This window comes from Zonotrichia leucophrys, chromosome 10, assembly GCF_028769735.1.
Source record: "Zonotrichia leucophrys gambelii isolate GWCS_2022_RI chromosome 10, RI_Zleu_2.0, whole genome shotgun sequence".
In the NCBI taxonomy this organism is placed as follows: domain Eukaryota; kingdom Metazoa; phylum Chordata; class Aves; order Passeriformes; family Passerellidae; genus Zonotrichia; species Zonotrichia leucophrys.
Window position 1 is genome coordinate 3,798,190 of NC_088180.1, and position 284,480 is coordinate 4,082,669.

Below are 284,480 nucleotides of genomic sequence, written 5' to 3' on the forward strand. Positions count from 1 at the left end.
TCATAGGCAACAGGTGGGCTGAGCACATCTGTTCCTCTCCCACATACCAGAACCACCTCCAACTCAGCAGGACAATCCCCAAACCAGCAGGACAATCCCCAAAGCACCAGGACAATCCCCAAAGCACCAGGACTACCTCCAGCCCACCAACAGGCATCCCTGGCTCTACTTCAGGCTCTCTGTCCTCAGGTTTGCTTTGCTCACTGGGCCACTGGGAATGAACCACCCTTTGCCAGGGGAGCATCAGGCTTGGATGAGGGCAGCAAGTACAGCTTGAGCAGGGAAATGGTTCCAAGCAACCTGAGTATCCTCCCCCTCAAGGATGCTCAGGGTCCACTCCACAGGCAGGAAAATATCCATGACAAACCTGTCCACAGCAAGGACAGAGTACAACTTCCACTGCTTTTTCAATGTTTTATATTCAAAATATTAAAATGTTAAAATATTTACATTTAAAATATTTAAATTTTTATATCTCCTCCCAACCCCCCAACAAGGAAATCACAAGTTCTGCTGGAAACTTCCTGGAACATCCCCAGTGAGCCCTGCCCCAGGCAGCTCCTGCCACCCCCTCGGCGAGCCCCGAGCCCAGCCCCGTGCCCCACATCTGGCCAGCACATTTCCGTCCCTCAGCCGGGCCCGCCGGCAGCAGCGGGGGATTTGTTTTTCCCTTTCCCAGCCAACATCTGGCTGCGAGCAGAGGGGCAGGGCCAGCGCTGAGCGGTGTCTTTGCCCTCCGGGCAGGGCTGGCAGCCTGGTTCTGCACAGGGACCCTGGTCCTTCCCCCCAAGGCAGCTCCAACCAGTGCCAGCTCCAGTGCCAGCTCCATTTGTAGGCATGGGGGCTGCCCTTCCCTTTGTTGAGTGCCCACCGTGGGGGGCTGGAGGCTTGGGGGGACTTGGAGGATGGAAAAAAATAAGAAAAATGAAATTCTTTCCTTCTCCTGCAGTCCTGGGGCCGGTGTTTGAGGCAGCCACTGCTCCCATCCCCTCCTCCTTCTCCTGCTGCCGGTGCTGGCTGACCCGCCGGCCTCCGGACGCAGTTATTTATCCCAGCCCAGCTTTATTTGGGATGTGTTTCCAGGGCAGCCGGTACAGAGGGAGGTGGGGAGGGCTGCCCAGGGGGTCCACAGCTGCAGCCCCCCACCCAGAGCCCTGCCATGCCTGCGGGCACCCTGCTCACATGGGCACCTCTTGGGCACCCCATCTGTCACAGGAACCCCACCTCAGCCACTGCATCTGAGCCCTGTGTGGGCTGGTGAGCTGGGAGCCCTTTCCATGGGAGAGCCCTTTCCATGGGACAGCTGTGTGGCCTCTGTGTTTGCTTGGCATGGGCAAAGCCACCCCTGGCAACTATTTCCCTGGAATGCCAACATTCACCTGCAGGGCAGAGGCTCCCTTCAATACAGCAGAGCTCAGCTCCTCCACTTGCCTTTCCCCCCCAAAGCTACACCCTGCACCCTGGCTGGGCCTTGTGCCAGGGCCTGGCTCCCCTGTGCCACCCACCAGCAGCATCTGGGGAAGCAGAGGGAGGAGAGCAGCGAGCTCCTGGAAGGAATATCCCATTCCTGTCCTGGAAGGAATAGCCCATTCCTCTCCTCCCCTGGAAGGAATATCCCATCCGGCGCTGGCAGCAGAGAGCACATTCATGAATGCTGCTGGGATTTGGCTTCTCAGCATCTGCCTTCCCATGTGCTGCAGGGATTAGAAGAGGAAAGGAAACAAAGCCCTGGGATGTGACCTGGCTGGAGCAGTGCCCTGGCTGGAGGTGGAGGGTGGGGCTGGCCCGAGGTGGCAGGACTGCAGCCCTGGCCAGGCACCCCTTCCCTCAGGAGCACGGGGGCTCAGGGCAAAAGTGATGTGAACCTGGTGTCTGTGGTTGGGAACAGCTGGGCAGATGTGCTGGGCTCACCCAGGGGAGTAGAGTGGGATGTCACAGGGGTTGTTTGGTGCTTCTGACGTGCTTGGGATGGAGTCAAGGAGGAAGAGGATGCTGCAGGGAGCTGGGGATGCTGCGGGGAAGTTGGGAATGCTGCCTGCCTCTGCATTAGGTGGGAGAAGCACAGTCCAGAGCCTGTTTCATGTCTGCAACCACCCACAAACCCGACTTTGTCCTTGTGGTGCTGTTAATTTAAGGAGACATCCAGCTGAGCAGGGGGTGCTGATTGTCCTGACAAGCTGCACCTGGGCTCTCACCACACCCTCCACCCTGGCTGCCCTTAAATTCCGGTGCTTTGAGCCTTTGCTCCTTCTCCCCACAACTGTGCTGTGGTCCTGGGTAGATACTGGGCCTGGATAGAGGGTCTGCACCCCTTCCCCAGTTTTGGGGAGTCCATTCCCCTCAGAGGATGAGGATGTGTCACCAGCAGGGTGAGTAAACCTCTCCTGTCCCTTCACTTGCTGCTACTTTGCAGTGTTACCACCTGGGTAGCTCACACACAGCCTCTGACCAGGAATGGGGTTTTAAATCCCTGAAAAGTCACCTGCTGGGGCTTTGGGGCTGTGCTGGATCATGGGCCAAGCCCTCTGGACCAGCCCCACAGCTCTGCTGCTGCTCCCCCACACCCTGTGACGGGTTTGATGTGAGGTGAGTTTTATTTACACCTGTGGGGGGTTTGGAGGGCTGTGACTGTGTGACTAATGCCTTTTGCTCTTCCTTGAGCACAGAACACATCACTCCCCAGCATTAGTTTTAAAAAGGAAATCAATACAGCCCATTTATTTTTAGCCGGGATTTAGGATGCCTTGGAAGAGGAACTGAGCTGTGATTTGGAGGCAGCAGGCTCACCATCTTCTCCAGGGCTTGTCAGACAGAGGAGCCAGCTTTTAACACTAGGTAGATATTGACTGATGTGTTCTCAAGGAACTAATGCCCCACTGTGAGAGTGAGGAATTCTGTAAGGGCTTGAGAAGGGGTTGGAGAGAGCAGTGGTGAGCTGTGCTGGCTGCTCGGGCTGATTTTGTGTATCCAGTGAGCTCTTGGGATCTAACTGGGCTTGGCCTTGGGGACCTTGTGACAGTGGAATTGTAGAGGGGTTTGGGCTGGAAGGGACTTTAAAAAGGTCATCTAGCAATGGGGGGGGGGGACTTTGTTTTTAAAGGGACTTTAAAAAGACAATCTAGCAAATTTAAAGCTCATCCAACTCCTGCCATGGGCAGGGACACGTTCCACTATCCCAGGTTGCTCCAACCTGATTTTGAACTTTTTCATGAGGCAGCCACAACTTCTCTGGACAGGTCTGGCCACCCTCACAGGGAGGAATTTCTCCCTAATGTCCCATCTAACCCTGCCCCTTGTCCCATCACTCCCTGTGACAAGGACAGTGTCTGAAGAAATGCTCTTCCTCACTGAGCTGAAGCCCACAAAAGCCAGGGCTGGCACTGGGACCCTGAGGAAGATGCGGGTGCTGCCTGCGGGAGGAAGGCTGGGGCGGCCCTGCTCGGCCGGGTGTGACAGCCAGGGTGTGCTCAGGGTGCCTCGGTGTCCCGGGGAATGCGGATGCGGTGGGTGCGGGACCCTCCGGCAGCGGGCAGGGCAGCCCAGGAGATGGCACCAGCGCTCCGCGCTCGCCCGGCCGGCGGGAAGGAGGAAGGGATGCAGTGATGGATGGAGGAAGGGATGGATGGGTGGGAGGATGGAGGGATGGATGCTCCCAGAGTGCAGGCTAGGATGCTCCGGCGGGTTGGGACCCCAGGGGCCGTGCGGACCCCACTGCCAGCTCGGACCGTGGTCTCACTCAGGTGGGGACACGCTGGGGACTGATCCCCCTGCTCCTGGTCTGGCACTGGTGCTAATTTGTGAGGGTCTCACCTTGCTGCTATTTGGCCCCTTGTTGTCCATCTCTGCTGTCCTAAACCAGCCCGGAAAGGTGTGCAGGTGCTCCCTTCCCAAACACACCAGAACAGCAGCAGCTCCAAGCCCTGACCCTGGAAAGCCCTGGCTGCTGCTTCACCTGCTGCTCAGAGGAAGATGAAGGTGTTCCCTTACCTGGGAAGGTGGTGGTTGCTCCAGGTGCACTGACCTGGCCAGGAAAGATGCTCATACTCCCTCTGTCCATCCCCAGCAAATCTCATGGTGCCTAAAGCCGCCAGAGCTCTTATTCCTCCCCCTCTAATGTGAGGATAAATAAGCAGAGAAAGCTGCCATGGCCTCACCCCAGCATTCCCCCCCTTCACACTGCTCCAGCTTCCAGTGCTGTGGTTTCCCTCCCAGCCAGGTTTAGCCGTGGGATTTCTCTCCCAGCAGAGGAACCCATCTGTCTTGGAGCAGATTAGAAAGATGTCACTGTGCAGGCACAGCCATTTATCACGGCAGCTGGGGAAATTAGCAGGGCCCGGGCAGGGAGGAGGGAAATTGGGCTTGTCCTGGAGCTCTAAGTAGAGGTTGTGGGGAATTCTAGCTGGACTGTTTCTAGCTTGGCATTAGTTTGTCCTGAGAACAAAACCAGAGCCTTGGATTTCCACCTTCAGGTCCTGATGCAGCAGAGAGCAATAAATTCTATCAGAATTTACAGGGCAGAAGAGCTGGGATCTCTCAAGCGTTGGGGTTTTATCCAAAGGCTAATATCCTCCTTCCAGTTGTTAATTCCAGGAGCCAGGGTATAAATGAAGCCATAATAACAACAAGGCTGGGACAAACAGCATCACCCTGCTGTGGTCTGCAGGGTTACCTGCACCTCTCTCTGGGTGGGAGCAGCCTGGGGGACAGCAGTGGGACAAGGGGCCTCAGTCACTATTTGTCAGCTGGAAACACGACAAAAAGCTCAGTAAAGGCAATAAAAAATTTTAAAAAATGCGATTTTGCAGCCACAGTGCTGCAAACAAACGACGAGTAAAATGCAAATTAAAACAGATAAAAATTCCTTGGCAGTGTCCCCTTTAAGCGCCATATATTTTTATCCTGCCCTGGTTTTATTTGCTGGAAAGAGAAACATAAAGAGAGAAACATTCAATTAAACCTGCTCGTCAGCTGGAACCCCCAGGCTGTGTCCCGGGGGGCTCTGCCTGGGTTCTGCTCTGCCTGTGCCCAGCAGGGAGGGCTGGGCTGCCTGGAGCATCCCTCGCTGTCTGCTCGCCCACCAAGCCAGCTGGTGGCTCAGGGCTGTGTTTGAAGGCAGCACCATCACCATAGTAACGAGGGCTGGTTGCTGCCAGGATTTGTCCCCCTGGCTGTGTCCTCCAGGGAGCAAAGAGTGTCCCCAAGGACATCCCTGTGTTGTGCCCCCCTGCTCTGTGTGACAGCAGCCTCCGCTTGCCCATCTCCTGCTGCCTCCTGCCTGACTCCTCTCTGTTCCCTTCCCTTCTCTCCCCCAGAGCACCTTTGCTGCTCCAAGGATCCACCAAATCCACTGAGGAGGCCCCAGAAATCCAGGGGTCAAAGCTGGGGCTTTTGGGGCAGAAACTGCCTTTTTGGGGCAGAAACTGCCTCTTCCAGCTGCATGTGGGCACTCTCTGGTGTCCCCCCTCACTGACATGAGAGGGAGGTGCTTACAGGGTGGTTTCTGCTTGGGTCATTGCCTGTTCCTCCTGGAGGGTGAAATGTTGGAGTTCCCATGAGCTCTTTCAGTCCACCAAGGTGAGCAGCAGTTTGTAGATGGCAGGAAGGAGGATGAGGGCCAACTGTGACATTATCCTGTGAATGCAGTACCTGTGGAAAGAGTCAGAGAGAAGGTCCTGGGGGAAAATTTCTCCCCTAACCAGGCAGGTTTTCTGTCAACATTCCCTGCCTGGCCAGGCAGATCTGATTCCCAATAAAAACTGGCAATGTGGAGGATCCAGGCCATGTGCTGGTAGGAAGGAACCAGCCACTGGTTTTTGCTGTGAAGGCACAAGGCAGTGGAGAAGATTCCTCCAGAAATAATCCCCTTGTGGGTATTTGACTTTTCTTGGTGGGAAGGGAATTTTCTGGCCCGGTTAGCAGTGGTGTGACAGAAGCAGCTGCAATGTGGGCACCTGTCTCCCCATAACTAGAGTGAGAGCAATGCCTTATTGCCTTGCATGAATTCATCAGCTGGCAATGACTTTCTGTCTCCATTGACCCTGGGCTGGAGCTGAGCCAGTGACACGGAGGGAAAAGGGTCTATTTACCCATGAAAAATATCCTGAGGTGTCTGGAGCCTCTTTGAGCCTCAAATAGTGCTGGGCCATGGATGTGCTGTGTGTGGGGAGGAGCTGGTGGGACTGGAGCACCCAGTGAGGTGCATGGAGCCTCGCTGAGCCCTCAGGTGGTGCCCATGGGATGTGGGAGAGCTGCTCTCCAGGCATACCAAAAATGTCAGGGAGACTGGCAGCTCAGCTCCTGCAGCCCACCAGCAGCTTCACTGAGCCCCTGGAAAGCTGTCATCCACTGACATGGCACAAATAGAGCTGTTTCACTGGGAAAAACCACACAAAACATCCTCTGTGGTGTTTCCACTTGATGTGCTCTTGGTGAACCCCCGGCTGTGTGCACTGGAGTGCGCCCAGGTCACACTGCAGATGGAGACAGGGAAGTCAAAATGACAGAAATGGGACAGGAGCCACCAAAGACCGACTAGTTGGAGAAGGAAATGGGGTAAAAATACTTTAGGTGAGAGAAGAACCCCATCCCTGAAGCATGGGTGTGATTTAGCCATTCCATCACCTCCTCAGCCATTCCTCACCTCCAGTCAATGTCCCTCTTCCCCCCTACTCCTACATCCTCTGACCCTTTCCAGCTGACCCCATGCACGTTCCCAGCCTTTCCTACCCCATCAGAACCCCCAGTTAAGGAGCTGTACCTGCTTCCCCAAAATCATGCACTCCTCTCCTCACCCCATCTCTTTAAATGGATGAAAATTCTCCCTTGTTGCTGACTTTGCTCATCCCACAGACTCTCAGGAAGGCATACCAAATTTAATTCCTGTACAGGTAACCATTATTTTTATTTTCTAGCTTGTTGAAATGGCCAGGGACATACCAGAAGACTTTCCTGTGAAAGCCAAGGCTGCCAGGATAGGTGTGGAGAAAGGATCAAGAAATCTCCATGTGGATGCAGATGATCCCCAGAGAACCCAGACCCTGGGGGAATGAACCACAAGAGGAAGCACTCAAGTTGGAGGAGGAAGAAAGGCTGAGGCAGCTGTAAAGAAAGGAGGAGAGAGCTGGGAGGATGGATTTTTGGAGTAGCTTTGGGATGTGATTGTTGGAACGGCTCCTTTGTCAAACAGAGTGTGTGGGGAAGGTCAGGGTCTATAAATCTCCCCAGTTTGAAAGCAGGCATCCAGAAAAGCTCCAAAATGTCCATTCCTGTGATTTGTAAGCATCCAAAACACCGAAGAGTTGGTTCAAAAGACTTTTTGCCTAGGAAATGTGAGTTTGCTGTGCTGCATCTAAAGTGAAGCAAAGCCTGATGACTGAATCCAGTCAGGATTTCTGCTGGGGTGAGTTTGGCTCCCATTCTTTCCTTGCAGCCCTTCCTGGCCACCTCTGTCTCTGCAGTGAGGACAGAGCAGCCCTTTTGGGTGACAAAGCCTTTTCCTATCATTTCTAGAAGAAAGTGACTGAAATCCAGGACTTTGAAATGACAATTCAGGAAAGTGGAAATTCAGTCCTATTGAAAACTCAGTCTTGCCCAAATTCTGTTTTTGGGAGTGCTGTCACTGACTCCCAACCCTGATTTTCCAGCATGGTTCCAGCCCTGGGATGTAGGGAACATCCTCAGCCTGGCACTGAGACAAGGTAAGTCACTGAATTTGGGCAATCTTTAAGTATCCTGCACTGGAGTGATTTTTGACTGTTATGGGGGCTAATGGAAATTAGATGAGAATGGCTGAGAAGCCTGAGAGGACCAAACTGCATTGGGAATATGTAAAAGGGAAGGGTTACCTGGAAAGTGCCTGGGGATGGAGCTGGGGATGATTTGAGAGAACATCCTGCAGGATGCTCTGGGGGCAGGCAGGGATGCAGGAGCAGCCCCACACCTCCTTCCCTCAGTGCCTGCCTTCCCAGGGGGGCTCAGACCTCCAAGTGTGGCTTGTGGGGTTTTGTGTTTGTGCTTTTTTCATCTGGAGAAGTCTCATGGGGGCAGCTGTTGAGAGGCAAAGAAGCTGAATTGGATTTTTGTGCCCGCACGAAGCAGGCTCTGGTTACACAGTCTGAGAGAATAGGATCCTAAATTGGATTTCACTGCTCACTTGGAATGGGCTCCAGTCGTGTGGGATTATTGGGGATTTAAAGCTAACATATAGGAAATGATAATGAAACCATCACCCAGCCAAGAAGCTGGGGAGCTGCTGCATTCACAAATGAGGAGGAATCTCCCAATTAACACCTGAGCCACGAACAGAGCGTTGCTTGGGATGCTGGAGTGTAAATCAAAATTTACAGGATCACAGGTGGTTATTATCTCCTCCTGTGATGTGAAACAAAGGCACAAGTGCCAGCATGGCCAGCTCCATCCCACTCATTTCCTTTCCATGCCTTTGCCAGTCAGGCCCTCATGGGGGGCTTGAGGGTTTGCAGATCCATGGATGGGTCCTGCCAGCACTCGAACATGGATCTGCAAAATCCCTGTGTTCTCTGGCAAAATCAATAATAGATTTCCTTTTGGTTTTTCGAAGAGTGAAATCTGGGATGCTCTACTGGCTTTGCTGGTGCTGAGATTTAAGGTCAGATTTGTTTCCACTCCTGTGCCTCCCCTTGTTTTGGCCCCAGTGTTATTTCTCCTCTTGTTTCAGCATCACCCTCCCAGAGCACTGGGACCTGGGGTGGAATGTTCCAGAATTACCTGGTGCTGGTGTGGGCAGCCCCTGCCCCAGTTTGGGGAGTGCTCCCACAAGATGCTGCCCAGAGACCCCAGCCCCGGGTTTTGGGGCTCGGGTTTGGAAAGGGGAGCAGCACAGGGAGCAGAATCCTGCAGAGGCAGTTTGTTTTCTGTCCCTTGGGTGGTAGGCTCTCACCTCTGCCTCAAATTACAAGTCATGTCACATCTTGGGAGGCTTGAAATTGTGTTTCTCAGCAATGTTCCCGAAGAGATTAGAAGCACTGAGATGGCTGAAATACCCTCTGAGCCCGGAGCAGAACAAGCCACTAAACAAGGAGTGGGATGAGGAAAGAGCTGCAGCATCCTCAGCTACAGGGTGGAGGGAGGGCTGGGGGCGGCTCAGTCCCGGCCCCTCCCCAAATCCCTCCTGGATGGGCGTTGTTTTTTCAGTGCTGGTTCATCCTGGTGCTCATGGGATGTGGGGAGAGCCAGGGTAGCCTCTGGCACGGCATGGAGAGCCCCAACCAGCGTCCCAAACAGTTCATGGTGTGTTTTAACCCGTGGAGCACAAGGTGCTGCTCCCCAGATTTACAGGTGGAAAGTGAGGAGCTGTGATTTATGGGAATGAAGAGCATGGAAGGGATTGGTTTCCAGCACTGAGAGAAGGCAGAGATTTGCACTGGGACACCACTAAATGCTGGTTCTCTTTTTGTTTGTTTTGCTTTTGTTAAGGTTGGGATTGAAGTGTTCGAGATGTTGATGTTTTGTGTTTAGATTTAGGTGTTTATTATTTTTTATTTATATCACAGACTTGTAAGCTGTGAGTTTTGTAGTATTTTGCTAGTAAGGTATAAAATGATCAATTATTTTTATAATTTTTAAGGTTAAACTATTAAGAAATTAAATTATTTTCACTTTTAACTCAATAACTAACCTTTCATGTTTTGTAATGTGGACTTTTGTTTAATTATAAAACACTACTTAAACTCATGAAGAAGAACCAGTCACCACCTTAAAACTTCCTAGTTTTATATATATATATTACTATATTCTAAAACTTCAAACTCTAAGTTTTCTACTATGTGATATTACACACTTTTATTTAAACTACATACTCATAATCTCAGTTTTAAGAGAGAAGGTTTTAAGCTTGATAATGAGTATTGTGTATTGTTCATAGAAAGAAGACCAGCAAGTCTCATTGTGTGAGGCAGGTGTGTATGTGTACTTTTAATAATTGGTTAAAACAACTGTCTGTAAGCTTTAGCAATATGCTATGGGCTAAAAAGTTTTTAAGATGCTCTGTAACATAGAAATCTTTGGCTGCTGCTGGTTTTATGTGAGCTTTGCCATCCTCCTGCTGTCTCAAGCCTGTGATGAGGCTGATTCTGTGAATGAAGCTCAAGGAACAAACCCCAGCAGCCCTGTCCCGTTGGTGAAAGGGAATAAACATCAACACAAAGGTGCCGCTGTGCTGTGCCCCTCCCTGCCATCCTCATCCTCATTCCTGACGCTGTGCTTGGGATGTCACCGCAGCCAGTCGGTCCCAAGGTGGCGCTTGGAGGGCCCGGCTGTGACACAGTGATTTGGGATCCCGGCTGAACCCACTCCTCACACAGCACCTGGAGACCTCCTGGAACGGGAGAGAGGCAGCCAGGCAGGGATGGAGCCAGGTACAAACATTGGAGGAGCTGTTAGAAATGCAAACTTGTCCTCTCCTCCCAGAGATATCAGTGCCAGAGCAGCACACAGGGGGTGATGGATGCATCCACAGGAGCAGGACTTGTGTTTTGGAGGGGATGGAAAGATGAGCTGGAGGACAGACACGTCTGCAAATCATCCCAGTTATGGCCTGGGAAGAGCTGCAGGGTGTGAGGAATGGGAATGGATGGAAGGGGTGTCAGCAGAGTGGGACAAACCAGGGTTTCAAAATCCAGAGGCTCAGTGAAGGAGGAGCTCGAGTGGCTGGGTTTATTGGGGGAAGATCTGCCTCCCACTGGGATTCACTGCTCTGGACTTCCGTGGCTAATTGTGCTGCCCTGTTCCTGTGACCTGTGAGACCGAGCTGCAGCCCTGGCTCTGAGGCCAGCAGAGCTAATTGAGCTGAATGTCCTGAGAGAGCTTTTACGTGGCTCTCTTCAGAGGGGGCTTTTTCCACACCTCTGGACAAATGCAAGCTGGAAGAGAATTGCCCTCTGCTCTGAGCCTGCTGGGACCTGCTGCTCCAGGCCTGGCTGAGCTGTGCCTGGGGGAAGATGTTCCTTCAGCACATGAGGAGGGAGAGCTGCAGGGCACTGCAATCCTGGGGGACCTAAAATGGTCCTGCCCTGGTGAGAGACCCCCAAACCTGTTTTTATCTGGTTGTGCAGCTTTCTGTCTGCAATACCAATGTGCTCAGTGTGCAGAGTGAAGTTAATACAGAGCCACATTTACCTAGGGAATATTTGAGCAAGTTTTGAAATGAATATTCATTGGAATTTTCGTGCTCTTACATCTTGCTTGGCCCATCATGGCTGTAACTGGGCAGCTGGGTCAGCGCTTTCCAGGGCACTGCTTGCCCTGTCAGAAAGGCTGGAAATGTCCCAAAAGGCAGCATCCACCTCTGATTTTCTCTGCAGCCTTTGAGGCTGTGGATATGATGTGAAGCCTGATGTTGACACCTGTAGTGTGAGAAGAGAGGAGCTGTGCCCAGTGGTGCTGGCTGGCTGGAGGAGAGGGAGTTTGCAGCCCTCACAGGGAAGGTGTCCAACACCCAGAGCTGCAGGATGTGCTTGGACTCTGCAATTGTAATAAAAGTATGTGAGCTGACCTGTGGCCAGCTCCATAGAGAGCTCTCAGTGCTGCAGCTAAATGAGCTGGTGGCAGATTTGGGCAAGACTAAAATTAAACCAGGTCAGGTACAGGCAGTATCGTGGAGCCAGAGTTTCAAAGCACGCTCGCTCTGAGAGAGGGAGAGAAGGAAAAAATCTTCCTGTGTATGCAGAGGACATTGCCAGAGCTCTAATCTTTTGATTATAACAGATCTTAGGAGAAACTGTGCTGCTCCTTGAAGATGGGAAGGGAAAAAAAACCCATAACTATTCTGAACTGATGGAAGTGGAGCTGCTAATCAGAGGAGAATAATGATCTATTTATTGGATGTGAGACATTTAATAATGAAATACCAACTGTCTCCCCTGATTCCTGTGACTAATGGAGAAGGACATGGTAAAAAGCGCTGGAAGACAGACTGAGGTGGGGCAGGGGGTGTTTAGACAAGGACAAAGAGAAAACAGGAACCAAGGGAGGGTTCAGGAGGGAATGGGAGTTTCCAGGCTGTATTTCAGGAGAGGGGTGTGACCGTGTTCACAGGGGTTTTCGGACTGGGGAAGAGACGAGGATCTGACTCCATGTTTCAGAAGGCTTGATTTATTATTTTATGATATATATTACATTAAAACTATACTAAAAGAATAGAAGGAAAGGTTTCATCAGAAGGCTAGCTAAGAATAGAATGGCAAAGAATGATAAGAAAGGTTTGTGTCTCGGCTCCTGTCCAAGCCAGCTGGGCTGTGATTGGCCATTAATTACAAACATCTAACATGGGCCAATCACTGATGCACCTGTTGCATTCCACACCAGCAGATAATCAGCGTTTACACTTTGTTCCTGAGGTCTCTCAGCTTCTCAGGAGGAAAAATCCTAAGGAAGGGATTTTTCATAAAAGATGTCTGCAACAGGGGGGAATAAAAATGCACCCATGGACACTTCCAGGGGAGCTGGGGCTGTTGGAGAGAGCTGGTGCAGAGGCTGCAGCAGCTCAGGGGGCTGGTGGAGTGATCCTGCCCTGTACTCTGGGTGGGGAGTGTGTTGAAGATTGCAATGCAAGATGTTTTCCATTCCCACCTGTATGGCAGATTACCTTTGTCAAGGGGGCAGTTTGCCGTATCTCTCTCTTTGAGTGACCACAATCACACCTCCCTGGGAGGGGACATTGCTGATAACAGCTATTGAATGTCACTGCATGGCTGATAAGAACTACAGCATCCCATTGGGAGATGTGAGCCCAGAGGGAGGAGCCAAGCATTGCTACCCAGATATAATCCAGAGGTTGTGAGACACCAGCACGGCTTCTCCAAGGGATTCCCCAGAGGAACAGCAGCTGCCTCTCCTTCCACTGGATCTTCAGAGGAAGAATACATCCTTCTCTACAGATCCCCTTGCTCCAACAGAACCACCCCTGACACTGCAGGAGGGCTGAGCCACATTCCCAATGGGACTGCCACCAACACCCTGACCCACAGGGTGTCAGGTTGTGTTCTGACTCTGTCAGTGTTGTTCTAGTGCACTGCATTGTTTATTTTATCCTTTTATTTGTTTTCTTTCCCTCTTAAAGAACTGTTATTTCCTGCTCCCATATTTTTGCCTGAGAGCCCCTTAATTTAAAATTTATAACAATTCAGAGGGGTGGGGAGGGTTCACATTCTCCATTTCAGGGGAGGCTCCTGCCTTCCTTAGCAGACTCCAGTCTTTCCAAACCAAGGCAGAGTGTGACTTGGGAATGGCTCGGGTGGCTCAGGGAGGTGTGAGCAGAGAGTTGTGCTCCATCCCTGGAGCTGCACGTGCCTCCCCAGTGCAGTAGCAAAGCCTGTAGCTAGGTGCCACTCAGCACCAAGGCGTTATTTTTTATGAGCTCAGAGAACATTCCCTAATGCGCCTTGGAACATTATCGTAAATAATTAAATCTGAGCTGCAGTTGTCACAGTAAATGAACAAAAGATTGTTCCGCTCCCCATGTGCAAAGTACAAATCACAGACTTTTAGTCTCCCTCAATTTTTACTGCCAATTTAAGGAAAATGGCAAAGAACTGATATAAAGTTCCCAGGTTGGGAGAGGATCCAAAATCCCTCCTAAAAAGCCAGCATTTGGGCAGATCAAATCTGTTTTTCTCTCTGCAGGGGCTGAGGAGACTGGGAAGCTCGTTGTGATGGCTCACATCATAGAATTTCAGATTGCCTTGGGTTGGCAGGGGCTTTAAAGATCACCCAGCTCCAATCCCCCTGCAGGGACACCTTCCACTAGAGCAGGGTGCTCAGGTTTCCTGGGATTTGCAAGTCCTACCTTCAAAGTAAAGCTCAAATCCTCCTCTGGCTAAGGAAACACTTCCCTTAAGTTCAAGGGATATAACAGGGCACAATTAGGGGGCTATTTAGTGACAAAGGTTTAGTTTAGCTCTTGGGTCATCACACTGGTCTGCTCCTAAACCAGCCAAGCAGAAAAGTGATGTTCCCAAAAGCTGGGATCAACAGCCTGGCACGGCCAGGAGCTAGGGAGAACAGAATACAGCCTGTGTCTGGAAAGATTGCTCCTGTGTACCACAGGGACCCCTGTGGCCACCAGGCTGTGCTTTGGGGGGTGTCTCCTGCCCCCTTCCCATGCCTTGATTTAAGGCTGTTGGTGTTGAGAGCACAAGGATTTGATGATCTGTGGCACATCTCACCTCCCTAATTCTCCCTATATGGGTCTTAATGACCCTGCAGGTGTCACCAGGGCTGGGTGCTGGCCCAGATGGCATCCCCAGGCTGTGCCCCCAGCACAGAGCCCTGGCCTGCAGCAGGGGAGAGCGAGCGGCACAGCAATCACCTTCCCCTGCTCCATCCCAGGTTTATGATGCAAAACGTTTTAAAAGGGTGAATAATTAAGTGCTGCTCATAAAAAGGGTTGCTTGGCACTGCTGCCAGACTCCTCTGGCTCCAGGATCCGTGATCCAGATGGGGCTGTGCCGAGCTGAGACCCATCCTCTGCAGGACACTGGGCTCATCCTGTGGGCAGAGGGGGGACTAAACACCCCAGATTCATCTGGAAGGGGGACAGGAACTTCCCACCTGCTGAGCAGGCCCCATGGCTGAATCCACCCCCAGGCTGTCCAGCCCAGGGGGTGTTTCCCTTGGCAAGATCCAGCAGTGGTAAATAACCCAGAATTCGTGCTTGATGGATGTTCGTTCCACACCAGCCTGTCTCCTGAGAGTTATATAATTCCCTTTCCTGCAGCTCAGCTGTAAATCCAGAGTGATTCATGGCAGGCCCCTCCACCAGAAGCATTTACAGCCCTGCCACCCTTGGGCAGGCAAGGACAGGGCTGAGGGCAGGGGTGGCCTGTGCTGGGCTGGGGGATGCTGCTTGCCCAGGCATGGTGGGTCTCCATGGGCTGGAGCCCTCAGGTGGCTCTGAGTGGCATCAGCTGTCCCAAGGGGATGGCACAGTCTGCTCCTCTTCCTCTGGCTGGCAGCAGCAGCCTCTCTTTCTTTTTGCTGGTGCTGTGGTGTGGGTGAACCAACCTCTGTGGCTCTGGAAGGGTCCCATGAGCTCTGAAAGTCCCAGAGAGCAGGAGAAGCCAAATTACTGGTGGGTTTTTGGAGGGAACCATCCCTTCTTCTGCTGTGCAAGCTCCTGCAGGCTCCAGGCCTGAGGGATTTATGATCAGCTGGGCCCTGCCCACTCCAGGGCTGCTGGAGGGGACTGTGGCACCCCAGGGACTGGGGAATGGAGAAGCAGCTCTGCAAATATTCCTGTGGCAGTGTGTTTGGTGCTCAGGGGTGATATCCCATCCGCAATATTAGCACATGTGAAACTGAGTATAGCCCTCTTTCCCCCTTAAATCAGGTGGACCCCGTGGTGGAAGGAGCTGAAAAATTCCCCAGGCAGTCACAAAGGCAGGGAAATGAAATTAATTCTTATCTCTGACAGAGGCAGCAAGCAGCAGGCAGGAAAAGGGATCTTTCTGGCCTCTTCTCCATGCTGAGGAGCTGGAGAGCAAGGGAGGCTGCAGGACTTTGGCCAGCAGAGGGGCTCCCCAATCCTACCCTGCTGCCTGAGCACAGGAATATGCTGGGAGGAAGGGAAACAGACCTGCCTGCCTGCTGCTCATGGTTTGATCCATCAAAACCCAGGCACCTAACCATGTCAAAACACTGGGACATATAAATAGCTATTTCCAGGTACTGGAAGAATGTCTAAATAAAACCAGCTCAGCTCAAGTGCTCGTCCCAGACAATAAACACCTGTAAATTGTGAGGTGTCTGTGACGCACTCCTGGAGCACACCCATTCCTCCTTGGAAAAATATTTTGGAGTGGTGTTTATCTCTGGTGGTTGGGAAATCATGGTGCAGTGAGGGGCAGCCAAGAGCAGGGTGGTTCTGGGGAAAGGGGGAATGTGTCTGGTGGTGGGATGGATGCCCACTGACAGGGTCACCTTCTGCAGCTGGGCCAGGAGCTCCAAAGGAGCCTGGAGCATCAGGCTTTGAGCAGATCCAGGGGCAGGGGTGCTGTGCTGCAAGAGGAGAGCTGTTCCAAGCAGCCCACTGCTCCCCTGCCCCTGGAAAATGCCCTTGACCTCGGGGCTGGGGTGGGGATGGTGGGACCAGGTCTCCAGACAAACCCCAGTCAGGGTGTGGAGCTCTGCTCTGGGCAGGAGGAAAAGCTCCCTGCCCTGCACAGGGTGTTCGAGCTCCATCCAACTTCACCAATGCTGATCAATTCCTCAGCTTTTAATGTTCCTGTCCTCCCAAGAAGCCTGGCTTTCTTTTTTCTCCTCTTTTTCTCCCTGTCACTGGCCATTGCGTTTTCATCTCATTCTGCCGATAGTTCATTTTCATTTGACGTATTAATCTATGCTTCTTTCTGTAAAATAACTCATCCCTGCCTGATGGCAGGAGTGCATAACCAGCACCACGCCAGGAATATTTTACTCCCTTTGAAAAGACGATGGAATAACAAGTAACCAGAGTTGAGCTGGCATCACCCATCCATTTTAAGAAGCCAGAGGTGCCTGGCAAGAGGCCTGGTGTGAGAGCAGTGCAGGGGGGTGAGGTTTGGAGCAGGAGCTGGGGGTCAGGATGCCAAGGTGGTGCTGGATGCTGGGCTCCCCCCTTCCCCACACACGCTGGAACGTTGGGCTGTTGGCACTGGCTTCGTTTATTTGCTGCTGTTAATCAGGCTTGTGGCTGGCTGGCAGCTTTAATGCTGTTTATTTAAGGAACGGTAGCAGTGTACAAGAGCAATTATTCCCACCAATCTGCCCGGGGGTGGGAGCTGTGCTGATTCCACCACCCCATCCCCGACAGCAGGGGCATGGGAGGTGCCACACAGGGTGGCAGATGTCACTCAGAGGAAGGTTTGACAGCAAAAGCTGCCCAGCTTCCCCTGCACCCATCTGCCAAAACCATACAGCTCCGGGGATGCTCCTGGTGCTGCTCCCTTAAATGCTTAAAAGGACTCCATCTGGTTTTAATTATTCAAATGAGCTGACAGGGTAATCAATATAAATGGTTAAATGTGGCCAGGACTAGTGTCAGCTCTGCTGCAGCACCCATAAAAGCTCTGGAGAGAGGGGATGAGCTGCTGGGGGGTGCTGGGTTCCCCTGCTCTGTGGGGATGGATGGCATGGCAGCCCGGGCTGGGGTCACAGGAAGGGTTTGTGTCCACAGCCACCCCATCAGAGGCAGGATTTGCAGCCATAACCTGCAGTACTTCTGGCTCTGGCTGCTTTTTTATTGCTAATATACTGCTAATTGCACTCTGCTGTGTGGTGATACTAATAAAGAGAGATTTAGAAAGCAGGAGGCTGGAGAGAGTAAATCAAGGGCACGCTACAGCCTCAGCTCTCTGCATCACAATTACCCCCAGCTCCCTGGCACCAGGACCTGCAGCTGGGGTCCCCAGAGCACCCCGAGGTGCTGGTGGGTGACACATGCCGGGGTGGGAACCTCAGCTCATCCCTGGTGTCCCTGTGCCCTCCATGGCAACAAAGTTTCTCCTGACCCCTTTCTCCTCTCGGAGCTGTGGCCCTGCTGCTTTTTTGTTGTGTTGCCATGGAAATGCTGCCTGCATCCATCCCTGGTCCTGGCTGTGTCCTGCCTGCATCCCAGCCTGGCCCTGCAGCCCGTGAGTGCCAACCAGGCTCCTCCCTCGGGGCTCCAAAGGGGTTCCCCCATCTCTGCCAACTGCACAAAGCATTGCTAAGAGATGGAAAGGGAGAGAGGGAGAAGAGGTGGCACCCCCAGGTCATTCACTCTGTCCCTGCCTTGGTGCAGGTGAGGTTGATCACGGCAGTCCCACCCCAGTTGTACAAGGGCAACCCCAAAAGCAGAACAGCTGAAATTCTGCATGTGGCAGGAGGGGAACATGGCAAAAGCTGGGGTGGAGGGGACAGTGACATCCCTGTCACCACCTCCAGCCAGCTGTGAGCCCTCCAGGTTTGTCCAGCCCTGGGTGAGGGCAGAGCTGAGGTTGGGCTGTTCCTTCTGTTCCCAAACCCTCATTTTTCCCTTGTTGGGCTGTTCCTGCTCCTTCTGCTCCCAAACCCTCATTTTTCCCTTGTTGGGCTGTTCCTGCTCCTTCTGCTCCCAAACCCTCATTTTTCCCTTGTTGGACTGTTCCTGCTCCTTCTGTTCCCAAACCCTCGTTTTTACCTTGTGTTATGGCATGGAAATGTTTGACTTTACAGCCTTAGTTTATATTGCCAGGAAGTAACTTAACCGTGCTCTCTAAGTGTTGAAGCTGCATTTCTTTTTGATGATTTCAAAGATTTATTAAGTTCTCCCAGGGAGAAAGAAGGAAAGGAAAGAAAGAAAGAAAAAAAAACACCCAAACCACGCCAGCAAATAAGATTCAGTGGTAAGCCCAGCAAATAAACCCAAAATATATGTGCAGTGTTTAGAGATTTTGCTGGAGCATTCACTTGCTGCCAGCTCCTGTCTACAACAGGATGTAGATGTTCAGTGTTATCCTAGGCTGTAGGAGCTTTGGGGATGCTCTTTTAGGGTTCCCCCTTTATTTTGGGGGGTGAGATGCAGGAGCTGAGCAGGGGGTAATTTAAGGTTTGCTCTTTACTAACAGCTGGAACACGGGGAAGTGATCATCCAAAGCACTCAGCTGAAATTAAAACACAGTAAGTGCTTCCTGAGCTGGAATCTGGAGCAGCTCCTGGGCAGCCTGGGAACATGAGAGATGGGTCCAGTTCACCGCACAAGTTAGTTGCAATTAATTAATGAACTGGTTCTATTAATTTACTCCAAAATCCAATCACTGGGGGATGAGGTCACAGCTGGCAGAGAACGTACCAGCAGGTTGCAGAGTTTTCTGCAAAATAAATTAGCAGCATTTAATTTCAAGAATCCAGAGGAAAAAAAAAATGTGTTGAGAAGTGATGGAGGCCTGGAATTCAGCTGGGGCTGCAGCCAGGAGAGGCATGGCCAGCTGTGAGGTGGGTGAGACCCAGGGCCAGACTGTTCTCCAGGGGTGTTTATGAACCTGCTCCATCCACCTGCTGCTCCCAGGACTGAGCCATGCGCCTCCAGAGGAGAAATTCCTGGGGGAAGCCGGTCTAAATTACTGTCTCCCCCAAATAGATGTGATTTGAAGCAATTTTCTGAAGTGTGGGATTATTACAGGTAAGTTATGTATTGATTTTGAAGGCTTTCAGGTGAGCAGAAACATTCTTGCCTCATCACAGAAAAGCTGAAGGGTTGGGGTGGGTTTTTTTGTCGTTTTTGAGGGAAAAAGAGGAAAATGCACCATAATAAGGCAGAAGTGAGACATAGGAAGGCGGAGATGGGTTTGAGATCTCCAAAAGAGCTCTAGCCACTGAATTATCCTCAGTGAGAGGCGAAAAGCAGTGATTTGTGGTTCTCAAGGTCCCACAGGTGTTTGCCTTCCTCCCTTTTCCCGTGCACCCAGCATCTCTGCAGCCCAGAGAGGGGGCTGCTTACCAGGGGCAGTGCTGAGATAAATCCCTGTTAATCTCTGCTCGCTGTACGTGAGGGGCAGTGGCTCTGCAGGTTATTTTCTCACCTGCTTGGTGAGCTGATGGAAAATCAAGTCCTATTCCTCTTCCACATTCCTTGCTCTGACAGAGGCCAAGCTGCTGTGTTGGGCTGGGGGATGCTGTGGGAAGATGTACTGGTGTAATTACCCACAGCACACCAGCGTTCCACCTGCCTTGGGAACTGCAAAAATTGCAGCTTTCCTCCATAAAAACTACCCTTGGCTGGGACCTGGGCTGCCCAGATCCTCCCCAGTGCTGCTGGGAAGAGGATTGCTAACATCTAACCCGTCCCTTCCTCTCCTCCTCACACTGGAGGCAGGGAACAGCTTTCTCTCTCCCACCTTGCAGCCATCACCAGCTGCATTTGCAGACTCAGTTTTGCCCTTGACACTCTCTTCTCTGGGTTAAGCAACTCAAATTCATTCAACCTTTTGTGTTCCCCGGATCTCCTGCACTGATTTCATTGAATTCATTAGTGGGTTCTTGGGCCAGGAGGAGGGAAGGTCCTGCCTGAGCCCCAGGCTCATCACTGGAGGTGAGTATTCTCCCCCTGCCATGATGCCTTGGGAAGGTGCAGGGGATATTTTAAGCAGTTTTGGGCACTTTTTGGCCCTTACTTTTGCAGAAATCTGGCAGCACCACTTGCAGCTCTCAGCATCTTTATCTAAGCGCATCAATTTGGCTTTTCCTGAACCCAGTCCTGCAGGAGCACCTCGCTGCTTCTCCCTCCATGTATATATTTAGGTATTTTCCCTTATCCAATTAATCCAGCCCCTGCCTGGATCCATCCTGCCTTTCATCCTGCTGCAATAAAGCCTCTTTTGTTAGCGGCGCGCTGCTCCGCCAGGCTGGTGTGAGCCAGCCCCAGCCCCTGCAGGACAGGGATGTTCATTACCCTCACTGCAAACCTTGGTGCTGGGAAGGGCAAGGGAAGAGGTTCATTATAGTCTGAGCTTCACCCCCTGGATGAGAGGCAGCCAGAGGGAAGGAGAGCTCAAGCGTTGCTGTGGTTAGTCGGAAAAATTCGGGGCTGTAGCCCCAGGAATTGGGATGGATCTTGTCAGAGCATCATCCCAGGGTTTTTTTTAGCACTGTATTACTGTGGTGCATCTCAGTTTGGCTTCCCAAACTGAACCTTTTTCTCCCCATCAAAAACCCTTTGAAGTAATGGAGGTTTTTTCCATGGATGATATGTTTTATTTCCATTCTCTCCTCTCCTTTCCTCTCCCAGCCCAGGGATAATGAATCCAGCCTGGCTGGAGTGTTCAGGTGCCTTCAGGGAAGGAGATGGTTCTGTAGGGTTCTTCCTGTACCTGGTGAGGCTGAGGGTGTCCTGCCAGTGGGATGTCATTCCCAGAGGTTTGGGAAGATGATACTTGGAAATGCAGCTCTTTCCTGGCTCCTCCTGCCAGCAGCACAGAGGTGTTTTCTGGGAAAGGTGCAACACCGAGCTGGGCATCATCTTAACTCTACCCCATTTGAGATGCGTTCTACACTGCAGGGACATTACAGGGCATTTGGAGATGGGATATCTTCTCCAAAGCCCTGAGGGATGCAACTCTTCTCCCTTGCCCTTTCCCAGCAGAGGCTTGTGAGCAGGTCATTGCCATCCCTCTCCTTTCCCTCCTGATGGATGCTGTGCTGTTCCAAGTTTAGCGTCAGTGGGTCTGTCAGAAAAATTAATTTTTTAATTAAAAACATTTTTTTTTGGTGGTGCTTTAATGTCTGGATCTGGAGTAATTATTAGTAGCTCCAGGGAGACTGTGCTTTAGAAAAATTGTTGGTGCTCCTGCAAAGGAATTTATCTGATTAACGTCAGGCTTCACACGTGGCTGTCGGGGGGGATGGATGAGGGTGGGAGTCCTGCTGCTCTCAAGCAAACTGATTAATCATGGAAAATGAGGCAGGGCTCTGCAGGTGCTGATTTCCCACCTCAGAGGTGGGCTGGGAGCATCAGCAAGGGAGATCCCCTTGCCACCCCCTCCCCTGCCCACAGGCCCTGGGATGTGGCTGGAACAATGGGAGAGGTGGGTGATGGGTTTGTCCCCAGCTGGAATAAAGAGGCAAGAAAACACCGAAAGAGAGCAGGAGCAAACCCTGGATATTCTTGCTCCCATCCTGGGTGGGAATGGAGGGGCTGCTGCCACCCCAGGGCTGGGGGTGCTTGGTGATGTCCCCATCCAGCCCTGCTGTGGCTGCTTGCACCATTTTCCATGGCCAAATCATTCTCCGAGCCTAAGATTCCCTGAGGGAAACAGCTTTTCTCCCAGCTTTTCTTCCCAACTCCTTATTACACTTCTGTGCTGGAGTGTAAGCATTTAGATTCTTCCCAGAACTCCTGGCTCTGGAGGTTTGTGCTGGTTTAATCCCTTAGCCCTGGCTGTGCTGGTTGGTCCAGCTTTGGATTCTCTTGGCTGGGGGAGATTAACTGGGCAAAGTGGTGTGAAGGCACCTGTTTGCTCATCCATCCTCCTTCTGCAAGCAGTTCCTGGTGGGATGGATGGATGGATGGATGGATGGATGGATGGATGGATGGATGGATGGATGGGATGCAACAGGAGATCCTGGGCTCTCCAGAAGCAGGAGGGACCAACCCCTGCCCTGCTCAGGACCCTCTTCCCCTTGCAGAACCTGTTTACCCAATTCCATCAGAACATTACCGGCTGCTTCCCTAATGGGTTCTGCAGGCTCCAGGCAGATCCTACCCTTTGTGCCCAATTAACAGGCTGTACCCTGGAGAGTGGGAGGCAATACAAATATTTTCCATGTAGTAATAGGACTTTTTAAAAAAATTCCTTTTTTACAAATGTTTTTTGGCTATGGTGCTGTCATTATAATATTGATTTGACATCCAGGTGTCAGAAACAGCTGGATGGCAGAAAAAATGGCAACCTTAATTCATTTTGCAGGCAGGGGAGTGGGGGGAAGATTTTCCTCGAGGCTTTTCCTCCCCTCACCACCTTCCCTCTGCGATGCTCCATGTTCCACCCTGACAGGAACATTTATAAACTGCCACTGTGGGGAGTATTATTAACAGCTCGATTCCTTAAAGATGCAATTAATTATTCACCTGCTTCCAAATCAGTTTAAGCAGCTTCTAAGCTGCAGTGTAAATAAAACCTTCCCAACTCTCCTCTCCTCTTTCGCACACGTATTCCTGGTATTCATAAAGTGGAGCTATTTAAATTGAGCCAAACTAGCAGTTATTGTAAATTACTGCAGCTCCATTGGCTTCCCGGGCTCTCTGCTGAGTTACTCCAGCCAGGATTTTAACTCATCCTTGTGGGGATGGCAACTGTCACTATTTCCTCATTTGCCGTATTTTTAGGCTATTTTTACCTTGTTGCTAAATCCCTCCTGTTTTGTTGTGCCTGTCCCCCCTTAGCCCAATCTCCTTTTTACCTGTTTGCTATTCAATAAATCATCCCCTAAATGATCCCCTGACTTGAGCATCAGCTACAACGCCTTGGTGCAGGGTTTATTTATATTTTTTTCTTCCCTCTTTGGAAAGACGTTGATTAGGTCTCAGCTGACTGCTGCCTTCAAAGGAGGAAACGCCGACTGTGCTCCAGGGGGGTCTGCAAGCAAAAGGCTCATTTATTGTGGTTAAGTTTCTGGGCTGAAATTTAGGTTTGGCAAATGGTAGATACTTGGGAAGAAAACATTTTAAAAAGAGGTTTGGAGGTTTTTTTTTTTTTCTTCTCTCAGGGAAAGCTGAGACCTGCGGTGGATTTTAATGGGAGTGGATGGGGCAGAGCTCCTGAAATACCTTGTCATCAGCACCCAGAAATGTTGAGCCCCCAGGGCTGAAGGGACAAGGGAGAGAGCAGGAATGCCTGGGGGATGCTCACCTCTATAAATAGACTCCGAAAAGAAAAAAAAAAAATTAAATGGATAAAAATCCCCTTTCCTCCTGCAGGGTCCATCTCCAGCATGAGCGCAGCAGCCGCCTCCTGTGTTTCAAAGAGGCCAGGCCAAATCTTTGCACAGATTAGTCGTTAACAATGGAGTTAATAATGATAATGGCACAAACGTCCTGTAGCTGCGTGAGCTACACTTAGGAAAATCTGCCAGCACCAGGTAATCACCATGTTTCACACTGTCAATGAGATCAATCATGTCGAGAGCCCATTCATCAATCAGCTGCGCCTGGGGCTTAGCAGGCAAGGGGGGAGCACAGGCAGCTCTCGATGCCTCAGACCCCAGCTCCTGGGGGAAAAGGTGGGGTATCCTGGGATTAGGGTGGGGTGGAGAGGTGTCAGAGTCCTGCTGGGCTCCAAACCCAGCTGGGTGCCAGGGTGCTGCCCTCTCCTCAGGGGCGCTCCCCTCTCTGTGCTGGCTGGGGCTGTCGGACCCCTCTGCCGGAGACAGATTGTTTGTTGCTGTTTCTCCATCTGGCTGGAATCACGGCTGTCTTCCGCCGTGTTATTTGTTGCCCGATTGCCACCTGTAAGCCATCCTTTCTGCTCGGCTTCCTGGCAGGGAGATGGCCTCAGCTGCGCGGCCTCAGCGCCGCCCTCGGGTCCCTTCTTCCAGTCCACCAGTGATGGAAATCCTGCCCCGAAGAGCTTTCTGCTCTGAAAAATAGGACCTTGCCTCAAAAATCCTCCCTAAAGGTGTAGTCCTGGCAGAAGGGAGGCAGCAGGCAGGGAATGGGCAGCTGACCCGCGGCAGCTTCGCTCCAGCAGGCAGCGGGAGGTGATGGTGGAGAGCCTGTCCCCATCTGCCCCAGGGCGCTCTGCCAGCATGGACCTGCTGCTCTCCAGCCTCTGTGCTAGATGGAGATGCAGCCTGGGCATCCCCTGGGCCAAGGGGGCCTCAGACTCACTGCCAGAGTAGCATTTTGGGCAGAGGATTGTACCCCTTATTCTGCAACTTAGTGACAAGGGAGCTAACTGTCCTACCTGTCTCACCAGGTGAGTAGGAGTGGTAAACCCAGCACAGGCACTGGTGATGCCACCTCCAGGCAGCCAAGAGGGTGTCCTGAAGGACCTGGCACACAGTTTGAGCTCTATTACCTGCATGGAGCCCTTGCTTGTACACACTTCTGTAATTCCTGGGGCAAATATTATTGCAGAGCACAGCCTGTGAGCCCAGGTTCAGCACTGTACACTCCAGAGGTTGAGCTGAACTTCCCAGAAGCAGTAAACTTTCCTTGCAGTGCTGTGGCCAGCATCCTCATCTTCCTCAGTGTGCCTCTGCTGAGGATGCTGCAGTTGTTGCCCAACAGGTAACAGCATCTCTCTCCTCACAGCTGTACCTTGGAAGGGATGCAGGGCTGGTGGTAGGGCAGAGTGAACCCCATTCGGTTCTCTTCTCCCTGCCTTGCCTGGCCCATTCCCCTCTTTTTTCAGCGGCAGCAACCCTTTCTCTCTTCCTCCTTCTTTTCCCCACTTCTGGGAGGCTGCTTGATTGCCTGGCTCCCTTCATTAGCATGATACCTCCCGGAAAATTGGTAAACAGAGGCGTATGAATGAGGTGTTGATTGCAATCAGCGGGGAAGAAGGGGGACTGAGAGCGCTGGAGAGGCCAATGATGCTTCTGAATCCGCCGGTGGTCCGGGGGGCTGCTGGAGAGGATCCGCTCCCCGGCACGACCCACGCGGGGCTGGGGACGGATCCGGGATGCTCCTTCCACCCGAGCACCCCTCGGCAGGATGGCGCTGTGTGATCCCGCTCTTTGTGTGATCCTTCTTTGTGTGATCCCTCTCTTTGTGTGATCCCGCTCTGGGGAGTGCGGGATGTGCTCTGCAGAACCCCGCCTCGCTGTGGGATGCGGGACACGCTGTCCCGGGCAGGCACAGCAGGGAAGAGCTCCCGGGATAAACCCATCACCCACCCTGGCTCTGTCTGATTCACCGCGGGCCTGGGCTGCTGCCAACAGCTCACCCACAAGTGTCTGTCATTAAGCATCTATTTAGGCGTGCAGAAGTTGCCTAATTTTTCAAGGGTGCTGCAAACCCCCGATGTCCTTGAAGTCGGTTGTTGCTGAAAGTACCTGACACCTCCAAAAATGAGTCACGGGGCACGTGCATCTGGTGCCCAGCAGAAATAGGTGGGTAAAGGGCCGGGCTGCGTGCGCAATGGATGTTGTTCTATTAGCAAAGGGGGTGTCAGTGTGTATCAGAACCCTCCTGGGTGTTGGGGAGTGATTCCCTGACTGATGGCAAGGCAGACTGGAGCCCTTCATTGCTGGAGAAACCCCAAGAGTGATGGGAAACTGTGGGAACCCAGGGCATACCTCTGGCTGTCCAGGATGGCCAAGACAGGGGGCTCAGAAGCTCTGACACAGAGCCCAAAACACCTGTGGGTTTGATTATGACCCGTGGAGCAAGTTACTAACCTTATATGAAGATCAGCAAGCCACAACAGTTTAGGTAGAATAGATAGTAGATAGTGAAGTTATCATGGGGTGGAAAAGTAGATTTTGGGGTTTTTGGTATGAGGGTTCAGGAGGCAAGATGGAGGGAACTGGGTGTGTCCAGCCTTTCTCCTTCTTCTTCTTGGCCTCCATCTTCTGCTGTGATGTTGGCACTTTTAGATTGGTTTAGAATAGAAGCTCACTGTCTAACATAGGCGATAGGTATTGGAAAGCAATTGTAAATATTGTATACATAGTTTTTAGTATAAAGACATGATACCAGCCCAGGGGCAGGCAAAGTGCCCGGATCTGTCCTGCTGGATGGACCTTGGCAGTACAGGAGAAAGAATTTTATAGATAAGATACAATAAACAACCTTGAGACTGAGAAATGAAGAGTTCTGACTCCATCTTCAAGTGCCAGACTAGGAAAAGAGACTTTCCAACTTTTCTTGGGGTCACTCTGACAAGCTGGAGATCCTGACAGGAAACCCTGTGGGAAAGTGCCTTTCCCTCTGGAGCATCCCATTGTCGCCCAGGCCATCTCTGCTGCCTGTCCCCAGCCCTGCTGCTCCCCAAAGGTGGCCTTGGCTCATGGGAGCCAAACTACTTGTAAAGCCCTGCCTAGAAAAGGCAGCCAAAAGAGGATGCCAGAGGATTACTCCCCAGCCATCCTCAGCAGGAAATGCAACCACTGAAAGAATAAACACAGGAATTAGAGGAGGATACCTGAAGACAGGGGCTCAGGCTGGGAGAAGGATCCCTGCAGAAGGAGGTAAAACACTGGCAGTGGTTTTTACTCCCCTGCATCTATTATTTGACCTTATAAAACTCTGTTTGTGGAGGTGGTTGTTATTTTTTTGTTAAAACTTTTAATCTAAAATCCCATTAGGCTCAGTGGTGTGTTCATTTGTGAGCAGAAGCAAAACAGTTCAGTGTTTGCTCATTCCTGTATCTTCCTCACTTCAAACAGATGTAATAAAGTATTTTCTCTTTCCTTCTTGTTTTCCTTTGTGGTTTGGCTTTCTCTACGAGCCTTCGAGGCAGTTCAGCCTGGTTTTCCCCATTCCCTGCACCGCACGTCTCTTCCAGCTCTTCTGCTTTCAGGTCTGTTGAAATCAAATAAATTCACAGGATGTCCTCTGAAGCAGGGACTTTTCTTTGCCTGGCTCTCCTGCCAGTGGGGTTAAACCGGCCCATGCAGACTAAATTGTCTGACTTTAGGATAAAAGAGCAGTAAAAGATACATCCAGGGTGTATTTTTGTGTGTGTGCCCATCTCTACCAGGCAGCAGCACCCTGTGGAGGGGACGGCCTGGTCCCCACACCGAGGGAGGCATCACAGTGGCCCTTTACAGTGCTTTTTTCCTTCACCCCCATTTCTCTGTCATCTTTATTTCAGGAATTGCTTTAAAACCAGGCTTTGAATAATTCACTGGGAGCATACGGCAGTCCACCCTGATTGCTTCGTCACAGCTTCCCTTGGCTTCAATAATTCACTTTCCCACCAGGAGCTGATGTGCTTTCCTTGTACGTGGGTTTGCAGCTGAGCACACCCGACTCCCAGAGCAAAGCTGGTCTCGAGGAGGAGTAAAAGGGGATTTAAGGCCAAATGCCTTTGTTTTAAGAAGTGCTACATTTCAGGCAAGGCAGAGAGTTGGCCAGGCAGCTTCTCCAGCTGTAGAAAAGGAAACACCAGGTTCCCCTGGGAGCACAGGCTGTTGGTCATGCAGTCCCTTCCTTGATGGGTGATGCACATCCAGTGGGTCAGTACCCACTCCCCAAGAGCATCCCAGACCCCCCAGCCCCACTGCTCCAACTATCTGAAAACTGCATTACATGCCAGTCTTCTTATGAGGGCTCTAGGCTTGTTTTTTCCCCCAGAAAATCAAGCCAAAGGGGCCAGTTAGTTGGTGATGGCCAGGAGCAGCAAATGAGAGTGGGAATGGGAACAAGCCATGGGAATTCAGCAGCCTCAAATAAGTCCTGCTTATTTGGGTAAATTAGAGTTTAAGTTAAAGGAAGCACAAAGGCTTCCATTGCAGAGTATTGATGGAAGAAGGTATGATACACATGGGGAGTAAATATAAAATATATAATGTACAAGTGTCTTGGTTTGAAAGACAGGCAGGAACCTCCCTTGGAATGGAGAGTATGACCCCCTTCCTTCAGAATTACTGTAACTTTGGGGCTTTGGGGCAGAGCTGGCTTTAAGAATGGGGAAGACGGGAACGCAAAGCTGGAGCAGCAGTGCCGGCCCTTTCCCTTTCCTTTCCTGGCCAGCCCTGCCCGCGCTGCAGTTCCCGGCCCGGCCGCAGGGGGCGCTGCGGGCTCCCGGCCGGGCAGGCGGGCGGGGCTCCCCGCGCCGGCAGGGGGCGCTGTGCGCGTCTCCCTCACGGGGCGATGGCGGCGCGGCCGGGCTGGGGCAGGAACGGCGGCTGCAGGAACGGCGGGGCGGCTCAGCCGGCAGCGAGCAAGAGGCGGCAGAAACTGAGCAGTTGTGCCGGGAGGCATGGGGTGCACGGGGTGTGCGGCTACAGTGTAGCAAAAACCCGGAGCAGTGACAGAGAAATGACAGGGCCCGGCTCCCGAACACGGCCGGGAGAGGCTCCCCTGAGGGGAAAGGGCCCCGGGGTTCTGGGGTGTGCCCTGAGGCACCCGAGCAGATGGTGAAGGGCCCTTTTTTCCTGGGGTTGTCTGTTGGTAAGGCCCCAGTGCAACAGCCGCTTCCACAAGCACAGCTTGGCTCCCGGTGGTAAAGGCAGCAGGAGACGGAGCCTCACAGCGCTGCCCAATCTCCCCTCAGGGAGCACAGCGGCTTCTGTGAGGGACAGGAGAGAGAGCGAGGAGCTGCACCCAGTGCACTTCCCCAGACAGATCTCAGGGATCTGCACCCAGTGCACTTCCCCAGACAGATCTCGAAGTTTCTCTGCCCCTCCAAGAGAAACCCCTCAGATAAGAGAGTAGCCAGCCGCACTCTTCCCTTGGCAACTTCTTTGGTCTCTCCTAAGTACTGGTCGTTTTGGTTTCTTAGCGACAGACTGGATGAAATTCCATGAGAGAAAGAAACACAAGGAAAAATCCCAAATCCCAACACCAAGCTCTATGCAGTAGTGTTTCTGCTGTGGGTCTCTTTTCTTGCCATCTCGGGAGCAAGCCTGGCGAATGACGTGAAGCCAGGAGCCATAACCTGCAAATTCCTGGGAGGAGAGCTGTGTACCTGATCCAGCAGATGCTGTGGGACGTGTTTGCAGTGATGCAGGCTGAGGTAGGTGATGGTAAAGATACTCTGGTGCCTGTGTAAGAGTGTGGCATGGAGGAAAGAGCTTACACTGGTGCTAAGTGCAGTGGATTTAATTTCCTCGCAGTAGCACTTTGATATTACAAGGCGCTCCAGAAAAATCAGAGAGGGCCTGGAGCGAAATGCAGCCGAGTCAATTGAAGTTAACTTCCCTGGGCACGGGGCCAGGCCCCTCTTTAAAGGCTATTTTTCCAGAAAGGCTGCAAAAATGTATTTCGAGTTGCTTTTGATTCAGCTGCCTTGAGCCTGCTTGAGTGAACTGTATGCAGAAAGAACCCTGAAAGCCTGGGCTTGAAGGAGGGGGTGCAGACTGAGAGGAGCTGGCATTACATCCCCCTGGATCCCTCAAGGAGCCCCATGAGTGTTATAAGGGCTCTGTAAGGGACCTTAGCATCACTGAGGAAGGCTGGAGGGAGGTGGGCGATGCCTTGCAGCCCACAGGGCATGGAGAAGGGTTTGCCATCAGGCAAGGCAAATCTCCCTCCGTGCCTAATGCTGACTGAGGGCAGATGCATCCCCAGCACCAAGAGATGCCCCTGGGGGGGAAGGGAGGCACCAGGAGAGATGAGATTTAGGGACAGAGAGTCTGGACATATGTGCTGCAGGTCGGGGCTGAGGTGATTTTGTCCTCAGGTTGTTTGTGGGGTTTGATGCTCCATGTCGTTGGGGGCCTGGTGAGACAGACCATCCTCTAGCTGGGCTTGCAGTTTCTCTTCCTTTTCAGGCTGTGCTTCCCACACCATGGCGTGGAGCAGGAGGGGTTTCCACAGCTTTTCTCCCCCTCCTCGCTCCCCCACATCTGCTGCTGCCGATCCCAATAGCTGCTGCCTCTCTAATTGCATTATAGCCAATGGGGGGAAAGAAAACACTGCTTTGGCTTCAAATAACGACGCCCTAACCCAGCTCATTAGGCACCTGACTGGCTCCCCAACCTCCTGTGACACTCCCGTATTTGTCACGCTATTTTAGCACCACTAACGAGCACAGTGGCCGAGGGCTGCCCCAGCACTGGACCTGGGCTCTGGCAATAAGCTTGTGCCCAGAACCCCAAGGGGATGCTCTGCCTCTGCCGCGCTCATCCTTCTCTTTGCCGTCATCCTTTTTATCCACAGGCGCTTCTTCTGGCCTACTTGCATTCAGTTCATTCTCCTTTTGTTAAATAAAACCTGACTCTAGGCCTTATTTGGCAAATAGAGCTGGGAGAAGCTGGGCTTGCTCTTTCTTCTCCTGACAAGCCTTTCAGGATGGGGGAGATGAGATGGAAAGAAAGGCAGATGAATAGGATGCAAAAGCAGTAAAGAAAAATAAACAGGAGATAAAGGGGATGTGGGAGAGAGAGAAAAATGAGGCAGATCTGTAGCTGGAATGGGAAGCAGAGTGAAGGCAAGAGGGAACCTGCTAAACCCTGTGCACGAAGCCAGGGACCAGGGGGTCCCTCACACTGGTACAATATGTCCCTTCCCAGCTCCTCCTGGCCATGCTCACCTGGGGAATTTGGGGAGGGGAACCTGCTGTGCTAGAGGAATGTCCATGTGTCCATCCGGGAGCTGCCCTCCCCTCCCCTCCAGTATCCCCTAACAATTTTCCCCTGAGGTACAAGGCCGTTCATGAAAGCAGATGAGCATTTAGCCTGACTGTGTCTCCAGCTGTCAAATGCTGTAAATATCTGGGAGGTGGTTAAAGCTGGGAAAACACAGAGATGCTTTAAACACAGCCCAGAGCTGAGCCCACTGCTGGTAGGGCTCATAAATATCCCCTCTGTGCTCCTGCTCTGTCAGGAGGCTGCAATAACAGGGAACAAAAGCCAAAGCCATTGTGGGGTGGCTTTAGCATTTCTGATGCCTCCTTACTCCTTCCAGGGCATGTTGAATAGCAATGAGGAGTAAAACTCAGTTAGCAGGGGGGAGATGGTGGCACTAGGGTGTCCTCTGGGCATGAGATGGTGAGGTTGGGAGCCAGTACAAGCAGCTCAGCATGGAAGTCATTGTTTTTCCTATTATTTCCCCATTTTCAGCTGGCTGAGTAACACTGAACATCTGCCTTAAGGCAAGTCACCTGGCCCAGCTCTTGAAACCATCAGCTTCATTGGCAGCGAATGAAGTCCTTGGCTGAAGAGAGAAATTGAGGACTTAAAACTGTCTGTGCAGGAAACAGGTGAGAGTGAATGCTGTTAAACAGGGCATGAGACAGGAAACAGGTATTTGCCAGTGCAGAGCAAACCCTGGGCATGCTGGGGAAGCCAGGGAAATGTCTCTCCTTTATCAACAGGCCACATCACCCCATCAGCCCTACAGGCACAGAGCCTGCAGGGCAGCAGGACCCACTCTCAGGGAAGGTGGAAGCCTCATCTAGAGGCAGCACCGGCTACATTGCTCTGCCCCAGTTGTGATTTTTATAATAAGCTGAATTCTCAGTTGGACCCAGCAGAAAATCAATAGTGGGACTTGAGAAAGCAGTCAAAATCCATGGAGCTAAATTGGCCACCCCGCAGGCAGCCGGGCCTTCTCGGGCATTGTGATGTGCAGCCACACTGAAAGGGGAAAAAATAGGACAATTTCAAAAATCCTTTGAAATAATTGCCTAAGATTATTGAATTCTCTTGAAATACCAGGGCAAGATGCAGAAGTGCTTTTTAAAAAGTTGGCAGTGGGAGCTGGAGGAGCAAGGGAAGCCACCTTCCTGCTGCCAAAGGCATCTGGGGACAGTTGAGGTGGGTTTTTCCCTTTCCCAATTAGATCCAAAGAGTGCCTGCCACTCCACCTGTGGAGCCTTATCTGCAGAGCAGCACATCAGCTTTAGCAGAAAGCCTCTCTTTCTCCAAAGTCCCTTTAATTCCATCCTTTCAGATCTGCCTTTTCAAGCGCAGCCCCAGCGCCTTCCATCTGCCCTTACAATAGAGCCGGTGTCCTGAATCGTTTTATTTTTGGCAGCTCTGCCTTCCGCTCCTCGTTGGCAGGGGAGCAGGGAGCAGATATCCCCCTCACTGCAGCCTCTGAGGATGCTCTTGGATTTAGGGATGGCTATTTTGGTCCTCAGCTCCTCTCCCAGCGGTGCATGCAGGACAGACGGACACTGTTGGGCAGCATGCCGAGGCTGTGTGAGCCTGTCCGTGAATGACTCACAGCACATGGCTCTTGCTGGTTTATAGCCAGGTGACTCTAGGGACACCTGGCTGTGCCATGTGCACCCTATATCCCACCCCACATCCACCCCATGGGAACCCAGAGCTGGGCTGGCCTTTGAACATTCCCCCTTTGGGGCTGGGGAGGGGAATGGGAAGCCTCAACCAGAGTTCTCCATGCCTATCAACCTCTTCCAAGCTATAGGAAAAAAGACAGGGCAGGAAATTGAGGAAAAACATAAAGAAACAATTTTCCTCTGACATTTTTCTTTTCTTTTTCAATGTGAGCCCTTACAGGAGGAGGTCTTTAAAATTAATAATGTTCTTTCTTTTTCTCTCTCTATTCCCTAGACTCCTGGTTTAAATTAATGAGATGTCAAATACTATTAAGTTCCAATGATGTGTTTGTGATAACGAAGGGACTGATTTTCAGCCAGTTTACAACTCTGATCCATTCTCTCACCCCCTTCTCTTGGCTCTGATTAAAACTCCCTTTATTAGATTTGCTCTTTCATGGGCTCTCTCTGATTTCTAACCTTTGTGGTCCAAGGCTGGGGAAAGCCTTTTCATTGAGTAGATTTGAAGGCTTTTAAACATTCTAGTATTTTCTTGCCATGTCTGCTCAGGAGCCGGTGGGTACTGCCAGGGATGTCACCTAGGGTGCTGCAGGGCACATCAGGACTGGACCCTGCCACTGGCATGTGGCTTTCAAGGCAGCAGGGATGCCAAGCTGGGTTTTCCCTTATGGTGACTTTACTGGGACATTGTGAAAAGGAAAAAAAAACCTCTGATGGCCACGAACTGCCTTGGGGAAGGCCAGACAGGGATCTCCAGAGATCCATGTGCCTGAACAGCCTCTCTAGGAACTGAGGCAGTCCTTGCTTCACTTGCTTCCCTGCCAAGGTCATATGGCAAGGGTTGTACAGCTGATAGCATGTCTGGAGGGATGAATTAGGGAAGGACAAATGGATGGACTCACAGCTAGATGGGCCCATCCTCTAATGGATGGGCCAGCAAGGTGACAAGGTGCTCTTGCCGAGGGCTTCATTAGTCACCTGTCTGGCTGTGCTCCCTGGCAAACTGGAAGAGATTAAAGGGTTAATCTGTAATTTAGGACTCAACACCAAAGATACAGTTGTTGGGAGAGAAGAAAGCCTTGTCGAAGGCTTTGGGAAATAATTTGCCTTGGCACTTTCTTATAAGAGTGAATTGATTTTTGCTGGGCTGTGTCAGGCTGAATTATGAAAGGGGGAAAGTAGGACTGGTGCTCCTGGAGCTGAAGGTGTGATAATTAGAAGCACGTGCAGAGGGGGCTTGGGGGCTGCCTCCTTCCAGGATTTCCCATGTGAATCCAGGACTCAAAAACCCTCAGAGTGCTTGGAGAGATGGGTTTACTTCAGCTTGGACACAGAGGTGGCCCCCCAGACTGGACCAGGAGAAGCCTTTTCTGGGTCATCTGGGACCATCTCCTCTCCCTGTCCAGGCAGTAGAGCAGCCGATCCTTCTTGCTGGAGGGTGAAACAGAGCATCACCCTCATCCTGGGAGGAGGTGGGAGTGTGCAAGGGGTGATACTGTCACCCTGCCCTCAGTCCTGCCCTGCCCACTGCAGTGCTGCTGGGGAATAGCTGTGTCCCCAAGCCCTGTTCCTGCCCTCAGAAACCCCTGGTGCTGTGTCACAGCCCGCATCCACCTCCATCAGTCAGAGCTGAGCCTGCTGCCCCTCAAGTGCATTATCCTGACCTGCTCAGATGCTGCTTTCCAAGGCAAAGGCGTACAATTCCTGCAGGCTGCTGGGAACTGTAGTGCAGCAAAGCCAGCAGGCAGGAGTGGGGACAAAGCCAGGCTGCCAGCTGGCTGCTGGCCTGGCCCCTGCTGCTCCCCGTGGCAGAGCCAGCACCAGACCTGGCCCGCAGAGACCCCAGGAAACCTGCATTTGCCTCCAGCACCAGCCACCTCTCCTGAGCTCCCAGCATCCTGCCATGCAGCTTGGCTTTTGTTTGCCAGCTCAAGAGGAGTCACTGGGAAGAGAATGAGGTCTGGGCTTTTTCTTTTTTCCCCTTGCCCTTTTATTTATTCTCCTCTATTAAGAGGCAGCTCCGGCTCATCAGTAAGACCTGGGAACAGCAATTCCTGAATAAGAGAGACGCTGTAGAAAAGCTTTGCCTGATCGCAGCCACTTCCCAAACAAAGAGGCTCAGACTATTCACTTCCTTCCCTGCCCCTTTTCCCAGAAAATCCACCCCAAAGAACAGCTTGTTCAATAAGCTGTCTGCTCCATAATCAGACTAACCCAGTAATAAGCACCGGGCTCATCCAGCTCGGCACAGCATCCCCCGGTTCTTGGGAGGATGGAAGTGCCCTGCTCCCCAGGGAAACAGGCAGCACCGAGAGGAGGTGGCTCTGGGAGGGGGAGAAAGGGGGGACCTATCTCTGTTGCCTCCTGGAGCCGTGGTTTAGCTTTCCCCAGGTAATTGTGCATGGAAATGGATTCCCATTTCTCTGCTCAATTGTCCTGTTTGCTGTCACAGCCGAACGTTTTGCATGTGCAATTACCCGTCCCCGCACATCGCTGTGGGCACGCTCAGGTGTCGCCTGCCAGCCTCGGGCAGCGCTGCGCAGCCACATCGTGCTGCGCTCGGGCTCTGATAGCACTCAAGCAGAAGCCATTTTCCATATGAAGCTGCAGGACCTATGGGATAAATAAATGGGTTGGAAAACCAGGCTGTATAATGAGTTAATTTAAAACCTGCCTTCCCTTCTTGTATATTAATTTACTTGGCATTATGTTTAATCTTTCACTTACTGGGTTGCATTGGTTTCTTTGTCTCCTTCCCCCTCCGGCAGATCCCTGGGGTGCTCTGCCTTTGGCTGGGGCAGGAGGAGCTAAGCCAGGGCTGGAGACTGTGAAGCAGACATGGACCAAGAGGAGCTGCTGTGTCCCACAGGAGCTCAGATTGCCACCTTGAAGGCTTTTGTTCTTGTGGATGCCCAGCAGATGTGGACGAGTTCCCTGCAATGGAGGGGAGATCACTGCTGGGTATCCCTGGTGTGTTCCCAGGGTGCTAATTCCTTTAACCAACTGGGAGAGCGGCACAGGGAATTAATCAGCTGTAATAAGGACAATTGGAGCTGACAAGGCAAGAGGAAGTGGAAGCAGAGGACTGGGTGCAGGAGCTGAAATTTGGCTGAGGATGATCCTGCCCAAGCATCCATCACACTGCTCCCATCCTCCAGCAACCGCGAAGCCTCGGGTGTGAGTGGATGGCACTTCACATGAGCACCTCTCTGAAGGGCATGGGAGGCCAGCACAATGAATAAAAGGCTGCTGCAGCCAGGGAAGGCAGGGAAGAGCCGACAGCAGCAGCTCTGTGGTGAGGATGAGCAAGTGAACGCTGGTCCGGGGCTTTGTGTCACTGTAATGAGGCTGTGATGCTGCTCTGTGCCCATGGCTGGCTGGATCCCCACTGGATCACTCACTGGTCCACTCAAAGACAAACTTGAGGGTGAATATTGCAGGCAGGGAAAAAAAAAAGGAGGGAAGGAGGGAGCAGCAGGCAGGGCTTGTAAGGACTCACCAGCAACCCAGTGATGCTGAGTGCCAGAAAGTGTGGCAGGCATCAGGACTCCTCAGTGAGAGTGTCCCCAGCCATTCCCATCATCTGTCTCTGCTGAGACAGCTTAAACTGTCTTTTAGAAGGACTGACCAACCATCTGAAAGAAAAAGAGACTATTGTGGAACCTGTTTAAGATAGGCTGACCAGAGAAACTGTCCCTGAGACCATGCCAGAGGAGGAAGACTGATGCAGGCCCTGGGGCTGCATCCAGCCCCGGGAGCACAGGGTCACAGGCATGTTTGATCTATGCCCGCTGCCTCCTCCGTGCTGGGGGAGCATGGGGAGCATCACAGCAGCTGCTGCTGGGAACATCCCCTTCCCTCCCCTCCAGATAACGAACGTAGGTGAAACTTGCTGTGCCATGACTTTAATCAGCAAAGAAAACTGCAAAGCCTTTTTTTTTTCCCTTTCCCCACCTGCTGAATTCAGCACCGAATGCGAATTAGGCGGCGTTTGGGCTTGGCTGCGCGCCCGCTTCCCGTGCTAATGCAGGGAGCCAGACTCCCGCACTCGGAGCCTCCCAGGCTAATCCGAGGCAGGCGTGCCTGGATCAGCCTCTGGCATTTCACACTGTGCACGTAACCCCTGGAGCTTAAAGGCTGCTTGCTGCCTGCTCAGCCCATGCAGGGCAGTGGGACTGGCCCTCAGCACCCACGGGTGGCTGGGCAGGGTGACTGCAGCAAGACCATGCCTTACCAGTCTTGGGAGCCAGGTGCAGCTCTGGGGAGTGTGTTATCCCATTATCCCACAGCTGGTGTGCTCAGCAGCAATGGGCTGCCTGCCCCAGGAAGGGATGCAGGAGTGAGCATTCTGGAGCTCTGCATGTGTGTGGAGTGCTGTACCCCTAGGCTCACACCTATGGGTCCATGAGCGTGGCAGGAGTAATTTGTGGCTCCATTAGCACTAGGAGTCAGCATAGCAGCCCTGCAGTGTGTCCATTTGATAAGAGGCAAGTTCCACTGAATAATGAGCAGTAATTGGATTTCAGGGTTAACCAGCTTGCAGCAAAAATAGAAAAGAACAGAAAGCCATTGGATATTTCTGTTCTGGCTCATCAGACACTGGAAGTTTATCTCTGCTGAGAATAGCACAGGAGAGGTAAAGTTATTAGTGACCATCAGAGCATGGTGATACCATCTCTCTCTTGCGTTTAGTGGGATGAGTCTGCGCGTCCTCTGTGAGTTCCCTTTAAGGCTATGGAAGTTTATAAGCCCCTGTGGGAGAGCTCCACCTGTGCACCAATGCAGTGTGGCAGAGAGGGGAGAAACCAGCTCTCCTCAGTGTGCAGGAACACCTGGCATTTCTGCTGCCAGCCTGAGGCAGAAGGCAGTGCCTCCTGCCAGTGTCACCTCATCCAGGTGACAGTCTGGTGGGGGGAAGGCCAGCAGCTGTGCAGCACCACCATGCCTGGAGCTGCTTTGGGGTGGCATCAGTGTAGGCAGAATGGGCACTGGTGCCAAGCCCTGGGAGGTGCACACAGCCATGACGGCCCGTCTTGCAGCAGGATGAATTCATGCTGGGAGTGGTGCAGAGAAGGGCTATTAACATGGGGTGGAATGGAGAGCCTGTCTTGTAAGATGAAGCTGAAAGCACTTGGCTTGTTTAGCCCAGCAAAGAAAGGCAAAACAGGAATATGATTACCCTCCATAAATATATCAAGCCAGTAAACACCAGGTACAGAAAGGAACCATTTAAGCTAAAAGACTGTTGTGGCACAAGAACAAAAAGGCTTAAACTGGCTAATGTAGGCTGGAAATTATGAGACAGTTTTTAACCATGGGAAGCAGAGGAGGAAAAATACCTCATTGCTTTTCCAAATGGAGCTGGACCACCATGTGAAGAGAGCAGAAAGCCAGCTGCCTGCAACTGCAGGGATCTATGGGGGGCAGCCAGCAGGGTCCTGGCATGCCAGGCTCTCTCCAGGGTGGCTGGGTGCATGGTGCACAGCCAGCAACTTCAGAGGTCCCAGTGTCCCAAGGCAGGGAACACTGGTCCTGCAGGCAGGGCCTGCTGACACCAGTCTGTCTCTGTTCAGGGGCTGGCAGGCACCTGGCACTTGGAACAGCCCCCCAAAGTGCTTGGGGTGGAAGGGGTAATGAACCAGAGGCAGCAAACCTTCTATCAGTTTGGAAGATGGCACAGGAGCAAAACCTTCACTGATTAGAGCAGGGCAGCTCAGAGCACCTGGATTAGGGCTGGGAATCTGCTGCCATCACTGCTTGGTCTGGATTTTCACTGGGAATGGCACACAGCTGAGCCGCCAACTCCAGATTTTACCTCCTGCATGAAATTATTCTCAATTCCCTGTATATTCTAGGGCCTGCCTAAAGGATGGGTGAAGAATCTGTTGATGAGGACTCTAATCAGTTTTGAGAGCAGGTAATTTCTCAGCTAGAGATCATCTCCAAACAGGAAATCAGATTCAGGAGATATCTGCTTTATGCAGCACATCATGGTGGACTCAAGCAAAGCTTGTGGTAATAAGCAGAGCTGGAATAAGAAGATCATTATTAACATTATGCATTAATTATTTTACAATCCTCCTACCAGGTGTGCTTTCCTATCTCACTCATCTCTTGTATTAATGGAACAGGAATAATTCTAGACCCAATCCTGGCATCTGGGCAGGTTTTTTGGTGATGTTTCTCCTTTGTGAAACTGAAGGAAAGATGCTCCCTGCCTTCATTGTGCGTTTAGAGTTTGGCAGCGTGCCTGGGATCGTAGTAAGACACAAAAGCATCTGAAGGAAGTGGCCACTGGATGGAGCCTTAAAGGTCATAACAATTGCCGGCTCTGGTACAGATGGTGCTCGCTGATGAAAAACACCAAGCGGGAAAGCAGCGAGCATCAGGGCTGTGGGATGCTGCAGAGCCCAAATCCACCGCCCTGATCCCAGCTCTAGACACCTGAGCCGGCTGCCAGCACGGCTGCCTGCTCCTGCCCCCGGCTCCTGCCCTCACTGTGGCAGCTGGAGATTGCTCGGGGCAGGGATGCACTCACAGCCCAAAATGCTCTAAAACACCTTGCTTCATTCCGGCAAGACAAATAGAGATAAGTGACTGTGTGAAGAGAATTCCAGTTTTGATTAAAACCCACAGACCTGCAAGCCTCGGCTCCCGCTTGAATAAGGATGAGGATAATATTGACAGGAGAAAATGAAAACATCCGATGATATCTGAAGCAGAAGTGTGGCAGGGTGGCAGCTTTGGGAAAGGGGTTCACAGCTTTCTCCTGGACAGGGTCTGCTGTGCCGAGCCCTTGGTGGCTCCACTCCCTGCAGCCCTGGGAAGGAGTAAGGCAAACTCAGCCCGTGGGATAAGAATTTTCTGGATGAGTGGACGAACGCGCTCCCTAAAACGGGCTCTACAGGGGGGACGAGGGCCATCACTGGGTCCGTCTGTCGGGACTCAGCCTCATGGCACACGAGCCGCCCGGGGAGCGATGGAGAGCTACGGGGGTGCGGTGCATCTTGGAGGGGATGTCAGACAGCGCTCCCTCAATGCAGGCGCTCTCCCTTTAAAGCAGTCGCGGGGCCGAGAGCGGGGAGGAGGCGGGGGCGGGCGGGGGGCGCGGCGCCTCGCTTCGGCGGCGGCTGCTGCGGGAGGTGGCGGCGCCGCGGCGGCGAGCGGAGCCCGGCAGTAGCCGCCAGCCCCGGGGTATGCGGGTGAGCGGGAGAGGAACGCGGAGGAAGGCGGAGAGCGGCGGGGAGCGGGGCGAGGGAGCCCGGCCGAGCCCTCCCGAGCGGCGGAGGATGCGCCGAGCCCCGGGGAGTCGAGCCCAGCTGCAGCGCGGCGCGTCCCGCCCGGCCGCCGCCCCAGCCCGCGCAGGTAACGGCGGCGGAGGGGATCGGGGGTGCCGGCATGGGGTTTGGTGGGGGGAGAGCATCCATCCATCCTCCCGGAGGCGGGGGGGACACCCATAGTCCCCGGGGACCTGCGGCTCTGCAGCGCATCACTCGGCAAGTGGGACTGGATCCCCTCGCAGCGGGGCTGGGATGAGGGAAGGGTCCCCCCGCGGAGTGAAGAGCTCTCCCGGCGCGAAGGGCTCTGTGGGGCAGGCAGAGACAGGGTGGCCGTGCTCTGGGCCGCCCAATGCCCCGAGGGGCTCCTGGAGGCCCAGCTCGGAGCAATGGCAGATGCTCAGTGCCAACCTCAAAACCACCCCGATCGAAGCTCGGCTTTGAGGTTGGATGCATCCAGCAACCTCAGGCAGCTGGCGCAGGAGATAGGCACAGTGTGGTGTGAGGTGACAGGTTCCCATCTTGCCTCTAGCTCCCAAACCAGCCAACTTCGGGCTGATGCTGTGGGGCACTTAGCTTCCAGTGGTGCTGGTGGGGGCAATGGGAGCCAGTCCTTGCTCGGACTAAAGCTAGAGGAGATGCCAAGGGTGCCTGGAACATCACAGCTGGGTTCACACCCTAGGGACTACTGGCTGCATGACGGATGATACCCCAGGTTTAGCAACAGTAGTGGTTTGATTTGATCCCAGCCAGACACTTTGTTTTCAGCTCTCTGTTCATCAGAGGATCTGCCCGGCTAGGGGAGCTGCCTGTGTGCTTCTGAAATCTTGCTCCCCTGCTAAATTAGGGCAAATTGCCAAGCTGGCCCCCTGCTCCCTTGCCCATGTCTCTATTGAGAAACTGAGTCTCATCTCACGTTCCTCGACTTGTACAGGAGCAACCCACCACAACAGCGACTCGAGGGCCCCAGGGCTCTCCTTTTATCTGCTGCGCTGCCAATGGAGGAGAGAGAGGTTTAATTATCCTCAAGTGTCAGTTCAAGATAGATCTGCTGGGACACAGCTCTTGGCAGGTGCAAAATAACAGGACGTTTTCATGCATGGGAGGCTGAGCTGGGAACAGTTCAGTGGTTTAATTGGAAGGGTTCATATCAGGGTACAGAAAATGGGACGGTGCAGGCTCCAGCAGTGATCCTGCTGCTGCAGCTGTGGGAAGGGAAGATGGATGCTGAAGGCTAAGAACTTTCTCTGGTGCATTGTTGTGTGGGCTTGGAGCAGAGAGGGTGCTCCAGGCTGGTAGCACAGCCTCAAGTCCTGTGACCTGCGAGGTGCTGATGTGTTTTCAGTCTCACTTTGGTTCTCAGCTTTTCAGTGAGCTCCCATGAGAGTCCTTGCAGGGCCACTGGGAGATGTGCCCTGTTTTATGGGGCATCCAAGAGCTGAGAATGAGTGAATTGCTCCTGAACCAGGGCGCTCTGGGGCTGTCTCCTGGGCTGTAGCTGTTGTCGCATAACCTCCTCCAGCTGTGGCATCCCACAATGGCCATATTGCTACCACAAAATGGGACCTCTTTATATCCAGACCCTGTGATCAGCCTGGTGTGGGACACTCCAGCACAAGGAAGAAGGATGCCTTATTTTATTTAATTTTATTTTTTATCAAGATGTGCTGAGCTTTTCTCTGTGCTCATTCCCTGGGGACCACAGGACAGATGTTGTAAAGAAACCATGCTCCCATCTCTTCTGCCTCCTTGGAGGGAACATGGTATCCTGATTTTTCTGGTGAAGTCACGGTGTTGTGCTCTTGTAGTTATGTTCTTTGTTTTAGGGTCCAACATAATGAATTAGCTGTATTTCATTTCAGGGCTGGGTGCAACAAGCCAGTCCTCATTCAGTTCCTAAAGCACAAAACCGAAGCTGGCGTTAGAAGTCTGGGGTTGGTCCTCTCTCATCTATAGCAATCATGTTCTAGCCCCCCTTCCTAATTGCTGGCGTCCTTTTCTGACACTGTGAGAGGACATTCAGTAAACTTGGTGAGTTTTGTAGTTGTGCTGAGATGCTGTTTTCAGGAAGACTCAGTTATTAAATGTCATTTTGGCATCATTCCCTTCACACTTGTGCTTGGTGAACGCTGCCATTTGCTTGTAGCCATGCTCCAGTTCAGCCAGTCACATCCCTCCTTTGCAAATCTGCACTAGTGAAACTTGTTGGCTGTTGCTTGGGTGAAAACCTTGTGGATGCTCCTGGTGCTGTGACCTGTGGGGTGCTGGCCCTGATGCAGGAGTGCTGGGTATCTGCCTAGCTGTGGCTCGAGGGAGGGCAGCTCTGAGAGGAGGCTTTCTGTCCTTTGTCCTAGTTAACTGTGCCTGAGTCTCTGACAAAGGCGTTTAGCAGGTGAGACTCGGGAGCAGAGGCTCCTCCTTGCTTCTCCTTGGAGGTCAAGCATTTGGGAGATGGGCTGGACCAAGTAAGAGCAGGACCCTCACTCATCGAAACTCCAACAATCTTTTGGTGCTGCCTGTGACAGGAACATATCTAGACTTGATATATATCCCCTGCCTTGACTTTGGGCTTTGGATCAAGGCATAAGAGCTTTTGAAGCTTGCATACACAATAAGGGGAAAAAAAAATTAAAACCACAATCCTCAAAATGTTTGCAAATCCAAGAGCTTATCCTCACTCTGGGTAGGAAAAACTAACCAAGGGTAGGATCAGTAAATCACAGAATCAGCCACTTTCATCATCAGACATCAGGGCTGGGACACAGCTGGCGTGGAGCAGCATAACCACACTGAGTCCTTGGGAGTATGATCAGGACCTGGCACCATGGGTTTTTCCTTTAATACGTCTTCAATGAGCAGCTTGGCAATCAGCAGGGTTCCCAGCCATATGTGGATGGGGTTGGGCTTCACCTGGGTGTGATGGAGAAACAAAAGCTGCTTGTGGAACAGAGGACACCCACTGAATGAACCTCTTACTGGGGCTCTGCAAAGGACAGTGGTTCATTCAGGGCCAAATGGGCTGAGCTAATGCAAGCCCCCACCTTTGTCAAAGGGGTCTGATAACTTCAACCAGTAACTGAAGTGCTGAGCAAGGGAACACCCACACTTTTAGCCCAGGGAGGAAATTTAGGCCGTCCCTGCAAAGCTGGGAACATCTTATCTACAGATCAGCATGTCAGAGCCAACTGTAAGAACAGTAAAGGGGCTGGTAGTACATCTCATCCTTTAGCCACTCTCCTACATCCACTTGCCACCAAAGCCCCTCTCCAGTCCCTGCTGTTGGTGAGCAGGGGCCATCCCCTCTGTATTGGTGTGGTGGGGAGGTAGATGGTGCATGGTGAGATGTGATGGGATCAGGCTGTCCTGGCACATCAGTGGTGCATGATACCCTGAGGCAGCCACTCTGAAGCTGATTATGTGGCGTGTGTGTAGCAGCAGTGGGGGCATCTAGCCTTCAGATCTGTCCTTCTGCCACACTGAAAGCAAACTCTGAGCCAGAAGTAGGGCAGGTGGCATCTCTGTCACTGGTGCTTGTGTTGAGCCAGGCTGGTGTGTGCTCCATGGGCAGCAGCGAGCCCAGGTTGCCCTGGGGCAATGTGCCAGTGGAGCAGGACAGCACATCTTTGGTAAAGTCAGCAGGGATTCACAAACCCAGCCCACAGGGAGCACTGCAAGGCTGAAGGTTTTTTACCGGGGTGTTTGGATCTGGGACATCAGCTGGAGCAACAGCACTGCCCAAGCCCCCAGTGGTGTCAGAGTCTGGGGTCAGGCCAGTCCAGCTGGAGTTTCATGGCATTATCTCTTAAATGCCTTTAACTGCAATAGGATGGCCTGACTGATTGGATTGTGCTCTGTAATTAATTAGCTGGGTGTGCTGTATGGGAAGCAGCATCAGTGGGATGAGAGGGGGGAATCTGCTGGTAAGAGCTGTTAAGCTTCAAATGTCTATTTCTTGTTAAACCAGCCTTGTGCAGCATTAGTCTCTGGGCACAGGGGGTTAGGTTCAGGGTCGTGGCCCTTTTCCATAAGGGGAAGTGTTGTTTTGCTGCCTGTATCCTGAGAGCCCCAACCAACCTGCCTGGCCTTGGGGACCACTAGGAGGGAGGAGCTTGTTTGGGCTGGGATGTTTTGGGGTGGTGAGGGGATGCCCCCTCCTGCCAGCGTGACAGACCCTGCAGGATGGCTCCAGGGGTTAGGGTCTGCTGGGCATGGCTGGCAGAATTCCCGTTGCTCTTCCTTCCCACACCAGAGCCCATGGGCTTCTCCCCACTCCCTTCCTGCTCCCAAACTTGCCATGCCTCTGCTCAGCTTCTTTGTCTGCTTTTACCATCCATTTGTGCCTTTAAACAGACAGCATCCCCCTTAGGGTGGTTCTCTTCCTTTGTGTTTACTGTGGGGATTAATCTGGACCTGCAGCGTAAGGGAAACCTGCAAGGAACGGCTCCTTGTTTATTGTTTGATTTGGGAAATGCTGCTGGCCTGAGCTCATGTTTCAGGTCTGTGCTGTTTTTAAGGGGTACATTTTGGGAGTGCTGTGGGAAGAGTGGGTGTCCCTGTCTGCCCTGAGCTGGGGTCTCTCCTGGGCGTGGCATCCTTCAGGGTTACTCCCTCCCTCGCTGGGTCCTGTATGGGTGGAGGAGAGAGGGCTCTTCTCAGGCTGCCTCCCCTGTTTTCTGCTCAGGTGCCCCCACCAATCCATCCAACACCCATGTGTCTGTCTGCAGCCCTCAGGTTCCTCCAGCACCCATTTGGAATGTGGTGAGCTGGGATGTTTGCTGTCAACAGGCACCTCTGTGCTCTTGTAAAATTTCAGTCTGGCTGATGATGGGGAAACTGAACTTTGCCCTGTAGTGCCTGCTCAAAATGGTCCCTTCACCTCTTTTTGGGGGTCTGGGATGGGCTCTCCCCCTCCTCGATGCTGCAGGGAGGTGTGGAGAAGGGCAGTGTGAGACTCCAGAGGGTTGTTGTTGCCGTCAAGCTGGAGAAGAGTTGTAATGCCCTCTCCTCCAATGGCTGATAAATCTTGGAGGAAAAAACCAAAGAAAAAACAACAAAAAAAATCATGTGCCTGCTCAGCTTAACCCTCAAAGGAAAACCACGTCATTTAAAAAAGAAAAGCTGTTAAAAATAGAAATTTTTAGCAGAGAATGACACTCAGAGGAGTCAATGAGATCCGTTTCAAGAGCTGGGAAACAAAATGCTCCAGGGGCTGTGAAAGGAAGTCTTTCCTTTTCCAACTCCCTGAGTGTCAGGTGTGGCTCCTCAAGCTTGTTGTTTTCCATCTGGCTGTGCCAGATCCAGCAAGGCTGTGGTGGTCACTGGCTGCTCCCAGCTGCTTGCTGGAAGTGGGGAATTCACCATCTTGGAAGGGGACAAAGCTGTGACTCTGACTTGTGCCTTGGGTTTCCCACTCACCAGCAGGGCCAAAGGGGAGGTGGAGAGCCCCACGGAGCATCCCTTCCTTATTTATTTAATTTTTAATTGGCTGAGGAGCCCTCTCATTTGCTTTGGTTCTGACTAATGAGATGCGCCTCGCTTTGACAGCGTGTCACAAGCAATAAATTTCTCAGCAGCTTCTGGGCTGTGTGGATGCCCTCATGCTCTTGCCTGGCTCACCCTCCTCCACATCACCCTGTGCTGCTGCCCCAGCCCAGCCCTTGAGCAAAGGAGAGGAGGGTCGGGATGAAGAGTGTGAAATTGGTGATCTCTTTGGGCTAGCCTCAATTGGTGATCTCAAAGCTGGGGATTTGGGGGCTTCCTATATTGTTTGTCTGGGCTGGAAATTGGAAAGTAGAAATCTGTCAAAGACCCAGACAAGCTGTTGTTTAGCAGCCATGATCTCTGTTGCGTTTTCCGAAAGATCTCAGCTGTGCCTCAGGGTGTGAATGTTGTGCCAGGCTCCAGCTAATCTCACCAAGGGCTTGGGGTGCCTGGCAGTGAACCAACATGCCAGTGAAGATCCTATGGAAGACTTTCATTCCCATTAAAAATGCTTTTTTTTTTTTTTGGAAGATTTTGCAGGAGCACGTCTCCTTTGGCGAGGAAAGAAGGGGATGGTCTCCAACAGGAAAATCTGGATGGACCCATGATTTTCAAAGCGTTTCCCAGGAGGATTTACCAAAAGGGGCCTGGTTGCTGCAGGGGTGTGCAGAGATGGAATTCTCCTTCCTTGCCATCCTGCTGAGGTCAGGATGTGGGGGGCTGTAGATGTTATGTGATGCTGATACAGGTGAAGAGAAGGGTCATGGACAAGCTGAGGGCTGCCACCCTGGGGGCAGAGATGCTCAGCCACATCTGACCAGAGCAGAAGGGGCTGGATGCTGCTTTGTTTGAGGGCGTGGATGCCTTGGTGCTGTTTGTCACCTCTTGCTGGGTGACACTAACCTTCACTCTCCTGGAGTCGTTAAAGGACTGCTTGAGGTTTCAAATCATTGATGGGAAGCACTAACTATTAGCACTTCTTCTCTTTGTATTCGTGATGGATTCTCTTTAGGCGTTGCTCTTAGTGGCTCTCCACTGTTAGCTTTTGTTTTCTCCTCAATAGCTTGTCTAATAAACGCCATTATCTTGGGCACAAATCTACTTCATGTCTCAATTCCACTTGGCGAGAGTTGGTAATAACAGCTGAACAACATCCTTTGAAAAGGGACTCTGTCACCAGCAGCCCTGGATGCCACTTCTCCGCTTCCCACACTTGTCCCCAGAGCAGATAAAGACAAGGGGAAGGCGCGTGGCCAGAAAGCAAAAGGGACAGCCTCCTGATAAATTGGATGTCTGAGCAGTGCCGGCAGCAGTCAGTGCAGCAGCTCTGGGGTTCAGGGCAGCTCGGGCCCTGCCACCTTGGTCATTAGAGGAGATGTGCTTATGGCCTGGGATCCTTCCTAATTCCAGCAGATTAGAGGAGAAGGATGGTAGTGAAAGGTGATGGCTTGCAGGGAAGATCAGCAGTATTTTGTACAGCTTGAAGGAGCTTCTTATCTGTGGCCAAATCAAGCTGTTGCCTCTGGTTCTGAAAAGGCTTTAACCGGTAGCTGCTGGGTGCTTGCTGGGTTTTGGATCAGCCTGCAGGTCCGTGAGGGGAAGTATTAAGGCAGCTCCATGTTTTGGCTGAGGGCAGCACATTCCCAGCCCATGGAGACCTGACCCTGATGTCACTGCAGTGACTTTTGTGACTGTCCCTACTGCATGGGTAGATGAAGCGGAGGGTGAGCAGTGCTTCAATTAAAACAAATTTTATTTATTTCTACTGGACCAGGCTGCACTCAGCTGCTGTGTTTTCAGAGGAAATCCTTCCCGAGGAAGATTTCTCATTCTCATGAGGAAGGGGACCACAGATAGGAGCAAGCTGCCCCACCTCCTCTCAGTTGTCCCATTGCTGGGATGTGTGGCTGCTTCCAGTATTTGTCCCCTCCCTGAGTTATAAATACTTTATCTTCTCAGTGCCTACTGCATCAAATATTTTTTTTTAAATGGCATTTTCTTTTTCTATTTTTTCCTGACTTGGTTCTTGTATTTCAAAACACGCCCGCCACGCGCGGAGCGCTCAGACATGCTCTCGGCTTCCCCCCAAATGTAATTGCTTTAAAACTGCAGATAGTTGGCGAAAGCAATTTTCTCTCCATTACAGAAGACTCCAGCTCCTCACATCCTTCATGCAAGTCACTCTCCCCCAGCCCTGCCTTCTCTCTGCCACTGTGCAATGCTCAGCACTGGGGCTGGTGGTACCTCTGCTTTCCCAAATGAAGCTCTTGCTTTTCTGGGCTCAAGTGGTGCATGGTGGGGATCTCTCTGCGGGGAAAAAGTGGCTTCTACCACAGCTTCTGCTGAGCAAGGGCAATGCTCTCTGGCAGCAAAGCCTTTCCTTGGCTGTGCTGATCTCCCTGGTGGGATGGGTACCTGTGCCAGGCACGTGTTCACCGCAGTTTTGCAGCTCCACCACGTGCACATTTAACATGCTCTTTCTGTCTGCAGGACGTGTTGGGCTTTCAAAGACATTAATGATGGAAAATAAATTGGAATCCGAGAGAAATAATCTTTAGGCATTCTCTGTAGGCCTTGTCTTGCCTTGCCTTCCTCAGCCATGTTGAAGGCTGTGGCTGGAGGAGAATATAAATGAGGAGGAGCCCCAGGTCTCTCTGATCTGCTGTGATGCCTTGTGCTCAGTGGATCTTGCTGCAGGGAGCCTGTCCACTCACTGGTGCTGATAAACCCAAGGAGGACTGGAGATGGTGGAAGTCATGAGAAGTTGCTGGACCTTCCTGGAGGATTTGGGGTCCAGAGTTAAAGGAGGTTGAGGCACACCAGGTTTTCCAAGGGTCTGTGCCCTGCTTGGGGGGTTTTAGTGTCACTCTGGCGTGGGGCAGCAGTTGCCTTTGGTTCTGCACCAACCTGTCCTGGGGAACCAGGCCCTTGTGTCAGCTGCCCACACTGCAGATGGAGTTAGGTCACAGGTAACCAAACCTGAACATGCTCCATACACACTATGGCTGCAGTGTTCCCTGCCCTGTGCTCAGACCCCCTAAGATGCTGTTCTCCTGCTTGGAGGAGAAGATGTGATCCCCCAGGACCACCACCCACAGCAGGCAGGGATCATGCTGGTGGTTGTCATGTCACTACAGAGGCCAGCAGCATCTCCAGATGCACCCAGAAATATCTGGGCACCCTCACAGCAGGAGAGGATGCAGTGGCTTTGTCAGCATCAAAGCTTTTGGTCCCTGGAGGAGAGCCAATGTGCCATAAAACCTGCTCATTCCTCCTGCCCTGCTCCTGCAGAGTGAGTGCAGAGCTGGCATGGACTGGGAGCCCACAGGGAGCCATAGCTCACACTGGCCTCTGGTGAGAGGCTGTTAAAGCACCACTGCCTATCTTAGCTGGCCCGTGGGCTGCTCTTGGACATGAACCAGCCTTGTAATGAAAGCTTTCTCTAGGTCTGTTTGCTTTCTGAGCATCAGTTTAATGTCTGAAAAATCCTGTTGCAGCAGAGCCTGGAGCACTTCAAAGACACTGCAGGAGAGGAGGGGGCTCTGTAGGGACCCTGCCTATGCCAGGTGTGCTGAGAAACCTGGCCAGCCACCACAGCCAGCTTCCTACTTCCAAGGGATTTGGCTTGGTGTGTTGAGGGAGACACTGAGCTTTGCTCCCACAGCACAGATCCATTGCTGTGAGAGACTTGTACATACCATGTCCTCCCAGCCTTGGATATTTGGAGATGCCTATATGAAGACCTGAGGGTTTGTGTGGGGAGGATTCATGGTCTGAAACCTGCTTTAGTTGTCACATTAGCATATTGGGTGCTGCTTGTGCATCCCTCTCTTAGGGGATGATGATGCTGGTGGCTTCCAGTTCTCACTAGGATGGAGTCAAGACTGTCTGGCTGCTCCAAGGTGCTCCACAGCTCCCCAGAGTGGCACTTCTTGCAGTGGTATCCTCCCAGTCATGTATTTCTGTGTTGTCTGAATGGTGTCAAGCTCTGAATGAGCTCGGGCAATTTGTTTTATAAAGCAACGCGCTAAATATGTCAACACTCAGCGCATGTTTTTAATATAATATTTCAGATTGTTTTGAAAGAAGCCAAGATCCTGCTTTCCCTCTTCATTAGGAACATTTTATGTGAAAGAGATGAACAATAGAGAGAGTTTGCCAGAGAGAAAGCTTTCCCAAGTATTTGTTGCTGCTGAGAAATCAGCTGCTTTTTACAAAAAAACCCCTCAATGCATAACTATCAGGGCAATTAAGCAGCTTGTAAGCTGCCAAGGAAGGTTGTAGAATTGGCTTTGCTGGAGATGTTGGAGGCCAGGCTTGACCGTAGCCATTGGGTGTGCTTTAGGCACAGTAAATCCCAGTTTCCAAAGGGGGAATGGATAAATAACCCACTAGTAGCCCCTGGGCTCCTGGGAGTTCCACACAGACAGTCTGAGCTGCTCTGGCATGAGCAATTCCAGGCTGATGGAGTGAGTGGGTTTGGGAATCTCATGCTGTTCAAGCCAGAATTGATGACTTTGGCTTTTAATTCACTTCCCAGCAGGACCAGGGTTGGTTTCTGTCCTGGTCTCCAGCTGGGAGATTTGGGCTCCTGCCATGGAAAGGGCAGGACCTTCTGCCTGCCTGGTTGCAAAGCTCTGTTCTGGCTGATGCTACTCAAAAGAAAAGAAACCCAAAAAATCCCACTGCAGTGCTTTCATCAGGGAAACTAGGTTCCTGTCTGTTCTCCAAAGAGTTTCTCTTTTATCACAAGTTAGAGGAAACTTAGAGGGAACTGAAAACTTCCCTCTTCAATGAGTACACACCTGGAGAGATGATGGGAGGAAGCTGTTTCCAAAGCCCCTGCCAGTCCTAGCTCTCTTTCCATCAGGCCTCCTCAGCTGAGGTCCCAAGAGGTGTTCTGGGATCACTTCCTTATGGAAGGAAGGGCAGCCAAGAGCCTGGAGCCTTCCTGTCATGGAAAAGCCTGTCTGAAAGGCAGGGAGCCTCAGCCTCATTAGCTGGGGTGGTTGGCACTGGGGAAGGGGACCCTGGAGAGGGATTTGAGTGAAGAGGGCAATCCTACAGCCAGAATCAGCCCAGGAGAAATGCTCCAGAGGCAAGACCATGCAGATGTTGGCATGACAGCTGGAATGTGGGCTGTGCTGGGATGCTCTGACCCAGGGCAGGAGAGAACTGGCTGGGTGGCCCTGAGGTGAGACCTGGTGTTTTGTGTGTGTGCTCACTGCAAGATGCTGCTGGGCCTGGGCAGAGGGGCCCTGGGGATGCTGCTGCCCTGCTGCACCCAGGACAGGCAGGATCTGGTTTTCCTTCACCTCCTGGTAATCCTGTACTCAAATATTCTTCCTGCAGATCTGGTTTTTATCTTTCTTTTATTTTTTTTTTTACCACTCCTAAATGGAGTGTTTAAGCCTATTCTTTTGTTTTCTGTGAAAGGAGCAGTAAATCCTTTATCCTGCCTTGCTATTTCTGTGTGCATATTTTCTCATTGTGCTCTAGCTTGTCAGCTGTGTCAAAGCCCAGAAACCTTGGCCTCTGTTGGACTTCAGACTTGGATTTCTCTGTGTTTAACAACACAGATTCCCTTGGACTAAAGTTCTTTTTTTCCCCTCCTTGTTTTTTTTTGGGTTTTTTTTTTTTTGCAAAGAATACCTGGTTAAAAATTCCCTGACAAGAGGGAGCGAGCAAAGTGGTTGTTGGGTTCATTCCCAGCACAGCATGCCAGCTCTGGCAAGGAGTCACAGCCAGCCTGTCCTCCTGTCCCCCCGTGCCTCTGGGGTGCCAGGGCTGCCTAGGGAAGGGAAGGGGAACCCCCCTGGGTGAGGGAGCTTTCTGGAGATTAGCTCGGGCTCGGCGGGTGCCTAATGCTCAGGCAGTGGATGTGATGAGCACAAAGGCAGGATTTCGGTGGGATTAGCTGGGCAGAGGATGGATGGCTGCCTCTGTGCTGGGGCTGTGTGCCAGCTCTGCCTGCCGTGCCCACTCCTGGGAGCAAGTGTGGGGTGTCTCCTGGGGGGATCTGATGGAGTGGCAGCCAGGCAGCCATCCCCATGGCTGCGGAGAGGAGGAATGGGCTGTGGCACTGATGGCTGCAGGAGAGATCAAGGATGGTGGCAAGTGAACTGCAGCCCCCACTGTGTCCTGACAGTGGTGGCAGCAGCCTCAGGAAGCCAAGGGAAGCTGTGGAATTGGCTTTGCTGGAGATGTTGGAGGCCAGGCTTGATGACTGGGCATGCTTTAGGCACAGTAAATCCCAGTTCCCAAAGGAGGAATGGACTAAATGACCCACCAGCAGCTCCTGGGCTCCTGGAAGTTTCAGAAATGTGGTGTGAGCTGTGCTGGCATGAGGAATTCCAGGCTGGAAGAGTGAGAGGGGTTGTGAATCTTGTACTGTGTCAGGCCAGAATTGATGGCTTTGGCTTTTCACTCACTTTCCAGCAGGACCAGGGATGGGCTCTGTTCTGGTCTCCAGCAGTGAGCCCAGCAGCCAGTGACCCACATTGGCTGGGGTCAGCCCCACCAGCTGTGCTGGTGCTCCATGAATGCCATGGCAGCTCACCAAACTGGGCAGCATGGGCCTTTGTGCAAGAACAAAAGAATAAACAATGGAAACTATGATTAATTAGTGCAGCTAATTAGCAGTGTGCTTGGCCTGGGCTGGAACTTGGTGAGGTGCCAAAATCAGAGGCGAAGCCACAGGAGAAGCTCTGATTGGAACCGTTCTGGGGAGGGAGCAGGGAAGGGGAGAGGATGCTTTCCCAGCACCTCTTTGCAACTTGCCACACAGACAGGTCAGACTGGGGCTAGCACTGGTCTTACAGCCTGCAGGTGCTGCTGTTGCCATCCCCAGCAGCATCCTCCCATTCCCTGGTGCTGCCTGGTGATGCTGAGACATCACTTCCCTGGCCACAATCAGCATCAGGAGCTGGGCGTTGCACCAGTGCTGCAGGTGTTAATTAATGAGCCCTCGTTAGGGTCGGTGGGGTTGCCTTCCCCATGGAATAGGATCCTGCTTGTTCATCTTCCCCTGCACAGTACAGCTGCATTTTCTTTGCTCTCCATTTGCAAATTAGTCCAAGGACCATGATCAGCAAACAAATTTGCAGCGAGCTCATGGTGGGCTTGGAGATTTGGAAGAATCCTTGGCAAATATTTGCCAGCCTCCACCGCAAACCTCGTGAATCCTTTTCATGACAGAGAGATGCTGAGCTTAGCTGCCAACTTGGGGTAGGATGGCAGACCTTGGGTAGGGGATGACTGCTAAAAAATACCTGAGCTAAGAGGTGTTTTTAACTTGCTTCCACCCCTCCTGTCCCCTGCCCTCATGCTGTGCAGTGTGGAGATGGGTGGAGGTGGGATACACCTGTCCCCCATGCTGGATGGTGCATGTGGGTGTGAGGGCCAGCCCGTGGGCACGGGGACACGGTGACACTGCACCCACAGGTCAGTGTGGCTCCCACAGTCTGTGGGACGGGGGAATGGGCCAGCACCCCTGTGATGGTGTTCACAGGGGTTTTTGGATGAGGGAAGAGACGAGGATCTGACTCCATGTTTCAGAAGGCTTGATTTATTATTATATTATATATATTACATTAAAACCATACTAAAGGAATAGAAGAAAGGATTTCATCAGAAGGCTAGCTAAGAATAGAATAGCAAAGAATGATAACAAAGGTTTGTGGCTCGGCTCTCTGTCGGAGCCAGCTGGGCTTTGATTGGCCATTACAAACATCTAACATGGGCCAATCAAACATCCACCTGTTGCATTCCACAGCAGCAGATAATCAGCGTTTACATTTTGTTCCTGAGGTCTCTCAGCTTCTCAGGAGGAAAAATCCTAAGGAAAGGATTTTCCATAAAAGATGCCTGCGACCTCCACAGCTGTTTTTCCCTCCATGGGGCATGGGGTGAGTGTGGGAAGGGTCCCTGTGGTGACCTTTGATGTCACCAGTTGATGGGTGGGCAGGAGGTGGCAGGGATGGGTTTGTCCCTGTGGCCCACAGTTTGGTCCTGGGTCCCAATGGGCCCCCAGTGCTGTGGGGACAGCGGGGCCTGCGGGCTCAGGGGGCTCTGCTCTGCTGTGCCCACCCACCCTGGCATTGTTCACCTTCCTCTGGCAGGGTGGGGATTATTCCGTTGTGTTTTCAGTAATACTGTCATTTGGGAGATGTGTAATAGTGCTTTTAATAATTTTTAAGGGTCTATTTTAATTAGGGGGCTTGGACTAGGTGACCTCCAGGGGTCCCTTTCAACCCTAGCAGTTGTGTGATTGCAGCCGTAGCAGGATCACATCATTGCCATTAAAAGGTGGCTGCACTGAAATGCCGTTTGCTCAGTGAGGTCTGAAGCAGTGCCCTTTGGAGTAATTGGGAAATGTGGCCCCTTTTCTGAGGACAGGACAGTCTATTTTTCAAGATGCCATCACATTATTATTAATTTGTTAAACACTGACTGCTCAAAACTGTTTGAGACGCAAAAAGAGGATGTGAGTTCTGCCTTGGGGACTTCACCACTAAATAAATGTATTAAATGAAACTCTTGCTGGAGAGGAGAGTGCTGCATGTGAAGCTGAAGCTGGTTAGAGGATGGCTGGATGTACCACTCCATCAGCAAAGGGTCTTGCTTCCCTTTCAGTTTTGAATTTGGGAGGAGTGGTCACAGATTGGTGGGTCAAGGACCTGCTTTCTCTTAGCTTTTCCTAGGTGCCAGTGGAACCCCTTGACTTGTGAGGAATGGAAAGAGCTCCCCTTGTCTTGTGAGACTCTTTGGCTGGGCCTATTGAGCTGGGGGGTGCTTCCCTTGCATGTTCATGGTTGTGTGCATCAGCACAGGCCAGGGCTGCTTGCCCAGGTGAGCTTGTGCCTCCTCTCCTTCCCCACTAGTGGTGCTGGAAGCATACAACACCCTCTGGGAAAGTGCTCCCAAGAATCCCTCTGTGCCTGGCAGGAGCCCCTTGGGCCGTGCTGGACCTCTTCAGGTATCCACATCTGCTCAGTGTCCAGATCCAAGCAGATCCCACTGGTTTCCTCTCCTTGATGATGGGGAGGTGGGGAAATAAGAGCAATACAGAAAAATATCAATATATTAAGTTCTTCACCTTCCTAACTTCCAAGTCAGCCTTTCTGTGGGGTTGGGTTTGCTTGGTGTGTGTTTCCTGACTGACACCTTCTGTGCCTTGCCACCCACAGCTCCCTGTGCCCTGGAGCCATGAGCTGCCCTCAGTGCCCGCAGAGCCACCGGAGCAGCCTCCCAGCCACAGCCCCCCGGCACTCTTAGGCTTCCCTGCCCCCTGGAAGGTGCTCATCTCTGGCCAGGAGAACCAGCTGCACCTGCACCCTGCCTCTGCATCCCTCCCAGGTAAGGATGTTTGTGAAAAGCAAAGGCAACCCAATTTCACTTGGCAAATTCAAGTGCAATCAGGTTGTTGCTGTGTTGTTGCATCCCCTACTTACTCTTCTCCCCCTTGTTTTGCTGGGAGGAAAGGTGCTGGCCTGGGGATAGGAACTTCTCTTGCAATTAAAAGTTGATTTTGAAGATGAGGTAGCTTCTGGTGAAGCCTGTTCCTTGCAGACTGTATCCCATTGGAATTTGCTCATAGTTTTAAAAACTACTCTGCTGCTGCAAGGAGCCAGGCTTGGGTGGGACTGGTGCCTTGTGACTGCCTCTGCTTCCCTGATGTACCTCCTGAGGATAATTGTGTATAATTTTCCTTTTAACGATGCTCTGGAGGCTTCCCAGGCACGGGCCACCTTTCCTCCCAGCTGTAAAAGGCCTTTGGGGTATTGGAGGCTTCCTGTGATGAGAGAGTAAGGAATGGCTGGGGCAGGGCATTTGGGTGGGGGCCAAGTCCCTCTCCCAGGGAAACACCCTTGTCTGTTCCTTGTATTTGGCAGTAGGGTTTTTTTAAAGTTAAAAAAGTAAAGCTCAGCTTGTGGGGAGTGAGCAGGGGCTGAGGCTGATGTGGCCCAGCTGCCCTCCTAATGGGTACAAAATCAGTATTCATGGAAGAGGAGTGGAAATTGGGATTAGAAACCAAAAACATGATTTCTGGGGTGGTTTTGGAGTTGGAGATTTTTGGGACCTCTTGTTTTCAAGCTTCTACATGCAAACAGAAATGTCAGCTGTGTGCAGTAGCATATGAGAATAGCAGCTTCTCCATCTGTGATCCCACACATGGGCAGAGGAGCTGGGGCCTGGAGGAAGATGAGGATGCTACCAGCTTGTCACAGGATGGACATGGGCATGACACTCCTGTCTGTGAGAAAGTCACAGTGGACCCAGACAGCTAAAAGTACGAGTCAGAACTGTGACCTGCCTTGTTCTGGTTCACTTTGGGAGCTCCCTACCTTGAGCTGGGATCAGCTGGGATGCTCCAGCTGGGAAGCAGAGGCAAATTAGCACTGTGGAGACTGACATCCTCAGGCTGTAAATATCCAGCCAGCTCTAATCCTCCCAGTAGCTCCATCACTGCTGTTTTCCTAAGAGTTATTTGACTCTTTGTGTTGGACTTCTCAGACAAATGGTTTTTAAATAAAACCTCTGCTAACTCGTTAGGCCTCCTGTCCAGGTCACTTCCTGCATGGGTGATTTATAGGGCTGCTTTTAACATTTTATTAACTTTCAATCACTGGGGCCAGTCAATCAGAGCCTATCCCATTAGCTGTGGTGAGTGGCTGCCTGGGGCATCAGGCTCTCCTGCTGCCTCCTCGCTTCTGGAGAGACCAACCATGGTGAGAGATGGGAATGAGCAGGAGGAGAATTTAGATAAGGAGGAATAGATCTGGGATGGATAAGTGAATGCATAAGGGTTAAGGAGATAATGGGGCCTGTGATCATATCTGGGAAGGTGGCTTATCTCCTGCTGTTTCTATGTGATTTCTTGGCTGCATCTCCTGCAGCATGTGCTGAACCTGTGGTGATGGGAGAGGAGTGCCAGGGCTTGGTAAGGAGGCGGCTGCTCCACACTGACGGCAGCAAGGCATCACAGCTGGAGCATCCCTGCGTTAAACCCCTCCTGTAACAGTGCCAGAGAGAGCCTTCCTCCTTGCTGGTGAATTTGTTAAGTCCCTTTAGCTCCTGGCAGCCCATCTGATCCAGTGGGCTGCCTTGAGCCCAGTTCCCTGCTACCTCAAACTCTGCTCTGCATCTTCTTCCCCCTTGGAGCCGAGCAGAGCCAAGCCCTGCAGCCCTGGCACAATGGTGAGTGGGGCTGGGCAAGCAGAGACCAGTCCAGCTGGGAAATCCAAAGGAGATGGAGATTGTAAGTGATGTGAGGCTGCAGCAATAGCTTTGATTATCTCTGGTTTAGTTGCTCCTCTCCCCGCCATGCCCTGCCTTTGTTCCACCCGTGCTCAGAGATGTTATTCAGTGGAGTTTTCCAGCTCTTAGTAACAGGGAGAAAAAAACCCTGAACTCCTGCACAACCAGAACTAATGAGCTCTCTCTGGAAATAAAAGCATCCTAAGGACAGCCTTGTGATACAGAACATCCCGTTCTCTGTGGCTGCTCTGGCCACTGCCTCTGAGCGATGGCCCAGCACAGGGCTGCTGGGAGCTGAGCAGAGCTGTCACCTCCCATCCTTCCCCCAGCCATTGCTCATGTGAGGAACTGAGAAAGCTGAACGATGGTTTGCTCCTCTGGCAGAGCTCTGCTGTGGGGACAGGGATTTGGGAACATTTGTCCAACACTGTGATGCAGAGCCCATCACCTTGTGCATCCTCACAGGACAGGGCAAGGAGGGTCACATGTCCCCACAGGTCAGGACCAGCTCTTAGTGGCTTGGAAAGGGATTCGGGGAACAGCCTGGCTCTCATCCCTGGCTGGAGTGGGGAGGTATAAGAAGGTGGGCTCACTGCAGCCCCCGTGTGTGAGGGAACACAGACCTGCAGTCCCTGAGGGCTGTCGGGGTTGTCAGGCATCTGGCTGGGAGAGAATTTGTCTTGCAGCAAAGCTGGCATCTGAAAGCCATCGCTTCTGATGTGCCCATGATTTGATGAAACCTGTGTCTCCTTTGTCATTCTTCTGTCTCTGTCTCAAATCCCAGAGCAAAGACAGAGAACTTGCTCACAGAGACAAGCAGGTTTTTTTCCCCTCTACCTTTAAATATTTATTCTGGGCTCTCAAGATACACACGCTGTGATCTTGGGGGCCTGCCTGTGTGTTGGTAGCATCTTCTGCCTGGCAGAACAGGGCTGGCTGTCCTTCCCTCTGGGGAGCACAGGCAGAGCTTACTACCCCTCCTACTGCCTTGTACTGGGTCCCAGAGGAGTGACATGAGGTGTTCACCTCTTCCTACACATGTGCTCCCATGGGAACAAACCCAAGAGCCACAAAATGCTGTCCAAAGAAGGTGTGGGTTGTGAGCTGCCTTTCTGGGGCTGAGACAGAGGTAAAAGCAGTCTGGTCCATCTGGTGTGCTCCTTCCTGGGGTGGCACATCCCAAATGGCACCCACCCCTCTGTCCGCTGCCTGACTTCCCCATCCCTGTTAGCACACAGAGCTGCCACTGGAGCCTTTCCTCTTCCTCCCTGCAGCTTGTCAAGGTCGTGCAGGCAACTGGAGCAACACTGCCAGCCTTGGCTTTACAGCCTGAGCTGTGCTCAGCTGTGGTTTTCTTTCCCATCCCTCCTTTTCTCCCCTCTTACTGTACTTCTCCAAGCCTTCCTGGTGCTGCTGCTTGGGTACACAGATTGCAGGAAGAGCAGCCCCATGCCACTGGGAGGCATGTGCCTGGCATGCCAATGAGGAGCAAGGCTGGTGCTGGCAGCTCAGCCTGGCATGTGCCAAAGCAGAGCCACACTGCAGGCACTGTCCATGGTTCCCTTCACAACAAGAGATGCAATCCCATCTGGCTGCAACTGCCACCTTCCAAGCATTTTTCCTGGAAGCTGGCTGTCCTGCAGAGCTATCTCACCTCTGCTCCTGCTGTGGGGTTTTCTGCACTCAGGGGAGAGGGGATTTTGCATCTGCTCGTAGTAGCTGGAGTATGGTGATGTTAAACTCCTAGGAAAAAAGCCAGGAGCTGGTTTCTCAGCAGCTCTGCAAGGGATGAGAGGATGTCTGCCTTTCCAGGTGAGTACACAAATCGCTACCTCTGCCTCCAGCTGCTGCAGCCCAGGCATCCTGCGCAGCAGCTGGCACTCATCAACACAGAGACTTGTCCCCAGGTGCCCCTGGCAGTGCCAGCCACAGCCTCCCCGGGACCTGCACGGGTGTGGGCACCGATGCAGAAAGAAAATCCTTTGCAGAGGCCTAGGATTGGATGGCAGGTGCAGCTCTGCCAGGAGATGCCTTGAAACCAGCATGTAGCCAGAGGCAAGAGGAGACAGAGCAGACAATAGCTGATGTAGTGAGATTTTTTGTTGTTTTTGAAGAGAAATAAATTAAAGCCAGGTCAGGAAAAGTGAGCTCCAGTAAGCTGCAAAGTGATGAGGTTGGGACCATGGTGGTGGTTGCCTGGGCTGCTTTTCTCACCCCTGCCTGCCCTCTGCCTGCACCCACGATGGGCTGGCAGCAGCAGCAGCCCTCTCAAATCTTGCTGAATGTCTGAACAGAATGGCCTCATTAGCAGGGAAAGTTTCCCCAAGTTAGTGCTGCTGTAAGAAGTGCAATTATCTCTTTTCTGCTCTCACAACTGTGGGCATTGAAGTTTCCTGCTCTTACACCATGTCATGGCCGAGCTCTTGTGCACAGGAGGGTGCCACCAGGAGAAAGAAATTATAACAAGGACATTTTTTGGAAAGAAAAAGTGATTTTTTTTTTCATTAAGGATTTGTTACTGCTTGGTTATCTTGTTGGCTCAGAGCTGCTGTGCCATGCAGAGTGATGCCAGCCCCTGCCTCCCCATCCTGGTACCTGCCTGCATGTGGCTTGGTTGGGATGGTGGCAGAGAGTGTTTTTTATGGAAGGCAGAGAACCTGTGCCCTGTGTATGTGTCAGCTCCTGCTCTGCCTGTGCCCTGTCCTCCTCGTGGTGGACAACACTCCAGGGCTCTTCAGCTCCAGTGGGACTTTTCACTGAGCAGTGCATTCACAGGACCAGCCAGTGCCAGCAGTGTATCTCCAGAGGGAAAATCTGGGGCCTGGGACTTGTAGGAAATATTCCTTCAGGATTCAAGCTTTTTCAGTCATTGGTCATTTGACCATGAGCCATGGGGAAGGCTGCCAGAGCACACACAGAGGATGTTTGCAGCTGGATATTGTTACAACTTAGTAGTGAATGCTTGGGATAAGTCATATTTCATAAAACCGGCCAAGAAAAAGATTGGTGATTAATTCTTTTTAATAAACAATGGTGAGTAGTGTGGCTTGATTTGAGCCTGACTGACTTTTACAGTGATTCATGGATTTTTCCACAGGAAAAACCACCTTTATGGTGATTGCTGCTGTGTGGGGTGCCTGCTTGCCTTCATGAGTAATTCCCCCCAGCTCCAAAAGCACCAGGGCGTGGAAAAATGATGAACTTCTCTGCAGGAGCTGAGAGGGAGGAAGGGTGTGCGTGGCTCCACCACCACAGCCAATGACTGTGTCCCTTCAAAGAGCATTGGAGGACGTGGGAGAGGGGGAATTTCACTGCCAGAAGTGCTGAAGGAGGCGAATCTTACGGAAAAACGAGTGGAGCTGAGATGTCCATGTGCGCTGTTCTGGGCTGGCCAAGTGAGGCCAGCTGGGACCGGTAATGGTCCTCTTTGCACTGTGCTGCCCCAAACACCTGAGCAGGAGTGTCCCAGCATCCCATCCCTATTAAACTGGTTTTCCGTTCTTTGCAGCCCCGCAGGCTGGAAGCCGGCCAGGCTCCGTGGTGTCGTGCGGCTGCGATTCAGCTCTGGGGCGGGAGCGTGCGGCCGGGGGCGCAGTGCGCGTCTGTGTGATGCTGCTTTTTAAAACCCGCCGCGGTGGGATGGGGAAATGCCGGCCGAGGCACAGTCAGAGGTGTGAGCAGAGCCTGCGCCTCGCAGGCGGGAGCCGGGGGCGGCGGCAGCCCTTGCTGCGGTGTCGGGTTTGTTTTCTGGTTTGGAGATGAAGGCAAAAAAAAGCTGTAGTTCTGCTGAGATGAAAATTGAAACATAATTTGGTTCCTTGGTGAGGGTTTTTTTGACTCTTGATGACAAATATAGGTATTTGGCTAAAAGTTTGAGTTTCAGAGCAACGGAAAGGAAAGGTGGCACAATAGTGGGAGAGGATTGTGTAGAGATGCAGCTGTGAAGGAGGAAGAAGGAGCCTCGAGGTTGGTCCAGCAGCAGACAGGCTGACACCTCCCTTGGTGCAATAGCACCCTATGGCAGTGTGACTCAGGCCACCAAATGCCCAGCCTAGTCCACTGTCCCTTCAGTCACTCTTGAGCATTACAGGGGCTGCATTCTCTGGCCATCATCCCACTCCCTCCTCATCCTCCTTCAGCCCTCCCTCCACCGCAGTGCCCATCCCGCATTCATTACGGTGCCCATGTACTTCTCTAAGCCCAATATACTTTGAGTTACTGCTCATCTATTCCTCTTGACATCCTCATGCTCATAACTAGGGAGCCTGCATTACCCGTTTGCACATCTGTCAAGCTGCGTGTTCCTTGGCCATTTCCAGAGATACATAAAATTGCCCGTGGTTATGACATTATTGACAACCCACCCCGTCTCCTTCCCCCTCCCCAAGCCCAAATGGCTGCCTGGCTTTATGAGGATTGATATTTGGGCAGTAAATATTTTAGAGCCTCATCTGATGAGTGTGTCTGTGCGGGTGAATACATTTGTGGCTGAGGACAGATGTTGGAGCTATCTTCATTGGAAATGCAGGGCCTTGTCTTTTTCCCTCCTGCCTTTGCAGCATCTCTGTCATCTCTCTGCAGCCTCTCAGTGCTGCCTGTTCCCAGTGGGAACAAGGGAAAATTTAGGGAAAAACCAAGCAGAGGTTGACAGGAAGCACAGGAGCTGGCAGAGCTCTGTGAACGTTGCATTGCTGCTGGGTTCCCATGCTCTATGTACAATTTCTGTGGCAAAGCGTTTTCCTTCCTTGAACCCAGGGAATCTACCAGTTCCTGCTGTGCTGGACAAGTGGCTTCAGCCCTTTTGAAAAGAAGACTACAAGTATCAGACTGTCTGTGGTTTCCAAAGGATATATTCTAGCTCCTATTCTGAAAAGCTGCTTCATCACCCAAAGTTTCAAAATGTACTTCAGTAAATGCCACTAATGAGGAAACAACTCAGGAGCAGCACAGGCTGGGTGATCTGAACCATTTTCTTATCTTGCTGAGAAAAGCAAAAGAGCCCATTTTCAGTTCCTCAGAATGATTTGCTCTCTTTGCTTTCAATCAGCAAAACAGAGTGATGCCTGAGTGATGCCTAGGGAAGAGAAGGACACTCAGCTTCTGCAGAGTGAACTGGGGCTGGGCTGAGGTTTTGAGAGTCACAGCTCTCCTTGGGCTGGATCTAAGCTGTGTGCATCAGGATCCAGGGAGCTTTCAAAAATAAGTCTGCACTCCAACTCTCTGGGAGTTTTGCTTAAACTACCAAGCAGAGTTGTCCTTGTACTGGGATCCCAGCCTGGGATGGACTCTGATCTCTTCCCTTCGGGGAGGATAGTGGCATGGGGATCTGGGATGAGCCCTCTCTGTACACAGACTGGTTGGAGCACATGCAAGGCAAGTCAGCCCTGCTCCTTGATTTCTTCTTGCCATTTTGCTGCTTTTTTCCCTCTCCAAGCCTGGAGCAAGTGCATCCAAATGTGTAAAAAATCAGCTGCCTGGGGGCAGCTTTGCAACCCTTCAGTCCTTGCAATCCCTCGGAGTCTTTGTCAGGAGAGCAGGAGGTTCCTGGCTTGGTTCAATCCCTTTGTCAGGAGAGCAGGAGCTTCCTGTCTCGGTTCAATCCCTTGGAATCAGGAGAGCAGGAGCTTCCTGGCTTGGTTCAATCCCTTGGAGTCAGGAGAGCAGGAGCTTCCTGGCTCGGTCCAATCCCTTTGTCAGGAGAAGGGGATTTCCTGGCTCTGCAGTGGGTGCTGTGCTGGGCTGGTCCCTGCCACCCAGGATGAGGGCTGTGGAGGCTGCTGGGCTGGCAGTCACCCCCTGCAGCACGTCACCCAGTGCCAGCTGTGCCCAGCGTGTGGGTGTCCCTTTCCTGACGGGAGCAATGTGTTTTGGGGCAGGGAGTAGGAGGGAGTGTTTCTGGTTGCTGCAGCTTGAGCTCTGAAGCTGTTGTGTAGGCAGTGGGGGTCCCCAAGAGGGCACATGGATTTCCAGGGGTGGCCCATGTGCCAGGGAATGTCACCTGCCTTCTTGGTGGCCGCTGTGCTGTTGAGTGTGGGCGGTTGAGTGGACCGTGGAGTCCGCTGTAGCTCTTATATCCAGTTTGCTCATTGAAGGAGATATCTGTGTCATCAAGGAGCTGTACAGGACAGCTTTGTGGAGGTGCTGGGAGAGTAGGAGGTGCCCAGCTCCCTTTGCAAGGGCTCGGTGTCTCCACCTCCACAAAGCCTGGCTGCAGGAGCCACGTGCCGAGGGGAGGGCTTCAGTGGCCTCATTGAACTCCCGATGAAGGATGCTGCCCTGGCCCTGGCCAGTCTGCTCTTTTACAACACTATAGTATCTATTTATTTATGATTTCCGTGGGTGGTGTTTTGGATGATCTATTGAGCCAGAGTGAGATATTTTGAGGCACAGTGAGATATTTTAAAAACATCTCATCACTCTGGAAATATCCATGGTGCGATAGCTGTGTATTAGTCATTCGGAAAGGGAGTGATTTCAATGAAAGAAAAAACATTTCATCTTGTCAGAGCATTTTCACTCACTGTCTGCCAGGCAGCTCCTGTCAGTCTTCAGTCTCTGTGGCTGGTTTTACTCTTCTTAGGCTCTGCCTTTTTTATTTTCTAACAAGAAATAAAATAAACCCTCTAATGGATATTGGTACCTATGAACTCGTCAATTGTTGGTGAGAAAGACTCTGTGAAAAGATACAATAAACCCTCTTTGTACTGGATTATTTCCCATGGGATTATTTCTCTCAGGGACTATCTGCATTTGGAAGGAGAAACTCCTTCTCTGGGTATTGAACCTTGAAAAAAAAACCCCTGCCCTCCAAGATTATTTATCCCCCTGAAATGTGAGAGTAACTCCAAAACCCTTGAATGTCAGCTGGAGATGCAGAATTAGGCTCACAGAGAGCAGGAAGAGAGATGGTTTTCTCCTAGGCAAAAAAAAAAAAAAACCTGTTAGAAAACACAAATGATGAGGCCTTGTCCTGCAAGGGAGAACAGCTCAAAGCCGTTCAGCAAATGAAAAGCCAAATGAGCTGTGAAAACCTTACCACCATGGTAGGAAAGATTTTCTCTTGGAGGAAATCTGCCACAAATCACCTAATATTCAGCTTTGCACTGCCATTTGGGAAAATGCTCATCATATTCCCCTGGTCCCTGCTGCAGCTGATGTGTGTCTGTGCCTGGGTTTCTCTTGCACAGCCTGCACGCCCAGGGGGAGGTGATTGGGCCGAGGGGCTCCTGTTCTTGGATCATTCTCTGTAATCAGGCAAAGAGAAGTTGCACTGTAGTTACACCCTGAGTGCTGTTCACTGTTGCTTTGAGGGGCACAATTGCTATTGCTTCATGCAACAAGTAGATAACTGCTTCAATGACTCAAAATGATCCCTTTGTGGATAAATCACAGTGTTGATATTCCAAGTTTTTCCAGGGTACACAATAGTAGAATCGTAAAATCAGTTTTAGTTGGAAGGAACCTCGAAGCTCATTCAGTGCCACCCCCTGTCATGGGCAGGGACACCTTTCACTGTCCCAGGTGCTCCAAGCCCTGTCCTGTGTGGCCTGGGACACTTCCAGGGATGCAGGGGCAGCCACAGCTGCTCTGGGCACCCTGAGCCAGGGCCTCACTACCCTCAAGCGCATCTAAGGGCACCTCCCTGGTGGAAATGGGGTTTTAGGGGATGTTCCTCTGCTGCTGTGGCTGCCCCTTGGCCATCTCCTTTGGTACTGGGAGTCTTGGCTGGGTTTTCTCTGCACCAGTGCTGAGCTCTGGCTGCATCCCTGTGCAGGCCCATCCACTTCCACTGTGGCCATAGAAACTCCAGCCAGAGCTGTAAAATTGAAACTCTTAGCTACAGAGCAGGAGAGGGCAGGAGAGAAGCAGCCCTGGATCCCCTTGATGCCTTGGAGTCTTTTCCCCAGCTCTGCCAGGACAAAAGGGGCATCACTCCCCGTGAAAGCAGGAACTGGGGGGATCAGGGTGCTGACTGCCCTGGAGCAAGTGCCCATAAACCCCATCTTGCTAAAATTTGGGCTTGGCAGCACTGACCTGTAACCTTTACAACTGTTGCCCATTTTTTCTTGGCCAAATGAAATTAAAATGGCCAACCAGTGCCATTTCTTTCCTTTAAGCTTTTCCCTTTCATGTCTACACTTGACCCAAAATAATATTCTTTCTTGGTGCTCCCTTGCTGGACACTAATTCAATTAATTCAGTTAATTAATTAACACAAGCTGACCTCTTGCTTTTCTTGGCCAGGGGCAGCAGGACTTACCACCCACGTGGTGAATCCTCTGCTCTCCTGCCCTTGTGGCATGGCATCTCCTGCATCCCTTTGGTGATGAGCATGTCCTTGTCCCGTGCCCCTGAGTCAGCACTCTGCTGCTGGCGTGCTATTTCAGCTCAGGGGAAAAAAAAAAAGAAGAAAGTTTCAGTATTTAAAGTATTTAAGCAGATGGAAAGCCACAAACTACAGTCGGTGGAAGGAGCGTGTTTCATGACTAACAAAATATGCCAGGTAGGCCGTTCCACTTGAGATATTTTCAGGAATATATAATCACTTTCACACATCCTCATAAATTTGCCAAAGTGTTAGTTTTCCCCCATATGGATGGGGAGGATGCAGCATGTCATGACTGTTGCACGGCATCTTGAATGCTGTGTCTTCGTGGTGTAGGTTTTTTTTTTCCTTTATTCCCCCCACCCTGGCTGTAATTGCAATTTTAAGTTTGATTCACCCTTGCTCATAATGAGTGTAGGCAGAAGGTCACCCTTGAACATTGTGGTGAGAGAACTCCTTGGACAAGGTTGGGCAGAGGAAGCAGCAATTAAATCTCTAATAATACCCCCAAAAATGGACTGGAGCAGTTCCAGGGATGCTGTCCCAGTGGGGTACCAGCAAGTGATAAAGGGATGCTCTAGGGGATCACCAAAGGCTGCATTCTTCCCGCTGAGTTCGTCTGAATAGATGCTCCAGCGTGGCACTGGGGTAAACAAATGCAAAATATTTTGAAATCATTCAGTCTCAGCATTGGATTCTTTCTTTTCTTTCTAGTATCATGGCAAAATTAAATAAAAGGACCCGTTTTCTGCATGTTATTGATCTTTCACTCAAAATCTGGGCCCTTTTCCAGGAAAAATGAGCCCTTTTGTGAACAAAGAGACAGGCACCTTCCCAACAAAAGTCAGCTTTCAAATCCAATGTTCTGTGTGTTTGAAAATTCATGTTTCTGATAGGAAAATATCAATTTCACTCAAATTTGCAGAGCAGTGATGTGGTGGGGGGAGACGGCCCTGAATGGATTGATGAGCACTTGAAGGCCAGATTGCCAGAGGGATTTAAAAGCAAAAGAAAAAGCAACCTTGTCACTGATTTTGAGCAGCTTGTGTTGGAATCCAGAGCCAGGCTATTGGGCTGGAGCTATCCCTGCTGTCCTTTTCTCTTGGGGACCTAGAGCCTTCACTGTACACTGTGCATGTGGCAGGAGGGCTCAGCCCATCTCTCCTGACCAAATCCCAGCCTCAGTGGTTTATACACCCTTTTTTTAAAACATGCTGGTGGCTGGAGCCAGGCTCTGAGTTGGCGTGTGCTGGCCTTGCTCCGTTACCCTGGTTGGGTGCCCCACTGAGAGCTGCCTGCTGGTGTCTCAGACAAGCTGGGCTTTGCCAGCAATGTTTTACAGGTTAATTTGTCAAATCTCTGTAGCTCGATTATTTGTTGGTGGAGCCCTTGAGGATTGCTGGGGAGGAGATGCGTTACGCTCCCTTGGACCGTGCTGGCACACACATGCTCAGCTGTCAGGCAGGGCTGCTGAGCTGGGTGTCCTGAATGTTCTCATAGCAGCCCATGACACTGCCCCCATGGTAATGAGGGTGCCTGTGTTCCCCTGCCACTGCATCCTTCAACAGCAAGTAAATTGGTTTTTGTCATTGTTCTCCCTGTGCCAGCAGTGGTGCTCCATCCTCAGTGTGACGTGGGGGGATGGAGGTAGTGCTGGCTCAAGGGCATCATTCCCAGGGCTGTCCATCATAGAATCATGGAGTGCTTTGTGTTGGAAGAGACCTTAAAGATCTCATTTCACCCCCCCTAGCGTGTGCAAGGACACCTGCTCCTTGTCCACTGCTACATGGAAGGTTTGCCTGGTGCCTGAGCAGAAAATTTCCCCCCTGCCCCATGGGATTGCTCCCGGGGCTTTGCTCCCGGGCTGCGTGTGTAAACTTGCTTATCTTGGGAAAGGCACGGCGGTGCTGACAAGCGGTGCAGGAGATGGGGGCAGTAGGTGGATCGTTTTTAGCAGCGTGCACGCACGGAGCAGACAGCTTGGGCATGTTCCAAAACACTTCCCACGCCCCCAGGCTGAATTTTAAGAAGCTGGGGCATCTGCACGTTCAAAACGCTACGGGGTGGAAGGGAAAAAAGGAAAAAAATCCCCAAGGCAGGCAGAGCAGCCAGCGCGTGGAAGGGGCAGGCAGCACCCAAAGGCTGATGTCTTGCTGCGGAAGGGAGTTTGTTGCAAAGGCTGAGCAGCTCCAAGCCGCTCTCCAGAGGGGCAGAGCACAGGTGAGCGTGGAGCAGCGGGCGCTGGCTTGCAAGCTGGTCTCGCTCTTGGTTGAGTGGGGGGAATGGGAAGAGGAGCTTGAATTACCCAGGAATGGCGCCCGGGTGAGTGCCTGTTCCTCCTGTCCAGCTGGGGTGGTGCAGCTTTTGAGGAGCCCCACACATTTGGGGGCCCCAGAGTCTTGCAGTAAAAGGGGGGTTAGTGGGGGGGGGTAGTCCTGTCTTCCTTATGGTGATGGGAATGAGTCCTGTGCTCAATCCACTTTTGGTGCTTTAAGGGACTGCCTGCGATCCTGCCCATTAACAGCAGGAGATGCCCCACTGATTTCTTTCTGTGGGGAAGCCCCGATATGCAGGACCAGCCTCATCCCCTTCTGCATCTCCTGGGGAAGCTGAAACAAGCAGGCAGTGGGCAGGGATTGACGTTGGGAACACACAAGCTCTGGGCTTGCACTGGCTAGCTAAAGGCTATTTTAGCCCTACCCAGGGCTCCCTGGGCAGGGTGGGATATCCAGCCCAAGCAGGGAACTCTGAGGGATGGGGAACAACCTGTGTGTATGGTCCAGCAGAGTCTTGGATCCCCTGGAGTGATGATCAGGAGTTCCTTTCTGAGTCCTGGTATAGCTTTGGATAAGTTGCTTCAGCTGTGAAGGTTGGGAGCTTTCAGTGCTGGTTCTCAGCTTACATGCTGAGAACAGCCCCATTTCTTGCTGTTGCTGCTCCCTTGGGATCCAAGGTCCCTGCTCCTGGTGGTGTGGGGCCTCGGACATCTTGCACTGAAGCATCAGGAAGGGATGGGTGTAAATCTGGAGAGCCCAAGGTGCCGTCCGCGTTCCTCAGATCAGGATCCGGTGTGCGCTCTGTGATCCAAGGGTGGGGAACACGCCTTTCTGCACGTTCCATCAAGCTCCCATTGGTGCTGCTGGCGAGGAGGATGATGGTGTAGCATCCTGGCAGCCTGGAGCCATCCTGCTAGGGTGGCTGGGCTCTGACTGCTCCCTCCCATCTCGCTGGGCCAGGCACTGGGGGATGCTCCTCCCGACGCATCACGTGCACGAGGGGCATCTTCCCAGCGCTGCCCGTGGCTGCCTCCTGTGCTGCTCCTGCCTCCCGTGCTGCTCCTGCCTCCCGTGCTGCTCCTGCCTCCTGTGCCCTCCTGTGCTGCTCCTGCCTCCCGTGCTGCTTCTGTCTCCTGTGCCCTCCTGTGCCATTCCTGCCTCCTGTGCCACTTCTGCCTCCCATGCCATTCCTGCCTCCTGTGCCACTCCTGCCTCCCAGCGCTCACTCTGGCAGTGTGCAGCTCTGCCCTTCTCCTGGCAAAGCCAATGGCTTATTGCAATGTGGCTTTTGCCTGGTGAGGAGACAGGGAAACTAGTGAGAAGTGAATACTAGAGAAGTCCTGGGGGGAGATTTAAATGCCTCCAAAATCAGAGCTTTTTTCCTTTCATTTTGGGAAGAGAAGACTTCTTGGGAAGCCTCCAGTTCCTAGGTATCCCTCCAGAAGAGGCTAAAACAGATTTTAAGTTATGCACTTTGTAAGTCTCTTGGTACCAGCAGAAGTTGTGCTCTCCATGGTGTCCTCACGTGCCTGGTAGCCTCATGGCAAGAGCATCTTCTTGGCAATAGGTGTTCCTGGGTCCTTCTGTCCCTTGTCCCTCAGGTGGGCAGTACATTTGTACCTCTGGCACCCAGGGGAGGAGTACAAGGCCCTCCTGGTGCTAAACACAAGATGCTGTTCTATGCCCTCCAGGGTGAGGAGGAGGCAGAAGGCAGAGAGGGATGGGGATGGACCTGGTGTGCCCCAGGGGACTGGCTTGTTTCTGCTAATTAGCAGTGTAACTAGCCGTGGCAAAGCCCAGGGCTCCTGGCAGATAATTACCTTGCTGGGTGCTGGGAAGGGAGCAGAAAGACTTGCTGTCCATGGGGACTTGAAAACCTCCCCATTCTTGAACAGATTTGGGAAAGGCAGCTCAAAAAGAATAATATGGATATATATTTTAACAGAGCAATTTCTGCCAGGCAGGCAGGCCAATTTGTTACTGAGGTGACACATTTGGTTTTAGCTATAAGAATCAAGATTTTTCGGCTTTTCTCCTTTTTCAGTCCCTAGGGCAGGGGTTGGCTAAGTCACAGGGAAGCTGGGGGTCTGCATGGGAACAGGCTTGGGGTTCTGGCTTCCTCCTGACTGAGCTTTTGTGGGTGTTTCATAGAGCAGGGGGAGAAAAATAAATCTGGGGGTGCCCCCAGTCTGCTCACTGCAGCTCAGTGAGGTTTCCATTGGGCCAGGGTATCCTGCCATCCCTGTGCTGTGTGTGACTGTGCAGGTCCTGTGCTGTGTGTGGCTGTGCAGATCCTGTGCCCTCCCTGTGCTGTGTGTGGCTGTGCAGACACTGCCCTAGGGCTGCCGGGGGTCCTGCCCCAGGGCTGGCTGCTCTGCCAGCCTGGGGATGGCTCCCTGGATCTGCCCAGGGGTCCCTGCTGGCGCTGCCAGGGCTGTGCCAGGCAGGGCTGTCCCTGGAGTGCTCCTTATGCCCGACGGGTGGGATTGCTGCCGGCCAAGGAGCATCTGTGCTCTCCTTGCACCTCTTGTCGGGGCCAGGGACCTCATTAGCTGCTTCCATCTCCTCTCTCCTCTGTTTATCTCCAGTTTTTCAAACGTTTGTCTGATTTTTTTTTATTATGTCTTTTTTTTTTCCTGGCTTGAAGGCAGAAATGATTGTGTGAGTCATGATAGGGCCTGACAGCTCCCTGTGTGCCCTGCCAGGCTCTACTGAAATTGGGGCTGGGGGGCAGGGCTGCAGTGACTGCTGCCCATCCAGGTCCTGTTGCAGGGGGACACGGGGTGGGGAGTGGGGAACAGGCATCACAGCCTTTCCCCCTCATCACCCATTAACCCTTTGGGCTGTGGTGCTTGCCAGAGGGTCTGGCAAAACTCAGGCCTCCAAGGAGGGATTGCAGGCAGATTTGTGATTCTCCTTGGAAGAGCAGTGGGAATGCCATGACACTGGGTGGCAGGAGAGCAGCAGGGCCGGAACAGCTTGAGCTGAAAGCCCAGTGTAGCCAGCCCTGCTTCTGTCCACTGTCTGTAGGAGATCTGGGGCCATGCTGAGCTAGAGGAAAGCTCTTGGCCACATGCATGTGCCTTGTCCAGGAACAGGCTGAGATGACAGGCTTGTCTGGTCAGTGGATTTGTCCCCATTCCAGTGTACCCAGGATGTCTGCTTCCATACAGAATGGGGTCCCAGGCTGGTGCTTCCACACAGAACGGGGTCCCAGGCTGGTACTTCCATACAGAACGGGGTCCCAGGCTGGTACTTCCATACAGAATGGGGTCCCAGGCTGGTGCTTCCATACAGAACGGGGTCCCAGGCTGGTGATCCCATACAGAATGGGGTCCCAGGCTGGTGCTCCCCATGGCATCTCCCTGCTGAAGGAGCACAACCACTGAGTACCAGGCATAGAAGGATGCAGGGGATGGCAATTCCACCTCCACCTCCTCGGTCAGGGCTGGGGATGCCAAACTGCATCTCTCCATCTGCCAGCCCTGCCTTGTTGGCCTCCTCAGTCCCCCTTCCTCCACACCCCATCTCCCTCTGGAGAGCAGCAGTAACTCTTAGTCAGTGCTGTCTCATGGACCATTGCTCTGGAAATCCCAGGGAGAAGGGTGCTTGCCCATGGTCCTGTGTGGCCAATGCCATCCTCTGCAGCCCACTGCCACCCTGGCACTGCTGCCTTGGAGGGCAGGGCCATCCTCACTTCTTCCTCGCTGCTCTGGGATGATCCCAGCATCTTGCCTGTGCTTTTTATAGCCCGTGCTTCCCAGCAGGCTCACCGGCTGACCTGGATACAGCCACACTGCATTTGGGCTGAGCTCCCCTGCTCCCTCTTTGTGCTGGGGTGGGCTGCTTTGTCAGTGCTCATTGGCACCCCAGGTTGCTCTTACAAAGACAGAAGCATCCGTCATCCTGCTCTTGCGTCAAGCGTTCCCAGTCCAGGCTGGGTAACAGGGATTGCTGCGAGCACGCGCCTCCGGATCTCTGCTCCGTGGGGATCCCTTCTCTTTAGCAGGTGCTTTTTCTCCCAGATGCTGTTCTGCAGAGAGGAAACAGGGACAAATTAGCATCCCTGGCATTTCTGGCTTTCCCCACTCCTTGCCTGCCAGCTTTCCCTCCCTTCTCTTTTTAAAGAGATTCAGGTCACGCCTGGAATTAGGGCTCCCTGAACTGCTGTGAAAGAGCATTTAAACTGCTTACCATCGATTAGATGGAGTAGTTGGGGTTTGGTTTGTGCCCCACCCCTGTTCTCAGCTTTGGATGGGCGTTCACAGCACATTACTCCTTCTTTCAAGGCCTTTGCCATCATGGGCACAGGTGGGTCTGGGGGCCCTGGGGGCTGCTCCCCACTTTGCACCCTGCCAGCAGCCAGCTGCTCTCGACACAGAGACCTTGCAGGAAAGCGTTTTATTTAGCCGGCTTCGTTTATCGCAGCGCTCCGGCTGGGATTAGACACAGATAAGACGATCAATAAATCCTCCTCTTGGCTGAGATGTGCCGTGAATTTTTTGGGAAAGCGTAGGGCACCAATTCAAAGGCAGCAGGACTGGCTGGAGGTGAGGGAGGGGACAGGCAATGCTGCGAGGTGGTGGCACGGAGGGGACCCTGCCGTGATGCCACTGGCAGTTTTGAAGAAGCCGTGTGTACGTGGTAGAGAGAAAAGAAACCCCGCGCTGCCGCTGCGGCTGGTGTGGCTGTACCGCCAGGGAAAGTAGGTCAGGCTGTGCTGCAGAGCCCGGCCGAGCCCCCAGCACAGCAGGACAGCCACCCTGCCCAGCTCCCCTCAGCTCTGCTCACAGCCAGCCCTGCCCAAAGGCAGCCGCTCTGGGGCCGGGCTGCCATCAGCTCCTCACCCCGGTGTCTGGGCGGCTCTTGGGTCCTGCTGTGGTGGCTCCGGGTGAGGGTGGCAGTGTGGGAGCTCTGCAGGAGGAGAGGCAGAGATAGAGGGAGGGGAGACAGTGCTGCCTCTCCCCTGCTGCATCCCTCAGCTGCTATCCTGCATTCAGTGAGGATTTGGCTGCAGGAGGGATGTAGGATGACAGCCCAGCATCAGAAAGGAGCAGCTGTTTATCCATCTCCCCAGAATTTTGAGGTCTCCCACTAGCTGGGGGTGGGAAAAGCTCAGGGACATCACCCTCCCTCCCCGCACCCCTTTCTGGGACTGTTTTCTGCATTGTCAGGGAGATCTGGGGAGGAAGAAAAAATGGTTAAAGGCAGAGGCTAACACCTCAGTCTGCAGGGATTTTGGTGTCTCACATGGATTTCAAAGCCTCCTCAGAGGGGAAGGGGGAGCAGGACAGGACAAATGATGGGATTCCTGTGGATAGGACTCAGGCAGGACTGGAGGATGCCCTAACTTGGCTCAGGAGGATGGCTTGTTCCATCATCACTTTCAGGAAGGTTTCTTGGCTGCTGGGGAGAGGGGAAAATTAAGATGTGTTTTCATGACAGAGGTGTTCCAAGTGCTAATCCAGAGTGTGTGCTGTAGCTGTAGGAACCCGTTGGGAGATGGAAGGAAACTCTGGAATTGCTTTTGCCACTGGACATGGCTGGGCTGTCACTCCTGGACATTTTGTGGGGAGGGATGCTGTGGGGCTGGATCACAGCCACAGGAGCATGGCCTGTGACTGCCAGGCTCAGGGAGGTGACAGCCCCATGCTAACACAGCTCTGGTGACACCAGAGCCATGACCCAGAGGTGGGCAGGGACACTGTGTCCTGCAGCAAGGACCTGACTGATGTGAGAGGGCTGGTGGTGAAGATGCAATGAGCTGAGTGAGGAATAAATTGAGTGTGTACATCACAGGCAGGTCTGGGCTTTATTGATTTTCAATGAAAGGCTGTGTCATGAATTTTTCTTTCCCACTGTATTTGCTGGAAAGTTGCATCTGGTCTCCAAGCATTAACCACTAACTGGAGAGCTCATTTTTCGCCCCCCAGGAGCTGCCCCAGGGGGAGGCAGGTTTGCACATGATCTTTTTAAGTGTGTGATGGATGCAGCAGCTTTACTAATCCAGCATCAGAAGAGAAGGCCGGTATTAGCAGTGGAAAATGTTCTGTCCAGCAGTTCAAGTGCTTCATTGCCAAGGGGATGCATGTGTGATGTGTCTTGTTTGATGGGCTGCTCCAGGATCCATTGGGAATGGTGTCCTGCTGTCCCCAAGAGGGACAGGGCATCATCTGGGTGTTGTCACTGCTTTTGCTGGTTTGCCTTTCCTCTCAATGACAGGAGGACTCTCGAAGAGAGGGAACATATTCCCTATGGTAAAACCCTTTTGGAAGCTCCTGTTGCATCCTGCTTTTAAACTAGTGTTCAGAATTTGGAGCATCTCTTTAATCTTGAAGTCATTGTTTTTAAACATTAAAGAACATTTGGGAATGAGTGTAGCATAAAATATTTTAGGAGACATTTCTCCCTCTCTTCAGAAACTCTTACAGATCTTCTTTGCTTCCTTATGAATGTGTTGAGAACTTAGGGGAAAACGTTGAAACCAGTTGAGGGATTTAAAAAGAGATAACCAATGGAGAAAGTTGGAGAGGTTTAGGATGGGTTTGTTGGAAAAGAGATAATAGGGAGGAGGTGTTTGGCTAGAAAAGAGGTGATGGAGAGATGTTTTACCAGGCTTTGGGTAGCACTGTGCAGTGAGATGTGCAGTGACAGCAGCTTGTGTCCTCACAGGGAGAGGCTGGGAAGACTTGCAGGGTTGGGAACTTGGTTGGAAATGCCCTGGAAGGGTTAATTCTGGTGCCTGGATATAACTGGATGCACTGAAGCTGAAGTGGAGCAGTATGCAAATCTATCCACTTTCATAAACTGCTTAATTAGGCGAATGTTAATGAGACGTTAATTACTGTTGTGCCGGCGAATCCCACGGAACGGAGATTATGTTTCTCTTCAAACATCCAGTCTTAATTATAACTTGTGCTTAATTCCACTGTCTTGCTTGGGACGGAGCTGGCTAGGGAGGATGAGTGCCAGCTCCCATGGCTGCCCGCCTGCAGAGCATCTCCCATCCCTGCCCATGCCATGGTGCTGCCTCTGGGACATTGGGGATGGAGCTGTGGGGGCAGCAGGGGCTGCTCGAGGGCAGTGGCTGTGAATGCTTTGCTTGCAGCCATCTCCTTGTGCTCAGGTCCAGCCCAGCAGCAAACCCTTCTGTGGTGAGCTGGCCAGGGTGGAAAATCTCATGCCATGTGTAAGAGCTCCCACACTTTTCCTTTGTGGGCTTGAGAAGTCCCTGTTGGTGTCTGAGGGATGCCACATTGCTCCGCTCTGGAGGTGCCTGCCCCAGGCTGGTCAGACTGGGGTAGGAAAATTGAGCACGTGCCTTGTCCTTCCTTCCTCACTTTCTGTTTCTACCTGCCTTGGTCTTCCCAGTAGGACTGCAAATGCATTCTGTTGCCTGTGATTTCTAGTTCCTGTATGGGTTTTTGTGGTAAATTGCCATAGGTCTTGTTTCCAGAGTGCCTGGCATACATGAATATTTGTAAAGTATGGCTTCCACTTGGAGATTAGCAAGAGATCACAGCAGAGATGAGCAGAGAAATGGCATCCCATTTTCAATTTGAACTCTTACTATTATTATTATTATTATTATTATTATTATTATTATTATTATTATTATTTTACATGGCTTTCATTAAAGTTCAGGATAATATAATGCCTTGAAATGAGGTATAGTGAGCCATGGAATCTGCATCCTCAGGGGCTTTTGGCTGGTTTTCCTCTGTGCTTTGCTGGTTCGCTGGAACCTCTGAGCAGGGTTCTCTGGCTCGTTGCTCATTGCTGCCAGCTGGGTAGCAGAGAGAACAGCACCTTAAGGCTGAAACACGAGATTTGGGCTCCATCAGAGCTTTGGGTACCCCTGAGGAGGATTTCTTCCAGTGGCCAGGCTCTTGTCCCCAGGGAGGTGTTTGCCTTGCCACTGCTGGTGGAGGGAGAGCCCACGGGCTGCCTGCTCCGCTCCTCCTGGCACGAGCTTCACAGGATTTTAGTCACACACACAGTGGCATCTGCATGCTCAGAGCTTGTGGCCAGAAACCTGAGCTGAGAGCAGTGACAGTCCTCATGCCAGGCCCTCTCTGATGGCCCGGGGCCGGAGTCACTTTGGATTTCCTCTGCAGGAGCCATGTTGTCCCCGGAGCGCTGATTCTCCGCATTGGGTGTTTTCATTTACAAAGGGTGTCAGTTTAGGTTTCGTTTCCTGTGTTTTCCTCTTTTCTTCCCTCTGTTCTTGCTCTGCTGTTTGATTTCCAGGCAGGTTTGATATTTCCTCTCCCAGCAAGCCACAAGCCCTGGGGACTTTGGTGGGCGGCTCCTTTGATCGCAGGCACTGTCCCTGTGAGAGGGATGGGATGGGATGGGATGGGATGGGCTGGAGGACCAGGAGCCAGCAGGATGGGGGCAGCACCCATGGCAGCACCCATGGGGGTGGCACCACTAGGGCTTGCAGCTCTGCCTGCCTCCTCCAAAATCATCTGAACGTGAAGTTTTTAATCTCCTAAAAATCTTTTCTACCAGAAGAAATGTGTCCAGCAGCCAAGGAATTTTTCCTTTTTTTCTTCTCTGCATTCTGCATCTCTCAGTGTTGAAACCTTTGTTAATTAATTAAGAATTAATTAATGGCAATTTCTTTAATTTTTGAAAATGGCAGGATCTAGCCATGGATCCACTTGCAGAGCTGCCTGCTGCTCCCTCCTCCCCTCTCAAATCTCGAACAAACAGAGCCCAGCACAATCAACAGCTGCGTGGGAGGCAGAGCCAGCACTCTGCATATGATTCCAACCAAATACAGCGTGTTTGGGAAACATGGGGACACCAAAGCCAGCTCAAGGGAGAGCAGAGAGGTCACTGCAGTGTTGAGCCCCACTGCTAAGATGCCATGTGTGTTGGTGGTTCCTGTGCTGCTTTTCAGAGCCCAGACAATACCACAAGCAGGACCAGGTGCTCCAGTGCAGCCCCCTAGGGTGCCAGTACCTGGGGTGGGTGCCCAAGGGGACATCACAGGCAGAGAAGCAGGCAGGAGAGGAGAAGCTTTCACTCTGTGTTCTGCCTGCACAGAATTGTCACTTCCAATTGCTGAGCCCAGCACCTGGTGGCTTTAAAACAAAATAAAAACAGGACAGAGGAGAAAGGAGGATTTGGCTAAACATCTAAATTAGCCTTATTGTGCTGGGAGCTGAACTGGGCGTGGGGTAAATCCACTCGCACAGCACAGTGTGTCTGTACTGAGTGAGATGTTGAGGGATAAATGACTGCTTTTCATACATTATCATGGCCTGACAGCCATGAGGCAGACAGAGGCAGTGCAAAGGTGATAAATGAGAAAGTTTGAGTTAACAAAGTCTAGATGTCTCTCATTAGTGGGAAAGGATTTCCCTTTACCACCAGTCCTTGGGCTTGTGCAGTTGGGATTGCTCCTGTCCTTCATTTTGCTTTTTTAAAAATGCCTGATAATTTGTTTCTAATTTACCTTTGCTTGCCAGGTTAATGCTATGATACATGGGATGTGTGCTGGATGTGGGGCTCTCTTGCAGTGCTGGGTGTGTGCTTGGGGATGCTGGTGGGGGATAGAGATGCTCCTGGGGATGTGAGGGCAAGGAGATGTGCAAAAGGGACTGCTCAGGGCTGTGGGAGGAAATCCCTGCTCCTCCAGGCAAGGGAGGGGAAGAAGTGTCTCCCTGGCAATCAGCCAGAAACAAGAAAGCAGGTCTTCAGCAGGAACCTGCAATATTAAATAGTCTTTTAATGAAAAATACATCTGCTGTTGAGCTGCCTCGCAGCCCGAGATGTGAGCGTGCTTTTTGGTTCCACAATAGCTGCTGCACGACCTTTTATTTTACAATATTTGAAACAAAACTGGAATCTATTTTTAATCCTTTCCCTTTCCCCCTTTCAGTGTTCTCCTGTCACTCAGCCATCACACTAATCCTGCAAAAGCTCAGTCAGGGTTTGGGAGAGGCCAAGGGCCAGGTTGTGTGCCCAGCTTAGAGCAGGAAGTCAACCCATCCCTGCATGGTCCTCTGCCCGGTGACCCTGGCTCAGCCTGTCCTGCTCAGGGCTGCTTTGCACAGACACAGCTTTGCCTGCTGCCCTTTAGTAGCTCTACCTTTACAAGGAGGGGGATATTTTGTTTTTACTGCCAGATGTGGGGCAGAGCAGGCAGGATCTCCTCAGCCTGGATTTCAGATTGTCTTACGGCAATCCTGCCCGGAGGCAGAGGTAAAGGCTGGGTCACAACATTTTGCACTTTGCTAATGCTTTTCATGGTGGGATTTCTAAGCACTTCCCAGAGAAACCAGCCATTGCAAAGCCCATCCTGCTGGTGAGGAGCAGAAGGAGCTGGGGAGGTGAACTGAGGTCCTGTGCAGGGTATACCTGCTGATGGCACATTTTAACATCCCTAGCAGTGATGTTGGTGTGTTTCAGCCATGGGCAGCCTTGCCTTTCCTGCCACCCACTGCCTGCAGCCACAGAGGCCCCATTTATCTAGAGCAATGACTAACTATAGAAAAATAACAGTAAAGAAAAGGTATGTGAGAAACATCTGTGAAATAATAACAAGATCCTGGGGATGGAGCTGCTTTCATCTGGGAGCTCTTTGAGAGCTGCGGGTTGTTCCTGTCCCTTGTTAGAGAGGGAGCCGGGCAGCGATGCCCGCTCAGATCTTTCTTTCCTTTCAAGATCTCCCATGGCATCCCACAGGCTGGTGAGCCTGGGCCTTGCCAGCACATCCCTCCTGCTGCCCGCTGCTGAATTGGTTTTTAATCCTTCTAATCAGCCCCACATCCAAGGCCAGTGGCGATGGCAGAGCTGGGTTCATCCGAGGCTTTCGTGCCCTTTTACATGCAGAGTGAAGAACCTGGCAGGTCTGGGAGCTGTGGAGTATGGAAACCCCATGTCTGGCCTAGCTTTGTAAGGCTGAGCTGCCAGCTTTGCAGCCAGTCTCCTCCCAGCCAGTATTTGCTCCTTTATGCTTGTGCCAGGTCTGCTGCAGACCCTTGGGGAACACCCAAGCAGTGTTGCTGCTGGCAGGCACTAGCTGGCTGGCTGGAAAATGTCCATCAAAACTTCATTTCCTGGGAAAAATCTGGTTTGGCCAAGCTAAAACACTTGTGGGACTCTGTGTTGAAACCTGTGGAGGCTTTTGATGCTCCCACATTGGTGCAGAGGGGTGTGGGCTCTCAGGGCTGGACTAGAGAGAGCTGCCCCCATGAACAGTGCTATGAGCAGCCCCAGAGCAGAATAAAATGTAAAGGGACCAAAGGACCCTTTCTATCACACTGGCAGGTGCTGGGGAGCAGGAAGGAGGATGGGGGGCTCAGGATTGCACATGGAAAGCCAAGTGCTGGCCATGCCTTGGGCAGAGATGGTGTTTCCACATGAAGCCTACATTGCTCTGCCCTTCTCCAGTGCCTGCCTGGCTGTTAATGTGTGGTTATTTGCACATGGCTTTTGAGGACTTTCAGTGTGGTCCCTGGTTGGACTTTTTCTATAATAAAATAATTTGCTGCTCTGGAAGGAGGCGTTTCTGTGAGTAAGGATTAAGGTGTATTTCAGTGTTTGCTTCTTGGTCTGTGGCATGCAGGGATGTGTGGGTAAAATGTGCTGTGTCTGATTTTGAGGCTCAGTAGTTGAAATGCCTCATGTTGAGCTCAGGAGAGGAGGGATTTCTGCAGATTGCTGGAGGTAAAAGGTGGGGCTGTGCAGGAGGAACTGTGTTACCTCCACAAGGTGAGCTGGGGGTCCTTGTGGGCTTGTCACCTTGGAAGTGAAAGGAGTGGTGGCCTTGTGAGCCTCGAAGAGCCTGTTTGGACAGCAGTGAAATATCCATCATGTGATTTCAGGTGTGGATCCACACATTGACACTGCAGTACACGAGAACAGGACATGGCCCAGGGCCTCCAGTGGGGATGCAGGAGGCCAGAAGCAGAGTGCTCAAAGGCTAGTGAAGATGCCCTAGAAGATGATTAGCTTTGCAAGCAGCATTCCTGTGTGCTGGAAACAGGGATTATGGAGGTCACACTAAGCCCTTGGAGACCTCTGGAGCAGGAGTGATCTGTGTGTCACAGTGCTGTTATTGGAAAGGGTGGCTTCACTGCCTATCATCTGGCTTTGCTGACTTAGCTCTGTGGACCATTGCCAAACACAAAGCATCTTCTCCTTGGCCGTGGCCAGCCCACCTACTTGGAGTGGGTGATGATTTGTTTGTTCTTCAGCTCAGCTGGAAAAAATTAGTGTCCTTGTGGGAGGGTGGGAAGAGAGAGCGGCACAGGGTGGCATCTCCTGAGGAAAGAAGTGGATTTCTGGGCTCAGGAGTTCAGCTGGAGCAATGTTCAGTGTCCCACTGCCATCTCAGGGTGGTTCTGTTGGGCTCCTGCAGTCTGTGTTGGGCTGGGGCAGCACTGCCTGTTGTGTTCGGTCAACTCATCCCCTCCAAGGTCCTGAGGGAGCTGCACACAATGGCAGAGCCCCCCATCTTCACTCCTGGGGGTGTGGGGGTGCTCTTGCCTGGCCTGAAGCCCCCTAGAGCAGCAAGGCTCTCCTCAGTGTGCTGCCACTTCCCCAGGGCTCAGCCCAAGGCTTTCCCAGTGCTGGTGTGTGTGGCACAGAATGAGGCGCAGTTCCCTGCTTGGCTTCTGACGCTGTCAAGGCGAGAAGTGCTTGTCATGCTCCTGACTGGGATGGGAAGCATCCTCTGGGCTTGGCAGTGCATCCCTGCAGAGCTGTGCTGCTCATGGCATGACTCCCAGGGCTCCAACAGCAGCTATGCTGGCAATGCCCGTGGCTGCCAGCCTTCCTGCTGCTGCTGATCCAGCTGCAGATTCCCCTGGTGCCACCACTAACATTGCACAGAATCACAGAATGATGAGGTGGGAAGAGACCTCTAAGATCATCAAGTCCAGCCCATGCCCTCACACCTCACCTAGACTGTAGCACCAAGTGCCATGTCCAGTCTTTTTTTAAACACATCCAGAGATGGTGATTCTACCACCTCCCTGGGAAGAGCATTCCAGTACTTTATTATTCTTTCTTTGAAAATTTTTTTCCTGAATTCCTAAACATAAATCCTCTAGTCCCTTCTAGATATGCAGTGGTTTAGGGACATGCAGGTTTTAGGGGCTTTTTAAAGAAAAAAGCTGGAAAGCATGCCTTTGGCCCCAGAGAACAGGAGCAGGAAGGAGGGGGAAGGTGCTGTGCAGGGAGAGAAGAAATATCAAATGGAGATGTGGGATGTGGGAGGGAAAGACTGCCCTGGCTGCCTCCCCTACCAGTCAGCATCCCTCCCCCTGTGCTGGCGGCCCAACCACTGCCAAGGCTGAGAGGAGATTTGCAGTGCTGCTGCCCTGCTCTCCTGGCAGGAAAGCTGTGGAGCAACTGGAATTCTGATTCCCTGGGAACCTGTAAGAGCAGCATCACTCCAGGTCAAGGACTAAATCCATTACAGAGAAGCACTTGGGGGAAAGCCCTGGATGTGATGCACATGGATGCTGATGCATTAAAACCATTTCCCGTGGAGATCTTCCACAAGGCAAGCAGGGAGAGGGGTCAGGCACAAACCTGTCCCTGGAACTGCTCCAGCACTAATGGCTTGCCCAGCTAGCCAAGGGCATCCTGGTCATCAGCCTGATGCTGGCTGGAGAAAAAAAGCCCTCCAGCCCTCAGCCTGCAGCCCCTCTGAGGCCAGAGGTGGCTGAGACCCTTCCCCTCACCATGCCTCTGGGTCCTGTGGGGCCAAGCTGCTGCTCCACCAGCAGGGTATCAAACCTGAGGAGGATTTCCCAGCCATTTCTGTTCCAGCCACCAGTGTTGCACAGGTCAGAAAAAATCCATTCAGAGTGATCCTGGTCAGCTCTGAGCACAGATGGTATCTGGGTCCCTGGAAGGTCACTTTTCCTTGCTGGGATGGCTGCCTGCACATGAGGTACAGGCAGGTGCAGGCAGCTGTGCTGTGCCACTTTCTTCCTAGGTGTTGCCTAACAACTGAGAGGATGCAGAGAGCCTTAGAAAACTCCCTAGATTATCAGCCCTTTCCCAGAATGGGTTCTGGAGTTGAAGCAATCAGCCATTCTGATTTGCTTTGAAAAACATGTATTTTCAGTATTCATGTATTTTTCCCTTCTCTTCCCTTCCATCTTGCATCCCCACACACTTCCTTTCATTCCCCTCCTTCCTCCTCCTTTTCATGAGCTATTTTCAAATGCCAGGAAAGGCGAGATCTGAGGGGAGGAGGAGTAACTGAAAGAAAAAAAATGGTGGTGAAATTATTTCACACATTTATGGGAAAAAGAAAAAAAAAAAAAAGAAGGTGTGGGTGTGGGGAAAGAGAACAGCTCCAGTTTCCAGAAGACAAAAAGGAACTTCATTCATTTCCCAACATAATTTCGTCAGGTAGGAAGGCTTGGTTACATTTCTGCAGCCCTGCAGTTCCCTGAGATGGTCCAAGTTGTCCCTCCTTCTGTGTTGCCCTGACTTGGAACAGGTTTGGTACTGGGGCTTTGGTACTGGGAAACTGGGGTAGGAGGGTGCCAAATGGGAGGAAAAGGGAGGAAGAGCTTCTGGAAAATGTGGCTTTGATTAAGCCAAATGTGGCCCTGAGAAGGGTAGGGGAGATATTACAAATATCACCAGCCTAATTGGAAGCATTTTTTCACACAAGGACAGTATGTTGGATGATTTCCCGTGTTTAATAAATAGGATTAAACCCAGCAACAACAGCTTTTGCTGGGAACTAGGAGTCTGGGTTGTGATAAACTTTTTAGATGACAAAATCTCCTTATGCTCAATTGTTTTTTCATCTCACTGGTAATACTGGAAATAACTGCTTTGGCTTGTCCCACCATTCCTGAAAGGTGATTTGTTTGTCCTACTGGCCCTCTGACTCACAGCCACTGGAAAAGGGAAATAACCCAAATCCTCAAGGAAGCTTTTCTGAGTAGTGAGATGCTCACTGCTGAGATGCTGGAGGTAATTCTGGAGGACTCATGCTCTGGCTGTCCCGCACTGAAGTTCTGTCCCCTTCATGCCATGGGGCTTTGGAGAAGGCTCTGGACAGGAGGAATTTGGAGATCCAGCAGCATTAGCCTGCCCATCTCCCGATGGCTGAGCTGGGGATCTTGGAGCAGGCTGGCATTTCACACCTTGGCAAGGGTGACATTTTCTTTGCAGCTTTTCCATGCTTGGAAGATGGCATTTCACCCCAAGAGGAAGCTGGTATTTATAAGGCAGGGCACTGGCATTTCATTCATTGTTACCATCCAGTGATTCAGACAAGGTCTCTTAGCTGGAAAGGTCAGCTGGGTCTCTGCTGTTCTTTGCTGCTTTTCTTTCTTTCTCCTTTTTTTTTTTTCCCTGATGGAAAGAGGGAAATACAAAACCAAGTCACATGCAAAACTGCTGATTGTCATTTTTCTTGCCTTGAAAATTAAGGTGTGCTAAGCTACATAAACGCTAGGAGTTTCCAAGTTTGCAAGGGTGTCTTTGGAAAGGTCCTTATTTTGCTTTGAGTTCCAAAGGTACAGCCCAGAGCTTGGTGCTGGGGAGATGTGGGGGGGTGGCAGCAGTGTTTGCCCCAGTGCTGTGCCAGTGCTCACCATCCTCCCAGCTGTCCTGCATCATCATCCTCTTTCTTGAAGCTGAAAAAGAGCCTAAAACTCCCATCTTTTCTGGCCAAACACCAGGTTTTGTCCCCAGGCTTGAGGAGCAGGAAGGGAAAATCAAGTGCAAGTCACCTCTGTGACTATGGGGATCTTGTTGGACTGGGGCAATCTAAACACTGCCAAGGCCTGGGAAACATAAATAAAATCAATAAGAAGCTGTTAAATTGTGCCTGAACCTCGGCAGGAACAGCGTGGGGAATGCTGGCTGCAGAGATGTATCTGCTGCCACTCCGCGGGCTGTGGCACATTCATTAAGCATCTTTAAGATGGATACACCCCCCAGTTCACCTCCTGCAAAAGCCTGGGAATTTATTTCCTCCTGAACCATGCCATCAATCACCGGTGACAGCACCGCCTCGGCACCGCGTGGTTCAGCGCGCAACAGCCGGAGAGGCACGGGGCTGGCTGCCCCCCGGCCTGGGAGGGGGCTGCCTCGGACCCCCACACCCTGCCTGGAGGAGAGGGATCCCACTCCCTCACTCTCTGCTGGGGGAAAGGCTATCTCACACCACAAACGCATCCGTGCTGTTCAGGACCCTGATACCTCGTGCCGGCCTGCAGCCTGTCCCTGCTTCTCTTGGGCATCCAGCACTGCCTGCATCAGTCTCTAATCCCCACAGGCCAATGCCTCAGAGAGGAGTTCATGGTCCCACCTCTTCTCTCCCCTCTGTGCATCTCCCTATGATCCTCTCCCCTTCCTTGGCACCCTGGCTCCGCTCCCAGCTCCCAGTCCAGCATTCAGTGCTTGCTGGGCGGATGCTGGGAGCTCCCAGGGTCCTGCCTTGTGTGTGTAAATATGAGAGCCTGAAGTCTGGGCAGAAAATTTTTCCTTGTGCTGACTTGATGCTTGTAGATTTTATTGGAGCAGCCAGACAGGAGCAGGACAAATCCAGCGATCCAGGGCAGCATGGGGGATGCCGACTGATGGCTGAGCTGCTTTGCTTCCCCTCCCTTCCCCGCCTGCTCTGTTAGTGATGCTCTGGACTGGAAAGATGTGACAGGCCCACTTAGCATGAGGAAAGACCAGCTGGAGGGGGCTGAGTGACCCTCCTGCCCTGCACCCAGCACCCTCTGTCTGCACCCTGTGGCCGCCCCTTTCCTTCCTGGCACTGACATTTCACCCTCCAGTGCTTTCAGCTGTCAGCCAAGCTGCACATTACTTCAATTTATGCAGAGGCCTCAGTTTTACTTCTTCTTGCAATTTCTTCTGATGCTTTTAATTTTTTCCCCCCTATCAGCTGGGAACCTACAGATTATCCCATAAGAGCAGAATAAAGACTTGTCAACCTTTCTTACCTGCTCCTTGAGATGAAAATAACTTCCTGAACCCCTTATAATGCTTTATTTTCTGCCACTTCTGCTACTCTGAGTGTAATTTGACTGACTAAAGGATCTTGAAGCTAAAGGTGAAAAAAAAGATAAAGTAGACTAATAATAATAATGGTAAAAACTGCTCCTGAGAGGCTGATAAGGGCCTGGAGATTCACACACTGGCCTCGCCTGCCGGGGCAGGTGTGAGCCCGGCTTTTGTTCCCCAGCTCCATAAGTCAGTTCTGGGGGTGGGGACAGCCGGGCTCTGCAAAAATGGTATGTTTTTCAGGAGAAGAAAGGTATTGTGTCCCCTGTGATATGGAAATGAGCAGGGAGGTGAGGGCAGGGAGAGAGGATTTCTGATGGTAATGAGGTTTTACACTGGCTTTCTTGCCTTGCCTCCATCCCTCCCTTTCAACTGCAGGATGGGGTTTCAAAGGCTGTTGTATTCTTTTCCTTGGATTATTTGTCATGTTTTTCTTTTTTTTTAACCTTGCCTGTTGTGGTTTTTAAAGATAAAAGGTGGGAGCTGCAATGGAGGAGAATTTTCCTTGCCCTTCACTGGAAGAGCTGGGAGATCCTGCAGAGTTTGGGTTACTGATGTAAGGATGCCATGAGCTCTCATGGATAATGAAATGGGCTTGGAAATGCATTTCCTCTCCCATCCTGTCCCACAGCCTCAGCATGGCTGGAGAGGGATGTGACCTGCTGGCTGGAGCAAGGGCTCGTGCCAAACCTGAGCCCATGGTGGCTGTGCCAACCCGAAGCACCATGTCACAACTCTGGAGCACTGGTGGAAACCAGCCCCTCCACAGCTGTATTCCACTTGTAACTCTGGGGTGTTGCTTTTGGCACCTCCTTTGGAGAAACAGCCTTGCTTTTCCTTGACATCGCTGAAGGCTGAGTATTCCTCTTGTTCCTAACTCAGCTGCTGCAATATTCCTTGTGACTGTCCAGCAGTCAGGCCTTATTTTAGTCCCAGCTTGCCTAGATTCCAGCCTCCAGCATTAACTCTGGTCCAGCATTTATCTGCTGCCTTGAGGAATGCTCTGTGTTCCAAAGCCCTTCCTCATGTAGGAAGCTGGACACAAACTTCCTGTGCAAACAGTTTCTGGTGGAATACTAAGGCTTGAGCTGAGTTCAATTTGTTGTGTAAAACATGGGCTCTTTGCTGAAAAGGTGAACTTTCTCCTCTGCAAAACCAGTGCTGTGAGCCCATGGATGCAGCTCCCAGGGGAAAAAGGTGGGGAGCTGTTCCTGGGCTGTTCCTGGGCAGTGGCAGTGCTGCTGTTGGCTCTGTGCTGCCACTGAATTCCTGCAAGGCCAGCGGTGCAGTGAGAGCCTTGGCTGCCAGGGCAGCTGGGCTGAGCTCCACTCTCAGTGCTTTCCATCTGTTGTTGATCTGAGGAACTTCACTGGGCCTGCCAGGGGAGCTTCCTGCCCCTCCTGTCCCTCCTGCCCTGCAGTGAAGGAGCGCTGAAACGTGGCTGCTTCCACAAAGTGCTGATTCAAAATTGCTCTGCCAGGCTGCCATGGGTGAGGAGAGCTCCCAGGTCAAATCCACTCTTTGGGCAGGAGCTGCAAGCAAAGATGCCTCATGGTGAGCTGTGCTGGTGTTAATTCTGGGGCTCCCTGTCTAGCCAAAGCCCTTGAGCTGTGCTGCTGTTGCTCCTCCCCCTGCCCAGCAGACATTGCTGCTCAGCTGTTTGGTTTTATCCCTTCCTAATTTTACAAGAAGTGACAGTAAATCCATTCTGTATGCACAGGACTGTGTGGGGTGTTTAAACAACCATTTGCATCCAGATCAGGTGATGGCTTTGGGGTATCTCCTGGCAGTGTGGGTTGGTGTGGGATACATCATGCTGTAAAAGTAAATGTTCAGAGCCTGATATTCAGTCTGCAAGAGCAGGAGAGCATTTGGCCATGAGCTGTGCTGTGTGGGGCCATCCCATGGCCTGTGGGTGCCTGGGGTGTCACCAAGGGGTGTCAGGGATGTCTCCTATCAGACCTTCCTGCAGATACTGCCCCTGAAAGGCTCCCAGGCACAGGCAAGAGTACCTGCACAGCTTGTCTGCACATCCACAAGGACCATTAGCTTGGGAGGAGGAGGAGGAGGGGGAGCAAGGGGATGTGGCAGAGGAAGATAAGGGCATGGAAGGGAGGATTTGTGGGAAGTTAATGGGCGTTGAATTGGCATTATGCCCCAGCAGGTTCTCATTTCTCTGGCTCTGTGCTGGCCCATCCCCAGCCCAGAGCAGAGAGGGAGCAGGATGCACCCACAGCTGAGGGCTGTGCCCCAGAACATCATGGCCAGGGAGTGCAGGGAGCCAGAGTTTGTGGCCCTGGGACCTTGGGCACACAGCAGGTGGCAAAAGGGATAAAGCAGAGGAAAATGAGGTTGCTGCACTGTTGCCCCGTGGGTGATGCTGAGGGAGATGCTCCATTTTAAATCAAACTCAGATCAAAGTGGAGATGGCTCCTCTGCTGCTTGGGGATGCACAAGGCTGTGTCTGAGCTCATAACATAAGGGCAGCTTTTACTACTCAAAGCTCTCTCCTTGCTCTGCTTCACTCCTCAGTGTCCTCACAACAACCCAGTATTTGCTCTGCTTCATATTCCATTGGCTTAGAAGAACTGGGGGGAAATTGCCATGGCTTCCCCTCTGGGCAGCAGTGGAGGCAGGGCCTGGGCAGGATGCTGGCTCTGTAGGAGAGTTATTTTTGAGGCTTCCTTTTTTCTAGCACCAGGGTAGGGTATTCCCCCCATTAGCTCAGCCTGCACCCCCAGGGTAAGTCCCTGATGAGGAACCAAGGTGCAGCAGGGCTGGGGACTGGCAGCACAGTCCAGCACAGTCCAGCCCCATGGGAAACACTGCAACTTCCCTCTCCATGGGGCAGGGCCAAAGCAGAAATGCTCCAGTGTTGTTATCAGGTCTCTGGCTCAGGGATAACAGCTCTTCTGTGCCTCCTGAGCACTCTCAGAAGCAGCACCATGGCTGCTTAAGTCCTTTGCTCTTCCCCTGTGTCCTTGACGTGCCACCCAGGGGAGGGCTCAGCCATCCAGGAACATGACAGCAGTGCTTGGCATAGGCTCAGGAGTGTCCTTGATGGGGTTTGCTGGGTTTGGTAGCCACTGGTGAGGGGCCAGCCCTGGGATGTGCCTGCAGGTGCTTTGGCCCTGGCATCTGCATTCACCCTCCTTCAGAGCCCAGAGCTGCCTGGGACAGGTCTGAGAGCAGCAAGGGCATGTGGGGGGATGGAACTTGCAGGCCAGACCCTGCTTGGTCCAGTGGTTTCTGCAAGACTTTTTCCCTGCCCTCATTGCCTTGCTCAGGCCTGGATGGATGAAATGGACTTTACAGCCCCAAATCCCTTAATCTCCAGTATACTTAGCAGTATTAGCCAGCCTACAGAAGTTACATACACAGTAATTGCACTCAGTGGAGGACACTCTCACAATTTCATGCTGAAAGAAAACCTGTTATTCATTTTCCCCCATCTCCGACCCATCTATGCAGAAGTACATTGGAACCATGATAGGGATACGTTAAACATGCAGAGAAATGTCATAGCTGAAACACAACCTGCTCTCCTGGCAATTAACCCAGGCAGCCTTGCAGAAGCTGTGCAGGGTGAAATCTGCTCAAAGTGGGGCCTAAAGCTTCAGCACATCTTAGCTACTAATGCTAAGCAAGTTATGCTAAGCAATTAATATCCTTTACTTCTTTACAGCCCTCCCTTTGTTTTTATTAAGCATCCCTGCTAATACATTTAGCAAAGCTTGCAAAGCCTTTCAAAAAGCATGATCAGCTTCCATAATCTTATATACAGAATGATCACAAGCACCAGACCTAATAGACTCAAAGCTAGTACAATTACCACTGGGTGGAGCAGGAGGTTATGAATTCCTGTGGCTGTAGGTGACCACCCTGGGAGAGTTTCCCACCAGTGTGTTCTCCATCTCTTTTTCCTCTTTTGAGCACAGAACACATTTCATCTCCATTATGGTGGACAGTGATGATAGTTTCTTTTTATCAATTCATACTTGTTTTAATACTTGATGTAAGTCATCATGTTGTGATAATTTTCTTACCAGCATTAAGATTAATTCCAGTTGAAGTAGGTAACAAGTCTTTAACTAGTGTATAATTAGACTGTAACAACTGGCAGGACGTAACAGGAGCTGTATAATTAAAATCATACCCTATAATTCCACTAAAGTTACGAATGCAAACATTCAAATGATTACTTGTATCTGCAATAGTATCACCTCCTAATATCAAACCACAAAGGGCCCTTAAGAAAACATATCCTTTTCCAATATATATAAGTGCAGTTGCAGGGATTTCATCAGCCTGTGTTTCAAAATGACAAACATTTTACTCAGTGTCAAGATGTGTTTTGGGCTTTGAGGCTGTTACAGTTGAATCCTTCTTGTTCCCATGTACTGTTTGCCCCTTGTGTCCACTCTGTGGTGTCCATACTCTAATGTTCTATGGGAAAGAGGATGATTGTATTGTGATTTAGTGCAGCAATTGGCTATGTGCTGTATATTGAAGCATATTATTATTAAGACAGAATCTGTGACCTTGTTGTTAGTGGGGTCATAATTGGCCAAATACCACCAGGATTGAAATTCTCTTCCAGTTGTTCTCTCCCAAGGTACTTTTCAAACCTCTGTGGGTAAGGTGCTGTGTTTGCCTACTCTTGTAATTTCTGTCAGTGTGGAGTGCATCCACAGTTGAGTGTGGGTACATTTAAGAGCTAGTGAAAGATTGCCCTGGACTATTCCAAGTGCCTCTCCAATCAGCTGGTGGTCTTTCTCATTAATTTTCTCCCACAGAGGCAATATATCAGACAAGAGCCATTGATTAGTCCCCAGTGCTAATAGAGAGGATTGCAATGGGTGCTCTAATATGCTTAAATCACTTGTTGTTGCACTTAGTTTACTTAGGAGCACTTCAACATCTATACCATTTAGGGCTCCCAATCCTGTCCCTGTAATACTGGCTGCTTCCCTCCCTGTTTGCTTTGAAGGGGGATGAGCAGGGAAAGGGTAATCACTCCTGGGTCAACATTTCACAAGTGATGTTAATTGTATACTATTACTTCTTAAACTATTATCTGTCATCACACAACAACTGGCATTAAGTCTTGAGCAGCAGCTGGTATTATCAAGGCAATGAGACCTGTCCTTCTGCTTACGTCTGCCCAGTTGAATTATAACCTTATCTGATGGACACCAGAAAGCAAGAGCCTTCCTGTCAGGTGTTTCAGGAATTGGGAACCTTGCTCCTATATAATCTAGGAAAACTATCTTCCCTTTGGATTTGTTAACTTTCCACTAATCCGGATCATCCATCATTTTTATCCTTAGCTATGCTGTAGCAGTAACAGAGTCAATAATACCAAGAGCAGTGAGATGCCCCATTCATTCTTAGCTGATGTGAGAGTTTTTCCAGGAGTCAGTCATTTGTCAGCTGGCTGGCTAGTTACCACCTGCTTGATGGGAGAATGGTGTATCCATCTTTCTTTTCCTAAACTTTTAACAGCAAAATAGGAACATAGTAAGATGGTATATGGTACTTCCCACTTGGGTTCCACTTTGTATTTTCATGAGAACATGTTAATTAAAATGTCATCTCCAGGTTGTATATAATGGACCTGTATTTCTAGATGTGTGGGCTGATACCATTCAGCTTATTCTGTTATTTTCAAACCCCTCCTGCATATATATGATGTATTGTGTCAACCATTCATCAGATGAGATCAGTAGGTGTCTTAACTGGGTATTACCTTCTTTAATAAAGCCCTGTGTCAGCCTTTCTTGTGGGAAAGGCTTCTACCCAGCCTGGTAACTGATGTGTTATCACTAACAAATGTATTCATTGCTGCTATATCAGGCAAGGCACTTCCTTCCTTAATTTCTGTAGTGGCCTTGGTTTGTGGCTGGACAATATATTACAGCAATTTCTCTGAGTAGCTGGAGCTGATTCCAGCACTTGTGTATTTCTTCTCCCCTTGATGCTTTCCCCCACAATGATGTGAAAAATCCTTGTTCTTTCCATAGCTTTGCCATTGTGTGGCACACCCTGAGAGCATACAGAGAGTTTTTTGGCTCATTTCCCTTTTCTCAGTTGTTCTGTACATGTCAGGGCTGCCAGTTCACCCTGTCCTTGCTGGGAGTGTGTTGTGGTTGCACTAAGCAATTAATACCCTTTATTTCTTCACAAGGTGAGGAGCCAGTCCCTCATCTTTACAGCTGGGTGTTTGTGAGTCCCACGCCTGGTGCTGCTCCTGTTTGCAGAGCTGATAACTGATGGCAGAGAAGACTTTACTGTCTGAGGAATACTTATGCAAACAAGCACAATGGCTTAATAGGGAACACCCAGAGAAATCTCCAAAGAAAGCACCATAAATTCCTCTTCCTGTGGATTTATGGGGAGATTTTTCACAGATATTTATGGTTTCCCAGGTGCGTTGTTGTGACTCCTTTGCACAGATTTGCATGGCATGCTCCAGGAGCTGATGAGAGGGGAACACTGATGGGGCAGCCCAGTGTTCATACCACAATGGTAATGATGGGAATGGCTCCTTAATCCCTTGGTGAATTCCTCTTTGCCAGCACCAGCTGAGCACCTGGAGAGGCTGGCAAGCAGGGCTGAGTGGATTTAGGTGGCCCTGATCTATTAGGATGGTCCTGGTGCAATGCCAGGGTAGGTGACTGCCACAGCCCTGTCTGAACGTGCTGCCCCATCCACCCCTTCAGGGCTGGGCCACACCAGCACTCCCCTGCTGCTGACCACAGCCACTGAACCACACCTCTTCTTCTCTTCCTTTCCAGGTTCCTTGCCTCACCAGCAGGTCCTTGTAGGGCTTCAGCTCTGGTAAGTGCAGTTGTGCTTTCTCCTCACTGAGTCTGTTGTGAAAGTGTCACCTGGGGTTGGAAGGGCACTGGGCTGGGCACCCTCACTGGTATTTTTGCTCCACAGGCCTGAATGTGCTCCTGTTAAGGAGCCAGTTCCTGCTGCACTTCACCCCAGAATTATTTCCCCTGTGTGTAAAAATACACTGAGATTGTCTATCAGTGCCCTCCCATAGTCCATGAAGGGAAACTGTGTGGGCATCTTTAATCCTTCCTGGGTAATCTTTGTTGGATGGGAATTAAAAACTTTGGTGATTGGCATGGTGATTGTAATAAAAGCTGGGAGGTATTTCCACTGGGTGTGACTTCAGGGGACCTCAGGGGACCAATAAGAAGGTGAACTGATGGGTGGAAGGAGAGCACACCCTGCCTGGGGACCTTTGCACAGGAGCCAGGCTTCAGGAGCATTTAGGCCCTGGAAAAAATGTGAATGTGAGAAGCTGCAGTCCTGGCTGCAAGCTAGTGTTGTCACCTGTAACCTTTCGAGGAATGTGCTCCTCTCAGGCCACCCTCTCTGCCACCCAGCTGACTCTGCTGAGGGACCAGTGGGTGGCAGGATAACATTTCTGGGCTTTCACAGGCTCAAGTCCCTGTGCCATTCAGTGTTTGATGTTTTCACACTTCTAAAGTCCCCAGGGGTTTTCTAACCTTACCTTTAACCCAGCAGAAAGGGTCCTGGTTCTGTGCTGAGGTAAATTAGCAGAGGTGTATTGCAGTCAGTGTGGCTACCATGTATTGTGTCATCTTCACCTTTGTCCTCTTGATGTGTTTTTTTTTTTAATTTATCAAAAAAGCAGCCTCTTTGCTTGATGCTATCTGCTGGTTTGGTAATTAGGTCCTGTGGAAGGCACTGATGTCAGCCATGTGCTCAAGGATTTGCCACCAATGTCCCAAGTTGCATGGCCTCATTGAACTTGAAGGGTTTTCTTTTCTTTAGCTGCAAATAGTTCACTACTTCTGGCCTAAATTTATTGAAGGGAGGACTGTTACAGTGATCTCAGGGTTTTGGGGTGCTGCTGGCGTAACCTTGCTCTGAGACAGAGCTGTTCTACAACAGGGACACCACTGTCTGGGCATATCTAACTATGGCAAGGTTAGATATGAGGCAAGGGAAGGTTGTGGATCCTGGTGCCTAGGGAGCTGCCCTGATGTCCTCTCCTTGTGCATCCATCTCACTGGAGGGCATCAGGCATGGTGTGAGCTTACCCCAAAAGCTGTTCCTCACTCCTAAACTGTGCAGAGACTCCTCATCCGTGATGCTTTGCTTGTGACCTTGGCAGCCCCATCTGGGAGCAGCTCAGGCCCTTGGGAGAGCTGTGCTGTGTTGAGGAAGCAGCACTGCCATATTCCAGCATGTGGAGAAACTCCAGCCAAGAAGGTGATGAACCAATCAAGAGATTTTTCTGTGGCAGGGCTGTGTTCCATTGGGAAGTGAACATATAGCTTTGTCTTCCCAGACAATTCCTGCAGGAACAGCTCTGGCCACACTCCCTCCGGCAACAAAAAGCAAGTGTCTATAGCTTCAGAGTGGGGACAGGCAAGACAGGACCCACTGGTCCTCCAAAAGGGGGAGAAAGTGGAGGGGGCAGTGGGGGAGAAGTGGCCATGGTGGTAGAGCTGCCTCTCCTGACACAACGTAATCAGCTCATGGCTTCTTCTCCCCAATCCTCTTACACCCCTCCCGTTGCACATCTCTCCCCAGACGTGTGGCCATGTGTGTTAGCAGAGATAAAAGCTCTCTTCCCACACGGGCTCCTCTTCCCCAGCATGCTTAATCATGAGCCAATGTGGCAAACAGCCTTCCTGAGAGGAGAGCCCCGGGCTTGGCTCTTCCTTCTCCCTCCCTGCCTGCTGCCTTTTGCCTGGGCTCCCACTCTCCTGCACCCCGGGGCTCCCCGCACGCCCCTGCAGCCTGCACAGCCATCACGTGCCTCTGACAAATGAGCTTCATCTGCACCCAAAATTAATCACATTGTCATGCTGGCACAGGATGAGGCAGCTGTGCTGAAATGCCTGAATCCCTGGCTAATTTATCACAGAGGCTGGATGCAGAGCTGCTCTGCAGCTCCTGCTGCATGGGGACATGCTCCGGAGAGGCAGATGGGGACAAGGAGCTGTGAGGCCTGGGAGTGAGTGCTCAGGAGGACACATTCTCCTCCTCCCCAGAGCTCAGCCACTGATTTTCAACCAGGAGAACCTGGTGGGAGGTTGCTGGTGCCCAGGGCTGATGCTGCTGGCACAGCCTGGCTCCTCTGAGCCACCTCAGACCTGGAAGATGATGAGTCCTCCTCCACTGGAGCATGCTCAGGAACCCAGAGCAGAAGACTAGTGAAGGAAATGGATATGAGGGAATTATTCCAGGATTTCTAAGGCTATGGTCTTTGTGGATGGTGGAAGGAGGAGGCAGGCAGCCAGGCTGATGCGTCTTGTTCACTTCATTGCTCCAGTTTTGCTCATCAGAAGCAGTGTTCACTGGCTGTGCCTGTGGTGCCTGTGATGGGCTGGGATCAGCATGGAGAACCAGGGCCAAGGGCTTCCAGCTGGACCAGTTCCTGTACAGGATGTCAAGGATGGGGGCCAGTTGTGATGTTTGCTCCTTCTGGGATCCACATCATCCTGCTTGCCAGCTGCTCCTCTCCACTTCACTTCAGTGTGGGTTTGCTGGGCAAACTCTCTTCTCTAAGTCCATCCCTAAGACAGACGTGGGTTTCTCCAGTATCGACACCCTTGCTTGTCTTGTGGTAATTAATTACTAATTCCAGACCAGACTCAGCTCTGGAGTGCTCGTTAACTAATTGGATGCCTTCCAGCAAATCCCAGCAGTCCCTGCATGATGGGAAAGTCACACATTCCTTGTCTGCTTCCTCACTGCTTTGTCCCCCCATGGTCGATGGGAGCACCTTGGAAGAGATCCACTGGGGCTGCTCTCCTGGAGCTGCTGGCAGCACAGCACAGCAGGTGCTTCCTTGGGGTGCATAATAATGGGCAGCAAAGCAAAGCAATACACAGATGCCCTGTACAGTGACTGGTGGAATCCTTTGCTGTGCTCCCAACTGCTGGAAGGGGCTGGAAACCTGCTCTGCCCACTGGTCTCTAGGGGTTTCACACCAACTCTCTTTGCAGATGTTGTTGGATGTGGTTTTTTTTCCTCATAGCCTGGCAGAAATGCTGGAAAACTGTTATCCTGTGCAGTCTGAAGCTTTGTGCTGCTCACTTTGCTGTCATGGGGAGAACAGGTCCCATGTTTTTAAAGAAAAGAGGCTTTTATCCATAAAATTGAGCTGGTGGTGCTCCCAGCAGTTTGCCCAGACAAAACAGTGAGTGGCTTTTGCTAAAACTTTAAATCTTAACTCACAAGGGCATGGACTCCCTTAGATCAGCCATAAGCTGGTGCACAGATAAACATGGTGTTTTGAGGAGGGAGAAGAGATGTTTTGGTTTCTTGTGCCTCTGAGGGCCCCGTGGGGTCTCTGGCCACGGGGTACAGCAGTCATGGGCAGCTGAGCAAGAGACAGTGGAAAGCTCAGTCTGAGCATCTCTGAGCCTCATCCTCAGACCCTGCAGCCTGCTGTGCTGGCCCAGGAGCTCTCCTGCCTCCTCACCTGCATGATTCAGAGCGGATTTTGGGGCTGGGCTGTGCTTGTGACTGCTTCCAGGCTCTTTGGAAAGGCAGATGTGTGCATGCCTGTGAGCCGGAGACATGTCTGACTTGATGTTCATCCTTATTTCAACTCCCCCAGGGCCTCTGCGGGATGATGCAGCCTTCAGACAGCACAAAGGAAAGAGTTACATTTCTCTTGGCTCAGTTGCATGTTCAGAGTGAGCTGCTGCTAAGGCAGGGGCTCCCATGGGTGCCACCCCTAACTCTGGTGGCATGGGGATCGGTCCCGGTGCTCAGCCTTGTTGAGGCTGCCTTATTTTTTTCCTATGCTCCTATTTTTTAAGTCAGGGCTGCAGCTGAGGTTTTATAGGCATGCCCATGTCAAAACATGACAGGCTTGTGCCCCCTGTTGAGTGGAGAGGCCAGGGAGGAGCTGGGAAGCAGCTGAGATGTGACATGGGGAATTGGAGATGTGTGGTGACACCAGAGCAAGAATTGGTCACACAGCTTAGGAAATTACAGCTTGAGTTTCCAGAGAGTGTTGAGAGGGTGGAAGGCAGAGCCTGGAGCAGAGGACATCCATGCTGGGAGACTCCAGGAGATGCCTTTGCTGGGGCTGTGTGAGGAGGAGTGCTGAGGGTCAGTCCCAGGTCTCCCAGAGGTGGCTGAGACAGGACAGGACCTCCTGCCAGAGTCAGGCCTGGGCAGGCACTGCTGGCTCTGCTCAACATTACCATCCCCTGGGCTGGGAGGGAGCCCCAACACCCTCCAGGAATGGCTGAGAGAGGCATCCCCAGGAGCACAGGGGATGCTCCAAGCATGCTGAGCCACCTCAGCAGAGGGAAACACTTGTGTGCCCAGAGAAAAGGCTTTTCTAGACTCTGCGAGAGCGTGGGGAGAGCTTGTTGTGGCTGTTTAGAAGCACTTTGCAGTTGGAGGTGCCCAAGTCTTTAGGACTCAGAGTGCAGTTTCTGAAAGGCCCTGTTCCCTAGAGATCCAGAATAACTGACCCTGCAGATCCCTGTGTACCAGCAGGCAGGGCAACACTCAAGGACTTGTCATGGCAGGGCTGACACCAGCCTGCTTTTTCCTAGTGCAAATAACTGTGCCACAAATTACATCAGACTTTGCTATCCATTAACAACTGCTCCTTTGATCTTTTCTCAGTATGAAGGAACTGGAAGAGTTTCTTTGGGTCTAGTAAATTGGACATCTTCTGGCCCTCTGTCTCTTGTAGAATCCATATGGATGTAATGGATTTAGTGGGATCTTCCATTTCCCTCTGTCAAGGCACAAATAATGGTATTTCACCCTGGCACCCAGGGGTGCAAAACCACACACCCACATTTTGGAGAGGGCTGTGCTGTGAATCCCCCACCTGTGCTCCTCTGAGCTCAGCCTTTGGGTGTTGGGCATGGTTTGAGAAGGGTTGGGCATGGTTTGTGTGGGGTTTGGAATGGTTTGTGTGGGATTTGGAATGGTTTGTGTGGGATTTGGAATGGTTTGAACCTACTGCACTTTTGGACAGAGCTGGAAGCACCAGCCTCCCTGGCACACCCCAAAGCCAGCTCCAAGGAGGTGCAATAACCTGGTGTGACTCTGCAGGGCCTGATTTCTAGTCCTGTCATTAAACACCCAGCTGTTGAGATCTTTTATCTGTATTCAAACTGAGTCTTGGCAGGCTTAGGTAGCAGGGAGCTCATCTCGGTGACCAGGAAGATCTGATGAGCTCTTAAAGCAAACTCATCATCCCTCAAGAGGATGGGCAGGGATCTGAGCTCACCAGAGATGCTTTCATGGGCTGAGCTGGTGAGACTGGGTGGGAAACTCTGGGCTATCCAGCCCATGGGAGCTTCCTTAGAGACAGGGTCTCCAGACACCCAAAGAAGCACCCAGAGCCCCCTAAGGCACACAGGGGCTACATTTTGTACTGAGATGTTGAAAGGAGAAGAGGGCTCAGCATCTGGAGATTTTCCAGGCAATGGAGATTTTCCAGCTGAGCCTAAGGATAACCACCTCATCTCACTGGAGCTGGCAGGAGAAGATGGCTGCTCCCCTAAATTCCAGATTTGTCCATCACTAGCGATAATGCACCGAGAAATAAATGTCACTTACAAAATTTATGGCAGAGCAGCTTTGCTAGTCTCCTTTTTTTAAGGTTATACTAAAAATTAAACCACATTTCGCCCCAAGGGGGAGCGGCAGGCTGTCACCGTAACAAATGTGCCGGTGTGTCACGGAGCAGCGCACATGTGTGTGCACACAGCGTTCGGGAGGCAGGGCCAAGCCGAGCCGCTCACGTGGCTGCTTAGCTGAGGAAAATCGTTATTTTTGTACTTACACTTTAGATGGCACTTGCTTGGCCCCGTAAAAAAGAAAAGAAAAAAAAAAGAAAAAAAATCCAAACAAACATAAAAACATGGGAGAGTTACACAAGCTCCAACCCGAGTTCCCACTATAAAACCTGCCGCAAGCAGCGGAAGCCCGGGGCTCCTCCCGCTCATGGAGAGCATCCCGTGCCGGCAGCATGGGCGGGACGGGATCCCGCAGCCCCATGCCGTAGGCAGCATCAGCTCGCAGAAGGTGTTCTTCTAAGGTTAAGCAGGGATCATCAGTGTGCCTTTGAGGGCTGTTTTCCCTCCTTGCCCCGCCGTGTGTCTGGACGGGGCGCTCCGGCTGGGGATGTTCATCAGCTCTGGCAGCGGAGCTAACACGATTGAGGGCTTTTCTCACCCTGCGCTCTGCGCTCATTAACATTCCCCTGCTAAGGAGCTCAGAAGCGTCGCCTCATCTCGCCCAGCTTTGGTTTGTAATGGGCGGTGCAGGGGGACTCCCCCCGGCCCTGTGGGTTCTGTCCGGGCAGAGCAGGGCCAGAGGGAGGGGACGTGGCTGAGAGAGCCGCTGCAATGCAGTGCGGTGCCACCGACAGCACTCTGCCCACAAAGAGTCCTATTTCTGCCGGGCACTGGGAGCTGGGCAAGGCAGATGCCCTGGTTGAGGGAGGGTGAGGCTGCCTGCCTGCAAACGGAGACCTACAAACAGCTCCTCGGTGGTGTCACAACCCCGTCCTCTGCGCAGGCAGGGAGAGAACCCAATTTTGGAAGCCTCCTTCCCAGATCTCACAATCGAGAATCGGGAGAGATATTTTTATTTGGTCTTACAAGTAGGTCTCGAAACGTCTCTAAGTGGGTGCTTCATAGTCAGCGTAGAAATGAAACCCTCCCCTGCGCCACCCAAAGCCCTTCGCAGCAGCCAGCCCGAGGCTTTGCCCTGCTGCCTTTACTCTGTGCTCTCCTTTTGCTCCATGTCCCTGGCCAGCTCTCCTGGGGGCACCCAGAGCAGGCTGACACGAGTTCTGACCCCTGCCCAGCAAAATTTGATGCTTCTAGACTTTCTGTGGTGGGTCCCAGATGTCTTTTTAGTCACCTGAAATGTGTCAGTCTGTGTTGAACCAAAGAAGAAAAGTGTCCTTGATGATTTTCTTTTTCCCCTGAATATTTTAATTCTTCCATCCAGAAAACCTGATTCTCCCATGGAAATTGTGTTTCCTGTTTGAAAACAGGTTGTTAACACGCCACTCAGCACTACAGAAGGCTGCTTTTCCAGGGGCTAATACTTGAAGATTGACTGATTTCAATATCTAGCACGCTACATCCTCTGATTCAGCCTTTTCCTTGCATCATCAGGGCTTTTGTGCTTTTCCTTTCTCCGATTTGGATCCTCTGGTGCCTTGCAAGACCCAGGCTCCTGCTGCAGCCTGGCTCAGCTGAGCTGAGGAAGACCTTTCCACTCTGTCTGCCTGGCTATTTCCATGAAACCTCCAGGAATTTAATAACTTGGAGATTTTCAGCTGTCACTCACAAGCTGTTGAATTTGACTGCTGAGTCGGAGAGTAATTAGGGTAGACAGACAACACGTGGAGCACGTGATGGCACAAGACTTGTTTTCTTAAGGAAACCACACCAACAAAAAAAGGAAAAAAGATCTAAAAATACCTCTTTTCAAATTTTTTGCCTTGTTCTACCTGCAGATAGCTCTTGACTGGCAGTAAGGGAACGTGGGCTGCCTTTGGGTGGTGACACCCAGCACTGGGTGCTGTGTGGGCAGGATGGGTGTCCTTGTCCCTGCAGTCCTTGGGGACACGGGGCTGAGAGCTCAGCATGGTGACTTTGGTCCCTTTGAGGTGACATTGGGTGTGAATGAAGAACATGACATGAGCATCTCCAGCAGTGCTGTGCTATTTCAGGGCAAACACATCAACTCAGAGCCATTTTTTATAAATAAAGGAGGTTTTAATTAAAACCACAAATTGTTAACAGTCTAGTACACTGCACATTCTGCCAAGTAGCAGAGCATTCTTGAAAGTACCTGTTAAAATACTGAATGGTGCTACCATTAAGGGATTTTGGCTGGCTGGCCAGAGGTCTGTGTCCTGCTGCAGGACACTGGAGGCGTGCAGGAGGTGCAGGATGTCTCGGCTGAAGCAGCCAACATGGGGTTTGGAGGTGATGCCTGATTGCTTTGTGTACCCTATCTTGCCCTTTGGAAGGGGGGCACCAGCATTGGGAGCAAAAGGTGGGCAGGGTTGTGCCAAGGGAGCTACTGAGCCTCTTACTGTGTAGGGAGGAATGGAAGATGCTGCCTAAGGCTTGTAGTGGAGCCTCATGCTGCAGGCAGAAACAGGCAGGAGGAGAAGGAAGGGGGCTGCTGCTGAAGGCTGCAGTTCCTGGTGGAAGCTCTGCCCTCCAGGGGCCAGCTTTGTGTCTGGGATGCTCAGAGAAACCCAGCCCCACACAGCTGCCTGCCCGTGCCAGCGTTTATTCCCTTTACCCGCTCCTCTCTCTCGGTGCTGGCGGGCAGCCCAGTGCCAGGCTTTTTATGGTTTTCTTTTTGTCTTTTTCAATGAGAATAAATCTTTTATCTGTTGACTGTGAGGTTGTGCTGCAAACAGAGTCGTACAGATCTTGTGGGTTTTTATAGCCACCTCCATCTTCCAGGTTGATGGTTTGCAGCTTGGTCAGTGCCCAGAGTTGGCACTGCTGGCTCTGGTGGAGATTAACCCCATCTGCTCCATGCTGGAGACTGAGATGCAGGGATGGAGACCTGCCCTGCCACCCCCATGATGTTGTCTCTGCTTGCCTTGTACTGGGTGTAAGAGGAAGGGGGAAGCATGTGGCTGGAAAGAGGCAGACATAGAGCAAGGAAAAGCAGCTCATTTTGCTTAATTATGACTGACTGTGACAGCCTGCATCTTTAGTTTGAAAAGTATCTGTGAGGTATGGGCTGCTTCTCTCAAACAGGATAATTATGTTAATTAAAATGCTTTCTTTATGGCAGTTCTGATTAATAAAAACAGTTCCAGTGCTCTCTTTAAACGCGCTAACCTTCTGTTGTGCGGGAAAACTGGCTTTTCTCAGCAATTTATGACTTTTAAAACAGATTAGAGTGGGACAGCCTGCTGCTTTCACACAGTAACGCTTCCTCCCCGGGGGAGAGCAAGGCAGCCCACCAGCACAGTGCCCTGCTCGTGGGGAACAGACGGAGCAGAGCACTCGGGCAGCGACGCCGGAGCAGGCAGCAACATGTGCCCGTGTGGGAGCGAGGGATGGGAGGCGTCACAGAGCTCTGCCAGAGTGCCAGGGAATAAAAATACCACTTATTTCTCTAATTGCTGTTTATTTCCTCTGCAAAGTATTGCGATAATTAACAAGCTCCCAATTAAGAAAAAATTGTGTGTAGAGGAAAAGCAGGTATGGGTGCCAAGAGAGCTGGGTTTGTGCCAGAGCGTGGTGAGGGGTGGTGGTGGGTCCCTCTTGCTGACCACACGTGGGATGGGGTCCTTTGGGGACTCCAGCACTCTGGAGGATGTGGTGAGTTCCCAGTTCCTCACTGGAGACCTTTCCCAAGATGATGGTTGTGCTTCCAGAGATTTGAAAGCTTAGGAGCTCATCTGACTCCTGGTGTGGCTGCCTCATGTTTCATCCTTTGGCTGGTTTGCTGGTCCTTGAAGGGGTTTCTTTCCTGCTCATGGAGGTTCAAGGCCCTTGAGCACAGTGGGTTTGGAGAGGGGCTGAGCATCCAGCACCCTCCTGAAAAGCAGTGACAAACTGGGAGAGCTTGGTATCTCTGCAAATAGCTCTGAAAATATAATCAGCAGACTGGTTGTTCACAAGGAGGCACCACTTGGTGTTCATAGGGAGGGTGGGTTTGCCACACACTTGTCCACAGATGTCAGTCCCCAGCCAGATGCATGTTCCTGCTGTGGCAAGGAGGTTTTGTGTCCCCACCCTCCCTTTTCTTTTTTCCACATCTTTCCCCTGCTGGCAGCTGGTGCCTTAGGCTGGGCCAGATGCTGGAGCAACACGTGGAGCATTTCTTAGCTCCCACTTCCCAGGCCCAGCAAGGGACTCTCACAAGGGGTAGTGACTTACTTTGGGTCCCTTCCCTTCCTCTATGCCCAGGAAGGGACCAGCACCTCCAGCATTCCACCCTCAGGTTTGGGGGGTGCTGCTGAGCCCTCTGCTTTGGCAGGTGCTTTGGGAAGGGTGACACCATCCAGCCAGCCAGAGAAGTTTGGGTCTGTTCTGCCCTGCTCCTCCAGGAGAGAGGGAAAGGGAGTGCTTATCCCTGACCCTGTGAAATGCTGCATGTGACCAACAGCCCATGCCTAAAGCATTAGTTTGCCATCAAGCTGTGACTCCTGATGTAGAGCTGATTGACTTCACTGGGTTTGCTTGACCTGGTGAACTGTTGGCAGGCAGCCCCACTCCCCCCAGTTTGAAGTATTTTGGGAAGGACTGGTGTGGGAGATGGAGAATAAAAACACCTGGAGGTATGGAGTATAGGCCAGGGGAGGGTGGTGAGGGACTGTGGGCTGAGGTTCCTCCACACATCCAGCAAGGCAGCTTTGCCCTTTGGTGTTTGCAACCCGCAGATCCTGGTGAGCAGTGCAGTCACTCAGAGAAGGTATCCAGAGCTTCCCTGCAGGTTACGCCCCCAGCCTGGGGGGCTGCAGCCAGCCCATCATGGCTCCATCCCCCTGGCACAGCCCTTTCCTTGCCCTGCAGGCTCAGCTGGGGCTGGCTCTGCTCTGCTCCTCGCTGCCCCGTTTACCTCTGCTATATTTACATGTCTATTTTATGATTTCAATTTTTAATGCTTCTGCTCTTTGAAGATGCTTAATGCTTTGGAGTGGAACATTTTCTTCTGAGTCCTGAGTGCCAACTGAGGACAGACCAATAAATCAACTAATAACTGGAACCTCATTTTCTGCTCCCATGGCTGTGAGTTAACCCTCCTGGTGCCTCCCATCTCCCTGGGCAGGAGAGCTGCCTGTGCCAGCTGGGAACACCCTTTGGCTGGGCAATGTCAGGCCTTTGGGATTCCCATGCTAGGCTGTATCTTAAGTGGTGGTTTCTGGGTGTATCTTAAGTCGTGGTTTCCAGCTGCCACCTTCTTTACCTTTCTGTCACCACTGCTCCCAACGCCTCATTGGGTCAGCAGAGCCAGAGATTAGGAAGGCAGCCTCTAGAGAGTGGGGAGCATGGTGCCTGGGTCTGCAAGTCACCCAGTGAGACCCAGGCTGTTCCAAAACTACTCAGGATGGGACAGCCAAATGCCATCTTTGTGATGCTACAAATTCCAGGACCTCTAACTGTGCTCTTCAGGAATGATGTCCAGAGAAAGCCACTTCCTTGCTGCTTGCACAGGGAACTCTTGCTCTGCTGACAACTTGTGGCAGAACTGGAGGAGCACCTCAGGAAGGCATCCTGTGTCCCTTTTACTGACAGCTGGAACTGATGAATCCCCAGCACAGGAAAACATGCTCTGCACTGCAGGTCTAACAGAAAGTGGCAGATCTCAGGTAAATCTTCTTTCCAGCTATTCAGCCTAACCCCCAGGGGCTGAGGACTTTCCACACTGCTGCCTTCATTAGCCCAACTCTATTTCCTGTTCTCATTCATCTCAATAACATCTAATCCTTTAAAGAAGCATCTGCTTTTACCTGTGTCTCGCTTTGAAAAGGCAGGTGTCTGCTAAAAAAAGCAGAAGCCTCTCTTGAAATGGAAAATGTAAACCCCCTCCCTCTGAATTATTGTAATTTTGAAATTAAGGGGCTCTCAGGCAAAAATATGAGAATAGGAATAACAGTTCTTTTAATAGAAAAAATTAAAAATGCAGTGATACAAACCAACACTGCCAGAGTCAGAATTGGAGCTGACACCCCCTGTGTGTCAGGTTGGTGCCACAGCCCCATCCCATGGGGGCTCAGCCCTCCTGCAGTGCCAGCTGTGGCTCTGCTGGAGCAGGGATCCTGCAGCTCTGAAGGTCCAGGAGTGGTGTAGAAGGGTCTGGTCTTCCTCTGGGAATGCAGTGGGCAAAGGCTGCTGTGGTGTCCCAAAGCTCAGATTGGATCCAGGTAGGAATGCAGAGCATCTCCACATGGGATGATGGAATTTTATCAGCCATGCAGGGACACTCACTGGGCCATGAACAGAAGAGATCTCCTGGAGGGAGGATTGGTTGTAGAAAAGATACAGAAAACTGCCCAGTGAACAGAAGAGAACTGCCCCACCTGTAACAGATGGGAGGTAGAATACACACCCCAGCCACATCTTGCATTTGCAACATAAGACGACCTGATCCTACAGCAAGAATCCTTGCAGGGCACTGTGTTTCCCCTCTGCATGTCCACACCTGCAGGCTTGAGGATTCAGGCGCTAGCCCTGCTCTCAAGATACCTTCTCTGAGACAGGCTGCTGGCCTTGCCTTGCTCTAACACTTTATTGCCTGTTGAATTATGAAAGCACTGCTTGTATCACCTGGCAGATGGCCACAGAGCTGCCTCTCAGCTGCTCTTTAACTCCTGACTCCCAGGTGTTGCATGCATTAGCCTGGTCTGCTCTGCAGCTGGAGCCAGGCTGTGCCCGTGGGCTGTGCCAACATGGGGTGCCAGGGCCCTGGGGAAGCCCTGGCCTTGCAGAAAGCAGCCATGCCTGGGCTCTGCTCTACTCTCAGGGGGCTCTGGTGCTGTACAGTGGGCAGGGGGGGCCCCTGGGCCAGCAGCACGTGGGGCTGGACACACCAGTGTCCTGTGGGGAGTCCTGCCAGGCAGGACAGCCTGGCATCCCCATGTCCTTGGCCCTCGAGGTCTCTTCATTCCCTGGCACCAGCTGGGTGCCCTTGGCACTGCTGATCCAGAGCAGAAATGGGCTTCACAGGGCTCCATGGCTGCCCAATTAAGTGCTGCATTCTGTGAGCCAGGCACATCCCCTGGTACCCTTCCTCTGCCACAGAAGCACAGGGCTGCAGGGCAGTAAACCAAAGCCATGCCCACCTTTGTTTTTTGTCTCTGTTGTTGTGGGTTTGCTCCTGGCGGCTAGAACCCCACAGATACATCTGCAGGAGCTGGGGCTGCACTGCAGGAGCCCAGTGACAACCAGGAGTGGGCTCTGCCAGGGTGTGATTCCCTCTTTTGCTGTCAGAAGTGATTTGTCCCTAGGGAGCTCTCACAGTCCTTGCCTTGGCACAGCCTGGTCCCCAGCCAGCGTGGTTTTGGCAAGCCAGGAGTGCCCAGGGCTGGTTGGCAGAGCTGCTCTGGTGCAGAGCTGATGGCTCAGGCTGCCCAGTGCCATCTCCTTCATTCCCAGTGAGCGCTGGGAGAGGGTGGGGAAGGGAGCAGGGCCCTTCTTCCAGCCTAGTGCTCAGTTGCTCTCTGATGGCCCATCTTGTGTTTATCCATAATTACATTGTGGTGACAGGGCTGCAGTTTCCAAACCCATACACAAATGCTTAATAACCCATGGGAATGCTTTCCCATTCGTTAAGGGGCGCAGGCTGGGTCCATTTCCCCTAGTCTTGGACAAGCCAAGCGTGGGGCAGCATCTCAAGGCTGGTCCCCTCTCTGCTGGGGACTTGCCCTGGAGTGACACCACCTCTTTCCCCTGAATCATCCATCAGGCACTCTGGAAATGGAGGCAGACGGTACTGGGGTAAAATTTTCCATTGGAAAATGTATTTTTTATCAAACTACATTATCAGAATCAGCATGTAGCTATGGAGCCAACATTCAGGTGGGAGAATATTGAAGCAAATAATTCTGGCTTCTGTCTGTTGACAGTGTCCAGGAAATTCAAATGTGTCTCTTTGATTTGATGTGTTTTGACTTTTATGTTTTAATTTAATATCCAGGTTGTATTTAACATTTTATTATGGTTCGTGCTTGAGAAATTAAATACTTTTTTCCTTACTGCGGCAAAATTCCTGAATGTTTCCCAGCGAAATGCCAGGGCTTGGGTTTTTCCTAAGTCCTGTCCTGCAGGTGATTTTGATTCACTTGAATTCCATGCTAGACAAAACTTTTCATTTAGGAACCTTGCACAAACCAGATAATGGTTTCTATTAGGCAGTTTCTGAAAATTCATGGCTTTTTGGTTTCATGTGCCTTGGCAGTACCCTGGAGGTTTGGGGATCTGGGGAAGCAGCATGTGGCTTTGTCTGGTATTTGGAGGTGCTACAGAGGCAATGTAGAGGTAGATTTATTTATGGCTTTGACCAGACCACTGTCAGAATCAAGGGTGACCCCCGTGGCAGGGAGAAATACAAGGAGGACTCCACTGACATCAGAAGGCTAATTAATTACTTTATTATACTGTATTATTCTATACTATATTACACTACATCTAAACTCAAACTGCACAAGCACTTAACCAAATCTCCTGACTGTCTCCTGACTGACTGTCAGGACACACTTTGCAGAGATTGGTCAAGACAACAAAACACTCACGCCAGAATCCAATCAAGCAAATTCCTTCAGGTAAATAATCTTCCAGCACATTCCACATGCTCCAAAACACAGGAGCAGTAAATGAGATAAGAATTGTTTTGATTTCTGTGCTTCTCCAGGAAAAACCTGAGAGAGAGAATTATGTCTCTCTCTGTTCAGAGAATGTGAATGCCACAGAGCACTGAGGGGTGGCGGTGTCTGGGCAGCTGTTGTGGGTCCAGTGCTGGGAGGTGGCACATCCCTCTGGTGGGATGCCGGGGGTGCATCCCTCTCCCCTGCTGTGGGACACACGCACCACTCTGCTCTCACTGACGCCATAACAGGGCAGGGGTGCCACAGAGCACTAAAGCCTGCTCTGCACCCCCAGTGACCCCTGAGGGAAGGGGAGCTGTAGGCAGAGCTCAGAGAGCAGAAGAGCTGCTGCTGCTGTCGGTGCCTGCCGGCTGCTTCCATGCACGTGAGCACGTGCGCGGGTGTTTGTGCATGCATGTGGGGATAAAGCCACTTTCCAGGCAGCTCTTTTAACAACCAAATGACAGCTTGTTTGCTGCTAGGATTGCAGGCCTGCCTGGCAGAGGTTCCACAGAAGAACTTTGGAAGCTGCCACCAGCGAATAGCCAAACACATTTGTACGGGCTCAGTCGACAGCGTGTTCCAGCCTCCAGCTCTGGCAGGGGGGGAAAAATCATCTCCCTGATATATGTGTTTCAGCACCAATTATCCAAGCCTCATTTGCTCTAGACTCACAAGACCATGTCCCATGACATCTATTAATTGCATTAAAGATCTCTCATTATCCTAAATCTCCAGGATGCCAGGTTGGAGTGGCTCAGGCCCAGGTTTTCAGGAGGGCACACGTGTGTGTGAGCACACGGGCCGGAGGATGCTGCTCATTCAGCGCAGGCAGGGCAGTGGTGTGTTCCTCCCAAGCCCCTGTCCCTGGTTATTCACAGCTGGCTTGTGGCTGATCCTGGGGCTGGATGTCACACTTGGCTCAGAGCAGCCTGGCAGAGCCTCCCCTGTGGTCCCTGAGGTGTCGGTTCTGTGGGGGAAGGATGGGGGGACGCTGCCAGCACTCCGCACCACACGCCGCCAAGCATGAGCCCACTGCCCCTTCTTTGCCAAATACTTATTGTTCCTGCTTTGAACTTCTGCAGAGTGAGGTTTGCCAAGGATCCAACATGAATCATTAATTAATTCCTGGAGGGCTTTTTTTTTTAATGTTGTTTGTTTGTTTTGAGTTTTTTTTGTTTTGCTTTTTTTTTGGTGTGCATTGTTTTGCTTTCATAATTGAAAAGCAGGGAGAGGAAGGCAGTATAGGTGCAGGATAGCAGATGTACAGTCAGAACCATTTCACCATCCATGGAAAGGAGGGTGCCATGGGGGTGCTGCTTGTCCTTGCTCCTTGGGCTGGGCTGTAGTTGCTGGCTGTGTGCACCCAGATTCCTGCCCCTCATCCTGCCTGCCAGGCTCTGTGTGGGCAAACTGGCTATGAGCACCCTCTCCCCCTGTTACCCTCCTCCTTCATCCCATGTCATGGCTATTCATAGTTCTGGGGGTGCCCTTTGCCAAGAGCCTTGTTGGATGCAGGGACCCTGAGGTTCAGTATGGAATTGCTTTGCTTCCTTTGGAAAGATCATTCCTTGATGAGGCCTCTGGAGGGGCTGGTGGAGGCAGAAAGCTCAGCAGGGCACCTTGGAAAGGAAAAGGCAAAAGTGAAAAGGACAGAAAGGTCTCATTAAAAGAGAAAAATGCATTTTTATTTACTGGGGCAGCCTCAGGGTTGTGGAGATCAGGGGAGGGCAGTAAGGCCTGCTTGGAGGCTGACAATCCAACTCCATGTGCACTGTGTGCTCCAGTCGCTGACCATCCCAGTGCTGCCTTGGACTGGGGAGCAGCAGCTGGGTCAGTCTCACGGTGCTGCAGGGAGGGACAGGCCTGATCCCAGAGCTCAGGGAACACAGCAGGAATGGGCAGCATTTGCAGTAATGCCCAGGCCCTCGAGCCTGCAAGAGCTCTTGCCATTTCCACCCTCTTTCTGGTGTAATAACTTGTTCCTTATTGACATTTTTATTCTGAACACAGGGAAAATGCCAGAATGGTAATTGCTGTACATGTAAAGCAAGGCACTGTGCCATATCCTCCAGATCATTTCCTTCCCCTTTCTCCCAGCTTGTGAGGCCTAGGTGGAAGTGACAGTGGCTTGGCTGGAGGGTGGGATACAGGGACCCACATGTGCCACGGAGCTGCCACCAGGTGGGTGGGGATGAAGGCACTGTCCCTCCTCCACAGTGACTCACAGGGCAGTGAATAACACCAGGTCTAATTGCTCTGCTAACAGCTAGACCTGCTGCCTCCAGGAGCACTTACATCTGCAGGTATCTTGTGGTTTCTAATACCATCAGAAATCCCTCTTGCTCTCATGTTTACCAGCATGCAATTGCAACCCCTTGATGTCTGCATAACAGCTTTCCATCTCCCAGTTCCCCACAAACAGTGACAGAGCTATGACAATCAGGAAGGAGGCAGACAAGAAGTAAAAACCCACTGGGATCCAGGGAAAATGCTGTGTCCTGCAGGATGTAAATTGAAAATAGAAATGCTCTTCCCTCCCTCCGCCCTGAAAGCATTTGATAAAAAGATAATGTAGAAAATGTAGAATTTTGCAAAGCTGTGGTAGCCACATTTTTTCATGCAATAAGCCAGAAAATGTTTACTGCATGAGCAGAGCAGAAGCTGTAATGTTGTAAAATGATAGTGCTGGGGAGCCATCTGCTTATTGCCTGAAGTCTGGAGCATGGGCTTTCTGCTCCTGTGTCTTGCAGAGCTGGGTGTGCACCCGTGTGCCAGGGATGCACAATGAATGTGTGCTGCCAGCATGATTCCTCATGCCCAGGGGCTGGTCCTTCACACCTGGAGAGACCCTGGGCTGTTGTTGGGTTACAGCAGGATGGGTGATGGCTGGAGATGGCAGGCTCTGGGGATGCAGCAGGAGGACCTGGTTCTCCAAGCAGGTAGAAAAGCAAACCTGGGGCAAACAAGCAGCCCCATGAGCTAAGGAGCTCTCAGGATGGCTTTGGAGGGGGATTTCGCTGCCACAGCACCGACAAGGGGCACATCAGAGGGCTCAGAGGGCACATCAGAGGGCTCAGCACAGCCTTCCCATGGATCTGCATCCGATGAGAGCCGGGTGCATCCCAGGCTCCTCCCGCCAAGGCCTCTGGGCCACACCAGCACGTGGTTGCCCGTAGTTAAGTGGGGGATTATGCATGTCTGAGCAGTTGGCATTGAACTCCTAAACTCTGGAAATCAAATTGTGCCCTGCAGAAGGGCTGCCCTGCTGCTGCCGAGGTCAGGGGGATTTGTGGCTGCCTGTAAGAGAGCCAAATCTGTCTTTTCTTCCCCCGCTGAAGGTCGTGCCACAATGCCCTCAGCATCTGGCTAATCCAGCTGGTGCCCTTCACCCACACAGAGCTGCCCATCTCCAGTGCCCACCAAGGCCATGCTGACTCCACCCTGGCACCCCAGCTCACACAGGGCAGCAGCAGGGACCCCCAGACACCCCTAAGTGTGACAGCCTGGCTGGGAGAATCAGTCTGCAAGTCTCCAGTGCTGTGAATTTGGTCTGTAGCATTGTTTTGATGACAGGAGTGGTGAAATAACACCCAGGGGACAGAAGGGATACCAAAATTATGATATTGCCCTTTGGAATTATTTCACGGTCAATGTAGCTTTCCTGTCCTCACGGTGATATTTTACCCAGCCATTGCTCAGAGGATCCCTGTCTTATATTAATTCATTTCTGTTGATGCTCAGAATGAAATGCTATATTCCCCCCAGCCCTCCTGCTGCCCGTTTTGTTTCCAAGCAGCAGCTCGGGCAGTGGTGCTTGCCTGCTGCTGGGAATTCTGATGGGCTGTGGCAGAGCAGGGCTGGGCTATGGATTCATTCATCCTGCTGCTCTCTCACAAGCTGCTCGTGTATTATTGATAACCCAGGGCTGAGTGATTATTACATATATAAATTTATTTTAATTCCTTACGATTGCTGCTGTGATTAAAGGCTGTGCCAGGTTGTACGTAGCCTGGTAGTGATTAGGCACTACAAGCCATGGCAGAGATAATGTGCAGGGCCTGGCTCAGTGAGGCTGACAGATGAGACAGGACTGGTTTTCCCATGCAGGGCTTTGTCCCAGACCTGCAGAGGGGTTTCAGTGCCTACAGTTCCTTGGTTTCAGTTCTGGTGTGTCTGAGTGCTGGTGTTGAGCTCAATGCTGGGATGCCCCCATGCCCTGGGATTGTCTGCTCCAAGTCATGCAGGAGCAAGTGGCTTTTCCTGGGCATCCAGAAACAAAACCAAACTTTACTGTCACTTATTTCTTTCCAACCTCTCCAATTTTTCTTAGAATGGTGAACTTTGGGCTAGAATTATAAAGGTATCATACAACACCACAGAGTATCCTGAGTTGGAAAGGACCCCTGGGTATTGAGTTCAGTGATCTTAGGTACTTAGGCAGTTAAAGATCGAGAGAAAAGCTGAGGAAGATGAGGTGGCTATGCCCTCCTCACTTGCCCTACAGACACTGACCTGCAGTTTAAATGTCTCAATATCTGGCCATTAGGGCCAAGCAAAGCTAATTGTGTGAGCAATTTTGTTGACTTAGTTATTCTTGTAAACATTGATAGAATCAGCTCTCCTATTCCTCAACAGGAAACACTTCCCAGCAGAAAATATAAACAAATTGCTCTTCATATCAGAGCATTTTAAAATAAAAATATCAATAAGGACCTAAGTCAAAACTGCATTTTAGATTCAACAGATTATTCAGCAGAAAACACGAAAACAATGAAGCTCCTCTGAGGATGGCAATCAGCACATGCAGACATATTGCTTTTTCAGATCACAAAATCTCAATACCCAGGATCAGTAGAAAACTAAGCAGAAAATGCTTTTTATAGGATTCAAGTTTCAATTAAATTAGAGCAGATTATTCAACAAGAAAGCCTACAAAATGAAGTCTCGGTTTATGTATTGGAAAGCAAAATGCAAATATGTTGCTTTCCGGCTCACAGGGTTTCAAACCAAAAGACAAACTTACTTTAAGTAAAAAATATTTCATTCAAATTCTGGGGGAATCGACTCAAGTAACTGATCCTCAACTGAATTATTCAGCTTTTTTATCAACAGACTTATTTCTTCCCTCTTTATTCTTAATTTGCCTATTCATAAATCCCACTGCTTTGTCAGTCATAAGAAATACTTTCCAGTGGCTTTGACAAAGCAGAAATTAGCAGGGAAGGGAGCTGGCACATTACTGCCTCACTGCAGAACGCTTCCTTGCAGCATAAGGTATTTTTCTCTTCCTGGAGCTTTAATGCCAGCAGAAATCAATGTGAGATCTCAGCTCACCTCCTGCCTGATGCTCACTGCAGGGCTTCAGCCAGGCTTTGGGTCCCCTGTGGTGGCTGTGTGGTCCCCAGAACGTGTGTTGGGGGGTCCCTGGGGCGTGCTCAGGGGAAGAACTTGGCTTTTAGCAATGCTGAGTTGGGCCCAGAGGTCCTGCAGGGCAGGAGATTTTGCTCTTCAGCCAACAGCTCTGCTGCTCCATTTCCTTTGCTCTTAACCACTGACATCTTCTTCCCACCTGGAATTGCCTGGCTTTGACTTGGAGTCATTGGATCTCATTCCGTGAGCCTGTGAGGGTCGTGGGTGTTTCTAAAGGAAACACCAGTGATCATAAATATTTCTTTTTGATCTGCAGGCATCAACCTCTGGTGATCTGAAGAAGATTACAGCAAGAGTTTGAGTCAGAGCGGTAGAGCTAGATGAAAATCTTAGTTCTGTAATTTTACGAGGAAATGGGAAATATTTTAACAGGAAGATTAAATGTATCTTTAAATACAGAACTTAAAAAGAAGAAAGGGATTTGTTCAATTGACACACAGGAGGAGTTGTAGGAACCTTAGAAACAATTTGTAAAATCTCATTAAATAGGAGAATGTTCTGCAAATCCATCCAGTTTTCCTGAAGAACTTTGGACCTTCCTGCTCCCTCTGCCTGCAGTGATTTATTGCTATGTCCACAGATCAGTGACCAGCTGCAGGCCCCACGGGCTGCATCCTGGCACCCTGGGGGTGTGATGTGGATGTAAAAGCAGTCAGGGTCCCTCTGATTATCCCAGTTTCTCCAGTTTCCCCATGAGGCTCATGTTAGTGGAAGGGATGAAAAGAGCAGTGGATGCCTTAGGACAGAGGTGTGACTTTGAGGGTGATCTTCTTTCTGCTCTGGAAACATCACCTCGTGTCTCTGCTGCAAAATGGCTTCTTTTCTTCACCTCCTTGTTTTGAGGTGCCCCAGAAAGGCCAGGAGGATGGTTTTGCCATTCTCCCCTCTCTCAGGAGCAGGCTGGGAGGGCACAGTGGGAGCTGCAGGGTTGGGAGTGGTTGCCAGAGAAGCAGTGCCAGGGGTGACAGCTGGGATGGGGCACCCTGTGAGTGGGAATGCACCCCCAGCCTGTCCAGCCCTGCTGGGGGTGCTCAGTGTGCTGCAGCCTCCTGGGGTGTCAGGGGAACACTGCAGGTTTTGGGAGCAGCCCAGAGAGCAGCTGGGGTTTCTGGCACCTGGGAAGCTCTTGAAGATGGTTTACATGCTTGACAGGCACTTGGATGTGCTGCTGCTGGAACAGGGATGTCCCTCCACTTTCCTCTCCTTTCTTTCTTGTGTGGGGGTGAGGGTTCCCCACCCTTTGGTGCTCCAGCTGTGAGGGAGACTCCCTGCACAAGGAGTCTGGGGAATGGCACAGCTCCAGGCTTTTCCTGGCAGCGTCCCAGCCTTCCCCAGCAGGCTGGCAAGGCGACCTTGACTTGTTTCATGGAGCAGTCAGACCCTGTACCTGCTGCTGCTGCTTAGCACTGGCTTCATGCTTCTCAAGCCTCCTTCTCTCTGGTGGCTGAGGATATAGATTTGGGGGAGAAGGTTTCTTATCAACCTCCTTAAGAGATTGCAATGTCCATCTGAGAGTGGCAGCAGAATGGAACCCCAGCCCAAATCCTCTTCTTCCTGTGACCTCTGCCTTGTGCTCACAAGGGAAGGGCTGTAGAAGGTACCACACAGCAGAGGGGCTGGGATTCTCTCAGGATGGAGCTTTATCAAATCCTCAGCACTGCTGAACTGGTGGCTTTTAGGTCCTGTTTTGGAGCTAGGGGACAGCTCAGCTTTTGCTGGAAGGAAGGGTCAAAGCAGAGTACAGGGGCTGCCCATGGTCTGGGGGAGCTGGGGAGGGAGAGGGAGACAGAAGGGAAGGAAGGGGAGATAAAAGGGCTGCTTCTCCATCTCATTCCCCACGAGGGTGGCTGGAACAGCCCACAGTGTCCCCTCCCTGCAGAGGGTTTTCTGCAGAGCTCCCTACTCCACCAGGAGGGAATGAGAAAGCAATGTCAAATATATGTTTGAAATGTCAACAGAAGGGCCCTGCAAGATTGACTGTAGTCGCGTGATATATTTCATTCTTTCTCTCCTTATGAAGAGAGACGTTGTTCTGGATGACAGATAAATTCAGGGGGAACAGGGCAAGGGAGGAGGGGGAATAAATGTGCAGGGAGAGGGAGGCACCGGCTGTCTCCCCCTCTCACTGTACCCCTCACAGGGCCCCTCTTACTCATCATGGCAAATATGGGCTCTAGCTTCATTATCTCAGCCTCCTTTATTTCTATCAGCTTATTTTCTCTTTCTGCTGCTTTTTATCTCTGCATAGGTGCCTGTTGCAAAGCCCACCTGCACTCTGCCCCCCCAGCACCAAACTACACAGCCCATCCCAAAGCATGGGGACACCAGTGGTGGCACAGAGCCCTTGGTGGGACAGCCACGAGGGAACCAAATGTGACACTGTCTTGGTTTGAAAAGACAGGAGTCTGCTAAGGAAGGCAGGATCTCTCCTTGAAATGGAAAATGTAAACCCTCTCCCTCCAAATTATTGTAATTTTGAAATTAAGGTGCTCTCAGGCAAAGATATGGGAATAGGAATAAAAGTCCTTTATTAGGAAAATTAAAAAATACAAATGCAGTAGTACAAACAAACAAAAAATACCCAAACCACTGCCAGAGTCAGAATTGGAGCTGACCCCCTGTGTGTCAGGGGGTGTCCCACCCCATCCCATGGGGGCTCAGCCCTCCTGCAGTGCCAGCTGTGGCTCTGCTGCAGCAGGATCCTGCACAAGGGGGGAGTTTTCCTCTGCAGCTCCAGGGCTGCTGCAGATGGGCCTGGGCTCCCTCTGGCCATGCAGGGCAGCAGAAAGCTGCTCCTCTGGCAATGCAGGGGGCAAAGGCTGCTGGGGTGTCCCAAAGCTCAGATTGGATCCAGGTAGGAATGCTTGGCTCCTCCCCTGGGCAGAGCATCTCCCCATGGGATGATGGAATTTTATCAGCCATGCAGGGACACTCACTGGCCATGAACAGGAGATAATTAATAATTAATGGCCCAATAACAGAAAATATCTCCTGGAGGGAGTATGGGTCATGGAAGAGATAAAGAAAACTGCCCAATGTTCAGAAGAGAACTGCCCACCTCTAACAGATGGGAAATAGAATACACACCCCCAAACAATATCTTACAACCCAGCACAGACACAGGGGTAGTGACCAGGACAGCATTTTCCTAGACCTGAAGGTTTTATGCTACCCAAGAGTTTGGTCTTTCTTTCCAACATGGGGCCTGATGCTGGAGATCCAGGGAGACAACCAGAGAGGGCAAGGAAAGCATTCCCCTTATCTGCCCCCTACTCAGCACCATCACCTGCTCTGCTTCCAGAGGCTCTCTGCCTCTCCCTCTGCCTGCTGAGGGGAGCAGGGGGACAGCCAGGGCTCCATGGCACCCTGCCCTGCCATCAGCACATGGTGACAGTGACAGCTGATCTGGTGGCTCTCCCTCACTCCCACCAGGGCTGGCACTCCGAGTGGGACAGGGCTGGATGTCTGCAGATATGCTCACCTGGAGCCTCCAGCATCTGGTAATGGCAGTAACAGCCACAATCCTACTGAGGCCATGTGAGTGAGGCCAGAAGTAGCTCAGGAAGCATCTCCTCACCCCTGCAGCTCCTGAGATAGAAAAGAAGTGAGTTCCCACCAGCATCAGAGATGAAAAATTCCAATATCAATAAAAGAAGAAAAAATCTTGAAAGCCCTCCTTTTGATTCCACTGAATAAGGGTTTTTAAATATGCTTTCAAAACATTTTGATAGTTGCTTTTCGTTTCTAGTTCTTTTTTGCAAACTATAAATTATCTGAGATTTATTAACCTAAAAATTGATTCTTTCTTATTTCAAATGTGTCAAAAATGGGACATTTTGACTTTTTGAGCCTTTTCCCAGGATTTTTGTGAAGCGGATAATTTGTCACAATTGATCCTTCTTTGAGAGGCTTTGAATTTCAACAAACTGGTATTTACTGCTGAAAACACAGTGAGCTGACAAATTCCCAATCCAGCCACTGTGATTTCAGGTTTTCAGAGCAGAGTGGAGGAAGGTTTAGGTACATGACAAGGAGCTTTAGAGCCTGGGTGGGGATGCATTCTGAGAATGGGCACTTCCTGGACTTTTTCAGCTCTCTGTGCAGAGACCTGGAGCACTCACTCCAGTGTCCCCTCCTGGGACACAGGTGTCCCTGCCATGGAGCAGAACAGCTCCATGACTCCACTTGCAGCTCCCCACAGAAACCACAAGCACTGGCATCACTGGCACCCGTGCTGCTGGACTCACTGCAGCGTTAAACTTGATAAATGCTTTTAATATTTAATTGGTCTTTAAAAAACATAAATAGGCAGGATATTAAATGCAACTCCTCAGGCAGAGTAAGATGAGTAGTGAATGTTACCCACGACTGGTGGCATCTGCAAAATGCACTTTTAGTGTGGTTTGAAACCAGGGAAACATGGGACTTTCACTTTGGAAATGGAATGTGGGATTCCTTACACACCCTCCACAGTGTCTGCTGATGAGGCCACCAGAGGTTCTCCTGCTCTAACCTCTGTCTGTGGCCTCAGCCAAGCATGAGTTCCAGCCATTAAAAACTGTTTCCTAAGGGTCCAGCAGTTTTTGTGCCATTTGCAGTAGTAGGTGGGGGCAAAAAGCACTGGGAAGTTCAGACTGCAGTAAGGCCACAGAGCCAAATTAGGGCTCTGAGTCCCAGACCACAGTGAATACTGCAAGTTGCATCTGCTCAGAATGTTGCAGGATTTGCCCTCAAATTCCCACCTGTGACAGGTTTTCAGAGGGCTTCAGCTGCAGTACCACATGTCCTGGAGTCAGTCCATGCCTTGGGAAGCCAGGTCCACTGCCCCACTGTGACATGAGGTCACAGTCCTGAGCTTCAGCCTGGCTATGGGCAAGTTATGGTCTCTGCAGTGGGTGTACAAGCAGGTAACCCTTGGGAAAACAAAACCAAAGCCCTACTCAAATCCCTTTTGAAGTTCACTGGAGGTTCAGCTATGCAGGAACAGCACATTTAGGTTTCAGGGGAAGCTGGGGTTCAGTCACGATCCCCTCAGCAGCAGTCCTCCCAGGGAAGGCGGCAGTGATGCAAAGAGCATCCTCCCCTGCCATCTCCAGCACATGTGTGCAACCACTCCAGTGTCACCAGCAGAGTGGTGGGTGAACCTCTGCACATCTGCAGGCCGATTTTTCAATCAGAGGAGCACTCAAGCTGCCCAGAGTTCAGGTACTTGTCTCTCTGATGCCACTCCAGTGAATTCAAGTGGCCTTAGGATCCCAAGGGAAGAAGCTTTGCTGTGGAGTTGCTATTGCCTGGAGCTCTTGGGCTGGGGGTGGCACCAAAATAGCCACTCTTCCAGCTCATCTCCCTGTTGTTCACCCACAGCAGTGTCTGAGCCACCATCAGCTGCTTCTAAATATGGAGAAATGCTGCAGGCCTTCAGCAGCTACGCTGGGGAGCTGCTGCTAAACGCCCTGGAATAATGATCCTGCTGCTGGGAGGCCCTGGAAGAACAGAGGAGACAGGAGGGAGCGGAAGCAGCAGCCACAGCAGTAATAACTGAGGAGCAATCCAGCAGGGAAAGGCTTTGATCTCAGGGCTGGCAGACAGGTCTGCTGTCTGCAGGGGATTTTTCCTGCACAGGTTGTGGAAGGATCAGGGTTTGTTGGAGGGAAGTAAGAGGCAGGAGCTACACCCCACCCACATGGTATTGTGCCTACCTCAGCCATGTTCTGTGTGCAGCAGGGACATCCCTGCATGGTCACATCCTCCAGGTGGAGTGGATGGCTGCAGGTCTGCATCAGCCAGATCTCACAGCCCTGCCCTGTCCCACTGCCACCCAGTGCCAGCCAGCAGGGCAGCAATTCCCAGCCAGGAAACACACACACTGCACCCTCTCCTCTCATGGAGCTCCTCAGAACCCACCCAGAGCAAGATGGAAGCAGCCACTGCAGTCCTGCAGGAACTGGAAGCATCTCTCCGCCTTTTCCTTTCTCTCTTTCCTCCTTCTTTCATTTCTGTTCTCCCTCCTCTGCAGAACCAAAACATTTTGGAGACTCTGCACTCCGTGCTAGCCTATTATTCACAGAACCTCCTATCTCCCTGCTTCAGGATGCTGCCTGGATCCGACCAATTACCAGCTCCCTTGATGTATAACACCATAAAACCCTTAACCTCATTATAGAAAATTTCTTTTGAATGGCCTTTAAAAACCATCTCATTACACAGGAAGAACTGTAATTACCTTTAACGAGACTGAGATATTGTGCGAGCAAGTGCGTTTGGGCTGTCAAAACAGGAGCAGTGGGAGATCATCTCCAGCCGTTTTTGCCACAAGGGCAAACACTTTGTAATTCCCTCCCGTGCGTGCTCCTCATCCTGGCCCTCCCCCTGCCCCTCTCTCCTCCTTTCCCCACGCCTTCCCTGGGCAAACACAGCTGCTCATGGGGCTCTGCTTCCCAAGGCAAAGCCCATCTTCCCCAGGTTTTCTCTGAATCTCTGGGTGTGTGCAGTGTCAGCAATGCTCTCGCTGTGGATGCTCTCAGAGAGCCTCTGTTGCTGTGAATGGCACGTGAGCAGCTTTGTGATTCCAACTTTATTGGAAACACTCGAGGCAGGTGATCCATGGGGGTGTGCACTCACCACTGCTGCTCCCAACATGGCATGGAGGGTCTGGCCTGGTGGAGCTGGGTCTTCTGGCCTGTTGGTTTCGGATCCCAGTCCTTATACTGCTCCTGGCCTGCTCTGGTTAGGGTTGTTAGGAAAATTAATCCACAAACACCAGAGGTTTATGTCCAAAAAGGAGACAGAGGAGTCCTTTTTGGCTTCATTCGAATAAAGGAAGAGGCCATGGGGCATTCCCCTGGGATCTCTCAGATTTTTGGAGGACACAGCCTCCTTTTCATCCTAATTTTCCATATTTCCCTTCTCTCTTTCCCCATTGGCTGAGGCACTTGAGAGGTACAGACTTCCCAGAACACCTGATACCAAAGATTTCCCTCTAATGTATAACCCTCCCTTTTAATTTTTAATTCTTATGGAATTTAGGGGTTTTTTCCCCCCTTGGCTGAGGTACTTGAAAGGTACACACTTCCCAGAACACCTGATACCAAAGATTCCCCTCTAACGTATAACCCTCCCTTTTAATTTTTAACTCTTACGGATTTTGGAGTTTTTCTTCCTCATTGTTTCTTTCATCTTTCAATGTCTAATTTCATTTATCAGCAAACCTAAAGTTTATTTGTAAAGGCAAATTTCTTTTTGCATTCATCAATCAGAGTCTTTCCCATTGTTTCTTTTATCTCCCAGTGCTGGTTTTATCTACCAGCAGACCCTCAGCTTGTTTGGAAAGACAAATCCACTGTTCCTCTCAGGGTGAGGAGGTGAAAAGTTCTGACTAGGGTCTTTGATGTTGTCTTATGTTCTCTCTGGTTACAGGTGTTGTTTCAATTCTTTATTTGCGTGGTGGTTTGTTGTTGTAGGGGTTTTCTCTAGGTAATCCTTTTCTGCTAAGTCTTATGGGAGCTTCATATTTGTTTATTAGGTGATGTAATCTCCTCCATGGTCTCGGGTGGTTTGCCATCCTAGATGAGAGTGGGAGCCGTGGGGATTCACATAACTACAAACATCTAACAAGTAACGGGGATCTTATACAAGTACAGAAGATTGAACAATCACCTAAGAGGGATTGACATAACTATAGAACATTCAACTAACATTGGAACTTTATATTAACTTCTTCAACAATGAACTATATATTTATATTGGGTCTGCTGGTAGATAAAAGCAGCATTGGGAGACAGAAGAAACAATCGGAAGGAGTACACTGATTGGTGAATGGAAAAAGATATTTGCTTTTACAAATAAAATTTAGGTTTGCTGATAAATGAAATTAGACTTTGAAAGATGAAAGAAACAATGGGAAAGAGAACCCCTTAAATTCCATAAGATTTAAAAATTAAAAGGGAGGGTTATACATTAGAGAGAAATCTTTGGTATCAGGCATATGAGGGAGTCTGTACCTCTCAAGTACCTCAGCCAATGGGGAAAGAGAGAAATGAAATGAGGCCAGGAAATTGGGATAAAAAGGAGGCTGCATCCTCCAAAATTGGAGAGATCCCAGGGGAATGCCCCATGGCCTCTCCCCCTCTCCCTTTATTTGAATACAGCCAGAAAGGACTCCTCTGTGTCCTTTTTGGACATAAACCTCTGGTGTTTGTGGGTTAATTTTCCTAACAATATCAATTCCTTCAACAATGTATTCTCTACATCTGTGGTCCCTGCACTCAGGGCTGGGCTTGGCCAAGTGCAGCCAAGAAGGTGATGATGTGGCTCCTGGGACATGCCACCGTCACAGCTGAGGGATGACAGCTTTCCCAAGCAAAACCATCTGGTGTGACAGGCAGGGCTGAGGGTTGGCCTTCACCATCTTCCAGTGAGCAGAAAAACACCTTTTTGTCGGGCAGACCAATCTCTGCTCCTTCCAGCTGTGGTCTCTAGTGATCTGAAGGGCAGGGATATGTCCCTGAAGTCTGTTGGGATTTGGTTCTTTGCTGACATGATACAGCTAATCTCTGGAGGGGTTAAGTTTTTTTCCCTTTCTACATATGTGTGACTCAAATGAAGATTTTTTTTTTTTCCCAAACAAAAATTTTTCATTGCCATCTGTCACTAATGTGAAGGCACTCCTTTGCCCAGATCCACTTTTTTAAAAAGAAAAAATAAAAATGTAACATTATTTTAGAAAATTCTGAGTACATGTTGCCAGAGATATGTTCCTTTCTTGAGGAGATGTTGTGGTGTTAACCCCTGGTGTTCATCCTCAGGGCTTCCCCCACTGGGTAGCTCTGCCTCCTTCTCCTGTTCTCTCCTGGGCTGTTTCTGGCTGTTGCTTCTTTATTTCTGTCTTTTATTATTTCTACCTCTGGGTCGGGGTCTTTTTTGGGGTATGTGTTGGTATTTACAGAGAAGCTCAGGACACAGAGCTCAGCTGGCACGAGTCAAGCTAATTGTTCACAGCTGCTGTTGCCCTAATTGCCCTAATTGCCCTAATCACCCACACCTGCTCAGAGCCCTATTTAACCTCAGGACTGGCCCCTTCACTCTCTTCCAGAGCTCCATGGTAGGTGGATGTGTGTTCTGGGGCTCCAGCCTGTGCATTTTGGGACCTCATTTTTTTGCTGTTGGGGGACCTGGCTGCAGCTCCCACCTCCTCCTGTTGTTTTTGGAGCCATGGGCATGTGCCCCATCACAGAGGGCACCTCTGTTCCTGGGCTGCCCTCCCTGACAGGACAGCCAGCACTGCACCCTGCTGCTCTGGGGACACCTTTCTGCTGCCAGCTGGTGAGTTTTGGCCCCACAATACACGAACTTCTGCTGTTGGAGCCTCTGTCTGTGAGAAGGGTTAACTTGTGGGGCTCCCCATTGCCTGGGGAACAGGCAGAGGGAGTGCCAGTGTTACACAGAGGGGGAATCCTGCTTTAATTTTGTGTAAGGTAGTTTTGCTGGGTAGGGGTTGAGAAAAGGCTGGGAGGAGGCAGGTGTTCTCTCCTTACTGCTGCATGCTGCCAGCAGGGCTGGTTTTTCCTTTTGTTCCCCTGAATGCCTTAAGGGAGGCCTGGACTCACTGTCTCCTCTTACATATACTGTGAAAAATGCCAATCACTTATTTTTAAAATTTTCAAAGTTTAATAGCAATAAAATGGTTATAAAAATAATAATATAATTAGAGTAATAATAATTTGGACAATTTGGATTAGGACAATATGAGACAATAGAAACAAAGAGTTACAGATGTCTGGGTACCTCTTTCTGGGCAGCACAAGCCTGAAAAAGGACACACATTAACAGAGGATTAACCCTTTAAAACAACAGCCTGTTGCATATTCGTACACCTCATATATGATGCATAAATTCCATTCAAACACAGGATTTTGTCTGGTCAGTGTCAGCTTCTTCCTATTAATCCTAATTGCATCTTCAGGGCTGAGCAAGGTGGGAAGAAGTTGATTTCTTCTGATAATGGAGCAATAAATTCTCTTTCTCTGAAAGATTTAGGTGTCCTGTGGCTGCTATCTGGTGCAAGTACCTCATTCCTTTCTTAAAAAACATCATACATATATAGTTTTTATTTTAACACTATGTTATAAAACTATATTTAACATACTACTTAAGAAAATTAATACAGCATAACTTTCTAACATAACACATAGGATATTCATTTGAATATTTGCAAAAAGCCAATTGTAAAATATGCATTTTTCACATCTACCAAACATGGCTAATAATCACCTTGGGCAGCTGCCTTCTCTGTCCTGTGTGTGTGCCAGAGGCTCTGGAAAATGATCTCTGTGCTTCCCCTACCTAAGCAGCAGCCTCAGGGCTGTGGCAGCAGTCAGGGCATTTCTGCAGCCTTCCTGCTGCTCTCTGTGCTGTAGGAACACAGCCCTGCCTTGTGCTTTTGTGACAGGAGGCTTTACTGGAGGCTCTGTGCCAGGGTGGCCAGGTCCCCTTGCAGCAGCACTGGGGTGTTTGGGAGCAGGGATGGCTGTGGTGCATCCCCAGCAGCAGCAGCACTGGGGTGTTTGGGAGCAGGGATGGTGTGGTGCATCCCCAGGGCCCCTGCAGCAGGAGCTGTGCCTCGGAGAGTCCCTGGGCAGCAGGTGCTGGTGGGTGTGCAGCTTGTGTTGGCTGAGGAGTGTCCTGTCCTGCTCCAAGCACCCTCTGGAGAGGGCTCTCTCAGCCTCCATGTCTCTGACCTTTTCAGTGTCGTGCAATAGCATTGGCTGTGGAGCTGCTCGCTGTCTAATGAGCCTGTGGGGATTGGGGGGAAATGGGCAGCCAATAAAAATATGGAATATTGAAAAGGTCAGAGCTATTTGGTGGGGACACAATAACTCACCAAACTTCTCAGGCGTTGCATCTCTGGCTGCCAGCCCCTGGTGTGTGCCTGAGTGCAGGGGCTGGGGGCTGCATTGCATGTGCTCCTGGGGCAGGGCTGAGCTTTCCAGCTGTGCCAGGGCCTCTGTGGGTTGGCACATTGGCTGCACCTCTGCAGGAAGGGCTGGAGAAACCCTTGTACAGAAGGAGCCTTCAGAACTTGGGCTTTGCTTGCATCTCTATGAAGAGAGAGGTGAGCCTGTGGTCAGGGTGTTCTCTGGCATTGCTGGCAGGCCCCTGCCATGATCCCTGCAGCAGGGAGCTGGGTGCCAGGGGCCTGTTTGAGATTGTTTCAGTGTTGTGCTCTGGATCTGTGCCCCAGGTGTCACAGGCAGGGAGCACCGACCTTGTGAGAGCACTTGCTGGGGCTCAGGGTGCATCCCTAATTGCCAGCAGCTGAGAGTGCATTCCGAGTCAGCTGTGGCTTTCCTGTGCCCCTCCTACTTGCTAACAAGGGCAAAGCTCTCATGCAAAGCTGTGCTGATTTAGCAAACCTGTGCCTTGTGGGGGGGTGGGGAACATACATCCAAAAGTTCCCAAACTGACTCCATTTCTCCAGTGTTAGCACCAAGGGGAGTCTCCCCTCCCTGTCTCTGACCCCTTTTAGTCCTCAGCTCTGTCCCAACACATCTGTCAGCTTGTCCTCTGCCACAGGCTGCTGGCTGGGGAGACCTCACCTCTCCAGCCAAGGTGCCTCTGATGGCCTCTGTGGTGGTAGAGCAAGGTCTGTGATCTTGCCATATGCCAGGTGCCAGGAGCAGAGGGAGAAAAAGGTCTTTTAAAAGCCATCACACCATTTCACTGTACCAAAGTTGTCATGACAATGCAACACTGAGGGCTTTGTGACAGCCCTGTGCCCCAGTGCTGGCTACTGGGAAATCCCAAAGAGCACTTTGTGCAGCCCCCTTTCCTGTAGGCAGGAGGCATTTGGAAATGACAACTCATTGAGCTTAACAGTAAAAATTTAAGTTCTGGGAGTGAAACCAGAGCAGCAGGGGGAAAGTGCATGTTGGTGCCAGGACTGAGCACTGGCACAGCAGCAGGTCTCACCCTGGATACTGATTCTTCTGCAGACTCTGTGCTCAGCAGTTGTGACTTGGGCAAGCTTCTGGCAGAGGAGACAGTGCTTTGTGCTGCTTTCTTTGGTTAGATGTGATGGTTGGATTATTCTGTGGGCTCCCCACAGCTGTGTGCCCAGCTCCTGTGTGTGCCCTGACCCCAGCTGTGGGCACTGGGGCTGTCTGCCCAGCCTGGTGCTTTTTACAGCCAGCCCTTTGCTTTGTTATTCCAAGTGCTGGTGTGGTGTCCTGGGGACAGTCTGTGTGATGTGTAGTTCAGTAAATATGTAATGGGGTGTTTTAGGGCTTTATTGCTTCTCTGCAGCACTAATGTAATGCCATTTAGAGAGCTCTGGCACACCCATCAGCAGCTCAAGTGGAGCAAAGGAAGGATGTTCTTCCTCTCCAAGGCCATCATCTTCCCCACTTGATGCTCTCAGCCTTGATATAGTGGTCTAAAGGTGACAACTTGTCTCTGTGAGCACTCTGAAAAGCAGGCAGTGGGATCATTAGAAATGGCTGTGGATTGGCCCTGTTTTAAAAGGGAGCAAAATATTTGGCCAAAGTCCCACTGGAGCATTTTCAGCTATTGTGAAAACCTTCTGCTAGACAACTTGTTTCTAGAGTTCCTACCAGAATTGGGCTCTTGGGTTTCAGATCACCTCTGTGAGGAGCTGCAGGTGCTCTGTGGGGCTTTAGCCAGCCTAGGAGGTGTCACCAGGCCTTAGCTGAGTGTTGGATGGGGTTGGAAACACTGCCTTGCCTGGCATTCCCCTGCTGCAGGGCAGGATTTGGCTCTTGTTCCTCCCTGTGCCCATTTTGGCAGGACTGCTGCCAAGAGCAAAGCCTGTTCTGTGCCCTTGTGCCCCTGTCCCACACTCAGCACTGGGGGCTGGGGCTCCCCTGTGGGTGGGTGCTCCCTCTGGGTTGTAGGGGTGCTGTTGTTCTGGATTGGCACCTCAACACTTTGGGCCCCTGGCACTTAATAACTGCAGTACCTAATTTTAGTGTAATGGCACTCATTCAATCTGCTGTTCCCAGAATGTGCAAGTGACATAAATTAATGTTACACAGAAAAAGTCAAGTTTCTAGTGTGAGATCAATAGATCATAATGTGGTGATATTTGAAAATACATCTTATTAGCAGTTCATATTTTGGCACTTTCCATGGATTCCCACGAGCTCCCTTCCCTGCTGCCCCAGGGAGCTGCTGTGCATGTGGCTGCTGACAGCAGCAGCAGTCCTGTGAGATGATCCTGCCTGTGCTGGATGTCACTTAGTGGCTTTTATCCCTTGGGAAGTGAATGGAAAGAGGTTGGAGTGCTGTTGGTTGCTGCAGGGCAGAACCACGAGCCTTTGGCATCTTGCAGCAGTTATGAGAGGAGCTTTTTTTCTGAGCTGGCTCAGGCTGCCCAGGCAGGCAGAATTTGCATGGTGCTGTTGTGAACCAGCCTGAAGAGAAAAGTGAGGCAGGGTGGGAGCCCATGGCTGCTCTCCTGTCCTGGATGAAGGCAGAGCTGCACTGGGAGGATGCTGAGCACACTGTGTGAGCTGGGCTGTGCCTCTGGGTAGGTGAGCTGGAGTTTTGAGCATTCAGAGCCCAAACAGCACCATTTACCTGCACTGAGAAGGAAAAGTAATGTAGGGGCTCCCCATGGCAGGGCATGGCTTTGCCTCAGCACAATCCTTCTCAGCTCCAGCTTCTGGGAGCTCTGCAGAGGTGTTTGACAGCTCAAAGTGACTTCCTTGGGGCCAGGGCTCAGGGTAAAGGCTGGCTGGGTTCTGTCTGGGGTCTCCAGTTACTCCTGTGCTTGTCTCCTCCTCCCCACATGCAGGAGATGGGGCTGGGTTGATTTGTCTGCAAGAGTCAGGCTCTTTGGCAAGGGGCTCAAAGCTGAGTTTTGCAGCCAGCTGTAAAAATATCCCTCGAGGGCATGTGCACTGCACCTCTCCCCTCCCAGCCTTGTGCTGTTTTCTCCTCCTCCTCGGGAGGAAGCTCATCTCCTCTGCAGAGCTCACCATCAGAGCAGATTAGAGCAGCTCCCAGCTCCTCTGGTGCTGCAGAGGGATTGCCAGGATCAGAGGTTTGGGCTGAAGCTGTGGGGGATGATCCCTCTTTCTGTGAGCCTGGGTGGGAAAGGTGCTGTGCAGTCATTCTGCTGGAGAAGATGCACTTCCCTCTGGTCCCCAGAGCCAGCAGAGCTGTGCTGGGCTTTGCTCAAATGGAAGATACTTGTGTACACTTCTGTAAGCAATGAAGTGACTCAGGTTGCCCACTCAGTCTTCTCTTTCCACAGACTGTTCCCAGAGTCCCTCCGGATGTGTCTGAAGCATCCTAAATAAGACCTGAGCGCTGTGCTCCGAGGTGGAGCTGCTCACAGGAAAATAGGCCACTGCTTTCCTCACACAGGCAGGCATTTAAAGAGCCTGTGAGGGAGGAGTGTGGGCTTGTGGCTAAATCAGAAGTGAGGAGCTGTCCCCTCCTTTGGCACCTCACCTGCCTTCCATGAAATGGGGCCACTGGGAAGCCAGGCTGCAGGTTGGCTGGCTTTTTTTGGTAGCTTGCTTGGTGGCATTGGCTTTGTGGGTCGCTCCCAGCACCCAGCAGAAATCACTAGGGAGGAGCAGCTCGCTTTTTGCCTTGCCTTTCCAACCAGAGTTTCCAAAATGGCTCAGGTTTTTCCCTTTTCTCCTAGAAAAGTCAACAGCAAAACCTGCTTGTCTGAAGTGGGATTAGGCAATTGCCCTTGCAGGAATCTCAGCCTCATTCCCCTGATCCTTTCTTCAGCCAGTTGCCCTGGCAAAGCATCTATCTCTGTCTTCCAACCTGAGAGGCTGTCTCTTCACTAATTAAATGAGGAATATTACCTCTTTATAATTGTCAGTTGATTTCAAATTAAAAAGGGACCTGTTGGACCAAGAAGAACCTTATCCTCCCTCTGGGGACTGCCTTGCTTTTTATTTAAGTTTTTTTTTCAGGCTGATAATTCCATCTGAAAGTCTCCTGTGATACTGTGGTAACCCTTGGATGCTATTCAAGTGCATCCTGGCCCCTGGCGTGTGCTCATTGCCTCCTAATTGCTCTAAATAAGTTGGGAATGATGAAATTAAAGTGCCATTGATATGAGGCAACCCTGGCATGCTGCAGTTACAGGCATGTGAGGGATGTGGACAGATGGGGAGATGTTAGGATAATAGGTATTAAATGCAGATTTTACCCTGTTTGGGATCCCCATCTAGGCACAGTTCAACCTCTTGGTGCAGCAGGTTTGGCAGCTCCTGTGCTGGAGCCCCAGCTGAGCATTTGGCATGGCTGGGGATGTGCAGGACATAAACCTGTGTGACCTCCCTGAGTTTCTGAAGGGCTCCTGGGTAGTGGAATCTCCAGGAACAAGGACATGCAAGATAACCCTAAGTCCACACAATGTCCCCAGTCTGTAAATCCCAGGCTGCTCATCCTTTGGGTGATGTGGGATACTGGATCTGCTCTGATTCATTGAACAGGGCTTGTTCTCTTCATTCCCTTCATCTGTAATTTTGGAGTTGGGATCAGGTTTCAAACCTGAACCAGCTGAGTTTGGGGTTCTGGTGTTGAAGCAGAATGGGCAGCCCCCTGCCCTGGCATGCAGGAAAGCTGGGCTGACACCCCAGTGAGCCTGGGATCAGCATTCCCTGCTCTGACCCTGCCCTGGAGTGGGGACAGCATAGCAGGGGATGTGTGCCCTGGGAGGAGCTGCTGGCTGTCATTCAGTGGCTGCTTTTGTGCTCTGCTCACCTGGAAATGTTGCTGCTTTTAGTGTCCTTGGCTCTGAGAGAAAACAGGCTATTTTTGGCATGTGTAGTCAAAGGGGGAGAAGAGCACCTTGCTGGCTGGTGGTGCTGCAGTGTCCCATTGCAGCAGAGGGGCCTGGGTGAGACCTGGCTCCAGATCTTCAGCAAAGGCAGTTTGGTGACAATCTGTTCCCAGCCAGAATAGACTCAACACATCACCCACAGGGTGAAAGTCATCCCAGTCCAGCAATTCCACACTCATCCCCATGACTCAGTGTCCCATCCCTGATCCTGCAGCCCATTTTTGGGGCATACAAGGGGGGCTGGTCCCAGAGCTGCAGGTGAGGAGGAGCCTCATCAGTCTGCAGGCACTTTCATAGCCTTACAGGTGTGCTTGGTTTGGTGATTGTGCAGTTAATAGTTTTCTGAAGATAGATGGCAGGTACAGCACAGCAGTTTGCATTCCAAAAAAATGCCAATCATTCTAATCACTTGCCTAAGATTTGGGTCAGGTCCAGGCACCTGGCTTTGGATAATAACTCTCCCAAGTCTTCTTGAGCTAGTCTTGTGTAGCATTGGCATTCTTAGGACAGTTGAAATGGATGGGAGGTGCTCTGACATGGCAGCCAGCTGGCCTCCAGGATGGATGGCTGATTGCAAAGTGATGGAAAGTTACATTTGCTCAGTCTGAGCCAATTCTATTCCTGTCACTGGCCTTGGCTGTGACTTTGGCTTCCCCGTGGCTCATTGGATGCTCACCCTGCAACGTGCTCACCTGGAGGCTTTGGGTTGAGATGGCAGGATCCCTTGCTCTGGGCAGCCCTCCAGGCTCAGGGCTCATCTATCAGAGGAGGTCAAGACCTCTGAATTCTACCTGTTGCACATTTAAAGGCCAGAGGAGCAGATTTATGGCTGTGGTCTGACCTGCTCTGGAACAGAAGCCAGAACTTGTTCCTGGCTGATTGCTTTGTCAAGTGTAGCAGCTCTGGGCACGTGGTTCCCGAAGACAGGGGAGCTGCAGGGTCTTGGCTCTGCTGGCAGGCAGCAGAGGTCTCCAGGAGGCTCCCATCTGTTCCTAGCTGGGCTCTTTGGGGTAATCCCTTTGAGTAAGGGATGCTCCCAGAGTGCCTGGGCGGGGTGGCACAGAGGCTCATGGGCACTGCCTGGGCTGCTCCTGGTGCCTGAAAGTTCAAATCTCCCCAACACACGGCACCTCCAAGCAAACAGGAGTGGTTATAGTGGCTGTAAATCCCTACAGGCAGGAAACCCCAGTGTTTGGAGGGATTTAGGTGTAAATATTCAGTCAGTTAACTTTCTCAAAAGGAGCTGCAGGGTTGTCAGCATGATGCCACTTGTGCTTTCTGGATGGCCAGTCTCCCTGGGGCCCAGCACCCTGAAGTGCTGTGCTTGTGTTCGGGGGTGTGATCCCACCCTTTGCTGCTGCTCCCTCTGCTCCCAATTGCAGCCCCAATGCAGCAGGTGGAATCCTCAGCAGAAGCCAAGGTATGTGCTGTGACCTTGAGATCCATTCCCAGTGAATCCTTTTCTCCTCATCTTTTTGCATGTCTGTCAGATCATCTCTGCTCTTCCTTGCTTCCCCTGGCCCCTTCCAGGAGGTGCTGCCTTGGGCAGGAACAGGTCTGTGCCAGCTCCCACCAAGAGCCATCCCCTTGCCTGCATGGCTGAGCACAGTACAGGATGTCCCTGGACCTGCAAGGAAAAGCTCCTGGTGACTTCCATCAGGAAACAAGCTGGGTACTTCCACAGGGCCATGGAAGAGGAGGAGCACAAGGCAGGGCTGGCTTATCTCTGCCAGCACACTGGGTTTTGGCCTGGGCTGAAATTGAAAGGAGGAGGAAGGAGCAGTGCTGAGTGGAAAGCCCTGGTGAGCTGGGCTTGGCATGGGTGTGGGAGGAGGGAAGGAGCAGAGCTGACTGCTCCCAGGAGGAGCCACAGGAGCTGTAACCATGTGTCACCCCCTTTTTGGTAGCCCCAGCCTGCTTGGCCATCAAGTGCAGTTAAAAAGGCTGAGCAGGCACCAGGACTTGTTTTGCCACCAGAAAATGCTTGATGCTGTAAGCAGCTCTGCCTTGTTGGTCTGTGCCATGCACACTCTGGGCAGGGATTGGTCTGGGAGTTTATTTGGGGAGCAGATCCCTTGGAGTGCTGCCCTGGTGGTGATGGTGCATTTGTTGCATGAGAACTCTGCTAGCTGGGCCAAGCTTCAGTGTTTTGTGGGCTCTGCATCCCCTCCAAACAGGGCAGTCTCACCCCCCTGGCTGGCACTGGGCACAGCAGGCTGCTCCTGTTCCCTGCTTGCCCCAGGTGCCCAGAGATGTGCTGGCATTGCTGGCCAGGGCACTGAGGGGATAGAAGGACTCAATTCCCATCTCAGTTCCTCGTGGCTGGGATTTTTGTCAAAGAGCCTTTCACCCAGAGGTGAAGTCACTCACCATGGCCACCTTCAGCAGCTGCTTCTGCATTGTGGGTTGTAAATGTCCCCTTAATTTAGTGCCTGCAGTGCACTAAAGCAGCAACCTTAGCACAGCCTCTGCATAATAACCAGAGAGGCTCTAGATCCTGAGCTCTGACACACAGAGCTCTCCTTGACTGCTGTAGTCCCAGGGGCTGCTGTCTCCTTTACCCTGGGTGCCTCAGCCTCCCCACCACATGCTTTTGAAAGATAACTCCCTGTAAAATAGAGATTTAGTCTAGTCCAGCTGGACAGTTCAGGCAGTAATGCACTCACATCCCAAATGTTTCAATTCTTTTGGCTAAACTTCCCAGTGAAAGGTGTTTTTTTTCTCCTTCATGAAAGAGGATAACAGCTCTGACCTTGAGGAGAGAAATGAGGGTCCAGAGTTCTCTTTCTTTTTATTTTTGTTGCTATTTTTCTTGCAAAATATTCCAGTTGAGAGGGATTTTTTGCTTAACCAATTTATACCCAGTGGATAGATTTATTCTGTTCAGCTACCAACCACAAGAAAGCCTTGTTATTCCCTGTGGCATGTGGGGTTTTTTTTCCCCTCAATACTCATAAATACTCTTTGCTAAATATGAATTTTTACTACTTGAAGCAGGGGGGACCAGGTACTCCTGCCCTGTTCTGATGCTGGAGGAATCAGCCTGTGCTGCCCTGACCCTGGGTAACCTGAGTGCTGCTTGGGATTGCTTGTTAAACATCCTTCTGTCTCCCCATGCCTGATCCAATTCTGCTCCCTTGTTATTTCCATCTCTCAGGGATAAAGGATCTGCACAAAATTACTTTTGTGAACATCCTGGAACCAAGAGGTGATTTTGGAGGCAACGCTTCCGAGTCCCACCTGGCTGCTACTTCCCATGCCTCTGCTCCCAGCCAACACCCTGCTGGCCTGGCTTTTAGCAGGAACTGGGCAGAAAAATGGTTTAGCATCATTGTTTCAAGGGAGAAGAGGAAAACGTGGAGGTTTGGTTTGAAATTGAGTGAACGGGACGGAAATGCAAGGACTTGACAGCAGAGTTGGTTTAGATTGGGGTAGAAAAGAAATGAGGGGACTTAAAATTAAAAGTGGGCTCAGAGGGAGGGAAAAAAGGCAATGTTTCCTTTCAAACACACAAAACCTGGCTGCTTTGATGCTGATGGTGTACCTGATACTCTTTGTGAAACCATTCCATATGACAAAGCAAATTTTCCAGGCCAGAATTGTTGCTGATGGGTTTGGCTGTGGTAGCTCCTCGAACCCTGGTGCCTGCCTCAGTTTCCCTTCATAGAATCAGAGTGTTTTGGGTTGGAAGGGACCTTCAAGGAAAACCCCTGTCATGGGCAAGGACACCTTGCACTAGACCAGGGCACTCCAAGCCCTGTGCAGGCTGGCCTTGGGCACTTCAGGGATGGAGCAGCCACAGCTGCTCTGGGCAGCCTGTGCCAGGGCCTCCCCACCCTCACAGGGAAGGATTCCTCCCTAATATCTAATCTCTTTCCCCTTGTCTGTAGTTTTTCCATGAGGTTTGGGGCACTTCAGCTGCCTCATCTCTCCCTTCACCAGGGTGGGCTGGTGCATGGGACCCACATGGTGCTGGCAGCACCTCCCTTGCTCCCTAAACTAAAGAGATTTAGTTGAGATCTCCAAACTCATTGCAGTGGTGAGCCTGAGGCAGCATCCTTCCCCTGAGAGGCAGCTCTGTCTCTCTGTTTTTAGTTTCTTTGGAGCTCAGATTCTCAGCCTCCTTACCTCTCCACTAGTGCAATGTTTTAGGAACAGATGGGCTTAATTTCCGATTGCCACCCCCTGAACTTGGGAGGAGGCTTGGTTTTGGAGCCAGTCTGCCTCTTGTTCCATGTGAGTCCATCCAGCAGGCTCCTGCCTGCCCTGCCCCTGTGGCCATGGAGCCAAGGACCTGGCAAATTGCCCTCTCTGGGATGAGAGAGGCTCTCGGAAGATTTTCCCTCTCAGTGGATAAATCCGTCTCCATGTTACCTTAGCAGTGGCAGTGGCTGAGCATCTTCTTATGGGTTGATACTGCTGAGATGCTTAGTCTAAGCTCCATCTAATCCTCTTTCAGGGAGCTATCAGGCTGGTGATCTCCTACAAACAGGTTTTCCAACACCAGCCTTGGCATTTTGTGGTTTGTGATCGTGCTGGAAGGGTGAGGGTCCTGCTGCACCTCTGCTGCTGCTCCTGAGGTGCAGCAGGGGAAAAGGAAACGAACCTACAAGTTTCTAACCTGAGCTCTGGTGGAGTTGGGATTTAGGTGTCTACTCCTGCTTTTATACGGTTTTGTGGCGTGTGATCTCCTTATCCAGCTTCTTGTGGAGCATAAATCAGGTTTTTATAACTGATTTTGTGTTGGATTAAAGCTTTGGGGCATTTTTTTTGAGAGCACCCCTATGAATCTGGCCTGTTGTGCTCCTGCCAGTGTACCCTGGGAATCTTGTCACTCTTTGGGACTCAATAGCAGATTTAAGGTGTTTCCAATGCCCTTCTGTGTGTCAAGGCCCAAAATTCAAGGCAGAATTTAGAGGTGCTGCAATGTGCTTGAAAACTCTTGGACTGTTGAACTTGGCAATCAAAGCCTGATTCCTGAGTGGGAGCCTTGTGTGTGGTTGCCCTCCATTGTCACACTGTCACTCAGACATCTGCATGGGGACAGAGTCACCTGGCAGCAGTGCTGGCACAAGGCACTTGTGGGGACCCAGGGCATGGAGAGAGGCTGTGGGATCTGCTGTTGGTAAGATCTGATCAGCACCAACCTGCTTGTTAGACCTCATCCCTGGGATGTGCTTTGGAGCAGTTGAGGGATGGACATTGTCCCTCCTGGAGCAAGATGGGCGAAGGCCCTTGTGCCATGGGCTGAGCTCCCTGAGGGAGCACTGGCTGGGGGTGGGAGTGAGCAGTCCCTGGTGGAGAGGGCAGATCCCTGGGCACTGCTGCTGATGCCCTGAGGAGCTGGAGCAGAGGCTGGATGGAGTTAAGGGGAATAAAGTGGAGATTTACTGAAGTGCCCTCAAAGGGCACACCCTGGCAGTGCCCCAATGGCTCCAAGATAGAAGCAAAACAGAGCTTGGTCATGAGATCTCACATTTTTATAAGTTTCAATCCATTTGCATCTAGGAGTTAACTGTCCAATTACCAGCTTCAAATGATGAAGTTTCATCCTTCTTGCTTGCTTGCCTGCTCTCCTCTTCTCACATTGTTCATGCTTTGGGCCTGAAGTTTGAAGAGTCTCCAGTCCTGGAGTCTCCAGCTGGAACAGGATTGTTTTGTCTCCACCACCCTTTGAAAAGCTCCCAGTAACACTTAAAATAAAGCTAAAGCTGCACACCAAAACAGAACAGAGAAAACAGAAGAGAGGTATCACTGACGCTGTCCCTCCCTCCTGTCTTGCAGGGCTGTGTGTCTGGGGCTGAGCCAGGTGCCCCCTGCTCGGTGCTGGGTCCCATGAGCCGGGCAGGACCCCCCTGTCCCTCGTGCCCGGGGCTGCAGCGCCCGGCTGTGCCCCCCCAGAGGAGCTGCAGAGAGCTGCTGCCACGGTGAGTGCTGGCCTCTGGCTTCCCTTTGTGAGTGCTGGCCTCTGGTTTCCCTTCCCAGGACAGCCCCTGCAGAAGGGCTGCTCCAGGGCACTGTTCCTGCTGACTCCATGTGCGTCCCTGGCTGCAGCGGGGTCACAGCGTGGGGCACCTGTGCCAGCCTGCAGAAAACTGCTCAGAGGGAACAGCTTATGCACCAAAAAAATTCAGGTTTCAGTCAACAGACTCAGCTCACGAATTCAGGTTGTATTTAGCAAGTGGCTTTGGCTGGGAAAAAAAAAAAAAGTGAAACACTGAAAAGTTTGATTTTGACATTTTCAAAATGAAACCTTTCAGCCATCTGTTTCAAGATGACATTTCATTTTGATTTTTTTCTAGTTTTTTTTTTTTTCCCCAGGGTGGAGGGGAAGCCACCTACAAACAAAATGAAAGCTTCACTTCAGCCCAAACAAAATGTTTCATTCAGCCTCAAATTATTACTGCAGCTTTAAAATTTGGCAAAGAAATAACAATTACTTTGGTCATCCTGAATGACTTTCTTTTCTCTGTTTAATCACCAGGACAAAAGAGAAGCGTGTGAGGGAGTGGGAGCTGCGGGGCCTGTGGCAGGCAGCGTTGGGGGTTTGTGAGTGGGAGCTTGGGAAGAGCCTGTGGTGGCAGAACATGCTGTACCAATGACTTTGGTGATGGCAGAAGCCTGTGGGAGCCAATTTTAGCTACAGCAGAGAGCTCGTGCTGGAGAGGAGAGTGTGCTGTGCTGAGCCCACCTGGAGCCAGCACCTCCCAGGCTCTGGGGGTGGCCCCAGGGTCCAGAGCTGTGCTGGGTGCCAGAGGTGAGTGGTGGGTCTCACCCAGTGCCATTCCTTCCCTGATAGCTGCTTTCCCATCTGCTCTTTGGGAAAGCCCACCTTGGGGACATAAATGGGAAGCAGAAGGGACCTTCTGGTCTGCCCAGAACATTTTGTGGCTCTCTCTGAACAGGAGAAATCACTCTGGGGATGGAGGAGAGCAGGAAGGGACTGGGGTGGGGGATCAAGCCCCTGTGGGGCTGCATGGACTCCTCTCAGCTCCCTGATGGCAGGGAGGTAATCTGACCCCTATCCTAAATCCCATCATGGCTGGCACCTGGAGAGCACTTCCACCACCCAGCTGGAGAAAACAGCTGTGCTTTTCATTTACCACACCCTCTCCACCCCAGTCTACCCCAAATGTGACCCTTCCCAGCCCCACAGAACTGCTGGGTGTGGAGGAAAGTGCTGGAAGGGGGCTGTGCTTGGTGGGGGCTGCTGGATTCCTTGGGATGGGGCTGTGCTGGTTCATGCCCTGGGTCAGGAAGGAGCAATGGAGGCTGAATCATAGAAGGAGAATAGGAAAACCCCAAAATCATGCCATAAACAAAACGTGTGCAGCAACACGAGGGGCTGCAGGAAGGCTTCTGGGCTGATTTCCTGGGAAGAGTGTGCTGCTGGCACATCCTGGCTGCCCACAGCCTGGCTGTGCAGGACTCCCACTCCTGCAGGAAGGCTCAAACACTGCAGGCAGGTGTCTGGGAGCATGGTGGGACAGCAGGTGTTCAGGATCTGCTCACACGTGCTCCCATGCTTCTGTCAGCACTGGCTCCCTGCTGAAGTGCTGGGGGGGTGCTACCTTTGTTGCTGAGGAAAAAACCTGGCTGTTCAGAGGTGGGTGAGATCAGAAGGGATCATGGTTGCTGCAGGTCTGAAATCAATGTCTGCCCTTGTTTGGAGGGGAGCTGGTTGTGCCCAAACCTCTGTTGGCTGTTTTGCAGGTGGCTGTGACCCCAGGGTGTGGGTGGCAGGACCTTGCCCCTGTGGGTTTATCCCAGAGGGAATCCTTCTACCCTACTTTGGGAGAGTCTTTCCCCAGGCCCTTACTGGAAGCCCCTGAAACTCCACAACTGTGTCCCTCTGGGTTTCCCACCTTCCATTCTCCTTCTCTGTTTTCATTTCTCCCTCTTTCCCCCCCCTCCCTCCATCTTTATCAGTGGCTAATGAAACAGGCAGGGAGAAACCCAATTCGTACAGTAATTAAATTTACTTAGAGGGTATTCAGCTGGAGTAATGAGAAGTTTAATTCAATGATTAGTTTTTTCTTTCATTAATTAAAAATGGAACAACGGTGCAGTTACAGTGGGCTGCATTGATCCTCCTTGTGGAAAGCTGCTGATGGAGGAGGAGGAGGAAGGAAGGAAAGCTTCTCATTTTATCTTCTCTGGATGCTGTCCCCACACACAGATGCCTCTATTGTCCCCTGTTCCCAGCTGATCCCTTGCCCAGGTGTCCCTGAGTGACTTTAGGTGAGGGGTGCTCAGGGTGGTGAGAAGAGCAGTGGCACAGTTCCCCACACGGGTCCTCTCCCCAATCTGTCCCCAGCCTTTCAGTTTAAAATTGGATCTGAAATATTTGCTGTGGGTGGAAGATTGAAAAGCAGGTCCCAGCCCACAAGAAGTTTGGGGTGGGAGAGTTGTTTTCCATCCTTGCTGAACAGATTTTGATCCATTTAAATATGTTAAACTCATAAACATGTTTTTAGTCTTTTAAAATAAGTGATGTGTGAAAGCAAAAAATAAACCAAATATAAGTAATTTCCCATTTTTCCAATGCCTTCTGCAGGATCTTGAGCAGTGTTAGGACCTCAGATGTCCTTTGAAGCATGATTGGGCAGGTTCTGTTCCTCTAAAGTAGAGGCATTTGTGCTCCACGTTTTGACACAGATGGACTTTTTTTGGTAGCAGTGGGGATTTTTGTAAGATCTGCTTATGTATGAGATCCTGAGGAGGAGTAGACAGAAATAACCCCCAAAAAACCAAGGCACCATTAACTGGTGTCACACATCCTGTCTGTGCAGGAGCTGTGCACAGAAGGGGCTGGGCAGGTGAGCAAGCTCTGCCTCCTCCTCCTCACCTGTGCCCTCCCTGCCCACCTGTCTGCCAGGTCCTCTGCTGCTCTGGGGGCTGAGATGGTGAGAATTCACCAAGGGTTTGGGCAGCAGCACCTGGGTTTGAAGCCAGTGAGAGCCAAGAGCACTCAGCACCTCTGGAAATGGATGCTTTAGCTTTTCCTGGGTTATCTTGGGGGGGTGATAACTGCTCCAGGAAAGCTGGTGGGCAAGGGAGAGGCTCCTGGCCAGCCCAGCACTGTGTCCCTGTGCTGGGAGGACAGACAGACAGACTCCGTGTGGGACTGGAGCCCCTCCAGCAGTGCTCACACCTCCTGGAGGCTCCTCTACGCCCTGTGTCTGTGAGTGGCTCAGGACTCAGAGAAATGGCTTTTTATGGCAAGAAAGGAGGAATGCATCCCCTTGCTTTGACCTCATCTCCTGAAGCAGCAAAAAGTCTGCTGGGAGAGGGTGAATGTGGGGCACTTCTTCCCCCACCTGCAGGAGGGCTGCAGCTGAGCTCTCCTACCTCCAGCACGTCTCAGCTGTGGTGGCAGTGGGAGGGAGCCCCAGCTGGGTAAACTGGGGTGCCCCAGTGCTGCCAGCCTGTGCCAGCTCAGCTGCACCGAGCTCCTGGCATCTCTCAGGGCCCAGCCTGCTGTCCCCAGGACTTGTGGCAGTGTTCTGGCTGTAACACAGCACCTCCAAATGCCAGCACATCTGTGGTAGAGGCCCCCTGGATCTATGGGGTGCAGTGTCCCCAGTTTGAGCCTCATTGCTGGGGTCCTGAGCTGTGAGAGCCTTTTGCAGCCCAGCCCTTTGGTGATGTTTTGCAGTTCCTGGGCTCTGTGAAGGATTTGGCTGGGATGCAGCCAGGGGCTGAGCTGCCTGGGGAGGCTTTTGGAAGGAAGCATCAGCTTGTGCTGACCAGTGAGTGACATCTAGACTCGTAATCAGCTGCAGCAATGCCTTACAACAGTGTTTTTCCAAGGGGTTTTGCATGCATGTGCTTCTTCAGAGATCACTGCAAATGATTCCCAAGTGCTCTGGCCCAAATCTGTCCTGGTAGCTGTCAGCAGATCAATGCTCTACTAAGTACAGACCTGCTCTATTTCCGTGGGAAAATGGCTCTCTTAAGCAGTTCATTTTGGGCCTTCCAGCAGCAGGGCCACTAAATTTTGGTAGTTGTGTTTTTCTGTCTGTTAAAGCCTGATTTATCACTTTTAAATATCAGCTTGGATGAAGATTGAGCTTCCCTGAGCTTGGTTTTGAGAGGGAAAAGCATTCACAGCTTTTTAATTTCTCTCCTGCTCGCCTCTCAAATGCCAGGTTTAAAGCCCTAATTTTGGTTTCCTTTTTGCTCACAGTGCATGAGTGGAAAGCAGAGGAGAGGCCAAAGCCCAGTGCACACCTGGCATCTGATCCCCCAGCATCCTGCCTTCATCTGACCCAGGTAGGCACATGTGATGCTCACGTGCATTTGTGGTGCTGAGTCCAGGGCTGGACTGGTTTCCATTGCCAAAACTGTGGTAAAAATGCTTTTTCCTTCCCTTTAATCTGGGGTGGCTTCCCATGCCTCCTGGTGGGGTGAGGCAGATGAGTGCCTGTCTCCCATCCCTGCTGGTGGGGATGGCTTCCAGCTGGGACCTGGGGCAGGTGGGAGGTGTTCAATCCATCGTGCCTGCTCAGGGGAGTGTTTTACCAGGGGGGGAGGCCTCTAAAACGAGTATTTGGATGGTGGTGCTTTTGAGAAAGGGCTTTGTAAAGGGATTGTGTGGGTTTGCTCCAGCTCGTGTTTCATCAGGGAGGGACAAACGCTGCCCACGTGGAGTGATTCAGGTGGACAGCTCGGGAATGCCAGGCAGGAGCAGTTTTATCCTCCAGGAGAGGGCGGGCGAGAGGGTCCTCCAAAAGCAGCAGCGCCTCTGTTCTCCTTGCGCGGCTCCCCCGGCTCAGCTCCTCCCCGCGCTCTTGCCGGGACAGTTAAAAGAGACAGGAGCAGCTTTGGGCTTGTTCTGCACATCCCCATCCTCAGCCGGCTCTGGGAGCTGTCAGCCTGATGCAGGAGATGCGTGAGACAGCAAACATCAGAGCTGACTGGGCTGAGGCAATTTCCCAGCATGTCAGTCCTCGAGAGAGAATAAAAAGGATCTCTCGGTGAAGAGCAGAGTTTGGTTTCCTAATGAAAAAAAAAAAAAAAAAAAAGAAATTAGGATGATTCAAGCGTCTTTCATCTGCCACAGCTGGGGGAGGGTTTGTTGAAGCTGGATGTTGTCCAAGGTAGTAGGAGATGGAGTGTGCTGGGATCTCTGACAGGAGTAGGGGCACTCCTACCTGGGCAGAGCACAGGGGCTCACTGGGGGCTCCCAGGGGTGCTGCTCCATGCCTGGCTCAGGAAAAGAGAATCAGAACCGTGAGGCAGAACTCTTTCACACTCAGATATGTCATTTCTCTCTTATGTTGCTCTTTGCTCAAAGCAAAGAGCAGGCTGCATAGGCTCAACCTGGTGCATGCAAAAAAGGGACCTGTCCTTACCTTGCCTCACATTCCTGTGTGAGAGGAGCCTGTGGAAGGCATTTCCAGCTTTGCAGGAGGTGTTTGTAGCTTCTTGTTGCTGTTTTCCATTTTATGGTAATCAGGAATGAGCCCAGACGTCCCTCCCTGCTCCCACAGGTGCTCTGAGTGCATTGGACCCTGGGAGAAGCTGTGTGTGAAAGATGCTCCAAGGAGGAGCTCCCACTGTGTCAGGGCTGGCAGAGCAGCTACAGGGACCATGGAAATAGCAGTTTTCTGTGAAAATACCTTTTCAACAGCAGGCTCTGAAGTGCATTTATTTTTAGTGATTGTCTCTTAAAACAAAATTCTGCTGGGAAATGATCCTGCTGGTTAAAGTCCTCCTGAAAATATAAGCACCAAGAACCATCTGCTCTGTGTTTGGATTTGGGTGTTTTTCTTTCAGAGTGCTCTTTGCAAAAACTGAAGGTTTTTCCTAAGAACAGTATATAGAAAAGGAGGTGGTTTTGGTTTTCCTTCTGCTTTTTCCTTTGAGAAAAGGAGAAAAGTTATTTCCTAGGGAATTTGGGATAATGAGGGAGATGGGTCAGTTTCTCAGGCTGCTCTGTCCACCAAGATGTGCAAGAAGAGAGCAGCCGGGCACAGCTGGGGTCCCAAACACCCCACAGAGCCTTGCCCTGCCCAGAAGCTTGGAGGGAAGCAGGATGTGATGCTGGGAGCAGGGATCTCAGCCTGAGCATCCAGCGGGCACAGGAGCTCTCTCCTGAAGGAGCCTGCAAACCTTGGGCTGGGTGATGTGGTCAGAGGCTTTATTTAGTTCTGAGCCTGAGTGGGTTTTTAATGCATGAATTTTTAGTGTTCAAACTGAGTAGATCTTTGAACTGCTGTGGTTTCTGAGGGATGTTTCTCTTCCTCTCTGACTGCATGTGTCATAAATGCTCCCAAAAATCCCCCATGTCCTCTCTGGTGTTTCTAGCTCTGGTGATGTGGCCATGGACTTGTAGCAGGGTTTCCACCAAGCCCCTGTGGAATGTTTTGGATTCTATTGAAAGCAAGTTTTTTGTTCCAAGGTTACATCAAAAGCCCCATGAGCTGGGGGGACATATAGGGGTGGCAGCAATGTTGTCCCCAGGGACAGTGGGGACACCAGGACCACTGTTGTCTTCAGCTGCCCCAAATGCTGTGGTTAAACAGTGGGACTGGGAGAGCTGAGAGAGCGAGCTGGGCTGGAGGAAGGAGTGTCACACAGGGAGAGCTGTCTGTGGAATCTTCTGGAAGGTTGGTTTCTTCTCCCCAGTAGGGTGAAGGCAAACCCTGCATTTCTGTTCTGTGCCTTACCTGGTTCCCACCTGGCTCTCTGGATTAAAACAGATTTCTTCTCAAACATCTCCTTCTGACAGCTGACAAAGCTATTAAGATATTTTTTGGTTGTTAAAAATAATTCTTAATTAAATTAATTAAAAATAATTCTTAATTTTCCAAAAATCCACCAAGCCAGGCAGAGAGCCCTGCCCAAGGGTGGCACTTGGAGTTCATTTGCTGGATGTCACCATCAGGAAATTTGCTGTCACCATTTGCTGGATGTCCAGCAGCTCTGCAGAGCCCACTGGTAGGATCTTACACAGTGTCTGATGCTCAGGGTTTGGTGGGGACCATCAGGGACTCTTTGTGGCAACAATCTGGACGCTGTGTTTGTGACTCTGGGAGGTTTTCTAGCAGTTGACGCAGCTCTCCCTTGTCTTGGGCTGGGAGATGATATCGTGTGCACACACAGCTTTGGGATGTCACATCAATGTTAACCACAGGGAAGAAGTGAGAGTGGAGGTGGGTGTGCATGGCAGTTTGTTTCTTTGGGTTTATGCCTTGATACTTTCTGCTTAATTGCACCCTGACATGCTCCAAGGGGCAAGGAGGGGTTTTAAAGCAGCTTTAAAAAAAAATAAAATTACCTTCCATGAAATATTTAGGATAGCCTGACTGCTTTTTAAAGACTGTTCTAATTACTCCTGCAAGGCTTCCACTTCTCCTGCTCTCACTGCACATGGAGAGAGGCAGCAGGAATGTTTGTCCTGGTTAGCACTGAGGGGCTGGCATGGTTTGTATTCACTGCAGGGAGGTGATCACTGCATTGACCTTGGAGATGGTGAGCTGGGAGTCAGAGGGCTGCTTTGTTCCTGTGGATGTTTGCTGGTGATGGACTCAGGGCTTGGAAGGGAGTGGAGGCAGTTTAGTGACACATTAGGGTGTACTAGGAACAAGAATAATGTCCCTGCACCCCATGGCTCCCTCCTGGCTGTGTCCTGCCCCCCAAGGCTGTGGGGAGCACGTGGCTTGCCTGTGGAGACAGGCTGCTCTAGGAAGTGCTCTCCCAGTGCTGTGAGGTGTGATCCAAAATTAGTATCCCATTCACTTGCTCTTAGCTCTGTTAGCTCTGCAAGGCTAATAGGGCTTAAAAAAAAAAAAAAGTCTCTTGTCACCAAAATCAGCAGCTCTGAGTCAGAACATGCAGAGGGAGCAGACTTGCTGATTAAGGCAATGTTGATGTTGTGAGTGCTCACCCGGCCACAGCAGGGCCCTGGGACTTGCCTGAGAATCTCTCTCAGAGCCTGGGAGGGGTCCTTGGTTCCCATCTTGGTGCCTAAACCACCAAGTGAGGAGGATGAAGGCGTGAGCATCAAAGCCAGCCAAGCCATGGAGCGTTCCCAGTGCCGTGCCATGTTCCACAATTAATCACTGCCACCCACGCTCCACCTTCTCCCTTCCTTGAATCCTCCCTTGCCTGGCTCTGGAGCAGGGAATGGAAGCAGCTCCAGTTTTATGAATCAATCAAAGACAATGGCTGCGTTTGAGGGCTGCTGATTTAGAGAGCCCTTTGCAAGCATGTGTGCAGTGTGATTTCTTATCAGAGCACAGCTCTGGAGGAGCTTGCCAAGAGGAGCTGTTCCAGCTCCAGGCCACATCCTGGGGAGACGGCCTGAGTGGTCCTTTCATCTACAAATAAAACAAACAGGAACAAAGGAGGCAATAATATTGACTTTCATCATTGATATTTCCATTTATCTCATACAGTTACTAATAATTAGTATTTCTCTAGCTGGATGGGTATAGCTCATAATCTCACTGTTTCAGGGGAGCCTGTTAATGTCACTGCCAAACCCAGGCTTGCATAAAGCACTGGGCAAGTGCCAGTGCACTGCACTGGGGTGGAGGGATGGGAATGGAGCAGGGCTGGACCTGCAGGGGGGAAGGTGAGAGGCTGTGGAGCAGGGAACAGTGGGGCAGCAGCTCTGGGAAGGGACACAATGGGCAGGGCTTGAGTCAGCACTGCTGTGCCTGTCGTGGGCTGAGAGAGCTGTGGGAGCTGGGCCTCATGGGGCCACCATCATCCAGCCCGCTGCATCCTCTGGCACAGCTGGAACACAGCTGGGCTGTGCTGGGAGGGAAGGGCCAGACTGGCACTTGGAGCCTGTGGTGCTGGGGTGGAGGATGTGCTGAGCTCCAACCCCAGAGCCCTCCCCAGGGTGGGATGTGCCCCCAGACTGTATCAGCAACCCCCTCCATGTCTCCAGCACCCTGGGATATGTGGGGAACCAGGGCAGATTCCTGCTGGATCTGTCCCACCTGCCCCAGGGCACCTGTGTGGTTCATGCACACGCTCCCCACAGCACCTGCAGCCTTGTTTGTTTCCTGGTGCTTCATTAGTTATTCCCTGTTCTCCTTTAAACCCAGTTGTGGTGCAGTCTGTGGGTGCCTTGTGCCTGTGTGTGCACAGAGCTGGCCTGGATCTCCTCTGGGATTCCAGAGGAGGTGGGACACTGAGGTTTCCATGCTGCTGCTGCTGCTCTCCCGTGTTACTGTGGAAGCTTTGACACACAACTGCTCTGCCAATCATCCTGGGTCAGTCTGGAGGCCCATTTCTTGCATCTGTGTATTTAATTGTCCTGTTGAGTGTGCATCCTGACCCCTCCTGTGAGGGATGGCATCCAGCATTCCCAATTCCACAGGAGCTGCTGTCAGGGCAGCCGCAGGGACCTGCAGGCAGCGAATGCAAATGCAGGGCGGTGCTTTTATTAGGATTTAAATGAGTTTAAGACTGTTCAGAATTACAATGTGATTTGAGCCAGGAGGGGCTTATAAAACTGCTATGAGTTCATATATTACACAGTAAACATGCCCAAGCCCATGGCTCCTGCTCAGCACTGTTCTCACTGAGGTGGGGAGGGCAGTGGGCAGCTCAGCCCTGTTGCCCCAGGGTATTCCCATGGGGAAGGGATCTGTGGGATGGGAGATGAGCTGCAGTCATGGAGCTGCTGTGCAGGGAAGCTGGTCCCTGTTCATAAACCTGAGCCTGTGGTGCAGTACAGGTGTGTACAGTCTTTGGGTGAAAGGTAGGGGTGCAGGAGGGGCTTGTGGGTGTGTTTTGGGTCAGAATTACACTACTTTATCCATTCCTCCCTTTATAGTTCTCCTGTATGAAGTGGCAGGGATGCCTCAGTGCTGGCTGTGCTGGAGGATGCTGTGCAGTGAGTTGTGCCTTCCCTGGGTGACCCTTCCCTGGGCCAGACCCCACTCCAGGTATCTGGGAGAGTGAGCTTTCTCCAGCTGCTCCAGCCTGTGCCAGCCCCAGCTTGCACCTCCCTGGTCACCTGCTGGTTGTACAGGCAGCGCCCATGAAGGCTTTAATGGCCTTTAATATAATCACTGTCAGCTCTGTGCAGAGATGGGTGCAGTGAGAGCTGTACCTGCATGCCCAGGAGTCCTGGGCCTGTGACACCTGGGAGCCACCACAGTGATGGAATTCTCATCTGCTTCCTCAGCCAGAGCAGGAATGAAAGGGAAGCTTGAGCTATTGGCTTGGGATGTTCGTGCTTCGCCTCGTTTCAGTGCTGTGCTTTTGATCTCTGAAGGATACAGCTGAATATTTGAATGAGAAATACGTGGTAGTGTTGAAATCCTAGACAAAATGCCTTTTGTGCCTCCCTGCATGTTTATTTGCGTAAGAAAGTGTTTTGCTGGAGAAACACAGGAAGGAGCTGGAGGGAGGGGAAGGCGGGGGGGCAGTGAGAGCTTTGGGGAGCTCACAGTGCAATTCCAGGACACTTAAGAGCCTCTCATTGTCGGTGGCAGACAGCTCAGGCAATTGGCTGAGACAAATCGCTTTGTTTGATGTCTTTGTTGGTACCTCACTGGTTAAGTTCCTGCGTTATATATTTATTATTATACACAAAGCACACGAGAATTACAGATCTACACACATATGTACATCTCGGGATGCACAGTTATCTCCCGTGAATGACCTTGCAGGCAGCAAATAATGTCCCCAAATAATAACCACCCCTGCGTGGTGCTGCTGAGCAGCGGGGATGTTTGTTCTGTAGGTCCGGGGGGCGAGGGAGCCAGGCCCCTTTTGGGCTCTCACACCAGGGAATAGGGCTGCCGCTGTGTTTGCCACAGGAGGGAGCATTCCCCTCGTTCCCAACAAGAAAGGTTTCACTGGCTTCAGGAGGCACCGAGGGAAGCGCCTTTGAAAGGCAACATGCTGTTAAGGAAAGCTGCTTTCCCCAGAGAGGGAAAATTGCTGCTGGTGCCTGCGGGAGAGGGGAAGGTGGAGGTGACAGGAGCAGCGCTGCAGGGTGTGAGGGCACCCTGGTGACCAGACCCGCTGGGGGCACTGGGATGGCACTGGAGAGGCTCAGCTGCCCTGTTCCATGGAGCCCTGGCTCTGGCCAGCCCCGCAGCGCTGTCCTCGGCGGGGATGGGAGGAGGGGTTGTGTTCAGGGCTACGCTGGCTGGGAGATGTGAGCTGCATCCAGCAGCCCAGATCAAAGGCACCTCAGCCAGCAACATCCACCAGAAAGCCTTTAATGCCCAGCCCTGGAGCAGGGAGATTTGCTCAAGGGACTCATTTCCTTGCCTGAATGTAAAAAACTGTGTCAACTTGACATTCAGGAAATTTTATTTAATACCTTTTTATTCATTTAACAGTTTAGTTAATTGCAATGCTCTTTTTTTGTTATTTTTATATACTTCTTTTTAATTCATTTCAGCTTTGTCCTTCTCTACACTTTGTTCTTTAAAGCCATTTATTGTCTGTGCTGGTTCTCTGGGCGCATGGGGAAGGAGGGGGGTACCCCAACTGCACCCACGTGCCAAAGCCATCAGTAGCTCTGGTGACACAAGCCTGTCTTAGCACATCGGGACAAGATTTCACAGAATTGTTTAGGCTGGAAAATACCTCTGAAGATCGAGTCCAACCACTAACCCACCACTGCCGAGCCCACTGCTGAACCATGTCCCCAGAGACCTGCTTCTGTTTTGCTGAATTGTTTGTTTGGGACAGAAAAGCAGGAAAAGGATAATGTCCTGGGGTTTCATTGTGCTATTTTCTCTATTAATTAATTGCTGCTTTGCTTTTGTAAGAAAACTTTAGTTGGGAAGTTCCTTGACTTTTATTTTAGAGAGCTGGGTAAATCCTTGGAAATGTCCAGATGTAAAGTGAAACGTCATTTTATTTCTCTGTTTTAGATTCACCAGCACTTAGCAGAAAATGTTTTCTTCTGTTAAGCTAATTCTTACTGAATTGTCAAAAATATGAAAAGATAATAATTGCAATAATTACTCTAGTGGTAATGGGCTTTTACAGCCTTGGCTTTTACCACAGCTAATTGTGCTTATCCATTCCTCCTGCCTCCTCCTCCTCCTCTCTCAGACTTTTCCCCAGGCACTGTGGGTCCCTACACAACACCCCATTTGTGACCTCCTTGCATCCAAACCTGCAGCACCCTGTGTGTATTGAACTCACCAAGTGTTGCTGGAGCTGCCTGTGCCTGGTGTTATCCAGGTGGATGAGCTGGAGTTTCAGCTGGCTCTGCTTCCAGGAGGTGCCTCAGGACACACCTTTGTGCTGGGAGCCCCATGGCATCCATGCCTGCAGTCTTTGGCACCAGATCCTTCTTGTGCCCTTCCTGAGCAAGGCCCACTGTGCCTGTGTGCCCGTGGGGTGTCAGCCCAGTGCCCAATGGATGAATCCAGAGCTGGGAGCAGTTTGTCCTCCCTGTGCAGTCCTGGCTCGGCCTGTGTGTGAGCATAGCCAGGAGAGCACAGTGGGCAAAGATGTCAGGAGCTGTTAGAGCGTGTGCAGGGAGCTTATATAAAGGGATCCATTTCCACTGCCCTGCTTGTCTGCTGCAGTCAAAATACAGCGCCACAGCTACGGGGCTGCAGTGTCAGGGCTGACTGCAGCCACTAATGCATGGCTGCTGCATCTCCCTGACCTCAGTGAGCCAATGCATGGCTGCTATGGTGGGAGCTGTGTCAGGGCTCTCTCTCTGCTCAGGGACAGGGCTGTGCCCGTGGGCACACATGTACCAGAGTGCCCTTGAGGCGTCTGGCACCCGGTGTCTTCATCTCCATTATTTAGAGGCTGTGAAGAGCATCTCAATCTCCCCATCGTTGTGGGGTCACTGGGGATGACTGGCTGGCACTGGCAGGGGCCAGGAGATGGTGCCTTAGGCAGAGGGGACAGTGGATGTTTGTGTGCTCAGACCCCCTTAGCCAGGGCAGGGTGACAGCTGTGCAGCTGAACCTGTGCTGAGAGTCCTTGGAGATGTCATGTGGGGAGATAAGCAGTGCGTAGGGATCTGTGCGTCCCTTCCTCTTCTCCAGAATACGTTCACCTGTTCCTTGGCAGGGCTTATCTCACCTGGACCCCTTCCTGTTGAGCTGGACCCTTCACCTGGGGACACTTGGCTTTTTCCTGCCCCTGTGCTGGGCAGCAGAATGGTCTGTGTAGCTTGGAGGGAGCAGTGCATGTGCCCATGTGCCTGGGCTTGGCAGAGGCTCAGGGATGCTTTGGGCAAGCCTTTGCTATTGTTCTCCCCCTTCTCCCTTAGAAGTCCCTTGCATCTCCCCTGGAGTCTGTGTGCCTGTGCAGAGCAGTGTGTTTGTCCAGGAGGTGGCTGGGGGGTGGCTCTGCCCTCCAGCAGCCCTGCTCCATGGTCAGGCCCTGTGAGGGATCATCCTCTGCTCAAGGCACCATGTCTTTATTCTCTATCTGCAAACTTCTCCTTACTGAGGCCTCCATGAGCAGAGCCTGGTGCAGGAACAGGCAATATGAATCCTGAAACCTCAATGCACCGAGCAATTTTCATCAGAGGTTTTCACACCTTGCCTTTCTCTGCTCTCTTTTCCCCCTGATTTCTCCTCAGCTAGGAGGACATGCAAGCAGTTCTCCTGGGCTTTGCTGGGTAGCTCACCACCACTCCTCACCTCTCACTGGCACAGGCAGAGCAGTTGATGGGGCTGTGGGGATGCAGCAGAGCTGCAAAATTCTTCCCAGCACTGGCTGGACTGAGGCAGAGGCCACCAGCCATCACCCACCCCATCCCCCTGAAATGTCACTTGCTTTTAAATGCACTAGTAGTTTAAAATAAGAATAACCTGCTCTAGGGCTTCTTAAACCGTGGAATTAAATATGGTTCTAGTCTCTAGGCAGAGTCTGACTCTTCAATTCTAAATCTGCTCAGCCAAGCGAAATATTGCAGGGGGAAAGAAATCAATATTTCTCATGCCTGGCACAGAGAGGAAGCTGTCTGTGTGTGGCTGCAGGCGTGCAAGTGCAGATGTGCACCCAGTGAGGCTGGGGCTGGGAGGGTGGCAGAGCTGAGGCCTGGGATGGGGAGAAGAGCACGGTGTGTGCAGTGCCAGTGCTGTGTGCTGCTCCAGGAGAGCTGTGGGGGTGAGTCCATCCTGCTCAGGTGTGTGGCACAGCTGGGCTTCCCTCCATGGGGTTCCCAGCACAGTCTTTTAGAGAAGGAAACACAGTTTTTCCCATTTCAAGAGGTGTAATTTAGTGGCCAGTGTGAGGCTGTGAGTTTATTGCAGAGCAGGTGTGCTCTGCATGTCCTGGTTTCTGGTACCTGGCGTGTGGAGCTGAGCTGTGCAGGAGATGGGAATAATCAGGGATTCTAGCAGAGTGAAGGACTTTCCCAAGGACCCACAGGCCCCATCATTTGGAGGAGGGAAGTGGTTGAGATAGGGAATGGATGGGGTGCTGTTCACCCCAAGGGCTGATCTGGGTGCACTGCATGCAGCACTGTGTGGCCATGGTCATGTATGCTGGGCATGGCTGTCCTTCTCCGTGGTGTTTCTCCTGCCCAGAGGACGTGGGCTGTGTGGTGAATGGCCCCTGGGGTCTGCTCTGAGAGCACTGCTGAAGATTCCCCATCCTTCCCTGCAGAAGGGTTCTACAGCTGGGGCTGCAGTTCAGGGGCAGGTGAAGCTGTTTCTGCCAGGTTTGAGTTCTCCAGGTGGTTTCTGTCCAACCTCTCTCCCCTCTGTCACTGCTGTGCAGAGTTCTGGTGTTGTCCCTCTCTGCTCCTCCATGGAGTGTGGTGGGAGGAGGGAGCTGTGTTGGGATCAAGGGTGGAGGAGGATCTCCATCTGCAGTGGGAAGGACAAATGTTACTGACCTGCTCTGGCATCAGACCAAACCACAGACACTCACCCCTCCCAAAAAGCCTCTCTGATAGCTTAATTTCTTAATTGCTATCTGTGATTTGGATGTCAGCTCTGGCTCTCCTCCAAGATCTGTCACTTCCAGCAGGCTGGTGCTCACTGCCACCTTGCTTTGGTCACTATTTTCAGCTCACCTGAATAACTGGCTGGGGAGTCTCTCATCTCCCTTCAGGCCACCTCTGCTGCCCCTGAGGGCAGTGGTGAGTATTGAAGGTGCTCAAAAAACTGAGGAGTGCCAGTTCAAGGCCCCAGCTCCAAGCCTTGTGCCTTGGCCAGACTGCAAGTGTTGGAGCTGAGCTGTGTGTTCTGAGCTCCCAGGTAGAGTCAAGCACAGTGCTGGGAGAGGTGAGGACCCATGGTGCTGGGCTCAGGATGGAGAGCATGGTCAGATGCCTGGGGATGAGTGGGACCCCAAGGAGAGCTGCCCTCTGTGGGCTCTGGCACTGGGTGATGGGAACTCCCAGTGGTTCCAGCTCCAGTTAAAACAGTGCCATGAACATGTGCAGCAGGAGCTTACAAGCTGCAGCACAGCAAGTCCTGTATCTCAATAAGCAGCACTCCAAGGCAGACCTGAAAATAAATATTTGAGGAAGAAATAGTACTCTGTCTTCTGTTGTCTCTCCTCCTTCCCTTTCGCTCTCTCTCCTCCCCCCCTCTCCTGTCTTTCACGAATGACTGAGCACGAGAGTTGATTGTTAAAGGGGGTTTGTTTTCTTGTGGGTTTTTTCCCTTGCTCTACTTCCCCAAGGAGGAAACTCCAGGTGCTGCACAGTTAACAGCCCCATACAACAGCAAGGGCTGTCTTCATGCTGACTTTGTCCATGCCCAGGATGATGGGTGCTTGTTTTTTTTTGCTGTGCTTAGTTTGTTTGCCATGATAAAACACAAGTAGACGGCTCTTCCTTTTCCAGGGAGCAGATATGATGGGATCAAGCTGCCTGAAGTCTGTAAGTGTGGTTCAGCCCAACACTACATTCCTCATTCTTAGCAGGTCAGCAGTGCCATGAGGGATACTGCTCCTGGTCCCTGTTCTTGGTGGGAAAGGTTAAAATTGGGCCAGAGAAGAGACAGCTGGGCTTGTGCTTTCCTGGAAAAAAAAGGAGTCAGAGGCTGCTAAGCTGGGGGTGGATGTGAAGGCCAGGGCTTGTGACACTCCATGTCAGACAGAAGGTGAGCTACTGAGGCAGAGGTGGGAACATCAGCCTGCCACCAGAGAGAGGAGTGGTGCCCATGCCAATGTGGTGTGCACCCTGTGTCAGTTGTATGGGGCTGTCAGGGAAAGTTGGGGAGCTGTGTGCAGAAGTTGGTCCTGGAAAAGCGAATGCAGAGTCAGCCCACAGGCTTTGCAATCTCCCACTGCATCTGAGGATCCGTGGGCTGGGAAAGGAGCATTGGCATCATCTAGAGCCCTCCTCTGAGCGTGAAGGAAAGTGTTAGGAGAATTCAACTGTAAAAGTAGAGGTGAAGAGTGGTTGTGAGAAGGGAATGGGGAAGGAAAAAGCTCCAAAGAGGAAATGGGACTGAAAAACGCAGAGGTGGTTTAAGGATATCTGAGACGTCACAGCCAAGGGAGATGGGCCGGGGGAGATGGAACTTTGAGAGAAGTCTTCTCAGACTGGCTGCAAATGTTTGCTAAGCTCCTGGGCTATATTTAGCAGGCTCCATGGCCTTTGGAGAGCTCTCCAGGCAGATGGAGAGGAGCGCTTTGCCAAATGGTGGGAGCCGTGTCGAAGGGGGTGCCCAGCGTTCGGGGATGGACGGTTAATGTCAGCTTCGCCCTTTCTGCCGCGCGCTCGCTTTGCTGCCCGCTGGACAGGGCTGCCAGATGGCCAAATATTTCCTTAGAAATTAGCAATGGGAAACAGGCAAGGCAAAGCCCTACACTGGAGAAACCCAGGGCCTGGACTGGACTCTTCCTGCTGTGCGAGATGGTCTCTGCAGAGCAGGGCTGGGTGGATCCATTGTGGGGGCAGCACAAGGAGATCTCAAAGCCAATGAGCCTGGGCACGGCGCTGTCATCTCCCCCTCCTCACTGGTACAGTCACGGGCCATTACTCAGGCGTGTGCAGCCCCTGGCTGTGTTTGCTTTAAACCAATATGCAGAGAAAAACAGCTTTCCTCTCTAGGTAAAAAAAAAAATGCTGCTTGGTCTTGTATCTGTGTAGTATCTCACTGAATGGGATATGACTGGAATGAAATTTGCGGGCACTAATGCAATAGAAGTACTCGTAATTTGTGTGTGTGCCTGTGTGGGCACAGGCAGTGCACCTGATCTGGTGCTGAGCAGCATTCCATATGGGCCTGCCCTTCTGGAGCTCACCTGTGAAACGCCTTCATGGCTCATTTGGGGTGCCTCTGCATCACACCTGAGCTGGGGCTCTCTGCCAGCAGGGAATTAAAGCCTGAGAAATGCCAAAAGATTTTGAGGTTAGGGGAGGTGCACATGGACCACAGGGATGTGCACAGCCTCTCACCAAGGTAGTGCTAATGCTGCCTCTTGCAAGTCCTCCCAAATCACAGGAATGTCCAGCTCCCTGCTCTCTGCACGCCTTCCCTCCAGAGGCATAAAATTATTTTAGAAACAAATAAATTTAAAAATAATGCCTTCCTTTTATTTGCTGCCTGGAGTTGGAGCTGGGTGTTTGCACGTTCTCCAGTGTTCCTGCACTGGCCTCTCTCCTCTTCTGTTGGTTTCTTATGAAAGCCAAGCTTCCTGTGTCTTAACTTGACGCCAGGGGCTGGGGCTTGGAGAAGCTCTACCTCTGTAATGCTGGCAATAAAATCATAAGTGCTGGCTACACTGCTGTAAAACTTTTATTGCTGTGGGAAGAGGAACAGCGAATCCTCCCTCTCTCCCTTCTCTCCTTCCAATGCTGCTCCCCAACTCTGGCTCTGCTCACCCTGCAGGGCTGTGAGCCTTTGTGCCAGGCAGCACTGAGTGCATCCCATTTCCCTCTGCTTCTGCTCCCTTTGATCCCCTCCCTGTCCTGCATCCCTGTGCCTGTTTTCTGATGCTCTGGCCCTGCTGTGCCCCATGGCAGTGTGCTCCTGCCCCCTTCCCTGTCCCTTCCATGCTGTGTGGCTGCCCAGCTCCATTTGTGGCATGCTCTGAGGGAGAGGAGCTGTGAGAGCTCCCTGTGTGTGGGGCCATGCGTGCATTTTGCATTTCATGGCTCCTGGAAGCGTCGTCTGCCTTCCCACAGCATCCCCTCCGTATTTATAGATGGCAGCGGCGTTATCCGTGCGCACGCAGATCGAGCACGACGCTTTGCTATAAATACAAATGCTCTGTAATTATCCTTAGAACTATTTAGCCCAATTCAAAGGTAGATTAAATAATGAATGTGTGTGTGATACGCCTGTCGACATCAACAAATGGAAAGAGACATCTCTGGATGCATATCTGGAGGTTTCCCTGGTGAAGGAGGTGGGGGAGGGAGCTGAGCCGAGTGTGGCTGGAAGTGCCTCTGTCTCAGGGCTCAGGTGGGGACTGATGGCCACACTCAGCTCCATGGTGGCCTCGTGGGACTGGTGTTCAGGAGGCAAGGGGTGGACAAGGAGGATCAGCAGGAATAGAAGGCATTGGTATTCACAGCTACCCACGGCCCTGCATCTTTGCCCTCCACTTTCACTGGTCTCGGGAGAGAGGGGAGGTAGTTTCAGGCTAGGCTGCTGATGGAGAGCTGTGGAAGGTGTGGGGTAAGGCTCCCCAAGGGCTCTGGCCCCTTGTTTCATGTGGTAATTGATTTCCTCTGAGGCCAAGCATGCTCTGGTGTGTTTCCCTTCCCACAAGCTGGTGCCCAGCATGTGGGGACCCTGGCTGTCTCCCCTTTTTTGGCTCCTGCCCCTGGCACCCCTTGGAAAAAGGAAGGGGGGAGTTTTAGAGCCCTTGCACAGGACCTGCGTGGCTCTTGCTGAGGATGATGTGGCTTTATTAGCATCACAGAGGGATGAAGCAGGGAACACTGACATGCTTGGGAAGAGCAGTGGATTTAAAGGGTAGGGTGGATGTGTGAGAACCCCTGAACACTGTGTGTGCCCCAGGAGGGGGGTTTGCAAAGCCCATGGAAGAGCGAGAACAGCCAGCACTGCCTTTCACACAGGAGCTTCTGTCTCCTTGCCTTTTCCCAGGTGCAGCGAAGCCTCAGCTCCCAGGGCACAGCTCCATTAGCTCCTGTGTGGCTGTGCTGGGTCTCAGCCCTCCCCGAGTTCCGTGTCACATCGTGGGCTGCTCTCCTGCCCCGGGGACAGCAGCATCAGGAGCCAAAAAGGAAGTGGGGCTGGGAGGAAGGGCTCCATCACAGTAACTAATAACTGTGTGCTGACAAATTGAATTATACCTTTTCCAGTTGCCTGCACTATTGATCAGAGGAAAGGTTTGTGTTTTTGTTAGGCTATTTTTTTTTCCTTTTTCTTTTTAAGTTACAGTTGCAATGTCCTGGGGGCTTATAATGAACTAAATAAGGTCAGGTTAGCAGAAGAATCAAATATACTCTGTCAGCAGAAGCGTGGGCTTTTCCTGGTGACTCTGAGTGGAGAGGAAAGCAGCAGCAGCTCCTGCTCCTCTGTGCCCGGTGCATGGGGGTGTCCTGCTCTAGGCTCCTGCTCCCTGCCTGGAAAAGGGTGATGTGGGTGGCTGTGCTTGGCCTGACCCTGAGGAGCAGTGTGGCAGGATCAGGGCGAGCTGGGGCTCACCAGGTCTGTGTGTCACCAGCCCCAGGTTGTGCCAAACTGTGCTGCCCTGGCAGCTCCAGTGGCTCCTGCCCTGCCTGGGGGCAATGCCAGGAGAGGCAGCAGATGCCCAGTGGCACACAGGGAGCCGGGATGTGGCCACACAGCACTTGCCCCATTGCTCTCTGTGGGGTCTCCGCCTGGGGAAGCTGGTGCTGTTCAGTTCTTTGCTCCAGAGCCGAGATCCTGCTGTGAACTCAATTAAACCTGTGTTGGGGAAAGGGGGAATAAATTACCCAGATGAAAAGGATGAGTAAAACAACCATGTGCTCTAGAGAGCTGCCAGCCCACCTTTGAAAGGCTTTATTCAATTTGGACATGTGTCACCTTGGCAGCAGAAGCTGCAGGGGAAAGGGGAGCACTCCCTGGTGTCCTCCTTTGTGTCCCCACCCCTGGGGCGGCTGCAGGAGGAGCAGAGGGTTGAGGTTATCTGTCTGTCTGTCTGTGCCAGGACAGAGGTGAGGCTGGAGGCTGCTCTCAAGTGTCTGCCTAAGAGGGAAGGGATGCTGCAGGTCCGGCAAGTGTCCCCAGCAGCCTGTGTGTCCCATGGTGTGTCTAAGCTGCTGCTCCCAAGGGGATCCAGGGGATGTGCAGTGCTCCAAGGGATGTGTAGTGTCTGTCCAGCTCCACAGCCCTGGGGCTGTGCTCAGCCTTGGCCTCGGGTCACGTCTCAGTGAGCAGTAGAAGTAGGGAGGTTCACATCTTGTTTTTGTGTTACTCTGTTTACAGAGACCTCTGCTGAAATCTCAGCTGCCCTGGGGTGGATCTGGATGCTCTCCAGAGCTGTCTGTGAGCTGGCAGAGCTGCTGTGCTCCACACAGTGGGTTTTCCCACTTAGCACACAAGTCCCCTCCCTGGTGACCCAGCAGCCCCAGGCTTTGGAAGCACAGGCTCTGCCAGGACCAGTTTCCAGCCTGTCCTGTGTCCCTCCTGCTGTGCTGGCACTCGCTTCTCTTCTGGACCCTTCCATACAAAATTCACTGAGCTGTCACCCCTTGTCTCAGTGATTGGGCCTTGGTGTTGGAGGAGTGGCTGGAGAGCTGGGTCCCATCCTGCTTGGGGTTCCCCAGGACCTGCCAAGGTGTGGCCAGCAGCTGGGGATGCTCTCTGGACACAGACCTCATGTTTCTGCTCTTAATTGCAGCCTTCCTCCTCCCTCAATGCCTTGCTTGAGAGTCCGGCCACATCGGTCTGGGATTAACATTCCTGGCACAGCATAACTCCATCACCATTTCTATTAAACTCATTTGCTATCTAAAGGAATTCATTTTCCACTTTGTTTGCCCATGAGAAATAAAAAAAAAAAGCCCTCTGAGCTGAGGCCCCAGTGTTTGAGAAGGTGGAGGGGGGCAGAGCTGGGTGCCACATGCCCTCCTTCAACTGGCAGAGGGGATGGCATTCCCACCATCCATACAAGAAGATGCTTCCAGCATGTTCTTGGAGGCAGGAGCTGCCCATTGCTGGCACCAAGGCAGTGCTTGCTTTCTGAAACAAATGATGCTGTTTCACCCTAGGGTGACTCTTCACAAAATCAAATTTTCCCCTTTTCGTCAGGGATATCCCTGGACTTCCTGGAGCCCCACCCTCTTCCAAAAATAAGGTTTCATTGGCATCTGCAGGAAGTTCTGGGATGGTAAAGCCAAGCTGGATTCTCTCTGCCTGCTCCCTCATCTCCTTGTGCTCAGTCAGTTGCTTTGCAACAGGCTCAGGAGCTGAATCCTTCCCCTGCCTGGGATGAGGGGCCAGTCTGTGTATTTGGGTGCAATGGGGAGGAGGAAAACAAGGGTACAGGGGTGCCAGAAGGAGAAGTGTGTATGTCTGGCATGTGAGGAAACCTCTTCTGTGTGTACATCCCCTCCAGGGATTGTGGGGCTCCTGCTGGCAGCCCTGCCATGGATTATCACCTCCCAAATGGGCACCTCCTGCCCAGAAAAAGGAGGGAGACACTCTACAGCCCTCTGTGCTTCTGCTTTCAAGGTCAGAGGCTGCTGATTATTGATCTACAGCCTCTCTATAAATCTGGTGCTGAGGGGAGCCTTCCCTGTGCCTCTAGACAGCAGCATCCATCCTGCAAGACTTGGCCAGCCCAGCCACCTGCAGGGGAAGGAGGGCTTTGATCACTCTCTGCCTCTGCTGGGCACCATTTGGGTTTGCAGCTGGCTCCCAGCTCTGCCACATTCCCTGTGCTGCTTGGGGAGCTTCCTCCTGGGACCAGGGAACCCCGCAGGGTGTGCAGAGGAGCTGATGTGGGATCTGAGGAGCGATTGCTGTGGGGTCAGGTGGTGGATCCAGTGAGTCTGGGATATCCAGCTTGGCTTTGAGTGCCCCACAGGACCCAGAGCTCAGCAGATGGGAAATCTGACCCCAAGGCAGGCAGAAGAGGAGTGGGAATCCAGGTTCCCTGTGGAGCCATGTGTTATGGGAGGAGAAGGAAGGTGGTGATGGAGGCCACCAGCTGTGGAGCACTGGGTCACCCTCCTCACGTGGTGGCCACAGCTGGATGGCAGGATCATCTCTGGCAGTGATCCCTCTGTCTGATGGACTGCCATGGTCAGAGCTGCTGTTGGCGTGGGAGCTCCTGGCTGTGCATCACAAATGGAATTGGAGCCCCTGGAAAATGACAAAATTACAGCCCTCCATAGCTGCTGAATGTTTCCTTTCATCACCATCATCATCATCATTTACAGCTAAACTGTAACTCTGACAGGGATCACCACAGTTTTCAGCCCAGAGCTGAGCTGGTCTTGAGCCCGCCTCACCTGCCATGGGCAGAGCTTTGCTGTCTGTGTCCCTTCCCATGGGATTGGCCCTGTTCCCAGGGTATATCCTGCTGCATCCGGAGAGAAACCAGTTTCCCTCCCACAAATCCTTTCTCAGTGGCTGCTACTAATGGAGAAGAGAAGTAATCAAGGCAGTTTAACCCCCCTGCTACCTGTGACTCTCCTGCAAAGCTCATTAATGAGCCAGCTCAGGTTGTGCTAATTACCACAACCCTGGTAGGCCCGGTGAGAGCACCAGGAGTTAACTAACACTCAATTAACCCCTGGTTGCTCGTGATGATTTCCCCTGTTCACAGCAGCCTCAGACATTCAACAAGGAAACAGTGGCAGGCAGGAGGCAGATGAGCCTCTTGTGCAGCTGGGGAAGTGACAACTTTCCTGTGTGCTTTGGAAGCCACAAAGCCAAGGGATCCCAGGCCACACAGCTGAGCTCTTCAGCTGCTTTTCCCTGATGGTTTGGGGTACCTTGGAGCCCCTCTTTGAGTCAGGAGTGTCAGGTCCCACTGCCTCTCCATCCCTGGAGGAATCCAGCCAGATGGATGCAGGGAGCATCCAGCCCTGGTGCAAGGGAACAGAGCAGGTGGGATGGAGAAACCAGGAGGGGTTGAGGTGATCAGGAGGGTCCAGGAGCACAGACCCCATCCCATGGGTCTCTGGGAGCCTTTGACCATGGTGTATCTCATGCCAGTCACCCTGCAGGCTCCCAAGGCACCTTGGCTGCAGGGCTCAGGTGTGTGAGGGTTGGAGCCATCCCAGCCCCTTGCACCCCCCCCAGGCTGTGCAGAGGGGCTGGGGCAGCCCCAGCTCCTGACGATGCCTGAGCTGCTGCCCAGAATGTGCCCTGCAGTTGCTATGGTGACATTGCCATTTCTTACCTCACTGGGGGAAAAAAAGCCTCCAAACATTTAATTCTGCAGCCCACCTGGGAGCCTTTTAAAGTCCCCATTCGGTGTTTGACATGTAATAATTTTTCTGCTTTTAAGATTATCCTAAAATGCTCATTCTCTTTCTCTCTCTCGAACTCTCAGCAGTGGAGCCTCAGAAAGAAATCAGCATAAAAAAGAAATACCAATACAAGTTTCAAATGCCAATTTGTCACCATCACTGGGAACAGGCAGTGACAGGCACAGGGAAGGAGACACAGCAGAGTGAGTCAGGGCTGACAGCGCCGGCACGCTGCAGCCACCGCTGACCGGCTCCCGTGGGAGATGCCAGGTGGAGAGCTGAGCCCACGGATGAGAGGGGAGAGGAGGTGATGCCTGCAAGTGAGGAATTTATGGAGGAGAGCTGGTCCTGGTTGGTAGCAAGGAGGGTTTTGATCTGCTGCCCCACATACCCAGCTGTGCCGTTCCTCCTTGATGCAAAAAGGAGAAGATAAAACCTCCCTTAAGAAAGCAAATGGAGGTTTGGCTCAATTCCCCAGGTCTGCCTCGTGCTCCCAGCTGACCTGGGATCCCCCTGGATTTCCCGGATGGTGCGGGGGAGCAGAGCCCAGCCCTGCCAGGCTCCCAACCTTGACGTGCAAGTAAATATAGTCAAAACTGTCAGGCGCCGGTGCCGCCGTGCCAGGAGCGCTCGGGTACCACCAGCGGGACCCCATCATATGGCTCTTCATGCTTGGCTATCCACACACCTTCCCAAGCAGATGGTCTGCTCCACAGCACTGGGATCCAGCAAGCCTGTGGAGCAATTTAATCTCCAGAAATAATTTAATATGGCTTCCTCCAGAGTACGGTGGTTTGGGGTTTTTTTCCCTGACCAGCCATAGAATAATTTAATCCTGCCTTCTGTGTGAAGGTCTATTTTGAGCTTGCCACCTGCAGAGTGTTTTAATCCCACAACTCACAAAGTAATTCAATCCTCTCCCTTGGTGAGTAATTTAATCCTCTAATTCCAGGGTAATTTAATCCCCTCCCTGGGGAATAATGGAATAATTTGGTCCTCCATTTCCAGAGTAATATGATCCTCTACCTGAGAAGCTCAAAACTTCAAACCAGCCACCCGCCTATCTGCAGGCACTGCCATCCCTGCAAAACACTCCCTGCCAGATGGGGATCTGGGTGTTCTTCCAGTAAATCCATCCCCACTCCATGCAGGTCCAGAATGGGCAAAACCATTCAGCACTGCCTGACCCTGGGTCCTTGAGCCTGGATGTGTGGGATCGCTTCATTTTAATTCCTCCTCAACCAATCAGTCCATTTTCTGATGAATTTGTTGTAATCTAGGTTGGTGCCATGGTTGTTAAAGCAGGGCAGCCTTTGTCCACATTCTGGGGGGCTGCTGGTGAGAGGGTAGTCTTGTGTTGGTCTGAGTGCTCAGTTCTACATATATAATAATGTCAGGGGCCTTAGGGCATGTCACATGCCACCTCCAGTATGGAATTCCACCTTGAAAGCAGTGCAGACTCTCTATGGAGTGGCAGGAAAGAGAGATTCACTGCAGGAGCCTGGCTGATTTACTCTTCTTCTCCCTCATTTCTGCTTAGCAAAGGCTCAATAGGACAAAGAGTTTCCTCAGCCAAGATGTAAAAAAGAGAAATCCCAATAATGATAGTGTCCGTTTCCATGCAGAGGAGGATCTGGGGAGTATGCAGAACAGAAATATTTCCCTGTTCCTCTGAAGACTGCAGCAGTTTGTACTCAGGAGAGGGATTAGCATACTAGAAAGGAAATAACACCCTGAGCAGCACTTGTGGGAGAGGAGAAAGAGGGAGCAGGGCAGGAGGAGAGACCTGCAGAGGGCCATGTTGGCCCCAGGTTTGGGATGCAAGGCATAGATGGGATGGTGCTGAAGCACAGGGGGAAGGGAAGGTTCCCCCCATGGCACAGGGGATGGGACTGGAGTCCATCCCCTGCCTGGGAAGTGCCCAAGCCAGGCAGCCCCACCCCACACTCTGTGGGGCCCTTTTGCACAGGCTGGTCTATCCTGCATCACCTGTCACATCCCCAGGGAAAAGTGATGAGGCTGGGACTCTGATTATTCTTTTTGCTTAATCCTACTGTCAAGTTAGTGCTTGAATCTTGGAAGCCAAAGGGGAGGCAAGGGGCTTGGAGGACCAGAGCCAGCTTCCATCACTCCCTGCCTGTTGCTCCCATCTGTAAAGTGTTGAAATTATCATCCAGTTCCCCCCACCTTGCTGTGACCCCCTGGGACCACCCCATCACCCACCACAGCTCCCTGCAACCTCCCTCTGGGGCTGCACTGGGCTCAGAGGTGCCAGTGATAATTGTCTTTCCTAGGGACAGAGAATTCAAACAAAAGTCCTTGTCTGGGCTAAAGAGAAATCACTGCTCGTCCTACTGCATGCTTTATATGCCCTGGTCCCGCCTGGGACTGCTAAAATTCTGCTTTTAAAAGTCTGCTTTGTACAAAAGTCTGTCCTGGATATGTCATCTTGCATTCTAACGTGATATATTAGACAAATAATTCTTTATGTGCAAAGCATTCCTAAGTACCTGCAGGCCAGAGGGAAGAGAGAGAGGGGCTTGAATATCTTTTAAAATCCCATTCTAAATGTTTCCATTTCAAAGTCTCTTCTGCAAATTCTGTTCCATGCCACATCTCATGGCCTGAGAGCTCTGCCAGTGCCTTCTGTGTCATGCTGATGCCACATGGCAGTGCTCTGTGGGGCAGTGGTGGGTTTGTGCAGGCTGTGCTGTGCCTCCCAGATGTTGTAGCCTTCGGTTGGAGTGGGGGGAAAAAGCAGGAGAAAAGTTCCTTCCTTTACTCCTTGAGATATGAGCTTCTCTCTTTACCCAGGCTTGGTGTTCACTCACCTCTCTTCCCCTCTAATGAGCTGGGTTTTGTTCTCCCCTATCACGTCTGGATGCACATTGTGGGTAATTGATGGACAGGACCTGACCTCTGAGAGCTATCAACGGAGCCACTGTGAAATCACACGTCCAAATATGTTTATCTACCCAGCTTTTTGGGCCCCAGCACTCTTGGACACGGATTTCCATACTTCAAGGAGGAGAACAAATTTCCTTCAAAATGTCAGCATAGAAATGAAAGATAAAAGGGAAGACACGAAGACTGCTTAAACTTTGCATTCCTGGCAAAGCAGAGCGGTGTGGCTCAGAGGGAAGGAACTGGAGCTCAGCCATGGACAGGCCATTCTGGGGGGTTGGTGGTGCCTCAGGGATCTGCATGCTGCCCTGTGATGGGTGCACTTCCAGCCAGCACTGGTGTGCAAACTGCCTCCTCTTCCCCACCTGTTTTCCCCAGGGTCCATCATAGTGGGTTGGAACCTGGGTGTCTTCTCCTGCCGTGAGCTGAACTCCTGGTGTTCAGCACAGGTGGGTCCATGGGGTCACACCAGGTGTCCGCCCCAGCACTGGGGGAGGCCTCCATTCACTTGCTGTTCCTCTGGCATGTGAGGAAGCAGCCCTGGATGCTCTGAGCCTCTTTGCTCTGCCAGGACAAGGCTGTGCTGTGCTGCAGCCACTGGGAGTGGCAGGCAGTGGCCCACGGTGCGGGGCTCCTGTGTGTGCAGGTACACCCTGCCTGCCCTCGGGTGGCTTTTGAGTGCTCTGTGAGTGATTCTCAATTGCAGAAATCACTCTCCACACAAGCACCTCTCCAAAGCAGCAGCAGGTGTTCCATGCTCCTCCCTGCTCCCTCCCTGAGCTGTGGCATGGGAGGAAAGTGGCCAAGCTGCAGCCAGGGAGCTGGGAGGACATCCCTGACCAGTGCGGAGGATGGAGACCATTCCTCCCCCTGGGCACAGTCGTTATCTCCTGGCCAGAGCCTGGAGGGGCTGCCCACGAGCCCCAGGGAGGCATTTAAGGGAGAGCACAGCCCTCCCCCGTGTGAGCCGGAGCGGCCGCGGCGCTCCCTGCGTGCTGACTGACAGCCAGGACGCGTGGCCCCACAGCTTGTTTTCAGCAGTCTGGGTGTTTGTGTTGGCAGAGCCTGGCTCACGCTCATGACAGGAGCTGCCTCTCACTGTCAGCAGCAGCTCTGCTGTCGCTGAGCCTTTGCACACCCACCTCTTCCCCGAGCTGCAGGCGGCTCCAGCAGCCTCTGCTCCTGGCACCTCTCGCATTGCTGCCTGCAGCCGCTCCCTGCCCTCCTGCAAACTCAGGGTTTGCCCCTCTTCTCATATAGCCCCCCAGCCATCATCCCTCTCCCACTGTCCTTGGGAGCTCCTCTTGCGCCAGGATCAAGGCTTAGTCTGCCTCCAGCCTCACTCCTGAGGTTGTCTGTGTGACGGTGTTCACAGGGGTCCAAGGACTGAGGAAGAGATGAGGATCTGACTCCATATTTCAGAAGGCTTGATTTGTTATTTTATGATATTTATTATATTAAAACTATACTAAAAGAATAGAAGAAAGGATTTCATCAGAAGGCTAGCTAAGAATAGAAAAAGAAAGAATCAATAACAAAGACTCTCTCAGACAGAGAGTCCAAGCCAGCTGTCTGTGATTGGCCATTAATTAGAAACAACTCCATGAGACCAATCACAGATGCACCTGTTGCATTCCACAGCAGCAGATAATCATTGTTTACATTTTGTTCCTGAGGCCTCTCAGCTTCTCAGGAGAAACAATCCTAAGGAAAGGATTTTTCATAAAAGATATCTGTGACACATCTGCTTTAAATACCGGCAGCGGGTGAAGTGAGGAACCCTTATGGATTTGCTGTGGAGCTCTTTGGGGATGCTGTAGTTTGTGCTAAGCAAGAGCTGGGAGTATATAGGCTGAGAGTGGTCCCTCTGGGCTCTCATCTCTCTGTCTCTAGCCCTCTTTTCTTGAGGAACTCTGTGGGATGAGGAGGAGCTACTGGAGGAGGTCCATGGTGGGATGCAGGTGGCAGCAGAGCCAGGGCCCTGCTCAGAGCAGTGCTGCCCACCCAGCCCATCACCTGCAGCCATTGTCAGCCCTGCTCACACTCCCAGAAACTCTCCAGGAGTGCTGAGGCTGTACCCTGGGATGGGCTGCCTGCCCAGGCTCCTGCTCCTCTGGGCTGCGTTTAGTTCATCCAGTGTGGGATGCAGGTGCTGGATGTGAGCTGCACTTTCCAAGCTGCAGCCATTGTCTCACCCTGTGTGAAGAGCGCAGGTCCCCAGCCCTGCCGTGGCTCCTGGCTATGCAGCCCCGCATCCATCCCTTGTACAGCCTGTCCTCCTGTTGCACTGTCACCAGGAGATGCCACTGCAGGGCCAGGGAGCCTCAGCCTGCCAGGAGGACTCGGCTCTGCCCAGTGCTGCCATGCAGGGAGCTGACAGCAGCACGGCCCGAGAGCCCCGTGCCTCTGCCTTCGGATGACAGATGCTGCCGTGCCCCAGCAGAGCTTCCAGGCCCTGCCTGGAGTGGAAGGAGCTCTTGCCTGGGACTGCCAGGGAAGGGAGGTGAGGAGAGAGGAGGGTGAGCTGGAGCCTGAGTGCATCTGGGGACACGACAGCAGGGCTGCAGGGAGGGCAGCGTGTGGGAGACGAGCTTGGACTCAGGGGCTGTGTATGCACACAAAGGTCATTGCCTGACAACGTGTCCATATAGCAAAATCACCTCTGAGCACCTCAAAATCACCCTCCCCATCCCAGGGACAGCAAATTATACTGAGACATCTGTAGATGCTTCATGACTCAAAAGAGAGCTTGGTTGCCAACCTACTCCTCTCCTTCTTCCCTGCTAGTGCTAAAATAACCCAAAGATCCCTAAATCCAACTCCTGGCCCATTTGCAGCCTGCCAGCAGAGTATTAGGTTGGGGCACTTGGTCTACAAAGGTCAGGGCTGCAGGAGGAAGCCTTGAGCCACCTCTGAGACCTTTCAGTGGCCCCAGAGCACCCTTTGGTTCTGTCATCAGAAGTCCATCCAAAAAGGCACCTTTTTGATGGAGAAAATGAAATAGAAATAGGTTTTTAGAAGTCTGCAAGTGAGGACAAGCTACATTTCATCCCACCCTCCCTGGAGCTCTGGAAGCCTCTTGTGCTGCCAGAGCTGCTCTTGTACAGGTAGCCCCTCTTGGGAGGCATGTACCCTCCTCTAGCAAATGCATTTACCACAGTGTGAAGCACAAACTTGTCTTCTCTGTGTGTGACTCCAGGCTGTATTGTAGATTAAAAGATTTGTCTTTCTCCTTTATCCAGCAGGTGGGTCTCTGGTGGCTGTTTCAATACCATTCCTGCATGGGCTCTGGGATGTCTGTGCTGAGGTTCTCAGTAAACTCAATTACACCGTGGTAATAGCATGGTATTGACTCAGGAGCCTCAGCAACACAGGGCTCTTGCCGTTTATTAGTTGTTTAATTATATGGCACATCAGGCCAAAATAATGTCATTAGCTAATTAGCCCATGTTGGGGGTATCTGTAATTTTTCTTAAATGAATGTTAGCATCATAGCACAGTGAAAGGTGCCAGCTGATAGCCCAAGAGTCAGGGCTCCTTTTGTGCATAGAGCAGGTTAAGGGTGATGCCAGCCTAGATGCTCCTTCATGTGTCCCAGGGGCACAGGTCCCCTGCCACCTCTGGGGACAAATGTCCCTCTTTAGGGGTTTGGGTGAGCTGCTTACAACAGCACCTTCTCACAGGTGTGGCTGGGACCCAGCACCCTGCAGAGAGCTCACCCTGGGCATGGCTGGCCCAAGCTCTCCTCCAGGGGTTATTCAGTAGCAGCATTTTTGGGATTTGAGGAGCACTACGGGGGCATTGAGAGGCACAGCTCTCCAGGACTGTCACACAGCTCAGCCCAGACACTGCCCATGTGCTGCCAGAGCCACTGTGAGTCACTGCCCCCGTGTTTGACACGGCCACGCACGGCTGGGCACACTGAGGAGGGAAGCCAGTGGCAGTGCTGCAGCTGTAACCCACCAGAGGGGGTGACAGCAGCACAGCCCTGGGGCTGAACCTTAGTGTGGCAACCTCCTGCTGCCTGCTTGGCCCAGGACTTCACCCAGTTACTCAGCAATGCCTCATTTTCCTGTGCCTGGGGGGCTGGCAAGGCAGAGCCCCTGTGTCCTGTGCAGGAGATGCTGCCAGGACTGCTGTGCCTGCCAGCACACCCCATCCCCATTCCTGTGTGCAGAGTCCAGTATGGACTTCCCTGCATTCCCAGCCTCCAGTGTGAAAGCTTTTGGGGCTGTGTGCTCAGGATGGATCAGGCTGCCGCAGGATCTGCTCCTGGTGTCACTCAGCAACATCCCAGTGGCTCACTGGAGGATGCAGGCTGCTGGCATGGAGATGGGCTGTGTTAATCCTGTGGGATAAATCCTGTGGGATTAGGAGCTCTACAAGACAGTTCTGGCTGTCTCCCTGTGGTTTCTGTGGCTTTTCAGAGGGGGAGGCAGCACTGCCATGTGAGAGCACTCTGGGCAGGATGCTGCAGGATGTCCATCAGGGATATTGTTATAATTAGCATTTCTTGGCTGCTCTGAGCCACCAGCACCACAGGTTTTCAGGGTGATGACTCCTGACTTAATGTTAGTCCTTCACTGGCTGCTTTGGGCCTGCAATTCCCAGTTGTGTTGCCCCCATAAAATTCTTACCATTATTTAACCCAAACAGGTCAGCTCTGTGCTTTACAAAATACATTTGCTGATCCTGAAGATTTCTAAATGTCTTTCAATCTGGCTGGGTCTATTCCAAACTCTGAAAAATTGCAGACCCCTGCAGATGCATTCATGTCCTTAAGGACAAGTTCTGCCCACTGGAGAATCTCCCTGGGGAGTCCACACATTTCTGAGAGGTTCAAAAGTCTGTAGCAAATAACTCCAAAATTAACCATGCAGGCCTCCCCCAGGCCCTCAAAGGCACAAGTTGGGATGAATAAAATAAATTTGGAGTTAATAGACCACACTGAATTTAAAATACGACATTTCTAAAATGGGGAGGGGGAACAGAAGACTTGTCCAATAGTTAGAAACTTTCCCTTTTTCATAGCTTATCTCCCCAGTGCCTTAACTGCTTCATTGGAGACTCTCTCAAATAATTATATTCCAGAGCAGAGAATTCTTTGGTGGACAGATTTTTTTTTTTTTTTTTTTTTAAAGACACATTAGGGGGAAACAAAAGTGGGCTTGTAAGGAGAATGAGTTAGATCCTTCTGTTGGCTGTGGCTGGTGTGGTTCCACAGCACTGCTGGGAGATAATCACCCATTCTCCTATGCTCTGCCGCTCACCTTAATAACTCTCCCAGGATTTGATGTAATGGTTTACATAACCTTTCTGAAGCATCCTGAATTCTGATGCCTCCAGCACTTAAATGTGACATTGAGTCAACTCTGAGGTACTTTACAGCTGGGTGATGCTGCTTGGGGCTACGGCAGACGATGAATGGAAAAGTTTCGCTTACCAAGATGAACTTTGTACCAGCTGAGCTGTGTGTCTGGGAGAAATCTCAGGGTCTCAAATCCCGAGCTGGGTTTGTCTCCCTGTCCTGCCTGTGGATCTGGCAGCACTAGGGTTGGTCCAGGGCAGCAGCTATGGACTTGAATCCCTGTTACTTGTCTGCATGTGGCCTCTCTGTAGGTACCTGCCTTGGAGCCCACTGGCTGGATGACATTTATAGTCAGCAGGGAGAAAAAAGGCACGTCCAGGCAAAATTCATCTGACCTTTCTGAGGCAGCCACCTTAGAAGGAGATTAATCCTGCCCCTGAGAGGCCTTTTCTCTCCATTAGCCATACAGCAGTTCATCCAGCTTGTCCATGGATGCAGGCTGTGTATGGGCAGATGTATCCCCCCGCATCCCTGCTGGGCTGTAGGATTTGTGCATGGCCAGGGAAGATCTTTGCTCCTTCCTGGGGCAGAGTGCAGGTGTGGGAGGTGGGCAGCCCTGCTTTCTCCCAGCAGCCTGCCCAGCTGGGGCCCTGGCACGCGGCATTCACCAGCCTGACCAAAGGCACAGGACAAAGATGGGCATGTTCTGATATCTGGGGCTGATTCTGCTGCCTCCAAAATCCCGCAGTGATTGCTGGTGTTGACTGTCTATGTAAATGTGTATCTATAAAAGTCTCTCCCATGTATGTGTGTGTATATATATCAGGCACACGTAGATGTGTGTGTCTCTAACATATGTGCTCCCAGCCCACACAGCAGATGGGGCTCTGAGCGCCGCTGGAGCTGCGCCTTCCTCATCCCTGTGGCACCCACGGAGCGGGCAGGGGGACATCCTGCCTGTGCCAGGGCCAGGGCCAGTGCCACCCTCGCCACCCATCCCGACCTGCCCCTGCCCCCCGATCCTCCCTGCTGGACTGGCACCCTGCACAGCCTGGATGTGTCACTGCTGTCCCCCCAACGCTGTGTGGGGTGCTGGCACCCTCCTGTGCTCCCAGGCTTTCGGGGTTTGGTCTGTGCTGGGAGGAGCCCTGTGCAGTGGCATGTAGCAGGCTCCCAGTGCTGCACTGTGGCTCCTTCGTTACTTCATGTGTCTTAATCAACCTGCTTGGCCCTCTGCCAGCAGGGAGTAACCCAGGCTGGCTTGTGGGGGAAGCACCTTGGGAATGGGAAGGAGCCTGTGGAAAGTACAGCTGTGCACACACAGGAACCTATCCCAAAGCCCTTGGGGCTTCTGCTACTCCAGGTTCTGGGCCAAAATCACTCAGAGCAGGGGCTTTTGGCTGTACCTTTCACCCTGAGGTAGATGTGGCTGCAGGGTGTCCCCAGGCCAGCAGGACACAGTGCTCTGCAGGGAGAGCAGGCTCTCCAGGGTGCTGTCCAACCCTCCAGCCCCACAGCAGATCAAGGTGCTGCCTGACCCTTTCCCCATCTCCAGAGAGGTCACCAGGTCTCCCAGCTCTTCATTTTTGCCAGTACCTACATCAGACATCAAACACAGCCCTGGTACTTTGGTGCAGGTCCTGCTACCGTGGCTGGTCACAGTGAAACAACATGATTTAATTGTGTGATTTCCAGCCCTGGCATATTCACAGAATCTCAGAATATTCAGAATTAGTCCAGAGGAGCAGAGCTGAGAGAAAAAGGGTCTGCAGGAGTGCAGGGATGGAGAGGGAGAGCACACCCAGCTGAGGGTGGTCTCTGTAGTGGCTGTGACCTGAGCATGTCCTGCCAAAGCACAGGAAGCAGAGCAGGTATGGGAGGAGTGGGCAGGTGGAAGAAAATTCAGGTGTGCAGCTGGGAAAGAGCCTATCCATAAGAGAGCCATTGGTGTCACTGATGTTGGTGGTGTCACTGATGGAAAAATTCAATCACTTCCAATGAGGGAAAAATAATTGTCTTTCGAGGTACAGTAGGTTGTTGTCATTTTCCTATGACACACTCCATCAACTTTCAATTTCTAGTACAAAAGCCCTTCGTTCTTGCTTGGGTCTCTCTAATCCATTGCAGTGAGCACTCATGGCAGACATGGCATGGGCTGGGGGACTCATCTGGGAGCAGAGAGGCCCAAATTGCACCAAGCTGAGGAGAACACCCAGCCCCTGCTGGGTGCAGGGGGTGCCAGATGGGGGAAACCAGCTTGGGTCAACAGTCAGTGAAATACCTCATCCTCTGGAGCCCCAGGTTCTGTAAAACAAGGAAAACAATATGGTGAGGGGCTCACATAGCTTGGGTGGACCTCTGGCACTGGGATCCCAGGCAGGTTTGGCACAGGGAGGCTCAAACCCTCTGGGGCTGGAGGATGCAGGTTCAGCACTGTCCCCCCCTCTGGTATCCACAGTGGCAGAGGAGAGGAAGGGACAGTGGCCAGCAGTGATTTGGAGCAGAGGTGTGTGCCCAGGAAAGGCAGAGCTCAGCACTTCCCTGCCACTAGGTGAAAATGAGAGGTGATTAGCAAAAGCTTCCAGCATCCCAGCCCCAGAGCCTTCTCCTCTAGCACTGGAAGAGGAAATATGTATTTAAAAACACTGCTCTAACAGAGAGGGGTAATGATGTGTTTCAAGGCAGAGCTGGTATCATTCATAAAGCCCGTGCTGCTTAATTATATCTGCCCCATTTAGGAGAAAAATGATTTCCCAGTGAGTTCTTGGTTTGTTTTCCCTCTCACCATGGCTCTCACCATGGCTCCAGCTGTTTGTCAGGCTCTTTGGGATCTCTGTCTCCAACCACAGCTTGGGGCTGGCTGCCAGCCCCAGGAACTGAGGATTGTCACTGTCACCAAGTGCCAGCCACCCAGAGGGGCCTGAGAGCTCAGGATGGGCAGAACTGAGGTGATGCCATCCTACACTGACCCTGGGTGGGGTAGCAGGGATAAATCCCATGTTCTTATGGGACAATAGTCAAGACAGAATCACAAAACATGCTGAGTTGAGAGGGACCCACAAGGATCATTGAGTCCAGCTCCTGGCCCTGCACAGGAGCATCCCCAAGAGCCACACCTGATGCCCAAGGGCATTGTCCAAACACTTCCTGAGCTCTGTCAGGCTTGGAGCTGTGACCACTTCCCTGGGGAGCTGGTACCAACCACCAGCCACCCTCTGGCTGAAGAACATTTCCCTGATGTCCAGCCTGACCCCCTGCTGCTGGGCACACAGCCCTGCTGTCCTTGCTGGACACTCTTTGGGGACCCCAGCATTGTCCTGGCAGGCTCTGGCACAGTGCTGCCTGTGGGTGCCTGTGCCTGGCACTGGTTCCTCTGCCCACTGGCCCCACCAACCAGGGCTCCTCCTGCTAGAGAAGAGCTTTTCAGGCTGCTTTGAAGCAGTCTTAGCCTGTGGTGCTTTCCTTTTGCCTGTCAGCTCTAGCCTGACATTATTTGGGTAGAAACAGAGGGGTGGGAGTGTAGAGAGGCAAAATGGTGGCTTTTTTTTTCTTATTTCTTGCATTCATAAGACATTTCAAGTGACACACAGAGACAATAACGTATCACTCAGCTCGAGTACAGCTTGAATGGTTTAAAAATACGCTTCTGAACTTTCCACCCCTATTCACACACAGACACCATCCCTTTGGGGTCTGCACTTTGGCAAGAACAAGCAAGGAGTTAAGCAGCTCGGCAAGACGAGCTATTTATGGATGTTGCAAGCTCCCTGCTCTGCTCCCATACCCCATTCAATCCTCTAATTATGTGCAGTTGTTTCATGCTGTGTCTCACCGCGCGCTCTCTGGGGGAAACCGCTGGGGCTTTGCCAGTTGATGAGGAGGGGGTGGGAAGGGGGAAGACTCTGCCACACGCTGAGGCAGCCTGGGAAAACAAGGGATGCTGTGAGGTCCTTTGTCTGTGGGATACCAGGGCACAGCCCTGGGACCTTCTGGATGAGGAGCAGAGCTTGTAAGAGCAGCAGCCCCAGTGGGGGAGTTACCTGTGGGAAGGCGGATGGAGCAACAGAAGGTGGGGAGAGACTTCTCCCCAAATCCTTGGGTTCAGTCCCCTGTGTCACTGAGCCCTCCCTGTGAAATGGAGCCCAGAAGCTGCAAGACAAACATGAGAGAGCAGGAGGGACCACAGGGCTTGCCAGCCACTGCTGCCCTCCAGACAATTCCTCCGCAGCACTGCCAGCTTGGAGAAGAGAGTGGCGGCTGCCAGGACTCTGAGCCTCCTCTGGCAAGCCCTCCCAGCTGCAGACTTGCTCCAGGGTAACATGAGAGCTGCCCGTGAAAACTGCCCCTTCCAGCTCCCTAAACCCCTGCTAAGATGCTGCTCCAGCATCATAAGAATTTTAGTTAATCCACTAATAGTCTTTGAATAAGTCGACCAAACAAGAAAAGAGCCGAGAATAATCTCTGGTGCCTGGAGCTGCGTGGCTGTTTCACTAAAGCAGCTCTGTGAGCATCCTCAGTGCAGCAGCTGCACCCATCTCCCCCGGTGTTTCACACTCCCAGGACACTCTCAGCAGCTTTTCTGGCCCTTAGGAATGGTGACAAAGTGCTCTGGGGCAGACCAGGCACAGCCAGCACCCTGTGTCCCCTCCACACTGCAGGGGGAATGGGCACTGGGAGGACTGGAAGGGACGAGCACCCCCTGCTCATCCAGAGGCTGACAGGGCCAGGGGGATCTGTGCAGATCCTGGTGGGCACAGCAAGGTTGGCATCTGCAGTCAGTGCTGTCACACTGGGAAGAGCTGGGGGCTGTTGCTGGTTACACTGGTGTCAGATAAATTGCTCATGGGAACTGGAGATGCCCCGATTCAGTTTTTTGTGTGGATCCACCAGGCATGCAGGGCTGTTACCTTCCCTGTGTATCTATTAATGTCTCTCTCCCTCCAGTCCTCTGCCTTGCACTTCCCTTCTGGCTCATCCTGGCCAGCTCCAGTGATCCTGGGTCTCCTGGGTCCTTCTTCCCATGCGAGTGTGGCCCAGCTCTGCCCAGGAACGGCAGAGAGAGCAGGAATGTCTTCTTCTCCCTTTACCCTCCCCAAGCTGGACAAAGGTTGTCTACCCATACATTGAAGCCCTGGGAAGGGTGCTCAGACCCCAAAGCTTTCACAAACACATCCATGTGGGTGAATTGCCTGACCTGTGCCTCTGCTGTCATTTGAGCCTTTCCAGCCATCCACAGTGCCCCCCAGCCTGCTCCCAAGCCTGTCAGCAGGGAAGGGAGGCTGTGACCAAGCCCCTGTGTGGTCCCAGGAGGCAGCACAGGCAGCCCACATCCACCTCCATCTGCCACAGCATCCTGCACCACACACCTGGGCTCGGGGAGCCAGCCTGTGGCCTCCATCTGCTCCGTCTGTGGGGAGTGGGGCTGCCCCACCAGTGCCCCTCCAGCAGCTCAGTTCAGCTCTGGACAGCCTTGGGTGAAGGAGGGTCCTGGCAGTCCCTGCCCATGGAGGTTTAGGTGCTGAAAGGGCCCCTCTGTGCAGACCCAGTGCAGTTTGGGGTTCAGCCCCCACGAGAACAAGGGGTCCCTTCCCCTGGAAGCCCAGTTGGGTGGGTGCTGATGGGGTGCTGGGGACCATCACCATGGGGCCCTTGCTGTGGAATGGGGAATGCTGCCAGGAGCCAGAGGCTCCCCCTCCTTCCCTGCTCTGCTCTGCATGGGTTTGCTGTATTCTCACCTGATTAGTGGATTTGAAATACAGCCTTTGGCTTTGAGACCCAAAATAGATGTCAGGCTGTCTTTACTGCGCTGAAGGCTCCTTAGTATGTAAATCCCTCCCCAGCACGGTCGGTGCAGCACGGTGGGATGGCACCTCCGGGATCCCGGCGTTCCTGGACATCCCCACCCCAGTGTCCCGCTGGGCAGGGCTTCCCCAGGCCCTGCTTGCAGACCGTGGTGCAGTGGGGTGCTGGCACAGCCCCCGTGACAGGCACGTGTTAGGGATGGTGCTTTGTACCCTCCTCCACTCCCCCTTCTCCTGCATGGGACCCGGCAGGTTTCCAGGGAGCCACTGGGGCCAGCGGGCAGTGACATTTGTTTTGTCACTTATGCTGTCGTCACCAAAAAACCCTAAAAAATCACTGCCTGGAGGGGAGAGCTGGGCCTGGTGACATTCGCTTCATCTCACAGCAGCTAACGCGGCCGGCAGCATCCCCAGGAACCGTGTGCTCTGTGCCGGGACAAACGAGCTCCGTACTGCCTGCAGTGTCCCCCTGCTGGGCTCCAGCTGGGCACAGCCAGGACCTCCCCAGGGGTCACAGACGCCCCGTGCTACCACAGCCCCCCAGGAGCTGTGGGCTCTGTGGAGAGCAGTGTGTTCATTTGGTGACATTATTGCTCGATACTTTTGCAGTGTTCCCTACCTTGTAGAGATTGAGTCAAAAACCAGCGCCTGAGGAACTGCCTCTATTAAACTGATGTTCATTAGAGTTGACTTGGTGCTACCTCATTAGGCTGCTGTAATTGAAGGAGTTAATTGATTATCAATAGTTTGAGTTCCCTCTCCTCATGCCCACAAGGCCCTACTGGGTGTTCTTCGGGGGCCAGCATTCATCATGAGGCTGGGACGTGCCTCAGTGCTGGCACTCACAGCTTGGGCTGCTCCGTGTGTCCCCGTCCCCGTGCTGTGCCCGTCGTGATGCCGACAGCGTTTTCCGCGTGGGTCCTTTTGCGTTCAGCTTATTCATCCCCATTTGGCACTCGCTCCAAACTGTCTAAAATACTTCTGATGGCTCCCCTTTCCGTGGCTGTTCTTTAATGCATATGTATTCTATTTGGAGAGGCTGCGTGTGGGGGTTTGGTGACTCTCTGCTGGGTGTGAAAGCAAAAGCAGAGCCTCCGAAGCAGCTGCTCCCCGAGCGGCTCCGTCCCGCAGCGCAGGGATGGGGGCACAGCCCGGGGGGCCCGGCTGCCCGGCGGGGGCTGCGTGGCCACGCTCGCACGCTGCTTCTCCCGAGCCTGGACCGACTCCCTCGCACAGACACGTGCTGCTGACTCAGTCACACCTCTGCTGTTTTTAGAGGCGGCCTTCTAACGCCCTGCCTCGTTCAGCAGAAAGCAGGGAGATGCTGTGCTTCCCCCAGCCAGCCTGAAAACACATCCCCTGCGCTCAGGAGCAACTCTTGGGCTGCTTGTCCTGGCCCTCGGCTGCTGGAAATGGGACAGGCGTGGGTTTTGGAGTGAGAAAGGTCTGTGCTCAGCCCTCCTGCCATAGACATCTCTGCCTCCTGCCCTATCCTGCCCTCAGAGTTCACCCTTGCGTAGCCCTCCTGCCGGGAGCAGTGCCCGGAGCATCCTCAGGTACCCCCAGGAGCTGAAGGTCCATTGCTACACCCGGAAGGACCATGAGTGACATGGAAGTGGTGATGCTGCAGCAGGCAAGCTGGGAATGGAAAAAAGGATCCTCTCCATAGCTGCATCCTCACACCTCCACGGGGGCACGAGCAGGGCTCAGAAAGCCAGAGGATAAAGCTGCCACAGGCCATCTATCTGCTGTCAGATTTTTTTTTTTGAGCCAAATTTAGGCCTGCCCCAGCTCAGGGTCTGTGCGGCATCACAGGTGACAGCACAGACAGCGAGGTGGGAGGTAGACAACCCAGGAGGAAACCGTTGCTCCCCAACTTCGTTAGCTTTAACTAACGAGCTGTTTATAGGAGTGACATGACACCTGCTTTCCTCTTTATAAATTCAATAATTTATGAAAGGTATTAAAGGCAAAACAGCCTCCCGGATAAAGGCTGTGATGCGTGTACGCTGGGTATTAGCCAGACGGGACAATGAGCTACACTTGAATAACACACGAAGATATTTACCCTCTCCCTCTATAAATTATTAACGGGCTTTTTTGCACGTAATTACATGAGCTTTTATGTTTCTCACTCCCTGCTTTTAATCCTTTTTGGAATGGTGCCAGTCACTTATAAGAGGAGCTGAGCAAACAGCAAGTGCTGTGGCTGTGTTTGGGGCTGGGTTTGGGGTCGCTGTAGATGATGGAGATGCAGGAAGGGGCATGGCTGTGAGCCCATCCCGCTGGGCACGGGGCACACCCCGCAGGGAGGGACACAAACAGTGGGGCTGGGATGGGTTTGGCCCCAGCATGAGGTGCTTTTCCTCCGTGTGGCTTCGGGGAGGTGCCTGTGGAAAAGTGCAGACAGGCTCCAGTGTTTTAAACACCCTCCAACTGTGCGTGCAAATCAATTACATGCAGATGTAATTGGGCATGCAAATGTCACTGGGAGGCTGTTTACATGTGCAGTGTACATTAGAGGAGCACGTATGTGTGCAAAGGAACACTGAGGATATTAGTAATAATATCCTGAGACACCCTGAGAGTGTCCTGGTGCTGGGTCTGCTACTGCTCCTTCTCCAGCTTGGCTTCCTTACCCTGCCCTTGCCAGACCCCCCTTCCCTGGCTGATGTGTTTGCTCCCAGGCCTGTGCCCAGCAGGGCAGCCCAGCTCCCCTTTGCTCCCCAGGGAGCTGCTCCCCATGCAGCCCCAGCTGAGCCCTGCCCGTCTCAGCCTGCCACACCAGGCAGGGGCCAAGCTTCTTTTGAACATTAAGATGAACATTTCATCCCCTTCAAGCACCCTGATCCCCTTCTCCTAGTTGCCAAGCATTTGTGAGTCAGCCCCAGCAGAATGGTGCCCACATCACCTCCCCGTCCTCCATGCCCAGCACAGCCTTTGCTTTTTCAGTGTGGGCAATTGACAGGACTCCTGTCCTCCATACTCACAGCTCTCTCCAAGCCCTCTCTCCTTTGTGCCAAATTCTTTAATCATTGCTCTTTGTCCTGTTGTGCAGCTCCTATTCTTACACCAAGCTGTTAAAAAGCTGTCACTGTCATAAATTCCTTGTCCCAGAAATTATCTTTCATCTCCCGAACGTGGGCAACAATAGGCACTGAGGTGCTTGATATTATTAATACCTTCTATATATGTGTCAATGGGCTTAAGAACTTAATGGAGCCTTTTCCCTCAGCCCTTCATGCCACGTGTTTGGGCTGCTTGACAGAGCAGTCAAGTTATCAGTGCTTGACTCAGGCTGACATGAGGACATGTGGCCTCTCTGCATTCCAGAACATTGCATGGAAAGGCCTAATTTCCACACCCAGCATTCCAGTGGGTCAGGGTGGGACAGTGCCCTGGCAGAGACGTGGATGAGCTGAGCTGGGGCAGACCCTGTGGGTCAGCAGCTTACCCAATGTTCAGTAGCACTAGCTGAGGGGGGCTACAGAAAGGCTTTTTTCTCCTCTTTATCCCTGTTCTCCAGAGCTTCATGGAGGTCATGTCATGCTTTGAGATGTCCAAGGCATGAGCACAGCATCTCCTACCTCTCACCTCGCTTTCAGTTGGACACAGAGCTGGAGATGGGTCCAGCCACGCACCTGCAGCCTCCAGCAAGTGAGGGCGTGGTGGGGACAGTGGAGGGATCACCTCCACAGCCCCAGCCCATGTCCAGGGGGACATTCTGTGGCTCCTGCCACTGCTGTCCCAAGTGAATGGCTGGTGGTCAAAGAATTTTGGGGTGATCCTGCTCCATATCAATAAGCTGACCAGAGCAGGGAGCAGTACAAGGCAGTACAGAGAGAAACATTATGATAATGCTTGATAAGGATCCTCAGTTTCACTGAGGAGCAGCCATACAATGTGGAATTTGGATTCCCTCCAGCTGATAATGAGAAGCCACTGGACTGACTCAGCCTGCTGTGAGGAGGCACCAGCACACATCCAGATGGCCGTGGGGACGGGGGAGCAGGAATATCCTGCCTTGCCTCTTCATCCCACTCCCCCCACACACCCTGAAATGTCACCACCTCCAAGGGAGAACGTGATCTGGGAGCACGTTTCTCCCTGACTGCATCCGCAGGGGCCCGGTGGAACAGCCATGCTCAGGAACAGGGCTCCTCAGGAATGAGGGTTCCTCTGGAACGGGGGTTCTTCAGGAAGAGGGGTTCCTCAGGAATGAGGGTTCCTCAGGAACGGGGGTTCCTCAGGAACAGGGGGTTCTTCAGGAATGAGGGTTCCTTGGGAATGAGGGTTCCTTAGGAACATGGGTTCTTCAGGAACAGGGAGTTCCTTAGGAACAGGGGCTCCTCAGGAACAGAGGTTCCTCAGGAAGAAGGGGTTCTTCGGGAACAGGGATTCCTCAGTAATGAGAGTTCTTCAGGAACGGGGGTTCCTCAGTAACAGGGGTTCCTCAGGAACAGGGGTTCCTCAGGAGCAGGTCCTGCTGCCCGCAGAGCTGAGCAGGGCAGGGGAGCTCTGTGTCCATGCGATGTGCAAGGCACGCACAAGAATCAGGGTGACCTTTCCTCCCTGTCCCGAGCAGCCAGGAGATGATGGTGCCTTCTCCAGGGAGTGGTCAGGACTGGCAGGAGGAAGGAGCTGGTTGCAGGTGGAGCCCAGGGCCGTGTGAGGACCCTCCTCTGCTCTGCTCTCCTGTCCGGATGTGCCGGGGCAGAGCAGGGCCTGCCTCCCCCGTGCGTGCTGCCGAGGGAGGAGCAGGAGGGGCCGACAGCCGATCTGGCGCTCCCAGAGCCAGCGCTGGCAGTACTTCAAGGTGTGGTACATCTTATCTCTGCCTGGCATTTGCATGTATTTTCTCAGCTCAGCTTGTTACGACAAAAGTGTGAAAATCTGAAAAAAAGGAATGATAATAATAATGGGAGTAATTAAAATCCACCTCCCTCCTGCCAGCTCGGCCCTTTCTAGACCTTTTGCGGCATTCCTGGACACATGCGCTGAATCCAAAGGAGGGAGCAGGTCCTGGGTGTCTCCGCCGAGGGGCAGCTCTATTCCCACTGCCCAGGTCCCTCAGCAGTGTGCAGGTGCTGCCTCTCCAGGAGGGAGCTGAGAGCAGGGATAAACTCCTGCCTCGTGCCAGCAGAAGGGAACCATCTGCCACAGCCCGTTATCATCCCAGGATGGCAGTGGCAAAGAGCTGGAGCATCTGTCTGAGGGACAAGCCCCTGCAGATGGACACCCAAATGTTCCTGCCATTCCCTGCAGGTTTTACAGAAGAACATGTTCAACGAGGGCGTGTGAGCCGAGCTGCTCTGCAGCATCCAGGGGCTGCACACAGGGCAGCACAGGGTGCTGGCACCTCCAGGGCTGGGGCACTGGGGGGTCACTCCCCAGCTGAGGGGCTGACCCAAAACAGCTGGAGTTGGTCTCTACAACCTGGGGGAGGCCGGTAAAGGTGATGGGAGAGGGAAGAAAGGTGTGTTAGCTGCAAGGCTGTCAGCTGCACATAGCTACGGGCTGTTAGTGGGGACAGGAAGGGGTGGTACTTCCAGTGAGGCTTGGTTGTGGGCTTGTGGCTGTCCCCAGCACAGTGTCACCCGTGCTACAACACCTCAGGGACATTAACAGTAAGCTCAGCAGTCATGACGGGTCAATAAATGCAGAACATTGGAGCCTTTGAGGCTTCTGAGCAGGGGCCCATGCAGTTCCTCCAGCAGAGGCCAGCAGCGTTCACTGCTGCCAGGATCTGCCTTTGCCCAAAGTGTCCTTGAGGCTGCTGGGGTGAGGAAGTGTTGCCCATGAGGTGGGCTGAGGATTAAAGAGAGAAAAACCCAATTGGCAGTGCTGCTCCTTGGGCAGATTGGTTGCACTGGCTGCTCTTACACTCTGGCACTGTGGGCAGGGGCATTGGGGCTGCAGCTGAGAGAGCAGCTCTTAGGTGATGCTTTTTTCTCCCTTCACTCTCCATCCTTCCCCTCATGTCTCCCCACTGCTGGCCAAAATGCACAGTGTAGCTGTCAAAGCAAACAGGGCTGTGCCCTGCTGCCATTCCTGGGCCACCTGTGCTGCCCTCACCTCTCCTGCTGCCCCTGGTCCCTGCACCCAGGCCCAAAATCACAGAGCCATAGAATGGTTTGCATTGGAAGAGGTCTCAAAGATCCTCTCGTTTCAAACTCCTGTCATGAGCAGGAACACCTCAGCTTCCCAGGTTGCTCAGGGCCCATCCAAGCTGGCTTTGGACACTTGCAGGGAAGGGAATCACGCTGAGGGCACACAAAAGGCAGGGTTTGCACGGGACTGCTCTGTAGCAGAGGTGTGCACGGATGCCCTCTCAGCCCAAAAGCTCATCCCTGCTCCTGCACACGCAGTGCCCGTCCTGTGCCGCTCGGCTCGCTCCCAGGGCGGGGATGGCCGCGGAGCCGAGGTGGGAAAGACGGTCTTGGAAGGCCCCCTGCTTCCAGGCAGCGCATAGCATCACTCTCACACGCCACCAGCGCTGCGTGCATGGCGTACTTGCCGTGTCTTTGTGCAAGGGCTGAGGTGAAATTTCCCCCCTCACACACCAACAATTCCAGGAATTATTCCCGAGTGTTACTTCTGAATACGCCGTGCCCTGCACTTTAGCGGGGCTTTAACGGGGCGGGGGGAACGGAAGCATTAGAAACGGCATTCAGAGCTCTTAGCCTGTCTTTTGTCCTCTGTTTGTTTTTTTTTCTGGCCGCATTCAGATTGCCGGCTTTGTCTGTGTTTGTGAAGTGCTATTAACATCGATGGCATTGCTGCCATAGCTGTAACAATAAGAGGAATCGATCCGCGCCGAGTAAAGGTCTGAGGAGCGCCGAGAGCGGCCAGGCTGAGTTTCCCTGGTGGCAGGAGGAGAGCTCGTGCACCAACACACGCCTTGTCCCCCACGGTGTTCCGTGCCACGGGGATGCTGTGCCCGGGCCCCCGCAGGGACACACCTGACGGTGCCCACCGTGCCAGCCGAGCCGGGGGCTGTGCCCGTGGGAGCCGAGCGGGAGCGGGAGCGGGAGCTGCAGTGATTCAGCCGGCGAGTTCACCGTGCCCACCCTTTGTTTGTTCCTCCTCTGTGCCAGGCGGGAGGATAACGGGGATAGCGTTACCCAGAACGGGGCTCCGCGGAGGCAGCAGCCTCTGCCCGAGTGCCAGGAGGGGCTCGAGTTTCCCGGGGCTTGCAGAGACATGAGCTTGGGATGGCCTCTCCTGTGCGATGGCCTCCCCCAGCCTGCCATGGAGCACAGGAGAGGCCTGGGGCCAGCTCAGAAGCTCTCACTTGCTCAAAGAGCCATTCAAGGAAAGGCTCATGGGACCCAATCTAGAGACTCGTGGCCCCAGCCCGGGCTACTGCCGAGCGCCCTGGTGCCCCTGCCTTGGGTCCGCCTTGGCCGGCAGCCGGGGACAGCTGGGGAGAAGCTGGACAGGGCAGGAGGCACCCCAGGAGAGCCCAGCCCAGAGGAAGCAGGAAGGGAAAGTGCACATTACAGGCAAAGTTTGTGTCCATTACTGCTGGAGAAACCAGCCTCGGCTGCGAGAGCCAGCGCTGGGCAAATCCAGCGCTGCTGGATAAAGAGTGTCCATTATGGAAGGGGGGAGCGGTGGGCAGTGCTCGGGAAGTCGTGCATTAGTCCTGAATGAAAGGCCAAGGGCTCAGCATGCGCCGGACCCTCCGAGAGGGCTTTGGGGTCGCCAGGTCCCACACCTGTCCTCGGAGGCGTCCCCTCAGCTCTCGCAGCCCTGTCCCTCTGATGTGCCGGGGAGGGGGACAGTGTAAAGGGAGCAAAGCGCAGTGCTGAGGGAGCTGCTGTAGGACGGACCCCCCGGAATCCTCAGGGTAGCCCGGCTCCGTCTCCCGGCGGACGCGGGGAGGGCTGGGCACCGACGCGACGGTGACGGGCAGAGCTCCGCTCGTCCGTCCTCTGCGGGCAGCGAGGCTGCGGCGGCGGCGGGGCGGGGGCTGCGAGGGCCCCCATCCATCGAGCGGCCCCGGTTGGCGGGGGAGCCATCCCCGCTCCCCCCTCCCGCAGCCCCGGGGACCCGCACCCCCCGCGCGGAGCGGGGGCGGCGGCGGGAGGAGGGACCGGCCGCGGCCGCCGCTGCCGCGCTCGCCGCTCCGCGCACCGCCCCGCACCCGCCGGCGGCTCCTCCCGGAGGGGAGGCGGGGGCCGGCGGCACCCGGCCCGGCCCCGCCGCGGCAGACCCGGCCGGCGGAGCGGGCGTGCGGAGCCCGGGCCGAGCCAGCCGCCCGCCCGCCCGCGGGGGCGATGCCGCCGCCCCGAAGCGCCGCCGGCCGCCCGGGCGCGGAGGGCAGGGAGCCGCCGGCAGCGCGGCCCTAGGGCGGCCCCGGCGGGGCCCCGTGCCCAGCCCGGCCCGGCCCGGCCCTCCCTCCCCCGGGCGCGGGACTGGGGGGCGGCCCGGCCCCGGGAGCGCCGCCGCCGCCGCCGCTCCGTGTGCTGTCGCTGCGGAGAGGGGGAGCTGCGCTACTGCAGGTGGAGGTTTGGCGGGGGGGCCGGGGGAGATGCCATTTCTGACCGAAGGAGATCGCCGGCGAGGATGAGATGCGGGTAAGCGGGAGCGGGGACCGGAGCGGGGCACGGGGCTGGCGGGACCGGCGGGGTGGGAGCTCCGCGGCCCCGGGACGGCTCCGCCGCGCTGCCCCGGGGCCGGAGCCGCTCCGGTGCGGAGGGCGCGGGGCTGGAACTTGGTGCTTGCCCCGGGCTGTGGGGAGCCGGGAGCTCCGGGAGCTGCCGCCCTCCAGCCCCGCCGGTGCGGATGCTGCCGCCTCCTCGTCCCGCTGTGCCCGGGCGCTCCCCTCTGCCCGTCCCCTCCCCGCACCGTTCCCGCAGCCTCGGCGCAGCCCCTGCGGGAGCTACGGACCAGGCGGGGTCGGGGATCGGGGCCGGGGTCCCAGCGGGCGGGCTGGGGCTGTATCCTGATGGGGAGTGTCCTCCTCCTGTCCCGGTAGTTCCCGGGTGAATTGGCCGGCCTGGAGCAGATGCCTTGTTCAGGTAGGGAAAGGATTGTCTGGACAGCGCTACCCTCTGGGGCAGGCGGGGGAGCAGGGATCAGCCTCAAGCTGGCTGTGCCCATCTCCTGCCCAGCAAGGGTTAACTCGAGAGGAGGAATTGTTCCTCTGCCCATCCCCAAAGCAGAGGCAGTAAGGGTTAAAGACGGGCAGGGAGAGCTCTCCAGCCCTGAGATTGGAGGCAGGAGTCATGGGGAAGGGGTATTTTTCAGGGCAGGGGCTCACCTCTCTGTCAGCAGCCCCCCAGCCTGGAGATAGGTGAGTCGGGACGTGGGGAGCTCATGGCGGGGGGGGGGGGTGATTCGGTGATTCCTCAGGCTCCGGGAGGGCTTGGGGGGCTCTGAAGGGTCCCCCTGCCTGGGCTCAGCTCCACACCCCGGAGCCAGGAGCCAGCCCAGAGAACTGGAGATGCTGGGCCAGGGTCAGGCTGCGGGTGCGGGCTCTGCCGTCGGTTTGTGTCTGGCAGAAAGAAGAAGCTGTTAATGGTAAAGGGGCTCCACAGGGCAGTGGGGATTGCGGGGATGCCCAGGAGCCTGCTTGGCTGAAGGGCTCTGGAGCCCTCCCGGGCGGTGCCGGTGCTTGTTGCTCTCCGTTACTGTGTGTGGGTTATTGGATTTTTCACCTTGCGCCTTGGATGTATAAATAGCCCGAGTGATGGGCAGAGGCACGACTCGATCCAGGTGCTGGAGGTGCCCCCTCCGAGGAGGAATGGGAGCGCTGGTGCCGCGGAGGGGATTTGCACGAGGAGGGAGGGAGGGCAAGCGTGGGCACGGGTGGGATCGGGGCTGCTCGGGCTGGTTGGCGTCGCCGAGGCTCTGCTGCCTCTCCCTGCCTGTCCCTGCCCCAGCCATCGCCATCCGCGCTCCTTTCCAGCAAACGCCTTCTCCAGCGAGCGACTGTGGCCGCTGGCCGGCAGCAGGGGATCGGTGTGACAGCCCCGCTGCTCTCCCGACTCGCGGGGGGAAGTTCGGGCATTCCGGGAAGAACCCCACTCTATGGATCTCCCTCCATCTCTCGTTCCTCTGCACCACCTCCAGAGCCCGGCTGTGGTTCTGCAATGATACCCCTTCTACAGCCCCATCCCAGCCCTCCTGCCAGCCTTAACCCTCTCCTCGCTGCTCTCCACCTTGCAGCAGCCCTGACCTGACCTTCACGCACGCTGGAGACGGCCCTGGAGCAGCAGCGTGGCCGTGCCTGAGCCATCTCCTCCAGCACGGGGCTGCACGGACCTACAGGACTGCCCAGCCCATCCCCACCCTCAGGCAGCTCTCCCAGCCCATCCCCACCCAAAGGCGCTATCCCAGCCCCTATCCCAGCCCATCCCCACCCAAAGGCAGCTCTCCCAGCCCCTCCCCCAAGCGCTATCCCAGCCCCTATCCCAACCCATCCCACCCAAGGCGCTATCCAGCCCTTCCCAACCCATCCCCACCCAAAGCGCTATCCCAGCCCATCCCCACCCAAAGGCACTATCCCAGCCCCTATCCCAGCCCATCCCCACCCTAAGGCAGCTCTCCCAGCCCCTCCCCACCCAAAGACAGCTATCCCAGTCCCTATCCCAGTCCCTATCCCAGCCCCTCCCCACCCAAAGGCACTATCCCAGCCCCTATCCCAGCCCATCCCCACCCAAAGGCACTATCCCAGCCCCTCCCCACCCAAAGACAGCTATCCCAGCCCATCCCCAGCCTAAGGCACTATTCCAGCCCCTATCCAAGCCCATCCCTATCTCACAGCAGCCCACCCCCACTCCATGACAGCTGCCCCAGTCCGTTTGCCCCTTACAGCTGCTATCCCAACCTGTTCCCACCCCACAGCACCCATCCCAGCCCTTACCCACCCCAACAGCAGCTATCCCAGCCAGCACCACTGCCCAAACCTTCCTTCGCCCTGCTTCGTCCCTGTCCTGCACCTCCTGCAGGTCGGGTGGCCGGAGCAGCCGTGCCTGTCCCAGCTCCTCTCCCAGCAGGGTGGGCTGGGGCTGGGGCACAGCAGGAGTGGCTGGGTTGGCTGTGCCTGCTCACCTGCTGCTCCTGGCTCTCTCCTGGATGCCATGGAGGAGAGGGGGCCTCTGGAGCTCTCACGATGAGCAAGGCCAAGAGGGAGATGTGCCCCTGGGATAAAGCCTCCATGTCTCCCCATAGAGAGTTTCCCCATAGCAGCTGCCTGCTCCAGGGCTCAGGCAGCCCCAGCTCTCACTGGGTCCTATGGAATGGGCAGGAGGTGACTGGAGGAGACAGTGGAGCTGCTTCTACAGCTCCTGGGGAAGCATCAGGTTTTGCAGGCCTTCTTGTGGACGGATTAATTACTCAACAAATGGCTGTGCCACTGTAACACCGTACTGTGCTGCAGTTACTCTACACCTGTAATGTAATTACTGTGTGATACCTCTAATTACCACTGTTTCCTGGAAGGTTAACAGCATCACTGAAGGACTTCTGTTTCCTTTAGTGTCCTGCTTCACATAGCCACAGTAGCACTGCTGAAGTTAGTGCTGCTCCATGTAAGTGACAAGCATAAAATCCTCTAACTTGAGGCTTTAATTCAGGGGTTGATAAATCACTTTATAATAACACCACAATTATAGTGTAATTACAGTTGTTGGATTATAAAACACAACACAACCTGTTGGGGCTCAGTGAGGTACATTGGATGACCACTGGGTGCTGCTGTTTGGTGGGACCCTGTCCTTGGAGGCAGAGTTGGCAATGGGCACATGGAAAACACCCAAATGTTCCCAGCTTGGCCAGGGTGGGTGTTTGGTCTCTCCAACACACCCAGTGCACTGAGTCAGCAGCTCTCCTTTGTTCTCTGCTGAGCCTCGAGCAGGGTTCAAGCAGAAATGGCTTTTGGTGGGAAAAGAGCCAGAAGAGCTTTTCAGGTAGCTGGGATGAGAGAGAAAAGGGCTCCAAATGTTTAACTCAAATCAAACAACCCAAGAAAAACAAAGGGAGAAAGAAACGGAGGGCCATGACCTCAATTTTCTTCTTAGTCAATTTTTTCCACTTTCTTTCCAGAGAGAGAGTAAAAATTGGAACTTTTGGCAGGGAATGGCTGTGGGGAGAGAGATCTCTGTGCCTCTGCACCGTGTGACCATGCCTGGGGACATGCCTTACTCCAGCCAGTGCTGGCGGCTGTTGGAGCCTGCTGCCTGTTGGGCAGTGCCAGGGCATGTGTGACACAGAGGGGACAGGGCTGTCTGGGCATGGGGCTTGCTTGGGGAAGGGACAGACACCAGCCAGAGTCCCCCTTCCTGTGCTTCCCCAGCCCCCAGGCACTGCCAGCAGCGTGGTGTGGCCTCTGTCCCTTGTCACCAGGAGGAGGCTGGCTGGCACAGAGGTGTCTGTGTCTGAGCAGTGTTAATTGTCAGCTTGACCTGGGCAATTGAATAAATGGTGATAAATGTCACTGAGGGTCACATCATCATCATCATCTTCCCTTGAGCCCAGGCAGGGAGTGTGTGGCTGTCTCTATCCCTGGGGACAGGAGGTCACACCAGTGTGGCTTGGGAAGGGGGGATAGTGGGGGAGCACCCTGCCTTGAGCAGAGACCCCAAGCATTGTGCTGGGGTGAATCCTGGCTGATTCCCACCTTCAGGAGTGGCCAATGGGACCTCTCTGGGCCTGCATGGGGTGCATGGAGTGTATTGGTGCAGCATGGCCGTGCTGGGGGAGCCCTGCCATGAGCCCCACCCGTGGCTCAGGCCTCCCTCTGGCCTCACCAGCACCTTGGCCACCATCCCTTGCCCCTCCCATGCTCTGCCCCATCCAGACAGCATCTCCTGCCTGAGTAAGGATCAGGCAGGGCAGCAGGTCACTGTCCTGCCACAGGGGCTGGGGACCTTGGCTTTGTTTTGCTCATTCTCATGGTGAAGCACAGACATGGTTCTATTTAACCATCCTGCATGGTTTTTTCCATCATTTTATTCACATGTCAGTGCTGTCAGTGCCTTGGCATCCTGCAATGGACGTATGTACAGTGAGCTTTCCTCTCCTGAGAGTCCTGGCAGAGGCCAAAGGCTTTCCCCACTGAAGCACTCGTGTCCTTTGTCTCAGGTCATTGTCCTGAGGTGGGGACAGTCCTTGGCTGAGCTGGAGGGTCCCCACAGGGAGCAGGGATGGAGTGAGGAGGTGCAGGACTGGGCTGTGCCTTCCAGGACATGATTCCTGTGCTCCAGCATTGTCCAAGGGATGTTCAAATAGCAGAATGCCTGTGCTTGCCATCAGACTGGGCTGACCTCTGCTCTGGGGGTCAGGCTGGCCATGGCTCCCTGGGGCTGTGCCCCTGAGCACCCACCCTGCCCTTGGGGATGTGAGGTTCCTGATGCAGCCCACCCCACACAGCCCTCCCTTCCCTGGCAGCCCTTCCCCTCCCCCCTATATTGCTATTAGTTATAGCTGTAGGACCCACAATTACTCATTTTTTTGTCATTTCTATTCTGTTTCTTCATCAGAATGCAAAACATTAAATATCGCTCCGGTAATTATGGTTAATTTCATAACCTGCACCTTAATTGGATTGGTCTCTGATGGGGAATTCTCGTAGGAGGGAGAAGCAGAAATATTTTGACGTGATCTATTCTTTCAGCTCTTTGTTTGGATTTGAGATGTCGAGTGTGAAATGGGAAACAACCGATTTAGACCTCAGAGGCAACCTGGGGGTGGTGAGCAAAGCCTGAGCCTTCCAGAGGTACTTCTCACCCTCCAGCAGCCAAACCTCTCCCTCCTGTACCCAAACCCAGCCTTTCTCCACCCCTCCTTTGGATTGGGAATAGTCACAGAGAGCCAGGTCCATCTGGTCTACCCAAAATGTGAGCCTGAGGAGCTGGGGATGCATCACAGTAAGCACTGGCCTGGTGCCCTGTTCTGCTGGCCAATGCTTTGTGTGCTCTAGCACAGAGCAAGGCACGGCCCTCCACAGACCCCCCGTGGGTTTGAGTACCTTAGGGATGTGAGGGACACCCACAGGGACACCTCTTTTCTGCTGGGAATTGGGCAGACAACAGTCCATGGCTGCAGAGGGACAGCAGTCCCCTTGTGCCGTGGTGGACTGGGTGATCTCGGTGCTGCTGCCCAGGGCAGCCACTCCTGGGGGCTCCCAGTGCTTGTCTGGGGCTGTGCCATGGGGTGCCCATCCCACAGAGCTGGCACCTCCCTGCCCCTTTGGGCCTGAGCTGTCCCACAGGGCTGCCATCTCCCTGCCACTTTGGGTCTGAGCTACAGCTCGCTCCAGGAAGCGCAGAATTGCGCTGCCATTAGGTGCTGCCATTAAACTGATTTGTGCTCAGCCTGTTTATCCTCCTCAATGGGAAACGGCAGCGAAATGGAAACCCTGGCCTCGCATTTCCCACTGCATTCCTGTGCACTGGATTTCCCCGTGATTACTTTTGTTCTCACGTAGAGCCCAGAGCGCAGGCTCCGTGTCATTATCCACAGTGCTGGGAGAGGAGAAAGGGCAGAAAGCATTGCTGCAGCCCAGGCAGAGCACAGCAAACCCACCCCACAGCTGCCTCCTTTTGAGGGCAGTGGGGAGCTGCTCCATCCCCATGGTGGGTCTCTCTTTTTTTCCATGCCCACAGGCTCAGTGTGTGCTGGAAGGGCTGAGGAATGCATGGCTGAGGCTGCCACTGTGCTGACACTGCCACCCCTTGTCATGGGCATTGGAACAGCTCTGCCTGGCACAGCCCCATACCTGCCAAGGATTTCTATCAGCCCAAACCCTGTCCAGGCATCCCTCAGCACTTTCCTTCCTGCAGGATTTGGGCTGGGAGGGGCTGGTGGCCCCTTGCTCTCCCTGCCTGGCTCTGTGGGTTCAGCTGGAGGCAGGACGGGCAGGCTCAGCCGTGGCTCAGCACAGTTTGTTTTTATCTAATCCATTTTATTGTTGAATGAAACAATAACAGCAAATACAGGCCCTGAAGACAAGCCATAAATAATGCAAAAATCAAACAAGTGAGAGAGGGGGAAAGAAAAAGGAATTATACATGTAAAACCAGCCCAGAGAAAACCAGGCTAGGAAGAGGAATCTTCCCTCTGCACTTGCTATTGCTCATGCTTTCTTTGCCTCCCTTTTTTCTCCATTTCTCTCTCTGGAATTTCCTGCGGCACCAAATTTGTGATTATGTGAACAAAACTTAATAATAAATGGGAGGGGGAGAGAGAGAGAGATGTGGCTTGCGGGAAGGAGTCGGGAAATGAGGTGGATGGAGTGAACTGGGGCTTCCATCTCTCGCAGTGCCTTGAAGCACAGCCGTGCTCCTGCCCCCTGCTCTGCCCCGTGTCCCTGGGGCTGTGCAGCAGGGACAGCTCTGCTGGTGCCACCCGTGCTCATGGGAGCCCTGGCAGCAGGGCACACACAGCCCCTCGCCCTTGGCTCACTGAGGGGTGATCCCAGAGCCAGCTCTGCCGGGCTGGGCTGCACTTGGCTTCTCCCAAAGGCTTCCCAGGCCACTTATTTTAGGCAGCAGTATAAAAATACCAGGGCTAGTCCTAAAGGGGGGTAAATCAGCAGGTTTCCCTGAGGTCAGCAAAGCTGACTGCTTTATGTCCTATGTCCTTTGAAGTTCTCTTGCCACTGTCCCAAAGGTTTCCAGAGGAAAGGAGCAGCCCTTGCACTTTTTTTTGGTATCCTCTGCTGGTTGTAGGGGAATTCAAGGGATGTGCCTTGGGAACCAAAGTGATGCTGTAAGTACAGTCTTAGTTTAAATTAAATGGAAGGAATATGACTGGTCCCTGGTCCTGCTGTTCCCCAGCCTTTGGGACTTTGATCTGGGGTTTCAACTTTTGAGCAGTGGCAGAGATGCAGTAGGGACACAGCGGTTTGGAGGGGTGGCATTTAGAGGGGGTCACATCCCAAAGCCTCAGAGCTGTTCTCTGTGGCCCTTGGGACCAGGGTGTTGGGCTGGTTTGGCATTTGCTGTCCTGAGGCAGCCCTGGGTAAATGAGGGCAGGAGGCACTGGTGGGGCTCCCCAGCTCTGCCTGCTAGCCCTGGGTTAGTGCTGCTGGGGCTGCTGGTGCCCAGCAGAGCTCTAGGGAGCTGCAGAGCCATGGGGTGCCCTTTGGTAGCTGGAGGGGATTGGCTGTTCCCAGGCAGGGAGCAACAGGAGGGAGCAGCTCGTCTTTCCTGCCCCCAGGTGTGGTTTGGAGCCGTGGCTCAGCCTGGCAGAGCTGTGTCCTCCCCGCTGCTGGGGCACAGGCTGGAGCCCGGCTCTGGGGGAGCAGGGAGCCCCTGTCCCCAGCCCAGCCCTCAAGGCAAGCCCACATAGCGATGCCATCTGCTCCTGGCGGGGCTGAGAGGCGCTCTGGCAGTGGGGTGACTTTGTTCAGCTGCTTTTGTGCCATGTCAGGTGCTGTCCTGCCCTGCACACGGGGCCAGCTCAGGCTCTGTGCAGCTGGGCTCTGGCTGATTCAGCAGCTCTGGGGCTGTGTGCTGGGAGGGAGGGCTGTGCCCTGCAGGGCTGTGCCCATCCTCCAGCCCCAGCCCAGCCCTGCCACCCCGTGCAGGGCAGCTCAGGGCAGCTCAGGGGAGCACAGAAGGCATTTGGGCCATGGGCACGTTGCAGGGGATGCCCTTGCAATGTCATTGTGACCCTGGCTCTCTCCCAGCAGGAACACTCCTTGGACTTTCTTTCACCTCTTCAGGGCAAGTGTTTCCATTGCCCTGAGAAGAGCCTGGGGTTTTTCCATCCTCCTTTCCCAGCTTTCTCAGCTTTCCTGCAGGGAAAAAGAACTGTCTAGGGAGACCCTCATGGTACACTGGAGCCTCCTGTACACAGTGCCCACTGATCAGAGTGCAAGGTGAACTGCCTGCCTTCAGTGAGCACTTAAAACATCCTGGTGACCCAGCCCATATCCACAGAGGTAGCAATCCCAAGGAAATTTGCCAAAATAAAGGAAGAAGAAGGAGAATCTCCATTCAAAATGGTGCATGCCCTTCCCAGTGCCCACCAGCCTCCAGCCATCTCTTCCTGACCCAGCCCTAGAAGTCTCCAGCCAGGCCTTGGGAGCTATTCCCTTGGAAAACACAACTCCCCGGCTCTTTGGCTCACATAATAAATAATGAGCCTTCTCCAGGCTCACCTGACCTGGAAAGCACAGAACCACCAGTTCAGGAGTGGCTGTGGCAGCAGTGACCAGTCCATGTCCTGGCCACCTCCACCCATGAGCAGGGGAGCATGGCTGGCCCTGAGCCCCAGCCCCACTCTGCACTGCACCCTCACCCCCCTTGTTTATCTTGTGCTGGCTCAGGGCTTTAGAGCCCCTGACATCCACAGCTGCCTTTGCAATTACTTATTGATCCCTTGTCAGGATGTTTGCTCTGCTGATGGGGCGCTGAGGCATGTGCAGCCAGAGAGAGAAAAGATGCTCAAAATGAAGGAGCACAGGTAGGAGGAGGGTGAGGAGCTCTTGCACAGATGTGATCACAGCAAGAAACAGCCTCAGCAAAAACTGCTCTGAGCTTTGGTGTCCTGCAGAGACAACCAGGATCTCCTTCCTGTCGTCCTGCTCCAGTAACCTGCCTGAAAATGAAAGCCACTCTCCAGGCTGGCTCTGGGCCACTGCTGGCTGTCCCTGCATGGGGTCAGGTAGATCCACAGCCCAGGTTTAAACCAGTAGGCAGCTGGGCCAAAGCCTCCCCTTACCAGCATTCCAGCCCCTCAGTCCATGTTAGAGCTCTTCTCCTTCCCTGGGCATCTCTGTTTTTTCTGCTCTTCTTGCTCTCTGCCTTGGTGCTTTCCTGACTGACTGCAGTGCTGGGGACACCCCATTTTGGGTGGCAGAGCCTGTTTCCATGAGGAAATGCCTTTGCAGGGCGCTCCCATGGGCCAGCCACGACCAAAATCTGGTGCCAGCCGGGCGGTGTCAGTGCCGGAAGGGGATTTGCATCTTCAATTCTTCTTGGTGCTCTTTTACAGCTCCAGAGCAGCTGCCAGAGCAGATCAGGTTGCCTCACACCTATTCCAGGCTCCCACCTCGGAGCTGCTGAAAGCAGATACTGCAGGAGGCTGAGCAGAGCTCCCAGCTGGAGAGCTGTGCCTTCCTGTGGGAAGGGGAGCGGTGACCCCGGCAGCTGGTGCTGCTGGGCTGGGGGCGGGCTCTCCTCTGCCTGACCTGCCTTGGCTCATTTGCCTAATTTGCACAACTTGCTCATGTGTCCCCACCACCCTGAGGGGTCCTTCTCATCTTTTGCCTGTTTCTCCCCCATTCTTTCACCCTCCTGTGCTGCTCCTGGATGATTTTGGGGCCAGGCCAGGACACAGTGCAGCCCTCTAACCTTTTGTTAGCAGCCCATCCATTAATGAAGGCCCAGAGGAGTGTGCTGGCAGGTCTCTGTTGCCCAGGCCAGTGCTGTGCCACCCTGGCTGTGCCCTGACAGCACTCAGGAATCACTTTATGCTTTCCCTCTTTGATTTCTTCTTCCCCATGTGAAGCATGGTGGTTCCAGAAGGGAAATCATCTCCTCTGCCTGATGCTCCCACCCATTGCTGCCCATCCTTGAGCAGGGGGGAGAAGGGCGGTTACTGCCAATGCCTGCACTCTGGGGCTGGGTGGGAAAAGAGGAGGAGGAGGGAGCAGATAGGGTGGAGAAGAGGGAGAGACAAAGCAAAAGGGCCCACAAATGCACACTGGACACAGGGGAAATGACGAGAGAAGGAAATGGGCACAAACCTGTTTGGCAAACTAAAGCTGCTCCCTTTGTTTTGCTGCTTTGCAGATAGCTACAGAAACAGTGCAGAGCCTAGGGTCTGGGTAAGAAACTCCTCTACCAGCAGGAAAGGTTGTTAAATATTTATTTGTAAACCTGAAGTCTTTGTCTCTAAAATGTAGTGAAGTTCAATAAAATTTGATTTAGCTGGAGCAGCTTAGAGGAGACAGGAGCATGGACTCGGGGAGCTGTGTCTCATTGGCTTTGTATGAAGCCATCATGGCAGAGATGGGGTGAGCCCATGGCTGAACTCACCCCCCCACTGCAGCCCAGTGAGGATGCCCAGCACTGTCCAGCTCACTCCTGTGCACAGCCGGGAGCAGCAGGTTGGCCCCTGCAGGGACAGGGTGGGGACACTGCGCCCCCAGAGCACCGTGGGCTCCCCCCCTGCTTGCTTTGTCCTAAATTGCCTGTTGTGGCTCGATGCTCTCAGAAGCATCTGGTTCAAGGGTGAACATCTCCAGCCCTGTAATTTATGGCTGCCAGGTGGGCTTAGAGCTGACTCGGGGATTTTGCCTCCTGCTCGCTCCCTGTCAGCACAGCAGATCGCTCCCTGCTCACAGGGGTGGGGAGCAGGGGACAGCCCAGGGACAGCGGTGACAGTGGTGAGCATGGCCAGGTGGCTGCCCCACCCCTTGGGGCATCCTCAGGAGCACACTCAGGGGCAGAGCCCGGGCTCCCTTTTGGGTCATCACCCAAGTTTGGCTTTCTGGGGCTGTTCCTCCCTCCCCAGGGCAGCCTGTGCCTGTCACACTGGAGCAAACCCCACGCACGTCTGCGCTTCCGTCTGGCCCCAGGCTGCATTTCCAGGCACAGGCCCAGAATGGCATCTTCCCTCCCAGCAGTGAGCCCAGGCACAGACACTGGGCAGGCCCTGCTGTGTTTAGCACCAAGGCAGAGCTCTGGTGCCTCCATCTGTGCCTCCTGGGCCGAGGCCGGGACCTTCCCGCGGGAGGGGACTGTACTGAGAGCCCTCAGCCCTGGGCAGCAGGTGCTGAGGACAGGGGTCAGTGGCTGCCATGGCTCTGAGCGTGAGTTTTGCTTTGGCTTGCACTGGGTTTGCTGTCACCTAAAGGCAGCGAGCCTGGCAGCTGCTGCTTTTTTTGTCCATTCTTTTTTTGTGGTTGAGGAAGGAGAACCACGCTCATGCCAAGGGCTGGACTGTGCATCACGGCCATGGTCCCATCTCTGCTCCTGCCTGGCAGCTCCTGCTGGGCCATGGCTGGCACCCTGGAGGGCAGCTTGGGCTTGTTTCAGGGTCTTCTTCAGAGTAAATCTGGGAGGGCTTTGTGGAAAGCCCTTCCTGCAGGTAGCAGTTGTGCAGGGGCTGTAAAGCCATGCATGCATTGTTGGCCCACAGCTCACACAAAAATCACAGTTTGTGTCGTTTTTAGAAGGGCATCTCTTAATATCCACATCACCTTGAGGCACAACTATTTCTCTCCGAATCAGGCAGAGGTAAATGGGAGCCAGAAGTGATTTAAAGCTCATCTTAGCTCAGAATTTTCCAGCTTATTTATTGTCTTTCTCCCAAAGCTCTTCTGTGACTCTGGCTATTAAGATTACGGATGTTTTTGTCAGGGATTGTATTTATCACGGATTTAAATTTAGCTGAGAACTAATAACATGTGAGGTGTGTCTAGACTTTAATTCTGGGCTGTGCTCGTCGGTAACACCACACAGATTCTGTTTCATTCATCTCTGGCCTCTTTGCTGATTTTTTACTCACTGATACTGCACAGCTCTGGCTGTGCCGAGGCTGTGCTGGGGGTGACAGCACAGCACAAGGTGCTTTGGAAGTGCAATGCCCTTCCTGCTGCTGGAGAGGCAGGATTGAGCCTGGGGGGAGTTGGTCTGCAGGATTCAGCTCTGCCCCCTCCCCATGGCCAGCAGGGACCAGAACAGAGCAGCACATGCAGGCAGAGCGGAGCTTTTGGCCCGGCACACAAACAAGGCTGGTGCCTGGCACTCTTAATGAGCTGAGTGTTTTCAGTCCTGCTATAATTAAGCCCCTCAGACTGTATTTTGTTTTGCATGCCGTGTTTTGCTGTCTTTGATGGCTTTCTCAGCACGGCTTTGAGGAGCAGGAATTGGTTTCTGAGAAAAAAGGCTGCAGGCGAGCCAGCGCTCAGGAACGAGCATGTGGTGGGAGGGCAGTGCCCAAGAGGCTCCTGGCCATGGGCACCACTGGCAGCCCAGCCCCAGCCAGGCTGCAGCAGGAGCCTGGGGAGCAAATCCATGTGCAACCTGGGCCATGCCAACCAGGGGGCCAGCCTGGCTCCAGGGCACCAGCCCCAGTCCCAGCCCCACCCCAGCAGCATGGCAGTGGTAGCAGCAACCCCCTTGTATCTGTACTGCTGCCCAGCACCAGGGAGGTGATGACATGGGAGATGATGGATTGTAAATACCCAGCAAATGGCTGTTTGCAGCCTGGCTGGGGCCCAGGCACTCCCACTGGAAATGTTTCCACTGGACTGGGACATGCTGGCCCAGGGCCAGCACGAGGGAGCTCAGCATCGCGGCCAGGGGAGCTCGGCAGGACCAGCTCCCATCCCTGCACCCCTGCACTGTGGGGTGATGTGTTCAGTGTGATCCCCGCTGAGCAGAGGGAGCAGGGAAAGGGTGAGGTGGTGGAGGGGTGGAAGGGGACAGTGGAATGGGAGGAAACCACAGAGGGTTCCTCTGGGGACACTCCAGGCCCTCACAGCCCATCACCGGCTGTACTGAGGCTGGTGGTTTCCAAGATGGTGCTGGTGGGACATTTTTATGGCCAATCCATCATCTCCCATCCTTGTATCTTACAAAGAAATTTTGAATAATTTTTTTGGGAACAAAAGTGATCCTTGGGTCATATATCTGTATGAAATGATGAATATGAGCAGATGCAATGGCAGGAACGTGCAGAACGTGTACCAGCCCCATAAATAGTGCTAGAGCAGGGAAAGTAATGGACAGGATATACAGTGATGGATACAAACAGAGCCAATGGAAGTAATGGATTGGGTGTGTTTGGTGATAGCCATAAATAGCATTAGTGGGAGTAGTGCAGAGAGTAACATAACAATAGATATAAACAAGGACTGGAGTAGCTGGAGAACTAATATGCAATATTGATATGATTTGATTCCTCATAACAGCCTGAACAAGGGAATAAATGCAACAAGGAGCATCCGCTTCTGCCCGGCCAGGATGGCTCTGGGCTGGGGCACAAGCAGACCATGAGCCCCCAGGGAGGTCTCCCAGCCCTCCCCAGGGACATCAGCAGGAGGCTGGCTCTTTCCCTGCTGACACCAGGCAGCTCCCTCATTATCCAGAGCCCCCCTGGACCTGACTTGAGGCTACAGCTTGCTCTTGTAGGCAGTGTCTGGCCAATTGCTGTTTCTGGGTGGGGGGAAATAGTTTGGGTCTGCCCTTGCAGGCTGGCATGGTGGGAGGCAAGGAACTGGCCCTGGGGACACACTGAGAGCAGCTGGGGAATGGGGGAGCACAGAAGGAGGGAGCTGGCTCCCACTGAGCTGTCAATGCTGCTTGCCCCAAGTGGGGCTCCCCAGATGCTCCATCCTCTGCTCAGCTCCTCTGTTTGCAAAGCAGCCTTTATATTCAGGCTCCATCTACAGGGAACAGAATAATTTCAAGAGCTTAAAATAGGATGTAGATAGATGTGTTTCGTATTAAATTATTTTTTTAAGAAGCAGAGGAAGCTGTATGACACAGATTCCTCAAGGCCTTCCACTCAAGAGTCTGTGCACGTTCAACCATTGAGTGGAAAGTCAGGGAGTGGGGAGGAGAGAGGGTCTTGAAACCAAAGGGCTGCATTTCAGCTGGAAAATGAGACCCTCTGCTGTGCCTGGGTGGTTCCTTTTGCCTTCCCATCACCTCTGCCAGGACACCAGAGCTTTTGCCTTGGCTGTGCCCATTGTTTGCTCACGTGCCCCTTGCTCTTTCTCCCGCTGTTGCCTGCAGGTGAGAGATAGGATGGTAGCCGGGGAGGCGAGTATGCGCAGCCCAATCCTGGCCTGCTGGCAGCCGATCCTCCTGCTGATGCTGGGATCCATCCTGTCCGGCTCCGCCACGGGCTGCCCGCCGCGCTGCGAGTGCTCCGCCCAGGAGCGCGCCGTCCTGTGCCACCGCAAGCGATTCATGGTCGTGCCAGAGGGGATCCCCACCGAGACCAGGCTGCTGGACTTGGGCAAGAACCGCATCAAGACGCTCAACCAGGATGAATTTGCCAACTACCCTCACCTGGAGGAGCTGGAGCTAAACGAGAACATTATCAGTGCCATTGAACCTGGGGCTTTCAACAACCTCTTCAACCTCAGGACGCTGGGGCTCAGGAGTAACAGACTCAAGCTGATCCCTTTGGGGGTGTTTACTGGACTCAGCAACCTTACCAAGCTAGACATTAGTGAGAATAAAATTGTGATCCTCCTAGATTACATGTTCCAGGACTTGTACAACCTGAAGTCTTTGGAGGTGGGTGACAACGACCTCGTCTACATCTCCCACCGGGCCTTCAGCGGCCTCAACAGCCTGGAGCAGCTGACTCTGGAGAAATGCAACCTGACCTCCATCCCCACGGAGGCCCTGTCTCACCTTCACGGCTTGATTGTGCTGCGGCTGCGCCACCTGAACATCAACACCATCCGGGATTACTCATTCAAGAGGCTGTACCGGCTCAAGGTCCTCGAGATCTCACACTGGCCCTACCTGGATACCATGACATCCAACTGCCTCTATGGGTTGAACCTGACCTCCTTGTCCATCACCCACTGCAACCTGACGTCCATCCCATACGTATCGGTGAGGCACTTGGTTTACCTCCGGTTCCTGAACCTGTCCTACAACCCCATTGTCACCATCGAGGGCTCAATGCTCCATGACCTGCTCAGGCTCCAGGAGATCCAGCTGGTGGGAGGGCAGCTCACCACGGTCGAGCCCTTCGCCTTCCGCGGCCTCAATTACCTGCGCATCCTGAACGTGTCAGGGAACCTGCTGACCACCCTGGAGGAGTCAGCTTTCCACTCGGTGGGCAACCTGGAGACGCTCATCCTCGACAACAACCCCTTAGCCTGCGACTGCCGGCTGCTCTGGGTTTTCCGGCGGCGATGGAGGTTGAACTTCAACAAGCAGCAGCCCACCTGCTCCACCCCCGAGTTCGTCCAGGGCAAGGAGTTCAAGGACTTCCCTGACGTCCTCCTGCCCAACTACTTCACCTGCCGCCGAGCACGAATACGGGACCGCAAACCTCAGCAGATCTTCGTGGACGAAGGCCACACGGTGCATTTTGTCTGCCGGGCAGATGGGGACCCGCCGCCCACCATCATGTGGCTGTCTCCCCGGAAGCACCTCATCTCTACCAAAACCAACGGGCGGCTCACTGTCTTCCCTGACGGCACGCTGGAGGTGCGCTACGCCCAGATCCAGGACAATGGCACCTACCTATGCATCGCCAGCAACGCGGGTGGCAACGACACCATGCTGGCCCACCTGCACGTGCGCAGCTACTCCCCAGACTGGCCCCACCAGCCCAACAAGACCTTCGCGTTCATCTCCAACCAGCCCAACGAGAGCGATGCCAACAGCACGCGCGCCACCGTGCCTTTCCCCTTTGACATCAAGACTCTCATCATCGCCACCACCATGGGCTTCATCTCCTTCCTGGGCGTCGTGCTCTTCTGTCTGGTGCTCCTCTTCCTCTGGAGCCGCGGGAAAGGCAACACCAAGCACAACATTGAAATCGAGTACGTGCCACGGAAGTCCGACGCGGGCATCAGCTCTGCCGACGCGCCGCGCAAGTTTAATATGAAAATGATTTAACCAGGCGACAATTTGCAAATAATAATGGTGTTGTTTTGTTTTGTTTTTTTAAAAAAAAAGAACAAATGAACAAATAAAAAATAATTAACAAACATTGCTACAAACATACCGACCTCTCTCCTTCCACCGTGCCCTCTGCCCCTGTCCAAACCCACTGCGCCCGCACTGTCACCACCTCCTCCTCCTCTTCTTTATACCAGGAAAACATTCAGCCGATGTCTTCAGGACTCCTGTGTTTGTAAGGACTTTGTCTGATGGACTCTGGTGTCAGATATAACTCTGAGAGGGGAAAAACAACGGGGGGGTGGGAAAAAGAAAGAAAAAAAGAAATAAAATCAATAAAAAAGTTACGAACTTTCTTCTGTAACTTTGATTTCAATAATTATGGATTTTTATGAAAACTTGAAATAATAAAAAAACCCTATTTCCTATAGATAGTTGGAATGAAAAATTTTGACTTCTTGATCTGTCCAGTTCTGTACCTGGCAAGTGCTTGCTTTCTTGCCTCAGAGGCACTCCCCAGATGCCTTGCCAAGAGCAGCCCCAGGCCAGGGCGAGTCTCCTGCTGACATCAAAGGCACCTCCCGCAGTGCAGTGCCTGCTGTGGCACCAAAGCAGGTCTGACAATTTTTCCTGGTTTTTATAGTCAGTTCCCCTGGCCATCCCCAAAGCCTGTGGAGCAGGGCTGTGACACTGGTGTCCATAAGCAGCATGGAGCAGGGCTGTGCTTTCCCGCCCTCTGTGTGGAAGGAGGATGCAGATCCCCATTGCAGGGCTGGCCCTGCCTGTGGCCTCCAGGAGAGGAGCCAGGGGCACCAGGCTTTGCCTGAGAAGGGCTGGGGATCCTCCAGCTTCTTCCATGGGGAGAGGATCTTCTGCCAGCCTTTGCAGCAGTACCAGGGTGTCTCCTCTCCTATAGGGGACAGGCTGGCTCCTGTGCTTTGCACAGCTGTCCCCATGGGTGATGTGACACATCCATTTACAGCACCCACTTGGGTGCCTCCAGCAACTGGTGCCTGGAGCAGCTCCAGCACTGCTCTCCACCTGCCTGGAATTCAGGACCTGATCACTGGCAGCCAGAGTCTCAAGCACCCTCAGGCATATCCAAGGGAATTCAGCTTCCAGGCTCACAGGAGACCTTGTCTGAAAATGGAATTCCACAGGTCTATAGCCACAGGCATAGGCTGAGGCAGAGAACAGGCACAGGCTGTGACACACTGCCCCTGCCAGGCAGCAGTGAGCCCATCACCATGGGCTCTGGTCACAGCAGCATCCTGCCTTTGCTGTGCTCTGGGACTTGCATCAGGTCTGGAAGGGCTGTGTTGCCTCACAGAACCCTGGTATGGGTTGGGTTGAAAGAGACCTTAAGGACCATCTCATCTCCACAAGAACAAAACACAGAACATCCCTGCCAATGGTGTCAATATGGGCACTGAAGGTTTTACCCTCCTTACTGAATCAGCAGGTGCTTCCCAACCTTCCCAGCTGCCACCAAGAGGGTGGCACCACACTGACCCCCTGGCCCACCCAGCCTCAGTGACACCTCTTAGGCAGAGCCCAGATTTTCATTCTTGATTTGTAAGGCACTAAGGAGTCTCCAGGGATCAAAGTCACTACAAGATGGTAAAATGTAAGTGCCACGAACCTGGGGCCCCAAGAGGGGAAAGAAAGGATTTGCTTTTCTTTCAGCACTGTGCCATCCTTGAGGAACCAACCTGGAGCATGTGTGCTGCGGGGAGGGGGAGTTTTTGCTGATATCAGCTTTCTGTTCATCTTCAAACAAAACATTTTGTGTTTCCTTCTCCACAGCAAGTTTCAGAAGCTTTGATTTGTTCTTTCCTCATCTCTAACACATCCTTCCTTTGTAACTTTGAAACCAATACAGTTTTTAAAAGCCTTTGGCTTTGTTTTGCTTTTTAAAAGAGCCAAAGCAAAACGCTCTTTATGAGCTTCCCCTCCCAATATTTCCAGCAAGCTAAACACAAAACTGCCAACAGCAACACACAAACCTAGGGCTGAAGCTGAAGGCAGGCTCCAGAGACTGCAGATCCTGCTCCAGGGGCTCACAGCAGCACTCCCCTGGGACAGGCAGGGATGCACAAGGACTTCAGCCCTTGGAGGATGATGCCAAGCCAAGTGGAGCCAAGCAAAAAAGAACTTCAGGCACAGAAAGCTCAGTCTGAGCCTGGTTGTCAGGACTGACACAAACTCAACCAGTGGCTCAGCAGAGAGGTGGAAGGGGGGTCTCCATGACTCTGGACAGCTACAGGCACTGGCCATCCAAAAAAGCTGCTTAATTGGCTCCAGTGATCACTTTCAATGCTGTAATGAAAAGAGTTAATTCCACACACACAGATTTTTAAAAATACTAATAACCAAGTCCAATGAGGAATTTGCAATACATTACAGAGCCCCAGCAATCAAAGGGGGGAACCAAGTCTTTCACTGTCAAGGTTAAAAAAAAGAAAAGAGAGCAAATTATTTCTTTTCCATAGAACATCTGAGGAATTTTCCCAGCCCCACACCTGTCCCCAGCCCCACCACCTCTGCTGTACCCTCCTGGGGGAGGCCACATTGCTGCCTTAAATCCCAAGCTGCAGCTCAAATCCCTCATTAGTGAGTTTGCCTGATGCTCTGTGGCACTGCCACACACTTTGTTACCCACACTGATTTTTTAATCTTCGACGCTTTCTGAGCTAGATAATTTTTTTTCCAGTCACCATGTGATTGAAGCAGATGGATGGAGCAGAAGAAAAGCATCTCAGAGTGGCCAGCAACTAAGCTCAGCCATTTTCATAGCTGGTAAAAACGAGGAAAAAAACCAAACCCAAAGAATAGACTCTCTTTCTCTCCTTTGCTGAAATTTACAGTCTGTTTCTATTGCAGTTTAATCAGGGCTGAGAAAGCAGAGGCTGGATTCCAGCACTGCTCTTCAGGGAACCGTGGCCCGTGTGTCAGAGCCAGACAGCAGTTTCCACTTGCTTCTTCTGAATCACAATAAATACAATGCACTTTCTAAAACAGTTTAAAAGAGGTAGCAAAAAAACCCGAGGGAGTTGTGCTTAGGGCATGGAGGGCAAATGTGCCTTGCCTCCTCTGCTTGCTAGACTGGGAGTGCCATGGGGATCTTGGTGACAGGCAGGGTGTGTGGGGGCACAGCAGGGAGGAGGATGAGTGGTTACCCAGCCCTTCCAGCCTGGGAACATCACCCTCCCCACCAGCTCCATGTGCTCCCCCACCGCAGGGCCCATGGCAGGCAGGTGGCAGCTCTCCCCTCTGCCTCCAAGCAGGGTTCTGAGCACCCTGCAGGACACACTGACACCCACCCACTCCCTGACCCTCCCCAGCAACCCCTGTCCCTGCTCAGCTCCTCTCCACGGATCACCAGAGGTACACAGAGCATCTACAGGGGTGACCAGAGAGGAGGGGTCAGGCTGGCCCTTCACCTTCCTGTGCCTGCAGCCCCCCAGCTCTCCCCACAGCCCCCTGGCTCTGCCCACAGCCCCCCAGCTCTCCCCACAGCCCCCAGCTCTGCCCACAGCCCCCTGGCTCTGCCCACAGCCCCCCAACTCTCCCCACAGCCCCCTGGCTCTGCCCACAGCCCCCCAGCTCTCCCCACAGCCCCCCAGCTCTCTCCCCACAGCCCCTCTGCTCTGCCCACAGCCCCCAGCCCTGCCCACAGCCCCCCAGCTCTCCCCACAGCCCCCCAGCCCTGCCCACAGCCCCCCAGCCCTACCCACAGCCCCCCAGCCCTGCCCACAGCCCCCCAGCTCTCCCCACAGCCTCCAGCCCTCCCCACAGCCCCCAGCTCTCTCCCCACAGCCCTTCTGCTCTCCCCACAGCCCCCTGGCTCTCTGCCTGGGCTTGCTGCCTTCCCCTACTTCTATCAGGCCTTATCACACTTAATTTTACTCCTTCTCTCACTAACTGCCCTCTCTCTCTTATCTCAGCTTCAGAGCCAATATTTTACTCTCTCCCTTTTTCTTCCTTATCGCTTTTTTTTTTTTCTTTAAATACTTTCTGCCTTCTGTGCTGCTCCCTCGCTCTCCTGCCATTTCTCTCTGTCAAGAGCTCTCCTGTCTGCACCACGGCTGTGCTTCCTGCAGTCCCCTCTGCTCACAGCTTTCTGCCCCACATTTCTGCCTCCCTCCTCCCCTGGCAGGGTCTCATCCTGCATCCACCACAGCGAGCAGCACACAGAGAGGTGGAGGGAAAAAAGATCTTTGGGCTTTGATTCCCTTTTCTCTTTTTTCCCCCATCTCCTGCCTTGTCTCTCTTTTTTCCACCTCCACATGGGCTCTCCAGCCCTGCCCAGCCAGTTTGCCATGAGGCAGGGCAGGGACATTGCAGTGCAATCCCTGCTTCCAGGCTTTAGCAGGACACAGCAGAGGAGAAGGGATTTGAGGTGCAGCCCCAGAGGAGATGTTTGTGGGAGCAGCCCTGTTTCCCCTCCCCCTGGCCCTGCCAAGGTACACATAACTCCTCTAAGAAAAAGCCTATTGCTTTCCCTTCTTTTTCCAGATCTGTATCTGCATGCTTATGATAGATTTACTGTGATTCTATCAGTTTATGATTAAAACCCATAAATTTTACTAGGCCTTTTTCTTATTTTCCATAATCCTCACGATTCAAGGCAATCAAATTTTAACTGGAAAGCATGGGCTGTGCTTTTAGTCCCAGTGTAATGGGGAATGGTTCATTCCACAATCCACCCCCCTTATTGGTGGTACTGAAGAAATACTGTCCTGTGAAAGAGATTTTCCCTCAGTTCCCTTTAAAACAATGTCCTTACCTGAGAAAAGGATTAGAGGAACAACACAAACTGTGACTAAACCACAGTTTGCCCTGCCACTGTGGTTTGTTCCCATGCTGAGGTTTCCAGGCAGAGTTTCCCTGCAGATTTGGGTGGGGGCTGAGGGTCTCAGGGTGCCCAGCCTGCAGTGAGCAGGGTGCCCGGTCCCTGTCAGCTGCTCCATGTCAGCTTCTACCACCAGGCAGTGGGTAGCTCCAGCCCCTCTGGAGATTTCACCATGTGCCTGTTACGATCCAGGTAATAAGACATTTCATTCAAATGAGCAAATTTATTCCAGTGGCACTTTAATAACAAAATCAATTAAACTACACTTCCCAGCAGGGCTTTATCATGTGCTATAGCTACAGCATATTGCCTGGATATACTAAATTCTCTCCCTGAAATAAAGTGCAAAGTTTAGAAGACAGATGACACCATTTGCAGCACTAGTAGAATAATACCCTAATAAATCTGTGGCCACCTGGGCACTTCAGAGTTGTCACACATCACTCTCAGTGGCCATTGGGAACTTCCCAATGACAGTGAGAGCTGGAATGAGACCTTTGTGCTCCTGGGGTTCAGCGTGCAGATGTAGGGCTCTGGAGCACAGTTCTGTGTCAAAGCAACAAGGCACCCATGCACACAGAGCAGCCAGAGGGGAACACCTACATGGGAGCATTGGGGACCTGGGTATCAGTGCAGGCTGCTTTATCTGTGGTGGCTCTCTATGAAAGAAGCAGCTCTGACCAGGCAGAACAGCAAGCATCCAGCTTGGAGACCAGGCTGGCCTCTCCCAGCAAAGCTCTTCAGTGTCACAACCAAGCCAGCAAAACGATGGGACAGTCAGGAAAGGCTGCGGGTCCTGCAGGCAGCACCCTGGGAAAGGCATTTGCCCAAGGAAGTACCCATGTAAGGGGGCAGCTGCTGCCCTGCCCAGTGCTGTGCTCCTCTCCATGCAGGATCCCAGCCCTGAGCCCTGCCCTGCCCCCCCTCAATTACCCCCTGCCTCTTCATTGCTGTTCCCCTGCTGTCACACTGCAGACCCTGCCTGAAGAGATTTTGGCTCTTCCCTCCTCCTCATCCTCCCAGACCATCCTCCAGCAGCTCTCCAAACCCTGCCCTGCTCTCAGCCATTCCCATCTGCCAGTCAGCCATTTCCCACCAGCTCTCTTCTCCTCATCATCACTTCAGCTTGTGCTTCCCAAGCCTATCAGTGTTCCCCAGCCTTGAGTGCTGAGAAACTAATTAGCTCGCTACAAAGATTGAGGAATAATTAGGGACTCCACGGAAGGCACAGAACTAGGGCAGCTCTCCTGAAATAAACCGAGCAAGCGGCTCTGAGCTCTGTGCTCTGTGCTGAGGCCGCGATCACTGCGGGCACACCATTCCCGACTCACCCTCCCTCCCTCCAGCCCCAGGCATGCTCACCAGAGCTGCCTCTGCCTCCATCTCACCCTTTGGGCAGGTGCTTTCTGGGATTTTTGGCTCCTCCCCAGATCTCCACAGCTAGCCAGGCACCAAAGCAAGCAGGCGGCTTTCCTGGGGATGCTGGTGCTGCCTCGTCAATAGTGCACCATCTCCAGCTCTCTCTGAGGGAAAGCTAGAGCCAAGCATAGAAAATAGCAAGAAAAACATTTGCAAAATTTCTCTTTCAGTTGCTCTGCTGGGTAGAAGAGAGGCTAAATCAGTCTTTCCCCTGGGCAGCTCAAATGTGATGGACAGGAGCTTGCCCTGCCCCATACAAGAGGAGGATTTTGGGGGCTGCACAACTCCTTCTTCCTCACACACAGACCATGCTGGGGACTCCCCATGTGAGCACAAGGAAGTTCCTGGTGACACACACCCTCCCTCCTGCCTCTACCAGGTAATGAGAGTTGAAGGCAGCCCAGACTGAGGTGTCCCTGACCTTCAGCATTCACTCATCTCCTGGCACTGTGAACCATCCCTCCTCCAGTCACTGTCTGTGCCTGAGGAGCTACACACAGTTTTGGCACTTATTAATGACATTTAATAACAGTCTGACACTCAGCCCCTGCATCTTCCCCAGAGACCTGAGGGAGCCTGATAATATCCTCAGCCATTTGTGGAGAGCAGAGGAAGGTGCAGCAGGCCATGGGGAGACAAGCCTTGCTTTAAGCCCTTTGGAAGAGCCTCTCCAGTTTCTGCTCCCTCTGAACCTGCTCCATGCAGGCTGAGCAGCCCCTCCTGCCCCCACCAGTGCTGAGCAATGCTGGTGGCCAAAGGGACAAGTTCTCTCCTCAGGGACCAACCACCAAAGGACCTCATGGATACTCTGGCACTTCACACAGAGCCACAACCCCTTCCATCAGAGGTCTTACGGCCTCTTGGGTTTGGGTTGTTCTTCTTAGGGTTTTCTAGTGCCTCAGATCCCCAGCCACAGAAGGGGCAGGGAAGGAGAAATGGGAACAGGGTTCTAACTTGGCAGCCTACATCAAACCAACCCTCATGTGATTGCATTCTGTAATGTACTCATGCCCCTGCCTGCAGCAGGAATTGTGGCAGTGGGTGCCACCCCCAGATCCTGCTTGCTGCCACCAGGGAGGTGCATTTACTCAGCACACCCAGCACCATGCATATAAAATTACACTGCAAATACAGCTCCCTTTTCCCCAGCCCTGAAGGGTTAAGGATTTGCAGAGTGAAGCCAGGCAGCACAGGCAAGGTTGGATATGCTATATCTGCACCTTCAAACGGACTGGAGCAGCTGCTCCCTTCTCCTGGGTGGCTGCTTAAAGGGACAATGCCAAGGTCAATTAGACCCAACTCTGGAGCTGCCTTTTCTTTCAGGTTTCTTTTTCCCAGGGCTCACAAGTGTTGCCTATTCAAATGGATGAGAATTCAGGACAAAAAGTGAGAGAGATTCAAACACCTTCACCTAAGGACCCTTCCCAGGCTGGTTTGCAAGGCAGCTCAGCATTGCCTGCTGCACAACAGCTCACTGGCCCGCTGCAACCTGCTCCACAAACCACAGGGGAAGAGACCCAGAGCTTTTTAAATTCCCCTGCTTCTCTCTCTGTGTACCTGGATAGCATGTTTTCACACCCACTGAGTCTGCTCACAGCCTGTAAATCCTCTGTGGCAGAGTCAGTTCCAGGATAAAACCTCCACCTAAGCCATCTTACATCAGGCTGAGAACAGAGGCAGGGCCAGGCTGTTTGCTCTGGAGTCCCTGGGCATTGTTCCAGCCTGGCAGAGGGCTGCCCACCAGGCAAGAAGGTGCAGGAGTGGATGGGGAATGGGCTGCAGACCCTCCAGCCCCCTCTAGAGTAACCCCTCTGACAGGATGCTCTGGAAGCCAACCTGGCAGTGTCTCCACATTGCTGGTGGCTCCAGGTGCAGGGGACTGAGCATTCAGCAAGGTTGTGTTGTCAGGATCCCAGCAACAGCACCAAAGCTGAGAGCATTTTTCAAAAGCTGAAATGTGATGAGGAAGAAGAGGCATAAAATCACCTGAGACAACCTTGCCCAGTGCCAGAAGGATCCTGCTCTGGCATCTTTTAAGGAAGATGAGAAGTGCCCTGAAAGTCTGAGATGGGTTGGGATCTGTGTGGAACTGGAGGTTTCTTCTGGCACAAGGCCCTCACAGATGGATGCTCAAGGCAGCAAACAGACAGACATCTTTATCCTGCAGTGCAAGTGGAGCTGTTCTTGTCTTTCAAACACACACCTAATCATTTTTAAGATCTCTGCCTCAGACCTATCTTTTTGATAAAACTAATCACAGGCTTAAATTACAGATAACTACCCGATATTAAAAGAACAGTTGGAAAGGGAGGAAAGTTTAACGGTGCTCATTTTCCCTGCTTTTCTGCAGCACACATCTCGGGCTATTTAACTGTAGAGCTTATGAGCTTCATTCTGACAGCTCTCCTTTCCTTCAGATGTGGCTTCTACAAATGTTTCCCCTGGTTTCTTTGCCTCTGTTATTGCAGCAGTCACTGTAGCTCCAGCTGAGCTTAAGAAGCAAGCGTGCTATGAGCTCTATGAACACACACAAAGGAATCAACCTGGTGCTTAGAAGGCTGGACCCAAAAACATCTACACAGGGAATCAGGGACTCACAGGTGCCTGCAAAGGATCTGGGCTATAATAGCTCAACAAAGGAGAGAAGCTAAAAAAATAAATCAAAGCTGCAAGAGACTCAAGAGGCCGGCTGAGGACAGAGGTCTGTGCCCACAGCTCTGCCGGCCCTTGTGCTGCCAGCCAGAGGGATGGAGCTGCTGCTGGCCTGGCAGGAATGATCCAGCTCTAGGTGCTTTTAAGCACAGCACAATCCAGGCTCACGCTGGCTTCTTCTGCTCTGCAGGGAACAATGGCTTTGATCAACAGAAGATTGCCGAGTTAATTGTAATGATATTCTAATAAAGCTGGGGAGATTAATTACGGCTCTTTATCAGCGCTGGCCCTCTGCCAAGGGTTGGCAAAATTGTTTGCCTCTGTTTCTTGTCATTTGAATTTAGGAGAAGAAAGGAGGAAGTTGGGTGCCTTGTTTTCCTGCAGCAATCAGGAGCGTGGCCTTGTGCCCTGCTCACGCTCGCAGCTCGCTGCGCTGACGGAGGGAGCGGGGGGGCAGCAGGGAAAGCAAATGGAGAGAGACAGAGCAAACCAATTAGACATGATGCAGCACAATTACACTCCTAGTCAATAAGTGGGATGGTGCAGAGAAGCACAAAAGATGACGTGCAGACCACAGACGTTGCTCCACAGTGGGCAAAGCCGAGGCATGCTGCACCTTCACAGGCTGGGGAAGACAAGACACACACAGTGCTTGCCAGGAGGGCTCACAGGAGCGGTGCTGACAGCAGGCAGAAAAGCCTTGTGGCCTTCATTCCTGCTCATGCCACTCCAGCACAGCAAAGAGAGTGCCCAGAGAGCAGCCAAAGCCCTGCTAAGTGGCCTTGGGGAACATGAGACTCAAACCTTCCTATTCCACTTGACAAATAGTTCTTCCTTCCAGGGAAGATTTAGCAGAGCCCAGGCAGGTGAGAGACAGACCTGCAGAGGAATGATCCAGGCTGGAAGGCAGCAGATCAATCAGGCAGAGCTGCCTGTCTCACTCATGGAGAAGGGTGAAGAGGCCTTTTCTGCATCTGGCCAGCAGGAGATATACTGGTGGAACAGGCTGTGAGTGAAACCAGGGAAGGAAACGTGCTCCTCACACAAACCAGAGAGCTGAGGATTAAAATAATACCACTTGTATTTCAGCAGGCAATATAGCAGTACCAGAATTTTCCTACTGAAGGGTCAGGGGTTACAGCTTTTAGGAAGAAACATCTAACCACTATCTAACCCATACCTTCTCCAAGGGCAGCAATGGGACACACAGCAAATCCAGAGGTATTTCCCTGGACAGCTCCAGGAATTGCTCCAGTAGCATTGCTACTGTTTGTTAACCATGATACAGACTGGAGTCTAGATGAAGATTTGAAGCATTATTTCTGCCAAACAGAGTGTATCCAGGTTTTATGCACCTGTGACATGCTCAGGCAGGAGCATCCCCACAGGGTCCCTGCTCTACCTGGGCAGCAGGGCTGGCACGTGGCACAGTGCAAACCAAAATTATTCATTGAGGCTGAACATTTGGCAAGAGTAGGCAGGGAGCACCAACTTCCATGTGCAACAGTGCTGACAACCTCTGGCTGCTTTTTCAAGTGCACTGAGCCCTTCTTGCCTGTGGAAGGACCAGAACATGACAGCAACATCCTCTCTGTGCTAAAGCAGAGGACTCAGAGCAAGGTCACAACAGCCTCTGAGAGCAGGGTCTGTGTTTTGTGCCATCGCCCTGATAACAATCCAGATAATTCTGTAGGGTTTTCAATGACCCATAAAACTATCTCACACCCAAAATGCTTGCTCTGGCTGAGAGGAAAAATTGCTGAGCTACATACTTTTTTTCCTGGAACATGACAGAAACAATTATTCATTTAGGCTTTTGTAAAGGCTATTGAGTTTGGCAAAATGTTGCTCCAGGGGCAAAAAAAGTTTCAAAAATATTTCAAAACTCCTTTCCTTTCCTTCCCTTCCGGTTTTCTATTTCAGAACAAATCCTTACCTTGAATTGGAGTTTATCTTAAATACAAAGAAACAAACAACACATTAAGAGAACAATTACCAAGATGAACAACACCAGAAAGCAAAGTGTTGTAAAACCTTCCATCACGACCTTCCATCCCAAGAAAATCTGTCCGTTTATACAGATTCTGGGCTACCAAAGTATTTCAGCAGCTTAAGACATTCCTTAAGAAGAAAATCTAATTTCCAGCTGCCTGGAGCCATTATCCCTGCCAGCAATGGATCTGGTCCTGGTGTCTCTCAGAGGGCCAGGGACAGCAGCACCACTCCAGCACGCAGTACCCAAGATTCCCCATAAATAAAATCATCTGCATCAGCTCCCGTGTTCATTTCACAGGCGGCTGCTCTGCTGACAGGTTTCACACGCTGCTACTGTGTCTTGTCAGCTTTACACTCTGAGGCCAACGCCAGCTCACCAGCTCTGATGTATATACATAAAAATAAACGGCTCAGAAACCCCAATAAAGTGACAGATAACATAATGGGACCCGGCTTCAGAAAATAAGCTTGTTTATGGAACCTCTGTGCCTCCAATTTTGATTTATGCCATGTGGGCTGCCTCTCAGCAAGGGTTTGGGGAGCAGGGTTTGCTCGTGCTCACTTCTCCTGGGCATTGAGGGGAAAGTCACTGGTTAAGAGCTGCCTTTAGGGCTCCTGCTCTAAGACTGGCAGCATTAGTGTTGGGGCAGAGAGCAGAGCTTCCCACAGGATTTGGCTGGTGTGATCTTCCTCCAGCTCCTACAGGTGCTTTGCATTTTCCCCACAGGCTGTCTCTGTCAGGTCCAGTACCTGCCCACAGTGGGGAAGCTCTCCTCGTCCTCTCTGACCCTCTGAACTCCCCTCCTTGTGCTTTCTGGGCTTGCCCACGCTGTCTGCAAGCTGGAGGAAGCTGCAAAGAGCTCAGAGCTCCAGCAGCTGACAGAGCATATGAACTTAAACCAGACAGTGCCTAAAGGAGACCATGTGGGCTTCAAAGGGGAGAGCTCCTGATGGCACAAGCAGGTTCTCCTGGTAGTCCCTTTGCTCTGGGCTGCAGATGGTCCTTATTCAATCTCTTTCTCAAAGAGCTTCCTTGCAAACAGGGATAATCCTTCATTTGATGTTTGCTCCCTTGGATATCGCTGTTCACAGCAAGCACTGCAATTTGTGTTTATTCTTGCCAAGCCATGTTTATTCTTGAGCCGCTTTGATTGTTACAGTGAAGGCTGGGATGGCTCTTTCAGTCAAAGTGCCTGTTTCTAGGGGGCTAATAATGAGACACTGTCAGTCTGGAGGCACAAGGGAAAAGATTGCAGCCCCTCCTCTCTCAGCAAACAGTCAGCCTCTGCCAGACCTCACGCTTTGCTCTTCTCAATCTTTGATATGCAGCTGGGAGATCCTTTGCTCCAGCCTCCACTGGAGGTGCCAAAGGGATGCCAGCCCCAGCACCATTCCTGCAGAGGGGCATGGAGACTCCCAGGAAAAGCTGCACACACACACTGTGAAAATGCCACGAGCCCTGGGGATTCAGGCAGCCCTGTGCCACACGCCTGGTGTGGGGTGAGCCCAGCAGAACCTGCCTGGTGCAGCTGGACTGCTGGGACAGACACAGCAGAGCTCCTGGCCCAGCAAGGCATTTCAGAGCAACCCACAGGCACAGAGTTCCCACTGCAGGGGTGGGTCACAGTAGTTCACTTCCAGGTCCTGCCCCACAATGGTTCACCCTGTCCCTGCACTCCTGCCCAGCTCCCAGGCTCCCACATACAGAGCAAACCCCTGGCTAGCTGCTGCCAAGCATGGCCCACACCTGGAGAGGAAGAATTCCCCTGCAAGATGCAGCATCACACAGCCAGACCTGCCATAGCACAGCAAGGAGACCTCTGCCTCGTGTGATAATCACGTGGCTCCCTATCTCCTTGTTCCAATCTCCAGGCCCTCATACCATTCAGATTTTAATCAAACCTTACATTATGCCGTCATTTGTCTGGGGCTTACTACTAAGGAGGGCTGTGGGGGAGGTTTCCCCTCAAATTAAATAATTAAAATGTTTTTCTCAGGCTAAATAATTTTAATTTTCCCCCCCAGCAGACCAGTGGCTATAAATATTTAATACATTGCTTGCTTCACTGCATCCAGTGTGTTGCCATTTTAGAAATCATTTTATTGTGTGTATTTTTCTTCTTTTAATTACAGTCGCCTGGTATCAGACCACTTCAATAAATAATTAAAGGCAGGGGGGAGACAGGGCAGCCTGGATGCTTTAGGAGAGGTGGGCTGTGCTACCTGCATGGAGAAATAGGAATGGAAAAATGGGATGCATAAAAATGGGATGCATCCCATCCTGGCAGCCACCCTTGCTCCTGCTGGGTGCTGACCCTCATCTCCATGCTGCAATCCTGGCAGCTGATTTGGGGTTACCTGAATGTGGCCTCTGGAAAGGACACAGTGCTTATCCAGCTCCAGTGCAGAGATCCATCCTGCCAATCCCTCCCTGGCAGGGCAGCAGTGGATGCCAGGGGATGGGTGTGAAAGCTGGCCAAGCGTGCACTGATACCTCCCCAGGACGCTCCTGCAGCCGCCGGCAATCTGCGGCTCACAGACTTCCTGACTTAGGCATCCTAGCTCTCCTTTAAAAGCCTTCAATGGATTTCTTTTTATTTTCTTCCAGGAATTTCTCTAATTACAAGGATAGCCTGAGCACTTCTTAACTCTTCTCTGTCCAAACCAGCCGCTGATTTTCAGGTAAAGTGCTCTCCATGCCTGCAGTGATAGGGGGGCTCCTGGTGATGCTGGGTGCAGCAAGGAGAGGACAGAAACTGACTCCCCATGCTCTTATAAGCTGGAAACTTGGGAGCTCCAGCCCTTCACTGCATGGCCAGATCCTGCTGTCCCCACAGCCACCAGCTCACAGCCCCAGCAGCTTGGCAAGGAGAGAGTTATCAGCTCCTGCAGCCACCACCGCAGCCGGCCTGGTGAATGGCATTAGCAAAAATGAATAGGAATAGAACATGAAGCTAATAGGATCTGAGGGGAGCTCCTTAGACAAGTTGATTTCCAAATTGGACTGACTTTAACCTCACATAAATAAAAATGAACGCTTATAAAATATGGTGGAAAAATCCATAAGGGCAGATGAAGGCACTGATGCATTTTTCTCTCCCTCCTGCACTTGTAGCACAGAGCTTGTGCTGCTCAGGATCACCCTGCCCCCGCCCCAGATTAGTCCAGGTACGTTGGGTTTGGGGCCAGACTTGGTCTGCAACAGCAAATGCTGTCTTGAGGTGTACAGGGAGGCTCCCCAGCAAGGCTCAGGACCAGGAAAGCTCCCCTGGGCCATCACCAAGCACACTGGAGCAGACATCAAGCAAGATGGGACAGAGGCTTTGCCTGCTCCACATCAGCACTGAGCTGTACAAGCCCAGCACAAACCCAGCTTCCACACCCTGGCTGCCACAGAAGGTGCCTCTCCAGTATCTAGACATAACCTGGAAGGAATAACATCTCCACCCAGCCTGCCAAATTCAGCTTGAACTCACCACTGCTTGCACAAGCATGGCAGAAGGACAGGCACACATCACACAGGCACAAAGCCAGAAGGGTCTTGTGAGTTTGCACTTCTTTAGGCAAACACTGCTAAAGAAGGGTCCTGCTCCAAAGGTCTTCAGCCTAAGCAGGTGATGGAAGAACAGCACAAAAAGCCAGGATCACTGCCTCCCAGACAGGTGGTTCACACACCTGCACCTGAGCCATTATCACCAGTTTGGGACAGGAGCTGGCAGATGAGGGCTCTTCTCGCTCCAAGAGGAGCTCCCAGAGGCACCAGAGCAGAAAGCAGAGAGCTGGGAGACAAGGGCGAGCGCTGGCAGAGGCTGTCACCGGAGGGTGAGTGACAGTGAGAAACCACGTGTGGAAAGGGACTACAAGGTTAACAGCAAAGAAAGCTGTGAAAGGGCTGGAGAGCACATACAGGTAACTGCTGTTTGCCAGCAGGAATCAGCAAAAGCAAGTAAAGCATGGGTGACATGAGCAAAATGACAGGCGCAGAAAATGATCCTTGCAGCAGAGCTCTGAGCAGGCAGGAGTGGGAGAAGATTGCATTTGTCAAGGCCAGAGAAAAGGATGTTGAAGGAATTGAGCCGTGAGATGATGACACTCTGGATGAGAGTTTTAGCTGTACCTTGGCAGCCTGAGGTGAGGGAATGAGGCAGGGCAGCACAGCTCCCTCTACAGACAAAAATTCACTGACCCTTGGGAGGGGGGTAACCCTCAGGTACCCATGGGTGCTTGCACATGTGTCACCATCACATTGTCTGAAAAATCTCTTTGCCCAGGATTTTCTCCTGGGAAGCTGAGAAGCATCAGAGAAAAACGAAGACAATAATTATCTGATTTGCTTCTCCTGTGTTTTGCTGTTTTGGAACATGTTTGGGCATTGTTTACCAACAGGTGATTGTTTCACTGGTTTCTGCTGTGAACTGTTTTGACTTATTGGCCAATCAGGGTCAGGCTGTGTTGGACTCTGGAAGGAGTCACGAGTTTTCATTAGTATCTTTTTAGCCTTCTGTCTGTATCCTTTCTGAATTCTTTAGTACAGTTTAGTTTAGTATTCTTTAATATAATATAGATGATAAAATAATAAATTAGCCTTCTGAGAACATGGAGTCAGATGCATCATTCCTCCCTTCGTTGGGGGTGTCAGAAAATACAACATACATGGTTGCTGCCAGTCCAGGCAGAGGATGGGCTCTGGGGAGCCATCCCTGACCCAAACCATCTTACTGGCATTATAAGGGTTCTCAGACAGACAAGGCAAATGAAGAGGTACATAGAAAACCAGGAAAGATGATCTGAGTTACCAAGGACAGGTCTTCAAGAGGTCTGCAGGATGAGGGAAATGTTTTGCCAGCGTGGAGCTGTTGCCAAGGAGAGCTTATGAGTATCAGGGAAAGCCCTGTGCTGGAACCAGAGAACCAGAAATGGCCACCAGTCACTGACAGCACATCCAAAAACCTACAGGAACTGGGGGGAAGAAAGGGGTGTGTGAGAGCTGACAGGGTGTAAGGTAAAAGGGCAAAAACCCCAAGCTTGTCTGGGAAGGGAAGATCAAAGGGGAAAGAAGTAGGGAATTCCAGTGAATGGAAAAAGTCACTGCACCCCCTCTGCAAGCTCAGCCAGGCCTCCCACAGGCACCAGATGAGAGACATCAGCAGCTAAAGCTCTAAACCAGCCAGCTCTGAAATGCTGATCACAGCAGCAGCTTCCCTATAAAAAGGGGTCTGGCATCCTGAAAATAATGTGGGCAATAACAAAGAGGAACAGCCTTAAATATCCATTTCCTCCACATAAATAACACGGTCTGTAACTCTGGCTTTACATGCAAATATTTACAGGGCAGAGACTCTACAAAAGATAAATAACTTCCAGGCTGCTTGGGACAGACAAGGAGTTCAGAGAGCCCCTCTTGCCCAATGTAAGCAAGGTCCCTGGGGAAGATGGATGGGTCCAGGGACCTGGGCAAGCAGCTGACACTGGGAGCCACGTGTCCCTCTGAAAGCACTGGCACTCATCTGGTGCTTTTGAGATCTTTTCTCTGCTGCCACAGGCCAGCCTGGAGCTGGTTGCATGCAGGACCTGATGTTCACAGTGGGCTTTGCTGACAGGCAGGGGGTGACCTCAGCTCCGCTTCTGCCAGGAGACAACCTGGCCATGATGGAGGAACCATCAGCAGCAGCTGGAGCTCTGTGGTCACCCATGAAAGCCAGGCTTGATCAACCCACCACCCTGCTTGTACCAGCAGGCTTCAGCTGCGGGCAAACATCTCAGCCTCATGTGTGCTGTGCTTGTTAGGAGTGTCCCTGCCTCCAGCCTCCCCGGCACTACTTGAACACATCTTGGAGAAACTCATGGTTGCCAGACAACACCAACCCCAAGGAACCAGTCTCAAAGCCAGGAAAGCACCAGGCACACAGCAGCTGCAGTGTTACACAGAGAACACAGAGCGTGATTTTGGATCCATGAAAAAATGCAAAGCTTTTTGACCCATTTCAGGAGTGAACAAAAACAACAAACCCAGACCCATGTATTAAATCCTCCAAGGTTTCTGTGGCACTGAAATTCAGGCTCAGAGCAACTTTCTAGGAGTGAGGAATTCCCGCTGTGTCCCTCCTCTGCACTCACCGCTCATTATCCCCCGTATGGAAATTTTTCCTAGCATTTCCAGGAGGTGCTTTGAGCTGTTTTCAGCTCAAAACGTTCTGTGCAGTGAATCCAGATTGGACTTGGTAGGCAAGGATAACAGGAGGCTGCAAGCAGGAACAAAAATCCCTCATGACACACATACAGCATAAAGACGCCTCCAGCCTCAAAGGATTTACCACTTTCAGTGCAGACCTTGCAGCCTTCTCCTGAGCCTTCCTGGTCAAGTTTTATTGAATCTGGCAGCGTGGGCCAGCGCAGGATTAGGGCTTTGGGGAGGAACACGTACACCCAGGAGCTGGGGAGCACTGCAGGACACGGCAGGCACCCAGCTCACCTCCCTTGGTGTGTTGGGGCAGATCTAGCACAAACCCACAAATGGGCTCTTCTCTGAAAACACTTCCTGGGGCTATTCCAGAAACAAAGGACAATTACAAGGGAAGAAGCCTCCCTCTGCCCAGGGGAAATCAGATCACTGCTTTCACGTTTGGGCTGTGTCCTACCCACGTGCTGGGAGCTGACGCCTCCCAAGTCAGCATGGTTGCAGCAAGGCTTGCCCATGGCATGGAAAGTTTGCCCATGGCATGGAAGCCTTGCCCCTGGCATGGCTGGCCTGCCCACAGCATGGATGCTTTGCCCACGGTATGGAAGGCTTGCCCACGGCATGGAAGGCTTGCCCACGGCATGGAAGGCTTGCCCACGGCATGGAAGGCTTGTCCATGGCCTGGATGCCTTGCCCACGGCATGGATGCCTTGTCCATGGCATGGAAGGCTTGCCCACGGCATGGATGCCTTGCCCACGGCATGGATGCCTTGTCCATGGCATGGATGCCTTGCCCATGGCCCCACACAGGGCTTGGACAAGTCCCCAGCCCTCCTGTAGGGCATGAGGGTCACGAGAAGGACTTACAGGGGTGTCTCAGCAGACTCAGGCAGGGACAGACACACAGATGTCAAGGGCAGATTGGGATGAAGGCAAGGGAAATTGTTCATAAAAGTGATGGATTTACTTTTTCTCACCTCTCTACCTTCAAATGCAGGTTTCAAACAAAGACATACAGGTCAAATTTGGAGAAAAACTTCAGAAAAAAGAAGTGAAAATGAAAATTTCAGCCCTGACTTATTTTTCCTGGACATTTCTAAAACAGAGGACTTTTCACTGAGGAAGTGAGCAGACATGCACAAACAAGAAGGAAAATGAAATGACCCCAAACAAATGAAATGGATTTTCATGGTTTGTTTCTTCCTCAGGGTGTGTGTGAAGAGAAAGGGATCACTGTCAGTCTCCCAGAGACATTCTTTTAACTGTTCTACTTCAGACACCACACTGAAAAACTGAATTATTCAGAGAGCTCTAATTGCAGCTCCGAGGTACCCTGCTACAGCACCACACTGGGTGCAAACTGCTGTTTTTCTACTGCTTTCCCAAGGGATACAGGCTCTACCAAACCCAGAGATCATCATGTACCTATTCCCAACAGCACAGCACCCTGGGGCAAGGGTTTTACAGGCAAGTATGTGCAGGTCTGGACAAGCACATAGGAACTTAAAGGCATGGGGGAAGCACAGGAAATAATTATTCCCCCTGCACTCACTAAGTCCAAACAAATAGACTGAACTGGGAGCCTGATTTGCATTGGTTTGATTGAAGATGTAATTTGCTGCTGAATAAATGTGGTTGCATCCAAATCAAACCTTTAGTCCCTCAGACATTATAACTCTTTCCTCTCTTCCCTCAGGCTTTGCCAACCTTTAAGGCTGACCAAGGATGATGCATTACAAGAAGGAATGAACTTAAATAAGAGAAGGACAAGAATAGATTATAAGGAAAGACTTTCCATGAGGAAGAAGGAGATGTTTAAAAACACCTCAGAGGAAAGGTGCCATCACTAGAATGATCCCAGCCAGCCCAGCCCCACATCCCACACAGCATCACCTCAGGATTATGGAGGCAGTAATACACACAGAGCTGGCCCTACATGCCAAGGGGCTGGGGCTCTATTTTCCCAGCAGCCTCCCACTTGAGGCACTTTATATCTACCAGAGCTCCCCTCAGGTACCCAGCAGTGTCAGCAGCTCTCCTGGTGCCACCATGGCTGCTCAGAGCAGGGCACGACACCCTATCCTCAGGGCAGGTGGGACACGTGCAGGTCTCAGTCAGCACACATTGCTAGGATGGGTCTCTGATAGAAATGCCAAAATTTAAGGCTATCCAAACTGGGGAGCATCTCCCAGCACTTTTCAGAGAACTTAGAGCCTTGGCCCTGCTACCTCTGTTCCAGTAAAGCCTGGTGAGATTCAGATTTCCTCCTCTGCTCCTATCTCTGTGACTTATCACAGCTGCCCTGCTGCTGGAATTGACACTTGGATGCCTTCCTCAGGCTACTGCTGACTGGGTGAACCTGCTCCCCGTCACACACCCGCTACAAGCTGAGCTCCCTCACTTGTTCTTTCCTCGCAATCCCATATTTATGAGATCACTGCAGGGTCCCCATCAATCCCTTGGGCAGCCTTGGGCACAGCAGCTATCAGAGCAGTGAGTCAGCCTCTCAGGCAGGGAGCAGAGGACAGCCAGGGCCCAGGAAGGACAGATTTACTGGGTAGCAGTGGAGGATGTGGCACACACCCTCTCCAGCCCCATCCCAAGGGACACTACAGCTGTTCTCTGCCTGCCTACAGCACAGCTTCACGCAGCTATCAGTAGAGAAAACAGAAGCCACTACAAAAGAATGGAGAATAACAGCACAAAGATGAAAAATTTGGCATTAGAGCCAGGGAGGAAGTTACTTACCTGTCACTGAGCAGGTTTTGGCTTTGCACAGTGCCTGAAGGTGTGTTTTGAACACACACCAGCATGGCGACGAGCATCTCCTGGGCATGAATTCTACCCCTGCACAGGCCTCACTGCTCCAATTGCAGCTTCCCAGTGGAATGCATCCCTGAGAAGAGCAAGGATGTTCACAGCCTCAATTTATGTGAGGGAAATCCATCACAAGGCATGAAAGGCTTTCATTGAGGACAATTTGTTGCAGGAGTTATAAACAGAGGTGCTGGGAAGGCAGTTGTCAGGCCAGGAGATTGCAGATTGGCAAGGGGGGCAGGACTGCCCCTGCCAGAGGGATGAGAGCTCCCTCATGAAGGCTCAGTGGGCAGGAGGGGCTGCACTCAGCATGGCTGGGCATGGGGGAAGGAAGGAGGCAGGGGTGGGCAGCGTCCCTCTATTTGTAGCCTGGAGTCATCACTCAAAGCAAGGACCACGGTGCAGGCAACGCCAAGGCCAGAGGAAGGGAGAGAGGCAAAGATTGATTATCCCATAAATCAATTGCCAGGCACTGATTACAAAATAAACCACCAGGGCAAAGGTCAAGTGCTTTGTTATATCACCCAGGCCACAAGATTTATTCACCCCTTGGGCCATCTGTCCCTCTGGCCATCCATTACAGGGAGCTGCAGCCTATGGACACAGCCAGCACAGCCCTGCAGGCAGCAGCACAGGGCTTAGAAATCACATCCAGCTGCCAGGTTCTACACTGATCCTGTGGAACCTGCAGAGCCACATCTACAACACTGGGAAAGGTGAAAACCAAGTGGCCCATCCCTGCTGCAGGCACCAGAAGGGGCTGAGAGTGCTCACCAAGTCCTCCATCACCACCAGCCCCCTGGAAGCCAATCAGTTCTCCACAGTGGGAAGATCACAAGGACGTGGTCTCCTCTGGAAGAGCCACCAGGCCTGGCTGTGGCTACCATGAAGAGACTCCCATGGTCTCAGGGTGCACTTGCCTTTTCTTTCTGAGCTCCAGGAAAGACAAAACACTTTGAGAAGACCAGCAACTTCCCAGCAGCCAAGCAGGGCCTCACTCCAAATCAGATCTGTACCCAGCCAAGCTTTCCATGCCCACTTCCATCATCTGAGATCCACATCCTTACAGGGAGAACTGCAGGGAACGTCTTGGAGCACTTGACTGGAATTCAGCCTAAAAAACTTTATTTTTTTCCTCCCTTCCCTCTCTAACTTTGTATTTTAAACAGAGGCAGCAATAAGAGAAATTCCTGGGAGTATTGTTCATCTGTTTCCCATAAGCTGCTTGTCACTGACCATGAAAAAAAAAAAATTCAGTCTGGCTCCCAAAATATAAAAACCCTAAAATGGACATTTTTGAGTCCTTCGCAGCAACCCAAGGAGAATAACGTCAGAGCCACATGATGTGCGTGCATTTGTACCCTGAGGGTGGCAGAGCACCCTCCCGGCAGGAGGCGAGGTGCCAGCCCTGTGCCGGGGGCGGTGCCCTCGTGGGTGCGGGCACACAGCGCCGGCTGCTTCCCCTCGGGGATGTTCCCAAGGGCCTGAGGCTGTCACCCCATCCCCCTGCACCACGGCTCTGCCAAAATGGCTGCTGCAGTTGGCACTTGCCTAGAGTTTGTTTTTCTTTCCACAGCGCTGAATGTTTTGACTCCTCTTTTAGCCCATCTGGCGGCAGTGAGCGGAGGCTCCTGCTCACATGTCCCCACAGGGCACACGGGACACACCATGCAGGGGGACACACTGCACAGAGGGGACAGCTGAGGGGATGAGCTGCAGCACGTAACATCACAGACTTTGGGCTGGAAAGGACCTGAAGCACCATCTCATTCCAACCTCCTGTGTCACAGACATCTTTAATGAAAAATGCTTTCCTTAGGATTTTTCCTCCTGAGAAGCTGAGAGGCCTCAGGAACAAAACGGAAACATTGATTATCTGCTGCTGTGGAATGCAACAGGTGCATCTGTGATTGGCCCATGTTGGATGTTTCTAATTAATGGCCAATCACAGTCAGCTGGCTTGGACTCTCTGTCTGAGACAGAAGCTTTTGTTATCATTCTTTCCTATTCTATTCTAAGCTACCCCTCTCATGAAATCCTTTCTTCTATTCTTTTAGTATAGTTTTAACGTAATATATATAATAAAATAATAAATCAAGCCTTCTGAAACATGGAGTCAGCTCCTCATCTCTTCCCTCATCCTAAGTCCCCTGTGAACACGGTCACACCCCCTGCCATGGGCAGGGACACCTTCCACTGGAGCAGGTGGCTCCAAGACCTGTCCAGCCTGGCCTGGGACACTTCCATGCCCTGATGCCAGTCATGCTGGCACCAGACAAACATCAGTGATTTACCATTGCTGGGAACAGCCCCCACAGACATCTCCTACCCCAGGGTGGAATTCATCCACCTTTTGTAGGGCATCTCATGGCCCCACCAGTCCTTGTACACCTCCCAGTAAACTCAACCTCAACTGTCTCCAGCTTGAAAACACCAGGCATCCTCATTCCCCAGAGCTGAAACTCCCATTTCTGCTTCTCTGAACTGCAAAATCCATCCCTAGTCCTCCAGGACAACCCTATGTCCCAGCAGAATCAGAAAAGCACAAGGGTCCATGGTTACTTCATTGGTCCCAGAGTCCCTGAGGAAAGCAGCTCTCCAAGGGAGAAGTCCCAGCAGTGCAGAGTTGGGCATCTCTACCAGGCTGGGTTGATTTTAGGAATCACATTTCCCCCTCTGTAGGTGGGTTCCTCAGAGGATGGTGCTCATCTCCAGAGCTCCATTCTCATCCACAAGTACCACCCTAACCTCAGTGGGAAGGGTGTTGGAGGTAGCCAGCCCCTCCTGCACTTAAGGAATCCAATGGAAAAAAATATATTATTCCAAGCACTCATTCCTAGAGGCTTTTGCAAATCCCTTGAAGTCAACAGTGTGTTACTTTTAGGGCTTGGTATGTCTGTCCCCTCCCTGAGGGGTTCTGACCTGCATGGACATCCATCACTCCTATCTCTGAGCCCAGCTCCTCGTTTCAGACAGCAGGAACAAACCCAGGCTGGGGTGAGGCACTTATATTCCCAATCCCTCCCTCTGCTCCCCCCCGGCAGATTCAGAAGTTCAGATTTAATCTGAAAGAGGAAGATGGAGAGGAGCCTCAGCAGTTGCAGTTTCTGTAAATGTCAGGATAAGGGGATCTTAGCCAACCTTAATACACTATGCAAATCCTCAGAGCATGACCGTGTGCTACCAGGGCTGTTTATTCCCCTCCATGGTAATTGCAGAGACAGGGATTAAAAAGAGGAGCTACCACAGCACTGGCTGAGCCCTCTGCTTTACCAACCATGGTTTATAAGCAATATTGGGACACACAGGCCACAGGGTCTGGAAAGACCTCCAGGTAGAGATGGGTGTTCTCCTAAAGGCACTGGGCAAAGACTTTTGCCTGCATAAGGCTATTAGAGAGTGTCCAAAGGAGAGCTACAAAGGTGGAGAAGGGTCTAAAGGGGGAAGCCATGAATGGAGTGCCTGAGGCCACTTGGTTTGTTCAGCCTGAAGAAAACTGAGGGGAGACCTCACTGGGGTCTGCAGCATTCCCACAAGGGGCAGGCACTGATCTCTGCTCTCTGTGACACGGACAGGACCTGAAGGAAAGGCTGGAGCTGTGCCAGGGGAGGGTTAGGCTGGATATCAGAAAAGGCTCTGCCCCCAGAGGGTGCTGGGCACTGCCCCGAGGCTGCCAGAGCTCCAGGAGCCTTTGGACAGCGCTCTGAGGCACAGGGTGGGATTGCTGGGCTGTCTGTGCAGGGCCAGGCTAGACTTTGAGGATCCTTGTGAACCCCTTCCAATTTAGAATATGCCTTGATTCCCTATTTTGGCATATATTTGGTGTATGTGCAAGGGCATGAGAGATGTGTGCAGGCATTTGGCTGAAAGTGAGACTGTGCTCCATGGAGACAGGAGGAGGAGAAGGCTCTGCATGGTGTCCAGGTGTGAAGCTCTGTGCTCCTCTTTCTACAACTGCATGTTTACATTGCTTTTTTCCCTCTACATGTTTTTTTTTAATGGATCAGGAAAGCTCCATCACTTTCCTTTCCTGTAACGATGTTGACCTGATTAAAATTTTTATTGGATTTTACAAAATAATTTCATACATACTGTTCCCTGGAGCACTGCAGGGTGGAGGGAGGCAGGGCAGAGAGAGAGAAGAGAGTATATTAAGAATGAGGTGGAAAAGGAAAATATTTTATTTTACACTGAAATGATGTTTCCTGAATGAATAATAGATTAGAAAGATTTTTTTTTTAAATACTGCTCTTACAAGTGCCCCTGCAACATGCAGGCATGAAAACATCACCAGTTGAGCATTTTTGACCTATTTCAGTAAAAAAGCTTTGCCTTCCTCCAGCTCTCAACCCTTTCCACCGTCTCTCAGCAGTAAGCAAGCAGTGGTTAAGGGGTTGCCAGAACCTGGGAGACAGGCAGGACCCCAAGGACAGACCCTCCTGGATATCCACAGCCCTTCCAGCAACCAGCCCAGAGCATCCCTTCTAGTCTGACTCCTGCTTTGACCTCATGCTGATGGAAGCCAACTATGTGGAGGTACCTCAGTGTCCCTGCCCTGTGGGGCCAATGGTGTGGGGTCAGTCCCAGGGACTCCTAAGGACATTTCATTGATGAAATCACAGACATGTCACAAACAGGACACACACATCAGGCTCCTGTCCCCAGCCTTGGCCAGTGAATGAGCCTGATGCACCCCAGGGAGCTCATGGGGCAGGGCAGACCCTAGGGAGCCTGAGACAAATGGAGCACCAGTTACAAAGGAGGGTTTGAAAGCAGTGCTTGTCCTGCCATTTTAGCATTTCACTGCTGGTTTCCTTCCTTGCCAAGGCAATGCCCTAGCACTGATGTTTCAGGCATAGAATCCCCACTGGTGTTTCACTCTAGTCCCTAGAAAGAAATCAGGCCTTTGCTGTATGAGGAATGTCATGAGGATGATTTAGTTACCCAGTTCCATTTTAATATATTTAAATTAGATAGGAACCCCCTGGCCCATGGACTCACTGTTGCCTTCCAGGGAAAGGCAGGCACTCCTGCCACAGACAGCTTTGCACCACCTTTGTCACTATTGGGATCACTTAATGGTCCCAACACCATTGAAAAAAAAAATTTGCTTTTCAGGGAGTGCAACATTTGCTTCAGTGTCCTTTGAAGAGTACCCCCACAGGGCTGGCTTGTTTGGAAATTTAGTTTTCCTGCTGGATTCTTATGAAATAAATATTTCAATGCTGCATCAATGGCTCAGCAAAACCCTCCAAGCAGCAATAAATCTCTGAGCTGAACCTGATGCCAGTTTAGCCCCAGAGAGAAGTCAAGGTGAGAGACAGAGCATGTTACTCTGTGGCTACTGCCCGTGGCCAGCATTGGAGACTGCCTGCAAGTCCCTTGCTCCCCAGGTGGTTCTCAAGGTTCCCCTGATGAAGGTCTTAAGGTTGTCTGGATAACTCTTAATATGTGTTTTGGAATGGGTTTATTTCTTTCACAGCACTACATTCTCTAACCATTTCTGTTTGACATTTCCCACAGGCTCTGGTTTTACCCCCATAGTGAATGTTCTGCCAGGCTCCAGGTCTGACCACCTCTGCAGCCCCTAAATCCTGCCTAGCTCAGGACTGCTGCTGTCACACAAGGAGCAGTGCAAAGTGTCACCTCCCCTCAGAACACAGGCAAAGCTCCTGACCCCCAGCAGTACTGTGGGTCACACCTGGGGTTTCAGGCTGGGGTTTCACCTGGGCTCTGCAGTCTGCCCTCACAGCATCATCCCTTCTGCTCCTTCTCTCCTGCTGCACCACTATCCCAAGGGCAACCATCTGTGGGATTTCAGGATCTGTCACCAGCACATCTTAATCTTGACTTCACCACTCTGTGCTACTCCATTCCCACCCGAGAGCCTCCTGGGCAAGGGCTGGAGGCAGCAGGGGGGGCCACCACAGTCTGTGCAGGCTGTCCCAACCCAGAGACCAGCAGAGCAGAGATCTTGCAGCAAAAAGGGATTTGCAATGTAGTGAATAGCTAACTGATAAATACTACATTGAGAAAATTCCAAGCTCTGGATAAAAATGGCTTATGGCATCGAGCTGTGCCCGTTGTCCAAGAAATGGAGGGCATCTGTCACCACTCTTACACTGCCCCACACCCAGCACAAATCCCTCATTCATTCCCAGCTGACTTTTAGTTCAAGTTCTAGACAGTGACAAAGAAAAGAAGAATATAAAGCATCCCCAAGAGAGTGAGCACAGAAATTCACCAACAGCCAGAGCAGGGCAAGACATTAAATGGCAGCAGCAGGTCTTGCAGCAGGACCAGCAGAGCCAGCTCCTGCCTCATGCTGCTGCACAGCTGGCTCAGCCTCAGCCCAGGAGGGAATGAGAAATCAGGGACATTAATTTCTACTCTGTGATGGGCAAAAAGACAAGCCCACAGGCTCTAACCAAACCTGACTCTTTCTGGAAACTGGCCATTCATCTGTAGAAAGAACAATTCTCTCCAAACCCCCACATTTTCCTCCTCCTGGTTTGTGAGGTGATACAAGGCAGACACCACCCCTCTGTGCTGGGTGACCAGACTGTGCAGAGCCCACAGCTCTAGGAATCTCACACATGATCTGCAGGGCCACTTTCAGTCCTCACAGCTTCACCTCCTCCTGTGGGAGCTCCTGGGAAGCCTCCAGGCTTTGAACACACATCCATATATCAGCAGCCCCATCCAGGCTCCCTGGAGTGCCTGTGTCACAGCCACGGGCAGCCAGAGGCTCCCAGGCCACTGCCTTGGCTCCTGTCTTGTCCCTAAATCACACATGCAGGTGGGTTTAAACACATCCATTGATTTCCTAACCTCACATCTCCCTGGGAGCAGGGGCTGGAGCTGTCACAGCCAGGTTACACAGGGCAGACAGGAGAGGCACGAATTTGGGAACTGCTCCCAGACCAGTGAGGAGGGACAGGTGAACATCAGCTCCCACCAACCCTGGCTGTTAAAAGACATCTGTGATGGGCAGGGATTTGGTAGCCAGTGTGTAAAAGGAGCCTGGAGCCCACACCACACAACACCATCACCACAAGTAGCATCTCTTGGCCTCCACAGAAGCAGATGTGCATTTCCTTGGTCCCTCAGCACACATGGGAGGCTTGTGCTGTTGCTGCTTCACCCTGGATAACGAGGGCTTTAATCTCCAGGTTTCTCAACTTAGCACCTTGCCAGAACTAGGGCTCATTTTTAGTATTAAAAAATAATGCATATTTATCAAACCTAGTCAGGCAGAGGGAGGGGGAAACAGCTGGCAGCAGCCTCCCTCTCCCCATCTGACATGTGCTTGCCATTTTTCACATTTTCAACAGCTCTCCAGCTCTAGTCCTTATAATTACGATGAAAAAACCTTCACACTCGACCATAGTGCCTCACAGCCAAGATGCCAATGTGTTTCCACATAAAAGCCTCATTGCAAAAAATCTGAAATTTCTCAGTGTCTCTGCTTTATTCCCATCCTCCCCTACATCATTGTATTCACATGGCGTTCAATTATTTACAAGCATACAAAACACTCCAGCCTGGATTCTCAACTGGTATTAATCAGTGAAATGCCAACTAAATCAACAGAGCTACAAAGAATTGCTCCAGAGAAGGATCTGTCCTGCTGTCCCTGAAGATCCCTTCTTCCCTTCACAGCACACATTGGGAAGGAAAGGACAAAACACAGTTTTGGTAGGTTTGTTTTTTTTCATTCCCTGAGTCACACAAACATATTAATGCCCACACAAAGAGCTGCTCCCCACTGCTGACCTACTTCCCATTTCTGTGCATGTGGCACATTCACCTGCCATGGCAGTCCCAGGTATTCCTGGAAGCTTCCACCCCTTACCCAGAGCCCTGGGGCAACTCCTGGAGCTCTGCATGGGGCAGACCCCTGGTGTCAGGATAACAGCCTTGACCCAAATGCCACAAAACACTCTCAGATTACTCAGCCAGGCCTGGCACTTCCTTGCAGTGGGTGCAGCATCATCTGTCTCCAGCCTGGTTTTGGGGGGCTTTTTCTCCATCCTTTTCAATGGCAACACTGCCAAAGAGGCCCAAAGGGAGGGACAACTTCCCAGGCTGGTGAGCACAGAGGGCTCACAGACAGGATGAGCTCCTTCAGTGATGGTTTCATTTCAGTATTACAGCCTCCATCACGTTAATTCAATGAGACCAACAGAGCTGCAGGACACAGAGCACAACTCAGAGGCCAGCACATGGAACAGGCATAGGATATTGCTTCTGAAGCTATGGGACATTCTTCAGTCAAATTGTGGTTTTTAGGATCCCCACAGAAAACTGAGCCTTCCATAAGAGCAGGCCCAGCACAAGCAATCCTTTGGTAAGTCTTTTTTCCGGGACTTTGTGATCACACAAAAATCAGAAACTGACTTCTGAAAGACTTTTTGTTATTTGAACCTTCACTTTGAATCAGAAAGAGAAGAGTCCATGAAAACATAATATGAGTGTAAAGAAGAGGTCTGGTCCCTCAAGAGCATTTTCACAGCCAGGCTGGAGAACCACGTGTGAGACCCTGAGGCACTGGGCACCTCATTAGAAGACAGGAGATAAATGCACTCCTATTTCCAACACAGGTTCATGGTCTGGGGCTTCTCCATTCAAAACCAGAAGGCCAAGGAAATGCAGGAGATGCACACCAGGCTGGGTCTCACTGCACTGAGCACAGCTTACTCATCCCTTGTGTACCACCACCACAGCAGAGAGAAGTCACAAGGCCTTCATCATGACTGGAATCATAATATCCATGATTCACATGGAATACTTTTTATACAAAGCATCAAGATAAAAATAAAATGAAGAGGGGAAAACTTAACAAGAAACTTGTTTCATTCCCTACGAGATGGATAAACCAAGATGAATGTAAACAGCTCAACTTGACCCAAATATTTCTTCGTTGCTGAGTAACCCCACAAAAAATGTCGTTATCTCACCAGCATCTGGGAAGATTAGACGGTGGGGAGTTTTAAACAAACTTTCACTGTTGTGCCTTGTTTGAGGAATGTCAGACTGGACATGAACCCTCAGGACTTGTAGCACCCCAGCCCCTTCCAGGAGGGAGCACAGAGCTGAGGAGGGCAGGAAGCATCTGTTCCATCTCCAGCACATGGATATGTGGACATGCTGTTGACATGAAGGTTTACATGAAACATTTGGGCATCCAGCTTTGCAAACCCTTCCAAGGGAAGGATGCAGCTGCTCTGTGAAGGCTGCAAGCAGGAAACACAGGCTGAGGCCATGCCTCCAGCAGGAGTGGGAGCAGTCCCAGCAGATGGCTGTGAGCCATTTTGGGTGGCAGCAGGCACCCGCTGAGGGGCTCAGACTTTGCAGCCCACACTGGCTGCCATATGTTGTGACAGTGGCTCATCATCACACAGGACCCAATTTATAGCATCCTTTGTGGCTGCAAGCACCACACTACCTCACACTGCCCCCCATTAGCACAATCATCTTTGCACCAAGCATCTTTTAGCAGCTGCTTTCATATTTACTGATTTTCTGCATGTTTCTGTAGGTGGAAGGAGATCTGGGAGATCATCTGAGAGATTCAGGTATGAGGTTTTAGTCTCATTTGTGCTCTGGAGGTCAGGCCTGCTCGCTCCCAACAGATAAATGCTATCTCAACAACACACAGATGCTTTTAGAGATCACCTTGGCCTCTGCTAAGCTGTGCAGCATTCCTGCCAAGTGCATCCCAGCAAGCAAGGCTATGCCTGTGACACTGGGAGCTCAGAACAGGGCAGGTGGGAGATTACAGCTCTGAAAATGACAGTGCTTCCAGCAACAGCAGGCTTCCTTGGTGAATTTCTCCTGGAGAGACTCAGGGAAATGAGAGCAGCAAGGCAAGAAAGGCCTGGAGGTGGCAGGATGGAAATCAGGCTTCCATCATCCAGGGCTCAGAGGGAGGGATGCCAGTGGCACTGGCAGCAGGATGCAATGACACAACAGAAGAGAGGGGCAGAGCTGAGGCAGAGCAGCACTGTGCTCCTGTCATACAGCACAACACAAACCCAGGGCTGTGGCATGATGCCAGTGCGGCCCAGCGAGCCCCAGAGATGGGCAAAGTGGGATGGGCAGCCTGAGAGCTGGGCCTGCCACCCTGGGATGGCAAAGCTCTCACAAGTCTGTGGGACTCTTTGGGAAACATGGTAGTCTGCCCAAAACACGTGGCACCAGCCACATTCAATTCATGGAGTGGACTTTGTGCCTTAGGAGATCAAAGAACGAGGTCAGTTCACCCTTCACCCTGTCACCAGCAGGAGCAGGGCACCCTGCACCACTGCTCTGCACCTCACCCAGGTCAGCCCAGCTGCCCAACTAAAGATTCAGGCAATTTACTCTGTAAGGGTCCTTAAAATATCAGCTCAGCACAAGAATTGCAGCTCCCACCAGGGCTTTGAGGGAGGACAGTCATCCACACTTGTGCTAGGCAACTGTGGTTGCATCCCTTGGATTTATGAAAAATCTGGGATATTTTTAACACTTTGAAAAATAACAGCCACTCAGTGTTGGTTATTTTAACCCAGTACAGTCCATGAATTCAGACCAGCCCTACAAGTCCATTTCCTGGTGTCCTGACCTCTCTCTCCATGGATGGCTCTGGCCCATTCTGGCCCTCCCAGATCATGGCAGTTACATTTTCTGCCTCAGGTGATGCCTCATCTGCTCAACAGACACAGCCAGGGAGCTTCCTGGAGCAAGCAATTACAGAAATTGAATTCACTTAAACCAAAAAAATAAAGCTGAGATACATGTCAAAGCCTCATTTTTTCCCTCTACTACACCTAGAACCTGCATCAGACCAAAATGCATCAGTGGGAGCAGATTTTGCTCTTCTCCAAGTGCTGCCTGAGCCCCCACCAGTGCTGGCAGCTCTCTGGGCTAGCCCAAAGGCCCAAGTTTACCAAGGAGGGCAGCACAGACCAGTTGTCCCATTTAGACTGAATCAACAGTTCCATAAAGTGGTACTGGTTTCACCAGGGCAGACTGGAGCCTGGGAGCACCACTTTCAGCCCTGGAGAGCAGAGGCTTCTCTCTGCTCAGAGCCTACTGAAAAGCTTTGTTTTTCCTGCCCTACCTGGCAGCCACACACAGAGCCAGCTCCATAATCCCCAGCAAAGCACATCTCAGCTGCAACTTCATCTGAACTTCAGCTCTCACCACCAGCCCAAGTGAAAATGAAAAGCAGCTGATAAAAGAAAACCCACAAAATGCAGCAGGTGGTGAGGGGGCCAGAGGCAGGGAATGAGACTGGAAAGAGCAAGGCTCTGCTAGATCAGTGGTGGCAAACATTAATTGCCTTTTCAGTATTCCAGTGCTTTCCTTCCCTGGTGGCTGGCAGCTGCAGAATTTCTGCTTGTTCTCCAGTGGAGGAGGAGAGGGAAGCCAAGAGTGTGGCAGCCAAGCAAGCCCAGGGACCAAGGCCACAAACTGACCCCACAGGGGACAGCAGGAAGCTTCCCTGACCCTGAAGCTGCTGACATTTCTCTTGAGCACCACTGCAGGGCAAGTCTGCCATGTCACCTCAGCCATCTCTGGGGGAACCTGAGCCACTGGTGATACCTGGGTGAAAACACAGCTTGAGCTTTCAGTCAAGTGCATCATTTGCTTCTGATCAGAGATATGGGCAGGAAAAAGCATCAACAAAGCAACACAGCCCAGATGTTTTGCCCCAGATTCAGCTCCATTTCTGAGACTCTAAAACACAGAGGAATGACTTTCTCCTCTGCCCTGCTGCCCACAGACCCCTGGATCTGGTCACTTCCAGCTCTAGAGATGGACCCCACTGCCTGGCAGCACTCCTCAGGCTATCAACATCCACATAGCACAGCTAGCTTTGTGCATCCCTCTGCTGCTTTGTGACCTGGAGAGGCCAGGATTGGTGAAGCACAGAGACCACCAGGTCCCACCCCTCAGCTGATCATGTACAAGTGTCCCTACGACAGTCCTGAGCCAGCAACAGGCTTTAGGTTCAGCCCCTCAAGCCTTCAGCAGATCCTCTCCATGGGAACCTCACCCAGCACCATGCATAAGATCCCACAGCAGCCACAGAAGGGTAAGTAAATAACTTGTCTTAGCTAGACAGAACAGGAATTGGTGCTGCCATTTTTGCTGGCATTGTCACTTTCTGGCACGGTAATGGCTTTGATGGGAACTCAGACAAAAGGGATGAAGGAAATCATGCCTCATCCTGCCTTTCCATAACCAAACCCCTTCATGAAGGAGGGGGAAAAGCAGCATTTTGATACAGGAGAAAGGAACTGCTGCTACAGCAGCACAAACAAGATCACCTTCCACTTGGCACAGCTGGTCAGCACCCCAAGGGATGTTGTAGGTGGACAACCAGACATGTTGTGAGCAAGAGGGGACTCAATCCCAGGCCACTCTTCCAAAGGAAGAAAGAAAAGCAAGTGCCCTTGAAGCCTGCGGCAGGGCCTCATGCATGGCCAGTGTGCCATCAAGCCACTAGGGTGTGACAAAACACCACTGGGGGACACAGACAACCAACCACCCCATCACCACGGGGGTGCTGAGGAGCAAAAAGCCATCTGGGGTACAGGAGAAACGCTTCAAGAGCAGTGGCCAACAACACAACATAGTACTGCAGAGAGGAAGCTCTTGCACCTTCACACACACTGCCCTGTTTCCTCAAAGATCCAATTCCAAGCCCTCCAAAAATCAATGAGATAACAAGGAGATGAGTTGCAGCCAATATGGATTTGTCAAGAGCAAATCACATCACTCCCATCTATCTCCCTCCTCCAAGAGCCTAGCAGGCTTTGGGCACAGCACTCCCTGTCAGACACCTGCGCTGCAGTGGGATTCTCACAGTGCCCAGGCTGCCACCCCCATCAGCCAGGGGAATGGGGTCTGAGGAGAAACAGCGACAGGGCAGGCACAAAACTGCTCAGAGAGCCATGTGTGGAGAGCAGATATCAGCACTCTCCTGTGCTACAAAGGCAGAGCATATCGACAAACAGGATTTTGGAGGAACCTGTCACACACCTGCCTTCCTCAGAGCTTCTGCTGCAGAGCTGGATGAAGGAGCAAAAAGAAAACTCATTAAATTCACAGGTAGCATGGAGGTGGGAAGAACTGGCATGTCCTTTTAGAAGACAGAATTAGAAAATGTTGGTATCTTAAGAAATCATCATCTTTTTTCCAGGGCAGGTACAAGGGCCAGGTTTTTCTCTCCAGCAGGAATAATCAGCTGTCTAAGAACAAATGTCCAAAGAGAAAGAACAAGTTTTCAGGGTCTTGCTTCACCACTCTTGCATATCAAGGGTTACTGATGCTGTAAGGAACTGAGACCTCTTGCCCTTAACCCTGTGACAGTACCACATAGGGTTTAAGGCATTAGGCAGGCATCAGGGATCTCTTCCCTTGCAGCATGCAAACAGAATCAGGATCAGAAAACAAGAATTCCACTCCCAGGCTGCTCTTTATCTCCTGCATCACTGTCACCTCATTGCAGCTGGCACACTGAGTGCCTCCTGCTTCAGCAGGGAAGGTGTTGCTGTGCCAGCAGCACACCATGCTAATCATGGCAGCCAGGCACAGGCTGCATCCCCTGCTGTGCATGCCACACATGCTTCATAAAACTGTCCCAACTCCTGCCCAAGCCCTCCCCATAACCAGCTGCACCCAGTTCTGCTGTCAAGTGTCCTTCCTCCTTCCCTGTGACAATTCACACCATTTTAACCCACAGACTCTGCAAGACAAGGACTTGCCCTCTCCAGTTGCCACTGGAAGCAAGCAAAGCACAACTGCCCCACAAGAATAATGAGCCAGCATTTCCTGATGTGGTCTTTTTATGGCAAACCATTGCCAAGCCCCTGCAATGAGCTACATTTTTAGCCTGAAGAGAAGATACTTCTCCACATGATCCTTGGGCTTTCCCTTTGGCTGCACATTTGGCTTATCTCAGTGTGAGCTGGTAGGGAAGTGGACCTTGCAGCCCTGGGAACTCTGATGTTCCAGGAAAGTTCATGCACTGCCAGAATAAGAAAGCAGAGTTTCCAAATAAGTGACATTTCCTTTGGCAGCAATTGCAGGGAAGACTGCAAAGTAGCAGGGGATTGATGTGGCTCCTGTGGAGGTGACTAATGGGAACAGGATCCCACAGCCACAGCAGAGGACTCGATGGCACTGCCCCCCACAGCTGCCTTGGCACAGAGACACTGCCCCCACATGTAATGGAGGGAATCCTTGCACCAGGCTCCCCACAGCTCCCGCAGACACGTTTGCCAAGCCCTCCAAGAACCCAGAATGGGAGAAAAACACTTGAAATGAAGGCAGGAGAATCATGTCAGGGAAGGCACTTCAGGTTCAGAGGTACCCAGTCAGCTGGCAAAATCCTCTCCACTGGAGCATCACCCAGACCACAGGCTTTTAGCACCATGTGGAGCATGACTGAATGCAGTCTTATCCCTCCAAAATGAAGACTGAAATAAAGGATTGCAGCAGAAATTATAGTGAGACTCAGGGTAATCCCAGGCCAGGTCTTTTCATGGTGAGGTCAAGACAATTCATGCATCAGGAACTTGACCAAATTTAAAGAAAGGTTCAAAGAAGAGACAAAGCGGATGAAATGGTTTGTATTTATTAACCACCACAAAAGACAGCAACAAGATCAAGGTGTAACAGCAAGGCATTAGCACCTCTGTGGTCAGCATCAATCTGTGAGCATCTGCCATCTCTCCCACCAGTACTCACTGTGGTTTCTCTCCTGAAGGATGGGCTATGCATGTACACATCTGTACACTCTCCTTCAGCCTGAAGGCTCACAGCACTGACAACCTTGGCACAGGCTGGTGAGGCTCCACAGCCTGCCATTGCATTTTCTCCTTCAGAAGAGACTGGGCATCATTAGCATTGCCAAAAAGCCTGTGAAGTTTAAAGCAGGATTGTCATTCTCACAGATGCCAACACCACAAGGGTGCCCTAGAATTTACACAAGATCAGCTGGGAACTGAATGGAAGGTACAGGCTGTGTAAATTCACCTCAAAAATAGCCCTGAGCACTGGAGGGCAGGGTTAGTGTGCCAGTGGCACAGTCAGTTCAGCTCTTGGCTTCCTCACATCCCTTGCTGCCATTAAGCTCTGCCAGAGCACCTGTGATCCACAGTATTAACACCAGCATGTCAGCTCATTCCTGCCTGAGAGCAGCAGCACAGCCACAGCTATTCCTGCCTTTTGCCACCTCTCAGCAAGACCACAGCAATCTGACAGCCTGCAGTGTGTAAAGAGCTCCATCCAGAATATGCTCTGCACCCCGAGTGCTCTGTAATCCCATTTCCACACTGAGCTGGTCAGCTGCCTCCAGGTCCTGATCCAGAGATCCAGGAGAAATCTGATCCAAGGCCTTGGCCCTCATGCCCCTGAGGCCTCAGCAGCAGAGGCAGGGCTGCTTCCCATCAGCATGGAGCACTGCAGAGTGCCACAGGATCCCCAGGGCTCATCCCATCCGTATGCAGCAGAACCTCCTCAGTCCCTGCTGAGCTGCTGCTGCCCAGGGAGCACAGGTTATCAGACATCTCCTGCTGCAAACCACTGGGTTTCCTTCTGCTACCCAGTGTGACAGAAATGCACCATGATGTGGATTTAAAAGAAATATCCTAGAACATGACTTTCCACTGCAGGCACTTAACCCCTGGGATGACACTGAAATATCCAGACCCTGACAGATGCAGACACGTTCACTGTCATGCACAACTCAAATCTCTCAGACATCCTCAGAGCACAGGAAGCTCTGTCTGCAGCCCACACTAATAGTGAAGAGCTTATAAATTCTCAGTCAGCCTGTTCAGTCATATCAAATTAGCATGGGAGTTGTTGGGCTCCTTTGGAACAGGACTGGGACAGGTTATCTGGAACAGGACAGGTATTAGAGAGATGGAAGGGAGAGGTGGGCTCTCCAGTGCAAGCAATGACTAGCATGGCATGAAGTGACAGAAAGATGTAGTGTCTGTGCCTCTTCTGAGCTCAAACAATTCCCCTATGGCTCCGCTCCCTCATCTGTAAAGACAAGGAAAACTTGGCTCACCTATCAAATTCCTATTTGCATCAGCTAAAAAGAATAAAGGTCTGGTCCCACGAGGTTCTGATTCACTCTGCTGAAGGTGCCTTATCCTTTCACGACAAGTTAATGGGAGCTGTGGTACAAAGCAATCCACCTTGTTTGGGTGTGTTGGAACAGATGACTGATGAAGAAAGGCAGCCTCAACACCTCACCCTGCACACTCCCAAATGTTGCTATGGACCTTTTCTTTACCTGCCTCTGCCAATTTTCACCATGAGCTGTATTGCTTTATTATCACCTCTCTAAGGCTCCTCCACATGCTCCAAGCTCATCCCAGGCTACCTAAACAGCAGCCAGGGCAGGCAGAGAGCCATTAGCACTGCAGTGCTGTTATTGCTGCTGCCTGGGCTGGAATTAATGCTGCTCAGCCACGGCGCAGCGAAAATATTGACTTTCCAGCTAATCAAACCAAATTCCATGAAAGCTACAACTTCAAACTTCAAAAAAATCCATCAATGATTCATAAATATTTGAAAGTGCCAGATTGATTGCATCTGGATTACTGCAGTGGAGGAGATGGACGAGGCAGCTGCTCAGACCTTGATGTCATGGCTCTAAGGCTGCATGGGCCTCCCCAGCCTCAGTGAGAGGAAGAGCACTACACCCCAGTGCTGTGTTATCTGTGCTGCTGCTGCTGCCACACTTGATCCAGAGTGCCCAGCCTGCAGGTAAGGATGTACCAATCCAGCTGTTGGCACCATGAAGATTAGAAGCCTAATAACCTGGTTGTTTAATTTCTGATCCTGGAATAAAAAAAGTAAAGTATATATAGATATAGATATTCCAACCTCCTCCACTCATTGCTGCCCACTAACAAGGTTGTTGGCATTCCCAGAACACTTCAGCTGGCCTCCAGGGAAGCAAGGGGATTTGTTAGCCTGGCCTTCTCTCCAGTCCAGCCCTTCCATCTTCATGCCATTCAGCCAGCCAAGGAGGGGTGTTTTATTTTCCCAACAACCTTTCCAAGGGGAACAAATCCCAGGAAATTATGCAAGATGCAACAAGTCAAAATGATCTATTTTTACTTCAGCCCATAGAGAAGCTCCAACTTTTCCCACATAAAAGAAAATGAATCTAATTCAAACTTGGATGGGGGAAACTTTTTGGAAAGGAATACAATAAATAGCTTTGGTTCACTGCAGACAGGAGTTGGTTTGCAAAGCCACTGCAGGCTGCCTTTGTCCTCCAAGTCTCTGGAGCTACATTTGTACACAAAAGAAGCCAGCACAAAGTCCTTGCCTGTGAAACCATATATCCAGCTCTTGAAATCAAGAGGGGAAGCAGAGGCCTACAAATCTTACTCTGAAACACAAAACTCTCCTTCATTAGCAACTGATGTGAGAGAGAGTCCTTCAGGGCAGGGCAGACAGGTAAGAGAAGAGGACCAAGGCAGGTTCAGGGCACCGTGCTCAGCCTCATTCCTCAATGACTGTCCTGGCAGGAAGCACAAATGCTGACTGAAGTGCTCCTGTGATTTCAGCATTCAGAGTCCCCTCCACAATCCTCTCTGTAATCCTGTAAGCTAACATAGCACAGCACTGCAGCCTCTCCCTTGGTGGGAGCACTCCCAGCTCCAAGGCTCTGCAGAGAGCTGGGTGAGCATGGCCTCAGCACAGGGCTGGTTTTGGAGCAGAAGAGCACAAATCCCAGAGGCTGGCAGTGCTGGCTGGCACTCCAAGAGACCCAGCTTGCCCAGGAGCACTGTATCCACCCCCATGAGGGAAGGCATGGCCACAAAATCCTCACTTCACCCAGTCAGGTGCCTCATGTCTGTGGTGTGCACAGAGGGCAGTGCATGCATGCTGCTGGCAAGGGCTGGCCCCCACCATAAGGGAGAAATCTGCTCCTGATCCTTTATGAAGATCCAGAGTGTGCCAGCTGCTTGACCACAAACCCTAACAAGAAGGAAAACATTTAGCTGCCAGCCTTCTCCAATTTCCAACCCCCACCAAGCTCAGCATCTGGGCAAAGGGCCTCTCCCTCCCTGCCATTAAACCATTGGCCAGGGCACCTCAGTACTCAAAGCACTGCTTGCACTGGTTGCTCGCTGGCTGGGGTTAAACCACAACACACTGAAATAAGGCAATTAAACTACTCATTTCTTTCTCACCACCAAAAATAAACAGAGGCCCTAAGATAGTGGTTCTAAACACAAGATTAGAAAACATTCCTTGCCCATAAGCTTCCTGGAGCAAGCCTTCCTGTCTTCATTCCAGTTAAAGATACCTTTAACACAACTCACTCTACAGCACTGTTGGTTCCTCCCCAAACATCTAAGAATAGTCTCATGTATTTAAAGATTTTTTCCCTAATCAGGAAAGAAACAGGACAATCACTTGAAGTGGTTTAGTGAACTAGTTAAGAGTCACAAAAACCTCAACGTTATTTGGCAGCCATGGCACATACACTGGTCTGACCCTCAGTGCTCGTGTAGGGAGTTTGAGGGCAGGGCTGAACCTCGGTTCTGTGCCACTGCAGGAGATTCGGCTTCCCACACCACAAATGAGCATCACAGCTACCACAACAGCCAGCAAAGCAGCAAACACACCGATGCTGCTCTCTCTGGGTTATCTGCCACAGCTGCTTGGCCTACAACACTGCATGAGGAGGAAGAGGAGAGGTCCCTGATAGTGCCCCACAACCAACATGTGCAGCTGCTTCTCCACACACACCTCATTTACTGCCACTCTCCACATCCTCACTCGCCAGGGTGAAATTGTTTCCTAGGAAAATCAGAGGATCTCGTGTTTAAGAACTGGACTCCAGTTTAAGTAAAAGCTATTTAAAAAGAAACCTGTCCTTGTGAGTTTGCTCATGGAAATCAATGGCATGCTAGCAGATGTACCAAACATCCCCCAAAGTGCACGTGTCAGTGCATTTCTTCCTTCAGAGATCATTAATGGCTCATGACCAAGGTCAGGAGTCAAGTCTAAGACTTTGCTGCTGATATAGAGGAAAGCATCTTTGCAGTGACACAGGGCACAACCTGCCCAGCTAATAGACTCACAGGAACTCGCCTCCCAGACCTCATCCATCCCCTAATTTGTAAATAATAAATTGCCATTTTAAAGCTGCTGTCTAGGAAGAGTATCCTAAGCCTTTGCCACCCATTGGAGAGTGCATACACAGTGACAAGACAAGAAACGCACAGCAGATTAAAACAGCTGTAAGTAAAATCAGCTTCAAAGACAGAATAAAAGCAAAGCACACCACCAAAATCTCCTGGACGAAGAAAGGATTTTAGCAGATAAGGCCTAAAATGGGCAGGCCTGGGACCAGCCCCCCCAGGCTCCACAAGGGAGAGCACTCAGTCACCATAGAGACAAAGCACAGGCACGATTCCTCTTGTCCCCACTCTGCAACCTCCTTCTCCTCCGAGGCTCCGGAGCAGATGGCAAGCTGCGAGCAAGGCAAGGAGGGACTGTGAAATGCTGCATGTAAATAAGCCAGCCAAACACTTTTGCCGTGCCTCGGCAGCAGCCGAGCAGGGCTATTAAGGGGCTGCTGCAGGCGGGCGGCTCGGCAGCAGTAATGAGCTGGCCACGAGTGACTGATCCCGTGTCAGGGCTGGGCGGGATCGATCAGAGGCTGCAGCGCTGCCACCCCGCACTGAGCCGGCTGATGGATCGGCTGCAAGGCCACGGACCGGGGCAGGGCAAGGGAGCCAGGCTGGGGATGAACCACAGGGCAGCGTCCCAGGAGGAGCCAGGACAGCACTCGGGGCCGGGGTATCCCGAGCACTGAGCTTCTCCCGGCTTTCAGAGGTGAAATAAACAGGGCAGGAGACTTTTTCTCCTTTTAATGCCTTTATTAAGAGTGATCAGCTCAAGACTGGGAAGCTCGACGGGTCTGCAGTCTCTGTCATCTCTCCTAAGGTGACTCAGAGGAGAACGTGTGCATAGCTTTGCCCACTGCGGGCACAGCTGTGGATCCCATCCTCACCGTACCATTGGGCATAACCCCGTCTTTCCCAACTCTCCAGTCACCCCCACCCTTGGTTTTGGCCTCAGCTGAATTGCGTAGGGCGAGGGGCAATGAAGGTTTTCAGCATCTCTGCAGGCTCAACACTCTGTTGCTCACATCCAGACATCACTCTTAATTTCTTAATTCTGTATTGGCTCATTGTTTTGAGAGTCTTTTCGGTAAGTTTGGTGTCGTAGCTTCCCACGGCATGCTGGTCCTGAAGTTATTTTGCATCTTCTGATGCCCTCCTCCCCTCACTGTCCGGGGAGAAGTACAATTCAGCCCCAGGCAGGCTTTACCAATACAAAAGGAGCAATTAGCGAAAATTAGGAATTAGTGATTACCATAACAAACAGGTAGAACTTCACCTTGCCAGCAACTAGTCCGACTGGTTTTGCAACTCTTTTTTCCCCCAAAAAATTGGCAGATTTTTTGTTTATAACAACAGGCAAATGAAGATGTTCCTGTTATAAGTAAAAAATCTGCCAATTAAAAAAAAAAAAAAAGTTGCAGAGTGAACAAGTTAAACCAGTTGCTGCCAAGGTGGAGTTCTACCTGTTTGTTATGGTAATCACCGGTCATTTTCCTCAATTGCTCCTTTTGTATCAGTATGGCCCTGCCTAAAGCTAAGTTGTCCTTCTCCCCGGACAGTGAGAGGAGGGGACATGGGGAGGATCAGAGGATGCAAAATAACCTCGGGACCACCATGCCGTGGGAAGCCACCCCACCAAACTTACCGAAAAGACCCCAAAAACAACGAGCCAACACAGAATTAAGAGATCAGAGTGATGTCTGGACGCGAGGAACAAAGTACCGAGCCTGCAGAGATGCTGAGAACCTTTGTTGCCCCTCGCCCTGAGCAGGAAGACCTCAGCTAGACCCAGGAGGCCCGAGCCTGAAAAATTTCAAAAGTTGTGAAACTTGGGGTATAGCCCCACTACTCTCGTGAAGACAGGACCCCCAGCTCTGCCTCTAGTGGACAAAATTGCACATTCCTCCTCCTCCGAGTCACCCTAGGAGCGTTGGTTGAGAAGCTGCAGACCTGTGGAGCTTCCCAACCTTGAGCTGATCACTCTTAATAAAGGCATTAAAAGGAGAAAAAGTCTCCTGCCCTGTTTATTTCAGGAAGGGAAGGTGAAGAATTAGAAGAATGCTGCCATGTTTTGACACAGCACACTCTGAGTCCTTGCAGCTTAGACTGTCCCATCACTGCCCCAGCCAAGAAACAGGTGCTTTTCAGTATTCTCACCTTGTTTCCCAGGCATTCAGAGTATCTGGTACTTTGTTTTTCCCCTTTATACCTGATTAATTTTTCCACCTTAAAATCATCTCAGGCAAAGGACCTGCGTGTCTCTTGGGCTTAGCCTGCTGTTCCAAGAGAAGGGGAAGCTCTGCACCTCTCAGATGGACTGAGGCAGCTCTCAGTGCATGTTTGGTACCCAAAGCAGCATCAGTGGGTCCCTCCACACACATGCAAGGCCAAGCCTTGTGCACAGGCACATCAGCACACCCTGCCCAGGCTGGGAGAAGAAGGAACAACATCCACTTGGAGTGCATTATCACAGCAAGGCCTTGATGGATCCCAGCTGCAAAGGGCAGACTGGACTCTCCCTTGGCAGAGAGGAGTATTCCCATTCCTGGTGCTAACCAGTGCAGCACAGCCCAGCTCAGCTTGCAGGGCCCAGGGGTTGGAGATGAAGGCTCTGCCCACCACCAGTCATTAGAGCAGTCAGCAGCAGTTATGGATTTCTCTGGGTTTACACTCCTCCTCTCTCCCTTACACAGCCAAAAAAGACTAGCAATAGTCACAGCTCAAATGCTCTATTTAAAGGTTGCCTTGAGGACTAGAAGTTAATTTTAAAACTAACTGACCTAAGCTCTCTGCCATAGTACCTCAGGAGGAGTCTGGAAGGGTGGGGTTACTGCTAATGCTTGTCTAGAGTGTGTGTATTTTACCTCCCAGCTCTTATTTCACATTATTAATGTCAAGGTTTTTTAACAAAATTTGTCTTGGTCAATTAACTCAGACGGGGATGCTTGTAACATTCCAAATAAAGCCAACCACATCCTGTGCTCAGAAAGATGAGCGAGCATGGCTCAGGAAGCAAGGGAATGACAAGGGCAAGGCATGACTCACACCCACCTCACTCCCACATCCTGGAAAACAACCCACCCCACCAGCCTGGCAAGGACACAGGCACCAACAGCTCCTGCCCTCCCCACAAGAGTTCTCTCTGCTGTCCTGCACACCAAGGCTCACAGCCCCCCATAGCACAGAAAAGTCTCTTTTGAAGTATATTTGCCCTGTGGATCTGTCACAACAAAAGCATCACAAAGACACTTGCAATGACACTGTTGCACACTAAAAATAGAAAGAGGGATTCCTTTTCATAGAAAGGTGTTACTTGTGCATCAAAATATCTCTTGGTTTGACTTTTATCACATTCAATTACCATGAATTGAAATTTAAGGTACAGTCCTTACCTGACCAGGCCCAGCAGCTCTGCAGCCAGGGAAGAATCAAACTGGGAAAGCTGGGGCCAATTTCCTTGGATTTCAGGAGTTCACTCTGCAGTGGGTCACTTCACATGTTATTTTTTTGCCTTTCCTGGATGACCACTGCTGTGGAATTGGAAGGCAGTGAGTGGCTGGCACAGGAGAGGGATGCAGGCAGAGCTATATTAGTCCTTGACTGCTGAATGAGTATGCTTTCCTTCCCAAAACCACCTCAGGCTGTTCCCAACCGAAAAAACATTTGTGTATCAAAACATCCAAGTATTTCTCCAAACTATGTCAAATCCCAGAGACAGAAGTAGTTCCAGGGAAACCTGGACAAAAAAAGTAATTTAGAACTTCTTCATAGATCTGAAACCAAGTGTTTTGACTATCAGAAATTCATCTCTCTGCTGAAAAAACCAAACCTCTCTCAAATTTAAGGTCCTCACAGAAGCTGTACTTTCACATAAATAGAAGCCATTGTACAAGTAGCAAGGAAGAATTTTTGAAAGCCATCATCATCTGAACTCACCACTTTTTCCAAGGAACACATTCACAAGTATATTTTTTGCTACAGGAATTATAGCACATGTCATTTCCAACCAGAACATGCACTACCCATCTCAAATCTGTGATCTGGTCAGAGCAGGCACAAACCCGTGGGTGCCTGGGGTGAGAATTGCCTCCGGCTGCCCCCAGGCCTTGCTCATCAAGTCAACTGCCAATGAAGAGCTGGTAAGCGCCCATCTTAGGGGAGCAGCCCCCACAGCGTGTGGGCAGGGCAGACCTGGCCTCAGATGTCACCTGGCGTGACAGGCACAATGGGACAGCTCCAGCAAGCACTCAGATCTGCAAAGAATGAGGCTCACGTGGAGAAAAGCAATCTGCTGGTGACCATGATGAGAGCACAGGTAAACGGCTGGTTCAGGTGTGCATTTATTCACACTGCCCCCACAGTTTCATATTCCAATCAATGGAAATAAGGGCTCCTCTACACTTGGTTTTTAGGCCAGATACCACCTAAAAGGTCTCAGCAGATGTCAGCTCTTGCCAGCCACAGGCTACAAATCCCAGGGTGCAGGTGCTGACCAGACCACTTTTGGCCATGTAAAGCCCACTGGAATTCCCCCCACAGCCCCTCCAGAAGCTCATTCCTGCCCTCATGTGCAGCTCCCAGCTCTCAGTGGAACAAGGCAAGCATGCAGGACCTTCTTGAGATGCCTTGACAACAAACCACCCCAGGCACACATCCCTGCTCAAACACTTCCAGATGTGCTGCCTGGTTCAGGGTTACCAATCCCAGCAGTATTCCAGCTTTACACTGCTCACGCCTGCACAAACCTGTGCTGACTTCTGGGGTGTCCCCCTGGGTGCCACAACACACCTCAGCAGGGGCTCTGTGACATCCCATCCCAAGCAGCAGCCTGCTCACAAGTGAACTGCAAACCATGTCAGTTCCATTACCTGCACCAGAACACATGAAGAACTGCAGCTAACAAAATAAATAAATGCCAGTCTCCAGTCAGGAGTGCAGAAAGGCAATTGCTTTGATTTGCAGTACAAACTAGAACTTGAAGGAAAGCAAGACCAATTTTTACTAATTAGAATCATAGAATCCCAGACTGGTTTGGGTTGGAAGAGACCTTCAAGATCCTGTCATTCCACATGTCCTACCACAGGCAGGGATGCCTTCCTCAGGTTGCTCAAAGCCTCCTCTAACCCAGCCTTAAGCACTTCCAAGTATGGGGCAGCCACATCTTCCCTGGGCAAGCTGTGCCATGGCCTCACCAAAATTCTCACCCTTCTAGTTCATTCAGCATGGATGTGGAAATGACACAGAGCAGAAGAGGAGCTGTAGCTGCTGCACAGCCGTGACAGATAAGCCAGGAAGCAGCTGGAGCAGGTTACTGTGCTCATCCAGCAGCCCAAGAACAGAGTTTTCAGGATAACCTTTCATTAGTGCATCCTGCTTGGGCTGCACAGCCCACCTGTGCTGGGTGGCAGCAGCCAGCTCCCCAAATCCTTCCTTGTGTAACTGAGGGCACAGCATCACAGGGATCCTGCACATCCCCAGAGCCCTCCCAAGGCACAGCACAGCACACACAGGCACCGCCCTTGTCCTTGTGATGCTGCAGATCACAGGTGGGATCAATACCACACTCTGCTCAAACCAGTGTTGAGGGCAAGGATTTGACACTGGCTAGGAACTGCAATAACACTGACCTTACTGACCATCATTTTCTAAGCAAAGGAGTAAGGAGCAGACTAGCAGTCCCAAGAGCAAAAGACTAATTTGGTGGGGGCTTTCTATTTAATATCCATGCTCTTGATCCTACAGAGATTTAAGATTTCTTTGGGCCTACACACTTGCAGAAGGTTGTGTGTGCATTTAAGAGACTGTAGGATCTAAGCCAAACTTTTTACTAAGTACTAGATAAGCAAATTTGCCTAACAGGAATTTTAATTTGCCATTAGCCCTTTAAAAATGTATTTGTTCTCTGCTAAATAGTAATAAATTAGCCTAACAGCAATCATTTATGTTTCTTTAGCATCTTGGAAGCATCTCAATACATTTTTACCAACCACAGCAGCCCAATGAAGCTAAAATCAACTGCCACATGTACATCTCACAGGGCTTGGTTTGAAGATGGGGTCTTTACAGTAGAAAGCTTGAATTTTTCACTAACTCACTGAAAAAACATATTTATAATTTCAAATAGGAGGGAAGACGCACAGGAACTCTGCAAGAAGAGTTTAATGTGGTGAAAGGAAGAATTTCTTTCAGCAGATTCTGTACCCTGCCCACCCTCCCTGGAATCACACATCAGGAGGGTCACACACAGCGAGCCCAGCCCTTCCAAGGAGGCTGGCACGGCCTCCTGCACACCTGGGCTCTGCACAAAACCACCTGCACACCTGGGCTCTGCACCAGCCCAGCTCCAGAGGTGAGCACTCCTCCCAGGGCAGGGATGGGAGCACACCCAGCCCAGGCCTGCCTATAGCCCTTGGGGCTGGTTTCAACAGAAAAGGACCAATCCTGGAGAAATCTGTGTTTCACAAGTACTACAAAGCTTTTTTGGGAGGGGTTTGCCTGCTTCCTGAGCTCCCTTCTCAAATGCAGAAGGGTATTATTCCCTGGAAGAGGCTGGAGAGGTGACAGACACTGACCAGGCAGGCATCTCCAAACTGAAGCCCTAAAATGTCTGTATTTTGGCATTCCTCCTCTCCACCATAACCTGCAGTATGTATCACAACCCATTTCACCCCCAACACCATCCCTGAAGAAACACCACTGCAAAGGCAGGGAGGGGAAAGAACAATGCCTAAAGAGGAATTGAGGCTGACCCAGGATGGCACAGGAAAAGCCACTCTACCTCTCCCAAAACCAGCCATGCTGTCCCCTCTCCCACCAAAGAGCTGCTCCCTTGAGTGCAGCTGGGTAGCAATGAAGGACTGGGTGGGAATGGATTTTTTGTTCTGCCTGGCCGTGGGCTACAGGAGCCAGGGTCATTAGCTATGCACGGCAAGCAGCAGCACTCCCTCATTAGCAGGGCACTCGTCAGCTCCAGCCACCTTCATTACTGGTTCAAAGGAGTGTGCCCAGCCATTATTGCCCTCTCCAGAAACTCAGCCTAATTGGCTTAGGGAACATGCAGGTTAAGAGCATGAACAGCTCTGCAGCTAGCACAGTTTTGCCAAGTCATGATTTTATGAGTTCAGGGAATTGCATATCCTCAGGTCCTGGAGTCTCCAGCACTGCACTTAACCTCACTTTCTGCATCAGCTGAAGGGGACAGGATGCTTCTAATCCTTATGGCTACACGAGGAAAGAGTGGCCCTTAAAGGACTGCAAGCCAGATAGAAAAACTTTACAAGATTTTTTCCTCTTTATTTTTTGAATTTGCAGGCTGTTTCCCAGGGAAGAGCTGGTAATGTAACTTCCACAAACACAGAAAAACAGGAATGTTTGCTCTGGGCCAGCCCAGAGCCCACTGCCCTGGGCAGTGAAGCTCTCTTTGTCCTCTGAAGCCACAGGCAGAGTCTGTGTTTCCCTGTTTCCCAAGGCCAGGGAACCTCTGTCCCCAGGCACCAGCCCACACCCAGCCCTACCTACAGGGCTGGTGTTGCTCCACCCATCATCACAATCCAACTCGAGACAGAGGAGAGGAACAAGGGCTAGGAGAGCCCCTTCTCCAGCCACAACCACCACCAAAACACACCCAGCAAAGCATACCTTCAGTTCCTGAGCCATGCCTGTTCAGAGGATCCAACATCCATACTTGTCCTAAGGCTTTTGCAGAGGTTTCTCTCTTCTAAAGCTGAAGCAACACATCAGAACCATTCCTCCTTGCTTGCACACCTCTCCCCAGTTGTCCTTCAGACTGAAGGACTTCAGCTCCTCTGCTCAGCATGGTTTATTACCTGGTTACAAGTTCCAGGTGCTGCAGTGCTCACCTGGCTGAGCCTCCCTGTTGGTGCCACCTGTTTGCAATTACCAGGGATGAGCCAGGGACATCACTGGTGGGCTACCCCCACCCTGGCCTTGCTACCACCTGAAACTTGAGCCCTAACACATCTCAGCTCCCTGCTCCTTTCCAAACCTCTTGAATTTTTGACTGAGTTTCAGCCTTGCAGCCCAGTTTCCTGGGGCCTGTACTCTAGGCAGACATTGGCCTTGATGTTTGTTAGGGGTTAGGATTTTTCCTTTTGTTTCTTTCTCTCATGGAATTTTATCCCATTTGTTGCTAAGAAACAATAACAACCAGTAGTAAGAGCAACAAAAGATGTACCTAGGAAGGAGGAAAGGAGAGGAGTGTACATGACTGCACTTCTCTTATCTGAGGGGTTTCTCTTGGAGGGGCAGAGATCCTGTGAGATCTGTCTGGGGGGAGTGCACTGGTGCAGATCCCTGAGATCTGTCTGGGGAAGTGCACTGGGCGCAGATCCCTGAGATCTGTCTGGGGAAGTGCACTGGGTGCAGCTCCTCGCTCTCTCTCCTGTCCCTCACAGAAGCCGCTGTGCTCCCTGAGGGGAGATTCGGCAGCGCTGCGAGGCTCCGTCTCCTGCTGCCTTTGCCACCGGGAGCCAAGCTGTGCTTGTGGAAGTGGCTGTTGCACTGGGGCCTTACCAACACCCGACCCCAGGAAAAAAGGGCCCTTCACCATCTGCTCGGGTGCCTCAGGGCACGCCCCGGAACCCCGGGGCCCTTTCCCCTCAGGGAAGCCTCTCCCAGCCGTGTTCGGGAGCCGGGCCCTGTCATTTCTCTGTCACTGCTCCGGGTTTTTGCTACACTGTAGCCACACACCCCGTGCCTCCCGGCACAACTGCTCAGTTTCTGCCTCCTCTTGCTCGCTGCCGGCTAAGCTGCCCCGCCGTTCCTGCCTCAGCCCGGCCGTGCCGCCATCGCCCCGTGAGGGAGACGCGCACAGCGCCCCCTGCCGGCGCGGGGAGCCCCGCCCGCCTGCCCGGCCGGGAGCCCGCAGCGCCCCCTGCGGCCGGGCCGGGAACTGCAGCGCGGGCAGGGCTGGCCAGGAAAGGAAAAGGAAAGGGCCGGCACTGCTGCTCCAGCTTTGCGTTCCCGTCTTCCCCATTCTTAAAGCCAGCTCTGCCCCAAAAAAGTTACAACAATTCCGAGGGAAGGAGGTCATACTCTCTGTGAAAAATGTGTATTATATGATTGGCTTTTTGCAAATATTAAAATGAATATTATATGTGTTGTGTTAGAAAGTAATGCTGTATTAATCCTCTTAAGTAGTGTGTTAAATGTAGTTTTAGGTTATAACATCATGTTAAAATAGAAACTATGCTATATAGGATACTTTTTTTAAAGAAAGGATTCCCAGCGAGATAGCAGCCACAGGGCACCTGAATCTTTCAGAGAAAGAATTTATTGCCCTCTTATCAGAAGAAATGAACTTCTTCCCACCTCAAAGGTGCCATTAGGACTAAGAGGAAGAAGCTGACGATGACCAGACAGAATCCTGTCTTTGACTAGAATTTATTCATCATGTATGAGGTGTATGAATGTATGCAACAGGCTACTGTTTTTAAGGGTAAATCCTCTGTTAACAGAGGTCCTTTTTTGGGCTTGTGCTGCCCAGAAAAAGGTACCCAGACATCCATAACTCTTTGTTTCTATTGTCTCATATTGTCCTAATTCAAATTGTCCAAATTATTATTACTCTAATTTTATTGCTATTTTTATAACCATTTTATTACTATTAAATCTTCAAAATTTTAAAAACAAGTGATTGGCATTTTTCAAACTCTCCATTCCAAAGGAAGTTCCCACCTCCCTTGGCAGACACCTCTCTTTCAAACCAAGATAGAGTGAGGGGTCTTTCTGAACCTTCATAACAAGTTCAACTGCTGATCAGTTCCCAGCAGCTGATCTGCTGGGAACTCAAGCAGACTGAAATGGATGGGAGAACTAGCACTGTTAAGCTCATCTTGCAGCCTATTTCTTTCTTGCATCATTCTGATAAAATTCCCTGTAAACTGCTGGAATAAATTTAATATTTTACATTGACATATGATGCAGAGGAGTGTGTTTAGGGATTTTTTGATAGTAATGGTCACAAAAGCTTCCCTTTGCTTCTTGCAATAGCTAATGTCTCATTCTATAGATAGAGACCAATATATAATACAGCCCTCGTCCATCTTTCTAGAGCAGATCAGAAATTTTTCATCAACAATTGCTTACTACCAAAATAAAATAATCAATTGTATTAATTTAAATCAACACATCTCAGAAAATGCTAATATCACACAGTCTGTTCAATAGCTTTTCCATTTAAAAAAATGAAACAAAGAATTTTGAGAGGTCTAAAATGCCTTGTTCAAAATGATTTTTCCAAACAAAATCATTTAGTTTGTATTTTAAAAATAGTGGCAAGCTGCAAAGACTGAAATAGAAATGAAATGTTTAATTTTGGAAGAACATATGCTTCATCAGAATTTTCAACATTCATTTCGGAGTCAAGAGAAAAACTGATGCCACAGACTTTCCTGTCAAAAGGAAAACTGGCTTCTTTGCTAGTCCTAATATTTACGACTTCTGCTCGGTGTTAACAAAATGCAGAAATACTTTTCCCTCGCCGTGTGAACGAGGGGAGCTCTGTTCAGAGCTGCCACACGCCAGCCCAGAGCGGCTGCATTCAGCCCTCTGTGAATCGCTCACTGCACGCAGAGGCTGCGACTCTGAGGTGACAGCAGCTCCTGTCACCACTGGCCAGAGCAGCAGCAATGGATCAGCATTGCTGTCACACTGCTGTCAGTGCCCGGCCCTTGGCAGGCAAAGGATGGATCCGCTGGGGCTGAATTAATTGAATCCCAATCCTCCAGGCATCCTCCAGAGACAGAAGTTGGACACAGCTCCCCATGCCTGGGGCACAGGAGTGCTGCTTTTGTTTGGGAGCACCTCTTTCCCAGAATACCTTTAAAAGTGATTAGCAATTGGCAGGTAGACAAGTGACCGAGCTCTAGGCACTGTAATTCAAACCTGGGTTAGCACATCTCTGCTCTCCCTTCTCACAGACCTGGGAAAGTGGACAGGAATGCTGGGATGGGTGAGAAGATGCTCTGTGGTGACAGGACAAGAGCAAACAGGAGGAGCACAGGTCCTTCCCATCTCCCCTCCAAAATACAGTCCCTGGAATGAGCTGGCAAAGCCAGCTCTGGCTGCTGTGCACCACAAGGCCCTTCAGCCTGGGTGGTTAGTCCTAGGAGCAGGAGGCACCACCAAGCTCCCACAGCCAGGGCATGGAGAGGGGGCTGCCTCTGCCAGAGGAGACACCAAAATCTGTGCCTGATGCTGTACAAGCAGCTCCAGCTCTCTCACCAGAGAACAGGTAATAGTTGGCTGTTCATGTCCCAGCAAGCACCAGAGTTAAAGGGCTTTTTGGAAAAGGCATATAGAAAGGGGAATGCTTAAAATGAAGCATGGATAAGAAATCCATCCCTATCATGGTCTTGTTGATTATGAAAATGCTAAGTTAATAGAATCATGGAATGGTTTGGGTTGGAAGGGACCTTAAAGATCATCCTATCATCCTGTTCCACCCCTCTGGCATGGGCAGGAACATCTTCCACTAGACCAGATTGCTCCAAGCCCACTCCAACTTGACCTTGAAGTTGTTCCAGGATAGAGGGGTGGGTTAGTGTGCAATCCCCACCCCCTTTTTCAAGGGCTCATGTCTCAAAGAAGTGTGTTTGAGGTGTGGGCCCTGCAGAAAGGAGCAGCTCCTTCCAGAAAAAGAGGAGTGTACAGTCATCTAGGAGTCTAACTAGTCACCTCATAGTCTAACTAGTCACCTAATATAGATACCTAATAGTCAGGTGTAGAGTTGACACAATCAGAGTTGACTCAATGAGCTTGGCATGTACACCACTTTCCTCACACTCCAAGAGGATGCAGGGCAGGAAAGGACTGACAGTGTTTGTCTCCTGTGATATTTGCAATTTTCCCTTTTCCTACCATTTCAGAGAAAAGTCGTGCTCCAATCCTTACACAACCATCCCCAAGCAGTGCCCACTGAGACCTGAGCATTTCTGTCTCTTTTGATAGTGCCTGTATCCCTCAGAAAGACAAAATGCCCCCAGCACAAAGCAGGCTCTGCAGCAGAGGCAGAGCTTTGCTCCCAGCAGCTGGTGGCAGACACCAGCCCCTGAAATTCCCAGCCTGTCTGCAGGCACAGGCACTCTCATGCCTTGGAGCAGTGGGGGTCCCCCAAACACCCATGCATTAGCCTGCTCTCAGGGGACAAACAGCTCCTGAGTCACTGCACAGCCTTCAAACACAGGCTTTGTGCACTGGGTTATAAAAAGATGGGAAAAGAAGTCTTGAAAACATTGGGTTTTTTCATCTTTTAGTGAGGTGGCACGGAAAGGGGTGGGGATCGTGTGTCTCAGTAGTGCAGCAATTCATGAGGCCCACAAGCTTCCCTGAAAGGAGGCAAGGCAGCCCTAGAGAGATCAATCGCAATTTTATCTACCCTTTTCAAGTTCTCATTTCTTTTTATCCCGTACTGCCAGATAAAAATCTCTGCCTCAAACATGGGTAAGGAGATAGAGCTTTATTATACCATTCCAAAAACATTAGACGCTGTAGGCTTCGCCCTTTTATGAGTTCACTTTGCTGGCACTTTCCTCTCTGCCCCCCCAAATCTCTTCCCTTTAATATTTTTTCTCTCCAAATCAGAACAACAGGCACAAAACTAATTATGTGATATTTCAGATCCATGTTGTGTTAATGGCACCCGATCGCGTGTGACATTTCCGACTTGTTAGACTATTATTCTCGCTTATTGTTATCTCTGCTGCTCTGAATACTGGCTCAGGGCTTTATATCCCCCCCATGCACCAGGCTCTCATCCCCCCCTTCCCTCTCTTGTTCTCATTTATCAGTGTGTGAGGATCTGTGGAATATTAAACTGGGCCATGCTGGATTGCTCACTCTGCTCGTTGTGGGCAATGGTGGAAGGGAAGGTAGAGATGGCAGAGCAGAGAAGGTGGGGAAAAGCAAATGCTAGAGGGGATTGGTGGGGAGAAGCCACCACAGCAAGAGCCAGCCCAGGGGAGTCACTGACGTTAGGCAGAGCTGTGTCAGGCTGTGAGATGTCCTCAGGTGACCTTCCAGGGATGGCTGCCCATCCCACCTGCCTTGTAATCTCCAACGGTGGACTGGAACCCATGGGAGACCCTTCTGCTGTGGCTTCATCTCCCACAGGCCTTGTTTGAAGAGACAAAATTGTTCCTTCTGCTTAGACCTGTGGGAGGGGCCTTAGGCAGCAGAGGCAGCAGACTGGCCCTGGCCTGGAGCCCCTGGGCTGCCTCTCAGTGACAGCTGGTGGGACATTCCTACCCACAGCCTCTGCTGCTGGCCACAGACCCAGAGAGGGCCTGGAACTCTGGCCATGGAGATGGAGGCTGAGGTCCAGAAGCACCAAGAGCCCAGTGAGGATCAGCTGCTTTGCATCTGCAGCATGAGGCAGAACAAATGGCAAGAGCTAATCGAGGGGTGCTGCTGCCACCACATGCCTACCAGGCAGATATCTGTGATGCCACCTCAGGGACTGGACTCCTGAAGGGAGTATCATGGTGCAGCTGTTGCCCCTTTAGGGCCAGCTCACAGTCCCAGGGTTCAGGAGAACATTACACACAGCTCTAGCTGCTCCTTCACCTTCCTGCAGAGCTCCCATATCCCGAGGACTCCTGAAGGTATTGGCCTGAACGCTGCCATCCTTTTGTTTCACTTCCTGACTGATTGTGCTCCTGGGTCTCTTTAGTCACACAAACACAGCAGCTGATCTGTCTCCACGCAGCACTCAGCGAGATGGCGGCTGCCAAGTTCCTCCTGCTGGTGCAGGCTGTGTGATCATGCCAGCACTGAGACTACAGGGAAACACTGGGAGGCTCCTCTTGCCTCCACTCCTGCTTGCTGAGGCTTCCCAGCGTGCCACAAATCGCTCTTCCCTCTCCATCTAAATTCCCACTCCCTTCCAGCCCCACCCTTGCTCCTGCTCCATGTGTGGGAACCCTGTGCTGCCAGTGAGCAGCACTGCAGGCAGCCCACAGACCTGGCTCCAACCAGTAGGTCCATGAAACTCCTTTTAGCCTGGGAAACTGTGTCAGGAGAGATCTACATTGGTAACTAAGCCAGGGCCAGAGCCCAGGCTTCAGACACTGACATGGCCATCCAAGCCAGGATATGCTTCCCTGGCCCAGTCCAGCCAGCAGTGTCCCAGAGAATCCTGGACACAGTTCAGGGATGGCAGGAGCCAGGGACTGTCACCAGGGGACTGCATGGGAGAGACCAGAGTTTAGTTGTATCAGCAGGAGCCACACCACATCACACCCCCGCAGGACCAGACTGCATCCTGGCTCGTTCCATTTACTAGAATAGATACAGCCTTGGTACAAATTAGTTCTACAGAGGACTCTTTGCCAAGAATATAATTTCCAGCTTCATTCCTTAGGGTTCAATCCAAGGAGAGTTTGCAATCATGTACTGCTCCCTCTGTGCCAAGGAGCTGGGAGGGGGTGCAATACCAAAACCCGAACATTTGAGCTGAATTGTTTTATATAACCCTGAGTCTCTGTCGTGGTTTAAGCCCCATGCAACTCTGTGGCTGGAATCACCTGGGCTTCTGACCATGGGAACCTTGTAAGGGCCATTAGTGAGGCCACAGAGCCAGGCAGGGCTCAGTGAGTTGCCAGACAGGACTCACTTGTCCCTGTGAGTCTGTAGGCTGGCAGCTATTTAGCAGACACACATGGAGACCTGAAATAAACTTCAGCTGGGAATAGGCTGCTTCCAGTGGCATCTGCAGGGATCTGCTGCAGGAACAGCTTGGGAACTGCTCATGGGAACGGTGCTGTGCCACTGCCTCGTGCACTCGGGGGCCCCAGGCAAGCAGCAATTTGTGGCATTTCTGTGCAACAATTCCTGCCCAGAGAGTCTGTCAGCCCTCCTGGTTCATAACTCACTGAAGCTCTCACTCTGAGCAGCTCCAGGTCCAGCTCCATGACTGCATTCTCATGGGCTATTTACCCCTGTCTTGAAAAGAAGGACTAGGAGACAAAAAAGTGGACAAGCTGCCTCAGTGCATGCCCAGCCTCTTCACAGAGGGGTCTGTTGCCCTCCTGCTGCAGCCCCTTGCACCCCCTGCCCAAACACCCATCTGTGCTCCTGCCTGCTCCCAGACCCCTGTGCACCATGCCCTGGTGTCCATGGCACTGCTCCTCCCTGGAACAGCTGCAGCACAATATGCTCCACAGCCTGTCAAGGGGGATGGGAGGAGGAGCAGCAAGATATAAATAAATAAAATAAAATACGTCTCACTTAATCCTTTTATCACTCTACTTCTTTCAGTCATTTACAGAGATAACAATCGCCCAGACTCTGCAGGAAGCACTGATGGAAGCAAACACAGGATTCTGATGGCAGCACCCTCCTCCCTCCTCTGCTGTCACCTGGGTGTGAGGCAAGAAAACAAATCTTTACAGAGGGCAGCCCAGGAATTAGTCCCAGAGGGGCTGGCTGGCAGGTGAGCACGATCAGGGCCAACAGGACATGGAAAAGGGAAAAAATGGGAGGCAGAAGAGAATGAGAAGCAAAGCTATAGAAGGAAGGGAAATGCAGAGAGAGGGAGCAAGATAAACCAGCACCCTGGCATCAAGGAACAGAGCACACATCACTCTAAAGGCTACCAGTAAAATGCTGCTTTCCTTGGAGATGGACCAAGGGTCAAACCACAGCTCCATGCCAGGGTCTGGGAGCCCTGCCCAGGGCTGCTGCCTGCTCTGCCCCAGGGTATGGGAATGGATGCCTGGCTGTGCCTCCAGCAGGGCCAGCTCCAGGGCATGGACCAGGCATCCTGGTGGCCACCAAGTTCTGCAGCATGCAGCAAGGAACTGGGAGAGAAGCATGTCCCTCTGGGCAAGGGCAGGAGAGTCACAGCAGGTTCCTCCTGGGCAAAGTGGGCTTTGAGCTGGCCTAAAGCCACCCAATCATGGCAGCAGGAAGAGCTCAGAATGTCACCTCTCAGCACGTGGAGACTCAATGCTCCCACATAAAATGGCAGCTGTCTCTTCCAGTGAACAGATGCCTTTGTGGCTTTAAAGGGCACTGGATCAAGGTCACGTTTTCCCAAGGTTCAGCCATCTCTTTCCTTTCCCTTCACATTTGCTAATATGGCACATCAGTCAGCTGCTCTTCAACACATCCCTTCCAGTCACATTGATTCACACATTGATTTGTTTAAGTGCAGCACCAAATGCAATCCCATTCTTCATGTGTTCTGCCCGCCCTGGGGAGTCCCCAGCAGACCCCAAAGGTGCCTGTCCCCATGAAGAGCCCCCACCCTCTGGGTGCCAGCCAGGCCTGCAGCACCCAGGAGAAAGGAGCCTGTATCCAGGAAACATCAGGTACCTCTGGGTGTGATCTTTAATTTCCTGCAGTACTAAGATCTACAGTGCAACACCAGGAAAACAAGTAATTTTAGCTGCCTTGGCTTTTTCCTGCCATAAACTGTCACCATGGGAAGGGTTAGGGAGCTGTGTGTACCAGGACTGCTGATGCTTTGAAGGAAGATCTCTGGATGCAGATCAGTGGCTCCTGACCAGGCTTCCCAAGCATCAGCTGGGCTGTGGGGAGGCTGCCTCTGGCTTCTCTCCAAGGGGAAAACCTTCCCAGGAGGGCCAGGCTGAGATTTCCCAGGCAATCCTTGCTGAGCACGTGGGTTTCAGCCTCTTCACTTCCTTCAGGGCCCTTCCAGGAGGCCAGGCAACTGCAAGCCTGAGGGGCAGTGGCCCCTCCACGTGTTCTGAACAGATCTTTGTGCATCAACAGTGTTTTCTAAGCAAAAAATGCCAGTGGTTCCTTCTGCCTGTCCCCACAGAGAGAGGCAGTGCCCCAGGAGAGTGCCAGGAGAAAACAGAGCTGCTTATTCCAATGTGCTCCTGCATGAGAGCATTGTCAGGGCTGAGAACATTCCATGGAACCAAAGAACAGCTGAAAACAAAGCAAAAAGCGAATCTCCAGAGAAACAGCTTTCCTTCTCCTGACAAGGCCATTCAGTTCATCTCCAAATGTCACCTCTGCCTCAGCCCTCAGGTCCTGTGGGCTCCTGATTTTCTTCCCTAGCTGGGTGAGGAGGCTGCACAGATGGGTTTGGGGAAGGCTGCCCTGGCTGGCTCTGTCCCCTGCCCAGCACACTGCCTGCCCTGCCTTTGGGTCCCATGCCAGGGCAGTGACACACAGCCCTGCTGTGCTTCCCCCAAGCACTTCCAGGGGACCCTCATAAAATCTGACCTTCATGCTGTAAACCCGTGAGTGATTGCTGAGTAAGTAATTCCTCCTGGGTGATTTAGCAGGGACTGTGCACAGAGCTGCAGTTTGTCTGGATTAGAGGAAGAATTCATCAGGCAGCAGCATGGCCCACCTGCCTGTCTGCTCTCATTCCCATCTCCAGAGCCATCCCTCCTTCTCCCCACACAGCCCTGAGCTCTGAGGAGGGGGACAAGTCAAGCAGGGAAAGAGGTGCTGGGGCTGCCTCTGCTCTTTCCCTGGCATAAAGCTCTCGGGGCCAGCTCTGCAGTCAGGGGAATATTATCTCTCCATGCTGCTGTTAATCTCTTTATGGCATCATTTGACCCTTTCTAACATCCATTGATTTTTGAACTACCCTTTATGGCAACGCTTTAGATCCCTTTGGTCTAAATGACTAAACATCAGTGCCCAGGGCAAAACATGGGAACAAATAAAGCAACAGGGAAGAGTCCATTCAGTAACTGTGACTGCCTTGGTGCTTTTGGGCCCCTTCTCCCTCCTTTGCTGCCCCTCAGCCTCGTGTCTGTGGGCACCCCAGGGATGCTCCTTCCCTGCCAGCACCCAGAGACATCTGGGGCACCTCACCCTGCCCAGCTGTGCTCTGGGAACAGGCACGGTGGTGGATGGCACACCTGGCAGCAGGTGCTGAGCCCACCTGGCTCCATCTCAGATTCTCCAGCTCTGCACTTCCCCAGGCACTGTCACTCTCAGGTTCTGCCTTTTGCCACCTGTCTCCAAACTCTCACTGCCTGAAGCCACACAGAAGAAGCTCCAGGCCAAGCCTTGCTAAGGCAGCCTAATAGGGCAACTCAACAAGAGGTGAAGGCTTCTGCTTTTAATTTACTGGATAAATGACTTTTAATTCCAGATTAATATGTTTTAATTTATTTCTGTTTTCCTGCACTCAGCCCTGGTCCAGCAGTGACTGTCTCCTTGCCTCATACTTGCTACTTGTCCAAATGAAATACTGAGGTATATTGTCTACTATTATGGTAAAATACACAATATATCACACTGATGCATTCTGTGAGTATGACATAAAAATGACAAATGTGCTCTGGTCAAACACTAAAATGTATTCATCCTGCATTAGTGCAAAATTAATATTAATACGCTAGAAAATGGCTTGGATGATGAGGGTTTTGTGTCATATTAGAGAGGACACTTCATTCCTTCCTCATTTTTTAGACAGCATCAGCCCTTAGTGCTGACAGGAGCCCCAGGATATCTAGCACAGGAATATTTTCACAGAACTCCAGCCAGGACCACAGAGGATGAAATGCTTGGACACAACACAGACCTGAGTCCCACAGAGCAGCTCTAGAAGGCCAAAGCGGTACCAAAATTAAAATGGTCCCCACCTTCTCTCTGCTGTAGATGCTCCATGGTTTATCCCTTGTACATTATCATCATCTCCTCCCTCAGTGTCTTCAGTCACTGACCATGAGGGAGGAGTGGGATCCATCCCCATGGGTGGTGGGATCAGTTCATCACATTTGGATTTGGCTGGATTCCCCTGCTGAGTGCAAGTCTGTGTCAGATTTTCATAATTACTGCCCTCCTCTATGAGGTGTGGTAGAATAGCTGCTGAGAGCAATGCTGAAGATAATATACTTTACAATTAGGCCATTTAATTATTCCATTGTGTGATTTCCATAACCACAGGCAGATCTCTGCAAATTTATTGACCACGTACAACAAAATATACCAAGTGGAGAGGAAAAGCAGCAGTTTTAATGTATCAAACATAAAAAATTATTTCCTCATTTCTCATATGAAAGTCTCAAGCCCTGAAAGTGGCTCCAACTCAGGTCTGCACACTGTGATTAATTGCCCTGCCAGTACCATATACATACATACTGTATACATATTATGTGAGCAAGACAAAGTGGGGAGAGGTGAGGGATGTTTTCACCTTATCTAACCATATCTTAGGTAATGCTTTCTTACACAATAGCTTAGTTGCTGCATCTTTGCCAGATTTCCTGGAATCAATGCCCCCCTCCCCTCCAAGCCAGGCTTTCCCAGTGTCAGCAGCTGAGCACAGCTCACCATGGCTTCATTTGCTGCCAGAGGATGAGCAATTCCAGGCCAGGTCTACCACATCCATTTCTCTCCCTCTGGCCAGGGCTTCAAGGGAAGATGAAACAAATAAGTGCTTTATCATTATGGGTACAAAATTGCAAAGCCAGGATGGCTCCAGAAACGCAGACTTTCAACTGCACGGGCCCTCAGTGCAGTCCCCTGTGCCCCCCTGCCCACACACCCTCCCTCACAGCCACGAGTTACTGAGCAAAAAAGCCTCCAGAGCAGCCCCAGAGGAACAGTCTGTACCCTGCCTTTCATCTGCAGAGCACAGGCCTTTCTACAGCACCATCAATACAGGATGGAGGAGGAATCGTTAGATGAGGCACTTCCATCAATATCTCTGAGAGGAACAGGTGACATGAAAAAAGGTGAACCTGAGACCTCTTCAGACTGGAGACAAAGAAATTACAAGGTTCTTTTCTTTCCAATGGGTTAGCATTTTGGTTTATATCTATATCTATACCTAATTTATACACCTAGAAATGGAGCATCCATTTTTCCTTTGTAAATGGGAAGTGGAGGCTGAAAGCTACAACCTTTGCCTAGAAGACTAAATGGCCTTTGGAACAGGCTGATAAGTGATAAAAACAACCTGCAAAACCATGTATCCTTGCATCATTTAAGATGACCTTTTAGAAGGGAGATACAGGAAAAGGGGAAGAAAATGAACAGAGAAAAGGAAAAAAATGCTGGGGGAAACAAAATTTTAAAACCAAACATCCGCTGCTGGCATTTGAAGCAGCTGCTACTAGAACAAGAAAATAAAAATAAAAATAAAATGAGATTCGACATTTTATTTCCCCCATCAAACAATATATCCCAGCTAATGGCAATAGAATAAAAATTTACCCAATGCAGCCTGCGAGAGAGGCAAGAGAGGAAGAGGAGAGAACAAGGTAGAGGGAGGGGAGAAAGGTTATTATAAATGTGTCGAGCTTGTTTATGGCCCTTTATCAGCAAGTGCAGTGGGAAGAGAGAGGCACCGTTAGCGCATTTTAAAAGTGTTTGGCAGCTTTGGTTGCAATGTAAATAATCTTTATAGTCACGAGCAGTTATGTTTCAGGAACAGGCAGGCACGTGCCACCTGTGCCAACAGATTTTTGAAGGACCTTCTGACAGCCCTGCTGGGCTCTGCCCCCTGGCTCTGTGACATGGGCGCTTCATCTGCAGGTCTGAAAGCACCTCTGAAGGAAAAGGCTGCACTGGGAGTATCAAGGGATTGAGGGGAGGACTTGAAAATCAGGGAAAACGCATCTGTCAGGGTCAGGGGCTGGGCTGCTTCACCTCAACCCTGAGCCAGGGCACTTGGGTTCCACTTCTAGTGATGGTGCTACAAACCTGCAGCACAGCAGCTCTGATGCTCCATGCAGAAGACCACAGCTGTGCCCAAACTGCATCCCCCTGGGAGCAGGGTGCAGCACTGGGAGGTCAGTCCAGCAGAGGATCTGGTCACCCCTTCTCCTGCTTCTCCCAGTTTCCACTACAATTAATGTAAGTGATAGGCAAATTGCTGCCATTTATTTACATGGAAAATATATTATCAGGAATACCTGTGCCCTGAAGGGAGCTGACATCTCATTTTTCATGGGCAGGAGAAGGAGGGAGAGGCCCCAAGAGCAGCAGTGGCAGAGATAAACCAGGAGGCTGCCATGAACACAGAGACAAAGGAGGACACCGTGGTGCCTCTCCCTGCTGCTGCTGCAAGGGAGATTCACGCTCTGCAGATTAATTCTGAAGCAGTGTTTAACACATCTCCCTTTGGGGATGAAGGATTTGCCCTGCGTTTCAATGAGACATTGAAAATCACACTCATCACTCTCGGAAATGGCTCTTAGTTAAATTGTCACCTCTCAAGCAGGAAGGCACCGGGAGCTGCTCAGCCTGGGAGGAGAATGGGGCTGCAGGGCCACGGCAGGGCTGGGCTGGCAGCAGCTGGGAGAGCAGCACAGGGCCTTCAATCACAAAGTTGAGCAGCCTGAGTCAAGGACTTGAAGCACAGGCAGCTCATGGGGCTAGCAGGGAGCTGGGGCACCAAGTGGGTGTGTGGCTACCAGTCTGTGGAGCAGAGGAAAAGAGAAACATCTGGAAAGGGGTAATGGCCACAGGGCAAGGTTTTCCTACTTGTGTGGGAAATGCAGAGTGGCCAAGCTAAGCCTTCTCTTTCTCTGATCTCGTCTTGTATGCCTTCACCTTTCCTGTTTGTTTCCTGCCCTTCCTGATAGACCAAAAGAAATCAAAATTCAGAGGGAACATGCAGCTTTGCTGCTCTTGTGCATCCTGGACTCCCAGAGCCAGCAGAGGAGAAAGGTGAGCAGATGAGTGATACCAAAGGCCCAGAGCTACCATGTACCTCAGCACTCACTGCAGTGTCCAGCACACACCCAAAGGGTGATGAACAGCCTTGGGAACACCTCCATCAGCACAGCAGGGCACAGCAGGTGCAGTGACAGCACTGGCTGTGCTGCCGTTGCTGTAAATCCACTTTGAGCTTCAGGGGAGGATCCAAGCCCAAAGCTGGGGGTCTCCATTCGAGTACACCAAGCTGTGGGACAGCAATCAGAGCAATTCCCCTCCCAAGGGTCTCCCGAACTGCCAACTGATGAGTGACAGCTTCAATTGCTACTGACATGAGGGCATCTGAACAAAAGTCCAAAAGCTCTTTTTTACCCTCTTACTGATCTTGAGAGTATTCACATCTGCTTTATGAAAAGGCGTAACTGCCTTACATCTAAGATTTCGAAGGTGTGAATCCACTATAAGAGAAAAAGGTGGATTTTTATGAACTCAGCACTCCAGCACCTTCCAGGAGGCCCTGGAATACTGTCAAACCTGTGTTCCCCTCCTGATGAGGAAACAGCAAATTCACTTTCCCATGTGCAGCCAGGTACCTGGAAATGGTCATATAAAGGAATTGAAATGTAGATGTGTGATATTTACTGCAAAGCACTGCCTGTACACAGACAGGGGAAGCAATGCTTGAGCAGGAGGAGTAAATGACTATTGCAGGTAGAAAACCCACTGCAATTCATGCATCACACAAATGGTTGTGTATATTAAAGCAATGAGGACAAAGGGTATTGATTTAGCACAAGTATCAAGAGTCCCAGGTGCTAAAACCTGAAGAAATACAAACTGTGCTGGGCAGAATAACAACAAAACGAAATGATAAAAGGATATGAGTGTTTGAAAAGACGCTTTGGACGGGCTATAAATTCTAATAATCCATATTTCTCGAAAGCAGCAGCTATTGACTCAAAAACAAAAGAGCAGGCATTGTAATGTAACAAATGTCAGACGGGATAGCAGCAGGAATTCAATTTGCTCTGGCCATAGATCAACTTGAAACTTAATGTAATGGCACATAGTTAAAGCTGCACCCTCACTTAATGGCTATTACCAGTCCTGGGTGGGTTTTCCAGCAAGCATAAAGCAGTGAGTAATTGGCCCCGCTCTGCCTGCATCACTGCTAATGAAAAAAACCCTGCTCCAGCCTGGCAGCAGCGGGATAAGGGGAAGGCAGGGAGCCCTGGCAGGAACAGGCAGCACCACAGCTGCCAAGAGCCTGCCCTGCCAGGATCCCTTGAAAGAGTTTCAGCAGAGACCTCCTAGACTTCAGCTGACCAGCATCTCCTTTGCAGAAGGGTCAGATTCTCGAGGCAGCAGCCAGACATCCTTGTTAGCTCCCTGAATGAGCAGCATTCAGCCTGCTGGAGGAAGAGCAGCAGAAACCCTGGCAGTGATCCCTGCCCTGCCCTGAGCACAGAGTGCAGGGGCTCTGCAGCCAGCCAATTAGAGCCTCTGTAATTACTGCTGTCCATGACTGGCTGCAAACGGTGCAGTCAAACACCACCCAACAGATTTCCTGTCCCACAGCTCCTGGGGCTGCTGCAGTGAAGAAGCAGAAGTGCCAGCATTGCTGAGAATATGCTCTGGCCATATGCTAGAGGGAAGACACACTGAATGCAAGGGGAGGCAGTGGGTAAGAGGAGCAGGATGGATGTGAAACACAAACCTTTGTAGCAAGGAACTGCAGAATTGCAGAATGGTTTGCGTTGAAAGGGACCTTAAATCTCATCCAATTCCAACCCCCTGCCATGGTCAGGGACACTTTTCACTAGATCAGGTTGCTCAGAGCTCTATTCAGCCTAGCCTTGAACGCTTTAAGGGATGGGGCTTCTCTTGTGAGCCAGTTCCAGGGCCTTACCACCTCCACAGGGAAGAATTTTTTCCTAACATCTACTCTAAACCTACTCCCTTTTAGTTTCAATCCATTCCCCCTTGACCTGTCACTCCAGCTCTTGTAACAAAGTCCATTTTTGAGTTTCTTGGAGCTCCTTCAGGTACTGGAAGGCTGCGATTATGTCACTCCAGGCTGAACAATCCCAGTTCTCTCAGCTTTTCCACATAGGAAAGGTGTTCCATCCCTCTGATCGTGTGGAGGCCTCCCCTGGAGTCACTCCAACAAGTTGATGCCCTTCCTGTGCTGGGAACCCCAATGTGAAGCATCCAAAGAAATTGGGGAGGGCAAAGATGTAAAATTGTCCTGATCACTCCATGCAGATAGGCAGGGCTGCTCCCAACAGGCACATTAGACTTCTAACCAAGAGTAAAGCTTACAAAATGTTAACTTCCCAGGGATGTGCCACTCCAAATTTCAGGATGCAGTTTTGGAACAGTCAAAAATAAATCAGCCCCTGGGAGAAACTCTCAGGTTTGTCATTGAGCCTCACACATGGCAGAAAGGAGCTCTGGAAGATCAGGGCTGTGAGAACCTCCCTGCAGCACAAATACAACCAATTCTATTCCGTATCATTAAATATGGAATTGTGGCCTTTGACTTAGCTCTTGGAATGCTCCTCAGGAGGCCATTTAAATACCTTCCACAGCCTTTTATTAAAGCAATAAAGATCTCAGAGCTTGTGACTCAGCTCTGCCTCCTCACTTACCACCAACCATACCTAGAACTTGCCAAGGTGCCCAAGCATTGGTTTCTCTGGGTTGGGATTGAAGGCATTTGAGGAGGTAGTTCATGTTGGGACTCAGGTGTTTATTATTTCTTATCAGTGAAACAGCCTCACAACCATGAGTGCTGCAGCCTTTCATTAGCAAGGCACAAAAGGGCTAACTAGTTCTTGTTACAAGGTCTTTTAAGGCTAAACTATCAAATTAAGAAAGGACACCTAGATTATTTTCCCTTTTAACCCAATAACTGATCCCTCAAAGTCTGCAATGTGGACTTTTCTGTCCAATTACAAAACATCACCCAAACCCGTGAAGAAGAAGGAAGAAGGTAAAGAAGAACAACGTGCCTTTGCCCTAAAACCTCCAACTTGCTTCATATTTATTTCTATATTCTAAAACCCCAAACTCTGAGTTTTTCACCCTGTGACATTACACACTTCTAACCAACTACACACCCATAATCCCAGGGCTATCAATCTGTTTTGGAAGCCTTCTCCACAGCCTCAGGTCAAATGCAGTGTTGTCTTGTGGTCTGTGTCTTTAAGCACAGAAAGTTTAAAATTCTCAGCATCCAGGGTTCCAACACCCAAGGGTGGCAGGGATTGCCCCAGGTAAGGGTTGGCAAGCAGTGCTTTGGGTGGCATGACTGCTGCTCCTTGTGCTGCAGCACCAGGAGGTGTTGGTGGGGTTCCAGCACGCAAGAGCTGCTGAGCTGTGGGAAGCCCAGCACAGGCTCTCTGGGAGCCCAGCTGCTCTCCCTGGAACAGGAGATGCCTGTTTTGCTGAGAAGTTCCCTGGTGAGGACACAGCCCGGACACCCAACCCACAACCCAACAAAGAACAAGGTCAAGCAAGAACCCAGCTCTCAGTTTAGCCTTGCCCTTGTGTTCAGTGCACACAGGAGGCCAGGAGCAGATTTGGTGTTGACCAGCGAGCTGATGAGAGCAAATGGAGCACTGGAAGCTGAGTGTGCTCATGGAAACCAGACCTTCTGAGTGAGGAGCTGGAAAGGGGAAGGGATGTTGTACAAATCCACATTCCAGATTAAATCTCATCTTCAAACCCTGAGTTCCAGTAACAGTATCTGCTTTAATGCCCACAGGCCTTGCTTTCCTCAGTAATCTCAGCCATCAGTCTCCTGTGACTGACAACAGCAGGAATGAATCTCTTTTGAAGCTGACAAAACTCACTGTGAACTGATTTTCTCTTGAGCTCTGTTTATCTGAGACCGAGACTGAAGAAAGCAGCTCTGAAGCAATCACAGCCCATATTCACCCCCAGATCTGATGCAGCAGCAGCCACCAAGTGTGGCCAAGGCCACTCTTGGCAAGTGCAGCACCCGCCACAAGCAGCCCTGCTCATTTTCTGTGCCCCAGGCCCCTTCCCCTCTGGAAGCCAAGGCTGTGTTGACACATCTTGGCTGATTCCCAAGGGACCTGGGGCAGGCTGCCTGGCAGAGAGGGGACCCCAGCCTGAGTCACAACAAAACATCTGAAAATATTCTGGGCGCCTGTTTACAGCGCCATAAAGATTTTATGCAGTGCATTTAGCCTCATATCTCTGTATTCATCGTGTTAAATGCTGAACATTTTACTTTAATACCACACTGGCTACAAGCAGGAATACTTAATGTCAGTAAATAAGAAGTAATCACATTTTCCCAGTGAATGGATCAAAAATAGCTACTGGGAGAGTTAACCTTTTGAAGTCAAAAGCCAGGAGCTCTTAGTGGAGTTTCTAGCAAACTGCAGACCCTGTGGGGCATCTCCAGGAAAACAAAATAATTAGAAAAATAATGGTATAAATAATAAAGCTTATGCATCTTTTAATTGAGGAACTGGTCTGTAAATTGGGCACAGCACACTCATGCCCAAAAGCCACTATTATGCATTCAAATGCAGGCAATGGAGGGAAGAGGGGCAGAAGCAGACGGACTAAGACTCTGCATTTGTGAGGAAAATCTAGCGGAAAAGCACATTAGAGCTCCTTGGAAACTGGAGCATTTCATGGAGAAACACACACACACAGAAGAGGGGCTTGTCAAGTGAGCCCAGATTATCACAACAGACTCTCAGGCACGGTTCCTGCAGCTCTCTAACCAGCCCTGCCTGGGCTCTGGGCACACTTCTATCTACCTGGAAACTCCAGGCTCCAGCAGCAGCTGAATTCCCCTGGATGCAATCACTCCTTCCTTGAGGTGGGCACACGTGGCCAGCTCACAGCCCCACGCTGCAGCCTTGGGCCCACATGTCCACTGTGAGGGGCTCAGTGTCTCATGAGACAGCAGCTCCAGTGTGGCAGCAGATTAGCAATATATTAAATGTATTTGAGCTATCTCAATTGAAAAGATTCTTAACAAGGAGGTCAAAATCTACCTAAATGTCTCCTGGCTTTACCATGACTCACCTTGCCACGCTGACAGGCTGCCCAGAGCAAATGTGGCTGCCCCATTCCTGGAAGTGTCCAAGCTGGACAGGGCTTGGAGCAACCCGGGCTAGAGGAACGGAGGTTGGATTGGATGATCTTTAAAGTCCCTCCCATCCAAACCATTCTATGATAGGTTCACATTAGGTTTCTGTCACTGTCATATTTTATGAAAAATCCCTTTGCCAGGATTTTTCTCCTGATAAGCTGAGAAGCCTCAAAAATGAAATGTAAACAATAATTATCTGATTGCTTGAATATGGTTTGGAGGCTGCTTACCAACAGGTACATCTTTGATTAGTTCCATGTGAATTGTTTTTACTTAATGACCAATCCCAATCCAGCTGTGTTGGGACTCTGGTCAGTCATGGGTTTTTTATTATCATTCTTTTTCTAGGCTTCTGATGTCTCCTTTCTCTTTCTTTAGTATAGTCTTAGTATATAATTTTTAGAACAGAGTAGAGTAGAGTAGAGTAGAGTAGAGTAGAGTAGAGTAGAGTAGAGTAGAGTAGAGCAGAATAATAAATCTGCCTTCTGAGAATTTGGAGTCAATTCTCATCTCTCACTCCATCCTGGGGACCCTCCACACCACAACAATTAATAACCACAATTGGTGACCCCAAGTGAGTGACACTCCAACAGGTTTCTGTATTATATGATTTTCTAAACACACCTCTCCTCCACTCCCTGCTCTGAGCTTCTCTCTAGTTCAACCTTCTCATGTAAAATTGCCCCTCCCTTGTTTCTCTCCAACATTTTGTCATTATTCCACCAACCAGAGGACCAGTTTAACTCCTTTGCATCTCAATTTAACCACACTCCTAATCTGTCACTCAGCTGTCAGCAGTAATGTTAGGAAACACTTCAACACCTTTCACACCACATGACTCCTAAATAAGCTCTCCTAAGTCTGAATTATTGGCTTCTCTTGGTACCTGGGTGCATCACTGTGGTCCAAATCTAGTCCTTGGCAATAGAGAAGACCCCCATAAAGGGGGCTGACCTCCAGGTTACTCTTTCAAGGCACAGGTGGTGCTGACACCAGCAAGCCTGATGCACATTACAACAGAACTTCTTGTCCAGCAGATGAGAAGGGTGAGGCGGGCAGAGATGATGCCCAGTAGAGGATAATGCATGTCCCTATCCAAAACATCCTCCCCAGCTTGTTAGATCCTTAAAAACAAAGATATTTATATAAAGCTTCTTCAAGGCTCAAGCTATCAGCTCCTGAAAACTTCAATGTGCAGCCCTGGAAGCACAGACAAGCATGGCTGATTCTACAGCTTTCCCAGTCACAGAGGGGCTGGGAGTTTGGTTGTGGGGATAGAAGGTGGGAAGCTCATTTGCTTTCTCCACCTCAGCCTTTTTTTCTCTCTTGATAAGCTGTCTACAGGAAAACAGCAACTTTGAAGCTGACAGCCAGACACCAGTGCTGTCCCACAACTGGTGGGCCACCACAGAACATGACAAGATGTTCCATTTCCTTCAGCAATCACAGAACCTCTAGAAGACCCTTGATGAGAACACCTCAAGTCTACAGGATGTTCCACAAGGTCTCTGACTGCTGCTTGCACAACATCCCCCAGAACTCCTCGCGTTCTCCCTTTGAAGTTGTGACCTGATTACCAAAAGCAACGTGCTGCAGATGTACCTCTGCAAGCCAGAAGCACCAGGGGAAATGAATATATTAGTATTTATCATATTAATGCAGATCAAGCTGGGTATTTGTTCTGACATTTCAATAATAGCTTTTTCTATTTTTTTTTTTTAAGCAGCAGCTTGTATTTTCTTCTCCTTTAAATAATTCATTGTTACATTAAACTTATTTTAAATTGAGGTTCTTTTTTGATCAAACTGAAGCCTTATTTGGATAGCCAAAGGGGAAAAAAGGTATAAATGAAAACTCCCTCTTTTCTCTCCTCCATTCTTTCACTCCTTCTTTTTTCTCTCTTGTTAAAATCTCTTAATCAAAGTGACAATCTGTCTTTCCCGGGAAGGAAGCTGGTGCCTTTGAACAGCGCTGCTCTGAGAGCTCTGTGCTTTGATGTGGGATTTAACTTCTGCCTGTAGCAATCTCCAGAGTCTGTGCACCATGCCCTGTGCCAGCGTGTGCCCATGGGTGTTCTCGTGTGTCCTTGTGCCCAGACACAGCCTGACCCACCTTGTGGGCAACAAAAATAAATCAAATGGCAAGGGGAAACACAGCAAATGCCACCACCATGCAGAAGAGTGATGTGACCATGTGGAGCTGCTGCTGGGCACAGCTCAGAGGGGACTTTGTTCTTTGCCTTCCCCCCAGTGACACCACGGAGCACCATCTGTGAACATCAGTGCACACAGAGCAGCCTGTGACAGGGCTGGCACCCTGCACCAGCTCAGTTGTGCCCTGGGAGCCCTGTTCCTGCAGGTCACAGTCCCTGGGCCATGGCTGCACCCTCTCAGTGATGGGACACAGCCTGGGGCTCTCAGGCTACTCGCTGTCCCTTCCCTTCCCTCCCTCAGCTGCACTCCCTGCTCCCAGCACTGTCTCCCTTCTGCTTTGGAATTGTTTCCCTCATCCTTTCTCTAGGCCCAGTTGACCTCAGGAGTGGCTCTGGGGGACAGTGAGGTCTTCACCTTGTGTCTTCTTTGAGGACACAGCAGATTTCACCTCAGGAAGCACAAACCCAGGCTTGGACAAATGGGCCCACCTTGCTTCCATGGGTCACTGCTGCCCTAGTGCCTTGGTCACACATTCTGTTGTGGGATGAATGTCACAGAAAGCAAAACCAGAGCAGAGTTGCTGACATCTTCCCATTCCACAGGAGGAAAGCTCCCTCTCTATCACATAAGGAAGCACCATCACTTGCTGCTGTGATTTTACAGCAGCTACTCATCACATCATTCCCAAAGACACCTCTGCTCTACTCCTGGCAAGTGCCTCTGGGATTTCAGCCAGTCCTTCAGGGATCACCTTTCCCATCAGTGTTGGTACCTTTGCCATCCTTAAGAGAAGTTCTTTGTGTGAGCCAACCAGAGCTCTTGGTTTTGTGTACATTGAAGATTTTACAGGTGCTGCTACCTGTCATCCCCAGTGGTTTTCTGTAGCAGCAGGCCAAGTGCACAAATGCTTAACAAAATACTGAACAACACAAACCTCAGAACTACAAATCTCCAAAGCAGCTTCAAGTCAGAGAAAACAAAACCTTGACAACAACAGAATCCAGCACTGCCTCAAGTTTCTTGTACCAAAAAACAATCTTTAGAGCAAACCTGCTATCAGTTCATAATGCCATCTATCAAGAGTCTAAGGGATTTTTGGAAGTTTAATGTTTCAAGTTTTCCCCACGTTTCTCCTCCTTTAAAAGCTTATACACAAACACACACACAAACACAGAACTTTCTTCTGCTTTAAGAACAAACACACATAAAAACACATTAATTTTTTCAGCATGTTTTCTTTCTTTTATGTGTGTCCCATTCCTCACCTCTTCTAAGTAATAGCAGAGCTCTTGTTGGAATTCTGTCTCACAATTCTGTAAGCTGTGGGGATAGCATGGCAGGAAATAAAACTTAAATTCTCCCTATTTGCCTGCTCTAGGAACCTTTGCTGAGATTCTCCAAATTCCTGCACTGCTGTGAAGAGCTCACACCTTGCCCATGGTGACCCAAGAGGGAGATGCCAATCTAATTTCCAGTGGCTGCATTGCAAACAATGCATTATAATCAGCACAGAAAATAATGATAGATACAGAGTAGGAGGGCACAATTCCCCAGACTCCATCTAAGCAATTGCTGCCCCTTTTTGGTTTTTGACAGAGACTCTCTGGTCAATCTGATGTCTGCTGCAGGCCTGCTCTTCTCATCTCCATGGTACTCTTAGGTTCATCTCCCTCTGTTTGGAGGATCTGTGTTCTCCTTGGCTTGGAGATTTGGCATTATATCCCACTGAGCACATACTGCTTCCAGAATCTTTTGTTCCCCCACTCCAGATCCCCTTCACTGAGTATTTATTTCTGTACATCTTTGATCAGCCAAAACCAAGAGTTCTATCCTCTCCATGGAGGAGTGAGGGAACACAGCAGCTGACACTTAAAAACCAGGGGACTCTGGAGAGGCCAGTGATGGGCTGCCTCCATCCAGGGATGGTGGTGAAGGACACAAGATGGGCTTCAGCTGGAGACCAGGGTCAGGCTGCTTGGGGAAGGAAACACAGAAGAGGAATAGAAGAGACAAAAAGTGAAAGGATAGTGACAGGGAATGGGAAGATGTTTTACAGGGGACAGGAAGCATTTGTTTCATGTGGAGCAGGAAGCAGAGAGATCTTCAGGGAGGTTTCCCAGGAATTTGTTGTAACTAGAACACACAGAGGAAATTTCCACCCCCAACTTTTGTAATGTTTGGCGTGGGAGGTAAAGTCTGACAGAGGTACAGCTCTGAGCTACCACATTACCACCTCCCTGTCTGTCCTGACCCCTGTTACATGGACAGTCCATCCCAATACCCCTCCTCTCTCAGCCCCTGCCTTCCAGGGCACAGAGCATCCTCAGCCCCTGAGCACCAGCACGCCTGCTCAGAGCCTCAGGGGTTTTTGCTTGGGGGTTTTGTTTGGTTTTTTGGTTGAAGGTTTGTTTGGTTTTTTGGTTGTAGGTTTGTTTGCTTGGGGGTTTTGTTTGTTTTGTGGGTTTTTTTTAACAATGGTACATTTGGATACATAGATATTTTGCCTGAATTACAGCACAGATCTCTGTGCACAGCCTCAGGCCATGGGGCACAGGATGGGGCTGTGCCTCTCTCTTGCTGCAGTCCCAAGCCCATTCCCCCGTGCTGCCCTGGGTATCAAGGATGCAGCTCTGCAGTACCCAGTGCCCATGTGCTGCCCTAGGAAAGAGCCAGAACAGCACCTCTGGAGAATCCCTGTGCCATTTCTAGCAGGCAAGCAAAGTTAAAGGGCAGGAGGAGCATTTCCAGGCGAGAACACCTGTGCAGAGAGCCCTGCCAGTCCAAGGGCACCTCTGCTCCTGCTGGTGTGGAGACCCTGGGGGACATTCCCTGGTCTAGGGAGACACAAGAAGCTTCCCTCAAAAAGCTGTTAGACCCCATTGGCTCCTTTCCCTGTTCCTGTGTCTGCTCCTATGTCCCTGAGCCACACCTATTCCCTATTCCCTGATTGCCCCTCATCTTTGAGAGAGATTGTCCTGATCCTGAGACCAGGGTCAGCCCCAGGTCCCTGGGCAGAGTAAGCTCGACCTTCGGTGTGTGGGAGCTGGAACCTGATCATCTCACTGTGGGGCTGAATAAAACATCTGTGGATATTGTGCAAAGGTCCTTTTTGCTTCCTAACCCTGGACTATGCTAGCAACAATTCAGACTGCTGCATGCTGGTGCTGTCCCTAAAGCCGAGCCTAAAGCCGAGCCCGCTGGCTGCATCACTGTGCCACACTTCGCTCCACACGCCGCGTGTCCCTCCTGAGATTTGCCACCAGCTTAATCGAGTGCACGTTGGAGAAGGTCCCCCCGCCCCTACCCTCATGCATACCCAATCAGACCTCCTGATTATGCAAATTAAATACAGCAACATCATCACCACCGATACACACACCGCCACCACCTCCCCCTCTCCCGCGCTTCCACCCCGCCCCATTCCAGCAAAAAAAGGAGAGGGGGGTGAAGAAGAGTAACAAACCCTTCATTCATAACCAGAAACATTAATTATATGTAATGATGGGCAGTCAACTCCCTGAAGCATTTGCATAATTACTAATGCTAATGGATTCAGAGTGCCTCTCTCCTTCTCGTGGAAGAAATTTAATTGGAAAATGCATAAAAGCATGAGGAGGGAGGAGGGAGCTCTGAGCGGTCTGGAGTGGCACAGGCACAGCACAGGGGCTCTCTGCAAATGGAGGAGGAACCTGGGCACTCCCTCCAGCTCCTGCAGCCAACCTGCCCTTCCTCCCTGGCCTGCTCCAGCATCATCCTCCTTTGTGGGGAGCAGGCACAGGAGAGATGGCGGGGTAGGATTAGAGAGCACCCAGGTCAGTCACCCTGATCCCAAGGGGATTATAAATACAAGATTTGATGAAATTAGGGAATTCTCACCTAGGTGCCTCAAAGACAGTGAGTAATAATAATGCATGGCACTTGCCTGCCAGGAGGATTCCCTGGGCCCTCTGGCCCCACAAATCTCCAGTGGCTGGGTCTTTCTCTGTTCCCCTACACCTGCTGGTGGCTGCTGAGGTTTCCTGAGGCAGAACTTGCTGCTTTCTCCCCACTGCCTCCAGTTTTGCTGCCACAGGCCTCAGCTCCTTCCCAATCACAGCAACACAGCCAGAGCCAGAACCTCTCCATGCCCTCAGGGAATGTCTTTTCCTCATTCCTGGCTACCTAATAATGGCCAAATGGATGTCAAATCTGGGACTGGGCCACCTTCTATGGTCTTCTCAGTCCCCAGACTCTCTCCCACAGTTCTCCAGGCCAGTGCATCTCCATGGCCAGGATTTGGGAAGGGGTGAACAAGAGTTCATCAGCCATCTGTTTGTTCTTCCATCTTTTCCTTGCATTTTTTCCCTGTCTCTCTGGAGCTTGGCACTGGGTCTGGGTCTGTCCTGCAGCCAATGCACAGGAGGTCAGCTGTGCACCCCCTGCCCTTGCCCTCCTCAGGGGGCTGAGCTCCTGAATGGAGATAAGTTTTGCATTGCACTGTGAGCAGCTGGTGAGGCAGCAGATGGCCGGGAATCTGTAAAAGTTAAAAAAATGTAGAAAGTGCCTCTGTCACAGCCCCAGGTATTGTTCACTCATTCCCAGTGCCACCAGGCTCCCAGTGCATATCAAACAGGCTACGTGCCCTTGGAATCATCATCACAGGCAACTGTGCACACCATTACAGAGGCACTGCAATGTCCCCAGCCAGGAGGACACGCTGTGACAGTGACAGAGCTCTGCCTCAGCGCAGAGGGACAATCAACCCTTCATGCTGCCCCTCTGCCATCCTTCAGCAGTGGCACAGCACCCCAGGGACTGGACACCAGTCATTGCTTTATTGCACTATAAAGCACTGTGCACACCTTTGGCAGTGCATAAATAACAGCAATAATGTGCTCCCTTGAGCAAAGCAGCATTTCATCAGCAGGGAAATTGTCCTCTCTCTGCCTCCTAATGTCCCACTGGGTACTGCCAGCAGTGCCTGGCTCTGGGAGGGGTGTGCACCCCTGCTTCCCTTTGCAGCCCCCTGTAATTCAGGGCAGATCTTGGCTGGATTTCATCTTTCTCCTGTCAAAAAATTGTTGCTAACTTTTAATACTTGTGAGGACTAGAGCCAGGCAAAAGGCAGTTTTGGCAATGAATCTCTCCCCTTCTAACTCCTGTCTTGCCTCAGCAGCTACTCCAAGCCTGGCTCCCCATTTTAACACCAGCAGCAAGACAGAAAATCCAACTGGCACCTCCACACTCCAGAACCAGTGCCTTAGGCAAGCCTGAGATGGAAAAATGTTTCAACTATCCTTGTCCTCTTTTGTCAGCTCACCAGGGACCTCACTGGAGACCTGCCCAATTCAGTAGGAGCTGCAGGTTTCCAGCACCTCCACAAAACAAATGAACAAAGCTCCTCAAGGAGTCCAGCTCGTGGCATGGACAACTGAAGGATTGGTGCACACAGGGACAATATTTCCTACTCAGGCCTGTTTGAGTGAGTGATTCTTTCTCAGATTATTGTTTTAGCTTTAAGTGGTTCAATGGTAACAAATTCTGGATTTTACTGGTATACTTTGTTCACTCTAGACCCCCCAAACCTGGGGGAGGGTTAAACTACTTTGCTTAAGAGAAATCCAGTGTCTAAACTCTCAGCCTACATTTCCCTTTACTTTGTGGGTTTTTTTGCTTGGGGGTTTTGGTTGTTTTTTTTTTTTAATAATGGCACATTTGGATATACAGATATTTTGCCTGAATTACAGAACACTTTGAAATCTAGTGCACATTTGATCCATTTTCCCAATACAGTAGAAATGGACAGAAACCACAGGATACATTTTCACTCCCTCCAGCTAATCTCAATGCAAAGAGTAACCCAGCATCACTTCTTTTAGAAAATATCCCCTTTTTATTCATTTATCAGTAGAGAAAGGAGAAGATTGAAATAAAGAAAAAAAACCTGCAAAAAAGCCCACCAAGCAGTGTAACTGCTGATTAAACCTTGTCTCAGTTGAGAGTTCAACCTGAAGGTATCTAAAATTTTAGCAAATTTAATCTACACATATGGAGAGAAAAACAAAGCTTTTGAATGGCTGTGTGAAGCCTGCAGCAGAGCAGAAATGAGAGCCATGAAGGTGTTTTGCTCCATGCCACCCCTGAGCTCTGCTCCTGGCCAAAGGTGAGGAGGAGCAGTTCTGCAGGAGCTCACTGAGACAATCAGAAAAGCAAACAACTGCCACAGCAAGTATTATTTCATTTTCTTGCACAGATGGAACACTGTGATGTGCAAAACGGGTTTGAGGGCACTCAGACTTTTGAAATGGAGGCTGCCCCAGAGTCCTGGGACAATATTTGCCCAGGCTCAGCTGCCTGTGTGTGGAGGGAAGCTCCATCCCTGTGCTAGGAATTCCTGCCTGTTCCCAGAACTCCTCCTGCTCCTGCTGCAGCACAGCAGAAATAATGAGCTCTCTTAAAGCTCAGGATGAGAAAGGGACAGGAGGTTTTGGGGACAAAAGGGAGGAAGATTTCCTCAAAAGCCAGCACAGGCCCTCCCTCCAGTCCTGCAGCGAGGTTAGAGCTTGGGAATGGAGAAAATCAATGAGTACAAGTTGAAGGACTGGAAGTGACTGAGAAAGGCACTTCAAATGCTCACTCCCCCAGAGACTGTGAGCAGTGACTCAGGCTGTCTTGCAAAGCCTGCTTCATTTCCCCAGACTTCCTTGTTGTTTGAGATCAAGGCTTGGTAAGTGATCTCAAACAGCACTAGTTCGTATTTGTACAATTTCCTCCAGACTAATGGACCCTAAAAGTCTTCACACATTTCATAGAGAAATCACCTCAACTATCACAGATTTTCAACATAAATTCACCTGGATTATCACATTTTCTGAGCCTGTTGATCTCTAAATATTATTTTTTCCCCCTATATTTACCATGGCCTGAATCCAAAGTCCCACTGTCTGGAGGGTTGCTGGCCCATGAACCAGAATGATTTGAAACAAAACTATAGAGATCTATAATAAAAAATTAATCTGAGAATTATTTACTTCCCTTTATCCTCTCCACATAACAACCTCAATGGCACTGCCAGCAGCACTACTGCAATAACTCATGAGAGATCTCCTGGAGATTTGGTGTTTTCTAACCTAAGCAGAGAAATTACTTTGCATGAATCATTGAAGGGATCTATAATTGTCACAAGACCCATGATAGGTTTTGCAGAAGTTTCTTTGTTGCTGGTGGTGGACTCAGATGAGTGACAGTCCACAAACAAAACCTTGTAAAGGTTAGTACAGAACATTTCTGAAATGGATTATTGCCTGCAAATCCAGAGTAACAAAGTGGCTTCTGTGAAACCACAAAGGCACACAACACCACTATTTAGTTGTTTGCAGAGATCTCTTGAATCGGTAGCAAATTAAATAATGTTGTTTCTACAAGATTAACTCGTAGCTAAAATGCTGCATCTTCATAAGGCAAAATCTTTGTTTATTGACAAAAATATATTAACTTCTTTTTCAGTACAGGAAATAAAGACATCCTAGAAAAGGACAATTTTATTTGCTCTCTCTATGCTACAACCTTTGGAAATATAAAAATATTTTCAATAATCATTTATAACTCCAAAGCTGAATAGGAAGGAACCCATTGTCTTCATGATGACTTTGAAAGCAGGGCTGAAACTCCATTTGGAATATTTTTAAAAGTTAAAGATTTACTGTAATGCAATTATTTCAATATTGGCAAAGTGTCTCCACTTGTAACTGGTAATGTTCATTTGTGCACAGAGTTGTAATTCCCAAGGCCAATGGAATACAGGAATATATCATACAGCAAGTTTCCCAGGGATATATCATCCTTTGATCAAGGAGGCTGCATTGCAAAGTTTTAAATCTTTTTAAACACCTCCCAAAGTGATTCAGCTTCCCACAGGGCCCTTGCATATACTACATTTGAAAAGGGTTTTTTCTAAATGTTCTTAAGCTGCTGGAAGTGATTTGGTGCAGGGGAAGAGGATCAGATTGTTCAGCAGCAATTTTTAAGCTCTTTCAGGCTGTCCAACACAGGAAGGCACCTCCAATACCCCACGCTAAGGGTCCTTTCACAGTGTGCTAAAATCTTTTTAATGGTAGAGTTTTTAAAATTAAAACAATGGCAAAACACATTAAAGCTAAGTTACAAAATGGAGTTGAAGAGAAATTATTTGACCGTAATGGCAACTTTAATCCCAGAACACATTGTATCCAAAAGAAAGGAAAGGAATTGCATTCAGCATTATGCATTAGCTCTCAAATATCTGCCTTCACATTTCAGTTAATTCTAGTGCCTTATTCCAATTCAGCCACTGATAAAAACTGTTTACTTCTCAGGAAACCATGAGCATTACTACTGCAAGGCCAAAATGTCACAAAAAGCTCAGTGGAGCTGTACCCTGACCACAGCACATGCTGAGAGCAAGCTGAAAGCACCAGCACAGGCTTCAGAAACCCCACACTCACAGCTGGCCAAAGTCCCTGCAGCTCTGGTCTCCAGCTCTAGCAGGGCTCCTCATGTCCTTCCCTTTGCTGCAAAAGAAATAACATTTTCCTTGGGAAACAAGCTAGGGCAGATTGCAGAAATAGTCACTCTGTTAAATTAAAGTCAATTTCAATTAGACATGTAAAGAGTTTTGTGAAATCATTTCAAAAAACAAAACTACATTGAAATGCATTGGGACTGCTAATAAGTATTTTATTTTAGATACAAATTGACACTTAAGAAAATTGAATTTTGTACTTGTGGACAATAGAAAAGCAAACTAGAAACGTTAAGGAAAACAGTTCTTTAAAAATCTCACTTAAAACAATTAGCTAAGCAAGGTAGTTGTGCTAATTCTGTGACATTAGGGCCCAGCTGTGCCTGGTTTCCAGTCAATGGCAGACAAAACTGTTGTACAGCCAAACAGAGCAGAGGACCTGGACACTGCCCAGGTTCAGAGAATCCATTTCCACAGCTCAGTACAGCAGAGCCACAGCCCAGGGACCCCTCCTGAGCTGGCACAAGGGATTAGTGGGAAGGTCACCTTTCCTCAGACCACTCTGGCAGAAGGAAGCTCTGCAGGACATTTGTTTTTCTAGCTGGCCTCTACTTCCAGCACTCACCATGGGTGGCTCCCATCACACACGAACCTGTGCACCTCAGAGTGCTTCTAAAACCTGTATTTTGTCATAACATTTCAACATGTTGCAACAGCACTCTAAACATTAGCTTTGATGCAGAATGTGAGGCTCTCAGCCGCTTCTGAACATCAAGGCCCACACAACAAAGCACACCAGGCACAGGACTGTGCTCTTCATCAGCCTAAAACCAGAGCAATCACCATCCTTTGTGCTTCCCTGCTCAGGTTTGTGGAACACACACCCAGTGAGAGCCCAGGTACGAGCACCACCCTCTGCACCTTGTGAAGGCTCTGGCCTGGAGCTGCTCAGAGCTCTGCAATCCAGGGCAGCTGCCCCTTGGAGCTGCTCTCTGCTCCCTGTGCCTTCATTCCAGCACCCAAAGCTCCTCACTCAGTCAGGAGGTCCCCTGCAAATCCAGCCCAGAACTCACACACATAGGCAGCATTCTCACACTGCCTTCCTGAATGAACAAAGAGCCTGGGTTAGATGTGTAAATAAACCCTGGGAAATCTCTGTGCCAGGTGTGAGTCCACCACAGGTGCCTGTGTGACCTTTGGCAGGTCATTCAAGCTCTCAGTAAAATAACTTCTATATATATATAGATAGATCTATATATATATAAGATAACACTTCTATCTGCCTTGCCTGTTTAGACCTTAAGTGAGAGACTCTCTCTTACTGCACTGAGGCCCCTCAGGATAATTCTCTGCCTTGCAGCAGTTAACAGCAGCAATGCACACAGCAGTGCCTGGCACAGGGATGCACCACCCCAAAACACTGCAAAGGGAAACAGGTACAAAGCAGGAAGTTGTGGATGAGCACAACAGGAATATTATTGAATGCAAACTTATTTTTGAGCTCTGTGGTGGAACTGGAAGGCAGGTTTGGGGCTGTAACAGAAGAAATCCTGTTATTAGCCACTTGCACAGCCTGACAGCACAGCCCCATGCAGAATGCATGAAAGCTTTCCCTTTCTATTATGCTTAGGGGCTGTGATGGAAACTCATTTTTTCTTCTTTTCATAAATAAAACCATAAATGACTAGCAGTCTGGAAAGGCAAAATCTTGCAAGGGGGGAGCTGCTCTCATGTTTTATCAATGAGGAAGCAGAGTTCTGGGCATCATGATTTGTCTGTTTGCCTGTTTTCATTATCTTTTTAATGTTAACATTAAAGCCTTCTGGAGGCTGTATTTAAAAATCTGGTGTCGAATGCCTATTTGAGTAGAGATGAAATGCACCTTTGAGAATAGCAGGTAACAGCAAGGCTTTGCTTCTGCCTGGAGCTGAGAAATGTGCTGTAATGTCAATGCTGGGTGCTGCTGAAAAATTCTTTCCTGCTCCAGGTTCTCTGGGTTGTCTTGTCTCCTTTGGCCTTTGCTCAAGAGCAGCCAAAGGAGAGCTGGGGCCAGGGGATCCCAAAGAGCAGGACTTGTGTGAGCGACCAAGAGGCTGCTCTGACTCACTTCAGGCTCTGGGTGCTGCCCCAGCACTCCCAGGCTACAATCCCCAATCCCAGCCCATCCACTGGGAGTGCTCAGGGCTGCTCTGAATACAAGGGAGGTGTCTCAGGTTTCTGTGCTGGACATGACCCCTGAGGTTTTGGAAAGTCTCTTTTTCCCAGCCCTGCGATTGAAAAAGTCAAGACTTGTCAGTCCTGCTTTTCAAGGTTGTTTATTTTCTCTTATCTATTACATTCTTTCTCTGACCTGCTGAGATTTGCCCAGCAGGTTGGGTTGTGGCACAGTGACAGCCCTTGGGGTGATGTTACCGTTTTATACTAAGAACTACCTGTACTTTATTTACAATAATTTCCCAATACTTATCACCTATGTTAGACATTCTGTCTTTATTCCAAACCAATCCAAAAGTATCACCATGACAGCAGAAGATGGAGGACAAGAAGAAGAAGGACAGGACATGCCCAGATTCCTCCATCTTGCTTCTTGAACCCCCATTCTAACACCCCCAAATTCTACTTTTTTACCCTGTGACAAATTAACTATCATTCTACTCAAACTCTTGTGGCTTGTGAATCTTCACACAAAGTTGGTCATTGTTTCCATGGGCTAAAATTCAAGGCACAGGTGTGTTTGACTCTGTGCCAAAGTCTCTGAGCCCCCTGCCAGGGTCTGGAATCACCCAGGGCAGCCAGAGGAATGTTCTGGGTCCCCACATCAGTGCAGAGGGAAAACAGCTCTACTTTTACAGCCCCTTCTGTGCCATGCACAGCAGAGCCTGAAACCCTCAGGCCAGCTTTTGTTTTGTCAATTTTTAACTTTAGTTGGTTGTTTTCATTCCTGCTCAGGGTTTTTTTATTAGACATTCAGGTCTTGTCAATTCTGTTTCTCTGGAAGATTTTGTGGATGGGTAGAGAACTAATAGGTTTAGGATATCAGAGGAAGCAATAAATTGCAAAAGCCCTAAAAAATCACAAACAGATTTTTATCTAAAATGAGGCAGTTGCTTAAAGGGTACCACAAAGATGCATTTTACTAACATAACAAATGTTCAGGCCAGCTTTTGCTTAGCAGGAGGTGCAGACTGCTTAGGAAATTTGCTTCACAGCCCACCCAAAAATGCTGAGGCAAGTGCAAAACCCATACACACATGCTCATGTGCACACACACACAGACACAGGGATTCTCAACAAGGAGTAAGCAACTTTCCTATGAATTCCTCTGCTCCTCTTACTGGTTTCTGACAGACTCTCCCTGATTTCACCAGGGCATTCTGTGCAAGAGCAGCTGATAATTATCCTCTATTGGGCATCAAAGCCAGAAATGATGAGTGAGATCATTTATGCCACATTCCCATTTTTTATTCACACATATATGTTGCTTATGGCACAATTCAGTCCTTCTGTCACTGCTCTGCTACAGAAATACTGGCAATGGGGAACAATTATCTGCTTGTGCCCTTCTGTCCCCTCCTGATGGAGATGGAAAAAACCATGGAAGAGTGAAAAAGATGTACCAAACTCTCTGAAGCAAACCTGCCACCTCTGAGCCTCAGAGCAGTTATTCCCACATGTGCAGTGTACAGATGAAGGAAACTATTTGATTCCAAAGTCCAAAACCTGACAAACTCTAAGGGGAAATGAAAACACAAGAATCCAGGATGTGGAGCTGTGAGTGACAGGATAATTCCATTCCTGTGTTTCTTCCTTGCCTTCTTTACCAAGGCCCATCCCAGACCCAATTCCTATCCAGGAGCAAGGGTGCAGGCTGGATTCCCACCTGACCCCACAGAGGAGCCAGCTGGTCATGGGGGAGCCAGATTCCTTATGGAATCTGTGATTAAAGATGCTGTACCCCAACTGCACTCAGGCAGGTGCTTATCTGCCCAGAGAACTCATTAAGTTGATAGTAAAAGTGAAAAGGAAATCATTGGGATCTAAAGTGCAGGCCTGGAGATGAGCACAGTCCCCAGTGTGCTCCTGAATCGGGGCCAGGGTAAGCAAAGAGCAGAGAAAAGGGAATTATTTCAGCTTTTTTCCCTTCTGGATGCTCCATATGCTCCAGCCAGCTGTTCTGGGTTTGTTCATACTCATTACAGTGGGTATGTGTGACAGACTCTACCTCCCTTCAGAGTGACTCAATCAAACAGAGGCTCAGCTGCTTTGCTCCAGGCTTTGAGGCAGGTTGTGTCCCCCAGAGCTGCAGAGCCCAGCTCTCCTCCTGTCCAAACCAGTGGCTCTCAGGAGTCCCACCTTGATAAGGGTGCTTAGAGGGAGCTTTGGTGGCTGCTCTGTCTGTTCAGCCATCCTTGCCTCCTTCACCCACTGCACACCTGCCATCTTACACACAGTCAGTGAAGGGGCTTCACTACAACAACAAAAGTTGGTTTGGGCAAATCAAATTTATAGCTGAGAAGCTATTTGGAGGAACAAATTCACAGGCTGGGAGCTTTCATGGTCCCAGAGCCTGATGTGCTCACCGTGTCACAGAAGCATCCCCAGGTAGCCCTGCCTCCATGTCACTGTCCCCTGCGAGTCCCCAGAGGCTCCACCAATGCCCCAGCCAAGCTTTGCACAGCACAGGGCTGTGATAAATGAGTAATGAAATGGTTGACTCTCACAATTAAAGGGCAAATATTATGTATATGCTAAGAGAAGTTTTATAGATTTATAGGTTTATTACCTTCTCTTTTGCATTGTTCTCATGGGATGGCCAGGGAAGCCAGGGTATTTGGCAAGGTTGGCTTACTACTATTGTCAGGAAAATTAACGCACAAACGTCAGAGATTTGTGTCCAGAAAAGAGACAGAGGAGTCCTTTGACTTTATTCCAATAAAGGGAGAGGCCATGGAGCATTCCCCTGGGGCCTCTCCAATTTTTGGAGGACACGGCCTCCTTTTAATCCCAGTTTCCCACATTTCCTTCTCTCTTTCCCCATTGGCTGAGGTACTTGAGAAGTTCAGACTTCCCAGAACTCCTGATACCAAAGATTCCCATCTAATGTATAACCCTCCCTTTTAATTTTTAATTCTTATGGAATTTAGGGGTTTTCCCCATTGTTTCTTTCATCTTTCAATGTCTAATTTCATTTATCAATCAACCTACAGTTTATTTGTAAAAGCAAATATCTTTTTACATTCATCAATCAGTGGACTCCTTCCCATTGTTTATCTCTCAGTGCCAGTTTGATGTACCAGCAGACCCACAGCTTGTTTGGAAAGACAAATCTGTCATTTCTCTCACTATGGCAGCACCTGATCTCCAATCAAGATGTAAGAAATTGATCTCCACCACTGGACAGCAAAGAAGGAGTGATTTACAGGACTTTGGGAGGAGCCAAAGGGTTAAAAGGTGGAACATCCATTGTGTGGGTGAGCACATGGTGGGAAAGATCCTCTGCTCTCAGCACCCTATTATTTTCTCTAGTCAGTTTTCTGTTGTATTTTTATAAGGTTTTAATAAAGCTTTCACATTGTTTGAAGTGAGTATCATTTCTCTCAGGGCCAAACCCTGAGCTCTGGGCTGAGGAGCACCTCAGACATCCAGCAGTGGTTCGCAAATCTCAGGATCAGACCCCTCCTTGTCTCTCCAAGGAGAGAAGCCCTCTGCTAGTGGGGTTTAGTATTCTGTCATTTCAAAAACTTCCCAAAACTGCTGTGCCACTCGCCCATAGTGGGTCTGAAACACAATGACAGGAAAATTTGGCCGTTTTCCTGCTGCTGTCCCAAACAATTATTTCTCCAAAACACTTGCAGCCTTCTCTGAGCCTTTCTTTTCTTATTACTTCACCCATGCAAACCCCAGAAATCCTTCCCCAGCATTTTTTTCCAGTAGATTTCCCTTCCAGTGGCTCAGAGTGGGTCCTCCCACTGTTCCCCCACATGTTGTCTCTCAGCTTTAATCAAAGTCACTTCCTTATTTCCCATCTGATTACCCAAGTGCTGCCTGGCCCTCAGCCACCCTCAGAGCTGGCATAAGCAGGTGCAGCTCTGACAAAGTGACATTAATCTGTGTGCACCCTGAATTGGACTTGTCTTCCTGATGGAGACCTCTTGATCCCAAGCGTTTCTGAAAGCTCGGTCGCATGCTTTGCACATGTGACTGAAGCACAGGAGAGGAGGCAGCTCTTGCCTCTTTAACCTACCCGAGGATCGCCAAATGAAGAATCTGCCTCATTCTGCACACCTTCTCCCTCTCTTTGAAATGTAAATGCACTCTTTTCAGCTTGGCTGTTGGGTCAGAGGGATTGATGAGCCTGCTGAGAGTTCCTGTGGAATCAGCAGAGCCTTCATTTACATTTCTCACAACCAAATCACTCTCTGTGCTCTCCCTGGCTGTCCCATGCGAGTCCCTTCCCAGCCAAAAGGCTGCGGTGCTCCCTTCAGCTTCCTGCAAGGGTATTGTGAAAAACGCCAATCACTTGTTTTTAAAATTTTCAAAGTTTAACAGTAATAAAATGGTTATAAAAATAGCAATATAATTAGAGTAATAAAAATTTGGACAATTTGGATTAGGACAATATGAGACAACAGAAACAAAGAGTTATGGATGTCCAGGTACCTTTTACTGGGTAGCATTAGCCCGAAAAAGGACCCACATTAACAGAGGATTAACCCTTAAAAACAATAACCTGTTGCATATTCATACACCTCATACATGATACATAAATTCCATTCAAACACAGGATTGTGGTCAGTGCCAGCTTCTTCCTCTTAATCATAATGGCATCTTCAGGGCTGAGCGAGACAGGAAGAAGTTTATTTCTCCTGATAATGAGGCAATAAATTCTCTTTCTCTGAAAGATTTAGGTGTCCTGTGGCTGCTATCTCGCTGGGAGTCCTCTCTTTAAAAAAAGTATCCTACAGAGCATAGTTTCTATTTTAACATGATGTTATAACCTAAAACTATATTTAACACACTACTTAAGAAAATTAATACAGCATAACTTTCTAACATAACACATAGAATATTCATTTGAATATTTGCAAAAAGCCAATCAGAAAATAGGCATTTTTCACAGGTGTCAAGCACACAATGAATGAATGTGTGACTTTTCTGCACTTTTCAGCGTTGCTGCAGCACCACAGGCAGCGGGGAGGGCAGACACAGCCTGTCCCTGCACCCACAGCTCGGAGCTGCAGAAGACACCCGTGCCTGCACTGCTGCAGGAGCTGTGGCCCGAGGAGAAGAGGAAATTACTGCCTCTCCTTGCTCCCAGCTGAGAGGAATAGTGGATTTGTCTTTCCAAACAAGCTGTGGGTCTGCTGGTAGATAAAACCAGCACTGGGAGATAAAAGAAACAGTGGGAAGGATTCCACTGGTTGATGAATGGAAAAAGATACTTGCTTTTACAAATAAACTTGCTGATAAATGAAATTAGACATTGAAAGATGAAAGGAACAATGGGGAAGAAAACCCCCTAAATTCCATAAGAATTAAAAATTAAAAGGGAGGGTTATATATTAGAAGAAAATCTTTGGTATCAGGAGTTTTGGGAAGTCTGAACTTCTCAAGTACCTCAGCCAATGGGGAAAGAGAGAAGGAAAATGCAGATGGGAAACTGGGATAAAAAGAAGGCCGTGTCCTCCAAAAATTGGAGAGATCCCAGGGAAATGCCCCATGGCCTCTCCCTTTATTAGAATAAATCCAGAAAGGACTCCTCTGTCTCATTTTTGGACATAAACCTCTGGTGTTTGTGGATGCATATTCCTAACACAGCTGACTGAAGAAACACCTTCTGCAGATTCATCTTCTGGGAGCTCCCAGCGTCCCAGAGCCCACGCAGACACCAACCAGAGGCTGCTTTTCAGGAGACGGATTTGTGCCAGAAGCCTTGAAAGTATTTCTAAGCTACAAGCAACACTCTGCTGACTCACACTTCCACAGAAAGCCATTCAGGTTTCAGAAGCATCAAAGATACCTACCCAGGGACCTTCATTTTTTTGAGTTATTAGGTTTGCTTTACTAGAGAAGCCAACACAAAATCCTGTGTTTTGGGCAGCAACAAGATTTGAGCAGTGGAATTCCTTGTTTCAGGGGCTGGATGCTATAAATTCTTGTAAGCTGAGTGACTGAACAAATTCAAGGGAGAAAACCCCATGTAGAGCTACTGATTGTAGGAAATGACTTTGGCTAAGAATGCCAAATCTCTGGAGATGGAGAGAATATATTAAGAGGTGTCACTGCATGCTTATCCTGTTCCTCTATTGTAGGCATCCACTATTTACCACTGCAGGAGAAGGAACACTTGGCTGGCTGGATGCTTTTATTTGGGCTAAGGCAAGCAAAGCACCCTCAAATACACCTGTACCCCTAAATCTCCTGAACAAACCCTCACAAGGCTGCCCACCATCACCACATTGCACCAGGAGGTACAGCAAAGAGCCACAGTGTAATGATGAATGGTTTGCCTCTTGATACACCTCAGAGAGAGGGTCAGAGCCCTGCATTTACCTCTGTGAGCTTCAACCCCCAAGGGAGGAGCAGAGAATAATCATCCCAAGCTCATTTACAACCAGCAAGCTGGAGAGCATGGCCAGAAGGCCACTGGCCTCAGATGGGCTGGTTTCCCTCTCTCCCTGAGAGCAGTGACTGTGACACCAGCAAACAGAGCTGCACTCAGTTTATCTGCATTCCTCAGCTTGGATGGGATGAATCCCAACTTCAACAATATACACAGAGAACAGAACCTGCACCCCATTGCCCTGTGTGATGAAGTAATGCACTGCTGGAGGCCCAGTCTTCCATCAGAATTGTTTTTGAGGAATGCCAGGACAGCATCACTGTGAATACCCTGAGAAGGGCTGTTCTCAACCCTCCTGTGTCTTGGGCCACTCCAGGCAGGTTCCTGACCAAAATAACCCCTGCATTTGGCAAAAGGAAAAGCAAACAAGATCAGAGTCCCACAGTGATTCTAGGGAGAAGGATGTGCAGAGAAAGCCTCCCAAGGTCATGGCTGAGAAACCACATCCACAGCTGCACCAGCAGCTGTCAGGCTCTGCTGAGATGCCTTTGTGCCTTTGCTCAGGAGGTCTCTGGGACATAAAGGACACCACTGAGCTCAGGGACTGGGTATGGACAGCGTGGTTCAGGCTCCTGTGCCCTGGGCACAGAGAACAAAGCCCACCTGCTCATTCTCTAAAGGCAGAGCTGTGCAGCAGCCCTGCAGAAACAATCCAGTCTCATGCTGGAAAAACCAAGGAAGGTGCTAAAGGCCAGGGCTTCTCCTTTTTTCCTTGACAGCTCTGAAACACCAAATATACCACAGCATCTGGCTAAGCAGCCTGGCACATGCTGTCTCTCCCTTGCCAGGGAGACTGACTGACAGATTAGATCAGACACACAGATAATGGGCTGGGACATCTTGAAGCCCCATCTCAAGCTGATTCCTGTTGCAGCATTAATCTCCAGTGACAGAGGGCCCCCCAACATGCAGAAACCAGCTGTGCAGCACTCTAAGTAGGACATCATGTCATACATGCTAAGGGGAGCATGAGGGACTTCTGAGGTGCCTTGGTGTGTGCTAGAGCAAAACATCCCAATGAGAAACTCTGCCACTGATAGGAGGAAAGGCTGAAATGGCTGCTGGGAACAGTGAAGGGGAACAGATATCCCAGGATACAGATGGGAGGGTTGAAGTCTCCCTAAAGACAGACTGTATGTAACCCATCACTGAGCTTCCTACCAGCAGATGTACAAAGCACTTTCCTGTCACTGGGAGATCTCAGATATCTTTAAATGAATGCCAGAGCAGCCGCAAGTTAAACCCTGATCAGGGAGGGTCATTCCTCAGTGTCTGCATTGCACGTGCAGTGATCCAGCAGCCCTGATCCAGCGCCTAGATTCACCAGCCCTGATCCATAGCTCTGATGCAGCCGTCCTGCTCCGCCAGCCCTGATCCACAGCTCTGTCTCTCACTAGTGGCTGCAGCCACAGCCTCCTCCTCTCCCCCACATTCCAGGTGACCTCTGCCTGATCTCCTCTTGCAATGCTCCATCTCCAGCCCCTGTGTCTTTCTTGGTGGCACATCCAGCCTCTGTCACAGAGCTGTGAATCATGATAGAATAATAAGCTCGTTGATGAGCTGCACACAAGCCCAAAGGAGCAGAATAAATCGCCACAAAGCCCTCTAAGCCGATTTATTCATTCAACAGTTTCTTGCTTTGACTCCAGCCTCCTCTAACCGGTGTCCAAACATTGTGGCAGTACAACAGCAAAAACAGCAACTTTCTTTCAAGAGGTTCATTACTTTTGTCTTTTGGAGATCAAGAGATGAACTTGTAGAGGATTTGCAGCCCAGCCTGCCGGCTGAATGCATCGCTGCCCTGGCTGACTGCCAGCTTGCAGTGAGCCCTGGTAACATGTAAATGAACTGCTAGCACAGGCTTGCAGCACACAGCTGGCCAGGGAAAGATACTGCCTCAACTCCAGGGCCCTCCTGTCCTCAGGGTGGTGGGTGAGGATTTAATCCTGGGCCTCTCTTGGGGCAGAAGGACTTGCAAGGGTGAACACAGCTGTTTGCTGATTGCTGGTGCAATACAGTGTCAGTAAAGGGGACTTTGCCCTTCCTTCACACCAAGCATCACAGCACTCAGCACACACCAGTCCCCCAGGCAGAGCTGCAGCCATGTGACAGCTGAGGATCACTCACCATGTATCCAAACAGGAACCAGAGGCAAGGCAGGCTGAACACACTGATCAAAGTCTGACTTTCTAGGTGGGTACAGAGCTGAGAGAGGAATCTTCAGATTCCTCCTAACTGTCCCTCACTATCTTAGCTCCCCTCTCACCTTTCACCCAAACCCTCATGGTGATAGTTCAAGTCAGATTTGTTGTTTTTTGTCTGTCTGTCCTTCAGACTTACCCATCCTGGGCTTTCTCCTCCCAGGCTCCCCAGTTTGCTGCTTGTAGAAGTTGTACTTCTGTAGCTTTTTCAACTTTGTCACAGCTCAGGTGCAGAGAATAACCAGAACATGTGTTCACATGAGATTTTCCCTTTGAGCAGCCACTCACAGAAATCCAGGTAAGTATCCAAGCCTAGAGTTGCCCCTTCTCAACCCCCACACAGGGAGTGTGATCTACTATGACACACATGACACAGCAACTGGAGATCCCTGACCTGTTTCTCGATCTGCCCTTGAATTACCTGAATGGCTCAGGTAAAAAGAAAGGTGATCTCCTTTTTTTTTTTTTTTTTTTTTTTGAGGTGAGAAAAACTGTGCAATGACTCAATAGTTCAGCCCAGTGGAACATTCATCTGGAATACAGAAAAGGGTCAGGGTCCCATGGCAGACTCCACTGCTGCTCCCTAAGCCTGTCTGTGACTGCCAGGTGCTACATGAATGCAGAATATTGCTCTCTTACAGACGATTTGGACAGGAACTATGAAGGGAGAAGCAGCAGGGCACAGCTATAAGAGAAGTGAGCACAAGATTAGCAAGTATCCAATTTAGTGACTACCATAAAACAGACTGTATGAATAAGAGACGTTAATGGAGCTCTCACAGGCCTTTGCTATCACTTTTTCACATGAGCATCACTTTTTCACATAAGCAAAAAGGAAATCTTGTAAGTTGAGTCCCTTGATTCATTACTCCCTCCAAAGTCCTAAAAGCCCCACAGTGAGACAAAGCACCAAAACAAACTGCAAGCAGCTTTTCCCTGATCCAGAGGAGTTTTACCCTTTGGGAGGTAGTTAGCCATTTGTACTGATGTCCTCCCTGCCAAATCCACAAGATTTTCTGAAATCCCTCTGCAGAACAGTTGGCTTTCCAACTGTGTTGCCTTCATGCTGAGAGTATCCCTAATTTATCTCCATGGGGATGAGAGGAGCCAAGAGAAAGGAATCCAGGTCTTGTTCAAAGGAATCCACCTTTGCTTTCAAAAAAAGCCCAGGAATCTCTCAGTTGGCATTTTTGTCCATGCCTAAACACTGGTGGAAGGTGTAATGTGTGGCTTAAAGGAACAGCTCACTATCAATACAAAAAACTGCCAGGCTCACATTGCCTCTGCTTTGCAGGACTCTGGGCTTTGAAAGGCTTTTCCAACTCCCTCTCCTCTGCATAATTAAAGGGTGATTAGTTTTGCAATGCAGGATGGAATCACGTTCAACATCCTGTGGGCAGCAAGAAGGTAAAGCAGGGAGAGAGAGGCACATTCTGCAACCAGAGGATAAATGGCCTTCAACAAATTGTGGAGGAGGAACAGAAATTGCAAGGAAAGGAGAGGCTGGAAGTGAGAGGAGGAGCTATTCAAGTCCTGTAGGGTGCAAATTTTGGCAAAGTACTTGCTTCAAGATCAGGGTTGAGGTCCATTGAGCAGAGCAGCGGGGGAGAATGAAAACTAAATTAGCAAAGCCAAGGAATTCTGCCCTGTGTGCTCGGTGCAGGCTCAGCTCAGCACCCACTGCAGCCACTGGAAATCTTCCAGAGGACTGCACTGACCCTCCAGGCCAGGCCTGGGCTGGGAATCACAAACAGGAGCTGTCCAGGGCCCAAGCAAACCTGCAGTCTCTGAAGGTATCCCACACACACAGGAATGTCTCAGCCCTGTGGGGGACAGACCAAAGCCTCCTGCAGAGCAGGTGAAGCTCTGATCAGGACAGGAAACAGAGAAGGGGCTGACCCTGTGGCTGCATGCCCAGTGTCCTTAGGAAGGACAGGACAGGAAACAGAGAAGGGGCTGACCCTGTGACTGCATGCCCAGTGTCCTTAGGAAGGACAGTTCCACATCTTCCTTGCACAGAGGGACAGCAGCGTGCCTGGCAGCTCAGGGAGCAGCAGGGGAGGCTGGCAGGGCACAGCACAAGCACAGCTCAGTCTGTCCTGTGCTGCCCCCCAGCCAGGCTCACCTTAGCCCAGCATGGTGCTGATGGAGGCTCAGCAGTGCCTGAGCTGCCCACAGAGCAGGCAGAGCCCACTTGTGCTGCCTGGGAGAGCTCCTGCAGCAGGGCCACTCCTTGCATGTGAAACAGCCAATTTAAATTGGGCTCTTGCCTGTTTGCAAGAACAGCAGCCTCAGAGTGATCACACTGTACATACAAAAAGTTTTCTTCCTTTTTTTTTAATCTTTAAAGCAGCTCTGGCACTGATTTCAAAGGTATGCAGGCAGTGTGGTGCTTTCAAGAATCCCTTGGATTCAGAAATCAAGAACCTGACTGTTTTGGGACACTTACTAAGAGCCCACAAAGTGCTTTTGAACCAGGAACTTGGCCCCTTGAAGGCATTTTGTTACTGTGGATCCTAGAGCTGGATGGCTTCAAACTGGTTGCATAACAGAGATTGATCCAACACCTCATGGTATTCACTTCAGACATTTTTTTTCTCGTTTTCACAGGCAAAATAACCACTTAAATTTGACTTTGCATCAATAAATTGCCTGAGATAATGGGATAGATGAAAAGAAAAGCTGACTAGC

The 284,480-nt window shown here is 51.3% G+C and overlaps 1 protein-coding gene and 1 long non-coding RNA gene across 7 annotated transcripts; one reads left to right on the plus strand and one right to left on the minus strand.

The window, feature by feature from the left end:
* Positions 1 to 39,503: 39,503 nt before the first annotated feature.
* LINGO1 (leucine rich repeat and Ig domain containing 1) lies at positions 39,504 to 194,843 on the plus strand. Of its 6 annotated transcripts, none has more exons than XR_010441538.1 (6): positions 39,504 to 39,749; positions 54,331 to 54,499; positions 90,811 to 90,853; positions 132,397 to 132,539; positions 136,802 to 136,887; positions 152,925 to 153,410. XR_010441538.1 is itself a non-coding variant. In XM_064721941.1 (6 exons), exon 6 carries the CDS (start codon positions 192,652 to 192,654, stop codon positions 194,491 to 194,493), a length of 1,842 nt encoding a protein of 613 aa, XP_064578011.1. In that variant the 5' UTR covers positions 39,516 to 39,749; positions 54,331 to 54,499; positions 90,811 to 90,853; positions 132,397 to 132,539; positions 136,802 to 136,887; positions 192,640 to 192,651; the 3' UTR covers positions 194,494 to 194,843. The 6 variants fall into 6 exon arrangements, 4 of the variants coding, with proteins under 4 accessions (XP_064578011.1, XP_064578013.1, XP_064578012.1 ...); XR_010441537.1 differs by lacking the exon at positions 152,925 to 153,410 and adding an exon at positions 137,239 to 137,820; XM_064721941.1 differs by lacking the exon at positions 152,925 to 153,410 and adding an exon at positions 192,640 to 194,843 and having other exon boundaries at positions 39,516 to 39,749.
* A 34,183-nt stretch (positions 194,844 to 229,026) lies between these two features.
* On the minus strand, positions 229,027 to 241,369 carry LOC135452388 (uncharacterized). Its single transcript, XR_010441601.1, has 3 exons — positions 241,214 to 241,369; positions 236,968 to 237,102; positions 229,027 to 229,325 (listed from the first exon to the last, which is right to left on the minus strand). It is a non-coding gene; the product is annotated as an uncharacterized LOC135452388 (long non-coding RNA).
* Between the last annotated feature and the right edge of the window lie 43,111 nt (positions 241,370 to 284,480).